Here is a 216578-nt window from a genome sequence, read left to right on the forward strand (position 1 = left end):
AGCCTGTATTATAATTCCTAAGAGATTACAAATGTGTAGTCTAACAAGAGCATGAACGAATGGCAGGATAAACTTAACCTAAACCAGGAGGAAGCAGAATCTCTGTCCAATACATCGAGAAGCCAGGACTGTTAAAGACAGGAGAGATGAGAATGGCCTGTGGTGACCTGCCATAGTATGTGATGGGTGAATGATGCCTTGTAGCGAGAGAAATTTCATTTGGATTCATCTGTTTTTGCTACAAACAAATGAAAATTAAAACAATTTTTAAAATGCATTTTACTTAATTGAAGATTTCTCCCATTCATAGCTTGTTCAATGCTAGATGATAATGATTCTTAGCAAATGTATCATTGACCATTTCTTTAGAAATATTTCTACAATGCGAGCATGTTTATGACACTGTTATCTCCAAGACTCCCCAAAATCCCACACAAGAAAATGAAAAATACCTGAAATAAATGAAACCATTTAAGAGGAGATAGAGTGTCCCAAACAGAGGAAGAAGAAGCAGATCTTTTATTTGGCACATTGTTACTGATTTTGTGTAGAACAATCTGGGATGCTTTACTGGTATGTATCAATATAAATACTTGTCAAAGAAAGTACTTATAAGTACTCATATTTTTTTCCCTCAGACAATATAAGGAAAATGTGAAAATCTTCATTCCCTTACAACATTTGTACCTTTGTGTTTTGAAGAAGCACATACAAAGCTTTCTAGTCACCACTAAACAAAAATTATTTAACTTTAAAGTAAAAAAAAATAATTGAAACTTGACTCAAGGCTAAACACATCGGTCAGAAAATACAGATTGGTTTGTATCTGTCATTATTTATGCAAACATTTTTAAGACTTAACAGAAATACCTATAGGTCAAAGTGTTTGCGCATAATATAAAAATAGGTTTTGCATAAAAGCTTAAGAACAGAAATAAAAGAAGTTTCTTGCTTTTAGCATGCTATTTGATTACACTTCTGAATAGCTTTCAACACTTGAAAATTCTGTTACAATAACAGTCTCAGCTATTGTGTTTGATGACTTTGTTTGCTCTAATTCCACATTAACAGAGACATTCCCATGTATGAACAGAGATATTCCCATATATTTGTCTGCAAATATTGACCTTTTCCTTGTTATCTGTACAAATTTTGTCCTTTCCACAGAGGGTTAATAATAACTCAAAACTTTAATTTTGCTTTAATAGATTTTAGTAAGAAATTCCTAAAAATGAGTGAGTTGCTTGCTACAGAACAATGGAGTGATGTTTACAAATGCAGTTCAGACTGCAATACTGAGGAAAGCTGTAGACAAATAATTAGTAGAGATGATTTCCCTAGAGGGGGATATTAGTGTTTACTTTTTCACTGTGTTTTTAATCCAAATCCTAAACCCTTGCTCCTGATCTTGTTGAGCAAGCTGTTTACTGAGTTCATTGGAAACGACGCCTAAGTACATTCAGGCTCATAGTAAATAATTAGTACCTAATGTCAATTCCCTCCACTAATTGTATTCTGCTTATTTCTGTTTGTTCTGTGGGATATCTTAAAAAGTATCTCTCGGTAAAAAGCTTTGGATTTTCTTCAGTTAGTGCTTAGTTCTGCCATTCATTTTCTGCATGACCTCTGTGAAAGTACTTAATCGCTCTTAATAGCATGAGCGGAACAAGAATGCATTCATTAATATTTGTGAGGCTGCCAGATACTATGCCGTTGCAAGCATTTACAGTACCTCAAAAAATTATAATTGCCCTATCCAGCTGGTTAATGTTTATCCAGTTACTGAACAGCTAAACAAAATGCAGAGAGGCAGACCTACTGTTTGCTCTCCGTCGGTATTGAATTTGAAAGGAATTTTTCCATGTTAAAGCTGTAGAATTAGGCAATAGATGAAACACCATTAGCAGGCCTCTGTAGGGAATAATGAGCTGAAAGCACGCCCGGTGCTAGTCTGCAATTAGGGTGAAAAGTGAAATACGGCAAGAATCAGAATACCATTCTCGAATCTCACTTTTTGGAGCATAACCTTTTCATCCCCACCAGGGGGAGCGTACTTGAAGATTATAATTAGTAGGCACAAATAGGGTGTTTGAAGAGGATGGTTTCCTTTGCCACTTTCATGAAATAGAAAGGTACTTTGTGATCTTTGCGAGCAATTTTTTCTCCCCCGCCCTGAAATTCCTTTTGCTTCAGCTGTCACATTATGGCAAAGAAGCAGCACGACTGGCTTTTTGCATCCTGGACTTCGAACATGTTTTGAACATTCCTTTTTTTTTTTTTTAAGCATTGATGTCAAGTACAAGATCTTGCTCAGAGTTTACCTGGAACAGGGTGCTAAGCAACAAATGAGAGTCTTCTACATAAGGGCACACGCAGTTACTAACAGTGCATGTGCAGCGTAGTGAAAGAGAGGGGTGAGTCTGTATCTGTTCATCTTGGGTACAAGCGCCCAGGTAGTCCCTGCTGCTCCTGAAAGCAACTCAGGCACAACTGGCTCTTCTCAGCAAATTATTGTTCTTCCCTTCTATCCAGATCCTCTTCTCTGTCTAGTTCACCACCAGTCCAACCTGAAATACCATTCACCTCTGCAGTTTTTGAAATCAAGCTTGAATAGGGGGGCCAGTCTACGTTGTTGGATAGCAGGAGATTGGCAGGCAGCAGGTCCCGTGATTTGTTTGCATCAGCAAATTTGAAGCTTTAGCATGTGGATATATTATTGTAAATCCTTCAGAATTTATTTGGAATAATAATTTGGCCCTTTGTGTCTAAAGAAAGATATGGCCTCATTTGAAGCCAAGATTTAAACATACTGTTAGTAAATGCCTATTCAGCTTTTCAGCACTTAACGATAAAATCTGACATACTTTATGGTCTGCTGCATAGGAAAAATATTCATGCAAGTCCTGTTGGAACAAATGGACTCAAACATATTCTTTACAAGTGGTGGTATCAACATTTTTACAGATGCCTAAAAGCATTTTTCTCTTTGAAATAGAATTGATATCTGTCCCAGCCCAGGAGAGCACTTGAAGTACTTCAAACTCATTGTAGGGATCTGAAGAAGGGAGTGCCCTCTGCTGCGTTATATGCAGATACAAGTTTCAATCAAATTGTTAAAGGGGAAAGATTACATTTGAAGGACCACCATAAATTCACTGTCAATATTCTCAGCAGCAGTTACTGATACTTTCACTGTCTGGTTTTGCTCAAAGTGACACTATTATTCTCAGTCACTCAATGAGATAAAATTCAACAATAATTTGTTATCCTGGACTACTTCTAAGAAGAGAATTTATTCTCAGTACATACGAAGCAAATGATCCAGGTTATGGTGTGACATTCAAGTACTATTACTAACCACAATAAGGCAGCGCTGATAAAAGATTATAATGGACAATTTCAGGAGGAATAGCTAGTGAGGGGGAAATAAATGAGAATCATTGAGAGTAGAACACACATCTTGTAAGTGGAAAGACAGTAGTCACAAAGCAAGAGAAAGCAAGAGAAAATTTTGCAGCTGAGAGTACAACATTTAGGGAATTTTAGTGGGGCCTGTTACGATAGGGTAAGGGGCAATGGTTTTAAACTAAAGGAGGTGAGATACAGGTTAGACATGAGGAAGAAATTTTTTACAATGAGGGTGGTGAAACACTGGCACAGGTTGCCCAGAGAGGTGGTAGATGCCCCTTCCCTGGAGACATTCAAGGCCAGGCTGGAGGGGGGTCTGAGCAGCCTGAGCTAGTTGAAGATGTCACTACTTATTGCAGGGGGTTGAACTAGATGACCTTTGAAGGTCCCTTCCAACCCAAACTATTCTGTGATTCTATGATTAATACAGCACCGGGAAACTGTTGCTACTGGCCTGGGCAGCTCATTGGAAAGGCGCTCCCTCCACGGAGGGGAGTGTGTAGTGAAGAGAGCAGGAGAAACAAGCTCAGTGAGCATCAGAGTGCAAAAATGCCACTGGATTGGAGTCTCAAACAGATAGGGCATCTCTAGATACTCCTGGGAGGAACTCGAGTGGTTTCCCTTGTGTTTATGTGGTTGCTGAAGGCACCAGGCTTGGGGCAGCTGTTGGGAAGAAGGTTGCTGGGAGAAGGAGGCAACCAGATAAGCAGATGGAGGGAAAGAATAGCTTCTGTTTGGGATATGAATTGCTTACTTTCCTTGCTCTGCAGTTGTATCCATTCCAGACTGGATTTTCAAAGTGCAGAGCTAGCAAAAAAATGGAAATGAGGAAACAGTGTAAATATACATGACCAAAAGTATTTCTCTCTCTCACACCACTCTTGAGCTCATGCTGTAGAAAGCACAGGAAGCGCAGTGATCAATATAGAATAATGCACTTCATGGTTTTTTCCTCCCATAAAACCCTTTAGAAAGTCTTCAGAAATGCTGTCCAAGGCCTCAGATGTGTGGCAGGAGCACTGCAAATTTTACTGAAATTTTTATCTCACTACATTTTTTTTCAGAATAACACTTGACAACATATTGGCAATGAGCATCAAAAGGAGAGGACTGGATTCTCCTCTTCATTTTCCTTCTCCTGTAATCTTTTTTTTCTTTCAGTTCCCCCCACCTTTTTTTTAAAAAAATATCTTTTTTTTTTCTTTTTTTTTTTTTCTATTTATGGCAAACTGACATGATAATTTCTGGGAGTTGGTGGTGTTCCCATAGAAACAGCCTTGATTTGATGACATCACTGCAGGTTGCTGCTGCTATTATGCTATGTTCTAATTAAAATAAAATCTTCCTAGATAAATTACATTTAAATCTTCAGACATTTTTCTAGGTAATTGGACTGGTACAATCTCCGTTTTTCTTGACCATGTGTGTGTGGGGGCCAAAAGACTTACGATGATCAAGACACCATTCTTTTCAAAGCAATCTTTTTGTCTCAGTTCTCTAGCATTCATAAAACCCAAGTGGGCTTTTATAGCTAATAATAGTAGTTATAAGTGGCTTTAAGTGATTTGTGGAATAAGAGCTGTAACTATTACATGCCACTGAGGAGCTGCTGCTTCTACTCAACGTTTAATACTTTGCAATAACAACTGGTTTTGTTTCAGGATTTCAACACACTTTCTGTTATTATGACTGAAAGTGCTAATGATGTCTGCATTAAAAACCAGATGTTTAAGTGTCTGGGATAAAACTCTCCAGAGAAGAGGTTCAGTTGCCTTGCAGTAACTGTCCTGGAAGGGTTGCAAAAGGTATGGCGTGTCAAAACCACTCTTTTTCATTTTCTTGTTTGCATCCATTTCCCCTGTAGGGCATAGAAAAGGCTTAACTGCCAACTTACCTTTTCTAGGTACTGAGACGGAAATAAAATTACGGGTTTTTTCTAGTTGTGAAGTGAATGATGTTAAGAGGATGGAAAGGCAAGCAGAATGTGGTTACTGAAGCAGCAGGATTGCTTTGAGTTTGTGCAAATTCGAGAGAGCCCAGTGCAATTATTGATGCAGACAAAGATGCCTCACCTTCTTTGGCAAGCAAAAGCTGCTGCTGTGAGATTTGCTACCATCCTGTTTGAGGAGACAAAACACAAAGAAAATAACCCAGCTCTTATTCTCTGATTTCTCTACCTTTGACAACCAAACCCACATAATCACAAGCATCAGTATGTCTTAATAAAAGGCAACATGATTCACACTGCAACTTCCATCTCTCCCTAGAAAAAATGATAAGTCTTCTGCAGAGGAGATGGCACTCTATAAAAGTTTAGAAGTCCCAAAGGTGGAAAATCTAAGAACAGAATTTGGGGCAAGATCTGCCTTTTCACTTTTCTATTATAAACTTGCCATCAAATTCCCTTTCATTTTGTGCTATTATTGTGCTTTGTCATTTGTTTTTTGATCATATATTTATCAAGTCACTATGTTCATCCTCAGATAAAGTCTCATAAATAAAGAAAATTTACCTGAATGTGAGGTAAAATGGGCCAAAGCTAAAAACATTCTTAGAAACTTCTAGGAGATGAAATGTATTAAGGCAGAGATCACCTTTTTATTCTGAGACTGGAGTGTGCTGTTTGTGGTAGGATCAGGGAAGGCTGGCTGAGGATCCTAGATACTGCAACAGGAAAAAAACCATAACAATATTCGTTCCCTTAGAAAGTATTGCAGTATCCAGACCTGCCCAATCAGTTCATCTCATAAGCATGGCGTGCACTCCAGCTCGACAGCTAAATGAATAAATAAACAGAACAAGCCCAGATGAAACAATTTCTAATTGAGTTTCCAAGGTTAGCAAAGAACCATTGTGCAGAGGAACAGCTTGGCACTAATCAAAATGATTGTTCTGGTATCTAGCATGAGAGGGCTGCAGAACAGGAAAGTCTTCCCCTGAAGCCGCCCAGGTAGCCTGCAGTTCCCTTTCCCTCTAGAAAACTGTGTAGCAGGGCAGGTGCCAAACCCTGCGGGTGCTCTGCAGCAACAAACCTCCCGCAGCACATCTCACCAGCTGAATGAGTCTCGATACAAAGGGCAGAATGACCCTGCAGAAAACGAGCCGCCGGTGCGTTGCTAGCAATCCACCGACACCTCTGGGTTGCACCAGGCTGCCAAGTCTACCCCAGCCAACTGGAGAGCTGCTAACAAAACACAGTTCAAATGTCTCCAGGCAACAAGGTCACCACGTCTCCACCGGTTATGCCATTTGCTTTTTGCCCAGCAGGCAGCTACTTTGTCTTAACAGCTAATTTCTGTCTTTGCTTTCTGGTAATCTCCAGCGTATTGAATACCACTCTCTTCTGCAGCTGGGGACCAGTTTTGGAGTCCCCACTAAAAAGGAGGGATTTTGATGTAGAATTTGCTGAAATCAGAGGTTTCACACCAAATGGCTTCTACCACAGATACTACTTTTAATGTAGTGATCTGTCTTTCACAGATCTTTTTCTCTGCTTATCTTTGAGGTCAGCTATGTCTCTTTCATTCTGACTTATAACAGATTGCTGCTTTATTTTACTGCATTCTAAGTTTTCCAAGTTTTTAGTTTGTTATTTGAAGCAAAGACAGAAGAATATTCCTTTCATTTGACTAGAAAGCTTTACTTTTTGAATTTGCAGTTCACAAATACTCTGTGATTTAAACACAACTTCTTCCTTTTTGGACAGTGATACATTTCTTCCTGAGTTTTGATAAATGTATATACAGTCTGTAATAAAATTATATTTATTAGGCTAAAGTGTTGTGCTTACACCAGATTCACCTTCAGGCATCTTCGCAGCATCAGCAAAAAAGAATTTTGCTGCCTGGAGAAGAGATGTGGGTTCTTCCTACCAGAGGAAGGGAGGGAGGGGAAGGACAGAACTGTGGCGAAGAGCAGAGAGGACAGTTCAGGAAAGCCAGTCTTGGTGCTGCCAGAGGAATGGGTGAGGGTGAAAACTGCTCATTCTGAAATGGCTCATTCCCTGTCCCAAGCAACAGCCCTGACTGGGTTTTCAGGTTCCAGCTTCAACAAAGCAAGAAGCAGGGCTGTGGATGTCTGCTGCCCATGTTATCTCCCATTGTCTCTGCTGCTGATAGTTGAACCTGTGTACATATCCAGCTTTAAATTAGGGTACAGGAAGCCAATGTCCAGATCCCTTCCTTGCCTGATTTGGAACAAAGAATCATATTTAAGTCTGATATTTTAGGAGAGTATCTTGGTCATTGACTCAGGGAGTATCTGAACATCTGCTCTTGAGACTGTCCACTTTGTTTAACTCCAGTCATTGTAGCTGGTACTGGAAGTCACAGATAAATGTCCTGCAGAGCACTATTTCTTGTTCTCTGGCCCAAAGAACATTTGAAGTCTATGAGTGATTCCTGTGGAAAAGACTATGAAAAAATAGCCCTGTGTCTGGCACTACACCTGGATGTGGTTCCTGGTTCCCAAAGCATGGGATTACTCTTGATTATCACCAAAACAGATATGTTTTCTTTCTGGTTTTTACCTCATTCAGCACACAACTGAAATTCATATTTAGTTTTACATTATTTTAACTATAATATACTTTCACATCATTGACTCCACCGTTACTGTAGCAGTTCACTTCTTATACATCACAGTACTGCAGGGGTGCAGGTGTTGTGGAAGTTTGAACTGAACTACAAAAGATAGACGAAAGTTATTTTCTTTCAATTTCTGAATCAAATTCTGTTTTCTTTTCCTAGTTTTTAAAGTTTTGCATGTTTTTATGGAACTCTGCCAAGCTGATCTATTGTGTTTCTGCAACCTTAGGTCTCACACACATGATTGAGGTATGAGAGCTTAAGAAATAACTGCACATCAGCTAAACCATGGCAACTGTCCTGTGTTTAGGCTTAGCCCACAGCAAATGCGATGAAATGTGAGTTATCTTAAGCCTCTTTCATGATGGACTTATCTCTTTTCTGTACTTTCCTGGGAGGTTGCTGGTTGTCATTATTCCAGTTACACTGATTTGTCTGTTTGGGTTGTCTATCCCCCTGTCCTGTAAAGTAATTCAATAATCTCCTGCTACACATTTAACATTTAAAATCTTTCCTTTTTTACTTCACTTTAATTGGCTGCTGCTGCAGATACCTTGTCATACTTTGCTCTTGCATAGAAGTCTGTACTAAACATTGCAGGCTGGCTAGAGGAAGGTTTTCAGTGCATAAGAAAGAACAAGAGTAAATACAAACAATTCTGGACACAAAGGCAGTGAATCCTTTGTGAAGGAACGCCTACTGTGCGACAGACTGCCCATTTTACCTGATTGCTGATGCACAAGACTCCAAAGGTCTGACCAAAAAATGATGGACAAAGAGGGAAGTACAATGTGTGCACCCAAGAACATGAGGCTGCCCAAAAGATGTGAGAGTGGGTGTGTGGCTGCTGCTTGGGGGTGACCTTGGTGCAGTCCTCCTTTGGTTGTGTGACAGCTCTCAGAGGCACTGACTGGGCTGCAGGCCACACGTCAGGCACATTTGTATTGCAAATGCTAGTGATGCAGACTCTGCAGCAAGGCACAGGTTAATGCAATGCAAAAAAAGGGCCTGGAAAACTGCAAGTCTAATTATTACGGTTGTGCAACTGAAGTAAAGAGGAGAGCATGACTGCTAAGGGCTCAGATACCAGACAAATGAGCAGAATGCCTATAGTCCACCCAGGGACTAAGAGTGGTCTACAAAAGATACCCGTGGTATTGCATCTGCAGACTGGGACAAGTCCAGCTACAGCATTTAAAGAAATGTAGTCTGACCTGAGTACCCATCACTGCTGAGGCCTGGAGCTTGTTTGACTCCTTAGGGGTTGGGTTAAGTATGTAACCATTTAGGAAGGGCATCATAGAAGATAATACCGAACAATATGCTGCAAGATACAAGGAACTAAACAAATGTATACAAAAGAGACTTGCAGCTTGAGAGTTATGAGAGTCAGGTAGCTGGACAACTGACCCCTGCTTGATTGACAGTAAACCATTGCTGTTTGTTATCCTGTCTTAATAAAGTAAGGCTAGTGATAAATGAACTCAAGTTGAGCTCTCTGGCTGAGCAAGGTTGTGAATTTGGTTCGTGGAAAAAAATAGGATTTAAAATCAATTTAGGAACAGCCAATCATGGTTTAGCAGCTGCACCTTGGAGAGCCAGCAGTGAGGTGTACCTTGGGGGAGCAGCCAGAGCAGGGGTGGTGCTGTGGGAAGAATTCACTTGGGAGCACTTTGTTCTCATGGAATGAAACACAACAGGTCTGAAACAAATTAACAGAGCTGGTTTTGAACAAATCTTTTCTTAGTTACGTTTTCAGCCTTGGCGGCCTTGGCTTACAGTTGCTAACATATAGAGGTGGAACTAAAGCAATCCCAACATCCAAACCTCACTGGGGTCCAAACCCAACCTTCTTTCCAAAAATGAGCTAAATATGGACTGAACGTTGATTGGATTTTTGCCATCTCAGGGTTGCCCCTGCAGTTAATAACTCTAGGAAGATTCTTCCCTCATCGTTTGTGTAATGAAATGCAGCAGTTATTATGTAGCCTACTGTGAAATGAAAAACGAGACCACCTGTCAAGGGCTGGTGGAGCTGGGTGAGGCAAAATCATCCTGCCAAGACACCAGGAGGCTGCCACATGTTCAGAAGAGATTAGTGCAATCATGGGACACCTACAAAATCTGTCCTGAATGTCTTCAGTCAGGTGATTGCTTTCTGTGAGAGTTTTTATCTCTTTGACAGATTGTTGATTGCAACATTGGGTCTGTGAAGACAGTTGGCCTACCTCACTATTTGATTACTTTAATGAAACTGTATAAACACATTATAATACAGTTGCACAGATTAAATTGAAACAACCAAACATTGCCTTAGACCCATGAGCAAATCTTTATATTCTGAGACAGTTGCCAAAATTGTGACTATTTCCATCATACTCTCCTACACATAAGTAAAACCTGTGCAAAAAATCTTAAATTTCCATTAATATATATGAATATGTAAAAAAGAAAAAGGGTTTGGTTTGACATAAGTATGATTGTCAGTACTGTGGCAAAGAATATACACACCCAAACACAAGAGGATGTTGGTAAAGAAATCTGGTTCTTGTTTTCTGCTTCAGTCTCCCAACATGGCTTAAGCTGACGGAAGGATTAATAGCCTTGTCACACCACAGAGGTTAAAAGTCACAAACTGGCACTGCTCCTATCGCAATAACTGTAGAAATGAGAGTGAAGGCAAAGAGACTAAGCGACCGTTTTGATAGTGTTGTTCATCACTATTTTTTCATTAAACCAGTAGAAGTTTAAACACAGCAGCTCATTGTTCAACCCCCTGGCCAAATTTCATCTGCTTGAGGTGACCAGACTCTGCTGAACTGAAGTGCAAAGCCCTTGTGGCATTTTACAGCTCCCAGTGATGATACCATTAACCCTTCAGCTCAAACTGCAGTAGCACATTGATCCTCCAGGTTTCTTTCCCCCAAGGTCTGTGGTTCATTCCTCAATGTATCAGTCAAGGCAGCAGCCTGCACATGAGCTTCCACTGCAAAGAAGAAATTGCATGTGAGACCTTGATGTGACTGAGAAAATAGCCTAGTAAATATGATTAGAAAACAGCCCATCCTACGAGGCTAGAATCAGCAGCTTTTCACATATAAGTTGTCCATCTAGTAGACTGGGGCACTGACTTTGAACGGTACCTTCACAAAGTAAAGCTTAACACTGATGAAAGAATTGCAATTGTGTGATCAATTTAGAGACATAATCATTACAAGGTGCATAAATCAGGCAGTTTAGTTCAGCAACAGCTACATGAGTAGAGGACAGATAGTACACTGATATCGAGGTGTTTTATGTCTTTATTCCCTACTGCTACCCAGGTTTCCTATAGTTTTTATACTGTTTAATCTATATCAGTTTAAAAACAAACACAATTAACATGCTAACCATTCTGCTGCATTTCATTACACAAACAAGCCTGATCTAGTCCCTTGATTTTAGAATGTATTCCCAACCAGTGCTCATTGCACCAAGGCCACTGACATAAGCCAATACAATCCTCATGGATTTGTATGCACCCGTGAGTGGGAGCAAATTTTGACTGCGCTCTGTTCCTTTAAGCAACAGGAAGTAAGAAAATACAGGTTTCGTATTCCTCACAGGACTTAAACAAACACATACCTAACTCCATGGTTTTACCAACATATTCCAACTATGAGTAATGTTTGTGTGACTACATGCATGATAGAGCACTGGGTATTTAGGTTTTGTCACTGTATCTTCAGGACATGAAGTGTACATGCCATAAGAGCGTGACTGTGACACCGGTAGTGGCCACATCCTGAGCACAGTTTGCCCTGATACCCGTAGAGTGACTGGAGCTGGAGCTTGCTTTCATGCATGACTTCCAATGCAGTTCCCAGAAGTTGGACTTAAGTGTGCAATCTGTCTTGAAAGATGAAATTATTTTACAAAACAGCAATCTTAATATAAAATTTCCTTTGGGTCTGCTCCTGAGAGGCACGTGGTCCTTGCTGCTCAACAGGAAGCCTGTTGGTATCAGTGGTTTTGAGAATGGTCTTTGCTGAAACACAAGCCAAATTTCCCAAGCCCAAGTTGTCTTGTTGGATCACTGGCTCAAAACAGGGTACAATACAGTTGCAGGAGGTTGTTTTATTCCAGAGAATGAGGGAAAAGTTGTCTTGTGTATGTGCGTGCTTTTTCATATTTGCAGCTGACTGCATTAGGTGATGTATGTGGCTGGTCACATCACAGTGAATTACCAACACGAACATTTCATGGTGATAAGGTTCATGGATCACTGGGTACATAAAAGACGTTCATTGTTCAAGTGCCCAGAAAGAAGTTGCTCTGTGGCATTTTTATTTTTCGTTGAATAAATCATCTGAAACTAGAGACTTGTCCCCCACCTTGTGAGTGACATTTTAAAGAACTCGGATAAATAGGAGGATTAATGGTTAAGTAAGCGGCGCATTTCACAAAGGGCATGATCTCAAAGGCCCTCACTTTTGTTAGGTGGCAGACTGCAGCCTGTAGAAGTTCTGGATGAAATTACTTCTCATCAAGTCCAAAAACATGGGAATGACACACCATGGGCCAGGAGCTGGGCACCTCTGAGGGTGGACTCTGTAGCTGCACCTAAACACAAATTTCCTGAACACCATCTTTTCCTTCTGCATAACTGGCTTCTTTGAGCAGTAAATAATGTGAGACCAGAGAATGCCTTCTGATTGCAGACCCTTCCAATGATACTGTGGAACATAGAGTCAAACTTGTGTGAAAATAATATTTAAAGACAACTTTGGTTTACAGAAATTGCTAGTTGTAATCCCAAGCATTAAAATAATCTAAAAGTGATGTGAAGGTACATCATTTTTGCAGAAGAATTAATGATGCCATGACTTCTGTCATAGAATATTGAAAACATTTTTAAAATGTCAAGCAAATAAGAATGGATAAAGTAATTGCAGAGTCATATTCAGTGTATTAAACACATTGACCACTATGTAGATGTAGCATATGAAGTTCCTATTCTTCAAGCACTTCCAAGTTGACAGTTTCATTTTGTAAATAAAGAACTTTTAAGTGATAGCTTTTGGCAAGCTCAGTGCGGTTAATGGAGACAAACCAGATTATTACCCTACCACAGAATTACAGAATAGTTGAGGTTGGAAGACACCTCTAGAGGTCATCTGGTCCAAATGTCCTGTACAAGCAGGGCCACCTACAACTGGTTTCCCAGGACCATGCCCAGAGGGTTTTTGAATATCTCCAAGGAGGGAGATTCCACTACCTCCCTGGGCAACCTATACCAGTGCTCAGTCACCCTCATAGTGAAAGTTGGACTATCTGATTTTAAAGGCCCCTTTCAACCAAAACCGTTCTTTGATTTTATGGAAGTGTTCAAAGACAGGTTTGACAGGGCTTTGAGCAACGTGATCTAGTGAAATTTGTCCCTGCCTGTGACCGGTGGGTTGAACTACATGATTTTAAAAGGTTCCTTCAACCCAAGCCATTCCATGATACTATGAAAAGTGTTTCCTGATCTTCATATGGAGCCTGCTGTGTTTCAGTTGGTGCCCATTGCCCCTGGTGCTGTCACTGGGGACCACTGAAAAGAGCTCGATGTACTTTATACCCTCTTTTCGGATATTTGTACACATTGATGAGAACCGCCCCTCCCCCACCCCCGCCCTGAGCCTTCTCTTCTCCAGGCTGAACAGTGCCAGCTCTCTCAGTCTTTTCTCATATGTGAGATGCTCCAGCCCAGGATACTGCTGGACTCTTTTGCCGCATGGGCACACTGCTGGCTCATGTCCAACTTGTTGTCCAGGGCCCCCCATGAATAATCCTGTTTCCACAGCAATCATACAGCTTACAAGTAACATTTAGGTGTCCAGAAAAATGGTGACTAAATAATAGCACACTAATTTTTAAGAGACTTAGCTACTTGAAACCCAGGCAGCTAAAGAAGTAGATGTGTTAATGCAATCATTGCTATTGAGTTTTCTGAATGGCAATAAGTCAGAGTTGCACAGTCCAGGTGGTTCTTGTCTTCATAATAACCAATGTAAATAGTTTCAATAATAACTTACCTACTTAGGGCTGATTCTTTTACAGCAGAGTATGGTAGTGAAAGCTATGTCATCTGCATTTCAAATGGTTTACCTCCTTGATTAATCCCCCCTAAAATAAAAATTTTTAAAAAGTAAAAAATAAACCACAGCATTTTATTGCATGTTCCTTAATATTTGCTTTGCACGTGTTATTATGCCGATATGTTGATCTTCACCACCATATTCAAGCATTACTATACACACTGCTTCTTCCTGCAGGAACTGAAAAATGGCATTAAGTCTTTTTTACCACTGGGTGGCGAGCTCTTAAAAATTATCAGCGCTGAAAGTCTTGCCCGATCTTTTAATTAAACAAAAACTCAGATAAAAGACTTTAATACTTCTGAATAGCAGCGGTAAAGTCAGCCTGAAGAAAATTAACATTCAAAAGTCTGCTTCCTAAGCATATGACATCCCAGCAGGTGTAGCTACATTGAACACAATACCATCATTTTATAATGTCACCTGTGCCAAAGTATTCAAAGGGCTTTCTACACAGCCAGACATAACTCACAGCTTTGGAGAAATGTTTTAGGCATAAATCTTCTCTGACTGGCGTGTATTTTGAAGTGAATTGTACTTGCTTTTCAGTCACTGGCTGCGATTTTGTTGATCCAGGCACATTTACACAGAAGCAAAACTTTTTTGCTTTCACTCTGAAGGGACTTAATCATGTTAGCAAGTCCCAAATGCATACCTATTTAGCACAAGAATTAACAAAGATTCAGACACACCTGAATCAAATAAAGCTCTCTAGGAGTGCAATGTCACATTAACTAATCTATCTTTGAATTTGTCTTTCCTTTTATAGAGTTTTGCAAATTTTATAATACTAAGAGTGAACTGTGACCATTGTCTCACAAAACAGCGCTGCTTCTTTAAGTCAAAGCCTTCCTGATTTTTACCATACTTTCAGTACATTTAATGCTGCTGTGCTTTTTATTTACATTCAACAGTCAGGACAGAGTAGGTGCTTAAAATACATTTCTTCTCATTCTTCGATTATTGTCCAGACTAGGAAGCCACCAGGAAGGCTTTACATTCAATGATGACATACCATACATTCCTTTATCATGCCTTCAGATATGAAAGTGAAGGAAGCAATGTGAGCAACAAGACAGGCAAAAATAGAAAGTTTTTTGAGAAACCTAGCAATTAGGGTTTTCAATATACTGAGTGTATGTATTGTCCACGGACAGAATTTCTAAATGAGTTTATCACGTAGCCTTAAAATGTCACTGTCTGTAGAGAAGCATTGCTGAATACTCCAAGTTCTCTTAACTAGTTGAACTAGCAAGTTTTTCAAATGAGAGTTAGGCTAGGTTTCATAGAAAACAAGCAGCCAGTCTTGCATCCCTAGACAAGAAATCTCTCAGGTTTGAGGTTTACAAAAGTGGTAACTCATAGATGCATGTATTATTGTACTGCATATTTTTAAAGGTCCCTGTAGTTAAGGATAATTCTGATTAATGTTGAAATACAATTGAAGAAGTCTCTTATGTAGAGCTATACTTCTGTTAAGGTTTTTAACGACTGTTTATAAACTCCTTTAATAATGAGCTCCACATTTGGCCTGGATGGAACCTGCAGCAAAAAATTCAGATTTAATGTAAGGTGACCACTACCTTTTCCCAATGCAATCAGGAGCCACAAGACATGCCCATTTCCTTTTGACAACAATTAAATATAGAGATATGGCTTTCAGTGAATAAAATAAATAAGTTGAGCCTGGACTCTGCCAACTGCAAACAAAAGCACATGAGCAAAGGTTGGCACCACACCCAGCTACCCTTAGCTCTTTTATTTTCATTTAGTCAGCTTAGTTACAGCTGAACAGCTTGTGATACACATTGTCGCCGTCACAGGACGTGCTGGAGAGATCAACAGGACCGAATGGACAAGGGCCTTTGGATCTTCACAAACTTTCATCTGTTGCTTACCCTAATGAGATAAGAAAATAAGTGCCATAATCTTTGGAGTTTGTAGAACAGTGTTCAAAGTATGAAATGATAAAAAACCAATATCATAGAAGGGAAGAAAAATCCCTTAGCTTAGCTACAAGACTGTAGGAGTGCAGCTTCTCTACCAGAGAACTGTTTTTAAAATGTTTGTCCATATGTTACATGTTATTATGATAGTAGCCACTCCTGCCATACATCTCACAGACTTATTTCTTCCTTGCTGGCTTTTGGATTTCATCGGGAAACTTAACCCTCTGGATGCCATGTAAATGCATAACCTCCCTTCTGAGCAATCACTTGGCTTACAGCCAAGACATTCTTGCCTTTGCTGAGTAAAATGGAAAGGAATTATGGCCACAATAAAGCATTCAGCTTACTAATTGTTATTTAACTGCTGTTAATTTCCAATGCATTAACTAGCCATGACGGTGTTACATAAACGCTTGAAAGCACCGGCCAAGTCTTCAGGACTCAGGGAAAAGCATCGCGTGCCTGTGTGTGCATGTGTGTGTGTGTTCATGTGCGCGTTTGGAGGCACTAGACATGGAAAGGTTTTTCTTCCCTGCTCTGCATGAAACATCGCCATGGAACATATGAATGTGCCCACTGAAGGAACAGCCACTGAATCTGGGTGATTCTCTCCTGCAGACATAATGTCCAATACGAGAGCTCTGTGACAATTGAAACTCCTGGTTTTTTGCTTCTGTCCCCATACAGAAACACCCCTCTCAAAGTGTAGCACTTCGTTAGAAATGTAATCTGAATATGCAGGGTGAAAAAATAAAATTAAAGCAAAAGCAGAGAAGAATCATTTCATCTTCTGTTAATGGAGAGAAGAAGGAAGGCAAGGAATAAATGCAAACCGAAAGAGAGACAATATTTTTAGGAACTGCTGTCAACAAAAACCAATTCACTTCAGGTCTTGAAGAATGCTCAGTTTTCCATGAAAAATCCTTCCCATCACTATGTTGTTGCCTGCTTGCCTTTTTCAGGGCTGCTGTGTTCCAGGCTGTCCACATGTAGAGAACAGACCTGGACCAGTTATTACCTCAGGGTGGCTTAAAGATGCTCATAAAGGCCATGCCCTGTGAATGTATCAGATGTGCTGGGCTGGGGTGAAGCTGGTGCTAGCCCTCACTGACTGTGCCCGAATCCCCTCTGCCCCCAGCCTTCCCCTTGTACAGGGACCAGCACACAGAGAGAGCTGGGGTAGCTGATGGGACCATGTGGTTATAGTGGGCTACATTTCAAATACTTCCAGAGCAGCACAAATCCTGAGAGTGTTCTCAGCTTCGTGCACATCAGGAGCATGGACCTGCACTTTCCATTGCACACCACCGTATATCTCTGTACCTGGCATTGGCAGGTTAACAGCTAATTCACATTATGTGAATCTTGTTTTACTGTCCTTTGCAGGCTCTACTAAAAAAAACAAACTGAACCCTGATCCAGAAACCCCAGCAGTATTGTCCCATCAGCAGTGGTCAAGATGCCTTCCCCATGACCTGTGCACACATGCCAGTGTTCCTCTCCTTCTGCACTCCTGCATCACCATTTTGGGGTGCAAGGGGTGAATGACCAGCATGTGGGCACTACAGAGATCTTAAGAAGGGCACTCAGTCTGTAAGCACAATGTCAGCAGATGCCTCAGTGACATCTCAATGACATTTTGGTTAAAGTAGTGCTAAGGATTATGTAGATTCAAATCCATTATTTTGCCACAAGCTTCCTGTCTGATTTTGGTCATATCACTTAATCTGCAAAACAGGGCATAAAATAATTCCTTTTTATGACCCTTTTTGGGCACACACTTTCTCTCTGAGACACAGCTGGATAGTATTGGCTATGAACTGTGGATTTTATTGAGAGTCTCTTGACATGCTTGTAACATATAATGAAATAATAATGTAGTAGCTGGAGGAAATTTTCTTAGTAATCCATAGATTATCTGTTTTGAGAGATTATTTTGGTTATTGAATTTGAATTCATATATACTATGGATTAGGAAGTTTTCATGAACAATTTCTTGCTTCAGTTAGAGCCTCTTTTCTAAAAATAACTCTATTACTATCTTAAAATTACAATGATTTTACAAAAAAAAATACATCTTATTTATAATCTAGGTTTGTTGTCATCCTGTTTCAGCTCTTGTTGTATCTTCATCTGCTAGATCAAGGAGCCTGAGATCAAAGTTTGTCATGCTGTGGCTCCTTTGTTAAGCTAAATAGATTGAACTCCTCTTGTCTTACACTGTGAGGTATATTTTCCAGTGCTTTAATCATTCTTGTATGAACTTGTATGATCAGTCTTCTCTCTAATCATTCCCAGATAAATGAACTAGATGTTCTTTTAGAAGTGGCTACACCAGTGAAATGATGGAGGCAATATACCTTCCCACACATTCTCACTAGTGTCCTGCTCACAGATCAAGGTTTATAATAGATACTTTGATGACTGCAAGCTTGCAGAGAGGGCTGGCCCTTCATGCTCTGGTTGCCCTACAGTCTCTGTAAGAACTAATTTTAGTTTGTACACATTGTTTGATGTGACCAGAAGACCCAGACTGGTCTCTATCCATGACCTGTCTTCTTCGGTTTTTACCCACTACCTCCTGTCTTTATGCCAGCTCAAGCTTTCAGTAATCATTAAGGCTGGAAATTATTTTTTCTTCCATATCACTGATGAAAAATGTGAAATGACATGAAAATAAGAGCCAATTCATGTGAGATTTTACTAGCAACACAATCATGCTCACTTCCCACTGACAGTGAGATTTTGGACCTGTGAAGTTGTAACTATTAAAAACATGTACAATATTATTCCGTATTATTTTGACTCTTACTAAAAAAAGAGTATCTTTCCATGACTGTTTCTGCACACAAAGGTTTCTGTACCTTATAGGTTGCACTTAAGTAATGGTATTTAAGTACAAAAGTATAAAACATTTTTTATTCCTGCAATTTCTCCATCCAGTGTTCAAAAGTGAAAGCCAGCTCCACATCAGCAACACTGAAGGCAGCTGAGAGTGGGCCCTTCTTGCAGAGGTTGTGCTCCCAAAGAATCACCCATCTGCACCTGTACTATCTCCCTGCTTCAGGGACATGCTCTTCTCTCATTTTTTGAAGTCTTACTCGAAGACAGTGCTGTGTTGGTATTTGGACAGCACACAGGATTACACAGACAATTTTGAACCTGCTCTCCTTTTCCCACCAAGAAGTGAGGAGTTTGTGAAATCTCTTTACAAGTAAGCAGTGAGAGTATCTCCTCATCTCGCTGTCAGGAGACCCAGCCACGTCACATGAACAGATGAACCTCCTGCTGAACCAAATCGGTGGCCAGCAAATGCCAGTTCTTGCTCCATGCTCTAAAACTTCTCAGCCCAAGCCTTGCACCATGATTTATTCATTAATTTTTATTACTAATCCCTAATCTGAATTGGCAGATTCACTGCTCCAAGGCTGTGCTTGCTGCCAACAGATGTGAACATGAAAATTTCCTGTGTCCTTGGGTTTGTGCAGCTCCAGGGTGGGCGCTGCGTTGCCTGCTGCATAAAGGAAACATCCAGGGACTGCTGCAAGGGGCTGAGCTGGGACATACCCTCCTGTTGGTTCATGGCTGCTTTAGAGTTCTCTAACTGCAGACCAAATGATCTGAACAGCATTTTTACTTGGTTAGGAAATAGCTGGCTTCAGCTCAGGCTGGAAAAAGGTAAATGTTTGTGGGCACATTGTGAGAAGTTCTGAGAGAGTAAAGCACACGTGCTGGCATGAAATTTGGAATCCTCCTACGCAGGTTTGCTCTGGACTCTGGAAATCCCTGCACTCACCAGTTTGTACAGAGCTTTTATCTACTGCTTCTTTATCAGAGCTAGTAATTCCTTTTAACATGCACTTTGCAGAAAGTCATTTATGACTTCAGCTTCCCCAAGGCCAGATGGCTGCACTCCTCACTGTCATTCTGGAAAGGGATGATTTTTGGTATCTACAACCCCTTACAAATCTTATTGCTGAGAAAGATCCTAGATCATCCCCGCTAAGAGGCTTTTCTTTATATTACTCCACCCGTAGTACATACTAGGTACTGTGAAGGTGGTTATGGTCTTTGTTGGTGTCAAAATTATCCTGTGTCCATACAAGAATGGTAATAAATTGACATGTTTCCCAGGACCAAACAAATGGTTGCAGCAAGATCAGCTTAGTATAAGTTTCTTTCTGCAGTGAGACTGCTCCTGCTGTGTCCATAAAACAGCCAACAGAGACAGCCAGCCATTATTTCTCCCTTTACGACCAACTGCTTGGAAGGCTGGAAGGAACCAAAGAGCTCCCTGGCTCCAGCCTCCTGCCCCAAGGCGGTGTCAGCTATATTTCAGAGAGGCCCTTATCTTAAAGCCATGTATGGCGAAGGTAAGCCTCCCAAGATATGCTTTTTCAAATGTCAAATCTAAGCTCCCTTTTTGTAGTCGAGACCTATTACTCCTTGCGCTAGCTACCAAGGACACAGGAAGCAGATTATTCTCCCTTGTGGCAATTTTATAAGCGTTTTGAGACCATTATGTTTCCTGCTCTTTCTTTTCCTTTCTAGATTAAAAAACTCTGATTTCTGCAGTACAGTCCTCATATATCGTGCTTTCTAGGCTTCTGCTCATGCATATTAAGTACTTCCCATGGACTCTACTTACCCTTCCTCTTTCTTAATGCCTGCAGGATTCAACCCTGTATGCATGCTCCAATTGCAACCTCATCAATGCAGAACAGACTTGAAGTATTGCTTCCCAGGCCATGCTACTCTCAATTCAACGCCTTTTCTGCAACAGTATAATGGCATGGTAGAAAATGAGACACAGTGTTTAAGGGACTCAAGTATCAAGATGGCATTCCTAGTCACAGTGGTCAAAATGCAGCTTCAGGAAGAAAAGGACTCAGAGGCCTGGACACATAAGACATAATAATTAATTTTCTACAGTGGGTGTGTAGGTTTTTTTTAAAATTTGTTGTTGTTTTGCTTTCAAAGACACTTCCTGCTGTTTCTGCAATAAGCTGGAGAACAGGACATCAAATGCATTGCCAGTAAAATTATAGGGATCTTGCGCTCATTAAGGATATAGACTCATTGGTAAATTAGTGTCATTCCTCACTTTCATTGAGTTACTTCCATGATGCAGTTCATCCAGACTGCAGCAATTCTCGCTGTCCTAGTTGTTCTGCTACTGCAGGCTGTCATTTGTATGCAGTCCTTGCACTACTTTCCTGGTAGATTCCACACTAAAGCAAAGTTCTTCCTACCAGCTATGTTCCCATGGTTCTGAATGGTGTTTTCTCTCTAAATCAACAACTATCCTCCTCCCCACCTTCTTTCAGTTCCTTAAAATGAGAAGGCTGTTCCATCTGAGGTCAGCTGGAGGGGTTAGGAACTTAGAAAGGAAATTTCAAGATGGCCAGGGGAATTTCATGCTCCTTTTCACATTGGAAGGCAGCAGAGGTTGCCTAAAACCTAAAAGAAGTTGTCTAAAACCTATTTAAAATTTAAAAAAAAAAATTAGAATTCTGTAACATTCAGTTGTGAAGAACCCCTTGGCCTCCTGATTATGTGAAAGGTCTTAAGCTAAGTGCTCACTTGTTATTTATAAAAGATTTTTAATCCTAAAGGGCACTGTTTGTAACTCCCTGAAAATACTGTGATTCATTTCTGTATGTTTTGCCTACTCACATGAGTAATGCCACATTTCATTTTACAGAGAGCATAAAGCAGTCACACCATGAAAGGAAAACTATTTTTAAGAGGGATAGGTTCCCACTTCACTGTGTCTTGCTCAGAGACAGCCCTTTTTCTGTTGCTTTTCCTCATTGAAATGTTCTTCATTTAAAATAGAAGACATTGAAATATATATTGGTACTTTGTGAAAAATATAACACAGAAAACACTGAGGCGTTTAAACAGATATACAAACATGAGTTGATCACTAGCTAATTGAAGAAGCCATGATTTGTGGTTTGGGTACTGAACTTGAAAAGTAATGTAAAGGGACAATATTTTTAAGGAGGAGCTCAGCTTTTCTAAGAACTGCCAAAAGAGAGGCAGAATTCAGCATTTTAGCCAGCCCCACCAGCTCTGTGTCTGACAATGTTGCGTTCCAGGATTGTTTTCACTTGCCTTTTAATTCCCCTTAAAAATATCCCATCCATTTACTAGGAAGCCACGTTTCCCACCCGCTTTGCAAAGCTTGGCAGATCACAAGTAAGTTCTATGGCTGACCAGGACCAGCTTTACCTCTGTGCGCTCCTCCAGCTCTCCCTCCTTGCCCTTCCTTTGCATTCACTGTTTACATTCACAAGGCATTTCACTTGGGCACAGGGCTGCTTCCACTTTGTTTTTGTGGGTTTTTTATTTAAAGTGGAGCGATTCATTGTCTCCAACCACAAAGCCTGTTTGCTAAAGCATCTCCAGTTACTGAGTCTTTAGGTGAACCAAAACATCCACTTTCAGTAGCTTATAGCACAGGGCAGCAGCTTTGCCCCACTCAAATTGCCAGCCTCCAGCTTCCCTAAAATGCCATATTCTCTCTCCTCTTTCAAAAAGAGAGCATAAGCTGATCATTGAATAATGGCTTTGCTATTGCAAGTATGTAAACATAATCTACAGAGAATATTCTGGAGAAAAGAGTGATTTCTAAATCAGCACTTAACAAGTTCAGGAGGTGGCACTGCTGTGAGTCACGAGCTCATTGGAAATTCAGTGGCAGAAGTGGAGTTTGCCAACAGGAACGGGACTGTAAAGAGTGAAGTTCAGTTGAACACAACCACAGCTGCAAAAAAGGTGTCTTTTCCTGCAAAATACAGTATTCTACTGGACGGCCAGATATTCCTTCAGTAAATATTTGGTATTTTCTTAATTCAAAGTACAACATGTTGCAATAATGTGCAAATACACCACAGTGACGACATGGATATAAGAGAAACCTACCTTCGCAAAATTATTTTTTTTTCAGTGCCTTTTGCCAGGGGAAATTTCTTAAACCAGGTGAATTTTCTGCAGAGAAGTCTTCTCGTTCTAAAAAAGAGGTTTCTACAGTGTCTGCCTACTTCTTAGCCCTTAGCTAATTCATGTTTATAAAGCACTTTGAGTTCCTCAGCTAATTAATGTTTCTACACGAATGGGAAAATGGAATTGATATTTATTAAAAATAAACCACCATTTAGTCTGGATCTTGCTATAATCACAGAAAAACAAACAAACCAAAACAAAACAAACCCAAGAAACCAAAACCCCCCCAAACCCCAACAAACTTCTGCCCCACTCTTTCTAGAATACAGGTTCAGAATATTTAATTCATTCAGGTTTGCAATATTTTGTAAACTCTTAGTTCTTTGAAGTCATGTTTTATTTTCAGAGACTCAACAAAAACTGTGAACTCTAATGCATCTCAGATCTGCAGTTTAGGCACACCCTAATTTTTAAGATGGTATATATTAATGTATTGTTAAACCAGACCGATTGGTAGCAAGACCTTGATCTCAAAGCAACCATTTGACTTCAGCAGAGAAATAACCTTTTAAACTATCATAAGTTCTGGCGCCAAGATTCTGCCACGACCTGTGTTATGAAAACAATATAATCTGCAGCAATAAAACAGTACTGAGTTACTACTGATAGTCTGATGGAGCGCAGATAACGAGAACATCATGTCATTTTATAATAGCTCCCTGCAATATATTTACAAGAGAATGATAGATGGCTTGTATACTTTTTATGGTACTCACATAAGATAGCACGTATCTTCCAGCACTATCTGATGCATAAACTTCATTTCAGTATATTTACCTGTCAAACAATCAGATTTATGGTGCCCAAGCACGGTCACATTGGATCCGAGCAAAGGTCTGTCCAGGTCAGTAGCCGGGTTCTGCCATCAGTCAGTAGCAGATGTTTGGGGAAAGAGCGTAAAAATAAAGTGAGTGCACAATTTTCCTTCCCGCAGTGTGTCCTCACAGGCCCCAACAGTCTAGCTGGGGACTACTTGAGACAGAGTTTTAATCCTATCTTTGTATTTAGTAGGTTTTGATTAATTTTTTTCATCTGCAAATGTATTTGTTTCATTTTTTTTATCCTACTTACACTTTTTGTCTCCACTAAACCCTACACAAGGAGCTCCACAGCTTAATTCATTGGCTGTGAAGAATACTTCCCAATTGCTTTAAAGCAGCTTTCTCAGGCTTTTGCATAGAGGGAGAAAATTATGGCGTCCTGCCCCCATTTCTTTGCTGTTTGTGATTTTGTATAGCTTTGTTATGTCTTTTCTCTATGGGACTTTTTCCAAGCAAATCTGTCTAAACTCATCTTGAACAAAAACCTTTCTGAACCTATACTCATCTTTTTACCTTTTTCTATAGCTTTTCTAGCCCTACCATATTTCCCGTGAAATAAGGGCCAGAACTGCCTTCAACCAAATGTGGTCATATAATGAGCTTGCAGTTTTCAGTTTTGCTATCTGTTCCTTTACTGATAAATCTTAACATTTTATTTACCTTTCTGGACTACCATGGAGTACTGAGCTGGCACTTCTGCTGAAGGAGCCAACCTAAGTTTCAAGCTCTCTTTACCAAATAGTAATAACTTCTGGAGAGTTTTCCATTGTAAGTGTATAGAAAGGATTTTTTTTCCCCTGGATCCATTACTGTCCTGACTTTGACTTTCATCTGTCATTTTATTTGCCCAGTCTTGATATCTTAGTTTCAACTCTGACTCTCCTGAATAATCAATGATCTTGTCACCTCACCCTCCGCTGCCTTTTCACTGTGAGCCACTTCCTGAACTCAGAAAATTGACTGTTTAGTACCCTTTACATTTTTTTTTTCTCTTTTATTCATGAGAGGACTATTTCTCTTATCTAGTTTAATAATTTTTTCCCCAAGGAACACGGGAATCATTCCATTCAGATCTGGTTGCTGTGGAAGACAAAACTTTCTAGTTCAATGCCCTTTAATACATTCATAGCCTCAGTCATAACACTCAGAATTAAAAGGAATTGTCTTTCTTTAAACATAACAGGTTTGCATCCAAAAATCAAATACGTATAATTTAAAAATATATATGGTGATTGCTGCACACTCAACTTAAAGCATTGGTTTGGCCATATAGTCCCATGGTCCTGTGATGCCATAGTCTGAAAAATACAATACAACACTCAGCCTACATACCAAAAATCATCTGTCTTCCAACAGTATCAGGAAACCTAGATTTTTCTCCATATAAAACTTGGAGAATAAAAGTAGAAAATCCTCAGATCTGTTCTACTGTTGTTGAGGCCAGCAAGAATTGTTGTTATACTCCACTGAATATCTGATATCAACAGTACAATAAGAAGGATTTACTGTCCTTAGCAGCTTTTCTAAACTGGGAAATTAAATGTCCTTTCATCTACCAGCCACAGATCAGGATCAGCTTTAGTACATTACTACTTAAAATGCCAATATAGGATTTAATAGGCATTGAGTCATGCTCATAAGGTAAATAACAATAAACCACAGAATGAGTGTTGGCCCTGCCCCCAGTTTGTTATTGGCCTGTTTTCTCTGACCATACCAGATTAGACTGCTTGCCCATCAAAGAGCATAAAGCATGCATCAATACTGATGTCCAAACCTGTTTTATAATGGATGTCACTTCTGAAGGCATACATGCCATCACGTCTGGTTCCTTTCTGGCAGGTTATGCTGCTGCCTTTGTAACCAACACAGAGCACATAATGTCCTGCTCTTCAGCTCCTGGTCCTGCTGCTCCTCCAACCTTTCAGCTCTGGAACAATCTACAGTTCAAACTCAGCAGCATTTGCAGCACTCGGGGCAAATGCACAAAGAATGAACTGTATTCCTCACACTGGTCGGTGAGAGAAGAACTTTTTTCCTGCAGATTTCTGGCTCCCCCTTCCAGGTGCCCTCTGGGACACTTTCAGAAGCAGACCATCGATCGGGTATTGGTTATGTGCAGCACGCCATCTCTTTCTGTGGAGCTGGCAGTGGGGGACACATCCATTTATCAACTTTCCCAACCCAGCAAAGAACAGAGCTACTTAGCACATAAAAGAGTCAACTCCTCTCACATATGAAGATGGAAAATTAAAAAGCCCTAAGTAGATAATTCAGAATCTGGAGAGTTTGAGAGTAAAGGACCTTTCACCTATGCCTTAGCAGCTACGTACAGTCAGAGAGAGGACAGCAGCAACCAAACAACGTGAATGAAATTACCAGGGAAGGCGACAGAGCAGAGATTAGAAACTATCTTGGTGCCCACTAAGATTGCTCCAGGCCCAAGACAAAACAAGGCTGATATATTGAACTGGAGCCTTACAGCTCTCCCTTCACCGCTTTTGGCAGAGTGAACCATTTGTCCCTTGTAATGCCTTGAGAACCCAGACATACCCTTGCATAAGTGTTAAGAACATCAGATTAACTCTCCCTTCCCAAGAAACCTAATCAAATCACAGGCCTGGCTTACTCTTGATTTAGTTATACACAGTACTCTTAAATTTAAGCTAAATTAAACTATTCCTATAGCCTGTTATTAGTTGTGGATAGGAGACAGCTTTAGGAAACTTGTGAAAGCTGTGTCGTTAGCCAGGTCAACAGCATCAACGGGAAGCCCTGCAAACACACACAGAAAAACATTTACACCCCTGTTCCTAATGACTAAAGCTTTAGGATATTTATGTTAAACATAATTAAAACCTCTTGGAATCCCATGGTTGTATTTTCCCTTGAAGTACCAATCTGCAATTTCAGCAGGACCCCGGAGGGCAGAGTGAGTGTTAAGACTGATGCATCAAAGAGCAAAAGCTTTAAGTGTTATGGAAAGCATAAATTCTCCAAACAGGATCACTCCTGACAGAGAATCAGAGTCAATAACAACAGCTATTGTCAGCGCCCAACAAATAAAGCTTGTACGCTGCATGTTTTCAAACTGATAAGAGGGTGAGGAAAAAAAAAAACAAACTTGTGTGAGCAGTAGATTGAGCCTGGAATTCACAATTCATACAAGTTAAAATCTCAGAAGTTACTAAAAGTTGGTTGTCTGACCTCCTTGCCTGAAGCTGGTGAGGCAACTTGCAATAGCTCCCGCTCTAGAGGAACTTGTAGTTCCCTTAAAAGAACCAACCAACCAACCAAAAAAAAAACAACTTGCAATTTTTTTCTTTTTTAAAAACAGATTGTGAAATACCTATGACAAAAGAAGTATTTTTAGTGATTTTTTTCCCTGGGGCTTATTATGGTGGTGTAAAAAGACAGCTAGTCTCTACAGGATTGAGGCTGTCGCTGAAGAACATAAACAGAAATTATAAGGAGCTGCTATGTGCCAGCTCAAGAAATGATCAATGTTAAGCATTTTTACATATATTAAAAAGTGGCTACGCAATGGCCAGTCTTAGCTGGATCTGTACAGGTAAAATTCTCACTCTTCTTGCAGATTAAACTTTGACCAGGTCACTCCAGAAAATCTCAAGGTTACACCATAACTGATAGAAAAACTACTTCCCCTGGTAGGTAAGTTTAAAATCTGAAGAGTCACTACAAAGTATGGGAGTGTTAATGGCTGATATCTACTGCAAAAAGAAAGCTCCTGGAGCTGACAGATTTGGGTGTCTCTGTTGGGAAGGACGCTGAGGATGCGAGTTCCTCCCAAAGGATGTGGGTGAAAAGCTTTTCACATCAGCCCCTCCCTACAGCAGGAAGGACGTTGTCTATTGCTGTGTAATTGTGAATATTTTATTGTTTGAACATTGGACAGTTTAACTGCTATAAAAGTCAGTGTGTCATGTCACTCTACATGTACCTGGAGCTGGTTTGTGGGTGGTTTTTTTTTTCTTCTGTCAGATATTGAATATGATAAAGCACTTTAAATAATTTTAAAGATACTTCAAGAGTACAGCCACATTTAGATAAAATATAGCAAAGATCTAGCTTGTTCTAGCAGTTGCAAAAGGTGCCTGGTAGGTTTGATCCATGGAGAAATCAGCACTGAGAAATGCAGACCTTACTGTTGTTTTGTGTAAATGGTCCTTGTTCTGGTGAAAATAAAATGCATGACTTGTGGCCTACTAGCACAGCCCAGATTCAATAAGGAGCTTTGGGTTTTGGACTCTGTTTTAGGCTGGGACTCCTCAAAGCTCAGGTGCTCAGCTCAGGTGGAAATCCTGGGGACAGGAATGAGTTTTTCGTGCTCTCCCTTCCTGCTGGGACATGCTTCACAAAGGGACATTCCAGAGCCCAGAATCCCCTCCTGAGCACAGATGCCAGGACCATTTCTTGCACCAAAGTGCATAGGGCTTGCTTTTACTTTTTCATAACAAGAGATACAAATTTTTACCAGGTCAGACCAAATGTCCATCCAGTAGAGTACCCTCTGACAGCAACTGACAGCAAATACTCCCTTTCCTCATCTCCTGAACAAGACTAACACGAGGTATTTCCTCTGCTATGCTCTCCCACTTCTGACAAGAGATCAAGGCTTCCTGGTTGAGAAATTCCCATTGGGAGGTTATAACCCCATCTTTGTGTTAATGGTTCTCCATGGATGTCTCTCACTGGAATCTGCCTAATAGTTTTTGAGCCCTATCAACAGCATTGAGATACCTAGTCTGACATTTAAAGCACTTGCCAAGGAAGGTGGCTACCTCAATTGTGTTTCCCTCTTGCCTCCAGGGACTCAAAACTGCTTCTGCCAGGAGAGTTACCTGGGGCTGCAAATCTTCCCAGTCTATTGCACGGGCAGGTTTCTCTAACTACCTGATAGTGCAAGGTATCTTCATCCTCAGGCAAATTTTTAATAGCCTCTGGGCAGATTCAGAGTGAAGATTAAGAGCATAGAGTAATGGAGCAGCTGTCCAAAGCAGAGAGCAATTAGCTGGCCTAATCGTCAACCACCACAAGCAAGACTGATCAAAATGGCACAGTGATGATACATTACCATCAGCACAAAAACGAACTGTCAACGTGCCTTTCTGAAACCAATTATGTGTGTGAAAAGTCCGCACATTTCCTACACATTGGGATCTGATCCATTAGCAAGGATAATGAGTGTAAGGTTTAAGGCCCCTCAGAACATGCACAGCTTCCTGCTGCAGTGAAAGGGCACTGAGATCAGTCCCCTGTAGTCAGCTGCATCTTCAGATAAAATCCTGCAACTCTCATTCACAAGAATTTAATGGGTGTGTTTGTTAACAGATATGGACCTTAGACATGGGGATCCCTCCCCATAAGTTTACCTTTATAGTGTAAAAATGGCTCTTCTCCAAGGTCTTTCTTTAGTCAAGACTTCAGCGAACCACACCCCTTCTCAAATCTGTCAGACATATTCAAATGATATTACTACACTACTTAAAGGCAGATGAAAGCAGGTGGGAGAACTGAAACAGCAACAGGAACACAGCTCCCACAAGAAGCTTTGATTTGGCAAAGAAGAGTCATTAAGACAGGCCCCTCCAGGATCCCTGTGGCATTAACTCCTCCAGTAGTAGCTTTTGCTTTCCATTTTGCTGGTTGAGCAAGCCCTGTTTCCTCTCGAGGGACTACCAAGGTGTTCTGGGAGACGTGTGATGGACTCAGAGCCTTCTCAGGTACAGTGCCACCGAGGAGTCACGCAGGGTCAGGGACACTCCAGCCGATGCTACAACCCCCAAGCATGACAGGAAGGACAACATTTTCAAAATGCTTCTGGCATGTAATAGCCTATGTTGATTTGCACAGGTCCACGCCTAAATGCAAATCCTTCACACATACTGACAGGTGGCATCTTATGTGCAGATGCCAAAGGCTGGGTGTCACATACATCCTGAAAATACCCCATTTGCGAGTGCACACTGGGTGTTTGCATGCATATGTACCCAATCTCAAGAAGCCAAATTTGTAACGCCATTTTTGCCTCTCCCCAAAGATCAGACACTGATTGGTATCGTTTCTAAAAACTGTTACAGAGCATGCAAATGGTAAAATCATAGAATCATAAAATAGTTTGGGTTGGAAGGGGCCTTCAAAGGTCATCTAGTCCAACCTCCCTGCACTGAGCAAGGACATCTTCACTAGATCAGGCTGCTCAGAGCCCCGTCCAGCCTGCCCTTGAATGTCTCCAGGGATGGGGCACCTACCACCTCTCTGGGCAACCTGTTGAATGTTTCACTACCCTTAGCGTAAAGAATTTCTTCCTCATGTCTGGCCTGAATCTCCTCTCCTTTGGTTTATAACCATCACCCCTTGTCCTGTCCTAACAGGCCCTGCAAAAAAGTCTGTCCCCATCTTTCTTATAGGCCCCTTTAAGGTACTGAAAGGCCACAATAAGGTGTCCCTGGAGCCTTCTCTTCTCCAGGCTGAACAGCTCGAACTCTCTCAGCCTGTCCTCACAGCAGAGGTGTTCCAGCCCTCCGACCATTTTGGGGCTTCCTCTGGCCCCTCTCCAACAGGTCCATGTTTTTCCTGTACTGAGGGCTCCAGAGCTGGACACAGGACTCCAGGTGGGGTCTCACCAGGGCAGAGTAGAGGGGCAGAATCACCTCCCTCGACGTGCTGACCATGCTCCTTTTGAGGCAGCTCAAGATACAGTTGGCCTTCTGAGCTGCAAGAAAGGACCAGCAAAGCCCTGGCAAGTGACCTTTCCCCAGCCTTGGGAACGAGCTGTGGATCTTTACATTAATGGCTCAGATCCAAAAGCGAGTTTAAATTCTGTTGCTGGTTAGTGCTCTGGGTTGCACGGTTTGGAAAGGTGTCGTATGACTGCTGTTTGACATAGGCATTTGTTGAAGCAAACATTTAAAAAAAAAGAGCTTGAATAGCTCTTAATTAACTGGGTTTGTATTGTGCTGGGTGAGGGTGTGCCCCATCCTGGCTGGCAAAGCCAAACAGGTAAAGGACAAAACAATAACTAACACTAAAATGCCAGGAGGGAGGCAGGCAGGGGGGCTCTGCACACCTCAGGGTTTAAAACTATCTTCGAGCTTTGGTCTCGTTCTCCAGACCAGACAAAAAGCTTGAGAGAAGATTTCATTGGGGTTTATAAAGAAGCTGTTTAGCAGTTAAAGCTGATCTACAGGCAGAGGACAAAAGAACAATGGCTCTGCGAAATGCTACACTGAGAGGCTCTGTAAGGAATAATTTTGAGTCAAGACTGGAAAAGATCAAATAGCAGCTGAAAAGCAAGAATATATCAGGGAGTAGGGGAGAAAGAATTTATACTGCTTCAGCACAAATAACTGAAAATGCAGAATAAAAAAAATACATATGTTATTAAGCAGCTCTTTTGCATTGTTAACTCTATTTGCCTTGGTAAATAAACCAGAAATGTACCTTTTTAACTTCCTAATCTCAGTACAATTTTGATAGGCTTGTGCAGCTATGCTCCCTCTTCTAAGAGGTTTTACTGAAGCTTAGATCAACAAACGTACTAAGGCACCATTGAAGCAAGTGGAATCAGACACCTCAATGCTTTTGTCAGTACGACCCTTTGACCACACTGGAAAATTGCAGCTGCACGAGGGTTGATACACACTCACACAGCCTGTTTAAATACGCATCTTAGGTTGTAAATGAATTGTTTTTCCTATGAGTATAAGTGGGATGTCACTGCCACAAATACAACTACAATCCCGCCCCTGCCTGTCTCTGCAGTTCTCGTTAAAGCCGCAGCCACAGTTTGCAATGCACAGCATCAATAACAGTCCTGGAGATAGCTGTGCAATGACGGGTAGGTTTAAGTGATGTTATAACTCCGACATGCCCAAGGTTTGCTCTCAGGGATCTAAAACTTCAGAAAGCCCACTTGAACCTCTTGCCACCACTTCTTACAGCTTGGTTTTCTTAGGCAGTTTCAACATAGCCTGATTGCTGGTCTCAGACTAGATGTGTCATTCTGTTCAGGTACTTACTTACAAGCTCTACTTTACCCCAACATCTTGAATTTTGTTTATTTAAAGTAGGGATAAGGCATGCTTTTGTTTGTTTGTTTGTTTTCAGGAAGATGAAAGGATCAGTCTTCAGTGGTTAGCCCTCCTCTCCAGAATGCTCCACAACTGCAAGGTATTGTTATTAATTTGAGTTTAGGTGTAGGCGCAGGTCATAAGGCTATCTTCGAATTTTGTGGAAACATTTTGCAGGGGACAAGCCCAACCAAATCTCTGCTTCAGCGCAAAAAAAAAAAAAAAAGAAAACCAATAAATAAATCCAGAGAGGTAACATATAGTGATTACTCATCTAAAAAAGTAACCATATTACAAATTATTAGAGTAGAAAAATAAAAACATATGAATTAAGGAAGAATAGCTGTCTATAACAATAACAGATAATATTTTAGGTGCTTCAACTGATCATTTAAAATGGGACCTCAGCTTTCCAAAGCTGCTTTCAATTGTGGTCAGCAACATTTGCAGTCCTATTGTGATTCCACACTTTCTCACCATTTTCCATTTCAGATGCAAGTCAGCAGATGTTATTTAACACCTGTGATAGCTAATATATTACCTAGAGGCATTTTCATATCTACTGTTAGCTAGCTGAGAACTGAGCCAGGAACAACCCATAGCTTCCTGGCCTTGCAGGAAGAATTAAACCAGCTTTAAATGCCCACTGTAATGTCTAATAATGTCTAATGTCTGTCTCTTCCTCAAGAAAAAGCCATTGCAAAATGCTGTCCGTGTATATTATGTATGTCTGCCTATTTCATAAATTCTACTTGTCTAGCTGCTTTAGGGCCCAGCAAAGAGACTGCTACAGCATTGGTATGCCAAGAAAAGAAACCCAAAATAGAGAAGCCAGAATTTTTTTTCCCTTCCTCCTCCTCACGGAGGCCTGAGCTACAGCATTTCTAGGAAGTACTGTTGGCAGGATTTCTCTTTAAAGTTTACACCATGTTCCTAGTCCTGAACCCAACAATGTTAAACAGGGCAGGTAAACCAACTCTGATTTTTGGAAACTCGTGTCACTGAAAGCACATGCCAAGATAAACACAACCAAGGATGTGCAGACCAAGAGGCTCCTTCCTTCTGTTTCTCAGGTAGTTGTATTTCAGAATCAAGACTTAGGCTCAGTTCTGCTCCTGTTCATGAAATTGAATGGGAATGTGCCCAGAAGCACATGCAGAAATAGATCTCTTATAGTTTTTCCTTTGGCCACTGAAGTGCTGCCTACCCTCCTGTCACCGAGCACTTCTTGTGAGACCAGTGAACAGTTTATCTGCTCAAACATTTACAGGCTGAGGATAAAAGAAAGACTTGGAAAGCAAAATGAACTGAAGTCAGCAAGGAAAATAATAAAGTGAGCCACCGAAGTCCAAGTGGACAGTGCCTCAAGTTTTTCATTTCAACAGACACACATTGCTATGGTTCTTATTTTCAGTAATGCAGAGGATCATGCTTTTTACCTCCTTAGGGTAAAAGGAATCACCACAATAAACCTTAACCTTGGATCAGAGGAAAGACCTGAGGCATTATAAACAGGCAGCAGAAAATTCATGGCACATAAAGGCTTGAGGCTGAGGGTCAAACCTACTTCACACATCCCAAACCATCTGACAGCCTGGTAAGTAATACCCTGAAAAAAACATTCTAACTCATTTTCACTCACATGAAACATGACGTCTAGATCTGAGTAAATTTTTCATTTAAAATCATGCCTTACAGCTATCGTGGAAAGCTGTTTGCTATCCCCCAAACACGTATTATCTGATGTTATGTTGCTTTATCTAGATAAAATGGGGAGTAAATCAAATTCGTAAGCTGCAGCTGCTAATCAGTGTTGAAGACTACATCCAAATATTGTTTCTTAGAGCTTTTTGTGAATTTCAGATATGTCATTAAGGATAAAACAGATTAAGAGAAAATACTTCACTACTTCTGTTGTCTATGAAATTGAACAACTTTATCCCTTTTGTTTTATTCTGAAATGAAAAATCACAGCCAGGTCTCCCATCTTATTTACAATAAACTAGTGATGAAGGGGAAAGGTTTGTTTTTCAAAATGGTGTAATTATATGGTCTCAAATATCATTCTATAACCAAACTTTTCTCTTACCCCAGCTTTTAAAAGACATCTTAGAAAATACCAGGTTTGGGTTTCTTTCTTTTGCCCTACCAGATAGGATCCTGAAAGGCAGCAAAATGAACTTCCAGTTTCTACCTGCACTTGAAACAGCTTTTCTTCCAATCAGATATCAGATGTTTGATGAAGCTAAATTAAACACAGGCTTTAACATGAAGCATCCAAATGCACTGGCCAGGCCAAGGCTGGGAGTTCTGTCCTTCAGATTTTAGCCCTTGTATGAGGTTATCTTGTTAATGGACAAGAGACTTGATATTTCAAATACAAAATTATCATTGGTTGCATTACAGTGAAGACAGAACTTCAAAAACAAAACAACAGAGAAGACCCCTCTCCCCCACCCCAAATAGTCACATCCCCTCTCCATTCTTTCAGTTCAGTTTAAGTCATAACCTGACATAACATCTGAGGCTTTCAAGGCATTTATTCCAGTGTTTCCAATTTAGGATCATTTTCTGCAGGTGCTCCCTATAATCTTTGTTGAGGTCCAGACTGACCAGCCTACAATAGCAGCAAATGATTCACCAGGCAGCTAGTCAGAGATTTATTTATAGTTTGGGCAAGAGCAGGAATAAGCAGGCATATACTTTGCAAGTTTATTTGAAAAGTTAACTCTATTTACTAAATATTTTTTTTTTGCCCCAAACCTGCAACCCTTAATAGTGTCTGGAATAATATTAAGAAAATTGCACAACTGACATAGTTGAGGTTGAACCTCATCTGCTTATTTCCATTTATTTTGTCAATATGACCATGCTTGCTTTTAAAAACAAACAGCAACTACCTTCTCAGCCACCTTATTCCCTGAACTTACTTTCTGGCGCATGATCTTTATAAAGGAGACGAGGAAGATACCTATATTAAGAATGCCAACAGCCGTTTAATAATTCAATGCACAGAAATGTGCTATTGTTATAACTGAGCAAGTATTCTCCAATACAAAAGGTTGAATTTTCTCTGCTTAAAAAAAAAAAAAAATCAGATGCTCCATAAAATGCCATATTTTTCTGTATCAGCTTAGTTCATTTACATGTGTATACATTACTTAAAGCTTTATCTGATGCTCAGACTGAGAAACAGGAGGGCTATTTCTGCTCTGCAAGTTGATTACGGCCAACAGGGCTTCTCCTCGCTGTGGTACCCAGGCCAGCACTAACCTAGAGATATTCCTGCATGGCCCTTGCACAGAGGGCGGGGAAAATGAGACGAGGCAGGCAGCCCATTTTCTCATGGATCTAGTTTTTCAGCGGCTGCTATCAAATTCATTGAAGCAAGGATTTGACTGAGCAGGAAGATAGAATTACGTCTCCTTCCCACAGCTCAAGGTCAGGATAAAGATGGAGGATGGCTGCAAGCGAGTCATTTTATGTGCATTTATTGACTTTGTATTCTGACCAAATTTCCAAGCTGAAAGTATCATACACAAGGATTAAGACATGGCTAATATTTAGTCACATATTAACCAGTATTGATATTGAATCTTAACAGCAGCATCTGAACAGCACACCAGACTTCTCAGGTAAAATCCAAATTGGTAGATATCTTGTGTCTAGGTAAAAACTTGTAGCTAATAAGCCTGAGACATTTCCAAAGAGCAGAAAGAAGTTCACTGTAGAAAGAGGTAGGTTGGAGTACAGAAGAGAGGAAACTGTATTTGCACAACAGTGTAAGGATTAGAACTGCAGAAAAGCATCTGTGTACTTGGGCTTCTGGGTAGTTCAGAGGACGTGACCCTCACAGGGCTCACACCAAACCAGACGCAGGAGTGAGAAACACACCAGTGCAATATCTGTTCACTTCTTCCATTTTGGACACACACGTACAAAAGAGGTTCTTTGGGCCCTAGAATACATAAATACAGGCAGATTTTTTTTTTTTTTTTTTTTTTTTTTTTTTTGCCTGTGATAAATAGAAACATATTGCCTTTGAAAGGTAGTATAACAACTCTGGCAGCAGAGCCAATCTATTCTGCCTCCCTTCCCCCCACCCCAGGCTAACTGTAGCTTCTTCATCTATTTCTCCATTCCCAGCTTTTAAACTTTCCTCATTCTCGCTCACACCCCTTTATCTGAGTCTGGGTTTGCTCCAATTGCTTCCTCTCAACAGAAGGATTCCAGATGCCCTTTGACTGAAGAGGTTCCACAAAAGAGAAGTATCTCCAAGAAGAAACTTTCAAGAGGTGCCCCCATAGCCCCCCAGCTCTTTGCTCGGTCAACATGTAGTCATGAACATAAAAAGGCCATTCAAAACCAGTACCTTGTCATTTTACTAAATGAAATTAAAAAAAACACGTTTGCATATTGGGTGGTAAAAAGGTTTTATGGAAATAGATTTGATGCTACAGTCCCTTTGCCCTTGGGTTTCAGAGTCTGAAGAAGCAGCTGAGTGAAGGGCTGGTAAGCACCGAAGTCAGCTAGGTTGTCCAGGTTTATCGCTCAGGAGCTTTCAAAGTTCATTATATGTTATTACACACACTGAATCATGGGGCACTTGCCCAGCATCTACTGCTTCATTTTAGTGATCATCAGTGACTGGTTTAATCCTTATTTTCACCTGGAACTCAGCTCTTATTTCCTTTCAGGTGACTTTTTAATTTTAATTGACCTTAAATCATTAGTTACAACCAACAAAATCATAACTTGACTGCTAGGAAATAATTTTCAGTCCCTGTCACTGTAATATCTCATGTTCAGAAAAAGTCTAAAACCATTTTAACAATATAAAGTGTACTGTGAATGCATTTAAAATAAATAAATCAGCTGTTGCTACATCACCTACTATCAAGAAATATATAATTGCTGAGTGTTTTTAGCAAAGTTTGCTCTGTAAGGCACAACACCAGTACAAATCTGGCTTACGGTTTACTATGTCCAAAAATCCAGCTGTTAGAGGGAGCAGACAGCTGCCTGAGTTAAAACACAGTATCTTGCTGTCAAAAGAAATCCTGGGAATCTTTAATCTTGCTTCACAAGCTTTGGACACAGTAAACAGTGAAGAACATTTCCAGTGGTGCCCAAACCTATTTCCACATTAGGAGCACAACCCTGTCGGTGCTCTCCAGGGCTGGCGTCGTCTCCCAAAAGAGTTTTTACATTTTATCACACCATTTTTTCATTGGAGCTTCACTATGCCAATTATCGCCAATTATGCAAAAATCATGTGTTCCCTGGGTAAACAGCATGAATTGCCAGACAACAACCAGCCACCCTCTGTAAAAGACCTAGGGTAAACCGGCCTCTGAAACACCTGCTGATCAGTACACAGTGAGAAGAGGGAGAAAACCAGCACAGTCCTGCCTTTTGCACATTAAATACAAAGTGATGTGGGGCACAGGCGAATGCAGGCACCTGCCCCTCACAACACCTCTCTTTTGACCCCTGAAGGGGAAGGAGGATGGGTTCACGGCATGCATGCCAAATGCAGGGCAGAAGCACGACAGCTCGGGAGCTTCAGCACTGCCAGAGGTCCCCAGCCCTCAAATGAGATAAGAGCACTTTGTTCCCCCCTTCCTTCGATAAGGCAGCGTGTGAAATGAGAGCAGCAAAACACCCCCTAAGCTGGAGAGCCGAGGGGAGCTGGGTCACGGGCCTGAGCAGTGAGCACATTGGCTCCCGGGAAAGGTACAGAGACCCCAGCCTGGGCCCTGAGATAGCACCTCTGAGTCCGCTCACCACAGCACGGGGAGTGGGGTGTTTATTGGTGTCATTTCGTTAAGACAATCACATCGTCCCATCATCTGGGAGTTTGGTCTTGGCGGTGTTCATCTAAGACAGCACGCGATTCCCTCGTCTGGCAGAGGTGCCGGGCTCCCCACAGTGTCCGGTCAGGGCTGGGGAGGCTGCTGTCATGCACCTCCGTGTTGCCCACGGCGCCAAGCGAGGCCAACTCCAGCTGTGGGGCTGCCGCAGGCTCCGGCCACCCCTCCAGCGGCGGCTCCTGGGGCGAAGTCCTCCTGGGCTACTTGCCCCCTTCGGCGGTGCGGCCCGGGGCACCGCCGCCGTCGAAGACCTCGGGGCCGTCGGCCAGCAGCGAGGTCCGCACCTTCCGCCTCTCCTTGAAGCGGCCCGAGTGGGAGATGCGGAGGCTCCGGCGGTTGCCGCCACCCGCGGCCTCGCCGCTGTCCGAGTGGGGCGGCTGCTCCTCCCGGCCGCCGGAGCTGTGGGGGGCGGCGGGGACCTCGTTGGCAGCGGCGGGGGGCGGCGGAGGGGCCGCCGCTTCCTTGTGCTTCTTCTTGCTGGTCAGCGACTTCCACCAGGTCGCCGCGGCGCTGCCCTTGACGCCGGCGGGGGGGGCGGCGGTGGCCGCGGCGCTGTCCGCCATCTCGGGCTCCTGCGGGGGGAAAGAGAGCGGGAGCGGGCTGGCAGCCGGGCTGGCAGCCGGGCACACCGCCACCCCGCCCGCCGGGACTCCCCTCCGCTCGGAAAGGCGCTGGGTGCAGCGGAAGGCGGCGGGGACGCCTCTTTCCCAGCACGGGGGAGTCGGGCAATCCCCCACCACGGGCAGCGCTGGGGGAGCTCTGCCCGTCACCCCGGGAGCTGCTGGGTAGGGAAGGTCAGCTCTTGCCCAGGCAGCCGGGTGGCGCGGGCGGGAGGATTTTGCGCTTTGCCCCTGGCTGAGCCCCGGTGAGAGGCTCTGAAGCGCCATCCCGCCTTCCCATGCGCGGTTGCGGAGAGAGTCACAGGTAAATACAGCCCCGGAGCTGAGCCGCGGGATCCGCTCCCTGCACTCGCCACCCCCCGAGCCCCAGATGCCCACCCCGAGGCCCCGTACCTTGGGGCTTCTGCGTCCCCGTGGGACGGGGCCGGGAGCCCGGGTACCTCCTGGGTGCTGCTGCGATGGGGCGCAGCTCCCTCCCTGCTTCCCTCCCCGCTTCCCTCCCCTCGCCGGCTCCCGGCGCAACAGGTACGGGAGGCCACACTGACCTGCGGGCGCTCGCCCGCCCGCGGCGGGAGCGCTCTCCTTCTCCCACGGGGAAGCGCGGCCGCTCCTCCCTCGACACGCCGCGGGAGGGAAGGAAAGAGGGAGGGAAGGAGGGCAGGAGGGAAGAGGCCGGCGGGGAGCGGCCGGGCGCTGTGCGGCGGCGGCAGGTGGCGGCCAGCCCCGCGGCTCGCCCCCGTGGGCGGAGCGGCGGCCCGGCCGGCCCCGGGGCCGGGACGGCTCCCGCTCACCTGCCCACGGTGTGGAGGTGGAGGTCGGTGTCCCCGTGAAGGGACACCCGGCGGTGGCGGGGCAGGAGGAGGAGCCTTAGAGCAGTAAGGCAGCACCCCGAGCGCATAATGAAATCCAGGGCTGCCGACGGTGGATGCGGTGTTGTCGGCGTGCATGGCTGAAACTGTGAGGCGTTTTGTTTGTGCACGATAGGTGTGCGTAGGTGAGTATTTTGTAGCCCTGAAGAACACAGAACTGTCTTTAATTGTCCATCTTTAAAAAAATAATGTAGCTGACACGCTGAGACAGTGCTAATATATACGCTTGAGCTGGTTTAGAGTTGGGAGTTTAAATTTCTGTGTGATGATACATGGCCAGACAAATGCCTTTACCTTTTTTATTTATTCATTCAGAAAGGAAAAAAAAAAAAAAAAGGACTTGTTTGTACCACACACTGTGTTAAAAGTGGTGATTTGTTCTGTGGAGAGCTATAGCACGTAATATAGATTTGATTCCCAAAACCCCTTCCATCAGCTACACATTCTGTTGCTCACAGATGCCTATGATCACATGGTGGAGTTTGTAAAAGCAGTGGTATTTCAGCCTCATCTTCTTTTGCGCATCAACTTCTGCTACTTTAAGCTTCCCTGACTAGCCCATAAAGATAAGACATGTGGAAATTGGTCAATACAGGTTACTGAAGGAGAGGAGCCCAGGGTGAGTGCTTCATATTACTCTGTAGATTGCTCTCTTCAAACCCAAAGAGTTTGGACAGGGAAGCCTGTGTGCACACACACTTGGAAGCACTCTAAACTATCATATTCACTGATGTCTGCAGCAAAAAAAATATCTCTCCTATGGAATAAACCAGTAACTTCCAGTGAGAAAAGATGGCCTTTACATTCCCCCTAAGGAGTAAGCAGCATAGCACCGGGGCATTAGGCTCTGCTCGGCCAAGGATAGCAACAGATGTACGGTCAAGTTTCTTCCAGTGACTATAACCTATTGCTATGCTACTCATTTGTGTCTACGGAGAAGGAGAACACCAGCATCTCTACTCATCTTGTGTCCCAGGAAAGTGCCTGGGGAAAAGGGAATTTATAGAGAAATAAGAGTAAGTATTATTAGAAGTCCTTTTCACAAAACATTACTGGTTGACATTTATAGCTTCTGTTCTGGTTATAGGCTTATATGAAACGTTTATGACTGTATTACTTGTTTATATTATTTTGACTACCACAGAGCTGAGCTCTTAGCTCACACCTCATGTAATGCCAGACTTTTATCAAATCAGTGTGGGTTTTTTTCAGTACAGTCTGTTTCAAAGAATCTTAGAAAGTAAGAGATTTGTCCTTTTGACTCTGCACTGAAAGCAGGGTCTGCTGAAGAGAGACAGGCAGGTTGGGAAGCTTTGTAAGAGCTGGTGCACAGGGGGAGGTGCTGCCTGCATCTGTGTGTGGCTGCACAGGAGAACAGCAAAACCCGCTCTGCATTTGAAAGTCACTGCTACGAATCAGTCACAACATGCAGTTCCACTAATGTCAGTGTTTATATAAAACCAACTCTCACAGTGAAAATGTCATGTTCTGCCCCTTTCTAACTGCAACAGTACTTGCTGCAGTCCTTCAGTATGCATGTATTTACAGCACTGATTAAAAAAGAGAAGTAAAATAACCCATTTACTCTTCAATGCATGGATGTTAGCTGCTATATTCATTTAATATGACTGCTGCAGTTAAATTCTGTCCTTTGTTTGCAGGAGGAGAGGATAAAAGTTAATGGGGTTTTGTAGTCCCCGCTGGGGTGGATGTGCAGGATTCTAGCAGTGGCCCAAGTACACTGCAAAATAAAACTGTGGAACCTTTTCTCCTACATTGTAACATGCTCCTTTTGTGTAGGATTGGACCATACTGACATTGTGTCTCTTCATAATTCTGCAGGCTCTCTGAAATTCAGAAATACCCTGGTATTCTTAAGATTTAGATTCTCATAGACTAACTTTGATGTCAGCTTTCAGACTAACCTTACTTACAACACCTACATTGTTACTTCAATGAAAAAAAAAAAAAAAAGTTGTTTGTTGCACTTCCCACCATCCTTTAAAACTTTTCAGACCCTACTGTGTTCAAGTTGAAATCGGACTCTATAAACCTTAGATTACCAAACCATACTTAAGTAATTGTGTTGAGGGAACCCACCTCTACTCGCAGTAGTAGAGTTGCACCATCCACTGCAGACATCAGCCTTCCTGACACCGTGGACTACGTGGCGTCCTGCTGCACCCTGGAACCCTTCAGTTTCCAAAATATAACAGCAACTATAACCCTGATATTTAATGTAGTTATAATTATACCAAGGGGATCCAACCATGCCCTCAGAAGCATAAAGGGGACTAGTGAATATTGCTATTAGTTCTCTTATTTACTCTGAAGCCCCAAACCAGGCAGCAAATGCACTAGACTTGAGAAACTTGTGGTTCTCAAATGCTAACCTTGAGGCCAAGGACATGTTTGAGCCTACTGTAGAAAAGAACATACAGCACTGGCACCTATAAAGAGAGCAGAGCTCTTCCTAGGTCCATGTTCCCGGCAACATTCAACAGCATGCTTGATTTTTCAAGTTTTAATTCTTTAACCCTTACCTGATACATAATGGCACAATTTGGCCCTTAGAAAGAAAATTTGCAACACTGATACCTGCTGGCACAAGTGGGCCTTTTAGCATTCAGCATTAAAAATCAGTTATTGAAACTCCTAGATCTCAAAGCCTAAAGGTGACTTCAATTTTAACCAGGTGACTCCTGTGTACAGGAGAAGGCCACACAAAGAATGGGCGCCCGTCCGCATCAGGCTGTCTACTCTGAAAAAGCCAGCAGTAACTTTAGCACTTTGAGCTTTGGATTTCCAAGTGTAAGCAGCATCTCCAGCTCTTTTGTAAAGGGGAAGAACATTTTCCCTCTTGACACCAGGCTGCTGCTTAAGGCTGTGGGACTGCAGCACCCATACCCAGGATATGTCTGTCCTGCCAAAAAAAGAGAGCCAGGCAGTGAGTTTGAACCCTCCATGTGGTGAACTGGCCCTTTTCTTAGTGGTGGCTCTCTGGCATGATTTTGGCCTATGTCATTTAATATCCACTGTTCAGGCATGGTTTGGAGACAGTAAGAATGAAGAATTATTCCCTCTAGGTAGAATGGACAAAACTCCACTAGTTTGTCTCCCTCCATAGTCCTCCACTTTAATGCAACAGGTTTTGCACCTTCAAGCACTTCAATATACAGCCACTCCTCATGTTACAGTCTAGGACATGTATTGCACCATCTCAGCCTCAGGGTATGAAAATACCAGTTTGATGGGCTGCAACACAACCCTTGCATTATTACAGGTGCTAAATCACAATTTTTGATTCAATGCCTCTAGAAAAAAAAGTACCCTCAAAGGCCACAGGTGACACGGTGGACCCCTGAGGGGAGTTTGATTACGTACAATGTAATGTGGACACTGTTTGGCATGGGAGAGGTCTTCGACCCCGTTTTACTGAGTGCCACAGATGTAGTCTTTCCTAATCTTACCTCCAACACTAAAGCAGACAACATCTTTGCTTACATGGGCCCTAAGAGTAGCTCCAGTCCTGTAGTGGAATGCAAGATGTTAGCATGTATTAGTGCTCATCCTCATTCAATGGGAAGTTCAGCTTTGTTAATAAATCTGTCTCAGAACACAACAGATTCTGAAACTTAACAATACCTATACCTATAATGAATCCCCAAAACTTCATCAAAACAGACCATAAACACAGCTCCTCAAACTTTTCAGTTCCCAACCAGCCACCAGCTCTTACTAGTATCCCATGAATTCACCCCCACAGCAGAAGCAAACAGAGGACTGTGAGCCTTTAACACCACCAGCTCTTTTCTGATGTCTGTATATACAGCAACAAACTCAGTCTGCTGCTTTGAATCCTGAATTCTAAACTCCATCTTCTCTCTCAGCCTTACAGTATCTGGAGATAAAACTAAGGTCATGTTCCTGTAGCAGAACATAAAAATAAATATATTTGTGACTGTTGACATAGGTACCATTCCTAGCTCTGCAGGCCCCGCAAAAAGCAGTTAATCCGATATCCATCCTCCTAAGCAGAGAACTCCTACACTGAACAGAAGCACAGAACTGATCATTATTGATACCAGCACACTGCAGATCTGCAGATCTTGCAACTTCACTAACAACTCAGTTCTTAAGGCTTTAGATTTCCAAAGTCTAGCCTTATTAGTATCTTAATTATAACTGTCTACAACAAAAAAATCCACAATAAATAACTTCATTTATTGACATCAGCCCTATTCCTGAGGGCTGTGCAGTATCCAGTAACAATACAGGTTCTTCAATATTTGTATTTCTAACCTAACCCTCTTACCTTGTTATGAACACCTATGGACCTCCGTCCCCTAATGTTCTTGCGTAGCAGCATGTGGTAAATAATATGGATCTTCATGCATGTTGGTCATACCCATACATGCCCTATATAGAACTGAAAATAATGTATCTTCAAATATTGCCAGCAGTAAGTTGTATTAGTTAAGATCTACAGTTCCCAACCCTACAGCTAACCCTACTCCTCATTCTAACCTTCATCTTAGCAGTAACAAATGGCTCATACTTTTGAGATAATAGAGGATATTTTGACCCTCAATCTTGTCAGGCCCTGCAGAACCCTGCCCTGAAGGCAGCTTCCAGTGGTATGCTTGGTTCCTGACATCCCTCAGTCTACTGCAAACTGAACCCTGACAGTTTCTCTGCTTATAACCCATCGCTCATTTTTATTGTGGCTTATAAAGCACTGCTTCCACCTGACACAAGCTTTCTTTCCAACTGCAGTCCTTACAACACCCTGCAATAATGCAGGTCCTTCAGGCTTTGAACTCCCAGTCCTGGCTTGGGCTGTAGCATCAGCATAATTATACCCAGAATACCATGCCTTCAGAGAAAGATAATGTAAAGTACGACCCATTGATGTCCTGAATCTGCAAGCCCTAGAGCCGTCAACAATAATCATAGTTCCCTGAGGTTCAGATTTCTGAATCATAGCCATGATCTTTGCTTTAATCCAGGAATTAATCTCTACAGTTAAAGAACATAAAACGTATTGATGCTCTCCTATCTTCATGAGCCCTATAGTCTCTTCATTCCCTTTAGATAGCTGTAGGGGATATAGCACTGTAATTCTGCTTTGAAGATCCAGTTAGATGGCATTCTTCTTCTTGTGTAAGTGTTTTGAATTACCTTCCTACTCAGAGTGTTCATCAGTTTCTGGTTATTGGCGGGGGTCTCTGTTGGCACTTGAATCTTCTTTTTCCTGTTTCTGCAGACCTTGAGTCTGTACTTCTCAATAAAGATCTAAGAAGGCAGCCAGACTTTGAGCAAGGTTTGGAGAGAGTGCACCATGTAGGGAAAAAGTTGTAGTCTCTCCAGCTGCTGCCACATTGGGGAGCTTGAACAGCTGGGGAAGCGACTGCTTGTGAACCTTTCTGTGAGCCTTCCTCACCCCCATCTCCTCTTCTGTCCTCTCCAGCCCCTCCTCAGACAGCAGGGCAGCACCCATCCAGCTGTTAGCAGGACTGGGGCGCAGGCTGCATTTGCCTTGTCTGTACAGTGTCAGGGCAAAGTGACAGTGGCAGCAGCTGAGGGTAGAGCAGAAGGAGCTGTTGGCTGTCTCCATCTCTGGGTGGGAGGGAGGGGCACAGAGCAGCAGAGAGCCAAGCAGGCTTAGGAAAACACTCTCCCTCCGGGTACGTGAGTCTAGGCAGGGCCTTGTGCAAACATAATTAATCATTTTGCAGTGTCTCATTTGTACAGGTCTGCACTGTGCGCTGTTCGAGCTTATCATAAAACACAGTTGCTCCACGTGCTTTGCAAGCTGGTCTCAGTACCCACCTTCACTTTTCACCTCTTTGCAATGTGACTTTTAAGCCTTCCTTCAGCTGTTCATTACCCCAGGCACTCCTGACACATCTCCAAGACATTACTAAGACCAGAGTTTTGCCCAATACTATACTTATATCCTAAACTTGAAAGTAACGCACAGGTCAAGTTTTTCAATAACCTTGTTTCAGGAGAGATCCCAAACCGCTATATTCCTTCCCAGAGTTTCAAGCCAAGTGCCCCTGCAGCTCTGTCTCCTTCATTAAGCTCAAGTGTTATGTGAGCTTTGAGACTGTTAAGTGTGTATGAAAGCTTAGTCTTACCTCTTGCTTGGAAATCAAATATATGTGGTACCAATTCACCCAGTTTTGTGCTCAGACCCATTCTGGAGCTTAAACTGGCATCACCTTGCAAAACTGTGTCTCCTTTGTAACTCCATTGCAAAAAGTTTTCCTGAGGAAACAATATCTGCACTTATGCTTTTTGTTTTTTTCTTTCCTTCCTCAAATTCTTCTCCTTCCTCAGTAACTTTTACATCCCTTGTCCAGTTTCAATGGTATTTGACAGAAGAAAAGAGATAATTTTCACAGCTGGTCTCTGGGCAGAGGAGCTCCAAATTGGTGTCTCAGTTGAGGAAACCCTTCAATACCCTGTTTGATTTTCCCTGCTTTGGAGTCAGACACAGCACATACTGCCTTGTCTTCAGTGCCATGTTCTCAGGAAATAATTCCTTCACTCAGTTGCCCTGTTAGGCTCGAAATACTTAAAGCTGACAGCAATGAGTCTCACTAAGGCACAGGTATGAAGATGAAAATTCAGCTGGTCCACAGCACTTTGGAAAGTTACTACCTTGCGAACCGTCAACTTCATGTAATGTTTTACTAATTGTGGCTGTTTCTGCTTTATGGGAGGACAGTTGCCTCACCCAGGTAGCTCCAAGGACCAGCTGTAAGGGGGTACAGAGCAGCACCCCTCACACCAGAAGATGGGGCTAGTTGAATGGGTACTGGGACACACGGGCAGGTGCTGGCAGCAGGGGGCTGCTCCTGACCCCTCAGCATTCCACCAGAGGCCTTCTCCAGGAGCTGGAGAGGAGCAAAGTTCCTGCCAAACACTGAGTTCCAGACAGGCTCCAGTGCAGTCTGGCACAGGTACCTCACCTGCTTCCAGAGGAACAGAGCTGCGTTCCACTCGAGATGCAACGACCTAGCAGGGAAGTTAAATCAGCTCAAACACAGACTCCCGGAGCACCTTTCAAATGACTCTCTACTACCCTCTAGTAGTGCCTCATGTGAGAGATGTCATCACACTCTGCTGAGTGCTTTGAAGCAAAGGGAAGATCCAGTCTGAAACACTTTTTCCTGTGTACTGGACTATAGGCTTGCACTAGAGATACATGCTTTGTCTTCTGCTTTGGCAGTCAGTTTTGCAGCAAAAAGCCTGATGGTTGTTTATTTCCTTGAATGGTAAATTTGGAACAGATCTCAGAGGTGCTGCTCAGCCCCAGGTGCAGCAGTGATGGCTACAGTAAGTCTGACAGAAGAGATGAAGTGTGTGCAGCACTAATGACGGCAGCACGGAGGGGACAGGGTCCTTCTACCTCCACACTCAGGATGCCCCTAAGGACGCTGGGTTAGCCGAGACAAACATGGACAATTCATTAGATATTTGCATTTTAAGGTGCAGAGTCATATTCTTCCAACAGGTTAGAAACTCTGCCCTCCAAAGATGCCACGCATGGGTTTTTCTAAACACACAGCTTTGTGCTGTTGTCAAATCCTCAGGATGGGGCATGTGTTAACTCCAGACTGCAAGACATGTCAAAGTTACCAGTTTGCTCATGGTAGAGGGAATGGAAGAAGGAGAAGTAGAATGGCTTGTCTTCCTGCAAAAATAAAAAATGGTACTAAAATACTGTTCTTGCCTTAAAAAAAACCCCCATTGCTGAACTGACCAGAAAAAAATAAGGAAACTCATTTTTAGTCAAATGTCTGTGTTCAAGAGAATGGAAAAATCCTCTGATGGCATCGGTTCTTGAAAACTGCTTGTATTCATATTGCAATTCATTGCTTGCGTGAAGTTTTACACAGAGGTGGTTCAGGGTTGTCGTGGAAAATAAATGTGTGCATAGGCTTGGCTGTGGTAGGTAGTATGGGCATCCAAGTGCCAATCTGAAACTGCTGACATTCAGTAAAACTCTTCTAAGTTTTCCAAGTAGGAAAGTTCCCAGCAATGTCAGGATGGTAATTAGCGATTGATTTTCATTTGGCAGCTTGCCATGTGGTCAGAGTGACAGACACCAGAACTCTTTTAACACATTTAATGGGATTTTTCCTTCCATTTACACTATCGTAAATTACAAAGCATATTTCACTTCACAAAATAAAACCATTTCCAGATCATTTTTATGACAGTATTAAGAAGTACATAACCTACAACAAATAGTCCTGTACAAGGCAGGAGGATCTATGGAAGTATTGGGAACTCAGACTATTTAGCATTTGCTCTGCAATCTGGGTTAATCTATCTAGCCCTTAGTTATTTCTCTAGAAGACGACAAATTTACAGTCATACCCTCCACCTCCCTTCATTATCATAGTTACACATTTTTTTTCAATTTGAATAGAAACATGTGCTCCCTGAAATAATTCAGAAAACTGCATCACTGAGTTACCAAGCATATGATACAAACGATCAAGATGAGGGATTATTGTAATTATTTTTGTATTGAAAATTGAGTTTGGTAGTAAAGTATGTTGATTTTCTATGCTTGCAGAAACCTCTCATGCTGAGAAACAGTTTTAACATTAGGAATAAGTTGCAGTTAGAATATGTACTCTGTAGGTCAATGTTTGTGAGGGGAGAAAAATATTAAAATTTGGTAATAATTACATTTACCAACTCCCACATTTCCTACACATTCATTCTTTTTTTCTTTTTCTTTTTTTTTTTCTTTTTTTTGTTTTTTAACAAACCATCAGGAAACACATTCAAGATAAATACCTACATTTTTAGCAGATTTACTGTACGTTTATAAATACAGAAACATGACAAAACATAACTCGATTTTTACAGAAAAACCAAATCCTTCATAATTAACCCAAAAAAGTGCTAACTTTCCAACAAGGCCAGAAAATATCCAGTGTCCCAGCATCACTTAACTTACATATTACTGTAATTCAAGAAATATCTGGCATATGAAACTGATACTACCACCAGGACTTTTGAAAAATTCTCAATACCATATTTTACATGGGAGGAAAACAAAAAAATAGAAGAGAAAATACTATATATTTTGGGAAATATCAAATGACTGAAAGTGTACAATCGTAGGATGCTAGTGCCTAAACGTAAAGAAACCTAAGGAAAGCTGGACTACACACAAGAGAAGAATTCTCCTTTAAAAACACTTGCAACGAAAGAGGTATGTCAGGATAATACTGCATTAGTGGTAACTGTTTTCAATATATCACAGCAAAAATGCAGGAGAGAATTACATGGAAAATAATCAATGCACCGCATTGATTTATAGTTTGCTAAAATAAAATGCCATTCTTTCAGCTAGGTAAAGTAAAAATATCTTTATAATATAGGTTCTGTTTCACAATTGACATATATAATTATGTCTCACGGAGAGGGAAATGTATAGGCGTATACAAGAAACACTGATTAAGTACCTTTTTGCTTCTCTAGCCATATTAAAATATGTTTTGTGTTTCTTAATAAGTTAACAATATAATTGTTTGCAACTTCTCAAAACAAATATACATCTGAGGCAAGGCAAAAGATACAAGGTAAGAGGATTTTTTCTGACCTTTTTTTTCCCTTCTACAAAGAGGCATATGTCTATGAGACATAGGCTTTCCCTAAACATTTTGGCATCCATCTGCAACTTTGCAGAAATTGAAGTGCAGTCAAGGAACTTCTCCTTCATGTTTAAAAAAATTTAAAGAAATGTTGTTTTTCCTTCAAACTAATTATTTTAAAACAAATGGCTTTGAAGACATGCCTCTCTTTGTCTAAAAGAGAACATCTTCATTTTCTATTAAAATCTGCACAATTAACTTCTGGTACCGCATGTCATTCAGTGTAGCAAGGGTACTGTCCTCTGGAGGTCTCATTAAAGTAGGCCCGAACACTATCCCCAGATTTTCAGCATTCATAAAATTCTCCTTTTCATGCAAGGTAACCCTAAAATAGAAGAAAAACAAAACAAAACAAAACAAAGTAAGTAGTTGTTTCCTTCCCGGAAGAATATATGCACCCTAATCTGTGGTCCCGCTTCATATCAAGCATTGGTAGATGACATTTGTCAGTAACAATTTTTACTTTCACTCAATACAGTAACTGTTTCCAGAGCAGGTACGGTGAAAATATGGTGGGGCTGTAATTTTCAGTGCCTTCAAACCCCCCTCATGTAACTCCTAAGTGATTTTTCCATGTGGCTATTCATTAGGGTGTAAGTGGCAATTGCTTTTCTGCAAAGCATAATCATGATTTCAATGATGATGTATGGAGCAGTCCTCTATGCTACGGTAACAACGGTTCTCTGGCACGTTGTACTTGGTGTGCATCACACTGGAGGTGGGGATGTGCTTCCCGAACATGAACCCAGATCTTTTGATTACCAGTGACCCCCCACGCTCCTAGCCTGCAGGAACCCACATGTTCATGCATTTCTGCCTTGCCTCAGGCCAACTAGCACCTGAGTGACTCTGATTTCTTCATATACTTCAGGAACATGCTGAATCCTGGAGCCATCCAGGGAGGTGGCTTGCGAAAGTCAGACTGCTACAAATGCCATCTATCCTTAACAGAGACACTTCTAGGAAGAAGCCTAGGCTGTTTTGTTCCCTGACGCAGGTTGTACAATGTAAATACAAAAAAAGGTAGGCTACATGTGGCTGGAGCAAACATGGGACACCAAGGATGCGGAGGAGTCATCCCGTAGGCCTGCTGGAAGATATAAGATGTGCTCGGGATTTCCCTCCATGTAACAGAGCTGGATCACGTCCGTGTTTGTCCCAGCAAGCCTTTGGCATTTGAGTTCAGTCCTGAGAGTGCTCCTGCACTGCAGTGCAGAGACAGCCATGGTCCCTTAATCGGTCACGGTCCTTCATGGACCAGACACTTCTCATTACTGAGCAGAGTACATGAACTTTCACATCTCCTCCACAAACAGCTCCTCTGCCAGGTGGAGCGCATCTGTTTTTGAAACCAGCTCTCCTGGTAACATCTGAGACGGCCGCTGGCCATGGCAATTCCCAGCTGAGCAGCAGTGGATTCACTCATGCCATCAGGGAAGCATAAAGAGCCTGAAACCAGAAGTAAACTGGTCTTCCCCTTGTTTGCAAGGTCCTTATATGACTAGGTTTTTCTTCCACTGTTTGCTCTCTGCAAAGAGTGGCTCTGTGACAGAAAACCACTGTTCCTCTTTCCTTTCAGGACAGAAGTCCGTTAGTGCCTCTATTCACAGATAGATCCTCATATTTTAGCACAGACATGGTTAGCTGGGCTTTGCAAGGAGAAAAGAGAAAGCAAGGCTGCCGAGCCCAAGCCACCTCTGTGCGACTGTATGCATAACACTCTGCTTTCCATCTGTGGCTGTAGGCAGTGGAGATGCTGAACAGCTATGCAATGTCACATACATCTTATGAGCACCTCTGTGCAGGAAGGTGGGGCTTGGTGAGTGGCCTGGGGTGAACACAGAGAAGATTCGGCTGCACAGCCTCACTGCAACATCAGAAGGCCTGGAGTTGTATGTATTTCGCCACAGGGGGGACTGCTCATGCTATGGTGTTTCCTCCAATTTTGAGCAAAAAAGTTATCAGAAAGAATGTTGCATTTGACTGAAGAAAACAATTAATTAATTGACTGAGCAGCTCATTTTTTAATGCTGATACGTCCTTTGCTGGATTTTCCTGACAACACTAAGTTATTCTTTCAATTGAGAAGGAAGAAAGACAATAAAGACAATAAACAGATTGAGGGAAGGTAGCTCTAATTTTTCAAAAGCAATACAAAACTTACTCAACTTCGATTGAGGTCAATTTAGTGTCCCTTCTATTTGATAAAGACATACAAAGTGCTTTAAACAGCAACTCAGTGCAGTTTCTTTTCTGTTGAGAAACAGCGCTGGTGCAGAGTGATCCTGCAGTTTATACATAAACTGACTCCCTGACACCAGTGCATGTTTTCTCCATGCAGGAAGAGCCCTGTGGGGCTAGAGTTGGGACTCTGTTTAATCTACTGAACAGCATAGTCTGAACCTAAAGGATCCTTCCTTCTTTCGCATTCAGACCTCTCTCATGGATTATCCATAGGAACTGATGTGCACTTGATTTCTGCACAGATGCTGAAAGCTACGATTTGGGAAAGGGGAGGAAACTCATTGCATGACTTGCAGGTATTTGAGAGAGAAAGCTTAATCAGCTCTTTGGACCATTTTTGTCTTAGTAGTAGTTCAGCTCAACAGCTGAACCAAAGCTCATACTGCAGTTCATGAAAAAGAAGGAAGGCAAGTCAATACCTGGCTTTTAAAAATTTGCTGCTGGGACATGAAAGTACTGATTCTGTATATGGGTCGCTTGTCTACAGCCTCCATGAGCCTTCTGAAAAGCCAGCATCGTTCATCCTGAGTTGTCCATGCATATGTGCTGACAAGGGTGGGTGTTTGCTCACCTCATTTCTGCAGAGCCCAAAGAAGCTCCTGCATACCCAGGTAATGTCTCATTGAAAGGTAAAATTACTCAGTTGCAATGATCTGAGCTGACTCAAAATGAGGAGAAGTTTCCACATAGTGAGAACCTGATTGAGCATGAAATGTGCTTCACAAAAGCTCTCTGATGCAATTTTACATGAGTTGAGGTCTCTTTCTTTTCATGTTGGCTTTAATATTGCAGAACAGTGCAGAAAATACTCCAGAAAATACTCCAAATTTGCAACTGTGCTGCAAGTAGTGGGACAACTGAGAAGAGATCAAAAATGAAATTTAGGCACTTTTGAAAATTTTGTATGTCTTATGACTAAAGAAGCTCTGGAAAGCAAATAAGGCAGAGTGTGTTTAAAAGCAAAAGAGATAAGAAATGACTGAAAGGGCCTGTATTGTTTTTATTAGTAATATAAAAACAGGACTTGCCTGATTGTTTGCTTAACTGTAATGTGAGCAAACAACTCATAAGAGACAGCTCTTTCTTTTCAGGGTTATTGTGCAGGAAGACAAATCAGGAGGTAAGGGGAGGGAGAAGCAGTGTGTGATCAAGTGACTTGCTGCAGCACATCGAGCACATCTCTGAAGTACCTACCATTCTGGTATTTTTTAGATATTATCTGCCGCAGAGAAACGTGGCAAATCTGAATTAACTCTTCAAAGGCTTGAAAAAGGATCTATGCTATATATGTGCATAGCTTATATGCATTTATACAAACATAGCTTGCCTGGTTATTTGTAACATTATTGTTTTAGTGGCAGTGCCCTAATGGAAGCCTTATTAGTACTTTCTGTAATATCTCTCTTTCAAAGCAGGAAATTGTTAAGCTCTTCAAGGATTATCCTACATGCCAATTAACTCACTTTTTGAGATGAATCATTAGGTATCTAAGTGTCTCATAGTGAGCAGCAGGGAGTAGCATCAACACTTCATGTATTGCTTCTAGTCTTTCATCAGGATTGGAGATTTCTGTAAAAACACCAAACAGGATTAATGTTAATAGGGCTTTCCATTTGTAAACACCAATAATTCAGGAAGCTAAGTTATTATTATGGAGTCATTTACAAGCCATTGACTGTGCTTGGAGGGATAAATATTAAACTCATAAACATGGAGCTTATCAGCAACTTCTGCATCCTCAAAAAAAAAAAAAAAAGGCTTTACAAAAGAAATGAGCAACAAAGACCACCTAATAGTCGTCTCTAAGGTCTGCATCTCTATCTACAGGCCTGTATAGGTACAGTATCCAAGCTTCATTAAGTGCTTCCTAATACTTTGCCTGGAAATGACTCTTTAAAATCTTGCATAAGATTACTTCCAGGAGCCTTCAACACCAGTTAGAGACTGTGCTTGAATGTGTAAGCTTAGCTAGAGGTTGAAATGACACAGAATTACATAAACAAAAATTTCTGAATACCTTTAAATATGTAGGTACCAGTGATCAGAGAGCATCAGTGCTCATTTGGCAATCTCTCTAAAAATCTGAACAGGATTTACATCTATTTTACATGAAAAGTGTGGATTCCTAAGATTTGAACTGAGTCAGAGTTATATTTGCTGCATTACTTGCCATAGAAGTGGGACCAGGAGCTCAAAATTTTAGGAGATTAAGAATCTTTATGTTCTGCTTTTAATATATTAGTGTATTGAGATGATAGGAACTGCTTCCTCTGGGCATGTTCTTTTATAGGACAAGTGATGAGCAAGAATAATTGGCAGGAGGAAGAGGAGAGCACAGGAGAGGGGTATCTGTGGTTGCACTGGGATGCAAGGTGGGGTGAGGCTGAGGGGAAGCAGCACAGTCACACAGGCACACCACTCCTGCTGCTTATCCATTCAAAATTACTAAGGATACTTTTTAAAGAAGCAAGCAAGCTACTTCTTATACCCGTCAGGTCTTTGACACTTTTTGCTAATAATCTGATTTTGATACAATCCACTGGCTGAGTTTTCATGAGTGACTATCATTACATGGAAGGCTGTGCCCTGGAGGGCAAAATTTGAAGCAAATCTCAGCTCTGTCTGCCAACATTATGGCAACGAGTGCTGCTGTCCTCCTCCCTCTCCGGTAGTGTGCACCCATGACCTGCAGGCTCTGGGCAGGGGGTAGCTGCCATCTGGACATGAGTTAGATGCTGTAGGACCTGAAGAACAGTGGATGCACCTGAACTGTGGGGCAGGAGTGGTTTGTGGCATGCCCCATAGCTCTGACCCCTCACCAACTGAAGGAGGGGACACGCTTGTCAGTGATGCAGGTTTGTTGCCAAAGGAGGCCATGATACGTGAGATGGGGAAAACAGTGGGGAAATGGGAAGCAGCCTCAAGGCTCACACTGGTCACTCATCCCTGACCTGTCAGGGATCACTCAGTTTTGCATGAGTCTGCAGCTGTGACACCAGCCCTGGGAGGCTCTACCTGCATGATGTCCCATCTGCAATAACATTCAGGCAAAAGCTTCATGTGAAAGAAGGACATGACAGAGAAGTAAGGAACACAACGCCCTTGCTTCCAGTTTGTCGTCTCTCTTTTCTTCTTCTTTCATGTGGACAGCTTTATGGATGGGAAATGTAATTAAAGATCAGTACAAATTACTATGCAATACTTACTTGCTGCCTCTATGAACTTGGAATAGGTGTCATAGGTGATCACAGGAATTGGTAAGTCTCTGAAGTATAGCTTCAGTGCTCCGGCAATGATGTTTATGTCTGGATAAATACTGGCAGAAATATCAGCCTTGTCACCATCTAGAAGAGGAGGAAGAAATCTTTTTGAAACCAGGCTAATTTTGACTGAAACAGGGTGAGGCTTCTAATTCAGATTTATTGTGTCCAACCTGACAAGAAAAAACAACCTGAAAGCATTTGGAAGGCTTAAATGAGAATAGATTGCTGCTAACTTTACAGGATATGAATGAGGAATGGCAGTTTCTTTATCTTTTAGTAATCGATTTATTTGCTTACATCTTTTGGAGAGGCTGGTGATTACATCAACAGTATTTGCAGTGTACCAGCTCACACATAATATTTTAAAGTTGGATGAAAAATCATGTTAATAATATGTTATTGAATTTGGCCTATTTATTCACTACAAATAAGCTATTAATAATTTGTTCTGATGTTGTAATTTGTATCCACAGATCAAGGCACAGGTGTATGAATAATTTTTTTCATTTTCACTTGGGGAAACAGAGGCACAGATTTCCAATGATCTTGAGGGGACAAGCAGGAAAAATCACAGTAAACATCCAAATCTTGTAAGTCCTGCACCAGTCTATTTATATTGGCTAGCTAGTAATAAAGCTGCCTTATTTTCTGGATGTCCTCTAATGTCTTCATATTTGACTTATTTATTTATAGCAAAGATCTGAATTTAAACGGACATGCTATGGCATTTAGCCATACAATTTATTTTGAAATGTGTATCGCAAGTTGTTAAATGAATATGGATACTTCTAATGGATGAACAGCTAAATAGATGTATTATGCAATTGAAATGACATACATTTTGTTTGCCACATATTATAACAGTTAGTTAAAACTACATTACCGAGCACTTATAATCACATGAGCTTAACAATTACAAGTGCTGCTGGTAAGCCCTTGACCAACACATGGCTTGCAATGAGTGAAATTACAAGAACTAGCAGCGAGCCTGGATCACTATTATTTTTCAAGTTCAAATGACTACATCTGTTCTGTACTACCTGGTACCCTCATATCCACATTTTTCTCCAGATCAGGAAATTCTGCTGTCCTCTCCTGAGGCCTGTCCTTGGAGGTCTTCCAGTAGAAAGACAGGGTAGGACACTGGTCAAGCAGGGGCCGAGGCTGTCTGGATTTAATTCCCAGCTTTACCTCAGGCTTATTTGAGATCAGTTATACCCCGTAGTCTTTGTTCCCCACCTTTCAAGTGAGGATAATAGTGCTTTCCTGACAGGAGGTGGTGAAGATCAGGACCATGTGGTGAGTGGAGCAATATGAGGTTATGCTTGCTTGAACGGTGGAGTTTGCTTGTATCTGCCAGGAGGTGCAAGCACAAGCTTGAGCTGCTGCCACTGAGGTGCTGACATGCTGTAGAGCCATTGCCTCACTTGTCTCACAATAACTAGTGCTTGTAGACATGCCCTGATACAGACAGATGAGTGGGTGTGCTTGATGCACAGCGTCTAAGATGGTGATAAAGGCTTTCACAGCAGAGTAAAAGAGTTTATATTGATTGTAGACATTTTATACAAACCTATGGCATTAATCTTGAAGGGATACGTCCTGTCCAATGTATGCACATAATTCTCATTAAGACTAATAGCACTACATGGTCTCATCAAGAGGAGATTACATGCTTAAGTGTTTAAAACAAGCAGCCCTTCTTGATGCAGCTGAGCAGTCTGAATACATCCATCAGCATTTAATTTAATACAGCATCAATAAGCCCTAGGAGGATGTTTACACTGCTCCAATCTTTTGTTTAATCCACACGTTCCAGGCACGGTAGCATTAGTCTTGTAAAGCTTTGTGTGGAGAGCTCTATTTAATTGATGGACACTGAGCACTGAAAACAGATACCACCAAGGAGCCGGCAGCTGCATCAGAACAGATATAGCAAAGCAGAAGGTTGCGTCTATTATCCAGGTCACCAGTACACTAAATGGAAGTGTTATTTATTTAGTACTTTTACAAAGCAGCCCAGCAAGCTTCCTTAAAGGGGCGCTTCAGATAGAGGTACTTCCAACTACAATGTACTTCAAACATACCTCTTATTTACATATTTGCTTACTGTAGGAAAAATACATTAGTTCCCAACTCAAAGATTTTTCTCTTCACTGCAGAGACAAATGTACATCCATTGGAAAGGCAGTGAAGATTATTTTAAAGTGAGTGTAACAATACATCTGTTATAATGTATGAGTTAGGATGCCTTTAAGTATTAATGTAATATTTAACAGTGTAATATTTTTAGCAAGTGTATTGTACCAGCCAGTCATACAAACAAGTGGGGGGACAGAATGCACTGGTGACAATGGCAGCTCTGTGGATAAAGCACACAATGACGGTTTTCTGGATGCCACAACGCCACAGCTCAACAATGCTGACAGAGAGCAACTGTCATTCTACAGCACCAACATTCACCAGATTATATAAATCCACATTATTCCCCTCCTTCTCATTACAAAAATCACTAAAATGGAACATTGTCAGTGCCTTAGAGAGCCTAATGCTAATTTACAGTAGGGTATTTACACTGCTTTGGCTTAGGAAGGGAGCCCTAGTTTGAATCAGACGAGGGCCAACTTCTCCCTGTTTAAAACCAACTATGACAGCTTCATGGGGCCCAGAAATATTCTGTGGGATGTCATTCTCTTCCTGGACTGTCAACTTTCAAACCTGCCTTTGCTCTTCTGTTCTTGCTGTAATTGTTTGGAAGCAACACGTGAGTGTCCCTTTGGCAAGGCAGAATTAGTCAGGGGGAGGGTTGGCTTCTCTTTATTGTGCCCTTCTGCTGCACGTGAAATCAGCAGGAGAGGTCCCCAATGGCCAAGGCACCCCTGCGCCCCATCCCTGGATCATCCCATCTTCTGGCTCCTGGGGCTTGTGAAACCAGAAAGCTTGACGGCATTATCTGAAGGATGCGTCCCATGCATTAAACAGGAGGACTCCTTGCTTGTTTATTTTCACACCCATGTTATTAAAAGCTGTATTTCCAGAGATGCAAAAGTGTACTGGCATTCTAGCCGGGTGCCTGAGGACTGGCTTGGAAAGGACAGGCCGAGAGGGACCTCTCTAATGCCAGAGTGTGGTGCTCTGCTTCTGCAGGCACCACGCCATATAATCCTTCTTGTAAACCCCTCAACTTCCATTTTAAAACTAGCTAAGGTTTTTATTCCTGTTCTTATTAGAAGGTTGTTTCAGAGCCTTGCTTTCAGGTGGTTAAAAATGGTCTTTAAATTGTCAAACTATATTTATTCCTGGCCCATGTATACCCAGGCCTATCGATCAGATTAAACAGTTCTCTTCTCTGGTTCATACACCTGCTCTCACCTTCTACTTTGACAGCTGACTCTCCAAGCTCTTCTAAACCACATTTACCTTCTCCTATGCAACATACTCCAGAGATAGTGATGTGGCCACAGATACGGCTGCTTTTGCTGCAACACCTACCTATTAACCAGAACTGATCAGGAATTTTCCACTTTGTATTTCAGACACAAATGCCACCCCCTTCCTTTTTTTTTTTTTTTTTTTCACTTTTGCAAAAAATATACTAATTTCCTGTAGTGAACATGAAAACAACAGTTCTGTAAAACTCCCACAAACCTCACTTTCTGGGCAGAAAATGAAATTTGAACAAAAACCTTCCCGGCATTGCTGGAGCTAAGACCTGCCACCTGGCTCTCAGCTCCCTTCTCTCTCACCTGGGACTGATATCTGGGATATTCCGCATCCTTAGCATAGTCCCCTCCCCACTGCTCTGGCTTCTAGGGCTAAGGAGGGGTAACTGGGCAGCAGAAAAGTGATGTTCCTACCTGCAGGGCTGGGATGCAGGAGAGGCTGGGATCCTCTGTCTCTGTAAACTTGGATCTGACAGGGAAGCAAGCCCTGAGCTGGCAGGTTGGAAGTGTCTTGCCAATTCAACCTTCTGGCAGCTGACAAACACCTTCTAGCTGCACAGCCCACAAGTCACAACAAAAAATCTATTTTGGTTTTCTTTAAATCCTTTCATGCAAAACCCCAAAAACTCCTGCTTTTCCATCTCAGTTCATGGAGAAAACATTTTCAAAACTGGAAAGTTCTCAGCTTCAGGTCTCAATAATACTCCAGTCATACAGTTCTCATAATAAGATGTTCACTGTTCCACTGCTTTTAGCATTATTCATGGCAACACTCTCTTTCCTTTCTTATCCCTTTTCCCTCACGAGATTGTTAAAAGAAAATAAAGACACTGCTTTTATCAACTTACGCCAAACAGTTTTCCTCACAGCAGATGTATGCAAACTCAGTCCTTACTTTCTCTGCTTCCATGTTTATCTGTGTTTTTTCCTTATGAAATCCAATACTGCTAGTGACCTTACTCTTCCTGTTTCTAGTTGCTGCCTTCTTTGCCATTAAATCACGCTTTCTTCCTTTCTGCGTGTCTAACTCAAGTGGGTATTGCCACCAGATTATGCCATGAGTACAGGCAATTATAAAATATGCTGTCTGTAAAACCGAAATGGCTCCAATAGTTTGAAGCATATGCAGAGGAACTACAGCTAAGGCATTGTTCAAGCCATGCTCAGACATAAATTTCCATCTGCTCTCTTCAAACTCTTCCCTCTTCAGCCTGTCTTTGTGCTTCTGGGTTGCATTCAAGTTGGTACACTGAGCAGAGAATTAACATGCAGAACAAAAGGGTTCACCAGGCCAGATCTACCTGCAGGGAGCAGAGTCCCCTACAGGGACTGTGACCCTCTCAGTAACGACGCTTCATGTGGCACATCTGCAACATGTATCTTCCTATGATAGCAGTCAGATCACTGTGCAGCTCTTTTGCCTAAATCATGGCTGACCTATACGTGTATATGCATTTGTTCATAGCTGCAGCATCCAACACGTTTTAAAACATATTATTTTTTGAAGGATATTTTGGTATAGCATGGAAACAGTCACTTTGGCAATTCCTACTTGGACTTCCTTTGCCAGTGACATCTGCATGACAAACTGTCCAAACAAAAATGTATTCAGGCACAGTAAGTGTAAGATGTGCCACCCATAGCCCTTGCTGGCCCTGCCTAGGCTCCCTGGGATCCCCTAAACCTCCTGCCATGGGTCCCCAGAGCCCCCAGTCCCTGCCTGAGCGACATGAGAGCTGTCTCCAGGTGCAGCATGGCCATGCCTGTTCCTGGCTCTGCACCCCTCTGATTGGTACCCTGGCCCACAGGCTGACTTTCTGCCTTGACCTCCTGAAAAAATGAAGTAGGAAGGAGAACACTTGTTATAGGAAAGGAGAAGAATATTTGTGTAACTTCTTAAATGTACTTGAAAATGTGTTTTCTGTTGATGAAGGCCCTATTCTGCACTCACTGATATATATATATATATACTTAAAATTAGTCCTGTGTGCCAAGACTGTGTGTGCACAACCATAAACAAGGTAATCAGCTAAATCTCTTTAGAAGGTCTAAGGGATTAACAGGCAGAGTTTTAATTATTGTTTTTTTCAATATGCTGTACAACCAATCTCCCCAATGCTCCTCTCATCTGTTGTGCAGATGCAATCACGTGCACAGTGGTATGCTGCTTTCTACAAGGCTACATGCAGAATGACTTCCCAGTTGAACTTCCTGGTTCTTAAACACATAAACAGATTATTGTATTGTAAACCACTGAGTCTACTAAAGATAGGACTAAGAACTTTCCCCTGGTACTATCTAGGCTTGTACTTGAACTAGGAGCCTAAGCTGTACTGCTTGGCCGAGCAGTCATCCAGTTCCCCAAGCACTTGGCCTTCTGCCTGCCATTACTTACTGTTTAGCTATTCCTTCCAACTCTGAAATATGATTTATTCTTATGAAAAGCACTACAGATTAATTTAAAAAGTCAGAAATGACAGGTTGCTTTCTGTACTTCTGCTTATATGCCAGTTTCATTACCATGGTACTGAGGTAAACAAAAGAAGAACTGAAAAGTCCTAGAACTGAAACCTTAGGTTAAAATTGTGCAAGGTTAAAAAAAGTATACCTCGATCAAAGGCCATTTTCACATCTTCAATGTGCTCAGTGAAGCCTGAGACTCTATAGAGGCCCTCTGACTTTAAACCTGAAACAAAAAAGTTCTTGGTTAAGTTTGCTTCAGTAACCAACAAATATTCAGGCTTAAAAACAATAAAGCAAGAACAACAGATCTAGTAAGTGTAGCAAAATATTAATTGTAATGTGAAACTTCAGGGCATTTAAGGAAGGATCTAGATAATTTGTTAGGTACACATTTGATGATGTTAGAGGAAAATATTGCAATTTGCTAATGGTGGGGCATGTGATGTTATCATGATTTATTCATTTTATGTGGGAGATTTTCCTGGATTTGGCTATAATTAATAAAGCTTTACAGGTCTCCTTTCCTTTTACCAGTTGCTTAATGACAAATAGCAATGCAAGTAAGAGACTGCCTTTCCCTACGAGCACATTTGTTCACAGCTTTTACTTTGACACAGCTGATAGATGTGGTGGAAAGTGTTATTCTCCACCTTGGTACATCCCTTCTACAGTTCTTGCACCACAAGAGACCTGCTCACTTGTACAACTCTCCCCACATTGCTCCACACCAACACGAAATGTGCAGGGCAGCCCAGCAGAGCAGGCAGAGCTAGACAAGCACAGTTATACACCTTATATACTTTCATCCCAGAGCTCCTTACTGTGACTATGCAGAGCACTAACCTACCTAAAAGATCCCATGGACTTTGTTTTCTTAAGAACAAAATCAGTTATCTTAGATAGTTCTACGGCAACTAAATAAAGAAATTTAAAGATGTTGAAAAAACAGAGGGCAGGCAGCAGATTTTATCTTAATCAATAAATGTACAAGTAAGTGATTAGATCTCAAATGCAATGCAGCTTCCTGCTACATCACTGGAGCAAAGCTCTTCTCTCTTTGTCTAAACTATTCTTTCTATTTATCCCTGCAATGATGAAATAATCCTGGTAGAGCTTTATGGAACAGTGCAGGGGATTTACTTGTAAATCTTTGATTCATTTCAGTAGATGATGCGTGGCTTTGAAATCCCTCTGGCTAGTACCAGTGTGTTGCCATGCAGATTACTGTGATGCCAGGAATTCAACATTATGAGATTTCCGTGCTGAAGCTATGACTAACAAGGAAATTTGGCTTATTGGGCAGCACAACATACACGTTTGCTATCCAAAGCAAAAATATGCGATCATTACTGTGTTGTGTTGGAGGGAATATGGTATTTCTTCAATCTGGCATGCTACTGCGTAGCAAAAACCTGTCACAAGCTGGAGTTTTGGCTGTGACATTGCCGCCTGAGCCACAGCATCCATCAGTCAGTAGCTGAGCATCATGTGAAACCCTGCAGTTTGTGACATACCACAAACCACCACAGCCTGGGACCTCACTTGTCTGAATCACTTCTAGTCACTTGTGTTCTCTTGCCCATAATGTCCAGAAAGGTTATTAATAAGGGATTTGATTTAAACTGATTACTCTGAAATGAGAAGTGTCCCTAGGTATGTTAAAATAAAATAATGAAAAAAGACACATAAACATGAACTTAAAGTTCACTTTAAAGTTCACCCCTTTCAGAAGTGTAACGTAATATATGTTTTGACATGTTTTCAGGAACCATTTCAGGAAATTGCATTATGAAATGTCATAATTTAATTTTCCTAGCTAATGCAAAGCAATGTATCACCTACACTAAAAAAAGCCCCTTCTCTCATCCTCTATTCAGTGTGTATGAGCATACTACCCTGTCCTAGCTCAGCACTTAATTAAACTCCATTTAATTGTGTCTGTTACTTTCCAAAGTGCACAAACCTCTTGCTTCGATCTCTCGAATGCAGGAATCCACAACCATTGGCCTCTGGGTATTGTGGGCTTTCACCAGTGTGGTGAGATCGCAGCAGTAGACTCGCTTTATCCTCTTGAGGTCTGGCTGGCAGTCATTGGGCACGTATTTGGAGCACTGCTTATGTACGTTTAACCCACAGTCTGTAAACAAAGTTAGGTGAATTAATTAATACTAATGCCAATAGGTCTTGTCTAACCATTTATTTCCTTGGGCCACATCAAACAAGGGGCATGACTTCCCCATCACTCAGAAAAGCTAGAATAAATAAGATGGAGATGGGAAAGAGGATCATAGAAATGTCCTGCAAAAAGCTTATGGTGGGCAACATGAACTCCGGCTTAGCTGTTACAAAAGCTATGGAAGCTCTGAAGGTCCTTCACACACCACTGAGCTGGAGGTGACCACTGCTGCAGTCTGGGGCAGTTCACTGCCAGACATGTAGCTCTAGGTGTTGTGTTGGAAAGGACATGGGACTTAACTTCTGAGTATTTTAGTCTAATCTTTTATAAAATTAGCACAGTAATGATCGTCTTCTGCTCGCCAGCTTGTGGCTTAGCACTGCTAGCAGGCGAAGATTCACCTGAGCATTCAAATTGTGACAGTGCTTTGAGCTAGTGGGTCTCCCTTCCCATTCCACATTCTTGCAGTGTCACATTTTGGCTCTGCCACATCAGCAGCCTCCTCATCCCCATCTCATCACTTCACTGCTGACTAAAGTGTCTCCTGAGTTTAGTCTGTAGGTCAGCATAGGCATATAAAATGCTGTGAAAGACATGATGTAAAAAAGTGATTCATTTTACAAATGGTTCTTGGTGTCTTACTCCAGAGTCAAATCCTACTCTTGGTTGCACAGGTGGGTTTCTATGAACTTAGAGATCATCGCTTGATCTCCACAAATAGAATTTCTCATAGATTCAAATATTTAGCCAAATGAATTTTTAAGCCTCAGTAAAGCGAACACCACCATTGCAAGTCACATTATCTTGCATAACTCTGATTCCTGTTTTAATGCCTTCCCAGTCATGCCCATCCCTGACAGTACCTTTTGGGCTAATTTAACTTGTCCAGTATCATCACTAATAAGTTAGTGTTTTTTCATGTTGATTTTCTGCCCGAGCTACGTAAAATGTAAACTTGTCTCTATTACTTGCAGCACATTTCAGTATTATTCTCTATAAAATATTAATCCAGCAAAATCATATAATCTCTACAAACACACCTACACTTTTCACAGAATTGGTGTGCTTCTCCTTAGACTTATTACTGCATAATACATGATTGTTTTCCGAAATCTAAACAAATGTGAGCAGCTGCAGTTAGGAATCTCGCTGTATTGTTTTCAGTGCTGTTCTCCAAACATGTGTAGTTAAATCCAAATGCATCTCTCTAGTTGGAGTTAAATGCTGGTGATTTAATGAGGGAGAGTATTGTTTCATACTAAATAAATAAGCCTTTTAGTAAGTTTATTATTTGATATATGTGAAAAAATACAGTTCTATGCATTAGTGAGGTCAGATTTTGCATACTTGTGTTTCAGATCAAATGGCCTGAAAAGCAAATTACTATTAATTTTCCTCTTTTTAATGTCCTCATATTCTTTGTGTTACCATTATTTATCTACAGGCAGACAAGATGCAGCACTGAGACTGTGCTTATTCAAACTTTGCATTTGTGAAAGGTATTTTGACCCTTCAAATGGCTGTCTAAATTTTAGGTAACAACCACCTCCTCTGCCCATGCAGGGCAGATGTTGGAGGCAGATGTGTTTGGTGCCAGTCTGAGACCAGGAACGCTGGAGGTCAGGGCAGGGAGAGGTATGGCAGAAGGATATTCGGTTGAGACATGGAAGGGATTGAAGGTCTGTAGAAAGAAGCTATGAAATCCCATTTGAAATGCGCCAAATACCATTTCACCTCCTGAGTCCAAAAGCTCGTGATGTGATGATTATTGCATCTTTTGCAAGATGGATTATTTTTCACAAAAGAACAAGCAAATTTAAAGTAATTAAAATGCTATTAAAATGCTGATACAATTACAGAGGCACCAGAAAACTAATCCTTCTGGGAAAACGGAGGTTGTATTTCTTGCCTTCCCGTAAGGTGGGCTACTCAAGGCTTGCAGCAACGCACGGTATTTTCATAGGAAACAGGTGACAGTTTTTTGCAGACATAGTCACTTCTCCGCCATTGGTGGCAAAAAGATGAGTTATGAAGCCTAGTTGCTGGCTGGCTCTGCCATTTCCAGAGCTTTTTTCTTAAGATGTAAAAACATTCAGGTATAACTTAATGGCACCATAAAGAAGAATTCTTAATATATACACCAAGGTACTACTGAAAGGATGTCACTCTCAGCGACCAAGGGCTGGTGGCTTCATTTCTAAACCAGCTAAAGGGGAAAACAACATCATTCTAACTTGTGTGGGAGGAATTCTTGCCTTGTTCTGTAAGGTAATCCCTATCCCCCCACCCGCAGGGGGTGCAGGGTAAGGGTGGGAGGGACACCTGAGCATTTCAAGAGAAAGAGAAAATATAGAAGGGTTACCTGAACACCTCACTCCCTGAGCAATGAGACCCCACATGAAGTTGGCACAGTATTCACACCAGTGCGGACCTCGAAATGTATGGACCTGTAATACAAATGGGGGTGGGGGGGAAAGAAATGGGGTCATTAAGAGGCAGACGGTCTGACAGATGGAACAACTGAAATGGATAAACAACAGAAGACTCAGTAGGAGTAAATCTTCAGCACGCAGTGCCCACATCTTTCCAAAGTCTAGATGAAATAAACCATGGTGCTTTGATCTTGAAGTTTATCTTTCAATAGGCTTAACATAACAGAGGCCTGGGCTGTACATGGTACTGAAAACACATGGATTTTGCTAGCTGACATTTTAGCTATAGGGGAGGGCAAGAAACCAGGTTCACTAGTCAAAGGAGAAAAAAGTAAAACTAATAATCCAAGAAACTGTAGTCGGTGCTTGTATTTGACTAGTTCAAACAAAACAGGAATTATTCAAATGCTCTTCAACAGATCACTTTAAAGTAGGGGAAATGAAGTGACAGAAACTCCCTTTGAATGCACCACGTTTGGGTTCCCCATAAACCCGTGTGACCACAAATCTGGTGCAAGGCCCTTGTCACAAAAGCAGCGGGCAGGTTCGAGCACGCTATGACTATAGTGTTACATGTGTATTTATACACTGCCCTTCAACACTGAACCAAACTCAAGGCAATTGCTGTAAATCTGTATCAGGGATGATAACAAATGCTTTGTGCAGCCACTCCAGGCAGTGGCTGGGTAATGATCTGATTTTGCATACTAGAATCCACTAGTGATGAAAGCAAACGACACCCTTTGCCACTGTAGTAAGTAAACTGAACTCACATCGGGAAAAGACATCGGTAGGCTCTTTTTCAGTAGAGCAAACTTCATTTTGCTACAGTCCACACATCAGTACATAAGGAGGAATAAAATAACCTGCATACTGACAAGAGCTCATGGCTCACCCGCCAGGTTTTGCACACCACCATTGCTTCCTCTGCTGCTTTTCCAAAAGCTATGGCAGAAAACCCTTTTATTTAAGAAGTATGTTCTGCTAGAGTAAGTATTTCATTTTAATTGAAAAGAAGAGTAAATAGTGTGGTCTACACCCGTGTGAGTGGACATAGTAGGAGCTAGTTCTGGCCAGAGACTTAATTGAGCTTAGCAAAACATAAATCATACACACTCCAACTGCTAATGCTTCCTTTTCCTTCTCTCTGCTCGTTTACCCATCAGGTGGGTGGCTGAAAGGCCACTTCCATCCCTTGGGATGGGAAAAGCTGCTCTTTACTTTTCATAAAGTAAAAACAAAAAGGTCATTGCCCTTTTCAAACAAAGTTGGTGAAGTTTTAAGGCAGGCATTTTTCTTGCTAATGTTTTCACCCCCTTTGTCTGCAGGAACACACCCAAACAAGCCTGTACTCTTGAGTCCATTCCCTTGGAAAATGAAGTATTGTGATTTTAATACAGACCACTCTTTCTGATTTAGTGATAAAATTGTGAGCCTGACCACAAATGACTCCTAACCAACTACCCACAGTCAATAATTCTGTGAATAAGCTTAAAGCAGTAGTAATTCTTCCCCCACTTTGCTAGTAAAGGTCAAAACTGGAATGTCTGAATGGTCATATTTATTTTTTGAAATGGTATTTTACCTCTCAGAAAAATGTGTATCTCTGGAAAACAACACTTTGCAATAAAGTTTGAGATAGATAGAGAGATTTAGACACATACTTCTTTCTTATTACATCTTATTTTATTTTGCAGGGTGGGTAGCGTGAATTTCAGACATGGCTTTTAGTGGAGGTAAATGGTCCTACCTAGGATTAGCTGGCGAACTGAGTTTCAGGCACATGTTCTATGTGACCTTCAGTGGATACAAAGCTACGGATACAATTAATTATGCCTGTATCTTCACCATTTTTAGACTGATAACCACATAATTAGTAGGTCTGCACCTGCATTTAATTGTGGATGAAAATCATCTGCTGTGGGAAGATAGCTAACTATGTCTTCTGATTTGCAGAGCTTTAGAAAAGCTAACCTCGTGAAAAGTGGCTGTAAAAGCTCATTCGGGATTTTTAAAACCGCACCATTTCACATTTGAAGGCCATCACAGTTGCTAGGATATTTGGGGCCTACTGGCTCACTTTACATAAAGCTTATTTCAGCTGCGGCATATTTAGAAAATGGTAGCTGATTATTCCTTGATCTCTCATGTCATCAAGGGGAACCAGCCATCAACGCTGACTGAGGCTCCGTCTGAGAAGCGCTGAGTGCCCACCCTTCCCCTGTGCCCTGCAGCTCGGTGGTCCTCAAAGGTTTAGCTCTCTTTATTCATTCACTTCAATTTTTCACGGGTCTGCATTTTAGCTCAAATGGCAAGTTCCCAACTGAAATGCCCTGTGAAAAGCTAGTCTCAGTGGTTTCTGGTCAAGCTGAAACGGGGAAATATTCACTATCTCTAGCTGAAAAAGGGAGACTTCTAAAAGTTTCTAGATGAAGGTGCAAAAAATCTCTTTAAGATGCAGTTTTGAACTAAGTCTCTTATGGCTCACTATTAATTTCAAAGAATTAATGAAGTCTGTTCTTACAAACACACTTGAACGCAGCCTGAAGCTCGCACGCAGCACTTTTGAATCATAAATGTGAATTTTGCCTGCAAGATTGATCTCATCTCTATTCTAAACAAGGAGAGGTAACATCAGGTCTTAGGTTTTTGAGACGGGTTTTCAGGTTTTTGCCCATTCTTTGTAACTACATCATTACAAATGGTCTGAGCTTAGATTTTTGGAAACACGATCAACATCTATTTATTATTGGTCCCTACCCCATCCTGCAGTCTCAAGAAAGCTCTCTGTGTACACACAGCATAGGTTTTGGCTTCTTGGGCGACAGTCAACACATAATTCCAGCTCCTAAGAAGAGTTTACAGGGAAGCATTTCTTCATATAAGCCAAACCCATGATGTTTCTGACTATATACTATACTTCTCTTCAGTCTTTCATCTTCTTTCTACAATGTTTAACTACTAACTTCTTCACTCTCTTTATTTTCCAGCTCTGTCAATGAAATGTTCCTTAAATTCATCTTTTCTTCTCTGCTGGACAATCTCACCCAGTCTTAGACCGTGTGTCTCTTCTTATTGCCTTCCTGTGCTCTCTCCCACCTTTGCCTTTCAGCCCTCTGGTGCCCTTGCTTCCAAATTTCAGAATTCTCCCTGCGGGCGCTATCCCATTCAGTTTTAGTCTGTGTCTGAGCCATGTCTGCAGAGAGGGGAACTAACACCAAAGTTAAGAAGTGCCAATACAGTGGCAAAAAAAACCCCCTCTTAAACAATATTACAGAAACAAACTAAAAATTGCCTTGAATGGAAATGTGTGTTTTCTACTGGCATTATATGGTGCTGTTTCTGAGGCAATTTTGTTTGCCTGACTGGGTTTGAAGACTTTGTTATTTGCCTCCAAAGAAAATAAGAGTTTTTTCAGACTTTCACCCTGAATACATGCACATTTATACTCCCCTGTGGACTCCTGCTGAACCTGAGCTCTTTGTGGGGAAGAAAAGCTGACTCTGCTGTTATTTTTGTTTAAATACATGCACATAAACTTCATGATGTCTGTAAAAAATGCCTCCCACAAACCCTTTGTCTCCCAGAAGCAGTGTTTGTCTGCAGTGATTAACACAATGTGAAATTTATCCCAGAGCCTCCTTTCTCCCAGCAGATCTTCTGACTTGTCAGTAATCAGTTGCCCTGACTCGCCTAGCCTGCCTGCAAAGGGGATCTGCCCATGCCATAGCAGCAAATAGGCATAATATTGTGGTAAATGCACGTTATTCAGCTGTATTTGCTCACTGAAAGCAGCACAGAGGCCCTCTCATGAATTCCCGGCCTAGAACAAAACACATGGAGCATCCCCGAACTCCACGCTGCTGCCCTCAGGCACGAGGTGACCTCACCACCAGCTGGGCCCCCGCTCAAGTTGGCAGGTAAAGCACATCCCAAAGAGCCTGCTGAATCCTAACCCTAGTGAGATGCAAGAGGACTTTCCGATCCAGTTAGGCTGACGCCCACATGGTTACAGAAATACCTCTGTGTTTTTCTAAACAGGGCTTCAGAGATTTATTCTCTTTCCTGACTTACGGTATGTCTACACTGGCTTATGCAAAGTTGTCCTGCCAGACAGACGCCAGCTCCAAACCTAAATCCATATGACTGTGTTGCGTGCTCAGGATGAACCCAGCTTAACAAATCAGTCTGGATACTAAATCTTTTTTTTGTTCATTTGCCTTGAGTACCTTGACTTTTGGAAGAGAAGGTGAATGACAAAGCACGGATGCTCAGAAAGGCATAACCTGGTGCCCTCACGCTTCAAACTCCAATGCTCCTTTTTAATTTTTGCATTAGCTTGGAAAGGATGGAGGGAGAGCCATCCTTGCTCTCAATTCATGCCTTGAGTCTATTTTTTCTTATGGGAAGAGACCTAGTGGAGTAAAGGCAGTTGCCTTTGCTCTTCCAGGACATAAGATCTTTAAGATCTACAAAAATTTCATCAGCTTCACTAAAAATGTACCCTTCATTTTTAAGATTCTTCACGGCTAAAGGACAAGAGCTAAAGAGTGTCTGTTTGTTCATGGAGAATTGCCTATGACAAGATTATGATGGACACTGTGACATGTAACCTTTGTCCCTGTGAACTGAGCAGAATGCTACAATACACGTCAGTATTCATCTAGAAAAGGGGAAGACAACTCTTTGAACGTCTGCAAAATAGCGTTCTCCTTCAGATTAATCCCATATCATCATAGCCTGAGTGCTGTCAAAAGCCATTAAGAATTTTGCCCCGAGACCCATAAAGCCATTCTTTCTCTTTTAAATAATTTCTTAATCCTTTTATGTAATGAATATGGAATATATTAAAGATACTAGATCTGAATTTAGCTGTCTTTTAAATCTAAATATTTTACTCTAAGCATTCTATCCACACTTTTTGTTCAACAGCTAGACATGTTCTAATATATTCCTTCGGAAAAGTAACTGTATTTGCATAGTGAGCATATTTGTTCATTAAGTAAATGTAACACTTTTGACTGGCCTTTCTGGACAGTATTTTTTTTTTTTGTAATCTTTCTTCCTTGAGTTTTTTATTGCCTTGACTAGTATAAAACAATAATCTTCTCCTGTCAAGTTTTTGAATACGTGTATATTTCAATCATGTGATTTTCCAGTTAAACTATGACTCTTTTGAAACAGAAAGGAACAGAGACTGTACAACAGCTAGATTGTGCAAACACAAAGTTAACTGGGCACATGTCCAATTATAAATCAAAGCCAAAACAAGGGGAATTTTGAAGAGGAAAGAATGCATGGGTCAAAGTGGAAAAAAGTCTCAGTCATGAGAAAATATTTTCTATTTAAACTAAAATAGTTTTGATATTAAAACGATAATGAGGGCAAAACCCAGAAAGAATGAAAGCTGGTTTAATCAAGCAAGAAAACGCGAAGTATTTCCCCTATTTCCTTCAATGCTGATCAGCGAGATAAATACTGACTTTTCCGTAGTCTGGGTCAAGGAAGGAGAATGATAAAAGCGATGCTATTATTTGCTTTGCTCACTAATATTTAATTATTGATTTACCAAGTACAGCAGAAACAGTACAGGGGAGAGCAATGTCTGCATGACAGAATATGTAGAAAAATAAGAAGTGAAGCTTTTTTTGCTAAACCCGGAAATCAGTGAAATCATTTTAATCAGCGCTTCTCCTTTTTTGACAGGCCTCAGATGAATATCAGGAAATTCTCCTTCTGCTAATGAGTTGAACTATTCTGACAGTGACCCAGATCAGCATCCTCATGGAGAATTAAGTAAACTGAGGTTTCAAAGCTGAGATGCATTCCTTTCTTGTCTTGTTACTGCCTCTTATTCTCTCTGTATCCATCCTGATAACCATCAAACCGCAATTTGACAGCATTAGATACGGTAACTGGCTGGCATAGTCTGAAACCAGCACAGTTCTTCTGGCAAAACATCTTAGTACAAGCTGCCTGGAAGGTCCATTTCCAAAGCTGAGTCACTTCCCTGCTGCAGCATGCCAGAGACAGCACTTGGGGAAAAAAAGCACCTAAGAATCTGATTTTTAGTGTATAAGACAGGAAAAAGATCATCCATTTAAACATCCCTGTGTTTGTCCAGCTATCTGGTTTAGTATGACCAGCAAACACAAGCTCAGACCCCACAGCTCAGTGGGACTCTGAGGGCATTTCCTTAGCATATGGTGGTGGAACAAAAGCTGGGAGACAATACCACTGCTGTGCTCCGCTTTATTGTTAGGGAGCACCCCGGCTCCCTCAACATCTTCTGCAAACAGAAATGGTCCAAAATGTTTGCTGGTAAAATGCTACTGACTTCTGACAGTAGCTAGATTCTGAAAAGGGCCCTTTTTCTCATTTAAAACCAGATGCACTTTAAGATAAAGACAATCAATATGAAGTACTTTTTTTTTCTGAACAAAAAAGAAACTGAATCTGAGGAAAAAAAAAAGGTAAAATGCCAATCAGGTAGTGTAGTTAGTAACAAAACTGTTATTTGGATTACTAGCCTATGTAAAAGCGTATTAAGAATGCAGTCAGGGGAACTTAAAGTAGAAAGAAAAAGGTTTTTTCCAACTCTTTTCTCAGAGCTGGTATAGGTGGGTGCATGAAAACTCCATCACAGCAAAAAATAAAATGCAAGGCATCAAACCAAGAATTTTTTAGCTGAAAATAATAGGAAGTTGTGCTTACCTTAAAATTGTGTGCTTTTTCATAGTTGAAATGGTTGTCGTTTTGAGTTAAGGCTGCTCTTCTGACCAAGGAGGTGATCTGTGAATAGGCAAAGAGTTTCAGAGGTTGCCACAAAAGTGCCCCCTTGACTCCCACCTTCACCCCCAGGGCCACGGCCAGGAGCTCTTGGCGCTTCCTTCCTCGCTTCGACTTTTGAACAACGGCACAGGTTTTCTCATTTTCCAGCCACAGATCCTCCGAGAACATAGCGCTGGGATCCCAAATCTTTTCCCTGTCTTCCTCGGCGCCTGGGAGCCTGACTGTCGTCAGCACGGCACAGTTTGTCCAACTGCTTCTGATGTTAGACAGCAGATTTGAAGCAGCTGCAGCCCATTCTGCCGAGACCTCTGGCATGTGACTTGAATGGGCCGGCTTGTGGGACGGAAGGAGCTTCTGCATCTGAATAAGTAACGGCCTGTGCCGTGCAATTTCTTAAGGCAGATGTGTGCCTCAAACAATAGCCCGAATTCATACACTCACCAACCTCCCCCCCTCCCTCTCTGAGTGGTGGTCTCCAGCTAGGTGCTGCCAAAATACCAGCTGGGGGAAACAAGCAGCGTTACAGCTTCACACCCAAATGCATTTCCAGGGCCAGATTGCTTCAATTCCGCAGCAGGTTAAAAACAAACAAACAAACAAACAAACAAACAAACAAACAAACAGCCCCAGGAAAGCCCACACAACTGAATCCGATGCTGCATCCAATTACACTCAGACTCGGAGACTTATCAGCTAGCAGTCTGCATGCCGGCAGATTAAGACCTTAAAACCATGATGACTGTTTAATCTTACAGGGCTAAAAATCTCTCCCTTTTTTTTTTTTTTTTCATATCCTATACAAAGGGAAAATATCCAGCAGCAGTCCAAGCATCACTAGCACTTTTATGCTATGTTTCGAACCAGAGCATTTTGTCCATGTGCACTTGGCAGCACAGAGCTAGCTCACTGTCAGGGAAAGCTGAAAGCCCAGCTGGGAGAAGGGAGGCCAGGATGCCCCCGAGCCCCGTGCAGGGCTCGAGTGAAGGCAGGGGAGCTTCACACAGATGTAGGAAGCCTATGTGCACAGCCTTGTTTGCAGAACAGGGTCTGCAAGGTTTCAAGAGCAGTTGCCCTTTGCTCTGGTTATATGCATCTATAGATTTGAGGGCATGCATCTATAGATTTGTGGGGGAGAAGTGATTTCTAGCTAAAGCTGAGGGACAGGAGGGATCTGGAGCCTGACCAGTTTGTGTGTCACTGACAGCTTGCAGCGTCATTTTGGGCACTTGATTCATTTCTTTAAAGGCAGGTAGTCCCCTGTCCCACGATGGAGATGTGTGACACCGAGCATCCCCTGGGAAGCATGTTCAGCGCCCGCTCCCCACCAACTTCCCTGCCTCTGGCTCCCCTCTCCTCCTCCCTTAGTGAGTATGCCCACTCTCCACCCGTAAGAGGGTGACAGGAGTTAGCTGTGAGAATTTATTCTCTACGGTGTGTCTAACACTTGAGATGCTGTGACAGAGCAAACCGGGAGCTACGGGGAACACCGCGTCTCTCAACTGGGGACACTAAAGACCACACCAGCCTTTTACAGTTGGCCTCACTTCAGCTTACACAGAAAACATGTGAAATTAAAGGATTTAATCCACTCACATTAACTTGCCTCATTTTTTTATTCAGTCTGCTTTTACCTCAGGCTGAAAAGTCAGAAGGTTCATCTAATTCACTTACTAAAACCTCCACCATGTACACCGCCTGCTCTCAGTAAAAGCAATGCTCTCCTGATTGGAAAGCCCGTGGGGACAGATGGTCAGCCGTCAGTCACATCAGGCTGTGCAATTTCAAATAGTGCCCTACTTCACGTTTTCAAGAAGTCATGCAACCTGCAAAACCAGCTTCTGAGTTATAAAATGATGCACCTGTTTCTACGTATAACACACTTAATTCCTTCCTTTTCCTGGTAACTCACAGCACCTCGTTTTACATGTTCCCATTCTCCAAAGCTTCTGCTCCTCGGCAAGGAGGATTTCCACACAACCCCATATCTCCCCGAGCAGTTGCTGCCTGCCCTGCCTTTCCCCAGGGCTCGGCACCGTTACCTGACCAGCGGTGACAACTGGCTGTGATTCATGTATGAATGTTGCTCTGCCTGGAGGAAATCCCTGCTGCTCTTCCATATGTCCTCCCGCTGCTAAGTCCTGATTTCTGCCAGCTCAGGACTTTATCTGCTTTCCAACAGATAAAGAGAAACTACACCTCCACAGGTGTCTCTCAATGTATTCAAGAGGTGAGGCGCACTGTTTTTAGGGACATCTCTGACCCCATCAGCCCTAATGGCTTCAGTCTGGGCCATCATGAAGGAAACAGGAACAGCTTGAAGTTTTTATCACACTCTGGTTTCTCTCCTCAGTACCGTTTTAAATGTGTTTACACTTATCTGGAACAAACCCCCCAAACTAGCTCTGAGTTGTCATACACCTCTGAAGCTAGAGCATCTAAATCCCCATATATACATAAGCTACTTTCTCTCTGACTTCCAGCATAACAGATCCAAAGTCAAAGAGAGGTCAGTTTCCTAGTAATGCTCTAATATTTGTATTTATGTCACTAGACTGATAAAAATCCCATTATATAACCAATATTTTTTACATAACATGGCAGATTTGATATTCAAGCTACAGGCTTATGATGATACATCTTGGAATGTCTATTTATTAAACTATTTTTGGAATTATCAGAGTGTCATCCGGGGATCAGACACACAGTACTATATTTAATGGAAACTCTGAGTGTTCCCACAGAAGCATTAAAGTTAATAGACTTGGAGGACAACTAAGGCAAACCAGTTCATATGACTAAGGCAGATCAGTATTTACTGTTTATTGTATATGAAATGGTATTTATTCCCTAGGTTGCTTTTTCTGCCTTGCTTGGGCCCTGCTTAGACAGTTGTTTAATGGGATCCTTTGCAAACACAGGATGTGTACAGAAGGCCAACAGTGAGTGCATCCTCTTAAGAAGCTTAATCATACAAAGTCCTACCAGGTTTGGTGACTAAAATGGTGCTGTAAAACTGAGATGAGCTGGACCACATATGCAACCCCTTCCCTCTCTAAATATAAAGCAAACGGCAGCAATCACAAATTCTCAGCATCAACCAGTTCCAACGTGAAGATACTGTAGGCCAACCCCAGCGTTCTCTTTTATCCACTTCCTTTCTTGTTAATACAAAATTTACTCGATATGGTGTCAGCTCATTTATAGAGCATCTCCTGATCAAGTTAGCCTGCAGCTAAGAATGCCAACAGCTAAAAATATTATTGCTGGTTGTCACTGAACGTCTAAGGTAGAGAAGGCTGAAAGGCAAATACAGGTTGTCTGCATTTTCAGACCAAAGGATTTCTGCATAACTATGATTTTAGTTTACTAGTGTCTCTGCAAAACACATGGACTGTATAGCGAATTAGGCATTTACAGCAAAATAAATGTCACTGAACCAGAATAATAAACTTAAAGGGGGGGGGGAGAGGGCAGACTCAGCTGTTGCACCATTTCTAGGATGCCTTCACAGCATGCGCTGAACCACACCATTGTCTCTCCCCTCAAACACTGGCGTCTTGTTTGCTCACAAAGGCCTCAGGGGGAGGAAAGAACCAATTTCAGTATGAAAAGCTTTCGGTTTTGTACATGTTGCACGATTCCTGTTGTAACAGCGTGGGCAGCGCTGAGGACTCACTGCAAGCAGGCGGTGGGGGCACTTCACATGCCGACTGGCTCCTTCATGCCAGCCCCAGCGTGGTTGGAGGAGACACTGTGGGAGTGATGGCTCCTGTCCCGCAGCCACCGCCGTGCCCGCCCATGGCTAGCAGGGATGGGGCATGGAGTGGCAGGTCATTGGCTTGCTGCTCGGCCTGCCGATGGGCACAACCACAGCAGGCAGAGGAGTGGCACAGGCACATCTCCTTGGACAACGCCACAAGCGAAAGGGAGATTGCTCCATGATGAGGAATTGTGACAAATCCATGACTGATCTCTAACTAAAGACACTTAACACCGCACATGGATACAGTCACAGGTCAAAGAGAGGCCTGTTTCCTCACAGTCACGGCATAGCCGGGAATCTGCCAGACAGATTACGTTTGCTCAATTGCAAACACACTGTGGAGATGACACACGGTGCAGGAATCTCACAGCTATTGGGTTTTTCCTGGTTTTTCTCCCACGAAGCCCTTCCCACGATATGCTTAGGAGACAACACTAAAGAAGCTGGCTCTTAGCAAAACGCAGGTCATGGCAGGGAAGTGGAGGCGGAGGCCAGTCAGCCACAGGCCTTGGCCATCCCACAGTGCCACCAGCCATGGCACTGGGAGCTGCCACTAAAAGGCTCCTGTGCTGCTTGAACACTGGGAAGACGCAGGCTCCAAGCAGAAAACGTCCTGAATACAAAGCAGAGCACAATGCCTGCAGACTGATGTTTGCCAAGCCCATCTTGCAAACTCCACGTTCCTAAGAAACCCTCCCTCTGGCAGGAAGGAGGCTCTCAACCTCAGTTAGGTGAACAGAGAGACTGCAGAGCTGAGCAGGGCCAGGAGGCTCCATGACACAAAGCCTGGGATTAGGGAAAGAGTCTGGCTGCACAGAAACCCATCTGCTGCTGCTCTCTGGTTCGCTTTTGAGGGAAACACAATCTGCTTGCTTCCAAGGAATCAAACATAGACAAAAATAATTAGCGCTAATTGGTTGTCAACCTCCTCTGTTCAACAGAGCTCCAACTGCCATCACCAACAGCCTCACTGGAAGGCAGGTCTGGCTGAGCTCCTCAAGGGAGTTCACAAGTGGTGTCCACTGAAAAACCAATAGTCTCTCCTTTTCAGCACAAAACTTCCTTTCAGGTGAACTGAAGCTCAATAAACTGAACATTGCCAGTTAAAAAACAAAGCACCATAGGTTTTTTTTTTAAAGGATTAAGATATAATGATAGTTCTGCTTTTTACTCCTCGGGGTTTCAACTTTCTTTTATTTAATAGCCACCAGTCCCCCTGCAAATCATGAGCCTGAAGTGCTGTCAACAATACACATAAGTGTTTACAGCAGCAGATTACCTACACTGGGCTCCTGTTCTGGAGAGCCTGGGTGCACTTCCATCACCACTAAACCCACCTATCTTTTGAGGATAACCCACTGCAGAGCAAAAGGAACTGCTCATTTAGGAGGACTCCTGCAGTAAATGCTTTGACATTAAAATTATGAAAATTTTAATCTTTACACCTCTCCTAAATTAATGTGATTGATAGTTCATTAGCATCAGAGTAACCAGTTGTCATTTATATCCAGTTCTTTCTAACAGGGTATTTGGTCCCTCGCCCTGCAGATAAAAGACATAATTCACCTACAGCAAATAGAAATATAATCTCCCTTAAACACCAGATGCCCTTTCTAAATCCTTCTCAAACACATTTTTCCATACACATCAAGATTATTTTTCCCAAAACAATGCAGTGAAATAAACAATACAATAGCCAAAGGTGAAATGCTGTAGATTAAGGAAGGCCCTAGCGAAACTATCATTAAAATAGAATAAGTCCAGAAATAAGGAAAGGATCTAGGTAGAGGATAAACTAATTCAGCAATTCCCCCTCATACCCTGTAGAGATTAACATGGTAACAGCAGGTCCAGCCTATTTATTGCCTCGACTTCCTTTTCTCCCACTCTCCCCTTTATCCTTCCCAATCAATCTCCATACTTGTCAAGATTATTAATGACGTTTTCCTGGCCAAGTTCATGATCCTCTCCTCTGTGCTTAATATTCATGACCAAAACAGTAGCAGAAGGATGGAAGAGCGGGGGTGTGAGGGCAAAGCAGGACAGATGAGAGCAGAGCCGGACACTGCTGCCCTTGCTGTCACCACATAGGACGAGGAGCACCAGGTCCCCTATGTTGGGGCTGGCATGAACCCCTTCACTTGCAAACAGGGCTTCCTCAGGGAAACTGCACTGAATTAATTTCTGAATTACTTCTCGTTCTCTGTGTTGATACAACACACGTGACTGAATTTGACTGACTGCAATGTAAGTGAATGAGTATTGTTATCGCACCTATAAATAATCTGTGATAACACCTGGTCTGTAGTCAAATCAAAATTCAAACATAATATTTATCCTTATCTTTGTAGAAAATCTGCAGTGATCCTATTATTCTGTCAATGATGTTTTTGTTGACAACAAAACTAACAGAGTATTTTTCTAACAAATGAACATTTAAGGATGAAATGGATGGATGGATGGATGGATGGATGGATGGATGGATGGATGGATGGATGACAGGTGTCTAATGTAAATGAGTAATCTGGTCTCTCTTTATAGCCAAAAGAGAAAACCAGAAGCCTCCAAACAGGGATTTATCCTCTTCTAAGACAGACCAAGTTTAAAATGGGTGAGCTTGACTTGCCTTCTTGCAGCTCATTTATGGATCATATAAGGAAATTAGATGACTCAGGTAGAAACAGATAGCTTATTTTACGATACTCAAATTTAGATAAGGTTAATCTCTCTCTGAACTCTTTTATATTTCCATTTTTCTATTTTTCTATTATCTATTCAATTTTAGAATAAATTGAATACGGAACCATTTGTTTTATCAGCCGCAACCATATCTACAAGTAATTCTAGAATAATAACTGTACTTTGTTTTGGTTATCTATACTTTCCATACTTTCAAGCTGGCTAAGACTCGTGCTCTGGAAACATGGAATTCCCAGTTTACTGTATCATTTGTTACACAGCTGCATGTACCTTTATAGGCTTATCTTGGCTCATTGGATGAACTTTTACAAGAAGTACAACTATAGAGGAGTCAGTCTGTAATTAATATAAATTTCTAATGCTGACTATATACATAGGCAGTATTTTGACATTTCACTCACGGAGGAAATAGCCTAGCAACATAATGAACTTAATATGATATACAATGGCCTCTCTGAATTAAGAGGGAAGTGACTCATGCTCTCTGCAAGATATGGGACTATTAGTCAAGAGACAGAGATTGAAAAAAACATCCTAAACTTTTTTATCCAGACTCTCGGTGGACGCTGGCTCAGCACCATGTAAGCTCTACATGTATATGACCCATTCACCTTTTTACATTTTCGCTATGAAATTCCTGTTTTCTGAAGAAACATCACTTTGTTTAGGAAAGACCAGCCTGCCATTGATTAAAGCCGTCATTGCCCTGCAAGGAGACTGCAGATCTTGAACTAGAGCCAAACCTGCTGAGCTACCACAATGAAGTGGAGAAGTTAACACGCTTACTTCCCGGTCTGGGGTGACAGAGGAAGGCAAGAATGTCCCTTGTGAGAAAGGTGACGTCTGTGAGCACGGTGCAGTGCCCTTGGAGGGATGGGAACCGGGCGGGAGGCACCATAACCACTTGCAGTCCTGTCCTCGGGGCCCTTTTGCTTTGCTTGTGTGGGGCTGTCATTAACCATAGCTGCCGGTGCACTGAAAGAGCTGGTTGCCATACTCAGTCACAGGGTTAAATTGAGGACCAGGTTTTGTGAGACTACATTAAGTCTGTTTAATTCCAATACATCAAATGAATGAGCTTGATAATAAATCGCAGTGCTATACAGCTACTGTGTTGTATAGCTGGTGGGTGTAAGGCCTGGATGTTTGACCATATACCTCATTACACACCCAGACACATACATAGCACAGTACACAAACACCTACATCCTCACTTTTGGGATAATTCGCATTTCTCTGTCTCAAACACTACCATGCTCTACAGACAGGTATTATCTCAAACCAACGCAGTAACTGGCTATTTGCTCCCAGTAAAAATGAACTTGTGGTTTAACCTGGCAGGCAGCTAAACACCACACACAGCTGTTCGCTCAGTCCTCTCCCATCCAGTGGGATGGCGGAGAGAATCAGGGAAAAAAGGTAAACCTTATGTATTAAAAAACAGTTTAATGGGACAGAAAAGAAAAAGACTACTACCACTGTGACTACTACCATCACCACCACTACTAGTAGAACATATAAACCAAGTGATGCACAATACAATTGTGTACCACCCATCAACCGATACCCTGCCAGCTCCCGAGCAGCAGGAGGAACAGTTCCAGTCCCCCAGCCAGCTTCCCTCAAAATATATACTGAGCATGACATCATATGGTACAGAATATTCCATTGGTCAGTTGTGGTCAGCTGTCCTGGCTGTGCCCCCTCCCAGCTTCTTATGCACCTGGCACAGTGTGAGAAGCTGAGAAGTCCTTGACTACTTCTCAACAACTAAAACATTAGTGTATTAGCAACATTAGTGTCATTCTAAATCTGAAACACAATATTATGCCAGCTACTAGGAAGAAAATTAAACTCCATCGCAGTTAAATCCAGGGCATTAACATATAAAAATAAATAAAATTTTAAAAATACATAAAGTTCTTCTGTTTCTCACTTCGTGTTCTGATACTATATGGTGGTGGAGTAAAAACTTTTCTCAGAGCAAGACCAACTCAGCCTTGCAGCATATGCTTCGTATGCTGAATCTTACGGACCATAGTCAGAACTTCTGTTCATACAGAAATGCAAAAATCCAGTCCCTCTAGGGTTATGACAAAATGTGGAAGAAAACAGGGTTTAGGAAAGTTTCCCAGAAACAACAGAGTCAGACAGCAATGGCATTTATGTTTGGAGCCACTAACCGCTCAGCAGAGCCAGCTGATCTCCAGAGAGGCTGTAAAGTGACGCCGAGAGAGCTACCAGAATGTAAAGTATGCTGTGGCAGTCTTGGGAACCAACAGCAGCGCTCTAAGTTTTGCCTGAGCTCAAGACAGCTTAAAACAAGAGACTTTAATGTGGGTTAAAGGAAAAATTTATGTAAGTGAAAGAAAACAAATAATTTGTGAACTGGTGATTCGTGAACCGGTGATCATCTTGTCTAAAAAACTTGCATTCTATAAAGTTGTTCCTGAACAGTAACAGCTCAGGAGTGGATTCTCGATGGTGTGATGCTCTGCTCCTTTAGCACTCACAGGGAGATGGACATGATAATCAATTTGCACAGAGGACAGTGCCAATATCAACATTAAGCAGCAAACAGGATTTTTCTCTAGTTTTGGCAGTTTCTGGGTGGTGTGAAGGAACTCTAAAGCTTCAGTCTTAAAATTATGAACAGCACGACCAGTTTCACTGCTGCTCAGCAGTTATGATACCTTCAGTAAACTACACAGTACAACGACCTAGAAATGTAGTCATGTGTTTTCCATCATTAGTAGTATTTCTGTCCCCTTTTATTGCAGCATCTTGTGACTTCTTCCTGTAAAACCCCATCAACTAGGGAGTGAAAGGAATTATTCATGCTGTTTAGGACACAGAGTAGGCAATTAGCAAATAAGAACACAACATGTTTTCAGGTTGAAAGAAAACATTTTAACAAGCTCCTATAAAAATGCTGTCATTTATGACTGTGAAGTTCTATTTCAGTATGCTTTATGAAATGCATGACAAAAAGAAAAGAGGGCAATAGAGAACCATTTTCCACACGTGTAAGTGGAACTGTGGCATGGAGGGGACCACTGGTTTTGGTGTTGGGCCAAACATGGCTGTTTATGGCTTATCTGAGCTCAGCTGTGCATCCATGAATGCCTCCGTGTCCCAGGATGTGTTCCCCTGAGGTTGGAGTATTCGGTGTTTACATCTTACCCGTTTGTGAAATATGCACTTCTGTCCCATCAAGCTTTAGCAATGTCACCTTGTTCATGAGAGGCAGGGTCAAATCCTGGACTGTCATCCAAAAAGTGGTAAGGCTGTTACCCCTGGTATATCTCTGACTAATGACTCCAAAATGTGTGTCTGCTTAGAAACAGGAATCCATGAAGACAAAAGTGATTTGGGGTTAAAGAAAAGACAGGAGACTCTGTGCTCATCTGTGATCACATACCTATCTCATTATATGCATGAATTCTACCCTGTGTATTACATTCACCTTTGGTATATTATGAAGGTTCCTATAGCTTAAAGTATTGGCTTGTGCTCTCCTTGTGGACACAGTGCAGAAAGAGAATAGTTGGGATAGGACTAGCAGCACTTGTTGAAAAGTAGAAAGCTGCCTGCAGGAATGGGCAATGTCATCCTGTGGAGTACGTACCTCCCTCCAGCTCCTTCCAGCTCATCTCCCAGAAAAAGTAGCTCGATGCAGAACTAAATTTTTCTCCTGAATGCGGCTTCTGAGCAGCACTCAGCCCTTGCTCGGCTTCCTTTTTCCCACAAAGAAGCAAGGGAACTACCGTGTGCTGCAGACCGCACGTGAAAAGCACGGTTCACTGAGCTCTTATAAGGGTGTGTTATAGGATACGCAAACCACTTGAGATCACACACTTGGAACTTGTATGAAGTACCAGAATGTATCCAGGTTATTTTACTTTCCCTTCAAAATAATTATCTTGTGTCTTGTTTGCTTTGCCCGCTGCTCGAAGCTGGTTTTGTTACTCCATTACTCTGTGGGTAAGTAGCAGCGTGGCTCCCCTTGAAAACACCCGAGCATTCCCATGGCCACTAGAGGAAAACTCGGACAAAGACTGACCCCACTTCTCCGCTAGTGAATGAACATACAAAGGCTGTATAATCCTAGTTTTATTTTTCCATACAGCATGGCATCAGGTGTCATTTGACCCTGATATCCTTATAACTCCTTGTGACCTGCAGGCCACTGCCCTTTGGTACGAAGCAGCGGCTTTTGTTCCTGCTGGCACACCACGCACAGCTGCTCCCGCCATTGTTTGGACGGGGACAGATGGCTGCTCTCAGCACAAAAAAGAGATTTAAAAAGAACTGAGGGAATGACATCACTACCCAGCCAAGGATTTAATTCATGGGACCCATGGGGCTACCACCGGCATGAACCCAACCTGCAATTGACTCTGTTCATGGAAAGGAAAAAGTTTGTATTTTGCAGAATGGAAGATGTTTCTTTTGAAATATATAGTTGCCATCACTCCAATATTTATATTTGTTTACAACTGTTTAGCTAATCCCGATAGATAGCATCCCAGCAGCAGCAGCACTTTTAAAGTACTCAAAAAGCAAGACTGATACTGTACCCTACCTCTAACCATGCCCATAGTTCAGCTGCAGTAACTTGGTTTACAGCTGATTTATTTTGTTTTGCTTGTGAAAAGGAGTTCATAAGGAATGGCTGGGGAAAACACAAAACAGAATAAATGAGCTTCACCATTAGGACTAATCCTGCTAAGACACTTTGAAGGTAAAGGATTTAATCTGTATCTTATAGCCCCACTTAACAGAACTAAACCACACAAAACTTCAGTTCTGGAAGTAGTTAGCTTTGTAGTCACTTTTCTGCCTTGAATTCAGCTCCAGATCTATGAAACCACTCTGAATTCTTCCCTTTCTATCACCAGACACTGAAGGATGGCAGCTGTTGCAGTACTTCAGGACAGACTCTCTGGAGAAATATGAATACCTTCAATGGACTGTGTATGCAGTGATCTTGTCCAGCTAAAGTATTTTCTGCAGTTTACTTATCTAGTGTTTAACTGAATTTATATATTATCTTACATACACTATGCAATTACTGCTTGGGACAGGGGAATTTGGCCTCTGCATATGTGTGGTACTTGATGCCATCTTTACCATCATTTTTCTGCAGAGCAGAGATTTTTGCTTTGCACCATGATATTGCTTTGCAACCTAGCAAAACCACTCAAAACGCATACAATGGAAGTTCCAAAGTTGAAATAATAGTGAGATCTTTCCAAACTGTTAACCTCCAAGAAGAAAGTTAGCAGTATACGTAAGGCATGGTATAGACAAGAAGTGTCATGGATATATCTTATGTCATCAGCAATCAGAACAGGATGACCGACTTCTGCTGTTTTTAACACTGTTGACCACACAAACTAGGATAAAATAATTAACCTTTCTGTGACTCCATTTTCCAGCTGTAGAACTGACATAATACAAGCCTGCCTATGATGCTGGGGCTTCTATAAGAAGTAACTAGTACTTGCGAGCCCTCTGCTATGGTGTAGGGGGAATAATACAACAGAAATACAATTTTATAAGAAAGAATAATATTTTGGTAAAATTTGTAAAATTCAGCAAACATTTTTTAAAAAACTAAAACTCCAACATGCTGATATTCATTTTGATCTACGGTGTTAAGTGTACTGTTACATTCAAATGATGTTACTGCTTGTAGGAATGTCTCATTGAAGACACCTGTCAAAGCGGCCATGTAGCTGCTACCACCCTCTGTATGTTACCATTACTACACATTGCCAAAAGGACCAGAAATTATTTTTCTAAACTGTTTTATTTCATCCTCCCTGTGAAACAACTGACAGGCACTAGACACGCAGGAATGCTGCCATATGAAGATGACACCATTCCACAAGGAATAAAAAGCTCCTTCAAGTTTTTGTTGTTGTTTGTTTTTTTTTGCTTTTTTTTCTTTCCTTTTTTTTTCCCCTGAATGAGAAAAAAAAAATGAAGTAATTTCTTCTTTCCTTGGGTGACTGGGGACAGCAGAGACCCTCTCTTCCACATGGCCTGAGCTGGATTTGGGACCCACCACCCAAAGGTGCCCCACCGCAGCTCCAGCCCCAGCCCCACCAGCTGAACCAGGCTCAGACCTGAGGATGGTTTTACGCCTGAACAGAGATCAGTGTCCATGGGGGACATCAGTGTCTGTTTGTGGGTTTGCCCAAAGAACCAAGCTGAGTCTTTTTCTTCTTGTATCTAACCACAAAGAGTAAGGTCCAAATTATCTCCTTGGGCACAGCTGTACAAACCAGCTCTATCTGGGAGACTTCTGGAGCAAACCCGCGGCTTTCAGTGCCTTTGCATAGCTGCGGCCAGCGGATGGGAACGCAGAAAACCATGTTGCTGATGAGACAAGAGACATAACAGCTCCCATCAAATGCACTCTTTGAGTTTTACTGTCTCAGCAATGCTGATGGCAGCACCAGCACATACTAGAAGGGCTCAAACTGATAAAGTGTTGCACGTCTTCCACTGCCACTAAGTCAGACCATGAAGGCATTCAGCACACCATGGCGTTAGACCAGAGGTTATGACAAAAAAGAGGGAGGACTCATTTGCTTCATAGAGTACCATCATTCTTCACTTCGCTAATCTGAAGAGTAGAACAGCATATCAGTCAATATGGTCGAACTTGGTGGGGGGGATTTTTCAGGCAAGCATCTTTTGTTGCAGAATACGTGACTTATCAGATCGAGAACTTTGCATAGGGAAGTTCTGACCAAGACCCAAATTCCTTTTTTTTTAAACTGTGGAAGCATTTAAGCTTGAAATATTTAAAAAAGCAATTTTCTCTTTCCAGTTTGAAATACTTTGTTAAAAACAGTTAATAAAACATTAAAAATAGTTGGAACAGTTTCAGTCAACCTAACTCAAATCTTTTTCTGCCTTTTATCCTGCTTCCTCAGTGCTTGGTCATGAAAAGCTGAGTGTTTTACTTGTATCACAATTCAGTACAAAATAAAAACAAAAGTGCAGAAATTTGTCATTACTACTTTAACTCTCCACTATGTTCTTTGATAAAATGTTAAGTTTCAAAGGCGATCCTCTACTGACAACTGACAAGTGAAGTTGTATTACCCTGTGCGAGCTTAATGCAGAGACCCGCCGGCTTTGCATTCATTTTATTTCTGTTAATCAGTTGTTCCCCAGGGCTCCTTTAATCTGCAGTGACAGCCTCAGTCCCACCGAGAATGCCTTTTCTGCGACTAAAACAAAAGGCGCATCTCTACATACTTCATAATTTCAAGCAGAAAGGAATCTTATTCTCCCAGTTGTAGAGAGCAATGACAAAAGCCTCATGTCTTAGCAGGCTGATGTGAATCACAGCCATCTTCTGCTTTCATTTTTCCTCTCCTGGGACTTGAAGTGAAAGACACACTCCATCTAGCTAGCGCGGGAAGCAGAATCCACACCACAGTCATGCCTTTGCAGAGGCCGATCGAAGAGAAGCACCCCCGGAGGAATGAATGCCTTAGAAAAACTCTCAGCTGTTTGTAAAGTATCACACTTCAGCCTCAGACAGACATACTTAATATAGAAGGCATTAATGAAGGATTTACTCAGCCAGGAGCAGACAATGCAGCATTTTAAACCCCGTGTTTAGACAAACTAGTGAAAGACTTGCTGATGCGCAAGACAAAAGCTAAAATCAGACTTCACTGCCTTGAAAGAAAACCATGTCCTTTTGGGTGGTACATTTTCACACCACACTAATTGCTTCAATTTCTCTTAAGTTAATTTCCAAATTAGACAAAACTTTTTTTTAATTGCAACATTAAAAATAACAGCTCATCGGCTCTACATTCTTAAAAACAGGCTGCAACTTGTATTGCCCATTCAGATAAAGTAAGTTAATTTATCACTTAAATGAATTTTCACTTCATTTTAAACCCATCTAATTTGCTTTCAGAAGTTTAACAAGTTGGTTTACTATTGCTGTAATACAAGGAGATTTCACTAAATGACCTGCCATCTTCTATCAGCATCATCATGATTACATGCTGCCCTTGTTTTATTTTAATTTATAGCAATTTTTTGCAACTTGCCCACATGGGTTCTCAGTAATTTAACAAAAGTACAGGACTGGCATGGAAAGCAAGCCGGTCGCTTCCATTTCCCCTGTGCTTCACCTTTCATTCACACCCCAGTTTCACAGCCTCCGTGGTACTTGCAGGGCACCAGACCTGGAGACTTTCCCGATACGTAGGATGAGGTCTTCCCAGCTGGGGGGCTTTTTGCTTTCTTACTGATTTTCTTCATTAACTTCAGCAGAGGCAAAATGTTGCGAAAAGAAAGGCAACAGTTCACAAATTACCTCAAGCTTTATAATCCAAACCTCAACACCCTAAATTTGCTTGCAAACAGGCAAAAATGTGCCTTACAACACCTCTACCACTTGCTTCACAATGCAGGAACCACTGAAGAGCCTGCTGCTCTAACACTGGCTTCTAGCCTGGTTTTTAGGAACAAGTACCCAGTAGCAGCAATGGGACAGATTGTGGTGGTAATTAATGCTTCTTCAGGAAACCACTGCAAGCCCCAGGCAGATGCAGGTTAAAAAAAAAAAAAGCCATTACTAGATATTATTTCATTTAAATGCCAAAGAACAGTGGAGGGTACAGCAATATCTACAGCTGCAAACTCCTGGACTTGAAGGAGCAGCTGTAAACCCCAAAAGACTTCCAGGATCCTTCATCGCATCACCCAGATTCAGGTCTAAGTTACCTCAAGCTTGAGTGTGCTGCTGATTTCCAACTCGACGCCTCTATTCACGTGATGCAAATCAGCGCAGTGTTGGCGAGATGAAGCCCTACACCTCTGTACTGCCACAGCTGCATGGGCTCTGCCAGGAAGGGGAGAAGGGGAACATCTGTCCCAGGGAGCCCCTGGGACAAAGAACCAACACCTGGAAATGAATGTGTGGTGGCTCTCAGCTAACAACAAAGCCACTAAAAAGCAATTATAGCTGTTTCCCTCAGCTGTTCACACTGATGAACTGGAACAGTCTGATCAATAATGGTCTCAGTGGCGTGAAAAACATACGTATTTGGTGATAAGGGGAAGAGTTAGGAACCATCCAGGTACCAGCTCTCTACACCCATTCAGCAAGGGCCAGGCACCAGGTTTTGGCACATGGTGTTACCTTTTGGGACAGGTGGGGGAAGCATCACTTCTTAAAATCCGTAGCAAGTGCTTAGCACCAAATGGGATCAGAAAGGCCTTGAAGATCAATCAGGGATAAAGAGATTAGCTCCATGGTTTCACACAGACCAATGTCACGGGAACTTTATCTTAAAGGTGAAAAAGAACAGTGGAAATTGTGGCAGACTTTTCCCTACCAGAAAAACATCAGCTGGGCAACCAGGAATTTGTCCTGAGCAGCCCAAGCAACCTGCCTAAAGCACTCCTGCTCCTAAAGTAGAACGTCAAAGACAACTTACAATTGCACTACTCTTACGTCTTATTTTTTAATGATTAAATTTCCACTTGAAAGGAAGAATTCAGTGAATTTTCAGCCACAACTCTTCCATAGTACAGCACAAGCACTAAAGAGGGATCTCTGCCACCTCATAACAACAGACTTTTACCCTGTATGTTTTTCACCTTCTGCTTCCTGCCCTTGTGTAATTGCCTGTCTCAGATCAGAAGTGGGCCATCCATTCTACTGAGCACATGTGGGCTGCTATTTTCAATGCCGTTTTACATATGCTATCCATACTATCAATATTCCCATCATTTCCTGCACATACTCAGCTGAGATATCTCTGCTCCCATAAACGCATGAAGCATCAAATGAGAAAAATACTTACTGAGCTAATTCTGTTGGTAAAGTTTCATTTTTATTCTCCAAGATGTCTGGAATCACTTAATACACATTAACTTATTGCTTAGAGAATTTTATTTTATTTTATTTTTAGAAAAAATGTAATGTCCTCTATGGTTAACTGTATGGTGATTCATGTAGTGAACTGAATGATGAGACACTCTAGATTTACAGTACTTCACTGTATGCTTTCGCAATTCTGCAGTTTACAGTGATTTATATTTATAGAAGCCCTTCAGGTTGCAAGGGTTTTTTAAATGGCAGGGTCACAGAGTAAGAAGAATTTTCCTTTGTTTGGTAAATCTGTACAGTCTCACTATTTATTGTTAACAAGAAGTGTCATCATATTTATCATCAGCAAGTCTTCTGAAGTGTGGAAAGTATCAACTAGCTGCATGGCTAATTTATAAAACTCATTACTATTTCAAGTTGTTACTATGTGCTAAATAACCCACAATGGAGAGCATTGACTTTGACGTCTAGTTTCCCTCTGTTCATACTTGGGTAAGACTCCAATTGACCGAACAGACTCCTTATTTTTCAGCAGTGTTTATTATTTGCATTGCAATAGTGCACAGGAGCTTGAGCCTTCAACTAGGTCAAGCCAACAGTGATGCTGCACAAACACGGAGTAAGAGACCATTCCCTGCCCTGAAGAGCTTACAGTCTAGAAAGCTGTCCCACCTTCATAACAAGGACTTTTTTTCTTATATGAAAAAATATGAAATGGAACATAACCACAGCAGACAAAGACAGACATTCATTTTTAAGCTTGTGATGAAAAATTTGCAAATATTGGAGCAAGTACCCAACAGCAGATTACTAGAGTTTATTAAAGGTGTGCTATATGTTATACCCCAAGTAGTAAAGCTCTCCTTTAGCTAAATGCTGAATCGGTGATTAACATGCAAATGAAGAGGGAAGCAGAAACCTCCTTCCAATTCACAAGTTTTTCTCCTTGCTGTCACTGTTTTGCCCAGAATAATCAGATCCCTTACGTCTTCCAAGAATAAATCACACATGGTCAAGAGAGAAATGTGTAGAATGAAGGGCAGACAATTAATTCAAGGTTCATAATAATCTAGAGCTCTTCTTGAATATTATTATGGGATGCAGATTATTTTACAACCAAATATTCCATTTTGTAATTCCTAACAGACCCCAATCTGCCTGAGAACCAACCCTTGAAAGTCTGCAGTCCACAACACATACACCACTAAAATATTTTTAGAACATCTCCTGAAAAATTACAAGTATTTTAGTTCAACACGAGCCTCTCTTAGACTTTCCATTAAAATACATATTTCAAAAAAAAACTTCCTAAGTTTATAAATAGACTGCAAAGTAAAACATTTAGGAGCCAAGAAATACCAAAGAACTATTTGAAGAATTCCAGCACTGCCCTTTTGGACACAGCATGAATCTACCTACTTACAGACAACATATTTTGTCTAATTTTGTGTATATATATATCTATATATATAGATATATATATACACACATAGATAAGTATTCATAGAGTCTGTCATTCCATGGACATAATAGGAAGGAGGCAAATATTGAGATAAATTTGTTGTGGATTAATGTGATGATTTATCAAAGAGTGTGAGTGGAGTGGACTTGGCTGCAAAGCAAGGGGTTTGTTCTGTGTAAAAATCATTGTCTTTGTTCCAAAAATTTAAAGCCCAGGGGAAACGGTGGGCATCTGGTGAAAGGAGTTTCCTGGCAAAAATGACCCTGTTTCAGGTGTGCTGTGTCCGGGGAAGACCTGCCAGCCAGCCAGGGGACTGTGTTTCAGGTTCTTAGCTTAAAGGCAGGCTGCCTAAGGGCTGGGGATCATTAACTTCCAACATAATTAGCCAATCTATCAAGCAGATTACACCAAGGCTGACGACAGCCGACAGCCAAAGAAATCCAAGGAAATGGCGAGGTGTGAGTGGAGGATGGAGGTGTGGTGTGTGAATACATATGGTGACTTGGATTCAGTAAAATATATTTTTTTCTTTTGAATGAAACGTTTTAGGCTCAAACTTATTATCTGAAAAATAAAAAAATAAAAAAAACTAGGTGTTGCTGGAAAAGTTCCAAGCATCTCTGACCTGGACTCCTGCCAAAGGAGATAGACTGTGTTTACTGGAAGAACCAGAACTAATTTAATGAGCAGTGGTTCTACTTTTTCAGCAATGAAGATAAAAATAAATACTGAGCAGCTGCCTACTTTGCTATGCAGCAGCCACAGGCTTTAATCCATTTGACAGACCATAAATCTGCATGGAAACCAAAGAACAGTAGGAGTATTTTATATTTATGAATCTATCATACTCATGTAATATAACATTACACTACTTGTCTTTAGTACATCTGCATATGTATATATCTTTTGATATGCTATGCACTTAAAATGTATATAAAATGCATATCAATATAGAAGCATCTCTATATCTAAATTTAATTAGTTGGCCATATTTGAAAAATGGATTATAGTCAAGAGAAAAACTCTGCATGTCAACTGGAGCCATGCACAGTAAACACCACCCTCACATACCTCAAGTCTGTCTCTAAACCAGGCATTACTGTGCTAAATTGTGTACAGATTAAGTATAATTATCAGAATGTTTAGTCAGAAATAGGGAAATATTTAGACTTTTGGAATAATGATTTTGGATATTACAGTTCCATACAACTGTATTTTGTAGTAGTGAAGATATAGGGAAAAATTAAATCAGTTACAAATATTGAACAAATTTTTTCATATGGATATAAGTTCACATACAAACCAAAGTAAGAAAGCTTTTATTCTAGGCAAAACGTGTCACCTGTCCTTCTTCCTGCATACCCTTCAAATGCTATTGTTGAAGAAAATACTGTGCTGAGAAGTATACCTTAAAATAGCTTTCTGTCTGGAGCAGCTGTGTACATTTACTGTCAGTGTTTGGTAAATAAGAACCTGAGCTGTCTACTGAAGGAAGATAAATCATCTTTCCCTAAAATGATACCAGTAATTAACAGAATTTATTAGAGTTAGCATCCCTTCTCAGTCATCAGGGAAGAGCAGTGCCTTACATCTTTTAAAATACCAATGATGATGTGAATGTTTTTTTTCTCTCATCTAGACTTTGCAAGAGAATTCCTTGCTTCACCACCTTCAGGGCGAAGGTACTTCCAGGCCATTTGTTTAGGATCAAACCTGGAGCACCCACCAGAGGTTCTGCATGATACAGGTGGTAGCCACCAGCCTCCCTGGCAGGGATGGGATGGTCCGAGCACCCAGCACCTGTGCTGAGCTCCCTGCCATTCCCTTCTCCCTAGTGGTTCTCCATCGGCACTGGGAACTTCGCTTCTCCCATTTCCTTCCAACGTATGAACTTGGCAGGCTACAAAATCATCTACTTGGCTGAGTTTCTGAGGTGACTAGATTTTGGAAGGTGAATGGGAAGAAAAAGAACCAGGCAAGACTGAACTGTGAACCCTTTTTTTTTCCCCTTAAAATATCATTCCATCTACAGGTCATAGATTCTGCTGTGGATCACCTACCACATTTCTAGCTTTTGTAAAACAAGAGCTGTCACAGCTGGGCATGCAAGATAAATCGTTACAAGTAATAGATAAATAAGTACAGCCCAGAGAGATTCATTTTACGCTGCTTCAGGCAAACGCCCTATTGATTGCAAGTTTCTAGGAAAAGTAACTCGCTTCCTTATTTGTCTGTAAAGTGCCCACTACACATTGGTTCTTTTGTAGAAAATAGATGGTGAAGAGAAAATATTAATAGTAATCCTCAGGGTATCTGTGTGATGAGCAGATACTTGCTTCTGGGTGACAGAAAGCAAGTGACAACTTGAGGGAGTGAGTGTGGTCTAGGGAGAAAGCCTCTGATGTGTTTTCTAAAAAAGCTGTCTGATTCATTTTCCTTTCTTTTTATTACAACATTGTGACTAAAAATTTTGCTTGTAACAGCCGCAATGCTGGCAGACCACTGCCTTACCCTTAGTGGTAAGAAATGCTCTATTCAGCCATATTATGCTCTTTAAAAAATAAAAAATAAATAAATAAAAAAAAATCAAACAGTCCCTGTTTCATTTGTTTTATTTGTTCCTTCCCATGACTTTATGGAACAAACCAGTGGCTATTTTTCCATCAGGCTGACTTGCACTCAGCAAACAGCTGATTACTCACTGTCACACATGTAAATCTTTGAAGTGCAAAGAAAAGAAAAGAACATCCCTGTTTACTTCTAAAATGAATTCCCAGCATCCAGCAGAATTTTAAACCCGATTTTTCTAGGGCAATACTTCTTTCATCCTCCCAACATTGAATATTAAAGAAGAGAGATCTGTCTTAATTCAGGTTAAGCTCTGACCATTGAAGTCTTGTGATGCTGTTTACATGAGCACAGACTAGTTTTCTCCAAGCCAGTTCACATCATGCACATTCCTCTTAAACTCTCTTCTCAATCCTCAATGTTAATGTCCATCCCTCACTCCCAGCTCACTGGGGAATCGGGAAGCTGTGCAGTCTGGATGCTGCACAACAATTTCCATCAAAAGGCTGGTATTATTCCCATTTCATTGACAAGAGGCTGACTCGTTATATGAATCTTTTCTCCTTTTTGGCACCTAATTGGAGCTGCAGCTTGCATTTTTTAAATAACATTTAATAGGGTGTATTATTTTCTATATTCAGATAACAGATCCTATTAGTTTCACCTGCATTTATTCAATACTCCTGCAGAATCTAATTTGTGCACTAAGTAGCAGAAGTAGCCTCATTAGGCTCTGAACATATTTGAGCTACTTGCCAATATTAAATGAGGTCTCTGGGCCGGGATGTCATCCAGCGCATTGTGCAACTTTCAACCAGTTTCATCATTGCAGTAGACTTTTTATTTCCTTTCCGTCACATGCCTTTCACCTCCATAAATAGCAAGGCAAAGCTGCTTGCCCACAGCCACCCACTCACCCACAGCCATGAATTCACGGTCATCAAGAAGTGGAAACTGTAGAAACTGTAGTCAGCTACAGCTGTGGCTTTCAGTGAAAGGCAAAATTTGGAAATTCTTTTTGTTTCTAAACCACTTGGATCAAACCTGTGGACAACAGCATGTTTAACTACATAACCATGCTGTTTCAGCTCAGCAAAGTTTCTCCAGTGCATTGAGGGAAGCATGAGCCCCACAGGAAAGAAATAGGATCCTGTAACTAAAACCAGTACCATCATGTGAACATAGAACTGGGGTTGTACTGGTGACCCTCTGTTTGGTGTTCCCCAGCTTCCAAATGCTTAACTTTGTGCCCTCAAAGCTCTTTTAATGTTGACTCTTTTCTCTGACTTCTTTAGACTCCTGCAGCAATGTGAACCCCTTTCCCAGACTCGAAATCTGGCCTGGGGAACCCCAATGACCCCAACACGGTTAATCGCCCAGCCTGGACCAAAGCTTAAAAACCTAAGGACAGAAATCTGTAGCACAAGCCAGCACAGCAAGTGTCAGCAAAGAGCAGGCAATGACTTTTTGGATGAGTCAGTCGTGGGAAGAGCATGAGATGGCAATGGACTTTCACAATTGTTTGCTGATAGCAGGTCAATGATGAGACCTCAGACACAGAAGTTTTAAGTCGTGGGGTACAAACATCACCCTGTCAGGCACCAGCCTGAGCTTGGCTTCTTCTACCTTAGGCTCCTGCAGGCTGTCTCCATTAAAGTGAGTCATTTGTTGTAGCTGACCCTCCTCCACAAGGAGTCCACATTTTTCATCAGAAAAAATGCTGAATAGAAAAATTCCCAATGAACTCAATTAGCTGGAATCTTCTACATGCTGACAAAACCTTGTGCTTCCCCTCAGCTTCATCTGAGCAGTTTTCTACAGTCAGAGGAGAAGAGCCAGCTCAACACATGATGTGGAAACCTCCCAGCCAAATGGCTGAGGCAGAGCAGAAACATTTTTTTTGGCCTTTTTTAAATGGAGAAAATCAGGCATTTATAGTCCTGCAGAACCAAGACAGTAACACAGTCTCATTAAAAAAAAAGCAAAGGAAACTCAATCTCTTTTGGAACTGAGCAGTTAGAAAAACAGAAAAAATGTCTTAGAAGTTTACTTGGAGATTTAAACCAAACCAAACTAGAGGAGACAGTCTGACGCCTGTTTTTGTGAGATTATTTTTTAGTATTGCTGAGCACACACAACTCCAAGCACAGTCAGGGGAACTGGATGTTACCAGTGGGGTCAAAACAGATTGTCCTGACTGATACACTGTCTGCTCAGGTACAAAGACAACACCCGGGCCTGGAGTCCCTTCTTGCCATTGCAGCAAGGACATCGTGTCTGCTCCGCACCCAGGGACCTAACTGCATTGCAGAAGGTTGATGCCCTTGTCCGCTGCCCAGAGCCCCCATTTTGAGAGACTGAGGTAAAAATGGGCACTTTCTCAGAGATTTCTGGTAGAGGAGAACGAGGTAAGAGCTTCCCTCCATTTTATCCTCTGTAGGTAGAGATAAGGGCACTTTGCCACTTCCAAAGACAGCAGCAATTGCTCTCCTCCCTTCAGTCCACCTGAGAAGGGAGGAGAAGGCTGGGAGCCACATGTTACTCAAGAGCACAAACAACACCTACAGCAAAACCTTTTTTTTCCTCCATCCCATACAAAAACACCACCCACTTTCTAGAGCAGCAGGAGTCACCCACCTCACAGTTTCAAACAAGCAGGTTTCAGATGCTGTTGGTGAGGTGCATCAATTCACCCACAGCCACATCTTCTCCCAGCAGCCATCAAGTAGTGGAAATTGCAGATAGCTGTGGCACTCAGGCAAAGGCAAAAACGGGACTTTTTTTTTTTTAAGGCCACCTGAAGCCAATATGAGGGATATAATAAGTTGGCAAGTTTCAAGGCACCTGGCTAGCTTTCTGTAAAACATCCAGAAGCAGTCTGTGTGGTACTGGTGGAAACCAGTAGATCCCCTACAGCCAGGTATTTTGCAGAAGAGGTATGTTTACAAACATAGGGGGAAAAAAAAAAAAAGAGGTGGATTTTATAATTACATTTACAATTCCAAGGAGGTAGAAAACATGCCTGGAAACTGTACTGATAGAGCTTAGAAATTATTAAAATAAAAGACAATATTTGCCTTAAATTAGCATGGTTGCCTACAGAAACATGACTGCAGTATGTGTCAATGTCTCACCACTTGCCGTGGCTACCTTTTCAACCAGCTGGCTAATTCTAGCTGAGGTTGATGGAGCAAGAGATATCTGGGTTTCATAAAATCTGGTAGCTGGACCGAGGTGAGAGATGCAGCGTGAGGTGTGAGCTCCTGTGCTTTCTCCTGGGCAGCCCAGCACAGAGCTGCAATGTCTGCCGCCTCCTTCGCAAGTACCGAATAGGATTTGTCGAGGGGAAAACAAGGTAGGAGGGATAGGGGTGAGGGAGGAATGTGTGAAAGGTCTGGAGGGATGGCTGGGCTTACTGAAGGAGGATTAAAGTGTGCAGAAAGATAGAGCACATAGGGAACCAGGCATCAGCAATTCTGGTGTTCCCAGAAAAAGCCCCTATATAACTGGTTTCAAGTGTTTTGTGTCCACCAGAAATATCTGGAATTGCAAAGATTTATTATGTTTTTATAGATTTTTAGTGCTTAAAATTTCAAGGCATTACATATCTTTGCTATGGGACTCCCTTTAACCCCTTTGCTGCTGGTTCTTCTTGCATCTTCTGTGCTGCGGCAGAACGTGACTGTTTTCCTTTGCTTTGCCGGTGCTCCATAGGTAGAAACCAGGGTATCTGTGTTGGGGTTTCTGAAGCATAAAGTGGGAAAAAGCCAAAAGAAAGACTTTTTCTTGTCCTGGGAAGGCAAGAGGGGAAATAATGAGGAAAAATGATAGGTGCTGTAGAGTTGTTTCTAGGATGATAACATAAAGGAAAAAAAAAATCAAAGGAAAACCATGGGGTGAGCAGGAGATATTCCAGTGCATCAGGTTGATTTCTCAGGGATACTTTTACCCAGAAGATCCTTCTTTTTAAATTCTTGAAGAGTGTCAAGGCAAAATCTGTACTGGGGGATGCTTTTGAGAGACAACAATTTATTTGGTAATTTAATCTGCAACCTTTGCTGCACTTTCTCACAGAAGACTGGGGCAAAAGTCGTCTTCAATGTAATTTTCTCCAAGATTTCTCAGAGCAACACCTGAGAACTTGGCAGGAAAAATCCCTATGTAGGACTCTGCCTATGAGATGTGAAATGTTGGGGCTCAACATCTTGAGTTGCTGCCAGTGAATGAGGAGGGCTGAGGAAAAACATAAAGCACTCTGTGTTCCAAGCCATGCCAAACTTTTAGGCTCCCAGAGAACAGATATGTTTATTTTTTTTCATGGAGCAGCTCTGAATTGCCTTTTTCTCTGTGGATCTCTACTGTCACTGGTCTTCCTCCTCTCCCTTCCATGCTCCTCTTCCAATAAAGCTACAAGTAGAAGAGCATGGAGGCAGCTGGGCATAGCTCCTTGTGAGCCTTAGCTTCAGGGAAGGAGACCGAACAACATACTGGGCTAAACCAGCCTTACTTATAGCCTCCCTGGGAATTTTTCTCTCCAGATTCTCAGGAAAGCCCCCATTTCCACTTTGACTTTTAAAAAAAGGTAGCAAGGGCTGACCTACAAGGACTGAGCAACCTTGTAGGAACTGTTGTGATGTTGCTCTGATTAATCTTCCTATGGCCAACACAGTGTGATGCTGATAGTTCCATTTGCTAATAAGGGAAAAGCTGAGATTACAGCAGACATAATGTAAAAAAAAAATACTCCCCAATAAGGGCTTTGCACAACCAGCCTGGGGAAGTTAAAAAAAACCAGAAAGGGCAATGATAACAGCGCTAATGCTTTTTTTTTTTTTTCCTGAGTATCTGTGTACATAAACACACATTAAAAGTTGGATCGTTTTTCTAGAAAAAAATAGAAATGTTATGGACACAGAAATCCTTAAAATTGATTGTAATAAGAAAAAAAAAATAATAATAATAAAAAAAAAATATATATATATATTTACCAGAACCATAAAAATAATGCTTCCAATTCTGCAATGCCTATTTTGGGCAGATCTTAACACCAGTTCAAGCTGATGCAAGCTATTGGAGAACTAGATCCAATAGTTTTTTAATCCAGTACTTCTTTTGTTTCATATAATTTTCATATTCACATATTAGCAATATTCATATAAGTTATGTTATACATTTGGGGCCAAAAAGAATTAGTTTGATTTCTCCATAACTTTGTTCCTTCAAGTAAGCACAGCACTTATTACGATTCTCAGATATTTTAAAAGGGCTGTTCCTGAAAATGAACACTGTAGGTGTAGCTGTATCCAACCCTTTATAATGTATTATGTATAGATCTGTAAGATATGGCCGTTTTGTTCTGAATTTGGAAGACTTCTTCCCACTCACTATGCCATCAATGTCATTTAAGACTAAAGACAAATAAAAAGGCAATTTCTGTAAATCCCTCAATAATTCACAGGTTTGGTCATTGATAGGTTGCTTAGAAATGTGTCTGCATTCTTTAAATGAAAAGAGAAGTCAATGCAACTAAGATCTGCCAATGAACAGATCTTTATTTCATATTTTTGATGTTTACTTCTTCCCTTATTGCTTCTCTGGAGTGATGTCACTTGTCAGAAGAAATTAATAATGCTCTGTTCATTAGTAGCAGCAATAGGAAGCCACATTTCTTATCATGTGCTTCTCTTTGCAACATAAATCTGGATAAACCTATTCTTGCCACACTTATTTATCGCTTCATCCTGTGGTGCAGAATAGGGACTGAGGCCAACCTCCTGCCTTTCAGGTGGTATCTAAACAGTAGGAAAGACTTGCAAATATCTGATAGGAAGAGCGATAAATAAGAGCTGGTGCTCTTCCTTCTCTGGAATTACGATAGACACCACAACGCAGCTATGAATTTTATTAAGTTGGGTCATCCCATGGATAAGCAAAGGATGGGACAGCAGGACAGAGCTTGGTGTTGCCTCCTCCCAGGGTCCAGGCACCTGAGTTTCTTCTTCTAGTTATCACCAATGGCCTGTTGCTGGAGTTTCCCCTCCTCTGAAGGGAGGCAATGGCAGTAGCCCAATGTCTCTTACCCTGGAGCAAACTGGCGGTGACTCTGTGTAGCAGTTAATACACGCGGCTTTAGAAACACCTATTGGTTGCATATTCCTGTTGCTCACCAGCTCTAGAGTACAGACAGGCTAATTACAAATCACTCTCCTTTCCCTCTTGCCCGGTGGAAGAGGCTGAAGAGTAGCTGGAGGTGACTGCAGTAGTGAAAGACAATATTAAATTTTATTGCTGCTCCTTTTGAACAGAGCAACAGAACCTCTCCTGAAGTGACAGCACAGCACCTGCATTTTTAGGGAGTCAGTCACACAGATTTAAAACAGAAAAAATTGATTACAGGGGTGGGGCATATATTTTCTTATATAGACCATGCAGTCAGATTCACCAATACTTCCTTGTTTTGAAGTGTCTGCTTCAGAAGATGTGGAATCTAACCACATTAATATATATATATATTTTTTTTTTTGGAGGCTCTATTTCAAAACCTCATTTTTCAGTATCTGACTTGGACAGTCTCCTTTGCCAGAACAAGTTCCCTGGACTCCTTTATTACACCACCAAAAGTTCTCAAGCTTGATTTTGAGAGGAAAAAGTAAAGCCCTGTAAAAGCAAAAAAAAAATTAGACTGAATGGAAGGGCCCAAAGCTAAGGAAGGTAAAGCTTGAAGAACCATTACCAGAGATGTACCCATGAGGGGTTAGCAAAGTCATAGATGAGAAAGCTGCAAAGTGTTTAACTAGGAAAAGACAACCTACTTACTAAGTCTCTCCTAAGCACACACTGTGAAATCTTACTTAGAGCTGCAAAGCTGAGGTAGTGGGACCTGCTGAAACACGGGATGAACCAAGAGTTAAAAGCTGCTATATTCAAACCTGGGCTTTGTCCCTGTCTCACTGTCCACAGTCAGTATACTTAATGGCTCATCGTATGCCTGTGTTGCTATGTCTAGGTGCAAATCATATGCTTATCTACTCATCTGAGAGAAGATTCATTACAGTTAGGGGTATTTGAAAATTCAGGCTTTGGAGACTAAGTCTGATGAAATTTCTAGCACTGTCTTCTCTGTATTCCTTTTAATATTAGTTATATAGATTATTAAGAATTTTACAATTTTTAGATCCTATACTCTTGATTATCAAGACTTCTTCTATAAAAGTGTGGTTAAGGCAAAATGTTTCATGTTTTATATTATGCTACTGAAGAATGTTCAATGAAAAAGGCTGATGACAGAAGAATAAACAGGGGTTTTTTAATGCTTTTTATGCTATTTTTCCTATTGTTCCTGCCTCTTCCGACTCTGTACTTTCTTCACAAAAGCTGTCTTTTCTCGATTTGCCACTGAGATCAATAGAGAGATGTTCATTCAAAGAAAATTTGCTGGAGTTTGTACTTTTCTGTTTGGAATTTATCTTGGGCTCTGGCTGCAACACCTCCCAGGCCTTGACTACAATGCCAAACTAGGCCTCATCTTGTCACAGACACACACTCAGGTACAACCCTGACATTCAGTGACAGTTCCACCAGCACAAATACGCCCCCTTAACATCCCACCACCACACGCCCTCCTTTAAAAAGTGACTGCTAGGGGCAGTAAGCTGTAGAAAACACATTGTGCATCAGCATTGCTTTTCCAAGTAGACCATCATGATAATGTGTTTAGAAAACAACCCTAATTATCACAGCCACCCCACTGACACACCATTCTTGAATGAGACAGACCCGCATTTGCGTCCTAAATTCCCCATTTTGCATCACTGCCTTCCTATCTGTGAGTTGAAAGAAGAAAGTATCCCTGCATAAAGATATTTGTGCAATGCCAGAGGAGATAATGAGTAGGTGGAAGTCAGGAGAAGGAACTTCACCAATTGCTGAGACACAAACGTTAATTCAGCCTACAACCCTACAGTGGTGAACGGCAGAAACTGAAGCGTTTCCAGTTATTTTGGCTAGCAAATGCCAAACACAACGGGTTTGCACTATACCAGGCACCACAACCACTGATGGACCAAATGCGCTGTGTAAAAACGGTGAGGCAGAAAACCAGCTCAACAACATGGATTTGAGTTCAAAAGAATATGCACCACTAACGGAAGGAAAACCAAAATGGACAAAGAGCAATGACATGCTTTCCAGAAGAAAAAAAAGGCATCCCCTGATGCTCTGTGTGACAACTATTTTCATTAGGTTCAGTGAAAGCAAGCAACAAAAAAGCCATCCCGCTGAAAATAAAACAGACGGTTCAAAGCTCATTATTGTGCATTTTGCCTGCACCTATGTGTGGGCTGAGAATCCTTTTTGCTTTCTTGATTTTTAAATATATCACAGACGAATCACGAGGCATAAGGCTGTCAGACGGCAGACTAATGTCAGCACTTCAGTGTCCTGGCTGTCAGGTCTGATTCCAAACAACCCTTTGTCTTCTTGTTCCAGCTACTAAATTACAGATCAAGCGAAAAATGTAATTATACCCCAAAAGGCCATGGATAGCATCTTAAAATACACTGAACTGTGAACAGAACAACAACAATAATAAAAAGATGAACTAGGATTACCTGTGGTGCATAGCTAATCCAAAATGCTCCACAGTCCCACATGGGTTGTTATAGAACTGTTTCCTATTTGACAACTTCTGTTTTGCAGGAAGAAGTGCCCCCTCCCCCATTTTTAGTATAATTCTGATATCTGAAATCTTGTGAAACAATACATCATCTCCGCGTTGCCACAAATACTCTTGTAATACTGTCACTGAATTCTACTGTAACTTGAAAAACAGTTCTGAAGATGATGCAGAACTTGAGCACTTGCGTTTTTTAAAGTTGTACAAAGGTGGGAATATGGTGACCTATTTTCTATGCACAAATTTAGCTGCTACATTTTAACAGAAAGAAAAAATATCGAAAGTCTATAGGAATAGACTATTTTCTCAATTAGTTCTGAGTATGTTACATTGGATTGGAAGTGCTATCAAATACTGAATTAACTTTCTTTCCCATATGATTATTAGAATGTTAAATATTCAAGGACTTTTCTTGGATTCTTGCACATGTCTATAAAAGTATTACTATTCAAAATACTAAATTATTCTTAGCAATACCTGGCAAGATAAAAATAGGTGGTGGTGTTAGAGGGCAAATCTCCACAACTGTTAAGCCAATCTACATACAATTCGAAAGGTTGCTGATGGCTGAAATTGTTAATCTCCTCTTTCTTATTAATGTCATGATTCCTACCTTTATTCTAAAGAATTTGAACTCATGTTTTAAAAGGAAAATAGGCAGGCTATACAATGGGAAAGCATTAACAGTTCAGTCACTGTCCTTTTATTTGCAGTCTCCTACCGCAAATATAATTTGCAGAATAATCGAATTCACCATCCCCATCTGTTTGCACCAAAGAGGGTTCTTCTGAGTTAGAGAAGATACAAATATTTATTATTCTATAGACAGCTCAATGACTAGCCGATACAGTATTCTGTTCCCAAGTCCGATCTTGAATTTTGCTGCGAGATGTTCTGCTTGTGAAGTAGAAAGTCTAGATATTAAATGGAACTAAATGGACTGATTTATTCCCCTTACAAAATTCTAATTAAAAGACATTGAGCAGGTAGATGTCTGAACTCCATCCATTTTCTAATGCGTGGTGCTTTACTCTCCCCATTACTGTCATCCAGTAAGATGCTTGTACCAAGATCTCCAGGTAACCTGATTGGATCCCTGGCCCATGCACTCCATGAACTGTGCTGGAGCTGACGTATTGAATGAGACCTCTGAAAGAACTGTACTAACTGCCTACACTGTACCTGTTCCATAGGTTGGCTCACCACAGCCCTAAGACACTGGACTCTGTAGATGTATATCAGAACATACTTGTCCACATTTCTAGTTCCGGGCAGCTCTAATGGGACACGTACATGCCTCGACTCATGGCTATGCAGGCTCGCTCCCACTTCAACTGGGGCAGTATCACACATTTGTGGTAGAGCATACGCTATGACCTGCAAAGGAAGAAAATTCTATGTGTACCCTAACTTCTTACTTTTTTTTTTACTTTTTTTTTTCAACATAAAATTTTGTGAGAAACAGAACAAAGGAAATTACAGAAGGTTTTGTATTTTCTCAAGAAATTCATTGTCTACAGCTGGACTATACAGAGCTTGTACACTGATCACATGTAGAGAAGGAAAGTTAAGCCACTGAACTGAGGGTTTACTAAAAACCCACACATGGAAAAATTCCCTACCAAGCATCATGTGGAAGTTATATGAATGCTGCATTGCACGCAACATCTTATAAGAAGCAAGTTTTATCAAATGATGACTTGACTTTATTCAATTGGGGTTCTGCCAGTGCACGAAGAAACCACAATCCAGCTTTTTCCCTTAATTCCTAGTACTTTGAGATCTACAAGAAGCCAAATAATGTGAACAATGTCCTTGAAAATACACTCTCTTTAGTTCAATCTCTGCCAGTATACTTCATTTTCAGCCATTCTGGAAGTGCCTTAATCTTTGGCTGCAAATTCACTTGGCCTGACATTCGGCAATGCATTATAGACCAGATGGATTTAGGGAACTGGACTGATTGGATTAATTATATTAAAGGGAGAGGAAGAGGGAAATAAAAGGAAATTATTTCTTCCTCTACTTCCTAAAATAAATAAATAACTAGAACTAATTCATTTGAAAGAGTTTTCAGGGTGTGTGTCTATGTCTATGTACTTATACTGTAAAACACAGCCTTGTGGATGCAGCCCAGCAGTGGCTGGGGATCCAGCCACCGTCTGCAGGGCAGCACACCTCTGTTTGTTGTCCAAATTACATGCTGGTCTACTAGTATTTTCCTGAGAGCTGTGAAAATAACAGACATAAAAAGCCTTACAGAATATAGGCATCAAAAGATACTACTGAAAATGAAAATAGGCATAAATTCAACTCTGTGGAACGAACCCGACCAGATTCTCCTGATGCTGGAGCACAGATGCTTTGGACACATTTTGATGTCCTAAGGCAAACTGTAAGATGTTCAACTTTTGCCCCACTACATCCCCTGACATTGGATAATGCAATAGAGACAGACTGCTTCTTATGGGTAAGGGAACACGTGAGGGGAATGGGATTTTCTTTTCCCCTTGAAGGGGAGAGGCGTGTCTGGGGGACAGCCAGCACCCAGCAAGGAATGGATTTAACCCCATAATCCTGTTCTCATAGTAAGGTCTATTTTCCACATGCCTCAGCACTGGCATAATGAGCACACTCTAGTTCAGACCTACAAATTTAGCTCCCTTTTTATACACCTGCTTTGTTCGTAAGAGCTCGCACTGAACAGCTATAACCAGTTCTGTTGGCTGAGAGGTCCATACCTGAGTTACAGCATGGCAGACTGACGGATGATGGGATTCATCCCAGAAACCTGGCTGGTGGTGGATGTGGGTCAGTGACCTACAACTTCATTACAGGGAGAGCTGCAACACCATGTGCAACCAGCACTACGGATAACTCCTGCACTTAGGAAGTTTATCTTCACGGTATCTGCAGTTAGTCTAAAGTATCTATTTGTCTTCTTAAAATATCCATAAGAAGAATTAAGAATTTTTAGAGCAAACCTACTAAACATGGTATTTTTTTTTTGGTAGGGGCTAGATGCTCTGCCCCAGTGATGGTTGCAATGCTACATTTTCTCAAGGATGTAGCGTGTGAAAAGTCATTTCTGTAAGCTAGGTGTATTTATTCTTTCACTGATGGAGAAGCAGCAGCATATGGAAAACTGCAGCCTGGCTGACTTAACAGGTCACAAAGACACAGAATAAAGGCATATTTTCTGCCTTTGAATATTTTGCCCAAACCACTGGTTGCTATTACCTTAAAATACCAGCTTTGAAATCAAAAGCTGTGCTTTGCATTCACATAAGGAGAAACATTAGATTTCCTTCATTTGACTTCTAAAATGCGCTATATATTTCAACATTCAGCCTTTCAGACAAATAAAATAAGTATAGCATACCCAAATAAAATAAGTATACCCTCTTACTACTTACACAATTCCTCTGCAACTAGACCTTCTGTAGGACCATTGCCATGTACACCTATTCCTTTCCACACAACATTTAATAATCTGTGTATTAATATAGAAGCTAAAGAATAACTCTTAAAGCTGAAGTAAGCAATGATGTCTTTGTGTCATGTTTTTTTAAGAACAAGATGAATCATCGCACAAGCACAAAGGGGTGTCAGCAGTGTAAGATGCCCTAACACAGACCCTGGAAACTCTTAAGTAAATATGCCACCTAGTGTTTAATTGGGACAATTTCATTCATAAATCATCTCAACCAATTCCTCCCAAGCTGTTCCCTGCAAGTCTAGGTGGTATAGAATCTGGCAGAAGTATCTGGAGATGCCTCCTTCACCTTTGCCCTCTCCCTCTCCCCAAAAAAATACCCTACAGCTTTCTCATTGAAGAAGCATCTTCCTCCGCAGGGACTGTTTAGCTCCGGATGGACTCTGCCAAATGGCCAAGCTACACTCCCAGTCCATCTTTCTCATTTGAGGAGCCCACAACTCAGACTGCCACAAGAAATCCAGAAGGCACTGAGAACTGACCCTGGGCAGTCACCCTTGCTGTAAACATCCCAAACAAGTCCAATGGACTTCAGAAAAGCTGCCTTGTACCACCAGCAAAATGACAGCTGGTCCAGCAGACGGGCACAGAGTGAAGGAAGCAGGGCTTTCCACATCTCCCTGCCTGCAGGTACTTGGCACAATCATTTGGAGAAGCAGGAGCACTACTCCCAGTTTACAGCTTGCCAAAAGGGGACAAAAAGTTATCACAGCAATGAGTATTGTTTAGATGGATGGATGAACTAACAGAAAATCAGGGAGAGAGGCTTTTGAAACGTAACAACAATTATTTATCTTGACAAACAGCACAGACTTAATTACTCCTGAGGCTATGTGAATGTTCTCCTTCCTTCCCTCTAGCCCTCACTTAATAATGGCACACCTGACTTAAATGCTAGCAACCCTCACTCTTGACAGAAGAGATACTCCAGCTATGTACGTGGCTTGGCCCCTTTTCATGGGCTTAGAACATGCCAAATTGTCTCCTCACATTTTCTAATTGAGATTCTCTTGATGTTTCTGTCATGGACACTCATTATGTTTCCAGGGATTAAATTCCTGTACTGAGTCACATGAGAGCACAAACCATCCTGAGTTTTCAGTAATGTCTTGTTTGTACTTCTTCCAGATCAATAAAAATCTTAAATAAAACTCCCATCCCTGTAGTACTTCATCATCCCCAGCTCATCAGGCTGCTGCCTATCTTTATTCTTTGCTCAAAATTCCTCTACCTATTTTTTGTCTATGTGACCGTGTTCATGTGCCAACCAATTTGAATTAATGTCAAGAGTATGATTTCACGAGACATTGTACTGCTTTGCTAAAAATCCAATTATTCTGCATCTGCTGCATTCTTTTCATTCAGTACTTTTGTAAATCTATCAAAAAAGGCAATCAAGTCTAACTGGCAGTATTCATCCTGTATAACCGACGCTGACGACCATGTGCAGTCCCACTGTTCTCCAGGGCTGAGAACACATTACAAGAAAGAGCCCATTGTTATGATCAGTACTTTTCACACCACAGCGCTCTCCTTTCCAAATATTAGCGGTTATAAAAAGCACTGGTTCCTGACCTTTGTAGTCAAGCCTTAGCTGAGAACGCTGTCAACAGCGTGTGGCCATTACTAGTTGTTACCCTGCCCAGGCTGCTGCCTTCTCCCTCCTGGCCGCTCCGGCAAGCTCTGCTCGCCCTGCGGCTGACTGAGAGCTGCAGACCCAGCCCACAGGTGATCGGGGAGATCCCCACACCTGGTTTTTCAGTATCCCAGCGGCAAGGGGATGGTGTGGGCTGCTGAGCTGGCTCTCCATGGCAAGGGCCCCAGATCAGAGGCATTTGCTTGGGCTCTGCACCTGACTGCACCTGAGTGCCCACGTGCCTCAGGGGTGAGGCCTACTGCAGCGTGGGTATGGAAAAAGATGCTCAGTGGACATGGCGTACACATTTCATGCTCAGAAAGGACAGTACCTAGAGTGTGATGGGACAAGTGCCAGCCAGCATTGTAGGGACACAGAAAGCTGGCCAAGATGTTCCTTGCCAGAAGGTCTGCGGAGTGCACAGGGCATAGAAGAGGAAGAACTTAGTGTATCTTGCCTAGCATTAAGCATTTCATGGAAGCCTTTGACACTTGGGTTATAGCTGCAGTTAATTTCTCATTAGTGATGATTCAGAATTGAATCATAGAATGGTTTGAGTTGGGAAAGACCTTAAAGATCATCTAGTTCCAATGCTCCTGCCATGGACAGGGACACCTTCCACTAGACCAGGTTGCTCAAAGCCCCATTGAAGCTGGCCTTGAACACTTCCAGGGATGGGGCAACCTGTTCCAGTACCTCACCACTCTCAGGTTGAAGAATTTCTTTTTTATACCTAATTTAAATCTACACTCTTTCTGTTTAAAATAATTATCTCTTGTCCTATCACTATACTCCATGACAAAGAGTCCCTCTTCATCTTTTCTGCAGGCCCTCTTTAAGTACCGTGAGGCTGCTATTAGGTCTTACTAAAGCTATGTCTTCTCTAGGTTGGAAAATACTCTCCTCCCATGGTGAGGAATCAAGTAACTGCTCCTTAGCTACGCTGGTTAGATGTCTTCAAATAGACAGGAGGCATCAGAGCCTAAATAATAGTTTTTCAGGCACAGAAAACCATGGAGAAATAGGACTAGAAGGTACTTAAGGAGATTTTCCTCCTGCTTGCCTCAGGTATCAGTGCTACCTGTGCCATTCCTCCCAGATGTTTTCTAACGTATTTCTATGATGAGGGAGATTTTGTGATCCCCTCAGGTGCTCCATCCCAGTGTTTCACTGTTCTTCCTTTTTTTCTTTCTCCCTTAAGCGCTAACCTGCAATGTTCATCACTGTGTTTCAGGCCTATCATCTCTTGTCATGTCTTGCATGAACACAGAGGACAGGTTGTTTTTTTTCCATGTAATTAGCCTAGCAAATGTATGACCTAAACAAGCACATCACTAAAGTTACAAATTTTTGAAACAAAACATAAAGGATAAATATTAGTAACTGTTCAAACACTTTCCTTTTGACACTAATTCCAAATCCTCCACAAACAGAAATTAATCTCTCTCTTATTCTTCAGAAGTTGAACAGTTGTCTTTCAAGATGAAAACACAGCAGTTTAGAGGCGCTTGTAAAAGTTTAGTGCCTATTCCCACACAGAGTCTCAAGATTCATGTGAGATAACCAAGTATAGATTTTCCACTTTCCAGTGACTAGCCAAATGAAATGTTTATGCTGAAGGCTCCATCCTAATCCTTATGGAAGTTTGTTTATACTAATTTAATACCATCAAACTATGTAAAGAGTATAAAAGCCAAGACAAAAAAAACTCCTCACATAAGGCTTTTATTTTTAGTACATCAAACTAAGCATGGTTTTTATGCAACAAACATTTAGCTTTATTGGAATGCTTAATATGCTCATAGTAAGAAAATACGCAAGAGGAAAAAATTAATTTATCTATTCAGCAGATCCTAGCTGCAGATACAGTACTGTACTTGAAGAGCCAAGTGGTGTTTGCCTTAGGGTTACCATAAGTACTTCTGGTGTATCATTTTTAGTACTAATCTGACATTCTCATTTGAGAAAATCTTAATCTATGGTTGTGGTATTCATGTATGAAGTTTTCACATTGCTTCCATATGACTACCCTTCTAAAACACTGGATTGGGAAACAACTTGGTGGTAATAAACTTGATATTTACCTTTGCTCCTTATGTTTAGCAGTGCCCTGAACTGCTCCAAGACCCTGTGAAAACTTCAGGGGTCTTCCCATTTATTTCAGCAGCATTTGGACCAGATCACATCCGTTCCATCACGTCATATGTGTAAATCCATGTTATCTCCAACTTACAAGCTCTCTTGAGGCATAATCATATCATTTATTCTGCTTAAGGCAAAAGTCATGAATCCTAAGCTGATGGTAATAGCGTAACATAAACCAGGAACCTGGAGAGATGTTAACAGCTCAGGGAAGCAACTGAAGCAAATACTTTGCAATGGAACCTTTCTCCTGATTCCCTCAACTACCATTACTGTTAAAGTGAGCCCAAATTATTCGTCTCAAAAATCCTTGCCTAATCAGGCAAAACATTAGGTTTTAGTTAGGAATGCCACAGCTACAAACAGCACACCTTTTCCTGCGCATAATCACAGACAGTCAGAGGAAAGGAATTGAAAAAAGATTCTTTCAATGATTTTACTTCAGAAGCTTTCTTATTTTTATTTCTTATATATTACCTATTTCATATTTATGATGCTCTAAACAAAAAAGAAGCTGTAAAGAGACAGAGCTGGAAAATACAAAAGAATGCCAACACTGAAAAGCAAAAGAAAATGATTAGGCAGCTACACTTTCAGTAAGATGGTATTTGTCACTCAAAATGTAAAACTGCTAACTAAAATACATATATTAGCAGAGCTACTGTATGCATATAAACTCCTCTCACTGTGTTATAATACCAAAGAGTATTCTGGATGAAATCAGTACTAAATTGTTAACAGTTATTTAAAGAAGACAGTGTAGTTAAGTACTCATGTCAGGGCATGCTTCAATTAAGTATGTACATGTGGTAACCTGTGTGTAAACTACTACTCTTGCAGGACAAGCAGGAGTGACTGATGAAAGGAATTAATTACTCCCAAAGCAATTTTGATTTATAAGGTTGTTGCTTCTAGCAGCAAAAATGCCACACACCTTTTATCACTGCATGTATTACTGAAATCTGCAGATAAGGCCACCTTCACGTGCAGGATTTATGTTGCTGCTTATCAGTGTGGTGTCTGAGCATCTTCCAGGGAAGATGAGCTGGAGAGAAGACCCTTGTGTATTCTGTGGACGTGCATATGGGACTGAAAATGTGAAACCCAATAAAAGGTGGGGTTGTTGATGTCCTAGCAGAACGCATTTTAATTTGTTCTGACCAAGCATGTTGCAGAAACCAGGGAGCTGAAGGCGATGTATGAGACACAGTGTCAAATTATCAGTGCGGTTCCAGCCCAGAGCCTGCAGGAACAGATGTTTCTGCTCACTATCCTCTTAACCCTGTGATCCACAGCTAGGACAGCACAGTGCCCTGCAGCCCTTGTCTGCAAGGACATGCTCAACATCTGGATAGACATCCCAGAAGAGAGTTGAACACCAGCTAGCAAACTGTAATAGGATCATTAGAGGTGTAGAGGGGCTGCAGAATGGGAAGAATAATGAATAAATGAAAGACTGAAAAGATTTCTTTATCATTGGCTAACAGCAGAACCTGTGGAAAATTCCACGTAGACACAAAAATGGAGTGGCAAGATGAGGCTAAAAGGCCTTCAGAAAGGAACGTGGTGTGAGTAACAATGCAGAAGTGTAAATACTTGCAAAAATTGTACCAAAACAGAGGTTCTCTTAAAATTGGCTGTCTCCCATGCCATTTTGATGTAAGGAAAACTGCAATGCCCCTAAAAAATTAGTTCTATAACTAGATTACATCTACAATTAAGGGATGTTAGAAAACAGCCTTTCCTGGAAGCATTTTCTTCTGTGGGAAACTGTGTGTGAGCAGCATGACTAATGAGGACAGTAATACCAGCTCCTACTTCCAGCAAAGTTATTTTCCCTTTTCTGTCACCCTTGCCTTAATAGGAATAGCTTTCTTATCTGTCTATTATTTGTGTGGGATTTTCTGCCGAGGAAATCTACAACCTTTCAGACTCTATAATATGCTTATCTTTACAGCTTTTTAGTTCTAGCTGCAGTATTAACTATGGGCTCTGTCATTTGCACTTAAATGCCTGGTAATGAGTTCCAGCAAAACAGATAGACAGGTTACCATGTCAAGCAGCAATACAGAGTTTTCTGCACTGTCCTGCTGCTAAGTGAAGACTCCACATACAGCTTGCTCTTGGTTTAGCTCAAACTGCTACACTGCTCTTTACAGACCATCATTGTTAAATGCCTCTTGCTGCTCCTGGCATGTACTTGCAACCAGAGAGCAGAAGAAGCCCTTCAGCCCAGGCTCCAAGCAAACTCATATTTCATGTGCAACTGGTATGTTTGAACTGACTAAGCCAAATCCTATTTGGAGAGAAGTTGATGGGAGCTTTGCCAGGATCCAAGCAGGCAGAGACCTGGCACTGACAAAACCTTCCTTAATCTTTACCGCGTTTACCAACAGTTTGTCCTCTGTCACGTAGGTTAAGATCATTCTTTTTGCAAATGCTTTAAGCTCAACTGGTGCCAAAGCTTTTCTTTAACTTCAGCCTGCCATCCTCATCGCATCCCCCATGCTAACATGAAGGAGGAGCTAGAAGGCAACCCAAACTGAGGAACTGCTCCTGTGTAAGACCAGCATAACAAAGAAACAAGACTTGGGGAATAGCCTGTGCCTGACACTGGGCACTGTGTCACAGTGTCCAGGTCCACCCAAGGCATGGGGTGGCTGCAGTGCTGTGCAGGGCAGGTCACAGGAGTGGGAATGAAAATGCCAGAGCAAGGAACCAGGATGGTTTCTGATCAGCAGCTGTGAGAGCTTTTACTTGTTCAGACCATTCATGAAACTCCAGCATGCATTCATTTTCAGCATTCCAATTCTTTGATTATATTTTCCCAAATTACACTTGCTGGGCTAGGATTAGAAAGGAAGATTTTTTTCTCTTTGTCTGGGACACAAAGATCGCTGACACAGCATGGGTAGCAGTTGCAGGATAATGTGATATGTGATAGCGATAAGTGTTTCAGAACTACATATTTTACTGACAGACTACTGCAATTTTTTCACTCCTACGTGTGAAGATTAATTGCTTGCAGCAAGTTACGCTTCTCCCACATTCACCGGTAACATGAACTACTGGTAATCAGTTACAGCACATACCAGTACCAGGTACTTATCTGCCCTGTATCTTCAAGCATATGTTCATTTGCCCCAAGTACAGTATCCATAAGCAGAATAAATACAAAGCTGGCGATCACAACTTGCCCAAGCTTAAATCACAACATTAAATTGCCCAAGCTTAAATCACAAGCAGATAACATACAATCTTCAAACGTTCTTTGCACAAAAAACTATTTCTCTATCCTGAATCCTTTTTGAAGCTGGATCCTATTAAAATGACAATTGCCTACACTGCTAAGAAAGTATTTGCAGCATGCTGTTCTCCCACAACACTTCATTTCTAAAAAATCATTGTGGCTCCTTTCAGATTAAAGATCTGTTAGACCTCTTCTAAGTCAGACAGAAATAACTTTCAGATGAAATATTGCCATTAAGTATCTTAAATCATATACATTTCCTTAGGCCTGTTACAAAAAATGTTGGATAAAAAGGCATGAACAACAACAGCTTAATCCAACCCATACATCACACCTCCCTTCTGGAATGGGCATAACTCCACTAATTACAACCTCGAAGAAGTTATCATTATGGGAACAGACAGGTACCCCAGGCAGTACTGAGACATTTCATCCGAATGCTGGCTCCTCCCGACAGCCTGTGCCTTGGTGGCCCCTTCCATCGACCTACCCCAGGGGAGCAGCAGTGTCGGAGTGACTGAGACATTGAATAATCTCCGCTGTCAGCGTGGGAGGTGACAGAACGAGCCGATTCCCTGGATGGTGTTAACAAACCCACTAAGGAGACAAATGCCTTCAGCAGCACTTTCACACTCTGGGATTGGTTTCAGTATAAAGCAAAATCTCACTTGTAAAATGCCTAATCTATAAGAGAAGTACGAATGCTTAACCTTAGAGCACTGAATTCTCACGTTCTTCTTGAGAAATAATGGAAGTTTCTGTCCTGCATATACAGCTTTCCCCTCCACTCCATCATTTCTGAAACATTCAAAATAGACCAGGCAGCACTTTCAAATAAACCAGCTCAGTTATTAAAAAAAAAAAAAAATTTACTTGTTCAGTTGGCCAGAGAAAATACACCTTATGAAAAACTCTATGATTTTTCACACATGCAGCAAAGAATTTACTTTGCAGAAAAATGTCATACTAATATTCATTCACTTCTTTCTAGGGGGTCTGAAATTTATTGGAGTAATTGAAAGGGGTAAAGGTTTTGATTTCTGGGCAAACCATGGCCTTTGTCTAAAATGCTGTACAACACATGACAGCCTCAAGCAAAACATCTGATACAACTCCCACTGAACTACCAATTCCCCATTTTACTTTTACAATTTAGAGGCCTTCTAAAGTTTATATAAAAAATAACATGAAATTATCTTTATCCTCCTTTGTCCCTCTATGCTGTTACTGACAAATGCTCAGTTTTTCATTGGTTTATTCCAAAGCCCAGTCCATTCTTTATTTGAGGTTACTGTGAGGAAGAAATGGGAATGATGACCCCTGGATCCTTGTCTGCTACCCAAACCTCTCATGAACTTCTCCCAGGAACATATAAGGCTGGTACCCATAGAGAAGCCCAGTGGGAGTCCTAACCATATCTATGGCAGGTCTTCAGCCTGTGAGCAGACCACTTTGCCTATTCAGCCCCACTCCTGTTGTAGCTGTGATTACTCCTACTCCTCCTGGCAAGAAAAATATGTCAGAAACAGCTGCTGTTCCTCCTTCTGCTGCTTTCCCTTGGTGAGAGGAAGGCAGAGAGGGCTGCCAACAATGTAATGGCTTAGCTGAAGCCAGCTATTTTTACATGACAGCGTAGCCACGCTGTCCAGTCTTGCAGGCTAGGCTGCTAGTGCCTGCATGTATGGAAATCTAGATGAGCACCAATCCTTTCAGGGTACGTATATCGTGAACTACCTCTGAGGTAAATAATGCTCTGAATACTTTAATTTCATTCAGCTGCAATACAACAGAAGACCTAATCCAATCACTAATGTGGTCCAGAGGTGTATTTTTGCTATCGACAGCAAGTTAAGTCAAGTCCAAACATTTTCTAGCACAGTTACCTGGAACTAAGGATGCAGCTCTCTACTCACTTTAAGCCAACATCTTCATTTTTTGAGCTGTCATCAGAAGAAAGTCTTGCCCTCTCCTTCGTGCTGCATTTCCACCCCTATGAGGTGGATCAGGTAGCAGATCTGGCTGAAAAATTCACATGTTTTTTCTTCTGGCTGTGTTAGTTTTAATCTGGAGCCATTTTCTGGTGTTACCTACTTCATAGCTGCATAAAACTGTACATCAGCAAAAGGGTGAAGGAGACAGGGCAAGGGCCCCTTCAGCAACAGTTTGCATTCTGTTGGTTTAAAAGAGTTTTTACAGTACTTACTTAAAACTGCCCAGCCTGGAAAATGACATCCAACCCCAAGCACAACAGAAAACACAATCTGTTAGAAGTACTAGAACAATCCTTCCTGGAGTCTTTGAGAAAACTTTGAGAGATACAAAGGAACATTGCTTCTCACTGCAAGAACCGTAAGTAAAATTGAACACCATTTTGAAACTGTGTTTTTCCTTGTACGAAAAAATATTCTCTTGATTTCCTTGAGAATGCAGCATCATTTTCAACTGTCATGATTCCTTTATTACACTAGTCATATAATAATATTCACAGTCATCCCAATGATGGTCCAGTATTTTCCCAACATAAACAAAACTTGTTCAGAACATCCTTTGGACCTTTTTCCAACCTACACAAAGAAGTCTGTCACACTGCACTATATTTATTCCTGAGTGCGCCTCAAATCAAGTAAAAATGAACTTTCTTGTGCCTGTTACAGCACTCATAACCAACCAGGGTCCAATCACAGGAATTAACTGAATGAGCACAAAACCTGTCTCTATGGCATCCACTCCTCTTGCATATGACAATACCACCTCATTGAAACAAAAACTATTGTCATCAGTGGATACATTTTGAAACAAAACTTGAATGAAGGACTTGTTGCTGTGCCACTCTCCAAAGCACTTCCCTGTGGTATTATGCCTTCCCTAAAAAATGTCCTTGTAAATTGAATAAATTTGTTCTAGAGGATGAGTAGGTTTACAGGCCAGGTCAGTGATTCGAGCAATTGCTACTACTGACAAATCCAAACCAATATACAATCAGCCAATGCAGATATGTTAACCCAACAGACAAAAACTATGCTAGAAATATCCTAGAGCGATGAGGATACATATAAAAAAGCTGATATTTTTCATGCTTGATATTACTACATGATGGCAAACTCATTCCCTGTGTCCCAAATACAAACTGGCCTCAATTTCTCAATTTATTATCATGTAAGTAAGTCCTAGTCCATACAATGCTATGGGATACAGGTGCACAAGAGAAGGAGTTCAAGGAAAGCCCACTTCAAATGAGAAGAGCAAGAAGAAAGGGAGGCAAACCCATAATATCCCAATTTCAGACTCACGAGAAGAAAGGGAAGGAAACACACAGTATCCCAGTTTGAGACCCATCCACCAAAGACTTGGCAGAAAAGAGGACCTTTGAACTGTGAATGGAAAGATAACAAACTTGAGCTGTGGTGAAGGGTCTGTGGGAAAATTTTTCATAATCCTATGCAAAATATGCTTAAGTATATGTGGACAAAGAAATATAACTTGTGACCAATTACAGATGCAGCTCCTAAGTTAATCAGTGTGTGTATATATATATATATATATTTACACAGTGAAAACAGTTGCATTTGGTACTTATTAGAAAGCTTTCATCATAAGCTCCAGTCAAATATTAGTTTGGAGCCAAGATCACATTAACAGGATATAAACTTTTCAGTGGGATAGTAATACTTAATGAAGTACAGGAAAACAGACACAGGCTTTTAGACAAAACTCTTTTTTCTCTCAAATTTGATAGACTAGTATTACTTCCCAAGATTTTAAACTGAATACTTACCTTTTCAACCGGGGTATTTTCTTCACTTGTTACACTTGCTTTTCTTGATTCGTTTTTAGTTCTGCTCAGCCTCCGGGACACTTTTTCTCTAAGCAAAGTAGCATATCCAATGTGTTCATAGATGGGGTTTGTTGTCATTTTGGAAATATACTCCGAAGCCTTTGTTTCTATATACAATGTTATCAAGCCATCTGTAACTAGATCATGGATTGATTCAAATCTTTTCTCCCCAACAAAGTGCTTCCCATCATAGAACAACCTGTAGTTTAAGGTCTGATTACCAAATCTGCAAATACCAGAAAAAAAAAAGGAGAGGGAAAAAAAGAGAAAGGGAAGAGTGAGAGAGAGAAATCATACTGACAAAACACTCAAGAGGTAATTTTGCTGACAAGTCCATGTATCTGGATTACATATGGAATATGCATATGGGTGCAACTGGATCTCTGTGGAGACACCAACTCCAGTTCAAACCCAAACCTGTCCGTTATCATGTGGAATGGGCTGCAGAACCGAGGCCAATTCTTTGTAACAAGCCACGTGACCCAGACGTAAGTGGCTTAAATCTAAATCCTAAAGGGACTAGGGCAGTGATGGGAAAGGCACGTTTGCATTGACAAGACCTTATACCAGAATGTGTAATTGTGGTAAGGTCTTTTCCATCCCAAAATGTTTACGACGTGCAGAAACTGGATGCTTAATCACCATGGGCATATTTACAGTCAATGAAGAGAGATGTCCATCTCTGGCAAGTAATTCAAATCCTAAAGGTCTGAACCACCCTCTGGCAGGAAGCCAGAGGGACCCAGCTTATAATTCAGGGGCCCAATTGAGCACCCAGAGTTCTGTGGGATAACTCTGGCCCTATACAGCTATGTACGGCAGGTGTAATCCATGAGGTTTTTAAAAGAGTTTTTAAAAAGCAAAGTGCTTTAGTAGCACATTCAGTTTATAACACCATGGTTGGAATCTCATTCTTGACTAAAGGATTCAAAGATACAACATTGGATTAAATGCTCCTTATATTGCATCAGATTTGCATGTCTGCATAGTTTGGTGGGCATTCAAACCAAACTTTTTAAGCTTCTTATTTTCTTCCCCACATTTTTCATATGAATTCCCAATTTACAATTGAATTCAGTTTATGATTCTGCAAATAATTATTCAGACGGATTTAGAAATCATGCTGTTATGTCAAAACAATAGGCACTTTGCCATAATCCCCATCCTTTGGTAGTTCTTTTTATTCTTTATTTTGAAATCTCTCTTCAAAACGCTAAAAAATTATGCTTGTTCTTTTTCAGCTGACAAAAGTTGCTTTTAATTTATACCACTTTTTAGCTGGCATGACTCACGAGCTTTTCCAGTTCTACCATCTGCACATCGATCTGAATTCTAAGGATGATTTCAGCACACTATCACAGCCACTTGGGATAACTCCTTATAGGATTTTTCCTTCTAGCTTACTAGCAGAATGGTAGAAATTCAGACTTTTATTTTGTCCACATCCCACAGAAGTAATAATGCTATAAACATCGTAAAATTTGCCAAGGAGTTTGTTTTGTCAAAACCCAAATGAATACCTTGCCTTGCCACTAGCCCAGAGCAGCTTTAAGACTGCTGTGTGGGCAGGTTTTGAATGGCACAGCTAACCCAGGAGCGGCTGTATTTTCAAGGAAAGGCACCTGTGAGGGGCAGCGATGTTGTAGCTTGGGCTCCCACTGAATTTTTTCACTGGGTTGAATAGCAGACTCTTACTTCTTTACGCAGCAGCAGCATCCCATCCTTCACACTGTATTTCTACAGCAAGCTTGAATTCCAGTTAGGGAAGAAAACTGACGTCTGATATGCTGCTTTTGACAGCTGGTCAGCCACTGGACTTCATTGTTTTCCAGGGTTATTATCACTGACATTTGCTGATGATTGTGTTCAACACATCACTCAGCTCAGAGGACAACATGGCTGTGTCCTCTGCTGGGACACTCTCCTGTTCTGTACTCACATCTTATACACAGTTTTCAAGCAGAAGCTCAATCTTTACAACGCTCAGCTCTAGGTAGCAAAATTTTTGAAAACAGGTGCAGTCTGCTTCTGCAAAGGGACTTCTTAGCCAAGGAGTGACTGAATTGCTGCAGTACTGTGATGGTCAAACTGCTGACAAGAGGGTGTAAAATCCCTCTGACACCATGACGTGAATTAAGTAACAGCAGACATAGAATTCACTCAGAAGGGACTGATATAACCCCCTCCATTAAACGCATTTACATTTCCACTATAAGGCTCTATGAAAACAGCATTTACCTGAGAGCGAGAGTGTAGCAGCCGGGTTGCCGCTGGCTTTCTCTAAGAATATACGCTCCTTCTACACCAGCAAGTATTTCATCTGCTTGCTCCCGAGAAATGATCCCATGAAACCTAAGGGAAGAGATTTCAGTGACTAACAGAACAATCCAACCAGAAACACCTCCTCCCCCACCCCAGAAACCATTGGGAAACTTCTGCACTGCAAATCACTATGGTCTAAGCTATCAGGAAAGCTTCCAAGCACCTAAAAGTGGCAGCAGTCATCCAGCATGGGCAAATCCAGAATAGAGGCAAAACAAAATGACACTGTATATGCAATTTCAGGCAGCACAAGCCAGTATGACATTTCATCCTCACCCAGAGATTTTGTTCTGTAAATGCCCCATCTTTTCACAACTTTTTCTCTCCTACGAGTCTATGCCCCTCTTCTTTGTTTCCTTTCTAGAGGTCTTATGACAGAATTGAAAACTAGGTACAAAGGAGTTATTTTTTTAAATGGAGATGACTTAAAATTAAAATGAGAAAAACTGTATTAACAGTTTGCTTTATTTTTATATTAACATTGCTTCCCCAAATTTGCAAGGGAAACTGAGACAAAAAAATGGCAACGATTATTCAGAATTCTATTCTGCATATATTAAAGTAGAAGAAGATACAGAGTAGCCTTGAGAAAAACAGTTTTCTTCAATGAGTTCCTCATGCAGCGTTCAAAAAAAGCAATATTTTTTTGATTCTTTTGCCAGTGATATTTTAAGAAAGAAAGAGGCCCTAGGATGCACAATTAACCTTACAATAATCAATATTTAGAAGCGATCTTTCTATAAGTACAAATGCAGTCTTTACAGCAGTTTGAGTCTTAACTCGTACACACATTTGCTAGTTGGTAAGTCTCCAAGGGTCTCCTCAGAGGTTTTGAAAGTTTCTATTTTTGCTGCTGTCTGAAAAAAAAGGCACTAAAACGTATTAGCCTTCAGCATTTTCTCTTTTCTAACAATACATATGAAGTGGCATATTTCTAACACTGCCTCTGGCTCGGTAGTGAAAGAGAAGAAAAACATGTTGGATATAAATGCAATTGTTGTTCTGTTCTCTTTATACCGTCTTTTCACAACTAATGCATGTTGGAAATATTAGATTTAAGTGACCTTTCCTGAGTGGCTTTCTATTCAAAATGATGCAAATTGATTCATACTTGCTGTCTGTACTGATAGGGACACACTCATTTACTCCCACATCCAAATTAACACGAGCATCCCCTAGATGACATAATTTAAGCATGTCTTTACAGTAAACTCATGGCAGCTCATAACTCTAGTTAAAAATAATAAGCATAAGCTATTTGCCACCACAAGCTCATTATAGGCTTTAGGTTAGACATTAGGAAAAAAACTCTCCTGGTGATCAATTTAAGAAATCACTGGGACAGGATACTTGGGGCACCTGTGCAATTTCATTAACCATGGGTGGTAAGGGGATAAAACCAGCTTGTACATGCTACAAACTCCCCTGAACTCAGACGCCTGCCTCTGACACCAGCCAACAAAAAATGCTTATGGAAAGAGAACAGGAAGCAGTGACATATTTCTTTCCCTTCACATCCCTGTCTATCCATCACTGGTTTAGCCAGAAGTTGTGTCCCATCAGCTGTGACCTTAACCTTAATGAATCTGAGAACTTCACTTGTAAACACTTTAATATCTTTATGCTTTTGGCCTCCGCAGCACCCTGTGGCAATGAACTTGAGAGGGACACTGTGCATGTCCCTCACTTGGACACCCACTGAGGAAGACCTCATCGTTTTCCTCCTGTGGTAGAAGCCGCATCCCTTTCCTCCACCGCTGTTGCACTTTGGTGTACCTTTCATTTCTTCCATAACCTTTCTGAAAAGGAGGAAGGATAAAGGGATAGAGACAGACCAGAACTATGTACACTATTTAAAATGTAGCCACATCATACATTTACACAGTAATATAATTATGATTTTTTTTGTCTGTTTCTTTCCCTAGAAAACCTTGATTCTGTTTCCAAGCACTACTGAGCACTGAGTGAATTGCTTTCATAGGACTGTCCCCAGTGGTCCTGAAATCTTTTCAAATGATAATAACTAATGTGATCTTGCCTGGGCAGGTTCACCCAGCTGATTTCTTGCAGTTCCTGCCAGCCCTGCTGCTCCACAAACCCAGACAATGTCAAACAGCCAGACAGGTTCCTGGATAAGAGATTGTGGTAATGGTTTTACAAGTCCTGCTGTAGGAAGCATGATGGGTTACTCAGGTGGGTACTGTCTTCAGCTCTGTTGTACTCTAGTGGCGAGATCTGTATTCCCTGTTGTCAAAGACAGTATTTAAAAAATGAAACTTCAGTAATTGGGGGCAAAGCTACTGGCTCTTGAGGTTTTTGATAGTAAAAGAGGATTATTAAACACAGATGATGTGTCTGGCATGGAAGAAAAAATAGAACATGGGATCTAAGTAATATAACTAGTGGTAAGGGCTGGGGCCTTAGCAGATTACTTCAACAAAGGCCAAATGCCAGATCTGGGTGGTTGCTGCAGGGGCTTTGCCCTTCAACTTCATCTGCCCAAATCTCCATGCCAATGCAGAATCCAGGCCCTTTAAATCTATTTACTGGCAGGAAGACTGCTGAGTACAAAGGAATTATACTCTAGTGGTCCAACAAAATGACACCTGTTCTTTTGGTATTTCAGTCCTTGTAACTTTAGCAGGGAGAACAGCATTTACACCTGCAATAGTATACATGCATAGTTCCACAGCCATGTAGGCTGGAGAACGTATAGGAACATACACAAAAAGGCTGTGGCAAAGGCAAGCTGCTTCTCTCTTCCCCAGGCCATTGCAGGAACACTGAGAGGTTAAAAAGGACAATGAAAATAAAAGGAAGAACTACTCCAGTCAATATTTTTTCCCTAACTGTCCCAAGATGATCAAAATAGACAAGCAGGTTTGCAGAGCATCACAGTCCATGGATTGTGAGCAGCGGTACTGGACTGCAACATAGCTTAATTATTAGGCTTTCAATATATTCAGCTCCTAGTTGAAGTAAAAGGTAAAATAAAATATTTTATCAGACCTCCATTGTGTCTTTTTTTTTTTTAAGTTCTAGAACAACAACTTTTGGATAGAGTCATAAAATACTTAGAAGAGAAAAATACTTACTCTCTTCCATAATACTTTGGTCTGTTCTCCACCTAAATTTTGAAAGAAAGGAAAAAATATTAGAAATAGTCTCAATTTTAAATAAACTACATAAAAAAAATTATGCTTGATTATTAATAAGGACCATACTGCACCCATCTAAGTGACAATATTCTGTAGATTCAGAACCGTGACTGGAACATGACTACACAGAAGAACAGAAACATGGAAACTGAAAGGGTGATGTTATTGATGGATTTCTGGGAAGAATAACATGTATTGATGGTGAAAAAATAGAACTGCACATCATTCTATAAAATCTGCTCAAATGGATAAAGAATAGTTTACTGCTGGTTTGCCAATCTACTTTTTATTATATAAAGTAAGACTATTTTTGTTATATACCCTTTAGCTTCTTAAAAACATTTTTTGGCCTATATACAGCAACTAACTGAAGATAAAAAGTTTAACATTCTTGGGAAAAACAAGGTTTCTGGATTTAGACCTGGTCTTAAATTCCTCGAACTCTCAAGAACTCTCGGACCTGATCCAAAGTCCACTGAAAAGTCGCTGGAAGGACTCCCAGTTATTTTAAAGAGCTGTGAACCAAATTTTAGCAACGCCACGTTCTGAGCCAGAAACTCTGGACGCGTCTGACGCTTCGACTCGTTTCTCAGCCCCCAATCTTTCTGGAAAGTTCGCAGAACAAGCCACCTCGCCAACTCCTGACTTCATTCTCCACTTCATTCTCTTTGTCTTCGTCGGGCCGGGCGGGCTCCGGCCGCGATGCCGGGTGGCGCCGGCAGGGGGCGCAGCTGCCCCGCGGCCTCACCCCGCGCGATCGTTACACGGCTGGCTACGACAAATTAATTTTCAGATTTTTTTTCCCCAGATGTATTTATATATATATATTTATGCATTCATTTAAGTGTTTTTATTAAAGGATGCTGGGTCTCCAGCTATGGCACAGATCAATAGTGCCACCGGTTTACAGGTCCAGCCCACACATCCATGTGTGAGCATGACAGAACTTAATGCAAGATGCACATAAAATACCTTGTTTATTAAAAAAAAATACCCGAGCAAGTGCATACCTGAGTATGCACTTATCAATGGAATTGATAAGTGCATATCATTGCCCTTATCAATGGAATTACTGCTTCATATGTAGCGACACACAGGTAGAAAAATTGTGGTTTCAAGACTTTGATCCTTTAGGATGAAACCAATGAATTTTCACCAATTCATCTGACTGGAAACACAGACCCTCGCTCTTGTTTTGATTATATCTCATTATTTCACCATAAAAAACTTTTCATCTATGAAGGTTTTTAATTTCTGGTTACCAAATGTGACACTTTTGATTCAATAATCCACACGCTAAACCGAAGCAGCTGACTTTCCACCCTGCAGTCACTGAGGCTACAATTCAGCACAAAGTGAACAAAAGTCTGTGCAGGATAATGAGAATCTTCAATGGAAGGCCTATGGGACTTCAATCAAGTCCTTATTGCGCTTCTTTCCTAGCTCGGTATTTCTTTTCTAGCATGGCACTAACAATAGCAGTATCAGACCCTTGAAACTCCTGCCTAGGAATAACCTTGATGCAAACAGTTTTGAGATCTGAGGGGCAGGAATAAGAGGAAAACGCAAATGCAGAAGTGAAAGAGAGAGCAACATCAGAAAAATTGCCAAGTGCAGGTGCTGTGTTTCTATTAATATGTGCATATATGGCAACTCAGAGAAGAAAGTGTATGAGTTCATTTTTTTCAACTTTATATTTTTATAAGTAAAAAAAAAAAATCAAGAAAAAGCTGTATTATCTCAGAAAGGAGGTTTTTCATATGTTCATCTTTAGTAACGCTACATGAGTTTATTATCTTGGAACTGTGCTGCCTTCCTATCATCCTTACAGACCTTGATGACCCCCCAATACATATAGTTAGCTGGGAACTTAATTAAAAAATGGCTATCAGAAGCTGGGTTAGGTGAGGGCACCACATGAAATCTTCTCTTTCATGGAAACAAAGGCCACTCAGTACATGAAAATGGTGACAAGGAACAAACAGATAAACTTTCATTCCCACAGAAAGCCAAATAAAACCTTGACACCACAGAAGGTAAAGCATGACTTTCATCTAGGATTCAGAGTCTGCTTCTTTTTAAAAATACAGATTTGCATTGACTGTATGTACACACAGAATAAAACCCAACAGTTTCAGTATATCTCAGAAAGATAAGAGTCAACGGTACTAGCACTCACCTCAAAATTACCTGTAAGCACAAGTTCCCCCACAAATATATATATATATATATATAAATGACTATATGTATAAAGTATAAAATCAATCTGGAAAAAACTCCTTGAGCAAATGAAGGCACGTTGTATCACTCTCACGCCACCATTTATGCAAAAATATAAATTTATCTGTGAAATCTTTATCATTTAACTAGCAACCAATTGCACTGCCCTGACACCATGATTTCCATTTTCCATGCTGTTCCTGAAGTAAAAGATTTGTTCTTCTGAGTATCCACACAAAACCCACCAAATCCTTTATTCTCCCCCCTCCTCCATTTAACAGAAACCTTCACTCCAACATTTTTTAGCATCCACGTGTGTAAAATGGTCACAACTTCAGCACTTGGCTTTAGGCAAGAAAGATACTGTAGTTTTCCCTGAACTGAAGCTCCAGATGTGCCAGACCATCCACATGCCCCAGAATCTAAAAATCCGCTCCTAAGCTCACTGCCACCTTTACCTGAAATAATAGTTTTGCTGCTAACCTACTTCACTGCAAGGAACAAACACAAGGAAACAAAGTTAAAGCAAGATAAAAGATCAAAATAACATCAGGGTCTCTACATCAAAACCAGAATGTCGGACTGAACTTAGAAATAAACCAAAAGCCTGCACAATTGATGGAGCAGAGGCTTAAAAGTATCAAAGGAGCCAGTAGGTCTGGTTTGCACCAAACGCCGACTCTGTACAAACTTCAAGGGAAATTCTATGTATCTCAGAAGGCAAAGGTGACTGAGATTCAGTTGGCGTTAAGCTTTACCTCTCCTGTTCTAAATGGGCTTGTGCACACAAAGTCAGGCAGATGCACTTAAGATAATTCTTTGTCATGGAAAGGACAGGAAAAATGCAGGTAGAAAAGTGACCGTTTGCTGGTGGCAGGAGCCCAGAACAATCAACCTTACTCTGAGGACACATACACTTAAGTTTTTTTTCATAGATCATGGCTATGAAGCACATGTAGGTGACCAGGTGGTTTTATCCATCACTCTGGCCCATCTCCCTAGACACTGAGCAAGGGAAGAGATCAGAGTGGTTGAATCATTTAGATCTCTATGCTAATAGACAAAAACAGTGTACAAAACAGAATATAATTATGTAAGGCAGATAACAGGTCTTCACTAATGAAAATATATTTTGCCTAACGAACTCCACATCTTACTTTTACTACCCCTATACAGAGGACAAATAAAATGGATCCTCCTTCTCTACTAAAAGTGGCAACTTTCAAATGAAATGTGGGATGGTGATTTCCTGGCTTAGAAAAAGGTATTCTTGACAACTTCAAACCAAAAAGGTTGTTGCAGAGCAGGCATGTCTGGCCATTGTTCCAGAAACCAGCTGGAAAACACTGAAAATTACTACTGAAATTCATAGTTGTACGAATTATGAATCATCAGTGAGTGACAAAATTGTTTAAAACTGGAGTCTAGTTGATCAGGAAATAAGAAATAGGTGAAACAGCCTAAATCACTACTAATCACTACCCTTTAAAAGCCAGCAACATTCAACATCTAATCTTGGAGCATGCACAAAGAGAAATGAAGCCCAGCACAGCTCTCCTGACTCCCTCCAAAAGCCTTTGGAAGCTCATGTTTGAGAGACTCTGCATACTTCGGCCTTGATTCCCAGCCTCCCAGACCTGATTGCCCCTTCCCAACCCCCCCAAAAAACAACTTCTACACTTAGTCTAGTATTTTAAAGTGTTTGTTTTTTTTTCCAATGTTACAGAAAATTCTTCCAGGTGTGGAGTTAGCTGTACTGGGGTTTGAAGCCAACACTGAGAATGAAATAAGCCTTCTTGAAAAAACTATACTAGCTATCTAAGCTAATTCAACATATTACTTTTACTTAAGTTCAAAGTTTACTGAATTTTAATGCCTTGGGATTTGTGGCTCCTCATTTGGCCAGGATGGTTTAGCCCTGGCATGACATACTCCTGCTAATGTACAGTTTATTGTGTTAAAATCCTACACTGCTCTGCAAGATAACTCATCACAAAACTACTGGGAATCATGCTGGCAGGAGGTGAGCCTCCCCTAATGTGATAGATTTTCATTGCAAGCGTTGACATCCGAGCCACACTGCGCTAAAGATTTGAAGATACCCTGAAGAATTCTTTCTGCATAAGTACTACCACTGAAATAAGATAACCCTAATTTCAGAAAAATTTCATTTCTCTTCAGCTTCATTGCACAAGACTTATTTCTTTATCCAGTAGTCAAAGCTGAAATCTAGAAATGTTAGAATGAAAATTTAGAAATCTCTCTAGAGCAGTAATCTCTCTGTAATTCACAACAGCCAGCATAGCATAACATTGTATATCTACATATTTAAACCACTGTCTTTATACATCCATGAAGAGAATAATAAAGGGGAAGGGAAACAACAAGGTGGGCAGCTGCACCTGGCTCTCTCTTCTCCACAATGCACAGGAAGAGCAGAGAAACAAGATCCAAGAGTTAATAATGTTGGTGTGTTCACTCAGTGCAGACAGTGAGCCGTTTTCCCAAAGGAAGTTTAATCCAATATATTTTCTGTTTGGAACAATCCTAATCATTTTTCAGTAATTCTAGCTGACTAGACATAAATACACTTTTCAGCTCAGTTTGACATCAAGTGAAATAGAAGAGTTGGAAAAGAAGGTTTCAAGACAAGCCCAGTAAAAACAAACTGTATAGAAAAAAGAGTTTATTGTCCAAATTGTTCAGCTTTCAGCAGGATTGTCATGAGCCAACTGCAATCCTTAGCCTTACTATCTACAACAGAAAAGGATTACGGAAGATTGTAAGTCCCCATTAAATAGAATGAAGTAAAAGAACGTTGTATTTCATTACTTCTATAACACAGTATTTTTGCCTCCAAATTTTTCTTAAAGAAATTTCTACTTAGATCAATTAGTGTGTCTAACTTTCCCTCCAAATAAGACAAAATTATTTCTCATCAATGACTCCTAAGCAATTTATTTATCTATATTTTTTACTACCTTTTACTACCTTTCTTACCACTACTTTATCATGCTCTCTGTCCCCAATGCTTTCAAAGAGGAGCAACTCTTGGTTTTGCAAGAAGTCGTAAAGCCTGTTGCCAATTTTGTTAGTAGGCGTAGCAGCAATGTAACATCTGTACTCCCTGGCCAGGGACAGGCCCATTAGAAACAGTCACTCTGCAGATACATAATGAAAAGATGGTCTTTTCCCCCAAGATTTTCAGTCAATGGCATTCAACACGACTGACAGGACAGGCTTCATGAGACAAGCCCATCCAGGCCACGTAACTTTACAAGTACGTTCATGTATTTTGGCTCTATGAGGGAGGAGCGAAGACCTTCCTCAGAAAGAAACCAGCAATGCACAGGCCCCCAGAACATATTCCACCTGCTGTTTCAGAGGCTCTCCAGAGAGAAAGGTGACACGAACAGTTTTGGAAGTCTGCAGCTCCTTTTGTCATTCAGTCACAGAGCCACGGGGATGCCACCGCTATGGCCACTCGATGGATACACATTCAGCGATGTGACAGTGAAGGACTGCGATGCCTCCAGGACAAGAGGGTAGCTGGGAGCAACATGTCAAAACGATTCAAAATACCAGAGGGGCAACAACTAGACAGGTCTCCACAGAAAAGGATCCTGGCATCGTTACAGATCAGAAAATGAACACTAATCTCTGATGCTGTCAGTTGCAAAAAGTGCCAAAACCAGAATGCCACACTGGGGTGTAAAAACACAAGCGCAGCCAACAAGACACCTTAGAAAAATCCTCTCCTTGCAATGTCCGTTCAGAAAGCCTCTGGCTGGAATATGGAGTGTGGCCTTGGGCACCACATCTCAAGAAAGACTGGAACAAATAATTGGTGAAAGACATGAAAAGAGATTGGCCTAAAGAAGGGAAGACAGAGAGAGGCAGTAGCAGACAGGTAGGAAAAAGGTGGCTTTCAAGAAAAAATAAAATCATTTGTTCTCTGTGTGCTTACTAGACATGAGAAGAAGTAACAGGCGTAAACTGCAAAAAAGAAGATAGAATTTAGACATTAGGAAAGTGTTAAAGTAATTAAACACTAAGTAAATAAGCAGAGGTGGTCATGAAATCTTCAACTTCTAAAGGCTTTAAGAAGAGGATATGCAAAAACCTCTTCTTGACGCAGGGGTGACAACCTCTTCAGTTTCTTCCAGCCCCGAGAGACCATGATCCAGCCTATTCCTCACTTCTGCCTGGACTGCTCTCGGGAGACAGGCATTAGCTGGGAGCAGAACTAATAGATTTTATAAATCACAATAATACCATGTCTCTGCCTACCTCTGCGAGGGTCTCAAGACAGAAGGCAGCAGGGAGTATGAGCTGTTCTAGAGGAGGAAGCCAAACCTTCAAGGGACAAACTGGCCACTGCCTATCTAAACAAAAAAAAAACCTTAGCTTAAATCTATTAATATCAGCCTAGCAAAGTGCTAAATTGTGTTTGATATCTTCTAAAAAAAATATTCTGTGGTAAAAATTTACAGCACTAGGGAGAAGGTTGGAGTGGAGTTCTTCATTACTAGGAAGAATATAAAGGAAAGACAAAAGTGAAGAACACAAGGAATGCTTTTATTAACTGCTGCCCAAAACTGCCCAACTTCTCTGCTCTGATGACATGCTGTAACCTACTGAGAAAGTAGGATGCGTTATGACCCTTTTGCAGGAGGATAACAAATTGCAAAGAAACGCAAGAAGCTCAGCAGCTCTGACTGCTGCCGTGAGACCTACTGCAGGCCAATTTCCACTCTATCCAGGTTATTTCTAATGTTTTTAATGACAAAGTACTTTAAAAGAATTGGGTTGGTTTGTTAGCTTACGTGCTTGTACCAAACTTGTAAAAAAGCTGCTCTAAGGCATCCTTTATGAGGGTAATTTTAACTTGGGTGTTTCCTGTCTACGACCTTCAGCAAAGTGTCCAGCAGCCAATAATCAATATACCCGACAAAACACTATAAACTCCAGAAGGTAACAAAAATCTCCCCCAACACAGCCATCTGCTATTGCTACTAAACCAGAATATATTTCAGTATATATTGAGCTCTAACAGAAAAGAGCAAGATTGAACAAGAAAAACCAAATATTTCTGAAAATAATGTGCTCCTGAGCACAAGCTAAAATAAATTGAAATAAATCTTAATCAAGGAGGCTGCTGGTAAATAACCAAGGGAGGCAGGGTCAAGTTCAAAGAACTTCAGCAGCAAAAGCAGGAGTCCTCTATTTTGTTATGCAGCTTCCCTTCACACAGTAAGGGGATTATTAAATGTAAGAAAGAATATCAATGTTACCTTGAATGCAAGATGAAAAATCTGAAGATAGCATTTAAACTGTACTCCCTTCTTTCAAGAATGATGTGTTGAGTCATTTAAGTGGGAGGAAAAACATCCCCAGCAGCAGCAAATAAATGCAGTAAGCCATATCAATGCTCTAAACGCTCCTTGCAGTTCTGCAACCAGGAGAAGCACTAAAACATTCCTATGACACACGCCACAACAGCCCACAGTACCTCCGCACAAAGCTATTGGTGTTCTGTCACCTACCCGAAAGCATCCCCAAAAGCCATGCTGTCTAACCAGGTCACTGCTGCTATTCGACATAGGAGACTAGGTAGAAACCTGAGTATGGGCTGAAGGCGTGGAAGGAACATCAGGAAATAAGCCATTGGAACTGGTAGGTGGAAAATGAAGAGGAGGAGGGAGCCCTAGACAGGCCACTGAGCAGCATCCTGAGATGTGAGACTGCCCGTTCATTACACTGGGAGAACACCTATGCATGGGGACAAGGAAAAGATAAAAGCAAAAATCCAGGGAGGAACAATATTAACCCTGTTTATCTCTTGTCATTGATTTTATGAATACTTTTGCTCTGTACTTGGGAAGTGCAGAAGTTTCTCTCAAGTCAGGTTGTCTGCAAACTCTAAACAGGAATAAAGGAGCTTAGATAGGGGTAGGTACTTTTTCTGAGTTTGGAAAAGGTGTAGATCCTATTAAATCCTCTACAAAATACTAGGTAAAAGAATATCTATTTCCAAAATGATGAACTATCTGTTAATTTACAGATGCTTTCATTTCAACAAAGCCAAATATTTTGATACCAATTTATGAGATATACTCTTCATAAAAACATCTATTACTCTCTTCTCTTAATAATCCGTACAGGGCAGTTATAATGTGTCAGTACATATTAGTTAGTCATGATGGTATTTCAAACGGATATGCACATATTTTAGAAACAAAGGATAAACAGGAACATACATTGTGAATCTTCTGAATTTTCATTCAGAGGCCTGAAATTCAGGAGACCCTGTTTGAAAACCATGCAAACTCCACCATGTTCATGCTTATGTCTCTTCAGTGTTCCAAAAAGACCCGTGTAACTGGCTGATTTGACCATTCTCTGTGTGTATGTATATACATACACATACAGAAAGTATAGGAAGCAAGACAGACGTACAGAGTTTCTCTATTTATTCATATTAGGAAAGACAAATTGATCAGCTGCTCAATGCTCTATTCTTATCTTGAACACCTCACAAAGTATCAGTCACAGAGCAAACACAGGAGACCTCCTTCTACATATTACTTTAACCAAACACAAGAAACACTGGCGTAAATTGGAACAGATATGTAAATGTATACAAGCACACAGCATTTTCACCTACACATAGACTTCTTGATAAACTTTATCTAGGTCAAGATATGACTCAGGTTTTCATTTATTTTGCCTTGAAAACTACTTATATTTGACATCATGTCACAATAAAATTAACTAGGTGAAAAGACTGATATGTAACAAAGATGAAAGGAAATACAAAATGAGAATAGCAAAATCGCAAATACAGACACGTCACCCACTTCCAAGGAAAAATGGAGGAGAGGGTGAACCTTCCCCAAGCAGCTTTCAAGCAAAACCTAAGGGATAATTAGCAACTTCATCAGTCCATAACGACAGCTCCATACAGTTTGGGCTTGCTAGTCACAAGCTGCCATCCTGTCTTCCAAAAAGATGGCTTTAACTTCTTGTCCTGGTTTTGTTAAAAAGCAAGTTTCTCTTTTAGTGAATTTGCCTGTCAGCTAAAGCCTTCATATTAGCTGCATTTTCCTGGACAACCAGATACATGTTTTGGTAAATATAGCAATGGAATGCAAACTTATTGATAAGGACAGATTCACATCTCCCTAGAGGGACGAGAAACAAGTGACCAAGAAACTGACCAACGGTGTATAACATTCCATTCATGTGAATACTTCATATAAAAGTGGGAGATCACGAGGATCTCGTCCTTTTTCCCTTTTCCTTCTTTTCCCTTCTGATTATGGCTGACATTAGGAGAGGACCTTGCTAGTCGTCCCTGTGAACTGAGGCCCAGTGAGAGACTGAATCCAGCTCCGGTTGGCTGCAGAGTCCAATCCAGGACTTTGGGTGCCAGCTCTGCAGTTGCTGGGACTTTCAAGATTGGTTTTGTATATTTTGTATTATTTTCTCTATTCTTATTAGTAGCATCAGTAAAACATTTTTAATTTTTCCAACTCTCTTCTCTCTGTCCTTCTTTTCCTCCCAATCACATGTCCTTAGTGGGAAGGGGGGAGAGGGAGGGGCAAAAGAGGGAAGTGGGGGGGAGAGGAGGTTAACAATACATCTGCCAGGGTTTTATTGTCACCCTGCAATCTAAACCCTCGACACTTCTCCATTCGGTAGAGATCAATAAATGCACCAACTGGTCCACATCATATTTCTTTGTCAAAGATGACCACCAGTCTGATTTGCAAATCATAACCTAGACCACTAGTAAACCAAGCTTGATGAAATTCAAGTGGAACAGACATGCCTCTTCTAGTTTTCTTTAGCTGTAACTATTTAAATGAAATATTTACTCTTGTGTCTACAGAATGACTAGAGCGATTTCTCCTCTGTTCAGTAGTCAATGGACTGTTAAAACGAGGTTGATGTGGCTTCATCCGAGTGCTCTACCACCCTACTACTGCAGTGGGGTGAGACTTGACAGAGCCTGGGAGAGGTGGGATTTCCTGTCAATCCTTAAAGTGCCTTCGAGAAAACACTGGCAACTTTCTCTGCTGTCATGACTGCACAGGAATTTTGGACAAGCAATATTCCAGCCTCCCTTCTTTTGTTCATGTGCTGCTGCAAATCACAGGCATTCTGTGGGACAAAATTCACTCAGGAGATACCTGTACGTGGCAAATTTGGAGGGATGCTGGATACAATACATTTTGACATTCCACAGCTCCTCTGTTCAAATTTAACCAAAGACTCTTTGGGCCTTCAGCTGTTTTCAGCCTCCCTCCCATCCAGCCAGGATTTCTACTTTCACCACGAATTTCAGCTGAAGAACTTTCCTCCTTGTGTCGAGGTCTGTTCAAAATTGCTCTTTGCTTCATTTGCAACCCACAGACTACTGCTGTGTCCTCCTTGTTTCTTTTTGTTTCGATCATAAAGACAGGATTATAAAAACACAATTAAAGCAGCAGCAATATTATAAGAATTTGAAGATATAGGCTCCATTAAGTTTTAGATGTACAAACATTTTCATTAATGAAAATAGGTTTCACAATTCTGCTCATTTTCACTTAATTGCTGGCAAATGGGGTCTCTTGGTGTGTCACTGTGTGTGTTCTGAGGCTTCTTTCTAAGGAGAGATAATATAATATTCTGAATTATCTTAGACAAGCTCTCAGGACTGACAGCAAGAGACACCTTCTCATGATAGTGTTTGACTTTTTGCAGTAGAGTAATCTGAACAAGTGCCATGAAAATTGCTATTTACCCTCATTATCTACCACCAACATCATGGCCAATTTTAATGCCTGTTATAACTCTCTAGTTCTTTACCAGTGCATAGACATTGTTACTAGAAAGATGAGGGCAGAAGGAAAGAGAAAATATTCAGCTTGTAAAAGTCACTAAATGAGCAGAATAAGGGAATTCATGGAAGACTTATTGCAATGATTAAATTCTTATTATGCAGTCAGATATACTCTACAAACATCTTACTAAGGCTTAATTTTAACAATGTTGCCCAAGCTTACCTAATTCTGGAAGTGACCAATCAAAAGCTTTTCCTTATGTACAAATATAAAACATTTTTGTACCTGAAAGTAGGACTGACAAAAGTAACCAGCATTTTAAAAACACTTTTCAATATTGCCATTGTTTAAATGATAGTCTACTAATTGTATTGTTCTCAGCTTGAATCCCATGCTTCAGAAGAAACTCTGAGGATAACTGAATAAAGAATAATTTGCAGTCATTCACTTCTGGAGATATGTAAAGTTGCTGTATATTCTCTGCTAGTAGTGCACAAGATGGCAGTATCATTATAAACCTGCTAGTGACCATTTCAACAGTTATGCTCTATGAAATGCCACTAACTATACACTTGTTTTGATAAATCTGGGTAATGGATACCCAGAGGGCCAAAACCCTGACCCTTCGGATGGTTAGAGTGAAAGACTCTCAGCAGTACAGTCTGCCATCGCCATCATTATTTTAGTCTCTTACAATCACTTAAGCAAAGAAAAAGCTTTTTTTTTTCCCAAAGAAAAGTCCCCCTTTTGAAATCGTATTTGCTTTTTAATCAAGGAACCATAATTTTGATGCTTTAAAGGCAGAGACAATCACTTCTACTGTTTCTGACACAACCTATTCGGAATTCAGAATGACGGTGAAGGCAATTAACTGACATTTTTCTACATAATAATATAAGTTAAGGCTCTAAGGCTTTGTCTACACTAGGGAAATTTAGACAAGTTTCTCAATGTTGCTGACACTGACTTGGCCAAGACTCTGTTAAGAATATGTGAGGTCTAATGCAGACAAACACACAGCCTCAAAAATTATAGTCAGCAATTAAGGCTTTCTTGGAACAGAACAGGAATAGCACTCACAGGTATGAATATCTGAATGACTCTACTCAAGTAATCCAAGAGTCATGGGTCACTCACTCCCTCTTCAATGGAAATTTGTAACAAGCCTATTGTTTAATCAAAAATGTTCCCAAATAATATCACCATCCTTCCTTGATCCTTTCAAATTAGTAACAACTCCATTTCTTTAAAAGATATTTTAACTTTGAGTAGTCTACTACTGAAGTACTTCTTAAAATTAAGAATTCTTTAAAATCATACTTTAAAATAAAACCATGAAGTTGAATGCCTGAATGGTTTTCTGAGAGTGTAATCTTTTTATCAGCATTTCTGTAGAATAAACCCTAAAAGATGCTTTATAATATGACTTCCTCACAAATATGATTATTTGGTGCCTATGATCACACTTGCACAATATTTAAAAGCTACTCCTCCACCTGAATGGCACTTTTAAACAAAACTTTTCCTATTTAAAAAAGAAATCATTAAAACATTGCTGGAAGGAATATGGCTACAAATGAGGGTATTGGCAGAAATCCAAAGTTATTGGGAAGGTAGGATATTCACACCAGTCACGCTGTCAGTGGTGATTAATTAAAACCCGTTAGGTACCTGAAGCCCTAACAGCTCACTCAATATGATTCCCATTGCAGGAATTACCTGCTTTTGCTGACAAGATATTTATGCAGGAAAAAAAAAATAAATAAAAGAAGAATCATGATAGCAAAGTTCAAAGACACAAAGATTTAAATGTTCATGTTTTATTTACAGTCCCACCTTTTAGTTGGGTGGTTTGCGTATCAGGAGAGGCAATTTCTGTCTCCATAGTGTAGTTAAACAAGAAACCCAGACAAATCAGATGGTAGAACTGCAAAGATTTGAGGCTAAAACTCTTGTGACTATGGAGTAACAGAAAGGTAATGGAAGAGCAAATGAATGTGGAAAATGTGGAAGACAGCAATGGAAAAGATGGAGGAATTGTGAAAACGCCAAGTGTCAAGAGACCACCACCACCAACGAACCCCACCCCCCCCAACAAACACCCCAAACAACAACAAAAAACCCAAACAAACAACCTCCAGAAAAACGAAACAAAAACCCAACCTTTCAAAAGTTTATCTGTTGCTGTTACAAATTTTGTTTGCAGCAGATGCTTGAATTTCCTTGTAAACAGTGCAGAATTTGGCAGTTACGAATAAAAGACATCTTCCCATAAGCATGAAGGATTTAAAATTGTTTGCAATTTTTACATTTGTCTGAAACAGTTTGACTCCTACATTATACAAGAAAACACCCTCAACAAAGTCTAGTTCCTATGATATGTACATGGACAGATAAATCTTTCCACTGCCATTCACACATCCTGCTGACATCTGCTCTCCAGCTGCTGGATAAGCATCATGTTGCATACTAAATAACAATCATATTGCAGAGTAATATATTTTCACATACATAACACAAAATTAGATTTTGAGATTTTTCTGTGTAACTGACAGAAATTTAGGATTAATAAGAGACAACCTTTAGTGAAGAAAGACTATACAATCATCAGATTACACTGAAATCAAACTAGAATCAAGAAAAACAACAACAACAACAACAACAACAACCCACCTGTCTTACAATCTGTGTGTTAAGATAAAGCTAATGGGTGGCATAAGAATACAGTGCCAAATTTTCTCTCTAAAATAATTTGTGATTCTCTATAAAACCAATATATAGTTCTACTTTATATAAAACCAACAATATGAACCACAAGGAACAATCTAGGGATCAAGACACCCTCTTCAATTATGTCTAAAAATAGAGCACATCATCAGTGTAGTAGTGTGTTTAGTTTTTGACGCTTATGTCAGAGAATCTGTATTTCTAGCAACCAGGTTGTGAACACATATAGTCGATCTACACAAAGACTCAAAATCCAAGTTACAAGAAGTCAACCAAAGATCACATTTTTGGGAATTCATACTGCTTCATATTCCTACCTGAATAAAGCCTCTTCAGATGTCTAAGATAATTAAAACAAACAAACAAAACAAATCAAAATAGCATTCTCTTCAGTCTGTGAAGTGAGCTTCTAAAAATAGTTCATCAGTCAGAACCAAACCCAAATTATATAAATAGGATTTTTTTTTTAAACTTATTTTGTTATGTGATGCTCTGCAAATTACATACTCATATGCTTAATATAACATGACCTTAGTTTCTTTCTGCAAATGTTTGTAAACAGTCTGAATAGGAATTAGATATGCATGGTCTTTAAACACCGAAAAAGGGAGTAAAGGATAATTTCAGTTGTATATAACATGTTCAGGAGTCTAAGAAAACAAGTTCAATATAGCACAGTCACAAAGAGTTTGCAATTGCACATTTACTCCACTTGTGCATATAATCTTATTTCTAAAACATGAATACAATCGTATTAATTTGACCCAAATTTTCACTCATGGAGGCAAGCTAAAAAGTGCTTTGAGTTAGTATTATGAATTTTGGACTAAACTGATTCAGACTAAGTCACTTGTATCCCCACAAAGGTAGGCAAGGGTTCCTAAGTATTCAATGCTTATTGATCAGATTTTCTCAAGACAAGTTCTTTCTCAAAGTAGTTCCAGAATGAAAAAGATAAATAAAATAAAATAAAATAAAATAAAATAAAATAAAATAAAATAAAATAAAATAATAAAATAAAATAAAATAAAATAAAATAAAATAAAATAAAATAAAATAAAATAAAATAAGTGGGAAAGGTGAGGAACTCCTCTAAGGCTGCACTTGAAGTAAATAAATTGTTTACCTTAACTATTTTGAGCTACAGCACTACTAGTTTAATACTTGTCACCTGATGTTTGTTTAGTAAAAACCTGAATGTCTTCTCGTTTCGAGAATACCAGCCAAGAAGACTGGTATAATTTGTTGTGTATGAGAATTTTGGGGAGGAAGGTCTTGTTAAAACCCTCCAGCACACATGCACTGGAGTCCCAGGGGGTTACAGCATCCTCCTTCTTCCTGAGCCTTGACTTTGACAGAGAGAAAGGATGACATGAGGGCTCACCCACCCCAGTGTTTTACTTGCCCTTCTTAGGATCCTGCGGGTACACCTTGGGACCATCCCAAACCAACAGGGCTTGACGACTGCCCATGTGAGGCCAAGACTCTGCTCTCCCTAGACATGTGAAAAAGAACAAATGCAACTGCCTTTGAGTTAAGATGCCTGGTGGACTCAGGAATACTGGATTCAATTCCTGGCTTCGCAATGGATCTTCTTCATGACCCCGGGCAAATTATTTAATCTGCCCGTGCCTTGGCACAAAGCCTTGCGCCCCACACAAAGCTGTTCCGAGACTGTATCTGTTGATATTTGACAGCCACTGTGCTGGGGCTCTGCTGCAGAGGGTGCGCGGTGTGGGAAGCAGGTCGGGGCCCTGGATGATGTCTGAGAACAGGGCTATACATCACGCCGATGAACTGCTGTTTCTGTCTTCTTTCACATCATCTTTTATACCTTGTGTAATCACTTCATGCATTTATTACTAGTATTACATGTCTATTTGCACAAAATTTGTCCCTGACATTACAGAAGATAAAGCGATCACAGTTTTATTGATTGAGCAGAGACATCTACATGCGTTTTCCATTACGATTATGCCATGCAGATTGAGGAACTGACATATTTGACTAAGTAGAAATGGAGAGATACAGAAAAAGAAAACAAGGAGACAACATGACTCAGCCCAAACTCCAGGCCTAGAGATTGCTTAATATCCTATCATCTTTAAAGTTTCTGTGACAGAATTGAGATCTAAGGCTATCAGTTCACTATTTTAACTTGAATATAATCCTTGGCAGAATGCATTCAACAAACTAGAGTATCCCGCAGATGCAGGAAGAAAATATACCTTCATTTTGACAAGAAAACACAAAACTTTAGGTGGTATACAAAAAAGCACAGTAAGCAACGGTTAATGGGTATTTGCCTAATGAAGGGACTTCCAGTGGTAGAACGAGGCCCCCATGCCTAATTAGCAAATATTAATCTCCTTTAATTAATCAACCTTAAGAAAAAATTACTATAAAAAACAACGGCTTGGGAAAATTAAAGTGAATACTATCCACAGACTGTACAAAAGAGTTTCGGTAATCATACGCTGCTGACAATTCATCAGATTTAACAAGGTAGAGCAAAAGAACTGACCTCCCGAGGACAGATGATTCTCTTGGGACGTGGTGCCTCTTGCTGCAACTGATACACTGTCAAACACAAAAATGTACAGATAATTAGAAGACAGCAACATACACAAACTTTTATTCAGATGAGTCTTTTTAGCCAGAGGCTGCAGAGAAAAATGCAAATGTAAAGAAAAGGAGAGCAAACGGAGGTATTTCAGTGAATCTAAGTCACTTATATGAAAATTGGCTGTTGACCTGCAAACTAGCTAAAGTGATCACTGTTTTGACTTTAAGAAGTATTATCTCCTTTTGTACTTGTTACTACATTTCTATACCAGGGAAGAGAAGCTAGAAAGATTTATTAGGAGTATCTCAGGATAAAATCTCACTTTTGTGTATACCGTGCTGTAACAACTCAAACCAGGATACCTACCAGCAACACCAGCGCTTTTATGGATAGGCCACAAAAAAGTTCAGCATGTTTGAAAGGGTTCACCACAATCTCATGATTTCTTTCAAGATTTGCTGGAAATTACTGATAAGGAGGCAAACATCCCTTTCAGAGCAATTACACCCTATTCAAATGGCCCTGGATCAATTTTGTGAATCTTCTGAGGGCTGGAGGAGAGAGACCTGAGGCTGGGGGTAGCTGCTGAACCCTAGCCCCCAGCCTCTCTGTTGCAAGTATTTAATGAGATCCTCTCCTTCCTTTCCACCCGAGTCGTGAGAGGAAGCTGACATGCAATGACAGTAATCAATTCCAGTGCAGACAGACTGTCTCTCTGTAACTCCAGTAAAAATCCCAGAGGTTTGGATTGCCTCCCTTGAGAAAGGCCTTCTTCATGCTGACCTTCTTGTGTTTGGAAAGATCATGTCATGGCTATGAATTTTTTTAAAAGACCAAGTTTCTAGTATGGGGCTCTTTGCAATGCTTGTGAAGCTTGGAATTATGCCCCAAAAGGTGGTAGATGACATGAGGAATATAAATACCTGTAGATTTGATAAGCACAGGAGCCTTGTTGCAGAAAGCGAATTGAAATGGTAGGTGTTACTCTTCAGCACCTTCTGTTTAAATGGGGCTAGGAGTGATGAAGGCTGAGGAGCAGAGAAGTCCTTGGCTTGCACCCAAGTTTGTCACTCAGGGGATGTGGAAGCTTTGGGGGCCATGTGCTCCACCCATGTCAAAGCAGAAGAAACCATAACCTCTCCTTTTCCCAACCCAGCCTTCATCCATGGCTCCTTGGAGGGGCACAGAAAGAGCGTTCATTTCTTAAATTCCCTATCCGTGGTAATGCATATGGATGTGATCCAGCTCTGAACTTGCAGTAAGGCTTTGGATTTAACCTGCTTCATTCAACACCACCAGAACTCCCACTACTTTTGCACAAGATTCATCACAACTGGTGGTATTTCTTACTTCTTTCAGCTGTGTGACGAAGCAAGATTCAAAGCCTTCCTTTTACTCTATTCTGATCAAATGACTTGTGTATCCTAAAGACTTGCCAAGCAAAGCATGAAAATTTTGCTTCAAAAATCAGAGACCGTTTTTTAACGCTTTGATTATGCAGGAGTCCAATATCAGGATTTTAGATTTCATTTCTGAATGTCTGAAATCAGCATAACCACTGATTCAGCAGGTTACTGATACTTAATAATAAACATATTTGAGAGGAAAACAGTAACTTTTTTCTTCCCTCATACATTTCCAGTAGAGAGAAGGAACACTACGGATTCAAAATATTGCAATAATATAATTGCTTCCTATTTAAAAGATCTATTTCCCCTACTTATTCATTTAAATTTTAATTGAAAAAAATCCTGCTTCATAAAAATCCTATTTTTCAATAATCAAACTAATTAAATATTAACTGACATAGCAAATCAAGCTAGTGAAGCTGTTTCTAAGATAACCTGGATAGCTCTAGTGTAAAACAAGTTGATCTGAAGAATATATATGAAACCTATCTTGTAATGTGCTGCATTTATAAGAAATAAGAAAAGCAAAGAGCTCTCTGAAATGACCAAAATGATCTCTGAAGCTGATATCACTGGAAAAGCAAGGGTGGGGAGAAGAGTCAGCATTTCACAAAACGAAGGAATGACTAATGGGAGAGGGCAGATATAGGAAAGACTTTAAAAGCAAACACAAAAAACTGGATGCTGATAGGATGTAGTGGGATGAGTCAGTGCAGGGATTCATGATGAATGCAAGGAAGACAAATCAGCTTAACAACTCTGTTAACAAGCCGCGTACTACTGAGGCCCCAGAGGAAGTCAGGAAAATGGAGGAGTTTGCCTCGGTTGATGAGGACTGGGTTAGGGAGCAATTAGGCAATCAGGACATCCATAAATCCATGGGTCCGGATGGGATGCACCCACAGGTGTTGAGGGAGCTGGCTGAGGTCATTGCTGGACCACTCTCCATCATCTTTGCCAAGTCCTGGGAAACAGGAGAGGTGTCTGAGGACTGGAGGAAAGCAAATGTCACTCCAGTCTTCAAAAAGGGCAAGAAGGAGGACCCGGGTAATTATAGACCGGTCAGCCTCACCTCCATCCCCGGGAAACTGATGGAATGACTTATCCTTGGTGCCATTTCAAGGCATATCAAGGATAAGAGGGTCATTAGGGGCAGTCAGCATGGCTTCACCAAGGGGAAGTCATGCTTGACCAACCTCATTGACTTTTATGAGGACATAACGAGGTGGATGGACGATGGCAGGGTGGTGGATGTGGTCTACCTTGACTTCAGTAAAGCATTTGACGGTCTCCCACAGCATCCTTACAGCTGAACTGAGGGAGTGCAGTCTGGATAATCGGGTAGTGAGGAGGACTGCGAACTGGCTGAAGGGAAGAAGCCAGAGAGTCGTGGTCAACAGGGCAGAGTCCAGTTGGAGGCCTGTATCCAGTAGAGTGCCTCAGGGGTCGGTACTGGGGCTTGTATTATTCAATATATTCTTCAATGATTTGGACGAGGGAATAGAGTGCACTATCAGCAAGTCTGCTGATGACACCAAGCTGGGAGGAGTGGCTTACATGCCAGAAGGCTGTGCTGCCATCCAGCAAGACCTGGACAGGCTGGAGAGTTGGGCGGGGAAAAATTTAATGAAATATAACAAGGGAAAGTGTAGAGTATTGCATCTGTGCAGGAACAACCCCAGGTTCCAGTATAAGTTGCGGAATGACCTATTAGAGAGCAGTGTAGGGGAAAGGGACCTGGGGGTCCTGGTGGACAACAGGATGACCATAAGCCAGCACTGTGCCCTTGTGGCCAGGAAGGCCAATGGCATCCTGGGCTGTATTAGAAGGGAGGTGGTTAGTAGGTCGAGAGAGGTTCTCCTTCCCCTCTACTCTGCCCTGGTGAGACCACATCTGAAATATTGTGTCCAGTTCTGGGCCCCTCAGTTCCAGAAGGACAGGGAACTGCTGGAGAGAGTCCAGCGCAGGGCAACAAAGATGATTAAGGGAGTGGAGCATCTCCCGTATGAGGAAAGGCTGAGGGAGCTGGGGCTCTTTAGATTGGAGGAGACTGAGGGGTGACCTTATTAGTGTTTACAAATATATAAAAGGTGAGTGTCACGAGGATGGAGCCAGGCTTTTCTCGGTGACAACCAATGGTAGGACAAGGAGTAATAGGTTCAAACTGGAACACAAGAGGTTCCACTTAAATTTGAGAAGAAAGTTATTCTCAGTAAGGGTAACAGAACACTGGAATAGGCTGCCCAGGGGGGATGTAGAGTCTCCTACTCTGGAGACATTAAAAACCCACCTGGACACCTTCGTGTGTAACCTCATCTAGGTGTTCCTGCTCCGGCAGGGGGATTGGACTAGATGATCTTTTGAGGTCCCTTCCAATCCCTAACATTCTGTGATTCTGTTTGGAATAGACTGGAAAAGGTTGTTGTCATTGTCAGAGAGACACGGGTACTTAATCTGTGTAGTTATCTGAACTGCGAAAATATCTGATTTAGAAATGCATTGGAGGAAAATGTAGTAAGATTTTAAAAATTCAAATAAATAATAATAATAAATTATATGCTGCCTTCAGTATGCAGGATTAGAAAATGGCCCAAATAACAAGCATGATTGAGCTTGTGAATGGTGGTAATCAGAGAAAACGTCCTGAATGGGAAATGGCTTCTTGGGAAAGAGAAAGAATTGAGATTGGGCCATATGAGCTTTAAATTGAATGACATTAAACTGACAGAAGGACAGACCAGTGGAACTACTGGAGAGAGGTGCAGAACCATTACACAGAGGGAGCGGACTGATGAGAAACAGAAAGAAAGGACTGAGAAGCACCACCTGGCATTGTGATAAGGGAAGCCAAACAGCTCAAAAGGAGAGAAATGCCAGAATAGCCAGACAGGAACACAGCAGCCAAGGATAGCCAGAAAAGACATGCAGCAAGGCAAGGGTGCAGGAGGTAAAACAGTGAAAGGCCAGGTAAGTGAAAAACAAGGAAAAGGCAGTATCTCACAGACTGAGGTATTAAGGAGCAAAGCAAGTGTGACCCTACTAAAAGCTGTGTTCTTCCCTGGAAAGGTTCTCCCCTGTTTCTGCTTCAAATGAATGCTATATGAAAGCCCGCTAATGGGCTATGAATACAAGTGCAATATTATGGTTAAGGTGACTTGAGAAAAACGTGCCCTACAGCTAAGTTCCAATGAGCGCAGACACCTCATTAAGTGACCTCATTTTCAGAAGCGCTGAACATCCTGCAGCTCTGCCCGATTTCATTATATACTTTTCCCAAAGTGCTGGGCACTCACACTCTGGCTGACATTGCTGAGACCTCAGCAGTGTCCAGGGGATGGTCAGGAGTTCGGAAAGCACATGGCCCTCACTTATTTGCTGGAATGACAAACAAGCCTTGCCTTTCTGTCTCACTTTCCCCCCTTCACCTCTGAAAATCTTAAACCGGAATCCAATGTATAAGGATACAGTTAACCAAAAGAATAGAAAACCACGCTTGTTTAATACAGTGGTAAGCAGTGATTGACATCTAACCAAGTCTGTTCCAGCATTTAGAACTGTCAGGCAGGTTAGAGACAAACCCACTGTGACCATAAAAAAGATGACACTCAAACATAATGATGATTGTTTTAGCCCCAGGAAAATGAACCTTACAAAAAGTCAACTGCGTGCAAAAAGAGAAGGTATTATTACTGCTTAGACAACAGCATCACACTGGGAGTAGCTTTTGTTCAGCATCAGAAGCAAATTAAATGCACAGTAATAATACACACCAAATATTAAACCAAAATGCATCACTGCAATAGAAAAATCCAGTAGCTTTTAATTGGCCCTTAAGCATCTTTATCAGTTTCATAATTCAGATAGTTTGCAAGCATTCATAGCATCACAATCACCTGGGAACTTATAAAGTTAAAAAAATTTAATTTATTATTCCATTTCTAGGGGATCATTTCTTTGAGATGTAAAGTGACTAGTTAGAATATCTCTCTCTCTTTTGTTCCTGCTAGAGGACAAGTCTTGTCCCATGGGATGAGTAAAGAAATTCTACAAAATGTTTTAGAAAGAACTGTCTAATTCCAAAATCTGATCTGTGTAAGTAACAAAAGAGGTGACATGCAAAAATCAGCACTTACTCCTCTCCTGCCAGGGAAGAAGGACTACCACCAATTTCTTCATACTTTTTTCATTCTGAAGCATGTCAGGAACTTAAGCTTTCTCCTTTAACTCACCTATGACTACTGTTCAGTGATGCTGCAGCAGAGAGGAAGAATTCCTATCACAGCTTTTATAAAGCTGCAAAGACACACACTGTCTTCCCTCTGAGAACATTTCACAACGTTCCTTAGTTTTGTCTCCTCGGCCTCATCTCAGTCGGGCATTTATCCATGTGCTGAGCTTGAACAATGTGAGCTGTCCTATTTCTGCAGGATTACTCACATTGTTAATTAGGAACCTAAGTGTCTGGTTGAAATAAAGCCTTAATTTCTAACAAAACTGAGTCTCAGACACTGTGCTTATTATTTGCTGAAGGGCAGAAGGCAGGGAAACTTTGTAAGGAGCTGAAGCATGACATCAGCTGATGCTCTGCACCTCGCCACATTGCTTCATACCAACGTACTGAACTTAAATAATGCAAATAAACATTAAAGTGGCATTGACATTAGACTTGCTTAGCACATGCCAATCTCAACGGTGGCAAAAGGAGGAAAAGAGTGGTTTTGTATCTCTTGAAAACCCCAGCACATACGCTCTGTAGCTGGAAGTAAAAAAATGAATGTGCTGTTCGAGCAGTCAAACGAATTGCCTCGTCACATGAAGCAGGTTCAGATGATTGATTCTGCTGGAAGAGGGCAGTGCAGCACTGGAGGAGGTTACCCACAAAGGTGGCAGAGGCTCCATCCCTGAAGATTTTCAGGACTCGGTTAGACAAAGCCATGTCTGCACCGATTGAGAGCTGGCAATAGTCAAGAGCCAACTAGTTGTGCTTCGAGTGGGAAGACCGAACAGCTCAGCCCACAAGTCCCTGCCAACCCACGTCTGTGATCCTTATCTTCCTTTCTTTCCTACCTCAGTGATGGTAAAAAGGCAAAATGTCATTTTGTACAATATTCTTAACATGATACTACAAAAAAAAAAATCTGTTATTGAGGATTTATTTGTGGATCTGTTATTTATGTACAAATGCAATCAAATCCACTGCCAAGAGGCTGCTGGCTGCTACTAACTTTCCAAATTTTTTCCCCAACTCCCTTCCTGGTAATACAAATTTTTTTTTGTCATTTCTTTTATTCTCTGTGTCCCAGGGCTGTTGGAAAAAGTCTGAAAAACCTTGTAATCTGTGAAACCTATGTACCTTCTAACAATTCTTCATAAGCAAGTGAGGATCTCCCACATTAGAAGTGTTCATCTTTTCCAAATACTGCTGAAACAAGCTTGTACATAGTGCCAAAGAGTAAGGTTTGGATTCTGAAAGCTGTTCCACTTTGACTGGCATTTACCCCTGGATATGTGCAACACTGTTTATTTGAATACTTTGCCTGTATAAACAGGAAAATCTGCCTTTGTTGAAAAGTTAGAAGGATTTAAGCCTTGGTCATGAAGTCAATAAAAGGCAACATAGTGCACCTAAATTTATCCACAACTTCAAAAGGAATCAAAACTGTATGTAAAGTATCTTAATGTTAATAAACATTTAAAAAAAGTTAACTTGCTAAAATACACTGAAAATAACTGTTAATTAGGCAATAAACACAAACTGCTAAGAGTGAAATACATACACTAGTTTAAAACTATGATGAGACACGGCAGTAGATTGCATCATAGATTAATGCGACCATTGGACATAAAATCTGTAATTAATTTACCAGCCTGAGATTTTTCTAGCAGAGTGATGCAGCATACTTCACTGAACATTGCAATGAAAAACGTATGTCTGTGGCTAAGCAGTCTCAGCAGCAAATCTCTGTAATCTTAACCTATTATCTGCATTTTGGACCCATGTAACTTTTTCCAAGATCACTCATTCACGGGGTTCAGATGCTGAGGGCATGACTTTGCTGTTACCACAATACTGGCATCCTATGTATATCTGAATAGGAAATTATATATTCATAATTTATTTGTTCATTCTGTGTTTTTTTTAATTTTTAAAAAAGTTTTCTTGGACTACATTTAAGTTATCAGGCAGAAGTAGCCAAACCTTTTCACTGCATGCCCTGATCTGTCTGCTGCACCAGTGGGGCAACTAAGAGAAGGTAAGTAAAGCTCTGCATGTGCTTCCTCACTGCAAAAGAAGGAAACATCTGCCATTTCAAATCCTGGTCTCGTCGGAGCTAATGGGAGCTTTTCCACTGATCTGGAGTCAGACAGATTTCTCTTCTGAGAAAATATTATCAAGCATCTACCTATTTCCAAGTACCCAGCAAAGCACACTGTAATGGTCTAACTCAAATCAATACACTCTTGTTGACTTTTGAGGAGGTTTTTCTTACACATTCAAAATACTTCAAATACCAGCAAAAGTTTCTAGAGGATCTAGAAAGTATCTAGAAAAGTATTTAGTTTTTTTTTTTTTTTTTAAAAAGGTATCTAGAAAACAGTATTCTGAGAAGCAATTTTTTGTAACTTATTGGCATACTGAAGTTTTGGTTGCAAAAATCCCAGTCCATTATGAGGCAGAATGTCATTCTCAGGTAACATAGAGCTGATGTCTTTGAAGTCAGCAAGGTAGTTTAATCTGCATATAAGTGAAGTCAACAAGTTTATTCAAGTCCTTAAAATTATACACGCACATGCATGTAACTAGTGTGAACCTTGTCTTTTCATAGTGCCTTTCTGGTAATGGCACTGTACTGAATTTTAAGTTGCCACAATTAAAGGAATGACTTTTGCTTAGGATGGCTCCGTATCTGAAAACAGAAAAAAAAATCCACACTCAAAGCTACAGTTGCACTAAAGTTCCAATAAGGGTTTTTAAAAAACAGATCCAATTTAAAGGCCACTTTTAATAACAGTTTAAAAAGCCAATATTTTGTCTTGGATCTGTGCTGCTTTATTAGAAACTATAAAAGGAATGAGGCAAAAAAGAGAGGATAAAATATACACTTCTGCACTGCACTCCACGTAAAAGATTTTTCTAAAGGCAGACAGGAAGGTTCAAAGAACTGATAATGGTGTCTCCAACTTCTAAACCACCACTTCAAAAATAACCTTTTACTGCTAAGGATCAAAAATATTATTATCTTAAAGTGATTTGGTGACACATATAAAAAGACAAGTATACTCAAGCCTGACCTTTAGTAAACACATGAAGCATTAACCTCTACCTCTGGAATCCTTCCTGAAAATCTCAGCATATAAACCATGAAACGCAGGATTTGCACACTTGTAATGCAACCCAGAGAGTCTGGCACTCATAACCCTGCTGCACTTGCTCCACGGAGAAACAGGAAAGTTCAGGTTTTACTTCTGTCCCAACCAGTAATTTCTACAAGCACCTAGTACATTTATGTCTTTTTTTCTAAACAAAGAAAGGGAAAAGACCTAACAGTGACACCCTGGTAAGGTACTAAGATTATTCAAATTTCTGGTATACTCACAGTATGATTTCCATATTGGAGGCTGGTATTCTTCGGCATCTAAAATAGAAGTAAAAAGAGGGAAAGAAATCAGTCAATTGGCCACTGGGTCAAACTGTCAGCATGCATTTTTCTGCTGAAAGACCTCAGCTTGTCAGCAAAATGCACAATTATTTCCCAAGAGACATGCTAGCTCATTTACAGTACAGTTTCCTACGTGAGAGAAGAATATAAATTTCAACCACTTGTGGCACCAATGTGTTTTTTCCAAATTATTCAAATGTAACAGGAATTAACTTCTTACCGATTTGCATATAGTTTCCCGACTCACCAGTATTTTTTAAATAATTGACTAGATCGGTAACTACGTTACTTATTTATTTCACTTGGCATGATAAGAGGACAAATCACTACAGGTTTTCAGCCAGGCTTCTAGCCCCACTACTAAGATTTCAGAATGAGCATCAACACATGCTTTAGCTAAAAAGATGCACAGCTCAGGCTGGATTCTGATGCACAGACCTGACAGTTCCAACAACAAGATTCAATTACACTTCTTGAACCCATTAGAATACATAATTTGTGTATTTTCCAGAAACTGCATCAGCAAAAATCATAATAAAAAGGAAGAAATAGGAACGACTGCAAAACCTGCAACTGGAAACAGACAATTATTGCCCTTATTGACTGAAGGGGCACAAAAAGAGCTCGTATCTTCTCTTAGTGCAAGAGTTATACAATGCTGCTGGGTGAATTTTTGGCAGGGAGAACAGAGTTTCTGTGTTTAAAAGCGTAAGTTGGTAGAGACTGAGCTAAAAAAGCCACCTGTGTTTTAAGGGCTCAGTGAGCAAAAGGCTCTCCAGGCTGGGAGGCAAACTGGTGTGACTGGAGGGCCAGCATAGGGTCCCACTTCACAGGGGAGTTTCCAGCTCTCTGCAAAAAAGGCTGATGCTTCAGCTCCAAAAAACCCAGCAGAGGCCAAGCTTGAGCAGCAGGAGTTAAGTAAGTTACCTGCTGCAAAGGGTGGGGAACTGGGTACCAGTTTGGCTCTAAACTGCCAGGTTGCCGAACACTTTGAAGAGTCATTTACAGGGAGTATGTCATTAACCTCCTAATACTGTGCCAGTTAATGAAGGTGTTTGGTATTTACTAAACTTCTACTTAAGTTATGCTAATATAATTCAATTATAGCTGCATAGCTCATGCTCCCTGTCTATTTATATACACACAACCACTTTAAATATATCCCTGCAAAAGTTTGTTTACTAGGAATGTTAATCATTAACTACCATCTGCCACTTTTAGCTCTATTGTTTAAAAAACGATACATCTAGCAATGATCGCAGTTACTGACTGGAATAATACCCTGTGACAATTTGCGGATTTATTGATCAGGAAACCCATTCATGTCCATTTTCAACTGTATCCACTTCAGAACTTTGGCAAAATTTAAAATGCTCCCAGCCTGACAGAGTTACACTGTGTTGTGGCAATCCAAGAGTAATTAGCTTGCTAGTTCATTATACAGAAAGATTATTTTAAATTATATGAAGCTATTCATGAGACCAGTGAAATTTATTCATGCAAGAGCTGACTAATTTTTTCTCCTCTCACATTATAATGGTAATATATTACTTTTTTTTTCTATACATCTGTTGCTCCCCATATAGTTTACCATAACACCATAATATTGTGTATTAAATTCCTCTGTCATACTTCTGCACTACTGCAAGAGAATTTCTGAATTTGCTTGTGCACTTAATGTGTTTTTCCAGTAAGAGAAAAGATAATGCAAATATCAGATTATCTATACTTGTGACTTCAGAAAAGGAAATAATAGTGGGAGAAACAATGGGAAACCAACACGTATCAGCTGTTGCTTTAGTCTTCCAAATTAATTAGAAAAAGCACAACAAACCAAACAGTGAAAGCTGATCTACAAGTGGCCATAAAGTGCTTCATTAGCCTGAGACAGACTGATGGTGTGGAAACACTGCATCCAAGGTGGAGAGCAATCATTCAGGAGATAGTCATAAAACATAACTCCTCATTATTATGTTAGATTTGTCACAGTTATGAATCTGTCAGCCCACGAAAGAGCAGACAGAACCATCCTCAATAGCTAAAATAACTCTTAAGGGCAGCACACTTGGAGGAAAACCACGGGTCAGTGGCTCCACATTCACCCTTAAGAGGCACCACAATGTCCTCTCTGATCCCTTCAGCTGATAACACAGCCCTAAATCACAGGGAACAAAACTCTACAGAGGTGATAGCATTAATACTATTTACTGTCAAGCTATCATGCATGACATTTGATGGCATCCATTTGTAAGGAAGAACAATCAGTTTAAATGCAACTTGGAGACAGAGATCATGCGTAAGGATCAAGGAGATGTTTAATGGAGCCCAGATATAGACCTCTTGCTCCCTTCGTGGAAGGAGGCCACTAGGCCCCTGTCTAGATGTGGGTCATGTACGGCCAAAGATGCCATTCTACATGGCTGTCGGCATGGAAATTAGCCTTAGGACAGCAATCACCACGTCTCAATCACCAGAGAAATACATTGACTCTCCTCCTTGTACGATATAGTCTTAGGACTCCCATCCTCAATGACTATATTAGACTACACTTCAGCCCTTCTTAAGTCAGAGGTCAAATGAGACAAATACTAGCCAAGTAGAGTGGATTATTGCCACTTAGCAAAAATCAATCAATCAGACTTAGCACAAATGATAAATGCCCCACATGGAGCCCTCATTAAATGATACTCCTAAGAGAACTTTGATCATAATGTCTATCACAACTGTTACTGGCAGCATGGGAAAAAGGATTCACTGACATATTCTTAAGTGACAAGACAGGATCTCTCCTAGTGCTGTTTTCTTGAAGGGTTCACACTCTCAACAGTGACTTCTCGTCTAAATTCAGAAACCGAGCCAGCTGATGTTGAAAGCAGTTGTCACAGGAACAACTCAGAGCACAAGATGCGTATCAGTTCTGAAAAACTCAACAAAATGCCACACGACCAGCTATGATACACCTTTCTGAATCTAGAGAGACTCACTATAAAAGAACTACAGAATGCCTAGTTCAGGTCTTTTTTAATTATTTCAAGTCTTACCAATACTGTATCAGAAATTACTTTAGCAAAACCAGAAAAGCTAAGGAGTACTTACTGGAAAGACTAGACTAGCAAAAGAGCATGAGAGATTTCCACAAATAACATAACATGCAATACTGCTAACTAAAAGGTTTGAAACATACCAGTTGAGAAAATTAATATTTATTAGACCTAAAAAAGTAACTAGAAGTTAGTTGTATGCTAAATAGAAAGGCAGAAGGAATGGCGAGCGCTGACTCTTGGGGACTATTAGAGCTACCAGAAGGTTTCTCACTGCATGCATAATTGAAACGAAAAGATACTGGAGGAAATTGTCACATCAAAAATGATACTGTGGAACTGGAAAGCAGAAGTAAGGAAAAGCAGGTTAGTTCTTCACTTAATTTGTTTTACTCTTCACAGTATAGAGAGAATGAAAAGCATCTTAGGAATAAAATATTTTCATAAAGCTGATGGAGCACTGTAAAGCTGAGTAACTGTAAAAAGACTACAGTAAAGGGAGCTTGAAGAAGTTGGCAAAGCTTTAAGCAGACATAAAAACTACATTTTTGTTTTGTTTTTTTAACATGAAGACTATTTCTGTAAATGATGGGTGGTAAATGGTTAACACATTACTCAGAGCCATTCTTAAGCAATTTCTGAGAAATGGGCTTACATTAATTATATAGTAAGTAAAGTTATCCATGGACTTCAAACTTTGCTCTTGACCGTGCCTGGCTCTGTACCAAAGGTGGCACCTTTCTGGATGTAGTTGTGAAAGACACTGGAATGACACAATTGTTTTTTTCTACTTCCTTGTACTTCGTTATGATGATGACGTAATGCAAATGCTTGTGGTTTTGTGCTCCCAGCACTGGGACTGACCTAACTAAAGCAGTTCTAATAAGATACCAGTTAAGCTAAAACTTTGATTGTTCTGACTACAAGACTGGTAATGCACTGGGAAGAGGAAACTGTTTTACAGAAAAGATCACAAATTACATCGCATGAATCAAATACTTCTGACTTATAAGTGGCATTTCTCATTATAAGAGGAACAGTAACAAATATCCATACTGTAGCTACACACCATGCCTAGTTCTAGATATTCTAAAAAGTACTAATGATTCCTGTGGTAATAGAGTTATCCAGATTAGGAGCAAGACAGCTACCAATGGGTGACCATTATTCTCAGCCAATTTCTTCATGACCACTATGAAAGAGAAGAAAAGACCTTTTTCCGCCCCCCCCCCCCCCCCCTTTTTCCTGTTGTCCTTATGATAGGATTATAAAAAATACAGAGCAGTTTACCTTGGAAGAACTGCCTGAACCTGGCTTTTCTGCCACCATTGTCTGAAGTTCAGACTTCCTTTCCAGTAACAACTAATTTTAAAACTATGACCTGCATGTGCAAGGAAAGACACTTGTGTGTGAGGAAGAGCCACTGGCAGTGTGCAGATAAATGATTCACTGGATAAACAAGTCTAGTTACTAATTTTTTCATTTTCTATTGTTCTTTTCAGGACCAAGACTTGTAATTATTAGTATTTTAATGCCTCTTGTGTATTTCCTTTAAAGAGATTTTTCAGTTTCACCATATACACTTTCACATTTATAGCTTTGTTTCTAAAACATTAAGTCAGCGTATGTTATTAAATACTTTTTTCTTATTTTTATATATGTAATTATATATATAACAATAACATATAACTGTTGAGTAAAAGGCTATGTGAAAGATGAACAGTGTTTGCACTCTTTAGGCACATACAGTTTTTCTTCATACAGACAGAATTCTATTGTACAATTGACTATAATGGGGATGGTCATCACAGAATCACAGAATGGTTGAGGTTGGAAGGCACCTCTGTAGGTCATCTGGTCCAAATCCCCTACTGAAGCAGAGCCACCTATAGCCAGCTGACCAGGACCATATCCAGATGGCTCCTGAGTATCTGCAATGATGGCGACTTCACCACCTTCCTGGGCAACCTGTGCCAGTGCATCTGGTCCTGTTACTGGCCACCACTGAAAAGAACCTGGCTCCGTCATCTTTGCACCCTCCTGCCTTCAGATATTTCTATGCTTTGATAAGGTCCCGCTGAACCTTCTCTTCTCCAAGCCGAACAGTCCCAGCTCCCTCAGCCTTTCCTTATAGGAGAGATGGTCCAATCCCTGCATCACCTTAGCGGCCCTTTGTAGGACTCTCTCCAGCATGTCCATGTTTTTGTTGTACTGGGGAGCCCAGAACTGGTCACAGTACCCCTGGGTGTGGCTTCAGCAGTGTTGAGTAGAGGGGAAAGATCCTCTCCTTCGACCTGCTGGCAATACTTCTCCTAATGCAGCCCAGGATACCATCAGCCTTCTTTGAGGCAAGGGCACATTGCTGGCTCATTTTCAACTTGGTGTCCACCAGGACCCCCAGGTCCTTTTCTGCCAACCTGTTTTCTAGCCAGGTAGTCCTCAGCATATACTCGTGGACGGAGATCTAAGAGTAAGAGTAATAAGGGGGCTTCTTTGATAAGGTCAGTTCTTTTTTAACAAGTAAAACATAACTGTATTATTTAATTTTGATTCTGTCCTTAAAACTTAGCAATTATAGAAGCTCATTTTCATCTTATCTGAACCCCTAATGGCTAAGCTTGTGGACGGTGAAGGGCTATTCTTCATTTGTTTTACCCTCTCACCAATTAATATATATGTGTATACAGCTATCTCACACTGCAGTAGTTTTGCAAACTATTTTAAATAGGCACTTTCTTCTATGTTTGATTATAATTTGGCATATACCTTTAGGTGTTACAATTACTTCTGTTACATCCAGTAACTGCCCTTGGAGGCACGTCTGACTACACTTTGAGAAAGAACGTTCCTATTTTTTAAGTTGCAAATAATCATACTGTCAAACGAGCAACTCTCTTTAACTTCTAAAAAGTCACTGTTCCTTTGAAGAGCAAAATTAATTCTCTTGCAGTTAATAATTAGCAATGTAGCTGTTGAAACATTTCAGCGTGTCAAAAGCTCCATTTAATGTTTCATTCAGAACGCACATTTGCCTATGGAGGAGCAAGCAGTTGCCAGCTTTATCACTGAACTTTCTCATCATCAGTACACGGACAGCTAAAATATGGAACAAGACTTCAGCTTTTCTTTTAATGAGACACTTAAACTCCCAGTGTAGGGCACAGAAACAGAAATGATCAAATTGTTTATTTGCAAGAGTTTATAATTGGTGTATTAATTCAGATGATGGGTGCTTCCCACTGTGCTATTCCTTTTTTATTAAAAAAAAAAAAAAATCAGTGTTAGTGTGTTATTTAAAATGCAAAAAAATGCTCACAAAAGGGGTGGAGTTCTCACTTGAACAACAATGAGACTGAAACAGTAAACTTTTAATAACTGCAATACAAATTGACAGCTATTTTGTATCTTTTGCTTTTGCCCACCACAAACGTGCTATTAGAAGCCACTGCTGTAAGTGTAGCTCATGTAATTCGTTCTACGAGTCAGAGTCTTTCCAAATTGTGCTCCCTCCTGCTTTTGCTTCAGATTTCAAAACAGTACCTTTCCACTAACAGACAAGTGGTCGGTCCATGGATAATTTTCTTTAACGCACATGTCTGTTTTGCTGAAATGCAGATGAAAGGTGCAAATACGTAAATTTAATAATGTAGAAGAGTTATCAAGTATCACATAAAACACAACTGTGAAATAAGTGAATTATTAGGGACCTACTCCAACAGATCAGAGGAGATTCGAATTATGTGAATCTCCAGCTGAGCTTGTAGAACCTAAGCCTAAGGAGCCACATTCTACAGCTGGTGAGTGGTGTTCAGCCAGCTATGACCATCCAGTTGTAGCAATACCTCATTTAATTAAAAAACTGCCTTTCTATTCTGCACAGATTTAAAGGGAATTAAAAGCATTGAAAGTATCATTCATAATTTGGAAATGGAGAGAGGGAACAAGCAAGATCCTCAACAGCAAGAGAAGAAGTGTCAAAATGAAGGGTAGTTGCACAATTCTACTTTCAGAAGTCTCTTCAGGACAATAGGCTTGCTTAGGGCTACTGTGTGTTGCCCAAGAAACAGAACTAAACAAGCTCTTCCAGAAAGCAAATCCAGGATTTGGGTCTAAGTGAGCTGATGTAAATACTGCCAATGCTTTAAATATTTCCTGGGAAATCTGTAAGACATAATAGTGCAGAGGGCTATTCACACTGCCTGATCTTAGGCAGGTACATCCTTTTTAACGCTGAATCACACATAATCTATTTGACCTTGGATGGCATTTTAGAGCCTCTACGGTTTAGGTGCTTTGAAGCATTTTGTTCACACAGCAACAATGAAGTTTCCTCATGCAAATCATTAAAGGCTTGTGTCTAAAACCTAGCAAGGTAGACAATGAAAAAAAAGAGTCACAGAATAGTTCTTTCATGCTTGATTGTAAACAATCTGTTTGAGTTAATGGCTGCAATTAAATTTAATCTGGTCTCTAAAAATTATGCCCCAACGCTTGTTACCAGTCTCTATTTTAACATTAATGCCAGTGTAATTAAAATGTAACATGGTTATTTTCGCATTTTCATGTTTTTGATTTATTAACCAGAGGTATCAAGACATCAAAATGGCACAATCAGGGCTCTGCCTGACTGAGAGGCTGACATTTCTTTGGTAGGAATAAACACATGACATAAGTTAAATCACATCCCATTAGCAGACCTCCTATCTTGCACAGATACACTTTAGCTTCTAACTAATGACCAGTTAGTTCCTGGCTAAAAATCAAGACCAGATAATCAGTTGGCATATATGAGAATGGCTCTGCTGAAGTAATTTTATCACTGTGCAGAATGTGGCAATGCATTTCCAGTCATTTACTTATTGCAACCTAAAAAAAAACAACCCAGCCCTCCAGCCAATGATCCCTGGACTCAAAGTGGTCCAGGCATTGTATGAAAAAACATGTGACCGAAATAACCGCAATAATGCAAAAAAATGGCATTAAAAGGGTCACTGTGAACTATTTCAATTAGAGCATTTATGTTGAAGTAGTGTCATCACTTTCCCTGCTCCAGAAATGCACTCATACATTGACAGGATGCCCATTTCTCTGGCTTGTTAAAGGAGCCAGCACATTCCCTGAAAACTTATTAACCTTTAGCAAAATCCAAACAAATGCTTTTGGTAACTCTGTTATTTTTGACATGTGTCACTTTATAATCTCTCTAAGCAAGGGTGCGTTTGCTTTTGACTGTTCAAAGGTCCTAGCCCTGCAGTTGACTGTGGAGGCGGATCCAACAGCTTTTCAGAGGTCATATCCATCTTCCCCATTCAGCACCACATTCACTCTTCTCTGGATACAGAAATGTAAGTATTTTTAAAGGACGAAACTGCAGACTCGGAATCAAAGGGAAACCAAGTAGTTCATCTCACTTGGCAAAGCCACGTGATTCAGGGAATTTACATTGACAACTTACCAAAAAAAGAAATCACAAAATACGTTGTACTGGGCACAGTATATATACTCATATTCTAGGGACCTTGCTGAACGCTGCAGCCTAAACACAGCTTAAAGGCTCAGAAATTAGAGATAAGAATTATTCTGCCATCCAGAGCATGCATAATGACCTCCAGAAGAATAAAATGTTAGCAAATAATTAGACCTTTCTTTAGCTTCCTTTACAGGTCCTGTAGTATTTGCTGCAAAATTTGCTTCTCCACATTAAAACATCAAAAACAGGAAAAACACCACCCACCTGCAAAGCATATTAATCATTCCCACAGCTCTCTGATAAAACTCTGAATAATAAGGGCTCCTAGGATAAGAGGCAATGCTTTACCTGTGTACTTCCCTTATTACAAAACCATGACATTTTTATTTTAATTACAGTCTTCAGGCGGACTTTTAATTGCTGTCATTCATGGATCTAAGCGTGTCAATTACATTCAAAGTCAACTGAACTATTATTTTATGCAAAGTTAGTTTCTGGATCTTCAAATTCTCTTTTTAAAAAAAAAATAGTTTTGATTCATCAACATCAACTATTACTGAGGGATCCACCTTCTTTTCAAATGGATTGTACAAATGGACAAATATTTCATAAGTCTTTTCTATTATATTGCCACCCACCATTCAACTGCTCCCCTGGTACTGCTGTTCCTACAGTTATTAATCTAAATAATAGAGAAATGTTTATCTTCTTAAAATTAGGTTCCATAATAATATGTCTATGTTGACAAGATTTTAATATCTTAGAAAGGTCTATGTAACTACACTCTTCTCCATGCAATCTTAGCAATAAAAGAGTTACTACCAATATTTAAAATTGCTAGAAAACTATCATGAACTATTCTCCCTCAGACAAATATGGTTTATGTATTGTTTCCTACTCAGGAGGAATTTTTATTGCCTTCTGGAAGTCTGTAATTCTTCCAGGAGCTTTTTACTACAGCCTAGCACTTCGGAAGTTGGTAATGAGTTCTTACAGGATCCTACAGTTCCAAAATACCTTGTATGAAACACTATAAAATTTAAAATACACTCAGGTCTTCCACAAGTTTTATCAAACTAACCAACAGGGCTGTGCAAAATACCTGGGCATGGGTGAGGATTTTGCTTTGCAGCTTTGCAACTTGCAACTTTGGCTGCATTTTCCCGAAACACTGTGGTTAATGGCCTACCATATGAGGCAAATCCCATGTCTCTGTAGCATTTCAATCGTCAAATTAAAACACATCCAAACCAGTGCTCAAAGGAGATGTGTAGGAGTGCCTCCGGTGGTGCTGAGTGGGAATTTAGCTACCTGTGATATATAAAGGAAAATGCGGCTGCAGTCTGGCTAATATCCTGATTTCCTACTTTTCAAATTTTAAAGATTTATATAACATAAGAATACTTTGTTTAAGTGTCTTAGAACACATTAAGCTTCTTTATATAAGTAAATCATATACAGTAAAAGCAGTAATTCCCAGTGTAAAACCAGATTTGACTACTGTATCATTAGACGTAGGCCAGTTATTTTTACATAAATAAATTACAAAGGAAGGAGAAAACACAATTATTCTCAGTAACTTTTCTGGAATTGTTTTTCACCCTTGTAGAAATCACACAGAAAATCTGTTTCTTACCCCACTATAACCCACTTATCTTGCATATAAACTCAGAGGAGAGTCAAGCCAGTTATTTCCAAGTTAATCCATCACATCTTTGATCATAAAATCAGAACAGTAAGAAAAAAAATATCCTCTTCCTTGGAGCTATTTTTAAAGATACACACAGGTGCCACAATTTTGAACAAACCCTCTAACTCATCCCACTAAAACAGTTTGTGTAAGGTCAATTAATTATGAATAAGGCTATTGTTTTGGCACAATAATATTTAATGTATTTCATGGCGGAGGCACAGGGAAAAGAGGAAATATTCATCAAAAGCTTAGCAAATTATATTTGCTATAGGCTTACAGCAGTTAAACACTAACCAATATTCAATACAACATCGGTAATCAAGTACACTTTCTACTGGGATTTATACTCCGACTGATAAAGTTCAGATGTCAAACATCCTTTTTTTTTTTTTCCTGGGCCAAGCTCAACAGCTGATCTTTATGACCCATCACAGCCTCTCCTTTAAACACAAAATGAGTCAGAATTTCTTTAAATGCCGTGACATAATCACAGCCTTGAGGATGAAACGCGGCTAAACCTACTGCAGAATTACAGGAGCCGTTTCATCCCCGTGTCAGAGCTCCCAGGGCACGTATGGAGGTACCAGATCAATAGCTGAGGACACCAAAAAGATGCTTTCCATCAACTGCTCCCTAGCAATGCAACTGAGGAGAGTTTTGTCCCTCTGATAACGTACCTGTCTTCATCTAACAAAACGAGGTTCGCGTTCAATTATTGTTTTCCCTCCTGAAGAATGAACATGTGTCTACATGCTCAGAGACTCAGAACTGTCTAATGTTACTCTGGAGAACAGAGTGGGGAGAACAAAATAAATTGAAGCCTTTACTTTGGGAAGATCTGGCAAATCTCCTAAGCGATATGGTGCAATTTTTATTAAGTGAAGGGGAAGGGCTGGTGCTGAGCAAGAACTGCAAGTCTTAGTAGCAACCACCACTCTGGAGTTCTGCTCCCACCTTGGGAGACAGGGAAGCTGGGTAAAAAGATGAGCTAATGCTCTCAACTCTGACACCACCAGGGCTAGGATGGATATTTCATCTTGTAAAGACACAAATCCATGTGAAACACTTTTTTTTTTTTTTTCTCCTTTTTTTTTTAGATGTTTGTAATATCTTACAGGAAAGCCTGTCAGAGCTTGTTAGATCATCCTAGTAGCTAGATCTCCTAAAACACAGATTTGCTTGAGAATCCAGAGGCTGAGGTTGCTGTTTGTCCACAGATTTATTTGCAAAACCAATGGTTTGTAACTAAAGACTGAGACAGTGTGGTAGCCTAAGAGCTGCCCCAAATGAAAGTAAGTTTTTGCCAAGTTTTTGCTACATTTCATCAACATTATTTGATGTTCTCAAAAAGATAGTGAGCAATTATGTCAGCTTCATGCACCAGGAACTATAAAAATATTCAGCAATTATAAAATATACATTTATTTTAAACTTTTACTTCTTGTGCTTGTTATTTTCAAGGATAAAGGTAAACCAGGCTGAGAGAGTAAATATGTCTGCTTATGACAGCAGAAAATAGACCTGAATATTAAACACATCTCAACAGGCAAGCACAGTGAGACTTAAATCCAATTTGTAAGATAAAAGCTAACCAGACCACTTACTATTGCCATCTGATAGCATTCAATATTGCTTGAAATTCATTAATATGCTTGGTAACCTAAGTACAGTGCATGTATACAAAATTAATTCTATTAATTTCTACATTAGAAAAATCTGCTGAAAGAGGAGGAGAATAATTATAAGGCAGTCTTACCCATCTGTGGAAAAGGCAGAGCAAAACCAATCTAAACCTCAGAAGAATAATTATCCCATGAGACTCCCACCTCCTGGGAGTGCCCATTATTGTGTTAGGAGAACATAAAACTGACAGCTATTCAGAAAGACCTCCAGAGCAATTTCGGCTTAGCTTTACTGCTTATCTTACCCTGTCATCTTTTTAGAATATCTACAAGCTTCCAGCTAACTCACCAATATATATATATTATTTTCACAAGCCAGCAGTAAATGCTTCTTTTACAACGTATACTTTGCCTAACAGATCGAATGTTGGAAAAATGCTTATGCATCTTAAATAAAAAGCTATTCAAATTTAAACAGTTTTATAGAGTAATAATATTTCATTTAGATCTGCCTATCAACTGCTGATTGCTTTGTCAGATTAGGTGGAACTTCAAATGAGACAGAGGCAAAGCATTTTATTATCATTAAATATTCCCACTACGGCAGCATTTGGAACGCAAAATCGGGTTTGGTGTTATGTCCAACTGCTAACAAGTACAGTTTAAAAATAAAACACAGCAGTTGCTGACCTAAAAGTGCTTGTGATTATAGTGTGCAGCAAGCATCCAACAGATAAAAGGAAAAGGGATGGAAAAGCAAAAGGGTAACAGGAGGGCTATCTGTGTCAGAGTCATAAGTACCAGTCACAGCACCCTCCCTTAACTATTAAGAGAATATCTTCCTCTCAATGCAACTCAAAGATAAATAGAAAACTTAAGAAGATGGCGTTAAAAACAAACAAACAAACAAACAAAAAAGGATGGAGCATCACACAAACACACCAGGGATAATTTCAGCTGATTTATTATTACACTAGGAAGCTTTGCGTATAAATGTTAGAAAAATGGTGGAGATTTAGTTCCTTCTGAGAGCATGAGAAAAAACAACCTCGATACATTTATGTTACATTTTTATTGAAGTGACACATCACGTAAATAATAATATTATTCTGGTTCAAGGTTTTGTAATAACTTATTTCTACTGAAGAGTGAATTATTCAAAAGCAATCTGCAGCTCACCCTGAGCATATCCTTCCCTGATTAAGGTCCACCAGAGAACAGCACCCGACTTCACTGTGTTTCAAAGACATGCCTACACCCTGTTGCTTGGCAGTTTGATTTCAGTACATCATTTTGTCTGATGCCAGCCAATTTACTTACGCTGCTGCTGTGCTAAGTCTGGTCCAGAGTCCCCAAATGGCAAACATTTTCAATAGAGAAATGCTTCTTTTCTGAAACTAATTTGTTGTCTAGAATAACCACATTTCCTCCCAGTTTCTCACTCATTAGAGTCCAAAACTCAGTCCTCACCAGAGTGAAGAAGACGGATTTGAGAGCAGTCATGTATATCTGATGAGGTCCATGAGGCACATGATTCGTGCCATTAGACAGCGAAATTCAGGAGAACGCCAAGTTCTGCTGCAGACAATTTACAATGACATAACCCTTGGCTAAAAGGAGCCGTGAAATGTGAGCATCCTTCTAATGACCCAGTGGTCATGCCCAAAAGCACTAAAAAAACCCACTAAAAAACCCAAATAAAAAAACCCAACCAAACAAAAAAATTAACCTGAGATGGTGCTCTGTGATCATTAGCTGAAAAATCACACCTCTCAAGAAATGCATGGCAGGCACTTTTAATATAGCAGGAGAACCTTACACAAACGCTAATCTCAAAACACTCATTTGAAAATGCTCCGATGCTTTTACAACAATGGAAGAGATGACTGATTAGGTGCCAAAGTGGTTTGATGCCAGCTCTGACGAAAGCCTGTGCAGCTTTTATGATTTCTCTTAAAACAGATTCAACTTTAAGTTGCAATGTCCTTCAAAGTACAGGCAACTTTTTGCACCAGTTCCAACTGGGATTTCAGAGCTGTGCCCTGCTCCTGTACAGCAGTGTTAGCCTAGCAGGCATGATACTTTTTGCATATCCTAGCCTCCTGCACTACATTCCTACACAACTTATTCTGCATCTGAATTACTAGCTTTGTTGTTTTCTGAACAATAATTGACAAACACTCACATGGTTTACTTAAAAAGTGCTACAAAATACATTTTAGCTTTACATTTACCAAAAAGTGAATGTAAATGGGAATAAAGTAAGATAATCAATGCTAAAGGTACATCTCCTAGGAGGTAAAAAATGAATGGAGCCCTGAATGCAGCCTATAACTGATTGGGATCCCCATGATATTCCAACTCAATAAAAATTTTTATATCAGAGAGTGCCAAACTTTGCTTTCTAAAACTTGCAGTTGCTCCATTGATTTCAGCAGGGTGGGACTGATTTATTCCAGCCAGAGAGCTGTCCAGAATTATATAAAAGTATTGTGAGCTCAGAAATCCCAGTGGCCATGGTGTTAACAGCAGATGGTTCTCACGCTCCTCTTGGTAAGATCAGGACCAGTGACTGCAAGGTGACTAATTCACACTGATCAAGAACTTACGTTTATCAATTATAATAATTTTATTCATGCACTACATAATAGAAGCCAGAGCTGACAACTCTCTGATTTATCCCTCACCATCCAGAACTCTTGCCACTGCAAGGGCACTTGATTTTTGCACCCATGCCCAGGTCTACAGAAAGTATTCTCCTATAACAGAATTTACATGAACTGCTAAAGTAGAAAAGATTAAACTGTCCTACAGCACTACAGAAGTATGCTTCTCAATCTGTCCACTGCATGAACACAGATCCTGCTGATCACCAAAATCAGCACCTAACCTGATGAAAAAAAACCCTATTAAAAACCTCTTTAAAAGCTAAGCTAAAAAACTACCAAAATCCCAGGCTACAAGCAATATCAAAGGTTTTAATTCAAATCCAGTTTAAGTCCAATTCCTTCATCCATATATATTGTGAAGATGAACTTATTTCAGAACTGAAACCTGAATCTTTGCCTATAACAAAAGTAAAACACAGCAGTCCTGACCAAACAGCATTATTACAGAGTCAGATTTAAAAAGGGATAACTTCCAGTGGCTACAGCCTAATATAGCTGGAAAGCTGGAAAAGTTCATTAAGGTCCATCTTTTTTTCTGAATATGCTTATAGAAATTTACCAGCATATATAGATGAAGATTTCTCTACCTTATATACTCATTAGGATTCAGTCTTTATTTCTATAAGTGTGGTTGTGTACTTCATCTTACACTCTCACTACAACTCTCATGATCACCAGGTTTCAGTGGAGTTTTCATAAAAGAGCATAAGGAATGATCAGTAAGTTTTCTTCCCTCTTTGCACCGACTTCTAAAATAAATTCTGTGTTTTTACCAATTTTTTATTCGGAGTTTCACAGGTCCAGCTACAAAAAAGACCAGTCAGCAACACAGCTCAGGGATGCATCAGAAGGAAGCACCCTGATATTTAGGAAGGACAAAGAATGGGTTTGCAATTAAAGGACAGTACAGAAACTTCAGATATTGAGTTGATTTCTAACTCTTTCAAATATGCTCTGTGTTACTATTCATCCGCGTAAGAGAGATAAAACCAGCACAGTCTTTCTCCCAGCCTCTCTGAGCTTTCCTGGGAATGGAGGCACCTTGCCCTGAGCCTTGTGTAGCAACAGAGTCCCACTTTGAATCTGGCTTTTAGGCACCACCATAAAATGAGCCAAAAATACTTACCATAGAATCACGGAATAGTTTGGGTTGGAAGGGACCTTCAAAGGTTATCTAGCCCAATCCACCTGCAATGAGCAGGGACATCTTCAGTTAGATCAGGTACTCAGAGCCACATTCAGCCTGGCCTTGAATGTCTCCTACGATGGGGCATCAACCACCTCTCTGGGCAACCTGTGCCAGTGTTTCACCACCCTTACTGTAAAAAATTGCTTCCTCATGTCTAACTTGTATCTCCCCTCCTTTAGTTTAAAACCATTATCTCTTATCCTATCGCAACAGGCCCTGCTAAAAAGTCTCTTCCCATCTTTCCTATAGGCCGCTTTTAAGTACTGAAAGGCCACAATAAGGTCTCCTTGGAGCTTTCTCTTCTTCAGGCTACCTCAAATGATACAGCACATTTCCAAAACAAGTGTCTCTCTGCACTGGCACGAAGCAGAGGCAGGGCAGAATGAGAGGGAGACAGAACTAAAGAAATCCAGTCTTCAGTGCAAAGTTCAGAGGAGTAAATATTTCTAATACAACAAAAATAGCCCTGTACTGCTGCAATGCTCCACCTGGGGCATGACAATCAATGGCAGCTGTTGATAGCATCATCGAAGAGGGGTACAGGGAAGAAAACTTTTCTTGCATTATGAGTGGAAATGAGTCTCAGAAGCTTGCCTTCAATATTTCCAAATAGAGATCTCTGTAGCAGGCAGCAGAGGCTGAATTCCCCTGCTCATTTCTGATTTCAGCCTGCATCCCCTCCAGTTCCACGGTGGAGAAAGTAAGAACCTGTAGGGTGTGGATGTGGAAGGAAAGCAAGAAGGAGCTTTAGTGGCTGCACTTGCACCTGGTGGCACATCCCAAAAAGTGATGGCTCCATACCTGCCAAAAGCATCACAGGAGGCAGAGCAGGAGAGAAGGAAAGCAGATAAGAAAGAACATCCTTGATCATTTGCCCTTGCCATGTCCCTGGTGAGAGGAGCCACTCGCCTGTGTAGGAGAATCTGCTGGATCACATCTGCCCCTGCCAGCTGCCCTCTAACCAAGTGCTTTAGTGTGGTTTCTGCTCTCCAGCACCACTTCTTCCAGACAAAAAGAGCAGGCCAGGTCAGACAAACCTGCTGTTGGATGTTTATCTTGGCAGCTGTTCATTTCTTTCTTTATTTTTAGTAGTCTGATGGGGCCTCAGTGGGCACCACTGACTCTCAGGCTCATCCCTTAAGTGCTTCTGCAGGCTGGATTAGTCCCACATTCTTCTCAGGGCCTTCAGTTCTGACCGCTGAGGTGAGTATTTTCAGCCGGCATCTTCACTACATCAAACAGTTATTATCACACTGAGCGCTCTTTTCATTAGCCAAACATTCCTCTACACTCTTTTAAGCTGAAACCACCACTTCTACTTAATGGAATAGCAATTAACTTGAAATACTTGGCTTTTTACTGCAATGCATCACACTTCCACAGTCTGATATGCTAATAAAAATTGTATGCTAACATAATGTATAAAATATCATCTCTGATTTTAAACTAAACCAAAATTTATTGGCTCCAACAGTACAATACTGATCTACCCAATGAATATTAATGTATTAACTTAGGTAGCAGAGTCTTACACTATCGGGGAACTAAATCAGAGTGGAGCAAACCATACAGCAGGAGAAAATCTCTGTTTTCCTGTTTCAACAGAATTTCAATTCTACTCAAACCTGAATGCAGCTCCAGACTGAAAAGTAAACTTGAAATGACAAGGTATTTTCTCCTACATGGCAGCTCTCAAACTCAGTAAAATATTCCCTCAACCCCCAAGTAAACAAATGAATAGGCAATCTTGCTAACGAACATCTTAAGTTCTTTTACTTCTTCTAAGGCATCATTAGCAATTATATGATGCTGGCAGGACAAATTATGCTTCTTAGTTATATCTCTACAACCCACCTCTCTCCTGCTTATGCCCTTAATCCTTATCCAGTTTCACTGAAAATGCAAATCTTTACAATTATGACTGTAGGGATAATGGTACAACATCACAGCAGTAAAAATGCCCATTTACCTCTATGGTGCTTAAACTCCAAGCCTTGTACTGGCATGGATAAACATAAATTAACTGCAATGTTATAAATGTTTAAGGTACTGTTGAGCAACCACCACTAAAAAACAAGCCAGCAAACAGCAGTGGTACACTCCATAGAGAGCTACACCCATTCATTTCATCTGAAAAAGGAAGCTGATGCAATGCAAGATGACATGAGAAAGTGATGACTGATTTAGATCCTCATGAATAACAAACTACTCCCTAACTCCATGAAGGAGCAAATAACTACAGGAAGTAACTGAAGTACTGAGACAAAACTTACCAGCAAATTAAAAAAGAAAAATCCAAATACGGCGAGACAGAAAATTTTCCAGGAAAAAAAATCTCCAACAGCTGTACAGTTTTGGTGTCTCTTCTGATTTCAAGTTGTGTACGCTTTTTTCCTGCTCAAATTGGACACAGACATGTCTACCTTATCCATTTCTAAAAGTTATTGTTATATATCCAATTCCAGCTCTATTCGTTATTCATTTACTGATTTGGAATTTCATCCTGCAAGCGAGCTGTTATTGAAAAATCTTTCGAGAAGTGTCTCTTGTGACCTTTGAGATGTCTTCTTAAAAGAAACATAATTCTGAAATACAATTGTGCAGCAGACCTTGCACACTGATGTCTCGCTGAGTAAACTCAATTAAGGTCAAAGTCAACTGCTATTTTGTTACTCTCTAGTACTAGAAACTAACCCAGGAATAAGCTGTTTCAGCTTGAATAAGGAATACTATTAATGAAATGGACATTTATACTGTCATTAATGCATTATGAAACAAATAGATGTGCTGGAAGTTTGACTTGAAAAAGCTTTCATAACATTCTTTATTTATCCATCCTATTGCAAAATTCTAGTTACTAATAAAATGTACTAGTAAACACATTCACTTGAACTAAATATGTACAAGAGAAAGTTAAAAGTATCAAGCTATAAAAAGTCATAATAACAAAGAAGTGGCAACACCAGGGGAAGACCAAATGCCTCTCTAACCCAAGACACCATTACCAACAATGGCCAACAACAACTGCTCAGGGGAAGAGTATGAGAGCAGGACAACTGAACCAATGGAGGTTCCTTCCCAATGACAGCATCAGAGCTACATCATAGTCACTCACCCTGGAGTGCTGATGTATCCCACAGGATACATCCATACCCACACTGAATAACCATGGGAGTTTTATGTATGCATTGCTTTTTCTTAAATTAAAATACAGAATGTAGCCAGTTGCCATTATTTGGTCTCTGAAGTTAAAAAAAAAAAAAAATACAAACTGTAGACAGGTTCACTTCCTATATTTCAATTTTATGACACTTTAACTGCATTGAATTCGAGAGCAGTAACACTGTAGTATAACTGTAAAAGTATTATGTTGAACTAGCGCAATTCTTCTGAAGAACATGGCCATTTACACTAGTATCCTAATAAAATAATATTTGTAACAGAGTGCCTGGTGAGATAAATTAGTCATACTGTAAATAGCCATCAGGGCTATAGAAAATCATAGCTTCTCATGACCTGCTACATGTGTACAAAGCAAGTGACTGAAATGATGTAAATATTAAGATGGTATCTTTAGCAGGCACTCCTCTGCCCTGGAGGGAGAGAGTTGACAACACCGCCTGTGCACTTCCAGCTTCCCCGCGGTTTAATGAACACCCAAGCTGCAGAGATATACATCCTCTCTAAGAAGCAGTTCTGCTGGTTAAAAAGACAATGGAGAAGGAGTATAAACACATTGCTCGGTCACTAAGGGTTAACATCAGGAAGGTCAAAGGCCAGCTACAGCTGAATTAGCCGGTTATGCAAAGGGAAACAAGAAGAGCTTTTACAAGCAACACCAACAGCAAAAGGAAGGTCAGGGAAAATGGAGATCCAGAGATGAATGGAGATGAATGGAATCCACTGACAGGCAATATAGAAAAGCCTGCTTCCAGAACTCTGCACCTATCACAGCAGTTTGGGAAAGGGATAGGTAGCTGACAGTGGGGAAGTAACTAGTTAGGGACTCGTCAGCAAAACTAGATTTATTTATTCAAATACCTGGGACTGGATGGGATTCATCCAAGGGTGCCAAAAGAGTTAGCTGACGTGATTGTGTGGCCATTATGTATGAAAAAATGCACATGACCAGAGTAGGTCCTCAACAGCCAGAAAAATGCTGATATTACACTTATTTTCAGAAAAGCAAGTAGGTCCAAGAGAACCACAGACCAGTCAGCCTCACCTCAGTCCCTAGACAAGACAGGGAACAAGTTCCTTGGAGACGGCTTCCAGACACATGAAGGACAAGACAGCAAATAAAAACAGTCAACACAAACAGACCATGCTTGACTGAGCTGACTGCTTTCTATTACAAAACGACCGGCTATGTGGATGAGGAGAGAGAGGTAGGTGCAATATACCTTGACTTATTAAGGTTTTCGACACTGTGACCCCCCCAAACTGATTTGGGAGCTGATGAAATAAGGGCTGGGAGACTCTAAGGTCAGTTGAAAATTGGTTGGTTGGACTGCCAGTCCTGAAAGGTGATAATTTATAGCTTTACAACTGCTTTGCAGCTGGTAATGAGCAGAGTACCCCAATATCAACAGTAGTCTGGTATTATTCAATATCTTCATCAACTACTTGAGTGATACGACAGACCCTTCAGCAACTTTGTGGACAACAGTACATTACCATTTAGCTTAATCTCCCTCCTGAGAAATTCAGTTCAGAAGGACCTCGATAAATGGAGGACTGGGACAACAGAAACTTCATCACATTCAACAAAGGTGCAAAGTTTGGTGTCTGAGGCACCACTGTAGGTTGGGAACCGATGGGCTGTGTAGCAGCCTTGCTGAAATGACCCGGGGGTCACAGTGCCTTCCAAACTGAATATGAACTAACAGCCTGCTTTCTTCATGAGTAATACAAACACCATACAGAAGCCACGCTACCCACAATGGGAGGTTAAAGCAGTTGGGCTTTGTTAGTGTGGCTAAGAGGCAATCTAAGAGCAGCTGGAATGATAGACTCAAACTTGCCTCAGTAGTAGTAGACAGTGCAACAAGTTGCAAACATCACAAAGTACAACTTGGATGGTTCAGATGGGACAAATGTGATTAAACAAAAATCAATAGCAAAGCAGCAATGAAACAGGCTGCCCGGAGAGATGATGCAATCTCTGTTCTTGGAGGTTTTCAAGACTAAGCTGGACAAAGCCACGGATCACCAGGTAATGGTTTTGATTCAAGACTTCCCAAGGTCCCTTCCAATGAACTTTTCTATGATTCAGTTAGAAGATTATTGCCCAGCTTCCCCACAGAGTCCTCCTGCCAGATATCCCAGTTCCCAGAAGTGCAGCAGGTGGGGTTGAACAAAGCCATGTTTTTTAGGCTGCATAAAGTAACCAAGCTTGTTTTGGATGGAACAAGGTCAGGAAACATCTTAAACAACCATATCTGTGGGAAGATCTGAGAAAAGAGTTACTTCCAGCAAGACAGCCAGGATAAGCAATTGAGGATGGGCTGGAAAAAAAAGCTGCAACATGTTTCAATGTTGGCAATAGCTGCTGTCAGTACCTGCATGCTTCTTGGCTTCTGCCAGGATTGCTCTCCCAGCACACAAAGAACTCTATACCTTGCTCACCTCCTGGCACTGGCTCTACCAATGGCTGCAGGAAGTTTCATGCCTTGTCCTCTTTTTTTTTTTGTTGTTCCTGATTTCCAACCAAACAGGCAGGTCCAGCTCGCTGACATGTATTACATTCTCAAACAGTGAAACTCATCAGATCTGGAGTTCAAAATTTATCACACTACATCCAATCAGAAACACCAACCATGCTGAACACAGCCTTAACATCTCAGCCACAAGTCCATAAAAAAAGCAGTTTAGAAGCTGATTAACAAGATCCAATTAGCTGATCAGTCAAGATCCAATGCACATAGGTATACAGAGTGCAAATCTAATACAATGGTGTCACAATGGTGGATGAAGAGGTAAGAACAGTCTAAACTTTAGCTAATAGCTTCTGATGGTGTGGCACTGGCAGAGAAAATCCAGTGGCTGAAAGTCTGTCAAAAGCCACACAAATAAGTCAGGGATACTATGGGATGCAGTGTTTGGTATATTCTTTCCAAAGAAGATAAAAATCAACATTATCTTCTTCTGCCTGAATCTCCCAAAGAAATGATAGGTCAGACTGGCATGTTATTTATACTTATTTAAAACAGAGTATATTCATCTGATCCAATCTCTACCACACTGAAGACACACGTGAGCATTGGGACATCTGGATACAAACCCACTAGTTACCAGAAAGCTGCTGAGACAAGATGGTTTGGTCCCTCCATCAGGCCTCAGACCATCTGAAAACTAAGCCTGGGCAGAGGGAGCATAATGAAACGTTTCTAGGGATTTGTCTCAATGAATAGACATCTAGAAGTTGTGTATCTAGCCTTAGCTAGTCATTCGGGTTACTTTAACTATCAGTCTAGAGAGATGGTTCCAGCTGTGCTGGAGTCCTGTGCGAGATGGATGAATAAACCCTCCCATCTGCTCCCTTCCCCTCCCACCAAGGCAGCTACATCTCTCCACTCCTACTATAGGATAGAACTCATTTCAGAACAATATGACAAGCGGTCCATCATGGGGGAGGTTTTGAGAGGATTTTTATCTCTGTCTCTACAGCACAGAATCTGCTCTGTGACTGTGTGCTGGAAGTGAAAAAAAAAAAAGAGAAACACTAGGTAAAAACACTGCTTAACTAAATTTTTCACTTTTGGAAGGGCAATTATTCTGACATCAAGAATTTCTCACCCAAGGATATGAAGAGGTCCTGACCGTATCCGGAGATGCACAAAGGAGATGCACAACATACATATGCATATGCACAGATTTATCTATATAGCTCAAAGCAAGCTTGGTCTTGAAATTGTCTAAAACTGAAATACTGATGCCTATATGAATCAAGAGAATGCTGAGAGAGAAAAGATCTCCTAGGATCAATTTCAATCTTTGGATGAACACACACACATCAAACTGATTTCAGCGGAGTGCAAAATTTTCCCCTTAAGAGTTCTAATTTATGTGAAATCACCACAGGAATATTAATTCCTAATCCACAATACAGATTTTTTTTTGCTACATATTTTGCTGTTACCACATAGTCAAAGTTCCTACTAACACCATCAGGAGCTCTAAAAAACTTGAAGCATTGTACCACCATTTCCTGCCAAAGGAAATTAATCTTAAAATGTTGAGTACTAAACATAAAGAAAACCCCCAAAAGCCTCCTGCAACTCAGCCCCACTGTCTGTGTTTTATAAATTAGATGTTGGCTGTTGTGTAGCTCTGCTCAAAAAGTATCTGTATTTGTGCTTATTTCAACTAAGAATTCTTTCAACCATCTTTAAAACAAAGGTAGGAAATGGTAACAGAATTGTAAATAATCCAGATTATTTCTTTTGACAGAGAGACAGGAAATCACTGTTTTAGTTTCTAAATCCTGAGTTTAAGAGGTTGCCTTATGAGGAACATTTGTTCATTTTTTAGTGAGCACATGCTTCAACAAAGAAAATTTAAAAGGGTGGCACTAAATGACAACTAGCAACACCAATTTTGATACCAGAACATGTTTTTTCCTCAAATGAACAGAATAGTGACAATAATGAAGTTTTCTTTTTCCCCTCTCATGTGATACCCATTGCCTGAAGATGTTCTCTCCATTCCCAGGCCTGCAGAAGGTCAGGCTACCGTCACAAAGATGGCTCTAGAGAATGGAAACTGCCACCCATCACACCCAATAAGAGCATTATCAAACGTTATCTTTTCCCCAGACTGGATATTTGGGGCTGGATTTATGGCATAGCTTACATTTTATTTTACAAGAGAAATGTTTCAGTGAAATAGAATTCACCAGCCTGTAGTTTATTCCACTCATCAAGGAGGAAAAAAAAAGGAAATGCGTAACTCTCCTGAAAAGGCACTCAGCACTCAAAGCCCCACTAATGACAGGGAAGGAAACAGAAGATTATTCTCATTCCTAACCCAAACTTGGCTTTAAATGGTTAGGATGGCAAAAATAAGAACAATGACATGCTGCTTCGCTTGGCACTTAACACAGCACAACACCTGGAGCAAGAAAGAAACCAAAAAAAAAAAAAAAGACTAGAGCACTGTACCTGATCTTGAAGCAAATCCCATGTATTACTGACAGCTCTTTTCTTTCAGAGCCATCTAGTGTTTCTTGCTATGTCCTTTCTACTAAATAGAACAATCTTTTCATCCTTTTTGTACAGATCAGTGTGCAAGGGTTAGAGGTCAAGACACAGAGTAGATGTCATTAAAAGCCTGACAAGGTAAAGGTTCCAGTACATGTAAGACCATGAACTGCTCCCACGACTGATCATTTTCAGACCTGAGTACGGTTAAAATTGAGGGGACTCGGCACTTACCAGAACTGAAGCTGCATACAAAAATACATAACACAGCTTTTAACTACAGCACTCAGATCCTTCTGGGGAGGGTCCTCATGACCGGGTATTTTTTGTGCCAAGCTATGTCCCCCTCCCAGCAGGGATCGTCTGTCTTCTCTCAATTGACCTCTCCCAGCAACTCCTTTTAAAGTAAGGAAAAGGCCATACAACTAAGCAAAAATAATGTCTACCACTAATGAAAAGTTAAATGATATTTAAAAAAAACCCACACTCTGACCCCTGCACTGCTACCAAAGAAGCTTCCTCGCTCCTAAAAACAGCACAGTAACTTTTATCAATTTACACCCCAAAGTCTTATAATCTTTCCTGAAAGCCTCCTTCAGAAGTAAATGAACTCAGAATAAAAAGCAACAATTTAAAAAGCTCTTGCAGTCACTCCAACAATCATTAGTATTAATTCTGTCATCATCTAGCCCTAACATACCTTTTGAAATGTTTTTGTCTAATGCTTTTGAAAAGCGCATCTCCCTCCTGCTTCCCCTCCTCCAATTCTGAGGTACTCCTAAAGCCATAAACTTTTAGAAAAATTGCATCACACACTTTGCTCTGCATCCACAAGGACACTGACCCTTCATTCCTTTTAAGAAAAGCAAATAATTATTGTGAATTGCAAATAAAACAGTATTTTACCCTTCCTCTCTTGGCTCTTCAGTACTGTTTGTCTACCAGTGTTTTCAGTACCATTTGTATACTAATTAGTAACGCTGCACTACAAATAAAGTCTTGTGAGATGGTAAGAGGTTTAAAAGACAAACAGAAATTGTTACACTGTAATGAGTTTGTGACTAATTTTCACCATGAGCTAAACCAGCAGTCATATAGGTAAGCACGTAAAACAGGCACCTTAACTGTACTTACACAGAAGCTTCTGGTAGATTAGCTTCTTCAGCCAAAATCATCTGGGCGTTTATTGTTTCACAGGACACAGGCCTGAGACTGTGCACTGTGCTATACATCATACCCTTATTTTTACTAATGTTTGAATGAAAAAATAGCTTTTTGAAAAGCATTCAGTGTTGACTGGAAGAAATCAAGGGATAGAGACGGTACAGTCTCCATCGTTCATTCATCCCTTCTCATGTTGAAAAGAGTGTCTTACTTCTGCTTTGACTTTATCTGGTTTCTGTTTCTATTACTCATTTTCCACTAAATTAAAAAAAGCCTGTAGCACTCCCTATATTGTGTCCGTGGAGGAATTTGTACACTGTAATCAACCTCTGCCTCAAACTCGTTTTTGCTAAAACAAGCCTGGTTTTTTTATGTTGATTGTATAAGATGCATTACTCAGGCCCCATATCACTCTGGTGTCTGTCTCATGTGCTGTTACCTTTTACAACTTCCTTTTCGAAGGGGATGAGGACTGACTCAGTACTCCAGCACCAGTTCCATCAGTGACACGCACACTGTAAAGCCACCGGTCCTGTTCCTGAGGGTTACTGCCCTACTTACGTGTACTCACAAGTTTATGAGTTCGTTTTGTCAAAGACCCTCCTGAGGTGCATTTTCACTACCATCCTTCAAAATATACCAGTCACTGCTTGCTGGGACACTGTAACCCCATTCTGACACAGTCAATCAGAGATCACCCTTTCAAGCAGAAACTACTTCAGGGTTTTTTTTTGATTGGCTCAGCCTGTCCAGACGACCATACTGTTCCATATGACTACCTTGTCTTCTTCATTATGCACATCCACTAAAGACGTCAGCAGCAATTTTGTGTGCTTCAAGATTATTGATCAAAGCTTCGTTCATCTACAACCCAAAGAGCCATAAACCCAGTTCAATCTTTATTCCTTACAAACAAGTATTTTGTGGTAAATGTCATATTACTTTTCAAACCTATTCAGATCACCACACTATAATCTGTTTCATATGGAAATTACATTGAAAAAAATTGAAGGAAATCAGCAAAGACGCAAAACTAGGGCCAATGTCCCATTTCACTCCAGCTCTTTTCATCACTCAGGCTATCTGAAAAGCCACAAAAAAGAAAGAAAAAGCAGAGCTAATCAACACTCACCAAGTGACTCAGCTGTTGCGGAGCATAGAGCAAAACCAGGGAGAAAGAGAAACACATCTGTAGTACACTGAAACAACAGCAAATATAGCCACTGCCACACCTTTCATAACAGATTTACTGTGAAGTGCTACTACAGCTTAAAACACTGTGTGGGAATAATGTCCAGATTCATCTTAGTACTCTGTGTCACCTGGCAAATTAGCATTTTCCAAATTCTTATGGTCACAAAACCACAAGAGTGCACCCCTCGTATCATCCAATAGGGGCATATTAAAAGAACTTTCCTAATCCCATTATGTAGCAGAGGAAACAAGTTGCAAATAAGTGGTAAAACTTAAAAGCCTAACAATAAATGTACGATTGACAGGATAATTCTTCACTTTCCTCATAAGTTGGTGAGAGTTAACCAGGAGTTGGTCAAGGGCCTCTCTGGATCTTAGGGACTAAAGACTTTTAAAAGCCACCAAGACCCTACATTCCACTAGCTACAAAATATGATTTCAAGCTGCAAAATTGCAGTCTGAATTCAGACTTTGAACATCTCAATTATTTTTTTTTTTTCAACTAAATGGTGTCTTCATGTTACCCCTACATATTGCTGCATTCTCAAGAATGAAGATAAAATTTGTGACTTACCAATGTGAGAAAGGCCACAGCAGTGATTTGTTTGATTTGTTATATTTAAGAGCAACAAGTGCTGCCTCCTGCCTAGCAGGCAGTTAAGGGACCAGGAAAGGAGGAGGAAATACCACTGGGGGAAGAGCACAGGAGGTTGCTGTGAGGCAAGGGAGCACTGACAACCATGGTAGATGCAGCTACTGTGGTGCAGCACATGGTGAGGAGGTGAAGTCACACAGCACAGCAGGTGTGTTACAAACCCATAGGAAACCAGGTCTTCATTGCAGTTCTGCTCATGGCACAACTTGTCCTTGATCATGATTGCCCAATCGAGGAAGTATTATATTCATCCTCTCCAGTGCCAGGCCTTACTGGCATAACTCTACACCTAGCCAAAGACTTCATTCATTGTCCTTTTATTCCTGCAATTGTGAATCATCTCCACCTGTGCATATTCATGCCTAAGCCTGCAATTAACCTGCCAGCCATATTACTCATGGTTAGAAATTGCCAGGTTCCTATTATTTATTTATTTTTGTTTCCACAATGAAGATATGGTAAATACATATACATTTAAACAGTACTCTATATATTCTCTAGCCTACACCTGATTATTAAGAGCAAATGACCCTTATCACACTCAGATACAAAGTCAACATCCTATGACAGAACAGCTTATCTGAATTAGGTACTCAAAGACATTTAAGGACTAATTAAAACGTGGTACAAAATAAAAGGAAAAGTGACATGCAAATCTTTCACCAAAACCTTGTATTATAAAGAACAACTGTTTACTTAGCAAAATACATGTAAATAACTGTGTTTGGATATCAAGTATTAAAAATGAGGTTGTTTTTTCTCCAAGTTCTGTCTTCCCATCAGCATCAGCACAATGCTAACTGTTCATACTTCTCAAACACTAAGGACTTAGCACTGTAAATCTGAGGTTAGCTAGTACTTTGGCCATGTTTTCAAAAGAAAAGATCCTGAGGCCTAGCTTTTCAGCTTTAGAAACTTCCAACCAGCTGCTCTCAGAGCAGCAAGCTGGTCACCTAAAATGAAGATACATTAATCAACAGTTGTTATTGAAGTCACTGCTTTGTCTCAAATTTTCACCTCCTTTTTCTCAAAGAAAAATGTCCATATACATTGAGTGCCTAGCACTGAAGAACTGTGTTGCAGGCTGATGTCCCTAAAAGTTCACTTGCTCAATTATTTGAAATACCTATGCAACAGAATCACGGCAGGCTTCCCAAACTGCCTCACCTTGGATGGTCCCCACTACCAAAGTATAATCAATTAGAGTTTTCAGGATGTATTCTGTATTTGGCTTTCAACGTCACATTTCAGCCCTTTTGAATTATTGGGGATGCTCTCTGCCATTCAGGGCTCTTGAAAAGAGATGATCTGAAAGTTACAGGTAAGGTAGCAATGTTCTCTTACACTATCAATGAACATTTTGTCTACAACCTTAACAACATTCTCATAAATGTGATTACTACACAAGCTGAAAGAACTTGAATGTCTGTGTTATACGCAGACTAACATTATGATGTTACAGACCGAAAACAAAGAGCGGCTTCAAACAACCACACTGCTGGAGGAAAAAAAGGCAAAGGGAGGCTCCTCTTGTACCTAAGCAGCTTTGAAGCTAGAAGCATTAGAGGCAAGTCTAGACAAGCATCAAGCCCATAAAGTAAACTAAAAACATGTAGGTAAAATTTGGGACTCTGAGCCTTTACAGTGTCTCCTAAACCAATTATTTCATTGTTGATATGCTACACTGCTTTCAGAATCAAGCTTCCTATTAAAAATCCTCATGCATAGCATAAATAAAAAACACAGGAAATATAATATAAAGAAATGTAATTAATAGCTCTGGGTTGATTATTTCACGGTACTTCACACTTTTGATTTCTCAAAGTCATACAGTCAAGTCTTGCTTCTTTATAATAGACATTAGAGAACAAATTATAGACTTAAATGCACAGGGACATGGAACTAGAAGTCAATCTATTATAAAAAGTGTTCTCCTGACTGCATTGCAAGTAGGGTAGGAAACAAAAATTTAAATCCTGCAGTTACACCATACGAAGTGGTAAAACAGAATTTGTGTGACTCAGTTTTGGTAAATTATTATAATACAGATTACTCAGATTTTAAATTTTAAACCAAGAATGAAGCATGTGTTTCCACTTCTCATGTCCGAGAAAGAAAATTACTTAATAGCAGCTGGGGATTTGTCATGGTCTTGGCACCTTGTGCAAGAGGCCCATGGTAGTTATACTGTTATGGCTTCACATACCCCAAAATAGTGAGCAAGTCCATAAGTAAATCATCCCTGAGGCTGGGCCAAACTGTTCTGAGTTGGGTTATTGAATCTGGAATGCTTGATCAAGCTGGGAGTGGTGCTGAGGCGTCTGCTCAGAGATGGGCAACCACTGATTTCTTTCTGCCCAGATTTTAAGTACGGCAGTATACAGTGAAGTATCTTTCTAGCAATATATACAGTATGATATATGTGATGAATTCTGAATTCTTACTAAAAAGTTCTAAACTGTCATTTTAAGGTTGCATTAACAGCCCCTCCCTGCTGAAAATTCTGTTAATATTGAAGTTGATTATACCAGTCTTGTTCCTTAAGGCATTTGTCTGAACTTACGGAATAAATACATGTAACATAAAAATCACTTTCCACAGCATGCAAATGTATGTTATTGTATAAAACATTCAGGTCTTATTTCATTAAAAGAAACATACAGTCTTTAACACACCCAGTTCTAACAGGTCCTAAAAGACAATCTTCAGAAATGTCTTTTCAGGTTTGAAATGTAAAACTCCTTTTCCCTAAAGCTCTCTCTGCTCTACACCTTTTGCCATTTCCCAATGTCACCCATCGCCCTACCACTTAAGTTCAGAAAGCTGGAGGCACTTTCTGTTTCTTCCCCTGTCCAAGCAGCATTCATGCAGTGCTACTTCTTCACAACGTCTCTCAGATCATCTCTTTTCCAAAGCAAGATAAAAACTGTTCTTCACATCCCACCAGCTCCCATCTTTATTGCTGATCCATTCAAGAACTGTAGGTCTACCCAAATCATAGAAAGGCTGGCTGCGTCAGCACAAAGATTTCTGGAGTGTCCTGGGGTCTCCAATGCTCTAACAACTTCTGACTGCACAATTCTAAAAACTTATCTTGGCCTTTTGTCTTCTAACAGCATTTAAACTTGCTATTGGATAAATGTTCTCAGAAATCACTGTGGGTTTTTTTATACATGAAATGACCAGTAACATTAAGCCCAACTAACATTTTTCCCAAGAGTAAATTTGCCAAAAAATGATAAGGCCAAAACCTAAATAGCATCCATGTGGACTAGACAGCTTGCCTAAGCCAGCAGATCTCCAACCTCATTCTAATTCTGAGGACGCCAAGGATGACTGCAGCTTTCCACAGACCTTCAGCATTTTCTGTCAGTGGAGATCTGATTGGATCTTTCACGGACTTCATTTGCAATGAGATCTGTGCAGAATGGTTCTCATGTGTATACCCTGAATTCCCAAACCTCCTGCTGTCATCCACAGTCACTCCTGGAGCACAGGCAACACAGGAGCCACTTCTAGATAGCATCTTAACACACACAAATCATGTTTTCCATGGGGAAATGATACTCATCATGTGCACATGACCAGAAATCTCAACATATTCTTTGGTTTCATTGTTGAAAAACACAAAGCATTTGATAAATAATCTCTTTCCTCAGCAGAAGAATTATGACTGACTGAAACCACACTGTACAGTTCACACCCAGGTGGTTTTGCTGGGCAGAGAGCAAATGGAAACAAGAAATTGCACAAAAGGGGTAATCTCTAAATATGGCCTTTTCAGGTCCTAAAGTCTGACATTCACTTCTGCCAACAAAAGTGTTCTGTACTACACAGGACATAGACAAAGAATGAATAAGACTTTCTGAAGTGGTAAGTGGTTGGTTGAGCAGTGATTATCTCACGAGGTTCCCAGTCCTGGCTTGAACATTATGGTCAGTACAGCAACAAAACAGACAATAAAAGACACGGCTAGTCAGAACCTTTGCCAGTCCCAGAAAAGAGGTGTGCACGTTAAAACACTTTTAAGCAAAGCTGAAATACCACACCTTCCAACTTCTGTTTTTCTGCGAGTCACTTAATCATTACTTGTTTAAAAAACAGGATGTAAACAGAGTTTATAAGGGGAGTGAAAGCGCGTGGGGCTGCTCATGATCATTTCCTGTCAGGCTTCACCAGCTGCTTCTGTGACCTGCGCTAAGCAAGAATCAGGAGTAGGAAATGCAAAGAAGTGTTCCACTACGCAGAATTCCAAGCAGATTTTTAATAATAAATATGAAAACCAATGTACTGATCTTATATTAAAATATTTTGTAAGTTGCCCTCAATAATATTAAACATTTATGCTTTTCTCCTACATGGGATTCCTAGTTCTGTATGTTTTCTATATTTGTTGAACTCTTTCCAAAAATTATGAAGTTGGAACATTTGACTCCTCTGGAGGTTAAAAAGATTTTAATCTGATAATTAAATTTCTTACCATTATGGAGGATTTCCCCTTTAGAAATTTAATCGGTAATTTGCATTGTACAATTACTACTACAATTATATATTCTCCTTCTAAACAAGTAAGAGATGTATATGGGGCACACATCCTACTCCATGCTTCAAATTTATTTTGAAATCTTTATTTTTTTTATCAAGAAAAGAAGATGAAGAACGAGCAAACATGGGCAAGTGCCAAGCTATGTTATGTAGCTTTGTGGCTTTTTCCTCCTGGATAATGTGTTCTTTGTTGTTGTTGTTGTTGTTGTTAGTTCCATCTGTGTTATAAGAAACATTATAGCAGAAACCAAACCACCAGCATTTTGTCATCAACAATCAACGAAGATGACTAATGTACCAACAGCATAGTGCCCCCAGCCATCCCCTTCGCTACAGTCAGGTGTTACCTTCAAAATCTGTCACTAACCTCTACTAGTGGTATATGGGTCAGCATCCAGGCACTCTGACTCAGTCTGGTACCACTCTCATAATGCTACTTCAAATCCAATCCTTTAGATTTTATGTGTATACAGTCTAACGCTGCAACAGCTGCTCATCGAACAATACCCTCAGTGGGACTGCACATTACAAACATTGTTTTTCCAGAATAACTTCTTTCATCTTTCAGATAGTGAACAGTGAACTCTAACCCACATTACAGAGTACTCACCTTCAGTCATTAACTTACATTATTCATGAGAGCGGGGCCAACCTGGAACTACCTCTTGAAGTACATTCCCTAAAACTTCAGAATTGGGCACTAGGAAGCACATACAAAATTCAGCTAACGCACTTGTTGATTTTCAAGGAAAGCTAAAATGTTGAAAGCCCTCAAACAGGAAAAGCCAGCATGGTCTTGGGATGTTTTGAAAGCACATACCAGCTTCCTACCACTAAAATGATAGGTTTATCCTTTAATTTCATTTACTCATTTCTGCTACTACTCAAATGTCCAAATTTTCCTTCTTGCTCTGCTATTTTTCCTTTTTCTATACTCTCTCTATTGGCTTTTTCTTCCACAAGTACATTCACAAGTACATTTTTTCATTTTCATAACATTCAAACTCCATGTGCTTGTCTTTTCACTTTTCCATGCCCCTAGTTCTGCACCAGCCTTTCCCTTTAAATTCTCCTTAAAGCTGGTGAGCATACTGGCTCAATGCTGCTGCAGGAAAGAAGCTAAGAGAAATTAAGGAGCAAAATTACCTGAGTCTGAGCATTCCTAAAAATGCTGTGCTTGTTAAGATCTAAGTAATGCAAAGGTAAATGCAAAAGTCCCTTATTAACATAAACAGCAGGAAGAATGTATGAACATTATCATGCAAAACATCTATCCATGAACTGCAATAGTTTACAATATTGCTTATCAACTAAAAATACAATAAGAAGAATGAAAAAGATCTGGGACGTGAAGACAGATTTAGAAAAATTCAGTATGATCCACTTGGAAAGTGGGCCACACTCCTGTAACTTTTCTGCATCCTCAGTATTTCTTCTGTTCACTTAATTACATTCCAAACTCCAAATTTTGGCTAACACATTTGCATATGCTTTGTACTTCAAAGGCTGACTCGCTTATTAGCATACCCTAGTTCCTGTTACTTGTATAAATAACTCTGAACAGGAATCACATTGATCTAACTGCACTCGATTTCTATTCTCTGTATTGGGAATTCTTCAGATTCGAGATCCCATGGAAATTTTTAGTTGGTTTGGTATAATCAATTTTTGATTATGTACTTCTATAGGGAAACAAGAAGTTTTTCATTCATAGAAGAAATTAATTTTGTTAGGAAAGTCACAAATGCTTGAGGGCTCAGTGGTAGCAAAATGTTGATGTCAAAACAAATAAACTAAGATACAATGTGCTAAATACAAAGTGTTACATACAGAGATTAGGAGAAGAGAGAATTTTATCTGATTTCAAACACTTTGGAAAAAAGACTACTTAGACCTAGAATTTTACATAAAAATAGTTCAGTTTTGACAGAGTTAGTTTTACACATTTGAAAAAGTATTAGTAAGTTCATTTCATTTGGCAAGATCTTTTTTTGCAAGTAAAATAAAACTGTTAAAATATAATCTATGGTACACAGGTCAGGCAAAGTGCATACACAGGCTTGTTCAGTTCTAACTCATGGCAGCACTTAGGGCCTCCAGGCTAAACTTCAGACGACTATTATGGCCACTGAGAAGCTGCTGAATCAGACCTGTTAAAATGTCCTTTAACAAAACACAGGGAGGACTTTATCAGCATTCTTCCTCCTCATCTATTCAGTCTATAGCCACTCCTTCCTCTCCCTTGGCAAGCAATCTTTCTTCTGAGAAATTAAAGTTGTGCTTTTTCTGAAAGAGCATGTACTAAATGCTTTCTGATGGCATCACCACTTCCTGCCACTGACCATAATAGCTCTTTAAAAGGGAGATTTATCACTCTCCTGCAGGATGAACACCTCATGCTAGCAAGCAGGACAGAAAAGGAGCTAGAACATTTTCTCCTGGTGGGACAGGATGAAACTCATATTCTGGCTTTTCAGATTTTTGTATACAGCATGCATTTTACACACACTGCAGAAATCTTCCTAGAACTTCTCTTCACTTAACCCTGGGCTCCCTCTAGGACTTATGTCAACATTTGTAAAGGCTTTCTTGAATTCACCCATAGCTTGACTCTCATTACAAATATGTTTCCACTAATCTCAACCAAAATAGGAAGACCTGGACAGTGAGAATGACACCTTCTGGCCTCGCTCTGACAAAAGACAGGAATGACCATCAACCCTTTTACTTTTTGAAATGTGTAGAAAACCTTTGTCTCCTGGGTAGCCCATGCACAGCTCAGGAGACAAACCCCAGCAGTTATCTGCATGCTGATACGCTCACCTGTGAAAGCTACAGCTATTCCTCCTCCTGTCCAAGGCTGAAGATAGCACAAGAGAGCACTAAGGATGATGGACTGATGTGGTAGAGCCTGTGCCATCTACAAGGGCCCAGCACCTCCTCAGCATCCCAGTTTTCCCAGTTTATTCTGTGGCCTCAGAAAGGCCATTCAGATGAGGATGATCCACCCAACAAATCAGGACACGTTCTCCTCAGTAATGTATCCTACTGGGCCTAGGCAAAGCTGAGTGTTTTGAAAAGTATGCTTTCAACTTTCTTCTAGCCAGAAAACAACGTACAATTATTCATTAATTTTAATAGAACCTAGTTTGTAGAAACCATATTTCCCGTGTCAAAGCAAGAACAAAGAGGAAGTTCCAGTTTCTCTATAGCTTCTACTGAGCGTGCAGTCACCACTAGCATCGTTATGGAAATGAATAACGCATCCTTTTGGAAATGCATTGACAAGCATCTCTTTGAACTGAACTCCAAACTCAAGATGGCTAATGGCAATACGCCAAACATGTTGGTGTGCTAAGCCAGTAAATGAGCCTGTCATCCTTGCATTTTCTTCTGTGCCACAGTCCCCTGTGCCCTGGCTTAAAAGTGATTTATTACTAATCAACTGAGAAGTCCTAGCAAGAAAGAAAAAGGAATAAACTTCATGTGTTCTGTAATTAGATTGCTCAAATAGCACCTACCTCTCCTGATAATCCTACTATGCAGTTTAACAGGAAAAAAGCCTTGTCTGACATATGCTCGTTACTAAAAAACCACAAATCACTTTGATCTTTGCAGAGTAGTGCGACATCTTATCATTCCTTAGCATTTCTGAGTCCTCGTTTCTTTTAAAAAGTTTTTTACCCTTACATGCATTTTTATATGACAAATATTGCCTTCAGCATATGTATGTTCTTTGGGCTCTAAGAGGAGAAATGATCTATATATGGGGAAAATGATACCTGAAAGACAACAAATGATTAAAAACAAGAACTAGCCGAAGTACTGATGGATACAATTTTTTTTTATGATATATCAATTACATTAAATGAGGGGTTTTTAAAAATATTTGTTTGCTATGGAGGGCAAAGCTGCTTTTAGAAAACACAAGTGTGCAGTTCTTCACTTGACATTACTTACTCTGTAAACTGGCAAAAATATATTGAGTGGATGCACTGTTTGTTCCTTGGCTGGTTTGCTGCTAATAGCAACAAATGCAAACAGACCACGAACTTAAATCATACTTAAAATACATGAATTCTTGTCATATTAGCATTTCCTATATTATAATTTAATCATCACTGCCTGTTAGCCAACTTCTAATTTATTAAGTATGTTTACAAAAAGAGTCATTCCATGGAAAATTCCCATCAAAAAGGTGATCTGTCAAATGAGTCATGTAGAAATAGCTGATATAGCTATCACATACTCACCAGAAATATCAGGGGTAAGATGGCGTTCAGCTGCATTTTGAAGAGAAATGCACTATAGATTTTACTGTTACACCAACAGATGCTCAAATTTCTTTTAATGGAGTTCAGTAGAATACATTTCTTGAAAAATAGTTTTATATATGCTGAACCAAGCATTCCAGAAAACACTAGATTTTCTAAAAAGTCAGGTTTGTTTCCCTCAAATAAAAAATCCACAAGTCAAGAAGTGTTTTTAAAAAATATATATCATGTCTATAACAAACAGAACATGATATCTGCAAACAGAGTTTCTAATTCACATGCTACCTTTTCAGGTGCTTTATCTTGGGAAACCCTATTTATATACCTGAGTTCAGATGTTTAGTTTCTCCTGTAATTCCAACGCTCATTTCCTTCAAAAAGTGATCACAACATATACATCCCTCAGTAACTTTATCTGTAAAGCAGCTACATTGGTACAGACCTCATGGATTACGCAGGTCAGTTAAAATGCTGTATTCGCAAAGGCTTTGATAGTTTTCACTGAAATATATGCAAAAAATAGTAGTATTTAAATTGTTAATTTCTGTTGACGTTGAAATGACACCGGGCACATCAGAGAAATGTTTTGAGGTCAGACCCTGTGGCCAGCATCTATCCTGGACAGAAGGCTAGGTGTTGCCTGTTCCAGGTAGCTGGCTCCTCCACCACCACTGCTGCGTGCCAAGGTCCTGGCAAGCCTTGCAGCCCATGCTTCCCTTTGTCACGGAGGTTTTGGCTAAATATACACGCAGACATTTATCCACCCTTCAAACACTTCCTCTTCGGATTAGTGCTTCACTGCGCACAAGGAAATGTCTCCAGTCACATCCTGCCCCTCTGTGAACTTGACTTGCCTTTACCACTTCAGGCCTCTTTCAACCTGAAAGGAGATGACAGGAGCAACTTTACTTTCCGTACTTAGCAGTTTGACTATGATTTAAGCCATAACCTAGCTTATTTCTAGGTAAATTTTCTAGGTAAATTTTACCAAATGTAAAATTAGAATAAGATAGACTCAGTCTAATACTACATTCCACCTACATAGCCTGAGTACTACACTATCTTGCTCTGCTTGCTTTTCATATTAAATACATTTTCCACAATAAGTGTGTTCTTACCAACCCTTCTAAAGACTTCCTTTAAATATCTGTGAAGCATGACTTCTACAGCCTTATTAGCTTCTGATCCACAGTTCATCTATCCCACTGCAGATGAGGCCTTTATCCCAAAACTCCCTCACCTTGCTCTCTTCTGGGCTTCTTCCATAGGAGACTGACACTATTACACAGTCAGCATCTTCCTGTGAATCCTTCCTTAAAGGTCCTCTGTCTTCCTAGTAGAAGACTGTTGTTTATCTGAATGACAACAAATTGCCACGTTCACACAGACCTGGACCTTCTTATGATGGATAAATCTCACATTTGTCACTTTTTGTGAAGGCCAGCTTAAAGCAAGGCCAGCCAGGCTTTAACACTGCTGCGTAAAGCATTAGGTCTGAATGCAGGTCCACAAGCTCAGGTGGGATCCCAGAACTCAGGGTTACAAGGAAAAGTGGTAACTCCAGAACAGCACTGCAACTTGCAGCTGGAAACTGCACTTCACGGCTCGAAGGCAGGAAAATGTCTAAAGTAGGTAAGTTTTGAGAACTGCTGACATAAAAGATATATCAGCTTGAATAGGCACTAATAAAAGAAGGTCACAAAAACTGCAAATATCATCTTAGCATTTTTCAAAGACATTCCTCTACAGTTCTGTTTCTAAAAATGACACATCAGACATGAAAGAGACTTGCTCACATTACAGAATACATTGCATCATGCTAAAATAACCTCTGTGCAGGTGAAAAATTTCTTCACGGAGAAATGACCCAGTTATAGGAAAGAAATTTAAACACCAGCTTTCCCTCCTATGCCTCTTAGTTTGTGAGAAGAACCGCAAATGCTGATTATATATCTCAAAGACAAATACATAGAGAAATTCAAAGACATATAAACTTCACACCCTAACAAACACTCAACAATTGAAATGGTGTCAACGATGTGACTTTTTATTCTCTTTACTTTTAATTTTTGAATTTGTTAGGGTACATGGAAAGTTTTGCAGATATGGCTACATAATAGGTGTATCTACACAAAAGTGTAGTCCTCTTAAATTGAGCCCTAGCTCTTTCTATGGATACTTTAGAAATGAGAGTTGGCACTCCACAGCAGTACTCTGTTTGTGAAAAAAAAAGCAGGGAGAACTCAGGCACCTCTTGAACATACCTTGTCCAGATGCAACTCTGGCCATTGCCATGCCATTGACATGCCATTGCCCATAGGTAAGGAACTAAACTGTCTCCAAAGAGAACTCCTTCCCATCCTACGTCCTGCTGCACCATCCCAACCTCCCAATAACCTCAGTGTGGGACTGGCATAGTCAAAGTGCTCAAAAAAAAGATCACTTTTCAATCAGTGGCTCAAGGCCATTATCCAGGGCCTCCAGCAGCATGTGGGAGGTCTTACAGAGACTCTATTTCACACCAAATGAATCCACAGTCAGCAACAACCTTGAAGGACTCACATATTCCTAAGGGCAAGCTACACTACACCACCCTGAAGGCGTTTGGTCTTAAAATTTTTAAATCACAGGAGAGCTTCATCATTTATTGTGGTTCTAAGAAAATGCAATTGGTTTTTAATACTAGAATAATTGCTTGCCAGCTAACAGGACATATCTTACTGCAAAATGTAAAGTTTAGATACTATTTTCTGATGTTTCCTTTCAATCTCAAGTTCAGACCCGTTAAAGGCATAGATACTTTTGGGATTGTTGCTCTTCCCCTACACCATTTCCACTGAGGATTCAGTCAGTGTTTCTGAGCTAGAGACCTCAGCAGAAAAGAACCTGGCTGGAATTCAGCTATGGATGATTTCTGGAGTAGAAACAAAAGCATTTTAGAAACATACAAATACTTAATCATACAAAACACATCTATTGTGTAGTAGTACCAAGAAGCAGGTTTAATCCTGAAACCTTTAAAATGCCAGAGCTCCATGATGCTGAATGCTATGGTCCCAATTAGCAAAAATACTCATGCACAAGCTTTGCATTAAGTACCAGTGCATTCCACTGAAGTTTATAGTGAGCATGTTGCTTCAAACAAGCAAAGCTTGTATTGAATACAATAGGAGTTCTGTCTGTGTAAGGTGGAGAGGAAAGGCCACCTTGAACATAAATCCAGTATGTGAGGGTAATACTGGGGCTGAATGACTAATCTGTCTTATTCATATAAACCTTATTTCCCTATTCAGAAAATTCTGTCCCACCTTTTAAGGTGTTTTTAGTCTGGTGGATATAATAAAGTTAATACTACAGCCATAAGATTTCAGGAGATGAGATGCAGAGCATTTAATTCTATTATAGTTTTATCAAAAGAAGCTCCTTTCATTCAGTTAAAGATCAGAAAGAAAGCACTTCTAATCCAATGACTCTTCTGCCTTATTTTAGTAATGGAGACTTAATTGAATTTTAGACATGTAGATTAAAGGATAATAAAAAATGAGACATATCAACAAAGGTGTTGTTACGAGTATTGTAAACAACTGTCTGTTTTCTCTTATCTGTCTTAAAGCCCCGTGTGAAAATGTCTTCACTGAAACTCGTTCCTTAAAGAGTGGGCAAATAATGTAAAAATACCATAAGGCTCAAAGAGACATACTAGCGATCCACACTCGTGCTCATAATGTAAAGAATGTCAGGACCAATTACCTCATTTATACTAAATCTTTAAAAGTGACTACTTTCAAAAGAAAACAAGAGGAACACTGTAGTGCTGTCTGCAGGATGAAATCTCGTGCCCATTTTCCTTTTATACATGTCCTACTTACAACGACCACCTCCACCTGCCACCACCGCCCCACGTTAACCCCGTGTAAGAGTATGAGGACATGGTGAGGGGCAGAGGGGAGAACAGTACCAAGCTACTAGTATTACTAGTAATACATCACTCCAGTTACTACACCACTTGTATTCATCAAACAAGTAAATGTGATAGGAATGTACTAATTACTGCTTTCCCAAGGTAATTTTTCCTGTTAATACCTTCAGTTTGCACAGCAGTTACTAGTAGCAGCAGCCATCAAAACAGTAGCAGCAGTAACAGGTATCAGAAGTTTACTTGTGAACTTCTATACTCCCTACACGTGTTTTCGTCATTTACTTGAAAACTTGTACTTTTTCACTGTCAAATGCTGCCTATTTGGTGCATCCGAATGTCCTAACAAATGACTTACCTTCTGCATTTAGACATTCTGTATCGTTAAGATTATGTTAGCTAAGTACCCTCAGCACCCCGACAATTTCTAAGTATGGTGAACCCCATAACTTGTCAACAAGAATTCTTCTTCTATGATTAAAATCAATAAATCCCTTTTTTTATCAGAGCAGATAACACAGAATCAGGTCTATTTTCTAGCACAGCACTGATCAAAGACAAAGCTAAGAGCAGGAAAGCAGAATCTTGTCTCCCAAACAAAACAATATCCTACTAAGCACAAATAGTTATTTGAGAATGTCTATGTACTTCAGATTTTATATATACTTCAGTATTTATATATATTATTTCAGAGCACTCATTTAAAGTAAAAAATTTGCTCTTAAAAGTCATACAGCAGTACACAATCCAAGTCTACAATGCGTACTGTAGAGCAGACCCAGCACTAATCAGAATTGTTTTTTCGTAAGTGTTTAAATTCTTCTCGCAATCAGCAAGAGGGAAACAAGCAACTAGTGACGCAATTAATTGTCCATATGTCAGATTTAGTTCTGATACTCTGATGTAGAATCATATACTCTCAGTATTTTTTGGATTTGCAGAAAAGAAAAATGGACTTTCAGCTTCCCTTTAACTGCTGTTGAATTATTTTATGCTGTTTTGCAAGCTTCCATTTAGTCAAGCTTACTCCCTTCAGTCAATGGGGACTAATAAGGAGGGACTAATGAGCTTAATTCCCTCTTTCTTTTATGCTTTTAAACAAACAAAAGCCCATGCTTTCTTCCTTCTTTTCAACAGCAGAAAAGGAGGGGAGCACTGGCAGCCCTGGACCAGGGTAAAGACAGATGAGAGAGTGGCAGATGGAAACCTAATCCCTAGCAACCTTCTCCCACACCAGCCCCCTTCCCCTCCCCAATTCCCCATCCCTCTCCTATTGACACCTGCTGAAACTGAAAACCTGCCCCCAACACTTCCTCCCCACCCATCCAAAAAGGCCAGGTGAGTCTGGGACCCCAAAAGAGAGCAGTGGAGGCAGAGGGACCATGTAGCTAACAGTGTGACTTCAAAGAGAGAAGAGAAAAGATATCCTTGCAAGAGGGATAAAATGAAAACAGCAGAGTGGGAAAGGGAGGCAAGGATGGATTAATTTCTGGCAGAACAGGGGAGCAAAAATGCACTTAACAGTGAAGTTGGTCAAATTATTTGGAGACTGGAAACAACCTCGTGTAGAGTTATGAAAAAAAAAAAAGTTTTGGACTAGGTGATAAAGGATATATGGCAAGAAAATGATCTCCAGCTCTACCAGTCAAAGCTTTTATTTCAAAACACAGGCTAATGTCTACTATGCCTAATACCTTTCCATAATACTGTTAAGAAAGTTGTCGGGATCCTGGAAAGTACAGCCTTGGGGACGATGGGGAATAAATTTTGAAACTTCACCCCAGGCAAACATCTCTTCAAATGGCCCTAATTTACATAGACATTTGTTAATATACATAAGGAATAATAGGAGGGAATAGCCAGAAAGCAAGTCCACTCCCACTCTGTGGGCCATGGCTTCACTCTGCTTGTGTCTGTCAATACACCGGGCCTCATTTTCATCTAAAATTGGTGTCATGCTGCAAAACGTAGTCATTCACTTTGAGAACTGCAATTATTGCTGTGCTCACATGCAGCAAAGCACCATCTGGCCTGTTCACAATGCAGGCACAATGCAGGAAGAGAGAGAGCTGATGTAAATGGTTTTCTAGTAATACTGAATTCCTCCATAAAAAGCACGTACACGTGGATTTCAATAATTGCTCACAGAATCAAGCACTCTTAGATTTAAATGAATACTCAAAATTTTTGAATGAACCCTACTATCATCTCCTGTTACACATCAGTCAATATTTCAGGGACCTGAATAATCACTGAATATTAGAGTTTGTATCTATCTGGATGCTTTTCCAAAATTTCTGGAATACATGACTGGCATTCCCCTAGGTTACAAATGTATATTCCTACTTCTTAGTCGAAGCAACCTATGGATTATTCAAACACGTGAGGAAATAACACCAATCCATGTGATCCTTCCAGTAAATCCACACAGCTAATAAGCGCTTACAATTTTTTACAGCTATTAGCATTTAAATATACATGATCCAATGCTCAAGCTAGTATTTCAGCTATGCCTCCATGAACAGCGATAATACCATTTAAAATGAATAGCCCACTACAGCCACAGAGTGCATTACTGGGCATATACTGAATTAAGCTGGTCACACAGATGGTGGTTCCTCCTCTTGTCTTTCCCTCCCCTCCACTTTGGAAAGACATGAGATCTATAGTGATGTGATAACACCGGCAAAGGTACACTGAGAAGCACTAGTTTGGATATAGACTTTAGCAAGTTTTACACTGAAGTTTAAGTACGGATCAAGCCACTCCTTTGGCAGCAAGAGTAACCCAAGGTGCGAGCAAAGGCGGTAACTCTGAAAAACAGCTGCCACCGCATTAGCAGAAATCTCACGTAATTATCTGTTCCAAAAACTTTGTCACCTCTTGCATTGACATCTGGTCAAAATCACTGCTTTTGGCAAAGCCTGATGCCTTCCCACCCAGAATCAAGAGACAGATACTCCACAGATTTTGGATTTGCCCCAGATCAAAATGGAGGAGTAGTTGGGAACAAGGTTCCAATTTAGGGCCAAAACTGATTATAACGCTTAGGAGAAGGCAAGTGACAATGCACTTACCAAGCTGCCACATTTTAACGTTTTGTTACAAAGAATTAAACTTGCAAATTTCAGCATAATTTTCCTGTACATGTGAAAAACAAAATGGTAAGGACTACCAACCATAGGAGGAGTGCTTTCTCTAAGAAAATTTGTGTTCAAACTCTAACTGAAATCACTTACCCTGAACCACCTGATGCTGTTACAAAATCATTGAACACAGCTCTTGAAGAAATTAATACAGTCTTTTACGGAGAGATGAACCCTCACATCAAATACCAGGGAACATGGATAGGACCCCAGATGTTAAAAAGCCAGAGCTCGAGGCTCAAGGGTAGAGGAGAAAGGAGAGAGGGACCCCGGGAGTTCTGGCTGTGCCAGCCTTTCTTTGTCCGTAGAGAAAACCCAGTTAATGACTACTAAATCACAACACATGCCAAGGTACTCCAAAAGATCTCATTTGACAAAAGAAAGGAGCCAGCACTAAACTGAGAACAAGTACAACAAGGAACAGACTGGGGAAATGAATAGGAAATTTAAAAAGATAGCATATTATTTGTTTCCAGAAGCACAGCGCAGGCATGTCCACAATTGTTCAGATGATGTCTTTGTTATGAAAGTAATTTAAGTTTTTGTGTAGAATACAATACACAACCAGGATAGATAAATGAATTTCACATCACCCCACTGAATTGTCTGCAACTGGTGGTAACATAAAAATTAACCTTGTACAGATTATTTCCAAATGAAGGAAAATACTTCAACAAATATTTACACATATTAGAATACGTCTATTAATTTTATGAAGAGACACTGAAAGCTAGTAAAATTATTTTAAAATGTTTAAGGATGTTAAGAAAATAATACTTCTGAAACAATGGCAATACATCTGCTAAACGTCTATGTATAATAGTGACAGGGTAGAGCTGCTCACATTTTGCAGCAAGAAGGCAGCCAGTGCATGCAGTCTGAAGGATGATTTACAAGCATGCTCTGTTATGGCCATAAAAGGAGGAGAGGAAATCTGATGGCCAGAAATAGAATCACCGTAAGTTAAGTAGGGGAAAAAAAATGCTTGAGAAGTACATGATAAATTAAGCTCTTAGCAAAAAGATGGCCAAATGAAAACACAGCCAAAGAATGGAATATCAAATTAAGATGCAAGGGATACCGTGCAAAAATGCTCTGTAAAGTATAGTTGCAGCCATGAACTGATCACTGAGACCAAGGAAATCCAAAATTACTGTCCTAGTGCTAACCAACTCTCTACGAAGGAAGGACCCAGTTATTTCATCTTGCTACCTTGGTCTGCAAAATCAAAGCAACAATACCTACCCCACCTGTTCGAGTGGGCAACAGAGAATTGACCCAGCTCCTGACAGTGCTTCGAACTCTGCGTGTGAAATCCTGGCTCAGCTGAAGCCAGTGGGACTTCTAATGCTGACTTCAACAGCATCAGGATTTTACCTACAATTTGCTATAAAAGTGTTGGCTGCTATTACTTAAAAGGACATTGAAGCCTTTATTCTTAGTTACTTCTCAAACCAAATTTGCTCAGTTTCTAAGTCAGGAAACAAGCAGGGATGTGAAAATCCTACTCCATTCTTCCTGCCTTGCCTGTCGCTGCCATGAGCAAAGAATCAGGATTTGACCCAAACTGACAGTTTTGCTTTCTGTGTTAGCAGAGAAGCACCCAGTTCATTGTTACACACCTAAGATTTTAACCTTAGCACTAGCAGAAAATTGCAAAGAACTCGCTATGAAAAATGCACATAGAACTCAAAGACTTTCAGACACAAAAAGCTGGCATTTCTATATTGCGATTTTTTCCAGAATAGCTATTATTCACTATCTGCCACAGAGAACTTGTTAAAAACACCTAAAGAAGATGGAATTAAAAAAAAAAAACACAAAATCAAGAAATATTTCATGTTATCATTATCCCTTTTTATTAGACATTTCAAAATGCAAAAGAAACTGTCAATATTAACATTACGAATCCAAAAGCACACATTCATAAAAGCTGAAATTACAGACAAAACGCAGCTTCCTGTATTGAACAATGCTGCAAAATAACACTCTTCTGGCACTATTACAGGGAGAGAACCTCATGCCAACATCGTGGCTCCTCCATATGTCAGTTAAGAAGACAGAAGTTGTTAGTGAAAACTTCCAGAGTGCTTTACAGAAACTAAAAAAAAAAAAAAAGGAGGAAAAATCCTAGCTAATACATGCCTAGTTCTTTTCAGAATAAATAATACCTCTCTGGAACATATTACATCATGCTTTAGGTGTATTTGCAAAGTATTAAGAGTTCAGAAATGTATGTAAAAACAGTAACTGGGAGCTTCAGTGCCCATATTTATCATTCGAATGTATGTTACAAGCCAGAAGCAAAAGCACAGGTTTGCTCTGGGGGAAGAAGGCATCAGACCATGCATTAGCATCAGCGACCAAGTTCTGTTTTCAGTTGTCCCCATAATGATCAAATACAGTCCCTTCCCACCATGATATCAAGACACTATCTGCTGTATTTCAATTTTTCCAAATCTATGTTCTGTTATTTCAAGACGCTGCATCTAAAAGCACATCTAGGCAGAAAAATGTGGCAGATTCTACCTCTGCCATTTAAGTCAATGCATTTTCAGGTCTCGAAATGTAGGTACCATGTGACAGACTCTGATGATAATCACAGCTGCTCACAAAACATCTGGAGAGGGAAGTGTCAAGTCAGAAGCCCATCTGCGTCTTTGGTTTGAAGGTGACGATAACGTCGCCCTCTGTATCTGTGCTGACCTGATCTCCCAGCACAGCGTGCAAAGTCCACGTGTTTGTCATCTGTAGTGGCAGTTTTTGGACAAAGCCATAAACCAGCACACTAGATGGTTCATTTAATGACTTGTTTTACACCAGAGGCAGCAATGACTTCTGTAAGGGTGCCAAGTTCCCCTCGGGGTGCTCGCAGCTCGCTCACCTACAAACTGTTTTCTTGCAGCAGATGCTTCCTAATTTCCTCCGTCGACCTGTTGACCTTGTGCTGTGCTGCAAGGCTGTGGCAGCAGTTAACCCCCAGATTCCTCTTCTAGTGTATTCAAGCACATGAAATGCCTTAATTTCCAGACTGATTAAATGCCTTATATGAATATAAGGTATCAGCATCATCAATCAAACCAGCTGGTAGTCTGACCTGGCCCCGAAACTGGAACTCTCTTGGAAATGAATGGACAGGTTAAACAACCAATTGCTTTACTAAGTAGATACAATGTAAAGATACTTTAAATTATAGGTACTTTAATTTAGGTCTATCTAAAATATAGATACTTTATTATTGCTAGGGTAAGACTCAAGATGAAAGGGAAAAATTCTGACAAAGTCACAAGAAGCTGAAGTTTCACAGTGTTTTAACTAATCACAAAGTTTATTAATACTGATATTGTTTCATCCACAGACATATTTCAAATTGTAATTAATACGTTTTTTACCCTTTTTTTTAAAGTACGTCACTAATCAGGCTGAAAGAGATCACATTCAGTCACTCATACAGACACAACAGAACAGCTTTCACATCAATAGAAAGTTGAATTTCAACTTAGTATCAGTTCCAAAATGACAGTACTTGCTCTTCTCACAGGCAAACCAGACTTCCTGTAACTTGTTGCCCAATTACCTCTCAATTTAACAGAGAGTTAAAGATCTCAAAGACATGAAGTTCCTGGAGGTTTAATGAAATTCCACACCTGGACAGAGACTCCGCAAAAGGCAGGGAGAACTTAAAAGCTTTGACACCACCAACAGTGTTATAGGGAAGAACCCCACTTGGGACATCATTCTGCAGACAGACAGACAGCCCTTCTGCTCCCTAATGGGTAAGCACACATTTCCTGACCAATAAGTACATGTATAATGAGAGAATAATAAAAGGGAAGGGTGGCTTCTGGCCAACCAAGGCCAAAAATATAGAGGGTACTGCAACAGGGAGCTTATAGATTTGGGAGGAGGTGGAAGAAACCAGGAAGGGCTGCAGGGAGTTGAATAGAGGGGAAAATAGGAGCACGTGTGAGGGGAAAGCAGATGGGGAGCGTTACAGCCAGGGTGTCACATAGGACGTAACTGGGACCCGGTGTCATGGCAGTGGGTCGTTTAGAGGACTCAGGATAAAGAGGGTTAAGATGCCCCTCTACTCACAGAATTCCTTAATTTAGTACCCATTCCCCAAGTTGTCCACCAGAAATTCGGCAGAAACTGCTGTTAGGACTAAGTGGTTTCAATCCAAATCAAAGCCTGTGCCTGTGTTATCCCAGACAGTAAATAAAAACTGTAAGAACAGCTGGATGAAACACACAATTGAAACAGCTAATGGAGACAAAATAATCACAGGCTTTATCCTCATGATCAAGAATGTCACACTTCATTTAGCAGACCAATTGAGACATACTGTCACTTCATTTTGATGATGCAATCAGCTCTACGCAGTTGATCCATGTACTATGTGGGGACCTGCTGATAAAAGTAATGTTTGCAAAGGCAGAAATGTCTATCCATATGGAGCTCATTGCAAGAATGAGCCTCTCTTTACACTCCTGGTTGGATTTCTCACTTGTCCTCATTATCTGTTTTTGAGCATTTGCAGGGATCTAATATTCTGAACCATGGAGCCAATTCCACTTTTACTGCTCTCCAAAGTATTTCTACTGTTCCATCAAAGAGGTTCCAGAGATTTAAGTGTAAGGAGCATTTACTCCCTATTGAAAATTTTTAAAACTTTATTTTTCAACCTATTTTTCCAAAAAGTTTAAATTAACAACTGTGTCATCTCTGAAATTCCCTACATGGCTATTTGACATATAATGAGTTGTTTTCCAAGATTCAATGGGATGAAACCATTTCATGTAAATAAATATTTTTTGTTCCTTATTTTATTAACATGTCATTTAAGATCATAATGCATCTGAAAATTTAAACTTACCAAGTTATTGACAGATTAAATAAAATGTTTGTAGAATGTGTTTAAGTTAGAGGAATCTGCTTCCTAAAATGATATTACTCTGATAAACTCTCTGCTTTTTCAGTTACCTTAGTTGTAAAATGTTTCATATATTAAAGAAGTTATTCATTCAGCATTTGAAAGCTGAAGTTTAAAAACTCTCACAGTAAAATATACTCCCTTGTAGATGTTATTTATCTTGAGCTGCTCAAGAGGACAGTTTAATTTAAAAAAAAGAAAGCAAAGCAAACAGGAAACTTTGAATCCAAGCATTAATAATTAACCAGTTGCTAGTAATGGCTTTATTGAATTGGAAAGATAAATTGTCAGCTGCACAGAAATTTACAATATTTTTATAACGCTGGTAGTATGAAATACTGAATCTGAAAATTGGAACGATTTCTCCAGGCAGGTAAGTTTTCTTGGCACTAGCCCAAGTTAATATAATAGGTCACAAAAGATCACTGTTTCTCGTCCACTGTTTCAAAGGAACAGGGAAAAAAATATAGAATGAAGACTGCATCCTTAGAAGAAAAAAAGCAAGTCTTTTCGTGTAGACAGCAACACAGGACTCTAAAATGTCCATGTACAAGTACACTTCTCCGTCCTTCCCTTTTTCTTTTAATCCTTTGGCTTTACAGGGGTATTGCCCTCTCTGTTTAACAAACATATTTGATCTGAATAGTTTTCTTGAGTTCCAGCTCACACACCTAATAAAACACAGCGTTTCAGAGATTTGCTAATATGGGAAGCACAAACTGTATGTTATACTTTATCTTCTGAAACGTAATGTTTCATTATGTGGTTGACAATTACATTTTAATATTTATGTCGACAGCAGCCCATGAAAATGTGCACCTAGACTCTCAACTTCAGAGTTTTATGACTTCTCATCACTTGGTAACAGGCTCTCCTTAGCACCATTTTTGCTCTGTTTGTAACACAGAATATTGTAATTGTTTTTCCCTCAGAAAGCTCCCAGTGCGGTCAGCTGTGTGGAATTTAAAAAAATAAAATAAAATTTAAAGAAGCTCTATTGAAACGTAAGAATGGCTCAGATCCTAAGGAATTAGCAAAATCCATGTACAATCAATGCAATTAATAGTGGTTCTTACATGGAAGGAATGACACAGGCACCGAAAGGTTTTACAGCTACAAACGAAGTGGGGGCAAGAGGAGGAACTGAAGAGAAAGGCACTTTGAAAAGCTTCTGAACAGCAAAGCTGTAAGAAGTGATCAGCATGCCATATACCTGAAGAGCGGGAAAAAAATCAGACTTGGGGTGATATACACTGGGATAAGGGGAAAAGAACCTTGCTAAGCGAATGTTAGAATGAGATTTCCAATTTTTACTGCCCTGTTCCTCATACGGTGCTGGCTGCCAGCTCACAGAAGGATGAGACGAGTGCCAGAGCCCTGCAAGAGCGGGGAGCGGGCAGCAGGTGGGGACACCCCCTCTCTCAGGCAGCAACAAGCTGTTCAGTCTGTTCCAGCTGCCTCCTGGATCTTCACCCTGAGACTCCGCTCTAAATCAGGCTTAATAAACCCTCCCTCTGTTTTCCTACACATCATCTCTAGTGCTGGGGGTTACTATGAGCAAAGTGGAAATGGTGAGCAAGGGTGCTGGGCATGCTAAGGCAGAGGGGAGACACACAAAGCAGGGCAGATGCACCCAGGAGGAATATAATCACCAGGGAGATGCCCTGCTTTAGCAGGTGAGTTGGACTAGATGATCTCCAGAGGTCTCGTCCAACCCTAACCATTCTGTGATTCTGTAATACATCATCTCAGTTGGATGAGAGCCTCCAGGGTGTTGCTTCTGCTGCTTCTGGAATAGACCCCCCTGGACATTAACAGGAGCATATCTCAGTATAAGCTTTTCCTTACTCAATTGGCTTGCAGGTTGTTGGGGGTGATTCTGTCCCTCTGCTCTGGTGAGACCCCACCTGGAGTCCTGCATCCAGCTCTGGAGCTGGCAGTACAGGAAAGACATGGACCTGTTGGAGAGAGGCCAGAGGAGGCCACAGAAATGATCAGAGGGCTGGAACACCTCTGCTGTGAGGATAGGCTGTGAGATGGGGTTGTTCAGCCTGGGGAAGAGAAGGCTCTGGGAAGACCTTAGTGTGGCCTTTCAGTAATTAAAAGGGGCCTGTAAGAAAGATGGGAACAGATTTTTTAGCAGGACCTGTTGTGATAGGACAAGGGGCAATGGTTTTAAACTAAAGGAGGGGAGATTCAGGCTAGACATGAGGAAGAAATTTTTACAATGAGGGTGGTGAAACACTGGGCCAGGTTGCCCAGAGAGGTGGTAGATGCCCCATCCCTGGAGACATTCAAGGCCAGGCTGGACGGGGCTCTGAGCAACCTGATCTAGTTGAAGATGTCCCTGCTCAGTGCAGGGAGTTGGACTAGATGAGCTTTAACGGTCCCTTCCAACCCAAACTATTTTATGATTCTATGAAATAACATAGAGCCACGCATCTTGAAATCATACAAAAACATATTAATAAACTATAAATAGACAATTAGAAATCAAACAAGGACTTTGGCACATGCTCTGTAAGATGTTCATGTCATGGGCAAACAGAAATCAAGGTGTGACCCGCCAAGCAGAGGTGCTTCTTGGAGGGGGCATTTCCAGGCTGTTCAGTCTCTGCATCTTACTCATGCAGCTGAACTGTTCTCTTACAAGCTTTAAGAATAAAGCTGCTTTCAGATAAAGCTCAATGTTGCAAAATTCAGAAACACAGAAAAAGGTTCAGAAAGACAGTGTGCAAAATATTATATGATCATAAAGAGAGCTCATGGTTGAAGTTTAAAGAAAAAAGTTCACAGAGTGTGTGTTTCTTGCCTGGAACAGGTCAGATCATGATTAATGGCTGAGTAATGTGACAGCTTTTGAATACATTTATATGTATACTGACTCTACTATTAAATTTAATCAAAACGCATCTTCTAGTTTAAAGAAAGAATGCCTACTCTCTGTTTCATCTTTTCTGAAATTGTTTTACCTTATTCTATTACAATATTTAAAATGACTAATCCTGCTCAGTTTTTCTTTCCTTTGAGCAGCAGTGTCACTGATGTCTTATGATGAAATCCAATTACCCTCAGGTTTCCTCACTCTCTAAAAAGCGTTTTCATTAAAAACAATACCACAGCCAAGTGACAGGACTTTACTAAGCTTGTTTAGACCACATCAGTCCACACTTAATAAGGCCCTTCATTAATGCTTATTGACCTCTTGGCTGGATCTACCAGTCAGCTCTGACAAAGTCATGTAATTTTAGGGGAGCGCTCCAGATTTTTCCAGGAATAAATGTTGCCTACTTTGGCTCCAGAAAATAAGTCTAATTGTATGAGTTGTCTTGCTAAACCATCTCAATCCAAATTCCAAACCTCAGTAGCCCAAAGTGGAGACCTCACTTCCCAGGCTCCTTGGGTGCAAGAGCAGCTTGGCTGGTCCTCGAGCAGCCACAGGTGCTGGAGACAGCAGCGTTACATCTGAAGGGACAGTTTTTGCTAGTTTAAAGCCTGATGAAAACAAAAAAAAAGCAGCTTCGACTGCCTAGATTCTACATTTAGCATTATCCTTCCTGTCAAGTATGATTATCTGTTCCCTATCTACGATGAACAGACACACGTGCTTACACATTCACACATAGTTTTTACAGTTTGGACATTTTTAATGGGTTTGTAACTGTAGGTAGTGTTGATACACATACTAGGAAATCTTGACAGGACTGATAAAACCTTGGAAATCTGATTTTTAAGTCACCCTTGAGGATACATTAAATCTTGCTAAAAGGAAGCTAGCTAAATGGGGAAGCTAAGAGAGTTAAACCTTCCCAGGCAGTATGGTAAACAGAGATACCACACAGGAGGCTGAGAGCAAATACATGCCACATAGCAAAAATACTTGAGAAAGTGGAAAAGGAAGACAGTGTAGCTCAACAGCAGGGTATGAGAGGTTATCATAAGCAAGAAAACATCCTTCTGAAAGCTAGAGTTGTGTCCAAATGAAGGGAAAAAAGAAGACTCACGAGCTATTGCAGGTTAAATGGGAAAATAAAAATACTTAAAAAAAAAAAATCCAAAGCAAACTCAAACCACAATCAATAGGGCAAGCCAAAAGACAGCCTGAGAAATGACTAGCAGAAAACATAAGAATTAACAACCACCCATTGTTCACGTCTGAATGCAAAACATGCCAGTCTGGCCAATAGGTGATCAAGGGATAAAAGCAGCACTTAGAGCAGAAAATAAACAAGTATTTTGAGCTCTGCCTATAGAGAACCCAGAGCTGTGAGAAGCTGCCACATCAGAAAATTTCTTTATGAGGGCTGGCTGAATCATCTGTTTCACAGAATCACAGAATGTTAGGGATCAGAAGGGACCTCAAAAGATCATCTAGTCCAATCCCCCTGTCAGAGTATGAATAAAGAGAATGAAGATATGAACAATAACAGTTTGTACAGATCAGATGATACTTACAAAAGTGTTCTTAAGGAACTCATGGACGAAACAGCAGTATGACTCTTTCTTTTAAAACTGCTTCAGTATCAGAGGACTGCAAAATGGCTAACATCATGCCAATTTTATAAAGGGCCCCATGGGAAAGTCAAAAAAATGCAAGTAGTCTGATGTATGTACTGGGCACATTGGTAGAACCTATTAAGAAGAACAATACTAGCAGACACATGACAATATGTTACATTAGGTGAGTCAACACAGCTCTCATAAAAGCTTGAAAATACGAATGAAAAAGAAAAGCAAATATTAAGGAACAGAGAACAAAACGAGAACATCCTAATTTGACTGCAATAAATATAAGATGCATCCATCCCTTGATGACTGTTTTCATTTCTGGTCTATTTTTGTAAGATTACACGAGCACTAGAAAAGAGTAATAGAAGACAATGTGGATGACCCAAGATATGTCAGCTATCCCATACAAGGATTGGCCAAGCACTCTGTGACTCTTCAGATTGGAAAAAGAGTTGACTGTGGCACTATGATAAAGAACTCTACGCCATTTAAGATTTCACACATTATGAAAAATGAATTTTCACTGTTTCTTCCAATAAGAGGTCAGGTGTATGAAATGAAACTAGCTGATGACAAGTTCAAAAGCAAGTGAAAAAGGTATCTTTTTGCATAACACATTCAAACTGCAGAGCTCTTTGAGACAGAATGTTCCAATGGGTCCACAGAGCAACAAACCAAATTCATGAAATAAAATATAAGAATAAAGTAAATCTATTAAACTTAAGAATCCAGCTCTTTGTCTCAGGAAGTTCCCAAGCCACAGATTTCTGGATGCCGACAGAATATCTGCAGAAGTTTGCTCTGCATGTTCATCCTATTCTTACACCCTCTCCTCAGCATTTGCTGGTGGCTGCAGGTGAGAAGATCACACAGGGCTTTAGCTGAGCCTGTAGCCAACACTGCACAGCTCTTCCTATGCAAAGAGACTTTACCTATTCTTCTGGGCACTGTGTTTAGCCAGCTGCCCAGCATGGGCAAATATCTTTCAACATGACTGAGAACAAGGAAAATATAATGGCCACAAAGTCATCTAACAGGAATATTGTTTGTCCCCCTTCATACGTTTTCAGCTTACCTACCTTCTGCTGCATTTATTCTACTATTTCTAAAGGCAGGGAAAGCAAGGACCAGCATGAGTGAGGCATTTTGAGAAAGTGATGCTAAGGTTGGAGGTGGTCTCCTCATACTTCTACCATTATAATTTCCTCTTAGAAAGGCTATCCAAAGAAAAATTATCCCTGATGATATAAACCAAACAGTAGTAACGCATATTCAGACATTTAGTAGCACGTCTGCTTTGATTCCCATTTGCACAGATGGGAACATCACACTGCTCTGACAGGTCAGCTAGTCCTAGAACTTAACTCCTCATAGAAAACTTGAAGCCAGACTCTCCAGTGGTGCAACTCAGCTGAATTTCCCCAAGGTTTGGTTCCTTAGGATCACAGATTATAAAGATTGGTGTGTTTACAAGGCAGAGGGTGGAGGTTTGGCTGTTTTCGGAGGAGCAGTGGGAATGAGATGAAGCTAGACTGGACCAAAATTTGGTTTGGTTTCAAGCAACAAACTCACTTCAAAACTCTTTTTTTCTCAGTATTTCAAAAGCTGGTCCAGGCCTGAAGGCGAGTTTCTCATTCTTTCTTAGAGGTCCCTCAACTGAGAGTTGGCATCTCCCATTGCATAAATCACAGGGTGCAGTAAACCAAGCTGACCACCAAGTCTTACCCATAAGATCGTATTTCTTTAAGTTTGTCACAACTTGGCATGTAATCAGAGAGAAAATGCCCTTGCTCATGTGCTTATGGGAGCCTTAGATACACAAAAAATTCTGATGTCATTCCTGCTTGACATCACACAGTCAGACTCAGTATCTGCATGAAAGATAAATATATTCATGGTGGGAAAAAAAAATCTGTTAAAATAAAATATGCAAATGCTTTCAGGCTTGCATGTCGTTGATACTGGGAAAGGTTCTGTGCGCCCACGATGTTTCTCCTTTCAAGGGTGGTAGGGGACACATCCAAATTGTTACCTCAGCAGCTGCTATTCCAAATGGTGCTGAACAGCCCCAGAAATGAACAGCATCAACTTCTTTAAGCATGTAACAGTGAATAAATCTGTTCTGAAATGTTTACTAGGGAATAGTCTGATCACCAAGCATGGGCAAAGTCAGTATCAGACTAAGTAACTGTCAGAACAGAAATCCAGGTTAACACTGTTCACATCATTAATGTTACTTGCAGTTACTTAACTGGTTTAAGCATTAAGTCTACTTAATCCCAAGACTAAGCCTAGTAAAGCTTTATGTTTGGAGGGAGGGAGTACATAAGAGAAAGAAGGGAAAGACAAAACCAAATCAATCTAAATTTTACTGAGACAAAGCATGTCCTTAATGAGAACCAAAATTGTAAAAGATTAATTTTTGACACAGTATTATATAAAACAAAAAATAAGGTAAACTATACTAAGGGGGGAAAAAAGTCCTAAATATGTCCCTTATACAGGCCAAAGCTCCAAGTGACGTCCAAGGGGACACCTCAATTCATTTTCTAATGAATTGAGAATGTTTTCTAGAAAACCTAGTTTTACTCCATTTTGAGTTTTTTGGTAGTACCTGAGTAGTTCCATTTCTCTGCCTAATTTCCTCTGAGATTAGTTAAGTGCTGTGAAGATTCGTTAAGTATTTACAGAAAAATGAAAAAAAAACACCCTTATTTTTTAGAAAATCCTGCTATTATTAAGCTCTTTATTATATATTATAGTATATCCAGTATTTCTGAAGTTAACACACTTCTGACAAACCCTAGACAGTGACGGGGATTATTTCTATAAAGCACATTCCTTTCAGACAAATTTGCGTACTCTTATGTTTTCTAGACACTCTGGATGCTTGCAATCAATACGCTACTGCCAGGAGTCAGTGTGCACTTTTCTAAAGCTGCTTAAGAGGTGAAGCTGAAAGCCTTTTCCTGTAAAGTGAAAGTAAATTACACTACTCAATTACGCTTACAATCATTTTATATCGAGTTTTTGCTTCTTTAATTTTTGAGAAGTCTGTTTTGATAAGCTTATTATGCATATTGATAAGACGGATCAATTATTTGAAAAAAAAAATCAACTTGAACCAGACACCCCCTCATTTTCACCATTTAGGCTACAGTACTTGCCAATAACTGTGAATAATGTAAATTTTAAATTACACTCTTCAGTGAATATATTTATTACTGTCATATCTGAGCAAGAAGAAGCAATTGCAATACCAAGTGATGACACGTACTCATCAAACCAAAAGAGATCAAAGGATCTGAAACAAATACAAGAGAGAAAAGGCTTCCATGAGCCAAAGCCTTCTGCAGAAATTCTTTGAAGACAATGTGCCTCCTCCTTCTTAGTTAAGGGACTTAAAGAAGAAACAGCTCATGGGGGGAAGGAGGCAAATTCCTGCTATTTTCCTAAACATTCTCTTTCCTGTTGTTTTCTTAAACATTCACACACATTTCGATACATGTGTAGCAATTCTTCACCATTTTGACTGTGGTTTACACCCACTACCCTCATGCTTCCAGCATACTTCAAGTCATTTATTCTATATTTATACAGCTACCAACCTCCCTTTGGCCTTTTCATGCAATCTCTATATAAATATATGTCAGCATAAATGAAACAACAGTAATTATATCTTGTTCAACAGCATTCAGCCAAGTAGACCTCCAATTCTGACTGCACCTCTTAAGTGCATGATATGAATGCTTCCAACTAATAATGACCTGTTCTGCTTAGCAAAGTTTTACTCTGAAATGAATCACCTTTATCTTCATGTTGTTTTATCCTTTTAGAGTTTAATCATGATGTGATCTGTTCCTGTGCTAAACAACACCAAACTAAAGAAGAAAAAACTCTCAGAAATGGCAGGTTCAGGTTTAAGTTTCTGAAGTCAAGAATGCATTATGTGTCTGAAAAAAGGGAGCAATGAGCTTTCCAGAATACATCAAACAGAAAGGAAACAGAAAACAAAGCAGCTTAGCATTACTTGACAAATGAGTATAATGCTATAGTTCTACACCTTTCAAGACAATGATCTACATTACTTTAACTTAACTGAATGGTGTTCAGGAACAGCTGTTCCAGAATAACTGTTCCATAATATTTCCATGCCTGAACATTTTTTCACTATAGCTCTTAAGGCTTTTTTAAAAATAATTTTTATGTGCAAACAAGCTCGTGTATGGCCTGTACACATCTTCCAAATTTTGTAGTTCTAGAAGAAATCACAATGTGTGTTGATTTCTCAAGTTGCCAGTGCATAAAGATTTACTGTTACATTAATAATTAAAAATAATACATTTAACTCTTCAACTTCGCACTTAAACTTCATTTTTTCAGGTTTATTTTTAAAATCGATGGTACAAGGCAATTTAATGGATTTGGTAGGAGAATTTCTTGCTCTTTCTTTCTTGGAGCTTATTGAATGAACTAATTCATCACTTCTGAAAGGAAATAAAACAACTGTTTAGCAATATGCAATACCCAACAGCATGCCCAGAAAATCTCTTCCTTTTGTGTTCATGAGACTTTTTCAGATTGCAGGAGAAACCACTCAAAACTGCAATATGGAAAGCCACCACAGTGGTCACTCCAGGTGCTGTGCTGATATAAATGCAGCTCTTGAAGTGTTCCATAAAAGTCAAAATACGAACTGATACAGCAACCCGCTTTGTAAAAGTTCAGGATCCTGTCTATGCAACCTAAGGAAAAAACATCTCTTTTTCTTGTCTACATAATTTCGTGAATTCTCACTAATCTGATATCTACTTACCTCTCTCCTCCCGTTCATCCATTTTATTTCTCAATGGTTTACCAATTTAATGTTGTTTTAGTGTCACAATGGAAGAGCAGAAAAAAACATGCCTGTCAGTCATGATTTCCATAGCTTTAATTTCTCTCCCAGATCACTCAGGAGCTCTGAAGTTTTATCCATGACAGCCAGTCCTATTTAAGTGATTATTTACTGTTATTCTCTAAACTGAAGCAAAATTTCCAACATAAACCAACATGTTAGACACGAACGAGCATGAGGAAACTTAGAATTGAAATTTGTCATTCCATTTTTGTTAAGACATCAAAGGGTTCAATAATCTTTCATTAAATAAGTTCATTAACACACACACACACACAAAATCTAACTACTTGCTTCAGATCGCAAAATAAAACAGAGAGCTATCACAGCATGATGCTAAAAGCTGTCCATCATCTTGGCTTGCCTGGCAGGAGTTATGGAGAGTATGCTCTCTCAAGAAGCAGGTATTTATACAAATTATGTATAATTTAAGTCTTGTACATAATCCTTGGAAATTCATCACCAATGAATTGACATGTTCTATATATATATGATGTAAATGCACTGAATATTAAATATATTATGCACGAGTACTTGGAGGAGGGGAGGCTTACTATGTAGCCTGCAATAATTTGCCCCATCAGAACAGCAGATGCTGATTTAATGGAAAGAGCATAAAAATACTCAGATAAGCAATCACCCAGTCCTGCAAGCTGTTTATTTACTACCTCAATGCAGTAGGAACAAAAGCTACCAAGCAGCTTGAAGGGTCAGGACTTGGTACCTTGTACTAGCTCATAAAGGGTTTTTCATTTAAAAAACAAAATCTTCTACAAATAATTAATACAGCTTTATAATACTTCTGTGCACTACAGAAATTTGATTGCAACATTCAGATTTTTTTTGTAAAGCCCTAAATCTTGGAACTTTGAGGAACATTATATGAAAAACTCTGCTCTAGCTCTTAAAAGTTTATTAATTGCTAGCCTTAATATTGGAATAAAAAAGAATGAAATGTGATCCAGCTGTAGCTGGATCATAAATCCAGCAGGGTCATATGTTCATAAAGCAAAGGAGAAGAAGGAAAAAGATTTCCAATCAAAGGAAGAAAGAGGTTTTGAGACAAATCTATATACTGTTCTATACAGCACACTATTAAGATTTCCCTATCAGGTCTCCTTGCAACGCAAGTGCGGGGTTTGGTTTTGTTCTTAACCTGCAACACAGAATGTCGATATCCCATATTTCAAACCCACCCCAAATTTTTCCTCTCTTTTAGGGCTCTTGTCTGTAGAAAACAGGACCTAGAAGTCACAGCATGCTGAATCAGCAGTATCTCTCCTGGCTAGATATAAATAAGAACAGCAACAACAGGTCAGATAGGTATTATCTCCCACAGTGACAATCAGTGGATACCTATAGAAGCGTAAAAGGATATAGCAGGCACATAGCCTATATATTTCACCAGTTGTCCAGCCTGCCTATAGCTCAGGGACTTTAGACAGAGGTGATACTGTTGTGTTTAAAAGCAGTCGACGACTCTTTTCTCCTGTAAAGTTATCTAAACTTGCTAAAAGCCCACATCAGCCACTAGCACCCCTAATTTTCCATGCCAAAGAGGCCCACAGTTTATACATGACTTTGTGCTAGGAAGTACCTAACCCTGAACTAACCAGGATAGGATACAGGTCACTAGCGCTGTGGGGCCACAGCACTGTACAATAAGCAGAAACAGTACAGGGCTACATGCACACAAAAGTAGTGTTCAACCCCACAAAAAACAAACAAACAAACCAAAACAAACATGAACAAAACCCCAAAACCAAACCAACCAAACCAAACAAGATAATAATAATAACCACTGCAACCACAGCCTTGGAAAAGCTGAAAACAGAGGATCTGTCTGGGTCTCTCATGGTGTCCTCCATCCTCTCCTCTTTCCTTTGGGGCACTCTGATCTATTTTATTGGGGAATTAAGGCATTATCAGAGCAGCTTCATGCCATAGAAGAATATTACAACATATACTCCATGTCTTCAGACAGCAGAGTTAATGCTGTGGGACTTCTTTTGCTTTTAAACACAGCACGTTGCACATTGTGGGAGCAGAAAAATCATCTTCTCCTGGGAACTTCTGTCTGCCTTCACCCTGGCTGTGCCAGGATGCCTATACGTTATGTGTGCTTACTATTGTTCTTCCTTGCCATAACACAAAGCTAAACATTTAACCAGTTGGTCCATCAAGATCAGACAAATTTCTAGCAATTAAACATCTGCTCAACAAGCTGAACCTCATTTATGAACCGAGGTCTCCATCTCTTCTAACATTCAGCTTTTTGCACTGATGAAACAAAAAGCATAACACCACACATGCACTTCATAACATCTTGCCTTTTAAAAGCTATGAGCAATGTTTAAGCAGTCAACAAGAAGGTGAGAAGGAAGGAGAGGAACAGCTACATGACAAGCTTGTAAAAAGAAATTGAGAAATGTGACTTGACACACAGGTCACAGCAGGTGACACGTGATTTACTGATGATCAGAAAGGGCCCAACTAGTACTTTCTATGCTGTCAGTAATAATACCGTGCTGGAGACACCTCCTCTCTAGGGAATTGGACTGCCTGATAAAGATATCCTCAGAACAGATGTCTTATTTACTGAACTAATTATTTTGTGATGACCTTGATCAATACTACCAGAAGCAAGGTGAGCAACACCAGCACATTCTTCTGAATTTTAAAAACCCTTTAACCTCTTCTTGCCTCACTAAATGCATCAGCCCATGTTCATCAGCAAACTTTAAAGCACACCAATGTTACAAGGACGCTACTGCAACATCAGTTTCCTCCTGCCAGGAATACACTCACTTTCCAGCCCCAGGATTTGGGTTACTGTTGAGAAACTATTATTGCTGAATTGCACATGATTCATAGTTTGTAATAATCACCTCCAAATGTAAAATTCAAATTTACATTCTCATAATCAAAGGTCAGAAAAAGACAGCAAGAATGGGTCATTATTCATAGCAGTTAAAACTACACGTTTACACCAGGTACTGTACATAATTCTTAGATGAATGGCGACTACACCTGTAAAGAATGTGATATACACAGAATTACAGATTTATAGCTTCTTGTATAAATTCTGCTACATTTCCCTGCAACAAAAGCTTTTTCATGCAATATTAATGTGCCATTCCTTAACGCACTGTTATCCAAATATTTAATCTCCTAAGTAACTCCTCCTTTTCTAGAGGAGAAGAACAAGTGACAACAGACTGGCTCCCCAGCATGGGAACACCTTCTGCCAGCACTCATGTTGCAAATCCAGCCACTGTTGTCCTTTAGCCAAAGGTATGTAAATAAACAAAGCAAGGGGTTTTTTTTTAAAAAAAACAACACATTTATTTGTCAAAACCACCACGTTTAAGGCTTACTTATGCACCATAATAACCAAATTATTATCATCCAAAACACATAAAACATTGTGGGCATGGACATACAAGAGTATAATACTCAGTAATGTAAAATATTCCTGCCTACAATCCCTCAGCATTTGGCATATCCAAGCCTCCTTAGAACCACCAAACAGAAGGCAAGAACTCATCCATTGAACTGGTATCCAAAAAGGTCATCATCATGCCAGCATGTAAGACTGTTGGTCTGATCCTCTACATATGTCTTTGAGACAAGCAGATCCGTAAGAATAATAAGACTTTTGTTTTACAGAGTCCCAATATAAGCTAAATTGTGAGGCAGATATGCATTGTACCACTTTCCAGGCTATTTTCTTCTCAGTAATCACAGCCCACACATTCAGTAACTAACTGTTGAATCAATCACTGTATCAGAATGGGGTACTTTGGCATTCTTCCCCTTTGAATTTTTATTATTTTTAATAAGAATGGTGAGTTCTTTATAATCACCAAATACAAAAGACTACAGCTGTAATTTAGGGCAAGAACACCCTGGCCAGCAGAAGCTTGGCATGAGGAAGAAAAATAAAAGGAACTCTCATTGCCCTTGTAAAAATCAAAAGTAGCACCTTATCAGCATAATGACAGCATTATTTAAATAGCTTTCATGTCCCATTTTCACAACACTATTTCTATTACATCATTGAGAATAAACATCTCTTTTCATTTACTAATCTTTTTCCCAATTAGAATCTCTCTGAATCTGTGTACAATAGCAATTTCATTTCTTCTCATTTGCTTGCATCTTAATTAAAATCAGACTATGTTGACTTTCATTTTTACAATATATCTGCCTATTTCACATCATAGCACCTTCATGACCCCCAGAGAGTCATGAGCCTTTAATATTTTATTTTGACCTTGTTAAGTTACTGGAACCATCAAAGATTTTTCTTCTTCCCTCAGTAAGCAGTTTTTCATCCTTCTTGAAACACGCAGTATGTGTGAAAACATGTAGTTGAGAAATATGCTGCCTTTAAACAACATATCTCTGTTCGTTTATTTAAAAAATACTGCATTTCAATTTATTACAAGAATTAGTTTATAAATCATAAACTTCATTATCAATTAAATGAGGATCACTGCTTAAATGATACTTAAAGCCCTTTTCCCCTGCGCTTCAGGACAGAAAAACAGTTTTTCATTTTCAATTAAAAAAAAAAAATCAATAATTGGCTATTTTAAAAGAATTTATAGTGTTCTTCTTCTACACCAGGTATCCAGGCTCATAAAAGCAGGGAGTTTGTGGGGAGCAGCAGTATCTTTTACTAGAGCAGCAGACACAGCGGAAAAGTAAAAACACCCCAACCTGTGGCAGAAAGCTCACCTAGGTGTTTCAACTCCATCACCTGGTCTAACAACAGGTATTTATTTGAAAAGCACACAGCATGTGAAGAAGCATCAATTCAAACCGGAAGCAGGAAGGTGCAGACCTATCCATTCAGCCTAACACCTGCAAATTTATCTTTGCAGCACGTAGAAAATACAAAATTCTGGGTACACCACACACATTTACACATTTCCCTTGGGTCTTCAAGCCAAACTCTCCCACTGTCACCACTCTTGCAGGTTAGGCTCAGGCTCAGGGAAAGGTTTTGTCACAGTCAGAGCCCTGCTGAAGGAGAAAGCCTGATTACACACTATCATTTTGCAGACTTGTGTTTGCATTTACCTTCTGTGTGGACCCTCACCTGACAGATAGCCTGAGCTATCTAACCTAACCCCTCATTACAGGGGGGGTTATCTGGCAGAAGAATTCTCAAGTAGAGCTCAAAGCCTTGAAAGTAGCTGGGATTTACAGTCACTTCACACCAGCTTTGGATGGCACAACTGTGCAAAGGCAGAGATGTCACCTCCGAAAGCTGCTGCATGGAGCCTAGCTGGGAAGCTTGCTGGATGTTCTCCTCCTCGGGCAAGCAGAGCAGGCACAGCCACAAAGGTCTCTTCACTCAAGCTCATATTTACATTCCAGCAAGCAGAGCCTCAAGTTCGTCGGTCATGTACAATCAGTATTTGGCTACTGGGTGGAGGAAACTGGAGGCAGCTGGTGACAAAGTGGGAGAGGTAAATTGTTTGCCAGGAGAAAAGCTGAAAATTTTCAACAACAACAAAGTTTAAAAAAAGAAAAACCAGAATGAGTGAGAATAAGGTTCAGTAGTCAGATGGGGAGTGGCAAAGGAACATGCTATTTTAAGGAGAAAGCAGCATTAAAGTATAGAAACATGTACAGTCCTCTTTAGAGGACATGAGAGAAAGAAAAGCTACTGCTTGTGCACTTCAGCTGGGGAGAACAACAAAATTTAGGGGTTTACAAGGAATACAGCTAATAGATCACCTCAGCATGTGCTATAGAAGAGATTACAGGAAAGTAAAGTCAAATTCCCAGTGGCAGTAATTATAAGTTCAGCACTTTATATGCTGTGCAGATTTACCCAAGTTCCACGGAATACTACTTAACAGCTTATCAGGCCTACCTTCTTCCCTCAGCACAGTACGCCCCCTTCTCCCCTGGCCACCTTCAAACACAACTGCTAGTGGTCAAAGTGCAGCTTAAGTTGTGCCACCAAAAGCAGAGAGCTATATATGAAGAAATACGATACAAATACCCACAGCTCTCTCTAGATTTGTCACCAGTGAGTGCTAGCTTACTGAAAATAAAATCCTTCAGAGGCTCCTGGTAGATGGGGCCCATGACAAGTACCTCAAATTATTGAACCTATAATTAGCAGCCTCACAGTGGCTGTTGAGACAAGTACACAGACCACAGACACAAGCTCTGAAGGAGGGACAGGTTTTCTAGCTGTGAAAGCAAGGGAGCAACTGATTTCTGAGTACAAATACTTGCTTTACTATTACTTTATAGCTTAAGTTATAGCTCTGCATGCATGTTAGCTCATTTCTACATTTGGCAGAGGGGATCCAGCAGTCCACTTCAGAGCTGCCAGGTCTTTGAACAGGGAAGGCCCAGAGCTCATTGAAGCAACACTGGAGAGTGTAGGCATCAGTGATGAGCTGAAGACAAAACTCAAAGATGTTCTAATCCAGGAACAGCAGTTCACTTTGGGAAGAATGCTGGGCAAGGGGGAGTTTGGGTCAGTTCGAGAGGCACTACTTAAGTTAAGTGATGGCTCTTTATAGAAAGTGGCAGTGAAGATGCTGAAAGTGGACATCTTCACCTCAACTGACATTGAGGAGTTCCTTTGAGAAGCTGCATGTATGAAGGAGTTTGACCACCCACATGTCACTAAACTGATTGGAGTCAGTCTGCGGAGCCGTCCCAAGGGCCGACTCCCAATTCCCATGGTGATCCTGCCCTTCATGAAGCATGGAGATCTTCATGCTTTTCTGTTGATGTCACGGATTGGGGAGAACCCTTTTAACTTGCCTGTTCAGACGCTCCTCAGGTTCATGATTGACATGAGGAGCGTCTACAAATTTCTACAAATGCTATAGCTAACAAACCTTCCATAAATGACAGCCCCAGCACAGAACCAAATTCTGATCTTTAATGTAGACACAAATTCAAGTGAAGACTATAATCCCACTTGCACTTTTGCAGAAACATAAATGGGCAGGCAGAGTATCTACATCACAAAGTTCTCGAGCAGCGTCCTCACATTAAATATGTTTGAACTGTTCAACATTTCTTCTCATTGACATGAATTGGCAGGAATCAAAACAGAAATGCTACACTGCAAATGGTCACTTGCAGTAACAAATTCTCAGGCTTCAGCAATCAGCATTCACGGGCAGACATCTTCTGCCCCTGGGCCTAATGTGACTATTTTGTTCCTACAACACACATGTGCTCACTTGTATAATGAATACATGATTTTACAAAAGAAGAGTAGAAATGGACACTGTCTAAGGAAGGAGAAACATCCATATTTTAAGAAAGGTGGGTAAAAGATAGAAGAAATCACCCCTTTAAAAAAGTGAATGAGAATTCCCATCTGACACTGAAACTCTAATTTCCACTATTATCACTCAGTCAATAAACCTTTTTACTCCTTGTAAAAGAGATTCTAGCTAACCCTTGCCTTCCCATACAGGCAATAGAAGCTAAACTAAATCTCAATGAGAACAAAAGCTGGAGGTGCTCAGCACCACTTTGTGTTCAGATACACCAGAATCTGGCTTTCAACCAGTCCAACTTGTACTCATGCATATGCAGGTCAGCTATTACCCCCAGAAGTTCTTAAACAAGTCACCTGTAATTTCTGCAGTATCATCTCCCAGTGCTCAAACCTAACCACATATTTGGATGTTATAGACACTAATTTAAGCACAGAAGTGAGGCAGATCTTCTGATGTTACTTCAAAATAACAGCAAACCCTGACAGTCATCTCAAACTGGAATTATTTAGATCATCTCAAGATGAACAGTTTTATATCTTCTCAGAATGTTTGTATATAAGCATATTTAAAAAAAAAAAACAAACCACAACTAAAAGACATGTTTTGCTGAAGCTAAAAATGCATTTGCAAATATGGCAATTGTTCCTAGATTATTTCAAGATCTAAAAGCATTACAAACACAATGCTTTAATTTGGCTTTAGAAGTTCCCTATGAGATGGAGAAACAGTAAACTGCTCTTAAAGATGTTTGAAAGATCCAGCAAGACATTACGTAGCTTCATCAAGGCCAAGCATCAAGTCAATGGCAGAGCTGAGTCCTGCAACGTGGTATTCTGCTATCAAACACACAAACCTTACTTCCTTTTTCCATCAGTAAAATGTATTGTGATATTATAACCTTCCCTCTTCTATAGAACAGAAGTAATTATACTATTTGGAAGTATTCATATTGTTAAGTTAAACATACATACAAATTCTACCAAATTAAATTTGAAAGCAAGACTGTTTGGTTAGATTGTGTAAACAATATGCTCTAAGACTTGCTGAGTTCTGAGAACTGAAACCACAGACAGCCAAAATACAGCTGCACACAGTCAGATATGGTGTTTCTGCTAATATTGGAAACTTTATCATGCTGCAGCAAATTTCACTTCTGATTGGTATTGTGCATAGAAGAAATACAAACTGAATGCACTGGAACAAAACCAAAAAACACTCCAAGGTTGTAAGTTATGAAAGCCAAGGGCACTCAGTTATTTTATGAGATACTTGACAATATTTATTAGTTGTACTACTGTGGCATCCAAGAGCCCCAAGCATGGGCCAAGGCTCAGCTGTGCTCATCCTTGCAAAAATACAAAACAAAAGATAAACCATAAACTGCTGTAGGCTGGAGCTAAGGGCTTCAAATAAAGCAGGGTACTGTAAAATGCCAAAGCCCCTGACTTTAAGTATGTGCTTCTAAAGCCCAGAGCTCAGTTCCTTGGTTAGATGTTAAGTTTGGTGTTAGATTCACCTGCTAAGCTGGGACCAACCTGGAGTTAGCTGACACCAACTGCTCCGACCAAGGATGTGCCTGAAGTTCCACTCTTCCCTGCAGTTCAAGCATTTGAACTAAGACTTCAAGGGAGACACATCTGTCAGTTCAGCAGACAGATCCTGGAGCCTCAAATCAGTAAAGCCAGTGGGGATTCAGAGGTGTGTATCTCATAAGCCGGAACAGCATGGAAGCAAGACGTTGAGATTTGTGGAGCAAGGAAGCTCCGCACACAGGGACATACGTGCTTCTGCGGCTTCATGCTGAGAGCACCAAAGAGGAAAGTTGCAGGTTCTAGTCTAGGCTCTTGCAGTTGTTTCTGGTTTTATCACAAAATTTAGATGTAAAATTATACAAATGATCCATAAAATAAATATCACACTGCCCAAAAGAGTACCTTAACTAACAAGCTATTGAGCTAGGTTGGTTCTTGCTTGTTTTCATTTTGGTCTTGCGACTTTTGCATTGTGAACACAAACACAAGGCACAATTTCTCGTGCTTACTTCTTCCAGGTGCTTTATAGTTAAGGCAATCAGAGCTCATATTGTTCGCATTTTTTTTATTAAAAGAGTTGGGATAAATATTTATTTTAAGTACCTAGCTCTTTCTTTGGATCTGGCTGTAACTTGCATTCTGGAGCAGGGATAGAACAACTTAGGTTACACACACACACACACACACACAAAATCCATAGGTGCTCATTGCCTTTTAAATTTACTTATATTTTTCTACAGTTGTATTCACAGTTGAAGTAGCTTGTCTGCTTTTCACAGCACATATTGCTATGTTTAAGAAGTACTCTTACAAATTCTCAGTCTGGCACCTCAAATAAAACACTGGGTCGTAAGTCCCTTGAACCCTGAAGTTGTTCACCCTATTTATCCCTTCACCCCAATAACATGCCAGAGTGACAACTCTCTGCCAATTTCTCGTAACTTCAACATTAAAATAAACTGCCCAGTGAGCTAAGAAGCCGGCGGTGACACTACTGTAACGCTGCTTTCAATTTCAGGCTGCCTCGTTCACAAACGCACCGTAACTTTTCTGGCTTCCTGCAGGCAGGGAGCCCTCCCCGTCACGGGGAAGCACCACCTTCCACCCAGCACCGCAAAACTCAACGCACACACAGACTCCTCACACCGCGCACAGCCCCCGCGGCAGAAACCCTGGGGCTGTTTTTCACCTGGAGCATTTTTCTTTTATCCGGATCGGGAGTTTAATCGTTCCTAGTACTGTAGTACTCAAAACGCCCGGGGTGCCACGACGCCCACCGAGGGGCACGTTTGGCAGTCTCCGGCCGGCGCGGCACACCCGCGCAGCACCCCGCGCCGAGATGCGATGCGGGGCCGCTCCTGCCCCGCGGGGACCACGGCAGAGGACGCCCGTCGGCAGGGCGACGTGGTCTCTGAGCACCCCGGGCCACACAAACCCCGAGGCGGGAGCTCCCGTTAACGCGCCAGCCGTAGAAGCGCAGGGGGTCGCGGGCGCGCCCCTTCCCGAATCGGGAAGGATGCAGTTCCACCGGCGAGGTAGCCGGGCTCGGGGCTTCCCCCGCCCCACACAAAGGCACGGCGGGGAGGCGAGCCGCACCCCGCTGCGCCTCCCCCGTCCCGCTCCCCTCGTCGGCGCCACTTCAGGGACAACCGGCCGCGGGCAGGGGCATCGCCGTCCCCCCGGGGAAGAGCCCGCGCGGGGCTCGGGAGCCACCGCGGCGGCTGCCGGCGGGGCCGGGAGCGCTCGGGGCGGGCGGGACGGCGAGGCGCTCCGCAGACAGGTAGCTCCCTGCTAAAATGGAGGGAGGGGAGAAATGCGGCGTTCGCCGGAGAAACTTACCGGAGGAAACCGACGAGCCGGACAAACTGGAGTTACTGGATGTGGCCATGGTCCCTCCTCCTCGCCCCTTAGCTGCGAGCCCCGCGTCGACCCCCGCTGCTGTCCGGCCGCCGCTGCCGCCAGCCCATCGCAAAGTGCCGGGGCCGCGCCGCGCCGAGCCGCCGCTGCAGCCCGCGCTGGGCTCCCCGCGCCGCCGGGGAGCGGGAGGCGGCCGTGCCCCCGCTGAGGCGCTGCGGCCGCTCTCCGAGGCTGGGCGAAGCCGCTCGGCAGGTCAGGTAAAAGGCCCCGCGGCGCTTCCAGTGCCCTCTCTCCGCTTGGGGAGCAGGGCTTACCTTGTGACGGGAACGGGAGAGCCGCCCTGCCAGCGCCTTCCCTCGCCTCCTCCCTTCCCTTCCCTGGCCGTCCCTTCCCTTCCCCGCCTCCTCGCGGGCAGCGCTGACAGCCCGCCGGGGAGACCCGCCGCCGCAGCTCCCCTCACGCACACAAAGGAAGCGGCGGCGCTGCCGGCCGGGCTGCCGGCCCCGGCTGAGCGGGCAGGGTGGGTCCCGGGCGGGCGAGCCCCGGCGGAGCGGCAGCCCCGCCGAGCGACGGCCAAGCCCCTTTCCGGCCGCCGCCGCCTGGCACGGGGCTGGCGGCGAGCGCGGCTCCTGCCATGTGCCGGCGCCCGTCCCGCCTGGCCCGCCGGGGCGGCAGCGCCTGTTGAGCGCCTCGGCTCGGCTCCCCCCTCGGCGGTGCCGCAGTGTGGGCTCCGCGCTCCCCTGCGCTCCCGCCGGCGCGGCGCCCCGCCACCTCCTAGCCTTGCCTGCGCTCGCCCCCCCGGGGCCGCCGGAGACCAGCGCTGGAGGGGGGCTGCGCACCTGGGGCAGGGCTTCGCCCCCGCCACCCTTTGTCCGACCCCTTCCTCCGCAGGTTGCCCTCTGTTCCCGCGGCTCTCCTCCTCCCCCTTCACGCTCCCCCCCTCACTTTTCTTATATTTAGGTATATATATATATTTTTTTTTAAATTCCTCCTGGCATATGTTTTCTTAAAATAAATAAATAAATAAAAGGAATGGGCTAGCACCAACACTGTGGTCTCCCTGTTTTGCGGGACCCCGGCCCACCCACAGTTGGGGCCTGCCACCCCGAAGCGCTCCAGTTTTGGGGAAACACGGGAGTCACCCACTGGGCTGGCTGCCAGACACACAAAGGGGGCACGGTGGGTCTAAGGCAGACCAGCCTAGGCTGCTTGCCCTGCGTCCTAATGGGCAAGTGGGAAAGAGGAAGAGCCAAGAAAGCATTACTTGTAGGCTTCCTCTTGTTGACCGCCCTTCATGTTTCCTTCACAGTGGTTCATTGCCAGCCAAAGCTTCCATCTCATTTTATATAACAAGGGCAAGAAGACAGCAGGAAGGTGGTCGGTTGCCCTATGGTTCTTAAGAGCCAAGTGGCATGGCAAGTCTTGCTGGCACAGGATCTGTACAAAGTCTACAACCCATTTGCCTTGATGATGATTTATGAAAGACTTCCATGTTTCGTAACAGTGAGTCTGTAACACAAAGTTACTTCTGTATCAGCGAGGAAGTCCATTAAAGTTTCTTTGGCAAACGAAGCGCTACCCACCCAGCTACACAGTGGCTCAAACGAGCGTGCAAGCCGCCTGGCCTCTCTGTAACCCGCACCCAGCCCCTTCCCTTTCTCCCAGAGCCAAAACAGAACCAGGGCTCCCCAGGCCCTGCAGTCGGCTCCCATTTTTAACTCGGGAAAACAGGTACCGAGACCCCCTCTAGCGGCAGAGGCACCGGTAGCAGCGATCCCGCCGCCGCGGCGAGCGGGACCGCCGCGTCCCGCACCCTCCGCGAGATTCCTGCCAGTAGCTCCGGGGACGCGGCCGAGGCCAACTTGCTTTTCCAGGTTTTATTTTGTAATGACGGCTTGCTCCATACGCGAAGGAACAGGCTTTAAACCAAGATTTAGCACTAAGTTTTATTAATCTGTAAATTGCCCTGTGACATACTTAAAAACAGGACAGGCGTGTCACTGCTTTTTGGGCTTTGGCCAAATCTTTTGTGTCACGCATTTTAAAGATTGAATGCTGAGAGCAAAATGAGTAAAGTAGAAAGTTATTTTATCTGCTGGATTAGGTCACAAAACCAGGGTGATACCTGGGATGTAGGAAAATACTGTAGTAATATGGTAAACGTCAAGATTGTAATAGTAAATTTTTCATTTGCAGAGTATATAGTATTGAAGTCATATTTGCTTGTCTCCTACATGTTTGGTTTTTTCTCTTTCTCCTGCTATATCTTTCTTTCTAGTATTTGTCTCCCTGTAGTCTGTTATATGTCTTCATTTTCCCTCCATAATCTAGCACTGTCTTGCCGTCTTGTCTCTCCAGCAACTGTTGGAAAACTGTGTCATATGAGGAGTGAAATACAGTGGTGTTAAAAACACTAGCAGAATCTGCAGGGAAAGAGAGAAAACCCCTTCACTCTGCTGAGACTTTGCAGACAGAAAAGTATTTTCATAATTAATTTTAAATTATCTTTCCAGCTATAGATCTGGATAAAGCAAGAGAGGAATTTCTTCAGTGAATGGCTACTCCATGTATTCCAATAATTGCAAGCAAGGTACATTCTGTCCGAAGTCAGTGGGGCTGGACATATCTGGTTATGAATGTGTGTGC

The 216578-nt window shown here is 40.8% G+C and overlaps 2 protein-coding genes across 3 annotated transcripts; both read right to left on the minus strand.

Moving 5' to 3' along the window:
* Positions 1-36355: 36355 nt before the first annotated feature.
* Positions 36356-39102, minus strand: PRR15 (proline rich 15). 2 transcript variants are annotated; one of them, XM_082045596.1, is made up of 2 exons: positions 39029-39102; positions 36356-38435 (listed from the first exon to the last, which is right to left on the minus strand). In XM_082045596.1, the coding sequence occupies exon 2, from the start codon at positions 38424-38426 to the stop codon at positions 38064-38066; it is 363 nt and encodes a 120-aa protein (XP_081901722.1). In that variant the 5' UTR covers positions 38427-38435; positions 39029-39102; the 3' UTR covers positions 36356-38063. The 2 variants fall into 2 exon arrangements, with proteins under 2 accessions (XP_081901722.1, XP_081901723.1); XM_082045597.1 differs by lacking the exon at positions 39029-39102 and adding an exon at positions 38877-38933.
* A 9636-nt stretch (positions 39103-48738) lies between these two features.
* On the minus strand, positions 48739-214304 carry CHN2 (chimerin 2). Its single transcript, XM_082044108.1, has 13 exons — positions 213915-214304; positions 146089-146127; positions 137040-137095; positions 120675-120706; positions 117496-117609; positions 115198-115483; positions 71774-71851; positions 64990-65074; positions 62415-62588; positions 60597-60674; positions 54489-54626; positions 52746-52851; positions 48739-49363 (listed from the first exon to the last, which is right to left on the minus strand). The coding sequence occupies exons 1-13, from the start codon at positions 213961-213963 to the stop codon at positions 49192-49194; spliced, it is 1407 nt and encodes a 468-aa protein (XP_081900234.1). The 5' UTR covers positions 213964-214304; the 3' UTR covers positions 48739-49191.
* Between the last annotated feature and the right edge of the window lie 2274 nt (positions 214305-216578).

This window comes from Streptopelia decaocto (assembly GCF_964273445.1).
Source record: "Streptopelia decaocto genome assembly, chromosome: 2".
NCBI lineage: Eukaryota > Metazoa > Chordata > Aves > Columbiformes > Columbidae > Streptopelia > Streptopelia decaocto.

Coding starts and splice junctions, on each gene's coding strand:
- PRR15 (XM_082045596.1), bottom strand. CDS start 38,426: ATGGCGGACAGCGCCGCGGCCACCGCCGCCCCCCCCGCCGGCGTCAAG.
- CHN2 (XM_082044108.1), bottom strand. CDS start 213,963: ATGGCCACATCCAGTAACTCCAGTTTGTCCGGCTCGTCGGTTTCCTCC. Junction 120,707..137,039: donor GAATCATCTGTCCTCGGGAG/GTCAGTTCTTTT, acceptor TTCAAAATTTAG/GTGGAGAACAGACCAAAGTA. Junction 115,484..117,495: donor TGCTACACTCTCGCTCTCAG/GTAAATGCTGTT, acceptor TGGTATTTGCAG/ATTTGGTAATCAGACCTTAA.